Below are 205,150 nucleotides of genomic sequence, written 5' to 3'. Positions count from 1 at the left end.
AAGAGACTAAGCGTGGATGCTGAAAGGGTGTTTCTCCTTGTGGGAGGGACTAGAACAATGGACACCATTTAAGAAATAAGGGGTCTCCCATTTAGAAAAGAGATGAGGAGAAATATTTTTCTTCTCAGAAAGTCATGTGTCTGTGGAACTCTCTTCCCTGGACAGTGGTAGAGGCAGGGTCATCGAATATTTTTAAGGCTGAGGCAGAGAGATTCTTGACTAACAAGAGAGTCAAACGTTATTGGGAGTAGGCGGGAATGTGGAGTTGAGGCCACAATCAGATCAGCCATGATCTTATTGAATGGTGGAGCAGGCTCGAGGGGCTGAATGGCCTACTCCTGTTGCTAATTTATATGTTGTTCAAGTGACTGGAGAAGCTGAGATTGTTCATCTTACAGCAGAGAAGATTAAGGGGAGATTTAATAATTTTGATGGATTAATTGAGGAGAAATTGTTTCCAGAAGCAGGATGTTCAGTAACTAGAGGGACACAGGTTTAAGATAATTGGTGAAAGAACAATTGAGAGAATTTTGCTTTGCATAGCGAGTTGTTGTGACCTGGAATTGCCTGAAATGGTGGTGGAAGCAGTTGGAACTTTGAAAAGGGGGACCTTGGGCAGATACTTGAGAAAGAAATGGTTGCGAATTGGATAACTCTTTCAAAAAGCTGGTAGAGGCACGATGGGCCAAATGGTCTCCTTCTATGCTGTATTACTCTATGACCCTAAGTAAAAGGCTGTTCAAAAATGCAAGGGAGTTCCCCACATGTCTCACCACAATCTTCCCTCAACCAATATCATCGAAATCAGATAATTTGGTTATTCATCTCATTGCTGCCCACAAAATATCCATCTTATTTTCCTACCTAACAACAGTGACTACATTTAGTTGGCTGTGACCCTCCTTGGGATGTCCTGATTGGGTTTGTTCCCTCCCTGGCCCAGAGTTTCCCACAGTGTTCCCTAACTGAAGCCAGTTGCATAAGTCCCAGAACAGGAGAATTATAAACAAATGGAAGCAGATGGAAAATTATTTCCCACACCAGGCAGGGAAAACAGAAAGGTTAATGCTTTCTATTCATGCAGATTTTTTTTAAACCTCTTTCTCTCCCTCTCCCTCATTGAAGGTCTTTGCTCAGGTGTCACTCCCTGGTAGCAGTTACCCCTCACCCCAGCGGTCAAGTGTGAGCCCTCACAGTGAGTATCACTGAAAAGAACCTTTCTTTTAAAAATTCCTTCATGGGATTTAGGTGTGACTGACAAGGCCAGCATTTGCTGCCCACCCTAATTGCCCTTGGGGGTGGTTAAGAGTCAATCGCATTATTGTGGGTCTGGAGTCACATGTAGGCCAGACCAAGTAAGGATGGCAGATTTCCTTGCTTTAAAGGGGCATTAGTGAACCAGATGAGTTTTTACAACAATCAATAATAGTTTCATGGTCATCATTACTGAGACTAGCTTTCAATTCAGGATTTTTAAAAATTAGTTGAATTGAAATTCCATCAGCTGTTGTGTGAGATTTGAACCCACATCCCCAGAACATCAGCCTGGGTCTCTAGATTACTAGGCCAGTTATATCACCACTATGTCACTGACCACAGAGGGCAGCTCAGCCTATTCCTGTCCTGCATCCTCATTCATGAACTGTGGCAAGGGAGACACATAGAGAACAACAGCGACCATTAACACAGGGCACGGCGTAGTGAGTCTTTAGTGGCAATATTGACACCTTGAGACAGAAGATGGAGGGCTTGAATCCCACCCCAAACAGTCCCAGTGAGCTCTGGCTTGGAATTCCATGTTGATATCCAGTGAGATAATCCCATCTGGTCAGTGCCCCAGCTCCGTCATTGAATGGATTATGGGATTCCCAAAAAACTCACCCCTCCCCCCCTCCCCCCCACCCCCAGCCTGTGTAGAATGAACAACTCTACAGGCTTGTATAAAGATGGATACACCATGTACTGTAAAACCATTAATCAGTCTACAAATCCTTCCAGAGTTCTCTGAGGGAAGAGCAAAAAGGAGAATCTCACATTTATATAGCGCTTTTCACAGCCACAGAACATCTGAAGAATGAAGAACTCTTTGAAGTGTGGTCACTTGTAATGAAGGAAATGCAGCAGCCAATTTGCACACAGCAAGCTCCCACAAACAGCAATGTGATAATGGCCAGATAATCTGATTTTGATCGAAGGATAAATGTTGGGCAGGAGCTCCCCTGCTCTTTTTCAAAAATAATGACCATGGCACCTTTTATATCCACCTGAGCAGGCAAGCATTCCCAACAGTGTAGCACTCCCTCAGTACTGCACTGCAATGTTAGCCTAGATTTTTTTAACATTTAAGCCCTGAACCCAGAACCTTGTGATTCAGAGGCAAGTGTGCTACCAACTGAACCACAGCTAAGCATAGGAACAGTCTATGATGCCCTCTGCAGTCAGTGATGTAGTGGTAATGTAGCTGGACTGGTAATCCAGAGACACCAGGCTGATGCTCTGGGGATGTGGGTTCAAATCCCACCACAGCAGCTGGTGGGATCTTGATTCAATTAATTAAAAAATCCAGAATGGAAAACTATTCTCAGTAACAAAACCTGAAACAAACAGGAGGGGGTCGGGAGTGTGGTTACTGAGTCTCTCACTATGATTGAGATCAGCGAACACTGAGGACCAAGCAGAGGAAAGTCTGGCCATATGATTTGCTAATACATTGGGCAATAGCATCATCCAATAGCTATTAGGGTTGGCAATGTACTCACTGTTGTAATATAGAAAGCTCCCACAACCAGCAATGGTGGAATAATGTTATTTTTAAGTGATGTCGATTGAGGGATGAATCCTAAGGATCCTACAAAGAACTTCCCTGCTCATCTTCCAACTAGTGGCCAAGGGAGATGGTGGTGCAGTGGTAATGTTGCTGGATTAATAATCCAGAGGTTTTGAAAAATGCTCTGGGGGAAATGGGCTCAAATCCCACCACAGCAACTGGTGGAATTTCAATTCAATTAATAAATTGGAAAAGGAAAGCTCAGTAACAGTAACCATGTGATTAAAAACCCAGGCTGGTCCACTAAAGGAAATCTCTCCTCCTTTCTCAGTCTGGCCTACATGTGACTCCAGACCCACAGCAATGTGGTTGACTCTTAACTGCCCTCTGAAATGGCCAAGCAAGCCACTCAGTTCAAGGGCAATTAGGGATGGGCAGTAAATGCTATCCTTGCCAGCAACACTGACATCCCATCCAAAAAAAAATCTTAGAGTGTGGTCACCATGTTCGGGAGGAGGTACTGAATGAATAAAAGAGCAAGAATAAATCTGAAAGTTGTGTTTACTTTCAAGAGGAAAATAAGAGTGGAATTTAGAGAATGAAAACATGTCAAAATCAACAACTTTCACATATGTAGTACCTTTAATGTAGTAAACAGCAATGCCCACATGAATGAATAAAAGAAAAGGAGATATGGACAGGTAACCAGAAGCTTTTTTTCAAAGCACATCTTGAAAGAGGCAGAGAGGTTTAGGGAGAAAATTCCAGAGCTTGGGGCCCAGGCAACTGATTGGCACGGTCATCAATGTTGAAACAATTAAAACCAGCAGAGGCCAGATTTGGAGGAGCTCGGGGATTGTGGAGCAGGGGGAGATTACAGAGATAGGCGCTGGCGAGCCAAGGGGGGGGAATTTGAAAACAAGGACGAGAATTTTAAAATTGAGGCGTGACTTGGGAGTTTGGCTGTCATTGAAATGCAAATGAATGTTCCCGACAAGCAACCAACTTTGTGATCTCTCAGATTTCTTACTGCTTCCCCCTTTGCCGTCCCTTGCTATTTCCCACATCCCAACTTGTCCAAAAATTCCAGCTGCTGGATTCCGTTGCTATTTTTTCTCCTGACTGGGAATTCCCAGGATTTTCTTTCTCCCAGAGGGAGAGGGGGAAAATCCCCTGATCTGCCAAACGGCAAGCGAATCAGGGTCAGGCTTATCCTGTGGCCTGTTTGCACTGTGTCAGCTCGTATCAGTGAGTAGTGTTCTCATGTTCGAGCTAGAAGGGCTGTGGGTTCAAGTCCCACTCCCATGGCAAAATCCAAACTGACACGCCCAGGCCCGTCAGTGTCTATCTCTGTAATCACCTCCAGCCCTACAACGCCCCCCCCACCACCCAACCTGTCCCCACCCTCCAGATCTCTGTGCTCCTCACATTTCAGTGACAGGGAGAGCTGTGCTATCGGAGATTTAAACCCACCAAAAACAGGCAAAGTACAGGCGGGACAAAAAAATTTGAAAAGAAAGTTAATTGACTTTTGGCCGCTCTCCAGATTTTCCTGTCCCATCTACAGCGATGCTTGCTGCTGACAGGACTGGAAAATCCTGCCGGTATTTGTTTAGTTTTTTCATTCTGTCATGGGGCATGGGCATTGCTGGCTGGGCCAGCATTTATTGCCCATCCCTAATTGCCCCTTGAGAAGGTGGTGGTGAGCTGCCTCCTTGAACCGCTGCAGTCCATGTGTTGTAGGTACACCCACAGTGCTGTTAGGGAGGGAGTTCCAGGATTTTGACCCAGCGACAGTGAAGGAACGGCCGATATATTTCCAAGTCAGGATGGTGAGTGACTTGGAGGGGAACTTCCAGTTGGTGGTGTTCCCATCTATCTACTGCCCTTGTCCTTCTAGACGTTAGAGGGCACAGGTTTGGAAGGTGCTGTTGAAGGAGACTTGATGAGTTGCTGCAGTGTATCTTGTGGATGGTACACACACTGCTGCCACTGTGTGTTGGTAGTGGAGGGAGTGAATGTCGAAGGTGGTGGATGGGATGCCAATCAAGTGGGCTGTTTTGTCCTGGATGGTGTTGAGCTTCTTCCAGGCAAGTGAAGAATAATTCATCATGCTCCCAAATTGTGTCTTGTAGATAGTGGACAGGTTTTGGGGAGACAGGAGGTGAGTTACTTGCCACAGAATTCCCAGCCTCTGACCTTCCTGTCACAGAATTCATATGAACAGAGGCCACATCTCCAGTCTTGGATGAATGGCCACTATTTAGAAGAACAGCAGGGAAGTTCTCCCTGATCCCCTGACAAAATATTTATCCCTCAGCCAACATCACTAAAAAAAAGTTATCTCTTCAGTGCTACATTGCTGTTTGTGGGATCTTGCTGTGCACAAATTGGCTGCTGTGTTTACTACATTACAACAGTGACTACACTTCAAAAGTACTAAGTTGGCTACAAATGGTGCGTAAATAAGATTCAGGAAATAACAGGCACGCTGAAATCAATTTTCACGTTTTGACAAAGGAGAGCCAATGGATGTTATCTACCTGGACTCCCAGAAGGCCTTTGACAAGGTGCCGCACAGGTTGCTGCTTAGTAAGATAAGAGCCCATGGTGTTAGAGGCAAGGTACTAGCATGGATAGAAGATTGGCTGTCTGGCAGGAGGCAGAGAGTGGGGATAAGGGGGTCCTTCTCAGGATGGCGGCCAGTGACTAGTGGAGTTCCGCAGGGGTCAGTGTTGGGACCACAACTTTTCACTTTATACATTAATGATCTAGATGAAGGAACTGAGGGCATCCTGGCTAAATTTGCAGATGGGTGGAGGGACAGGTAGTATTGAGGCAGCAGGGAGGCTGCAGAAGGATTTGGACAGGTTAGGAGAATGAGCAAAGAAGTGGCAGATGGAATACAACGTGGGGAAGTGTGAGGTCATGCACTTTGGTAGGAAGAATAGAGGCATAGACTATTTTCCAAATGGGGAGAGAATTCAGAAATCTGAAGTGCAAAGGGACTTGGGAGTCCTAGTCCAGGATTCTCTTAAGGTTAACTTGCAGGTTGAGCTGGTAGTTAGGAAGGCAAATGCAATGTTGGCACTTATTTTGAGAGGACTAGGATATAAAAGCAGGGATGTGCTGCTGAGGCTTTATAAGGCTCTGGTCAGACCACATTTAGAATATTGTGAGCAATTTTGGGCCCCATATCTCAGGAAGGATGTGCTGGCCCTGGAGAGGGTCCAGAGGAGGTTCACGAGAACAATCTCAGGAATGAAAGGCTTAACATATGAGGAATGTTTGAGGACTCTGGGTCTATACTTGATGGAGTTTAGAAGGATGATGGGGGGATCTGATTGAAACCTACAGAATACTGAAAGGCCTGGATAGAGTGGACGTGGGGAAGATGTTTCCATTAGTAGGAGAGACTAGGACCAGAGGGCACAGCCTCAGAGTAAAGGGAAGACCTTTTAGAACAGAGATGAGGAGAAACTTCTTTAGCCAGAGAGTGGTGAATCTATGGAATTCATTGCCACAGAAGGCTGTGGAGGCCAGGTCATTGAGTGTATTTAAGACCGAGATAGATAGGTTCTTGATTGGTAAGGGGATCAAAGGTTACGGGGAGAAGGCGGGAGAATGGGGTTGAGAAACTTATCAGCCATGATTGAATGGCAGAGCAGACTCGATGGGCCGAATGGCCTAATTTCTGCTCCTATGTCTTATGGCCTTATGGTTCTGGTAGCGCCCTGACCTCTGACCACTTAATGTTGTGGGTTCAAGCCCCACTCTGCAGACTTGAGCCAGTAATCCGGGCGAATATTTTAGCGTGTGTAGATTCACCTCAGAGGTGAGAGCTGCTGATGACCCTCAACTGTCCTGTGCCCCAACCTCCCCCTACCCCAGCCCTAGAAAATCGCAGGAGAACAGAGGAGAAAATTGAAGCTAGGAAGCTTTAATTAAAGGGTTAACCGTCAAGAGGCACAATTTATTGCTGCTGGATAATTTGAAAAAGCGCAGAAGGAAAGAGGTTGAACTTGTTGGGGTTGGATCGTCACTTGATATGCCTGTACTACAAGTCTTTGTTTTCCTTGTAGGCAAGTCTGGGCGTTTGTAGAGAGGGGATTTCCAGCTGGGAGTTATGCAAAGCAGGCCGAACAGAACATTAGGCCACACTCGTGTTGGAAACAATAGGACTGTTGACAGACAAGGAGATCATTTTAAAAGAAAGCATAAACCACACCCTGATCTAAATGATTACTTTGCTATTCTTAATAAGTCAAATATCCTTGGGGCAAATGTACCTCGTGTTTTCCAGGGCTGGACTCAAGTCACATGGTTGAACAGTCATGTTTGTTTTCAAGGTGGAGCCCTGGTGGAGTCTGACAACACTCAAGAAGCTCCACGTCAGCCTGCTCGATCGGCACCTCCATCCACCACCTTAAACACTCACTCCCTCCACCACCCACGCACAGTAGCTGCAGGGTGTACCACCTACAAGATGCACTGCAGTGGCTCGCCAAGGCTCCTTCGACAGCACCTTCCAAACATGTGACCTCTGCCACCTAGATTGACAAGGGCAGCAGACACATGGGAACACCACCATCTGCAAGTTCCCCTCCAAGTCACTCACCATCCTGACTTGGAAATATATCGGCCGTTACTTCACTGTCGCTGAGTCAGAATCCTGGAACTCCCCCTCTAACAGCACTGTGGGTGTACCTACACCACAGGGACTGCAGCGGTTCAAGAAGGCAGCTCACCACCACCTTCTCAAGGGGCAATTAGGGACAGGCAATGATTGCTGGCCTAGCCAGTGATGCCCACATCCCATTAATTATTAAAACACATTTCCTTCCTCAGTAGACCTAGCAACATTATAAACCTGCTCTGAATGATGGAGTTTTTAACTATAGTTTGTAAAGACATTGAATATCCCCGCCCCGTAATTGATTCTTTTACACTGCTCCCTCACTCCCTTGTAAATTATATATTTATATAGCATCTGTCACTACCTCAGGATGTCCCAACACACCTTACAGTCAATGAAGTACTTTTTGAAGTGTAGTCACTGTTGAAATGTAGGAAATGCAGCAGCCAATTTGCATACAGCAAGCTCCCACAAGCAGCAATGAGATAATGACTGGATCATCTGTTTTTAGCTGAGGGATAAATATTGGCCAAGACACAGGGGGGGAAACTCTCCTGTTCTTCTTCGAAATAATGGCTGTGGGGTCTTTTACATCCACCCATGAAGGCAGATGTTTAACATCCCATCCAAAAGGCAGTACTTCCGACAGTGCAAAATTCCTTCTGTATGAGACCAAAGGGGTGGACTCTTGTGCCTACAAACCTCTGGCCCCACATTTCAGTAGCTATTTTGCACATGATCCCTCATTGAATTTTGGTGAGGAGCCTCAGGAGACAGAGAGAGAGTGGGGGACAGAGAGAGAAAGGGAGAGGGAAAGAGAAAAAATGAGTGAAAGAGAGAGAGAGAGACAGGGTTTTCCAGGTTGGTCTTACCAAAGGTCTGTACAATTGTAGCAAGACATCCTTGATTCTTGTACCCCAATCCATTTGCAATAAAGGTTGAAATGCCATTTACCTTCCTAGTTGCTTGCTGCACCTGCATGCTAACCTTCTGTCTTTCTACAGAACCATAGAGGCTCATAGCACAGAAAAAGGCCATTTGGCCCTTTGTCTGTGCTAGCTGTTTGCTGGAGCAATCCCACACTCTCCCATAGCCCAAAATCTTATCCCCTGTCTCTCTCTCTTTCTCTCTCTCTCTCTTTTTCTCTTTCCGTCTCCCTTTCTCTCTCTACCCCCACACCCCCCACCTCTGTCTCAGTCTCCATCATCCTTTTTGAGGGGGTAACACTCCCACCGTGACCCCAGGATTTTGGCTGTGGAAGTCTGCATGTGCCTGATCTTGGTGCGATCCATTTCACCTGCAAGGGATCCAGGTTGGCTCATTCCTTCTCACGCACTCTGTGATTCTGGCATTTGGCCCAAGGTATAGCATGGAGTTGTGGTTAATGAATGAATGTGTCTGGGAATAGATTTATATTCTGCATCACAAGACAGCACGAGACAAAACCACAAGAGATGCAGCTTTTGGGTGGCACTGGTTGTGTTTCCGTCACCTAGCAACAGCACTGATACTTGAAAACCGCAAGTACTAGCTCCCAACCACCCTTCAGTAAAACTCCCAACTTGCCAAATGCACCAGTCCTATATGGGCACAGGCTTGATGCCTAGTTTGTGCCCACTTCACTAATCTCAGACAAGGGGAACATAGCGCTTTAAGATGCTAATAGAGCTACTGCTCCTGGGCGTAGGAAAGAGGGTGGGCAGAGGGTAGAGGAGTGGTAGAGGGGGAGGGAGTGGCAGAGGGGGGAGGTGGTGGAAAATTATGCAGGGATCCCCCCCCCCACTCACCGTGGAAACTGCAGCTGCTCTAGATAAGGGCGAGATTGGTGAGGGGTGTGATGCAACCTGTGGTCAATCAACCCCAGTGTGGTTTTAAAATTCTGTCATGGGATGTGAGCATTTGTCATCCATCCCCTAATTGCCTTGAACTGAGCGTCTTGCACTAGGGCAGTACAGAGTCAACCACATTACTATCAGTCTGAAATCATGGGCAGGCCAGACCAACAGATTTCCTTCCCTAAAGGGCATTAGTGAACCAGATAGGTTTTCACAACAAAGTTTGGTAGTTGTTATGGTCACCATTACTGACAGCCTAGCTTTATATTCCGGATTTACTAATTGAATTTAAATTCCACCAGCTGCAGTGGGATTTGAACCCATATCCACCAAGCTACACTGCTAGATTATTAGTCCAGTGATAATATCACTATGCCACCATATCCCACACTTGAGCAGCTATTCGGCAGGAGTGGAATTGGTTCCAGTCCGCTCCCTTTAAGAGGAAGAGGGAGAAAAAAACAGGTAAATTAAGAAGAGGACTGAACAGGAATCATGGCAATCAATTCATAAGAATTTCATTCCTTTGCACCAAGCTGGTTAAAAGGGGATAAACCTTGTAGCGTCTTGTCATGTCACCAAGATAATGCCACAGGTACAATTTTTGGGGATTCCCAAGTTCTTGTAAGTGGGGAAAATCTACAATGGGAGGCGGGCCACAAGAGAATGGTTACCATGATGATGATGAATGATCCAATCAGCTCCTGTCCTGTTCATAAATATCTTGCTTAGAAGAGAGACATGTTGCTGAAGCTTTTGCTGAAGCCAAGGCCGAAGCCTTGAGATTATAAGGACAAATGCAAGAATGCCAAATTTCAAACAATCACAACAATTTACAACACAGGAGAAAAGGGTGCTGATTGGTTGGGAAGTCAACAATCCTGAATGCACTAATAACCACACTAACAACCAATTTAAGATAATCAATTGAGCTCGTAATGTGGCTCATTTACACTTGCTAGAAGCAACACGCATTCATACACAGGGACCCATTCTCTGCAAACAATAGGAATATGTTCAAGCCTTGCGCTTTTTTTGAATTATCCGGGAGCTTGGGGAGCCTCTAGTTCCCTGTTGCTTTCTACATGGCAACGCCTTGGCCAATCGGAGTGAACTTGCCAACCAATCCGCACCCTTTTCTCCCGCAGTATAAATTGATTTACTTGTTTGAAATTTGGTATTCTTGTGTTTGTCCTGATGGGTGCAAGATGAAAAGCTTCAGCAACATGTCCCTCTTTTCAGCAAAATTCAAGTTCTGTAGTACCAAGCGACTGTTACTAAATATCCCATTTGTTCATTCACACACACAGGTACAAACCTGGAATCTTACAGATGCAATCCACAGATAACAGCTTCCCAAACAAGCAGATTGCTGCAGCCTTACCTTTTGCTGGCTTGCTCCCTGTTAAATTAGGTTACTGCTTCCACCCTGAGCATTGTTCTGTATGTGGGGCAGCCCTGTCGCTGAACTAAATTTACAGCAGAAGGAATCGCAGACTGAGGAGGTAAAGAAGTGGCAAATCAGGCTGAATTAGACCCTCCTTTCAGAGTTTATACATGTGATATAAAAAACACAGGGAGCACAGGCGGGGATCAAAAGATGCTCAGTTAATAGTGGGTGATGGACAGATACACACCCTCTCCCTGTTACACGCTTTTACACAGTTTTTATCTCTAACCCCTTCACCTTGTCTCTCTCTATCATAGGGTTGGAGGAGTTATTCTGGGTGTCAGATGAGACATTAAACTGTTTGCTCTCTCTGGCGAATGGAAAAGATCCAAAGTCGCTATTTCGAAGAAGAGCAGAGAAGTCTGCTCCAGAACCCTGGCCAATATTTATCCCCCAACCAACATCTCTTAAAACTGGTGTTAATTTATCACATTGCTGTGTATGGGAGCTTACTGTGCACAAATCAGTTGCTGTGTTTCCCACATTTCCAAGTGTTGACGCTTCAACAATTGATTGTAAAGTGAAGGGTGACGTATAAATGCAAGCCTTGCTTTTATATAAAGCTTTCCCAAGCCTTGCCCGACCTCCGATAGCCCTACATCCCAGCTGTTGTTTATTTTATATCTCAGATCTATGCAGAGGTGTCACTAGTTTCTACATTTGCAGGAACTTTATTTACAGAGTTTTATGCAATGCTTTAAAATGTCTACCCCCTCATGTTTCTAGCAGCTTCCAGCTCCTTCTGCGGAGTTTGTTTATTTTGTTCTGAGTCCACACCCAGGCTTAATCAATCAAGCGCAGTGAGCATAGATCAGTTGCCAGACTCACATAATCAAACACAGAACAATTGAAACACTACACCAGCCAGTGCCTTTCACTCCCCTGGCCTCCTGTGCAAACTACACACCCCCATACCCCATTCACCCAGCCACCATCAGTGGTCCAGTCTTCAGCTGCCCAGACCTTCACACAAAGGGTAGTAAAGTTTGGAACTCTCTTCCACAAACAGCAGTCAATGCTCGATCAATTATTAGTTGTAAAATTTGAGGTCCATAGATTTTCTGTTAACGAAAAGTATTAAGATATGTGGGGAAAAGATGGATACATGGAGTTAGGTCCCACATCAGCCATGATGACAATAAATGGTGGAACAGGCTCGAGGGATAAAATGGCCTCCTTGGCCTCCTCCTGATTCAATGTTCTAATTTCCTGCAACTACAACCCACCTCCTTGTTTTGCTTCTAAAAGTCTCCTCAAAACTCATCTTTGTACCCTTTATACTGTTGGAGTTTCTCCTTCTATCACTTCTCACCCTCTGTTGTTCCATAAATATTGGCCAGGACACTGGGGTGATCTCCCCAGCTCTTCTTCATAATAGTACCATGAGATCTTTTACAGAGAGGGCAGGTATGTCCTTGGCTTCATTTCTCATCCAAGAATGGCACCTCTGACAGTGCAGCGTTCGCTTGGTACTGCATTGGGAGTATAGGCCTGGACTTTGTGCTCAGGTCTCCGGAGTCACCATGTTGTTCACGTCAGGATTGGAGTTAGCTTCATACTCAATACGTGTGCGATCCTGACCTGCCCACTGTACTCCAAAATAAGAAATAGGAGCAGGTGTAGGTCATTCAGCCCCTCAAGCCTGCTCCGACATTCAAGAAGATCATAGCTGATCCCCTACCTCAATTCCACCTTTCTGCACTATCCCCATATCCCTTAATTCCCTTAGGGCCCAAAAGTCTGTCATCTCAGTCTGGAATATATTCAGTGATTGATCATCCACAGATTTGGGTAAAGAATTACAAAGATTCACAACCCTTTGAGTGAAGAAATTTCCCCTCATTCCAGTCTCAAATGGTTGACCCCTTATCCTGAACTCAGCACCATACAGGAAAACAAGACAATCGGGTCAGAGTTGCGCTCCCCAACACTACTTGTGAGATCGGCCCTATGGAACTTCTTGCTAGGGGTCAGAGGGCAATGCCCTTTCCTGCTGAGCCATAGAACAAACTCTTCCCACCATATTTCATTCCTCACACTTTATCCCTTCACACATACTTACCCTTCTTTCTTCCTCCCTCAATAGGGTTGCCAACTGTGAGTGAAATGTATTTCTGGAGGTTTGATCACAAGACTTGTCTCCCACTCTCCAGCCATTATTGGCCAACACATCCATCCTTGTGGCCTTCCTACGCCAACTGAAGAGCAAAAAGACTCATTAACCAATTGGATGATGCTTGACTGTCAGCCAAAAAAACCTTTTTTTTCCCTATTTACAATATTTTTTTCTGATAAAGGCAGATGTTCAAAGGACAGTTTTTTTTTAACATCTTTTTCAATGTCCCAGGGTTGCACACACCTGGAGATTGATCTTCAATTCCTGGAGATTCCAGGCCAATACTGGAGGGTTGGCACCCCTACCCCTCAGCACTGGTTCACTGCCACACTCTGATACTCTGACACACATTCTCTCCTCCCTTTATCAGCCCCTCCCAGTCTCTTTATGTCTCGCTCCCTTGTTCTCACATGCTCCCTCATGTGACCGTGCTCTTCAAGGACTTTAACGCTGTCCCTTGAAATCTGGGTCAACGAAGAAGTGGAGCAGCTCTGGACCCCTCCCCACCTGCCCCGTTGCCATAGCTACACCTGGTGTGTGGTCAGCCCCCTGCAACATACTTGACAGGACGTGGAGGTGGAGTCGACCTTTTTGAAGACTCATTTGTCCGCGGCAGTTCGAAGTATTTCACACACACTGAGCCTTCGAGTTTCACAGACCCGGGGGAGGCCTGAGATGAAATCTACATCCTATTTTTCAACCAATCTCAGAAACGTTTGTAATGCAGAATAAAAGATTCTGCGTGCAAGGGGTGAGAGTGTCCGTGTGTGGCGGCGAGGGGTGACGGGAGGTTAAGATCTGTACCCCAGGTAGTCTCTGTGGGGCAGGAATGGCGATGGGGGTGGCTGGTGGGGGAGGGGGCGGGGGAGTGGGAAGGTGTAGTATGGGAGGTGTTGGGTTTGGGGGAGGGCTTAGGAAAAAAGTCATCCAATTAGTAAGAAAGTCGTTACAAGATTTTTAGGCTAAATCGGCAGGGAAAAATGTACAGTGGGAGGCAAACTGCAAGGAACTAGCACTATTTAAAAGCTTTTTACCTTTTCTGCAAGAGGCAGTGATGAAATATTGGAGGTTTCAATCAAACACCAGAGTGTGTGCAGGCTCGAAGTTTCTTGAACAACAGAATATCTGCACAAACGCCCGAGCACAGGAGTGACTGGGACTCGGTGTGAGTTAGGATGTGGGCAGCAGAGTTTTGCTTAAGATCAAGGTTAGGGAGGTGGGAGAGGGGAATCGGCAAGGGGAGCATTGAGGGATACTGGCACTCCCATGTTTTCCTTATTTGATTTGGCAACAACAGGAGAAGGCCATTAAACCCCTCGAGCCTCTTTTGCCATTCAATGATATCATGGCTGATCTGTGACTTAATCCATATACCTACCTTTGTCCCATAACCCTTAATACCTTTGGTTAACAAAATTCTCTCAATCTCAGATGTAAAATTATCAACTGATCCAGCGTCATTTGCTGCTTGTGGAAGAGACTTCCAAACTTCTCCCACCCTGTGTGTGTAGAAGTGTTTCCTGATTTCACTCCTGAAAAGTCCGACTCTATGTTTTGGACACTGCCCCCTAGTCCCAGGCTCTCTGACCAGAGGTAAGAATTTCCCTGTCTACCCCCCTATCAGTTGCCCTAGTATCATTCTGGTACATGTGCACTGCCTTCCCTCCAAGACCAACACTGTCAACTCCTGTCATTCGAGACCCCCTTTATTGCCAATGTGTTTTTATGCCAAATCGCAGTTTGCAGCCCCCCCAAAACTTTGCTCGTCCACGGTTTAGAATGTTAAACTCTCACTGTTCCCATGTAGAATGCACAAACTGCGCACGTGCAAGTTCACCGCTCTCGATTCCACCCTTCAGAAGATTTCACAGGAACAGAACCCCCCTGCGAGCGACAGGAGTTGACTGTATATCCAGAACTGCAACGTGTGTTTTATTCACTGTGGTAGGCATGTCAGCTGAAGCGCTCAACCTAACACAAATTTATTTTCCCTCAAAAATAGACTTCATTCATAAAAGTTATACAAGTACACTCCATGGCCATTTCAATTTGACATTACATAAAGTGCGTAACAAGTCCGTTTCTTTCAATGTTTTAAGTTAGCTGGTACATTTACAATTGCAGTTAATATTTACTATTTTTGTTTCATGTCAAACATACAGCCTGAGTGGTTTTACAGTTCTCAGGCCGTTGGTGCACTATGGTGGGAGGTCCTTAGACTGTGGCCTTTCCCCCTTGAGCCTTTGCAATGGCTGCCCCAAGTATTATTGCGCCCTTCAGCATGTAGCTCTGGACCTTGGAATGGGCCTGTCTGCAACTCTCAGTTGTCGATAGCTCTTGGCACTGGAAGACCAACAGGCTTTGGGCAGACCAAAGGGTGTCTTTCACCGACTTGATGCTCCTCCAGTAGCGGCTGATGTCTCTCTCTGTGTGCAGCCCATTGAGCACAGAGTCCTGCATCACGGAACTGCTCGGGATGAACTGTGACTAAAACCACTACATCTCTCTCCAGACCCTCTTTGCAAAGGTACATTCCAGAAGAAAGCAGTTGACAGCCTCTTCTCCGCTGCAGCTGCCTCAAGAGCAGTGTGCAGAGAGGGTGAAACTCTGGGGATGCGGGCAGCATTTGACAGGGAGTATCCTTCTCGCCAGCAGTCAGCTACGTCTTGGTGCTGGTTTGAAAGTTCTGACGATGAGGCATTCGGCCAAATGACCTTGACAGTCTGCTCAGGGAACCATTTGGCACCATCTCCTTTTCCCACAGGGCCTCATGGATGTCATGTGCAGAGCACTGGTTGGTGGACTTGTGCTCAAAGGTATTTACCATTACAGCTGCTATCGAGAATGGAATGTACAATCTCTTGAGTCTCCGCTATACCCGCTGAGGCACAGCAGCACGCTTTTGACAACGCACGAGCCATTTCCCACTCTGATTTTGGTCCCTCTAACTGCAACTAACAAGTTGTTTACCAGGTCATCAATCCTTCATTCCTGAGCAGGCTGCAATTCCAGTAAAGCTTTCTGTTCCCCTTCTCTGTAAAATAGGGAAAACTTTCGATGCTGAAGGCATGGCCGCCAATGCTGGGGTGATTGGTTCAGAGGTCATGGGCTCCATGACCCCATGTGGAGGGGAAGTGTTGCATGAAGCACTTGCATTCTATGCAGATATTTTGCATTAATAACAGATGGTTGAGGTACAGTGCAACTGCAGCACGTTTCATCTCCCACAATACGTTCATCATCATAGAGTTCCCTCTCTATCGGTGTCGTAGCGAATTACTTGCTCTCCATTGGTTATCCCAGGGATCTGTCCCACCAATGCTGGGATAATTGGTTCAGAGGTCATAGGCACTTCCCCCACCCCGTCCGCGCCCCCCACCCTCAACACTCATTTGCCCGATTTCCCATCTCTGATCTTCATACTGCTCAACACTTGCTTCCTTCTGGCCCACAAGAAAACTTAAAAAAAAACTTAAATAAAAACAGAAAAAGTTCTGGACGAACAATCTATAGTCGAATGACCTACTCCTGCTCCTATTTTATATGTTTCTATGTTTTTCAATGTGAGATCATTGTCAGGGGGAGACGGTGGTGTAGTGACAATATCGCTGGGCTAATAATCTAGAGACCCAGGCTAATACTCTGGGGACACGGGTTCAAATTAAATTCAATGAATAAGATCTGGAGTTAAAAGCTAGTCATGGTGACCGTGAAACTATCATCAATTGTCGTAAACACCCATCTGGTTCACTAATGTCCTTTAGGGAGGGAAATCTGCCGTCCTTACCTGGTCTGGCCTACATGTGACTCCAGACCCACAGCAACGTGGTTGACTCTTAACTGCCCTCTGAAATGGCCAAGCATGACACTCAAGAGCAATTGGGGATGGGTAACAAATGCTGGCCTTGCCTGTGACACCCACATCCCAAAGAATAAAATAAACCCCACCAGGGTAGCTGGTGAAATAAAATTCAGTTCATTAAATAAATTTGGAATAAAAAGCTGGTGTTCATAATGGTGACCACAAAACTACAGGCTTGCCATAAAACCTGCTTTACTAATATCCTTCAGACAAAGAAATCATCTGTTCCCACCCAGTCTGGCCTATATGTGACTCCAGACCCACAGCAATGTGGTTGACACCAGGACATGAGCTCAAAAACCTAAGCCGACATGCCAGTTCCAGCACTGAAGGGGTGCTGTCCTGTCAGAGGTGCTGTCTTTATCAGATAAAGAGTTGAACCAAGGCGGACCTAATGATCCCATGGCACTAGTTCAGAGCAGAGTAGGGGAGTTCTCCCTGGTGACCTGGTCAATACTTATCCCTCAGTCAACATCGCTAAAAAGATTATCTGCAAATCATCACATTGCTGTTTGTGGGAGCTTGCTGTGTGCAAATTGGCTGTCATGTTTCCTGCATTATTGACCATACTTTAATTTCTTTAAAATTAGAGAGTGGGATACTATAGATCAACAGGAATACAAAAGGCCTATATTTCAGGTGCAAATTTGCATAAATAAAACCAAAGTATTCATCAATAACCTTGACCATACTTTAAGGAGTACTTCATCGGCTGTAAAGCATTTTGGGATGTCAGGTGCTATATAAATGCAAATCTTTCTTTAACTGCCTCTGAAATGGGCACTAATGTATCAAACTGCTGCAAAGTACCCCAAGGTTTAAGGGGCTTTTCAACTTTAGACCCAGAGGTTAAAACTGATTTTGTATTTTGCAAAGAGCTAGGAGATTGAAGTCCTACCAAGCAGATTATTTCCTGGTTTGGTGGTTTGTGTGTGTGTGTGTGTCTTTTGTTTCTGAAATTGAAAGTAAAAGTAAGACACATCTTCATTTCTGTCCGGGTGTCGCTTTAAGGATGAGCCGAGGCTCCAGTGCTGGCTTTGACCGTCACATCACTATCTTTTCACCCGAGGGGAGACTCTACCAAGTCGGTCAGTAATTTGCAACTTCATCCCCCTCCACAACTTTGGGCTAAAGTTTGTATTGCAATTAATCCATCAATGTAATTGGCCCTGTGATTGACAGTCGGATTGCTCAATGACAGGAGAGAGAAGCCTGTCAATCACATTGCATCATCCAATCAGTGCAAGGAAGGGGCGGGATCTCAGTTGATTGACACTTGCTTTCGTTTCACTATTTTCTGTCCATTTATATATGCAGGTTTTTTCTTAAAGACGTATGAACTTTTTTTTAGCTACAGACGCTCATTAACAGGTTTAATTCATTCAATCAGGTATAAAAAAAAATTCAAACCATCTTTTAGCCAGGTTCTTATCTTCATTAACGTGTTGCTAAATCATAATTTTCGTTTAGCCAATGAGTAAAATTGGAAATCCTACATTCGATCAAGTTTAGGGAATTGTAGTTACTCAGTGATTAATCTCAGCCACTCCTCTTAAAATGGGGGCTTTCTTGAAGGAGACTACTGACTCAGCAGGTTGGGAGTTTAGAGCAATGAGAGGTGATCTTATTGAAACATAATCAGATCCTGAAGTGATTGACAGGGTGGATGCTGAGACGATGTTTCCCCTGGTTGTGGAATCTAGAACTAGGGGACACAGATTAAAAATAAGGGGTCTCCCATTTAAGACGGAGATGTGGAGAATTTTTTTTCTCTCTCAGAGGGTCCCCTAGTCTGTGGAATTCTCTTCCGCAGAGAGCAGTGGAGACTGGGCTGTTGTGCATTCAAGGCTGAGTTGGTTCGAATTTTGATTGATGAGGGGGGCAGACAGGAAAGTGGAGTTGAGGCCACAATCAGGTCAGCCATGATGGTATCAAATGGTGAAAGCTTGAGGGGCCGAATGGCCTACCCCCTACTCCTAATTCTTGTGTTCTTGTGACTTGGAACCAACTCATGATCACCCCCATTTTTAATGGCCGAACCTTTATCACCATTCCCATCAGGCCGATTTTGAAATTTTGCATAGAAAGTATAGTCAATGTCTTCCTTGAATCCTCACCTCAGGTTGAGGGTCGCCAACCCTCCAGGATTGTCCTGCAGTCTCCAGGGACTTTGAAGATGAACACCCTCTGCTGTGATCAAAAACCAAGGAGAAAATGATTGGGATATTCTAAAACCTACATATATTCATATTGTCAGCCTCAGAATATTCATATTCTCCATAGGTAGCATTCTTGCTCCTGAGCCAAAGGCTTGGCGTTCAAGTCTCACTTCAGGACTTGCTCAAAAGTATAGACCGACACTCTACTCCAGCACTGAGGGAGTGCAGCACTGTCAAAGTGCCGTCTTTCAGATGAGATGTCAAATGGAGATCCCTCAGTCAACATCCCAGATACAGATGATCTGATCACTGACATATTTCTGTTTGTGGGAGCTGGCTGTGCACAAATTGGCAGCTGCCTTTCGTATATTACAACATTAATGCTTCAAAAAGTACTTCATTGGTTCAAAAGTACTTGGGGATGTCCTGAGGTTGTGGAAGGTGCTATATTAATGCAAGTCTCTCTTTCAAGGGACTTCCAGCAGTGCGATTAGATACAATTTAACTCTGGACCACGTGAGGAAGAGATGATAAAAGTTATTTAAAGGGCATCTTAAGGGGAAAGATGGAGAGTGTTAGGGAGAGAATTCCAGTGTATAGAGCTAGGCAGCTGAAGGCATGGCCGACAATGTTGGAAAAAATTGGGGAAGCGCATTTTCCCAGCATTGGAGGATTGCAGAGATCTCAGAGGGTTGTAGGGGCTGGAGAAGGTTACAGGCATAGGGAGCGTCATAGAGCTGGAGGAGGTTACAGAGATGGGGAGGGTTGTAGGGGCTGGAAGAGATTACTGAGATAGGAAGGATTGTTTGGCTGGAGGAGGTTGCAGGCATAGGGAGGGTTGTAGGGCTGGAGGAGGTTACAGAGATAGGGAGGGTTGTAGGGCTGGAGGAGGTTACAAAGATAGAAAGGGTTGTAGGGGCTGGAGGAGGTTACAGAGATGGGGAGGGTTGTAGGGCTGGAGGAAGTTACAAAGATAGGAAGGGTTGTAGGGGCTGGAGGAGGTTACAGAGATATGGAGAGTTGTAGGGCTGGAGGAGGTTACAGAGATAGGAAGGGTTGCAGGGGCTGGAGGAGGATATAGAGATAGGAAGGGTTGTAGGGGCTGGAGGAGGTCACAGAGATATAGAGGGTTGTAGGGCTGGAGGAGGTGACAAAAATAGGAAGGGTTGTAGGGGCCGGAGGACGTTACAGAAATAGGGAGGGCTGGAGTAGGTAGGGGGGAGTGAGACCCTTGGCCACACTGAGGTCAAGGTCAACAAAAAGACAAATAGACCAAACAGACACAAACATGGCTGCCAGAACAATAACAGAAAGCCAACAGGCAAATAAATAACATCACTGGCAACATTGGGATCAAATAAATATGTGATTAAAAGCTGGATTAACCGAGATTAAAACTTTTAAACAATTGATTAATTGTGATTAATTTTTATAAGCAATTGACATCCCTAATCTTTGCACCGGACCTTGTGATAAACACTATTATTGCACCAGCTCCTTAGGCAATCTCCACAAGTATATGTGTACCTGCACCTTGGGAGGGGAATCTCTGATTCAAAATACCAAAGTTTTATGGACAGAGGGGCACTGTATTGGTGTGAAGATTGTTCTTGGGAGACGCTCCCACAAGTTAATTATTGGGATTAGCCTTGTGAGTCAATGCACAATGTTATACCGAAGAAGGTATTTAACTAATATTCTAGACATCCCGTTCTGAACAATCATGATGATTTTCAGACAGCATTGTTGCCATGATGGAACTTTACACTATCCAATTGCATTACAGAGGCTATCTCTGTAACCTCCTCCAGCCCCTACAACCCTTCCTATCTCTGTAACCTCCTCCAGCCCTACAACCCTCCCTTTCTCTGTAACCTCCACCAGCTCTACAACCCTCCCTTTCTCTGTAACCTCCTCCAGCCCCTACAACCCTTCCTATCTCTGTAACCTCCTCCAGCCCCTACAACCCTTCCTATCTCTGTAACCTCCTCCAGCCCCTACAACCTTTCCTATCTCTGTAACCTCCTCCAGCCCCTACAACCCTTCCTATCTTTGTAACCTCCTCCAGCCCTACAATTCTTGCTTTCTCTGTAACCTCCTCCAGCCCCTACAACCCTTCCTATCTTTGTAACCTCCTCCAGCCCCTACAAGCCTTCCTATCTCAGTAACCTCCTCCAGCCCCTACAATGCTCCCTATGTCTGCAACCTCCTCCAGCCCCTACAACCCTTCCTATCTCTGTAACCTCCTCCAGCCCCTACAACCCTTCCTATCTCTGTAACCTCCTCCAGCCCCTACAACCCTTCCTATCTTTGTAACCTCCTCCAGCCCCTACAAGCCTTCCTATCTCAGTAACCTCCTCCAGCCCCTACAATGCTCCCTATGTCTGCAACCTCCTCCAGCCCCTACAACCCTTCCTATCTCTGTAACCTCCTCCAGCCCCTACAACCCTTCCTATCTCTGTAACCTCCTCCAGCCCCTACAACCCTTACTATGCCTGCAACCTCCTCTACCCAAACAACCCTTCCTATCTCAGTAATCTCCTGATCAAACATATTATTTGTACTTGGTTACAGAGGTTACAGAGATAGCCTCTGTAATGCAATTGGATAGTGTAAAGTTCCATCATGGCAACAATGCTGTCTGAAAATCTTCAGGATTGTTCAGAACGGGATGTCTAGAATACTAGCTAAATACCTTCTTCGGTATAACATTGTGCATTGACTCACAAGGCTAATTTGTGTGGTCTCCTCTACATTGGAGAGACCAAACGTAAACTGGGTGACCGCATTGCAGAACACCTGCAGTCTGTCCGCAAGAATGACCCAAACCTCCCTGTCACTTGCCATTTTAACACTCCACCCTGCTCTCTTGCCCGCATGTCTGTCCTTGGCTTGCTGCATTGTTCCAGTGAAGCCCAGCGCAAACTGGAGGAACAGCACCTCATCTTCCGACTAGGCACTTTACAGCCTTCCGGACTGAATATTGAATTCAACAACTTTAGATCTTGAACTCCCTCCTCCAGCCCCACCCCCTTTCTGTTTCTTCCCCCTTCCTTTTGTTTTTTCCAATAATTTTTATAGATTTTTCTTTTCCCACCTACTTCCATTATTTTTAAATCTTTTATGCCCTGCTAGCCTTTCCACCCCACCCCCACTAGAGCTATACCTTGAGTGCCCTATCATCCATTCTTAATTAGCACATTCGTTTAGATAATATCACCAGCTTCAACACCTATGTGTTCTTTTGTTCTTTTGTCCGTGACATCTTTTGATTATCTGCTCCTATAACTGCTTGCGTGTCCCTACAACCACACCACCCCCCTCCACTTCTCTCCCCCCACCCAACCCACCCCACCTCCCCACCTTAAACCAGCTTATATTTCACCCCTTTCCTAAGATTCACTCAGTTCTGTTGAAGGGTCATGAGGACTCGAAAGGTCAACTCTTTTCTTCTCCGCCAATGCTGCCAGACCAGCTGAGTTTTTCCAGGTAATTCTGTTCTTGTTTTGGATTTCCAGCATCCGCAGTTTTTTGTTTTTATACTATTTGTACTGTTGATGTGTGCTTGTCTTTTGACCTTGAGATGAGTTTTCAATCACATATCCCATGCCATTACTAAGACTGCCGATTTTCGCCCCTGTAGCATTGTCTGACTCCGTCCCTGCCTCAGCTCATCTGCTGCTGAAACCCTAATTCTTACTTTTGCTACCGACATGACTATTCCAACACACTCCTGCAGGCTGGGCTCCCACATTCTACCCTACGTAAACTAGAGGTTATCCAAAACTCTGCTGCCCCTGGTCTACCTCGCACCAAGCCCCTTTTCACCAGCTCCTATGTTCACTGATCTACATTGGCTCGTGGTTAAGCAACACTGTGATTTTAAAATTTTAATCCTTGCTCACAAAACCCTCCATGGCCTTACCCCTCCCTATCTCTGGTAACCTCCTCCAGCCCTACAACCCTGCGAGATCTCTGCACTCCTCTAATTCTGGCCTCTTGAACATCCTCAATTTTAAACACTCCACCATTGGCGGCCGTGCCTTCAGCTGCCTGGGCCCCTAGCTCTGGAACTCCCTCCTTACTCCTCTCTGCCTCTCTACTTCACTTTCATCCTTTAAGACGCTAAAACCTACCTCTTTGACCAAGCTTTTGGGCGTCTGACCTAAAGCCTCTTTACAAGGCTTGGTGTCATGCTTTGTTTAATAATGCTGCTGTGAAGCACCTTGGGACGTTTCATTACGTGAAAGGCACTATATAAATATAAGTTGTTGTTTTCTGATGAGATCTCTGTCAACCTGATATATGAAGCTCTGAAATTGTCTATATATGGCTTACTCAGAAGGTTTCTTACTGAAAAAATCCAGGCTAACACACCCAGCACAGTTACTAAGGGAGTGCTGCACTGTCAGAGGTTCCGTCCTTTGGTGTGAAACATTAAAACAAAGGTCCCATCTGCCCTCTGAAGTGGATGGAAAAGGTCCCATGGTTTATTTGAAGAAGAGCAGGGGAGTTCTCTCTGGTGTCCTGGCCAACATTTATTCCTCAATCAACATCACAAAAACAGGTTATTTGGTCATTATCGCATTGCTGTTTGTGGGATCTTGCTGTGTGCAAACTGGCTGCTGTGTTTCCTATATGACAATAGTGACCACGCTTTAAATGTACATAATTGGCCATAAAGCACTTTGGGACATCCTGAGGTCATGAAAGATGTGATATGAACACAATCTTTCCTTCGTTAGTAACCAGCTTACTAGAAAGAGCTCAAGATAAATAAGGAGGAGTGTTAAAGTGTTTGGGCAAGAGAAGCAGGAGGAGGTGAGGAAGAACTTGTTCATGCAGCGAGTGGCAACGAGCTGGAACTTGCTGCCTAATGAGGGTGATAGAAGCGGAGATGATGAATGATTCCAAAAAGAAATGGGATGGACACTTGAAGGAAATAAACTTGCAGGGCTACGGGGATAGAACGGAGGAATAGGACTGACTGGATTGCTCTACAGAGAGCTGTCATGGACTTGGTGGGCTGAATGGCCTCCTTCTGTGTCGTAAACGACTCGAGGACTCTAAGTAAGGTCCCAGGACCCATTTTAGTTTGGCCACCAGTGTTTGCGGTGGGACATTACCCTTTGGTTAGCATGGACCAATCCTAAAGGCAGCAGGAACTCTACAGTCATACAACATCTTTCTCTGGCTCAGGTCACGGTTTAGCATGAAGGAAAAGGTGAGGATTAAAACCCCAAAAATTGGGTTGTCGAAGTGTCTACTGCTCCATGACACAGGATCTGAAATGGCCGCTGTGGATGCTGGTCCCTCTTTTCTTCCCTGGCCTTGTTCCTGACATCTTACTCGTGGATAGGTTTCGTACTGACGAACCGAGCTATTTTGCTCTTTGCAGAGTATGCCTTCAAAGCTATAAACCAGAGTGGCCTCACGACAGTGGCCTTGAGAGGGAAGGATTCGGTTGTTGTCGTGACACAGAAGAAAGTGGCGGTGAGTACAGACATATTTTATGCTCTCTCTCTCTCTCTCTCTCTCCCTCCGTGTCGCTGACTCTTGCTGGAGTCCACTTCCATGTGCACAACAACAACTTGCATTTATGTAGCGTTCCTTACGTGAACATCCCCTAAGTGCTTCACCAGAGCTGTAGCCGGACAAAACCCAACAGTGCGCCAGAGGATTATCAGGAGGGGAGACCAAAAGCTTGGTCAAAACATGGATTTCAAGGAGAGCCTTTAAAGGAGGAGAGATCGACATAAGGATTTAGTGAGGGGATACCAGGGTTTGTACCAAGGTGACTGAAAACATGGCTACCATTGGTTGGGGGAAGCAAGAGGACCGATGCTAGAGAAAGCTAGAGTTGGAAAAAACAGAATGATGTGGGCTGAGGAGGTTGCAGTGATAGGGAGAGGAAAGAGATTGAAACACAAAAATGAGGGGCACCCATATGATACCTCACCTTTATGGTCATTCGTCATGGTTAAGCCTAGATGATAATCAATTCTTTTAGCGTTTATAAAAACTTGCTGTGCGTAAGTTGGCTGCTGTGCTTTCTTAAATATCAATAGTAACTGCACTGCAAAACAATTCTTTGGCTAAGAGCTACTTTCAGCAGCCTTGAGGATGTGAAGGGTGCAATATAAATGCAAGTTTGTTCTTTCTACAAACTCTGTCCAAGGGCACAAACCTTAGTTTCTTTTGACTGCAATCTGCTTGAAAAATTAACCAGTTGTAGATTGCTACCGTCAACATTTCTCATTCAGTTTTGCTATGTCAACGTCACTGTGTGGCTGGCCACCAGCTGGCGCTCTGGAGCACTCACTCCCAACTCTGCCAACAGCTAGTACATAAAAAGATGTGGATTAATCAGCTGACTATGAACAATGTCACAGGCAGGGCTGTAACTTTCGTGGACAGGGAGTCACAGTCGGATTCCCACTCCTCTCCTAGTTACTTATGCTGAAATATAGCCGCACCTTTCTCACCTGAACTTCTGACCCAGCATAGGTGAGGTAGGTGCGCTGCAACAGGTTCCTCAGGTCTTCAGTCAAGGACAGACGAGTCGAAGGTAAGGAAGACACGCCCCCTTGTTTATGGCACTAGCTGCAGTAAAGCAGATAGGTTTAAAGAGCCAGCCACTTTGAGAAGCCAGAGAGAAGGTAAGTGAGTAAGGTAAGTGGGTAGGATTGGGGGGTGGGGGGATAGGGTCGGTTGGGGGAGGGGCAGGTGGTTAGTAGGGGGTGGTCATTTGGGGGGTCAGGTAGTCGGAGGGGTGGTCATGTCAGGGGTCAGGTGGTCAGTGGTGAGGTCAGGTGGTCAGTGGGGGGGTGTTAAGTTGTGGGGTGGTCGGTCAGAGGGTTCAGGTGGTCAAGGGGTGGGGGGTGTCCGGCAGGTGGTCAGGAGTGGGGGTGAGGGTCTAGTTGTGAGGTGGGGGGGCGTGTGGGGAGGGCAGTCTGGGGCCAAGAAGTGCTGTCAGGAGGTTGGGGAAGGCAGTCAGGGGGGGTTAGTCGGGGGTTGGGAGAACCGTGGGAGGGGATGGCAGTCAGCGGGGGGCTGGGGGATAGTCAGGAGCGGGTGGGGTTCCCGTGGATGGTTGGCATTGTTGGGGGGGGGGCAGTCGTGAGTGGGAGATAGTTGGGGGGCAAGAGGTAGTCGTTAGGGGTGGGGGGAGTCAGGGAGGAGGGTTGGCGGGTGGGGTGTGGGGAAAGTTGGGGGGCACTGTGGATAGTTGGCGGGGGTGGGGAGGGCGGTCGAGAGTGGTGGGGGATAGATGGAAGAGAGGGATAGTCGTAAGAGGTGGGGGAGGGTAGTGGGGTGGGGGGTAGTCGGGGAGGAGTGGAGGGTAGTTGGGGAGGAATGGAGGAGGGTTGTTGGGTGGGGTGTGGGGAAAGTTGGGGGGCCCTGTGGATGATTGATGGGGGGAGGGCAGTCGAGAGTGGTGGGGGATAGATGGGGGAGAGGGATAGTCGTAAGGGGTGGGGGAGGGTAGTGGGGAGGGGTGGGGGTAGTCGGGGAGGAGTGGAGGGTAGTTGGGGAGGAATGGAGGAGGGTTGTTGGGTGGGGTGTGGGGAAAGTTGGGGGGCCCTGTGGATGGTTGATGGGGGGAGGGCAGTCGAGAGTGGTGGGGGATAGATGGGGGAGAGGGATAGTCGTAAGGGGTGGGGGAGGGTAGTGGGGAGGGGTGGGGGTAGTCGGGGAGGAGTGGAGGGTAGTTGGGGAGGAGTGGAGGGTAGTTGGGGAGGAGTGGAGGAGGGTTGTTGGGTGGGGTGTGGGGAAAGTTGGGGGGCCCTGTGGAGTGTTGGGTTGGGTCAGTCGTATAGTTACCCAGGAGTTAGAAGCAGTTTTAATTCTTCTAACTTTTTCTGGTTAACTATTGCTGTGAGACTGTTGGAACCATCCAAAGTTTGCAATTTAAGTCAGAGGTTCAAATGGCTCCCAGTGCAGGGCAATTGCCCAACAGAAGCTTGAACTTCCCAGGCAATTGCTGTGCAAACCTTACTTCCGGGGCCGATCCCCCAGGGCATCATTGGGGTACCTCCGAGTATGAGCCCCACAACCCCCTGGCGGAGATCAGAAGTTATGGGTCGCTGACTGTGAACAATGTCACAGGCTGTCGACTGGCAAGTTTTAAATATAATCTTATTCTTAACGTCCGATATTAATTTACTATACAGTACAACAAACAGAACATGTACAAACAAAGAGTAATTAGAGGGAATATTAGGTCGGGGTATTACATCTGTCCCTTAAAATAATACTCGAAGAGATTCCCTCACTGGCTGATTCTGTGAATCCAGTATTGTCATGTAGAAATTGCTGCAAATACTAAGCAGGTCTGGCAGCATCTGTGGAGGAAGAAACAAGGGTTAATGTTTTGAGTCGATGATATTTTTCTCCAATTCTAATGAAAGATCATTGCTTTGAAACATTTACCCTGTTTGTCTCTCCAGAGACGCCACCAGACCTGCTGAGTGTTTCCAGTATTTCCTGTTTATATTTCAAATTTCCAGCTTCTGCAGTATTTCATGTAATTTAGGTCATTGCTGGTTTTTCAGGACAAGCTCATTGATGCTAGCACAGTCACAAACATTTATCGACTGACAGACAAGATCGGCTGTGTCATGACTGGTCTGCTAGGTGAGCCATTTTGTATTCCTTGTTTACACTTGACTCCCAAATAACACTTGCTTAACACAACTCTTAAAACCTCCTGACTCCCCAAAGCCTGTCTATCATCTACAGGACACAAGTCAGGAGTGTGATGGGATACTCCCCCACTTGCCTGGATGAGTGCAGCTCCCACAACATTCAAGAAGCTCAACACCATTCAGGGCAAAGCACCCGCTTGATTGGCACTCCATCCACCACCTTAAACATTCATTCCCTCCAATGCTGACGCACAGTAGCAGCAGTGTATGTACCAGCTACAAGACGCGCTGCAGGAATTCACCAAGGCTCCTTCGACAGCACCTTCCTAACCCGTGATCTCTACCATCTAGAAGGACAAGGGCAGCAGACGAGTGGGAACATCACCACCTGCAAGTTCCCCTCCAAACCACTCACCATCCTGACTTGGAAATATATCGCCGTTCCTTCACTGTCGCTGGGTCAAAATTCTGGAACCCCCCCTCCCTAACAGCACTGTGGGTGTACCTACACCACACGGACTGCAGCGGTTCAAGATGGGGGCTCACCACCACCTTCTCATGGGCAATTAGAGATGGGCAATAAATGCTGGCCTGGCCAGCAGCTTCCCACATCCTGTGAAAGAAATAAAAAAGCTTAAGGGCTTGACAGTGTAGATGCTGGGAGGATGTTTCCTGCAGACTGGGGAATCTAGAACATGGGGTCACAATCTCAGGATAAGGGGTTGGCCACTTTGGATTAGGATAAGGAGAAATTTCTTCACTCAGAGGGCTGTGAATCTTGGAAATTCCCCAGTCTGGAGAGCTGCGGATGCTCGTTTGTCGAGTATTTTCAAGAAAGCTGTTGATAGATTTTTGGATACTAAGGGAATGAAGGGATATGGGGGTAGTGTGGGAAGTTGAAGTTGAGGTAGAAGGTCAGCTGTGATTGTGTTGAATAGTGGAGCAGGCACGGAGAGAGGGCTGAATGGCCTCCTCCTGCACCTGTTTCTTATGTTCTTATGTTTCTTAATGTAACTCTTTCCCTCACTTTTCACAACCCCCCTCTCCCATTTCTGTTGCCCAATGTAACTAGCGGATTGCCACTCTCAGGTTCAGAGAGCTCGCTATGAAGCTAGCAAGTGGAAGTACAAGTATGGATATGACATCCCGATGGACATGTTATGCAAGCGGATGGCCAACATCTCCCAGGTTTACACTCAGAATGCAGAAATGAGGCCTTTGGGATGTTGTAAGTACAAATCATTTCTTGTATTCCTGAAAAGAGAGACATGCTGCTGAAGCTTTTTCCCTTGCACTCATCAGGACAAACGCAAGAATGCCAAATTTTAAACGATCACAACCGTTTATACTACAGGAGAGAAGGCGCTGATTATTTGGCAAGTTGACTCTGATTGGCCAAGATGTTGTCCTGGAGAATTCAACAGGGAACTATTGGTTCCCCAGGCTCCTGGTTAATTCAAAAAAGGTGCAAGGCTTGAACATATTCCTTTTGTTTGTAGAGAACAGGTCCTTGTGTATGAATGTGTTTCTTCTAGCAAGTGTAAATGAGCCACATTATGAGATCATTTGATTATAGTAAATTGGTTGTTAGTGTAGCTATTAGCACAGTTAGGTTTGTTCAGTAAGTGCTGTCCAATCGTAGAATCACATCTAACAGTAGACGTTTTGTTTTGGGTTTTGCAAGCACGGGCTAATTGAGTACAGTCTGTACTCTGAAAAATCATTTTTCACACCCCGACTTGTTAGGATCTGGAGTGAGCTGCCTGAAGGAGTGGCAAAAACACATTCAGTGATAACCTTCAAAAGGAAATTGGATAAACACCTGAAGGAGAAAAGAAATTGCAGATGTGAGGGGAAAGAGTGGATTGGGTGTGGATTGTAGGACTGACTGGATTGACCCCCAAAAGAGCCAGCATAGGATCGATGGGCTGAAAGGCCTCCTTGTGTTCTGTACTCCTTTATGATTCTGTGAAATCAGGTATTTGTAATGCTGTTATTTTTCCTACAGTGCAACATCGGAACAGGATAAGACCCATCAACCCCTCATGTCTGTTCCCTTCTTTCCATTCGATCATGGCTCCATAATCTGACTCCATATCCCTGCCTTGGTTCCCTAACTCCTAATACCCTTATAAGACAATACAGTCTTGGAACTGCAGCGAGTTTATTCCCAAGCATTTTTTACTCCCGACCTGGACCTGGTGAAGGTCCATGTGGGGATCTGCCAAGGCAGAGGAGGAGGGAAAATCAAGAAAGACTGATTTGCATTTATATAGCACCTTTCAAGACCACTGAATGCCCCCAAAGCAGTTTACATCTAATTGAAGTATGGTTGACTGCTGTAATGTAAATAACCTGACACAACCAAGATTAGAAAGTCAACCAGCCAAGGACAGCGATGGCAAAGTCACACCCCTGACACCCAGGGTTGATGACCCTCCAAGATTGTCCTGTTGTGAAATAGGCCATTCGGTCCATCTAGCCTGTGCTGTTTATATCCCACATGAGCCTCCTCCTGTTCCAACAACTTCATCTCAGCCTTTCAGCGTCTTTCTATCCCCTTTTCTCTCATGTATTTTTCTAGCTTCCTTTGAAGGCAATTAAGCCAATAGCCCTCAACCACTTCCTGTGGTAGCGAGTTCCACATTGCAAACTTTCGCGGAGTAAAAAGTATCTTTGAACACTCTCATTTGCACGTTATAGCAATGTTGGTGGTGAAGCTTGATCTACCTGGGTAACAGGTAGATTGCTTTCTAATTAGCCATGGGAAGGTAGCAAAGCCCACAGAATGGACTCAACGGTGGGAGTGCTCGAGGGGGCAGGTCATATAGTGAAACCTCCGGGAATAATGAGAGCTGGCAACCCTGCCGGCATAGAGAAGCCAAATCCGTGCGTCAGGAGTGTGTCAAACCTGCCTCATCCCCGTCTTTATTCTACAGGTATGATCATGTTAGCAATTGATGACGAACGCGGACCCCAGCTGTACAAGTCCGACCCTGCTGGTTACTACTGTGGGTTCAAGGCCACCAGCGCAGGGGTCAAACAAGTTGAAGCCAACAGTTACTTGGAGAAGAAGATTAAAAAGAAGCCAGACCTGACTTACAAGGCCACAATAGAGGTAAACAGAAATTTCCTTATCTGGTTTGTTGAACTTTGACCCTTTTAATGTATTTAGGGGGTCAGGTATGTAGCTTTTTTGGGGGACAACTGTGTGTGTTTTAGGGTTTTATCAACAAACATATATGTGCATATTAGGCCGATTTGCCCAGTGTCAAGGCACTAATCACTCAAAACCAGATCTGCTGGGTGGGAAATGCCACTCGTATGCCTGACACCAGACTCCCGAAGCTACTGCTCAACTCGGTCAGAGCAGGAGACTCCCAGGAGGGCACTGGAAACACCTTAGGGATGTCCTCAAAGCATCCCTGAAGAGGTCACACATCCCATCTGACTCATGGGAGTCCCTGTCTTGTGACCGACCAAAATGGAGGAAGCTGGTTCAGGAGAGGACACTGAGCACATTGAGAGTCTCCACCAGAGGCGTTGGAGGGGAGCGCACAAACTCCCAAACAAACCATCTGCCCAGCCCTTCAAGTGCCACCTGCCCCACAGGGGGCAGAGTCTGCAGTTCACACATTGGACTTATCAGCCAACTCAGGACCCATCGAACCAGAGTGGAAGCAAATCACCCTCCCTTCTCAGGGACTGCCTAAGAAGAAGAAGAAGCATATTAGGAATTTTTTTAAAGAGCTAGATATATGGTTCCAGATTTATTTTAGGGTTACAAATGAGTCTTTTAGAATTTCTTTTTAGGGGACAGAATTTTTAAAAAAAATTTTTTTATTTTCGTTCACACAATGTGAGTGTCAATGGTCAGGCCAACATTTATGGCCATCTCCAAATGCCCTTCAGAAGGGTGAGTCGCGTTCTTAAACCATTGCAATCCTCTGAGGTAGCAGTTTGGTACAACTGAGTGGCTTGCTAGGACATTTCGAAGGGCAGTGAAGAGCCAGCCCTGTTGCTGTGAGTCCGGAGTCACACATAGGGCCAGACTAGGTAAGGTTGGCGAATTTCCTGCACATTAGTGAACCAGATGGGTTTTTATGACAATCCGGTGGTTTCATGGTCACGATTACCGAGACTAGCTTTTTATTTCAGACTTATTTCATTAACTGGACTTAGATTCTGTAGTGGGATCTTGTCTCCAAATCATTAGCATAAACAGAAAAGTAGCTGGAGTAGAGCACTCAGCCCATTGAGCCTGCTCCGCCATTCAATACGATCATGGCTGATCTTCTGCCTCAACTCCACTCTCCCTTAAATCTGTTTTGATGAGCTCTGTTTCCATGGAGGTTGTTGTGGGTCATGTAACTGAATCACACTGTGTAGAAAGGCCCCAGGTATAGTTCTTCAAACTATCCTAAACTCCCTCTGACAACCTCCCAAGCTATCCGTACTCTTCTAATGCTGGCCTTTTGACCACCCCCAATTTTAATCGCTCCACCATTGGTCACCGTGCTTTCAATTGCCTGGGCCTCAAGCTCTGGAATTTCCTCCTTAAACCTCTCCAACTCTCTACCTCGCTTTCCTCCTTTAAGACACTCCTTAAAACCTACCTCTATGACCAAGCTTTTGGTCATCTGACCTGATATCTCCTGATGTGGCTCAGGGTCATTTTTTTTTTAATGTGCTCCAGTGAAGCGCCTTGAGACGTTTCAATATGTTAAAGGCGCTATAGAAATATAAGTTGTTGTTAGTGAACAACAATAACAACCTCAAATATAGTGGCAGTGAAAGAGATATATTCAATGATTCTGGGCTATGCAGAGGGTGGTAGAGTCGAGGGGACAAAAATCAGCCATGTTTCTCACTGACCGATTCTGGGCTTTGCTTCCATGGGCTGTGGTAAACCTTCTGGTAGCCTCAGCCATGCTTCATGCATGAGTCTAGGTGATCCACGTTGGCATGGCTTTGGAACATGTTGGCACTGGGGCCTGATGTTGCCCCCTGCATGTGTGTAAATCAGAGTGAGTGTGACATGGGCCAGGAAGCTTGGATGTTTGTAAGCCAATGGCTAGGGATCACCCAGGACTGATGGGGCAGCAGGGGGAGGCGGCAAGGGTGAGGGGAGGTGGATCGTTTCAGGCTGAGCTCTAAATGACACCGCATTCACCAACCCTTGCCACGCAACCTTTTCAATACTAATCATGCAAAGGAAAAATTCCCGCAAGTCATTTTTGTAGCGGTTATTTGAGTAGCTGAGCACTTTGGCAAAAGTTGTCAGGGTTCTTCATTACTCAAAGAGAGTTTCTGTTTTAATTGGAGAACATTCTCACTGCGTCCCCAAGGGAGGTAACCAGAATGAACTTCAGAGGTGGCCAGCGTGAGGAAGCTGAATGAACCACAAGCACAGTCAAAGTGACAAGGCCAATGGGAACTTCATGAGTACCTATCTCCCCTGATGTCAGTGAACGTGGCATCCACCCGCCCGGGCATACTTGGGTTCAGAAGAAAGAAGCACTATGCATTTTTATAGCGCTTTTCACAATCTCAGGTTGTCCCAAATATCTTTATAGCCAATGATGTAGTTTGTTTCAAGTGTCTTCATTGTCATAGTGCAGGAAATACAGCAGGCAGTTTGCACATATTAAGCTCCCAGAAGAAGCAATGTGATAATGCCCAGATCATCTTTTTTAATGATGTTGGTTCAGGGATAAATATTGGCCCAGGATACCTAGGGAGAACTCCCCCCTCCTCTTCTTTGAAATAGCATCCACAGGAGACATCCACCTGGGAGGATAGGCCAGGCCCCGGTTTAATACCTCATCTGAAAGACAGTACCTCTGACAGTCCAGCGCTCCCTCAGTACTGCATGGGAGTATCAGCCTGGATTGTGGGCTCAAGTTTCTGGTGTGGGACTTGATCCTACAACCTTCTGATGTAGAGGCAAGAATGCTACCCACTGAGCTACAGCTGACACATAGAGGTGCCTTAGCCTCCATGTGGCTTTCCTCTTACTGTGTTGTAAAGCAGTAAGCGATCACTCACTATTCACTCGCAGCACCTCTGGGACCGGTGGAACATTGTGCCACCTCTCTATTTCTCTCTCCTTTATGACGCTCCTTAAAACTTGCATCTTTGACTGGGCTTTTGTTCACCTGAGCTAAAATCTCCTAATGGGTCTCGGTGTCAAATTCTGTCAGATAACACACCTGGGAGGTGCCTTGAAGGGTTTTACTGCTTTAAAGTCACTAGACAAATGCAATATGTTTTTCTGAGAAGGTCCTTGCCAAACCCTGAATCCTTTGTAAAAATATGTTGTTGTCTTAAGTTTAGATGTTTCCTCTTTTTTCTCCCGCAGCTCGCTATTTCCTGTCTGTCCACTGTCTTGGCGCATGACATGAAAGCCAAGGAGATAGAGGTTGGGGTGGTCACTGTGGACAATCCCAAGTTCAGGTCTGTAGAACCTTTTGAATGAGTCGGAAATGGAGAGTTGTATGGGAACAGAGGAGGCCATTTGGTCCCTCAAGCCTGTTCCACCATTAAAATAGATGTTGGCTGGCCCTGTGTCTGCCTTGGTTCCATAACCTTTAGTCTAATCCCCTAACCTGACAAAATATATAAATCTCAGTTTTGAAATTTTCAATTGACACCTGGACTCATCAACTCTTTTGGGAGAGAGAGAGTTACAGATTTCCACTATCCTTTGTGTGACAAAATGCTTCCTGACATCACCCCTGAATGGTCTGGCTCTCATTTTAAGGTTCTGTCCTCTTGTTCTGGACCCTGCCCCACCAGAGGAAATAATTTCTTCATCTACCCAATTAAATCCTTTAATTGCCTTAAACATCTTAAATAGATCATCCCTTAATCTTCTATACATGTCAGAAAACACATGTAATCTAGGCAACCTTTCCTCGCAATTGAACCCTCTACAAGTTTTGGTCTCTTTACTTAAAGAAGGGACATTGCATTGGAGGCAGCTCGGAGGAAGTTCGCTGAGCTGATTCCTGGGATGAAGGGCGTTGTTCTCATTGGAATTTAGAAGAATGAGAGATGCTCTTAGTGAAGCAGATAAGATTTCTGAAGGAGTTGAACAAGGTAGATGCTGAGAGGATGTGGGGGGAATCTAGAACGAGGGGGCATAGTTTCAGCAATTTCAAAATAAGGGGTCTCCCTTTTAAGACAGAGCTGAGGAGGAATTTCTTCTCTCAGAGGGGCATTGGCCTTTGGAAGTCCCTTCCCCAGAGAATAGCAGAGGCTGGGTCATTGAGTATATTCAAGGCTGAATTAGACAGAACCAGTCTCTGGGCAAAGAAGCTTCTCCTGAATTCAGATTGGATTTATCAGTGACTAGCTTATTTTTATTGTCGTAGAACCATAGAACCATAGAATAGTTACAGCACAGAAGGAGGCCATTCGGCCCATCTTGTCCATGCCAGCCCGAGGACACCCAGGTGCCCTTTCTAATCCCACCTTCCTGCAGCCGGCCCATAGCCCTGCAGCTTACAGCACTTAAGGTGCAGATCCAGATACTTTTTAAAAGAGTTTAGAGTTGCTGCCTCTACCACCAACTTGGGCAGTGAATTCCAGACACCCACTATCCTCTGTGTAAAAAAGTTCTTCCTCATGTCCCCCCTACACCTTCTGCCACTTATCTTGAATCTATGTCCCCTGGTTCTAGAATTCTCCACCAAGGGAAACAATTTTATCCTGTCCACTCTATCTATTCCCCTCATAATTTTGTACACCTCAATCAAGTCACCTCTCAGCCTTCTTTGTTCTAAGGAAAATAACCCCAATCTATCCAATCTCTCCTCGTAACCCTGGCAACATTCTTGTAAACCTAAATGTAATGGTGTTGGTTACAGAACATATCTGTTAAGGAAGTCTTCATGGTCCTCTGAGTGTTAACAACAAATCTTTATTGAGGACTTGTAACTAAAAACATATATACAGTAAAGGGTACAGGCAAGGAGCTATCTCCATGTCTAGATCTTAACACGTCTTTGACCCAACACCACACTGACCCTAGGTCTGGGTCATGTGCCTTCGTACATCACTGTGTGGGCGATACTATACTCAGTCCCACATGAACCCTGTATATACCAGACCCTTATACTACATTTATAACCCCTGGTTTTGGATTCACCCACAAGTAGAGACATTCATTTGGAGTGGGGACGGGGAGTGAAGGTTTCATCGTCACTGCAGCTGTGATGGAGGTGGCATTTTTATCATAACCCCGAAATTCTCCCTTACTTTTCTTCACAGGAGCCTCTGTGAGACAGAGATTGAAAAGCATCTAGTGGACATTGCAGAGAGAGAATAACTCCTTCATCGATCACAAGAAAACTGCATTGAAACAAAACTCTATGAACTTAGGAAAGTAGGAAGACAAATCCGGGGAGATTTGCCCTTGAAGAAAGGAAATTAGGTCAGGATGTTAAAAAAAATCCTCCATTCCTCATTCTTTTAACCCACTTAAGACTCCGTTTGGGTATAAAAGTCCTAGCAATTCAAAAAATGTTTGCTGTAACTTTTGTAAGGGAAGAATTGATGTCCAATGGATACAATACTCAGCACAGCTCATAATAAAAATGGGAATTAATATGCAAATAAGCTGCTTTGGGCTCTCATTTTAATCATTTAAAAAGATTAATTGTTCAAGATTGTTCATGGTCCATTAATAAACCTAAGCATTTTAAACATACAATATGTTTAATATTTATAGTAATATACTTAACGTCTGGCTCAGTGGTGAGGATGCTTACCTCTGAGTCAGAAGGCTGTGGGTTCAAGTTTACTCCAGAGACTTGAGCACAGGAATTCAGGCTGACACCCCGAAGTAGTACTGAGGGAGGTGATGGCTTTTGGATGAGGTGTTAAAATGAGGCTGTTTTCTACCGTCCGAGTCGGATGTAAAACATCCCATGGCACTTTTTTGAAGAGGAGCAGGGGACTTATCCCCAGTGCCTTGGCCAACATTTACCCCTCAACCAACTTCACAAAGACCTTTAGCGGGACGTTATCACATTTCTATTTGTGGGGGCTTGCTGTGCGCAAATTGGCTGCCCACATTTCCTCCTTTACAACAGTGACAACACTTCAAAATTACTTCACCGGCAGTAAAGTGCTTTGAGATGTTTCTGAGGTTGTGAAAGGTGCTCTTATTCCTCACAAGATGCCAATTTGTATTCAAATTTGCCTTTCCCCAAACCAGGCAGGTGATGAGTAAATTGGAGCTGTATTGCCTCATTATCTTTCCTATAGAGTAGAGCCAAAAATGTGTAAGTAGTTGTCCATCTGTCCTCAACTTGCTTTTTATCAGTTCGAATCGTTGTCCTCTTGTCTCGCGGTTGGGTGTTAACCTGATGTGGTGTCCAGATTATTTTGAATTGCTAAGAGTAAAATACTGCGGATGATGCAAATCTAGAACAAAAACAAAGATACCTGGAAAAACTCAGCAGGTCTGACAGCATCTGCGGAGAGGAACACAGTTGACATTTCGAGTCCGTGTCATACGGCCTTGAAACATCAACTGTGTTCCTCTCTGCAGATGCTGTCAGACCTGCTGAGTTTTTCCAGGTATCTTTGTTTTTATTTTGAATTGCTGTTTTGTTTTGAAGGAAGATGTGGGGGATCTGTTTGCATAGGGTGCCCTAAATTTACACCTTTGCTCCAAGGATTAATCAGACACTGAGCTAAGGCTTCAAACACTTAGCTAAGGCTTCCTCACAAGACTAGAGAGAACGTAGAGTCATCTTAAGTCATCTACACACCATCGGCTGACCTTCCAGTAGGTGAAAGCTCTGGCGATATGGCCATCCACTTTTGAATGGTGTGGGAGGTTCCAGCTGGATGTGAAAGGGCACAAAGTACATTTTAGGAAAATCTCTCTGCTACACTGAAGCAATTTAACAGTTTGAAGCTTGAATCTTGCTGAAAAGAGAGACATGTTGCCAAAGCTTTTCGTCTTGCATTCATCAGGACAAACACAAGAATGCCAAATTCCAAATGCTCACGACAATTTATACTACAGGAGGAAAGGGTGCTGATTGGTTGGCAAGTCAAATCTAATTGTATGAGGCATTGCCATGGACACGGCAACTTCCTTTGAGGTCTCGGTGCATGAATTACCCAGTATAGCAATAGGTGTACAGAGCAGCAGTCCCAAGTTCAACACCCAGTCTGTGTTGAATTGGAGGCTCTCAGGCAGGGCAGAGGTGGGGCATTTTGCTGAGTGAGCCTTAAATTATCAACTCGGATTGTTAGTCCTGATTGCTGCTCAGTACCAGGTGGAAAGTGCATGTTTATTGAGGTTTAGTGAGGTTAGGAATGGGCTGCCTTAACTCTCTACAATCCTGCGATGCTTGGGGTCATTTTCAAGCACGTGCTGCCACCAGCAGATACTCAAAAATAAACTAACCCCTTTAAAGTTTTGGTTCACACATGAACACTGGCCAAGGCACTTTCTCTTATGTTCATTGTCAGGATGCAGCATCATTAGCAAACACTGCTTTGATTGCTCTCGGTTCCTCATTGAATTTGAGGAGATTGTGGAACTTCTTGAACTGCTGCAGTCTGTGTGGTGAAGGTGCTCCCAAAATGACATCAACATAGGGAGTTCCAGAATTTTGATCCAGCGATGATGGAGGAGGAGGAGGAGGAGGCATCTCGTGGGGCAGCAGTAGCGTCCCCACCTCTGGACCAGAAGCTCTGGGTTCAAGTCCCACCTCAGGAGTTGATGGCTAAGGATATTGTGATCATAACATGGCCAAACAGGTTGATTATCAGCCTGTAAATCCTTCCAAAATGCCTGATGGCAGGCAGTAAGAGCTTGAGAGTTTCCTGGTCAGCCATAATATAGACAACAATGACAAACCACTGCAGTACTTTGCCAAGCATAACCACAGACCAATCCAATGGAGGTCTATGGTTGCCAACACCCTGTAAGGGCATGGCTCATGGAGGAGGAGGAGGAATGGTGAAGGAATGCTGACATATGCCCAAGTTGTGATTGTGTGTGTGTTTATGACTTGGAGGGAACTTTAGAGGTAGTAGCATTTACATGCACCTGCTGCCCTTGTTCTTCTAAGTGTTAGAAGTCTTTGGTTTGGAAGATGCTGTTGAAGAAGCCTTAGCAATTGACTAGGATGGTATATACCAAAGCCATAATCCAGGGGTGGGGGGGATGTTTAAGTGGATGGATAAGCAGTCAATGCAAGACCCTTGGAATTGGGCATCTGGAAATCACTGCTTTCAAGAGAGGAGAGAACTGTGAGTGGGGGAGAACAGTTCAAGCTTTTATTCCCATATATTGGCTGGTAATTAGCCAGTCCACAAAGGGCCATCGCATCTCTCTCCATTAGAGAGAGACAAGTAGTTTATACAGCTTGAGGGGCACCAGTGTGGGGCTAGGCAAAGAGGCAGACCTCCATGAACTGCCAGAACCGGTACAGGGATTGATCTCATGCAGTTGGCATTATTCTGCATCACACTTTAACCATCTAAGCTGACCAACACCCACTTTACTGTTCACTGCATGCATTACCCAAAAAACGAGTAGCAACTAGACAGAGTATTACTAGGGGCTTGGAGGCTCAAAGGTGAATATAGCTTTCTGAAGCAAATCATCCACCTTCAGAAGTCATACACCTGTAACCATGGTCAGCAATGCCCATACCCCATGAAAGAATTTTGTGTTGGAAACAAAAACTGAAGTGACACAAAATACAACTGATAGAACTAAAATACTTTATGGAATGAATAGTCAAGGGAATTTCCCACAGGAACAGAGGACCACCACACCCTTCCAAACTGGACAAAGCAAAGGGAGCAGGCAATAATTAGCTGAAACGTAACTATTCTTGTTTAGTAAATTTACCCTTTCACAAGAATGTCCTGCATGCCTTTGGGAGCTGTCAGTCAGTGATTAAACGCAATTAATTTCAGCTATTTTTCTTTGGGTGATCTCATGGTTACCTCGATCGATTATATTTTAAAAGAGATGCGTGTGGTTTCACGTAATTAAACTTGCTGTCATCTGCACAAGTCACAAGTGTAGGAGTCAGTTTGGATTTGGGTGGTATAATTGACAACATAACTAATTTGAGTTGGAGAAAGAAAGTATTCACTTAAATGACTAGTCACCAGAATTATTAATTAAATGACTTGGAATTCTTGATTTCGCTGAAGATGTTGAGTAATGGGTTGAGCCAAGTTACTGTTATGAAATTACCAAGTGGAAGTTCCAGTTTTTATCAACTGCAGTGTAATCCAGCTGTGACTGAAATTTCTGAAATCTGAATCTTTAAATACTTAACAGGAAAATGAGGTGGAGCCCAGTAAGCTCATCCCCCTACGGCACTGACTCATCCCCAGCCCAGCATCCAGCTGCACTTTAAACACATTTCAAACATTAAAAGAAATAAGATTTGCATTTTTATAGCGTCCTTCACAACTTTGGGATGTCTCAAAGCGCTTTCCAGCCAATTTGGTGCTTTTTGAAGTACGGCCATTGTTGTAATGCAGAAAATGCCAATTTGCACACAGCAAGCTCCCACAAACAGCAGTGACCAGATAATCTGTTTGATGAGGGATTACTGTTAGTCAGCACACCAGGAGAAGGGCCTTGCTCTTTTTACAGTAGTGCTGTGGGTTATTTTATATCAAACTGAGAGAGCAGAGCCTTGGTTTAACGACTCACTTGAAAGACAGTGCAGCATTCCTTCAGTTCTGCTGCATAGTATTAAGCTGAGGTTATGTGCAAATGTCAGTTTTTATCATTGATAGTTATCAACAGTCAACTTTTTCCATTATAACTTTCTAATTCCGTATAGAATGGCAACTACCTATGTAGACTAGTCACGCTGTAATTACATCCTTCTGCCACTGGAGATGCTGAAAGGACAAACTAACTATTACTGGAGCTTCAAAAATCCATGTGATGAAATGCACGACTTTAAAATGTTATATAAAGCTTGATAAGCTTCTCCTTCTCTCTCTACTGTCACTTCTAAACTTGACTTTCCCAATTAAATCCAGGTCAGCCATCTTTCACCCTCTGTAAACTTAAGCTCAACCAAAACTCTGCTGCCCTTATCCAGCCATGTGCTTGCTGACCAACATTGGCTCCCAGTTAAGCAAGCCCTCAATTTTAAAATTCTTGCTTTCAAACACCTTGCCCCTCCCTATGTCTATGATCTTCTTCAGCCCACAACACTCCGAGGTCCTCTTGAGCATCTCCAATTTTACTCTCTCCACCAGTGTTAGCTGTGCCTTCAGCTGCCTGGGCCCTAAGCTCTGGGAATTCCTTCCCTTAACTTCTCCGCCTCTCTATCCTTCTTTAAGACACTTCTTAAAACCTATCTCTTTGACCAAGCTTTTGGTCATCTGCCCTAATAACTCCTAAGGTACCTTGCAGTCGAATTTGGTTTGGCAACAGTCCTGTGTGGCACCTTGGGATGTTTTAGTCCAGTAAATGCATGTTGCTGCTCCCCAAGAGCTCCAAGGTTTTGCAGAAGCAATGTTCCAAAGAGAAGAAAATATAATGGGCAGAGAAACAAAGATCTAACTTGCATGAGTGTTAGCTGAAGTGCCCCACTTCTGGAGCCTTTCGTCATCTCCTCACATCCTAGCATATACGCTTGATCCATAGTCATCAGGAGGAGCACATTCTATTAAACATCCCCCCAACAGTCTTAGTGAATCATGGCCAGGACTTTTAGGATGGCGAGGTTTCTCTTCCCGTCATCCAAAAAGTTGGAAGAGAACACATCCCTGCCATTACTGCCTGCCCCACAGCCAATTCACACGCCAACAAGCGTTAACTGGCTGGAGACCTGACTTGCGTCTCTCAATCGCCTCTAGTCCCTGCAGTACCAGATGCTGCAGTGGTCAGGTCTGGGACTGCATGCAGCCCCCAGAGCCCAAGTCCCAGGAGTCCAAGACCAGGTAGGTGTGGGGATCTCAGGGCAGGGCGCAGACATGAGGCCCAGGGTGAGAGGGCAGAAACGGATGGGGGTGTTGGTAGAGAGGCTGGGAGGGTGCCTCTGCAAGGTTGAGACCTTATGAGTGGGGGCGCCCACTGTTGAAAGGGGCCTGTTGTTGGAGACCTCCCCCCAACCCCCACTTCTAACCAGAGGCCTGAACATGATTCATTTTTGGGCACCCCCCCCACCTACTACCACCCGTCAGCCTGAAAACTGAGGCTAGGCAGGAAGCGGCCCATAAATGGTCAATAATTGGGCATTTAAGGACTTCAATTGATGCAAGGCCTCGCCCATCTAAGCATAAAATTGTGGAGGTCGGGGCAGGTGGGAACCCAATGGGAAGGCCGTCCGAGAAATTTTAGGACTACAAACCCGCCATTGGGGGAAGGTAAAATTCTACCCCCTCAGTAACTTTAAGGGAAGGCTTGGACTTATATAATGCTCTTCTTGACCTGAGGACATCTGAAAGTGCTTTTTACGGCCAATGAAGTAGCTTTTTGTGTAGTCAACCTTTAATACAGGATCTATAATTCTGCAGGTACAATACACTTCAGTTGTAACCTAAGACTTCACTGCTGACCATTACTAACTGAATGACAGCTCAACATAGTCATGGCTGGAACCAAACAGTGGCCCAGCATTTATGGTTTCCATCTCCCAAATCAGGGAACTAAAGCTGCTCTTCCATGTCCAAGGCCTGTTCTTCTCTGAGGACATTAACTCTTCCTTCTGTCTCCCCCAGCGCCATTGTTCACCTCCAGCGTACGTTGCTGCTATATCCAAAAAAGGTTTGTTGGGCAGTTGACCTTACTGTCAGCACGCACTCCACCCAATGATCACTTTTTTTGTATTCATTTATGGGATGTCAGCGTTGCTGACTTGGCCAGTGTTCATTGCCCATCCCTAATTGCCCTTGAGAAGGTGATGGTGAGCTGCCTTCTTGAACCGCTGCTGTCCCTGTGGTGTAGGTAAACCCACTCTGTGCTGTTAGGAAGGGAGTTCCAGGATTTTGAACCAGTGACAGGGAAGGAACTGCGATATATTTCCAAGTCAGAATGGTGAGTGGCTTGGAAGGGAGCTTCCAGCTGGTGGTGTTCCCATCTATCTGCTGCCCTTGTCCTTCTAGATGGTAGTGGTTGTGGGTTTGGGAGGTGCTGCCTGAGGAGCTTTGGTGAGTTTCTGCAGTGCATCTTGTAGATGGTGCACACTGCTGCCACTGTGCGTCAGTAGTGGAGGGAGTGAATGTTTGTGGAAGGGGTGCCAATCAAGCAGGCTGCTTTGTTCTGGATGGCATCAAGCTTCCTGAGTGTTGTTGGAACTGCACTCATCCAGACAAGTGAAGAGATTCCATCACACTCCTGGCTTGTGCCTTGTAGATGGAGGGCAGGCTTTGGGCACTCAGATGAGTTACTCACCACGGGATTCCTAGCCTCTGAACTGCTCATGTAGCCACAGTATTTATATGACGAGTCCAGTTCAGTTTCTGGTCAATGGTAACCCACCAGGATTTTGATAGTAGGGGATTCAGCGATGGTAATACCTTTGAATGTCAAGGGGAGATGGTTAGATTCTCTCTTGTTGGAAGTGGTCATTGTCTGGCACTTGTGTGGCACAAATGTTACTTGCCACTTGTCAGCCCAAGCCTGGATATTGTCCAGGCCTTGCTGCATTTGGACATGGACTGCTTCAATATTTGAGGAGTCGCGAATGATGCTGAACATTGTGCAATTATCAGCGAATATCCTCACTTCTCACCTTATGATAGAAGGTCATTGATGAAGCAGCTGAATATGGTTGGGCCTAGGATACTACCCTGAGGAACTCCTGCAGTGATGTCTTGTAACTGAGATGATTGACCTCCAATAGCCACAACTGTCTTCTGTCGTGCTAGGCATGACTCCAGCCAGCAGAGAGTTTTCCCCGATTCCCATTGACTCCAGTTTTGCCACAGCTCCTTGATGTCAAGGGCAATCACTCTCACCTCACCTCTGGAATTCAGCTCTTTTGTCCATGTTTGAACCAAGAATGTAATGAGGTCAGAAGCTATGACCCTGACGGAACCCAAACTGAGCATGAGTGCGCAGGTTGTTGCTAAGTAAGTGCCGCTTGATAGCACTGTTGATGACCCCTTCCATCACTTTACTGATGATTGAGGGTAGACTGATGGGGTGGTAATTGGCCAGGTTGAATTTGTCTTAATTTTTGTGTACAGGACATACCTTGGCAATATTCCACATTGCTGTAGCTATACTAGAACAGCTCATCTAGGGGCACGGCAAGTTCTGGAGCACAAGTCTTTAGTACGATTGCCAGAATATTGTCAGGGCCCATAGCCTTTGCAGTATTCAATGCCTTCAGCTGTTTCTTGAAATCACATGGAGTGAATTGAATTGGCTGAAGACTGACAACTCGGCCAGTGGAGGCTGAGATGGATCATCCACTCGGCACTTCTGGCTGAAGATTGTAGCAAATGCTTCCGCCTTATCTTTTGCACTGCTGTGCTGGGCTCCTCCATTGAGGATGGGGATATTTGTGAAGCCTCCTCCTCCACCATTCATGACTGGAGATGGCAGGACTGCAGAGCTAATCCGTGCTGATCTGTTGGCTGCGGAATTGCTTAGCTCTACCACTTGCTGCTTATGCTGTTTGGCACATAAGTAGTCCTCCTTTACCAGGTTGAACCGCATTTTTAGGTATGCCTGGTGCTGTTCCTGGCAGGCCCAGCTACTCTTCATTGATCCCCTGGCTTGGTGGTAGAGTGGGGAAGGTCCTGGCTCTGCCTCTACACCTGTCCATAGAATCACGACCAAAATTGGGAACTGAATTACATAGAACTTGTGACAAAGGGCTCAATCCAAAGGGTCTTTACTCCAGGTGCTGAGGCCTGCTGTGTATTCCCAACACTTTTGTTTTCTTTTCACATCTCCTGCATTCATTATTAAAAATGAGTGAACATGGTCTTCACTTAGGCAATTCAAAATGTGATTTTATTTATATGCGATTGACATCACCAGTCCACAGTGATAGCAATATCTACCATCTACAACATGCACTGCAGCAACTCACCAAACCTCCTTCACCAGCTCCATCCAAACCCACACCCTCTACCACCTAGAGAGACAAGGGCAGCAGGCTCATGGGACCACCACCACCTGCAAGTTTCTCTCCAAGTTACACACCATCCTAACTTGGAACTACAGTATATCACTGTTCCTTCATTGACACTGGGTCAAAATCCTGCAACTCTTCTCCCCCGCCCCCGCACCGAACAGCACCACACGGACTGCAGCAGTTCCAGGAGGCAGCTCACCACCACCTTCTCAAGGACAATTAGAGATGGGCAATAAATTCTGGCCTTGCCACCAGCGCCCACCACTCCATGAATGAATAAAAGCATGGACAAAGTTGCTGCTCTTCCAAAGCCACCTTCCCCTTTAATCTAAATGTTTGCGATTTTACCATTGTATTTTACCACGCCCGCATTGTCATGTGATATCTCACTGGTGTGAACTCAATAATAATAAATTAAAATAATATACTGGTAACAGAAGGACAAATTACAAAATGAAAACAAATGGAACCTTACCCCCCCACCATGCCAGAGAGTGTGTTGGGGTGTGACAGAAACTTATATTTGAGACACTAAATGATGGAACGAGCTCATAAAAGCCGATGAGGCAGTTTTAACACATAGTCGCTGTTATAATGTAGGAAATGATGCAGCCAATTTGTGTACAGCAAGCTCCCACTAAACAGCAACAAAATAACAGATTAAATAATGTAGTTTTAGCGAGGAGTAAATATTGGCCAGGACACTGATGAGAGTTCCCTTCCTCCTTTTCAAAACAGTGCTAGTGGATCTTGTGCGTTCACCTGAGAGGGCAGACAAGGTCTCAGTTCAGCCTGTCATCTAAAAGATGGCAGCCACTGACGTGCAGCATTCCCTCAGCACTACACCAGAATCAGCCTGGATTATGAACTAAAAGCTGTCTAAGTGGGACATGAACCCACAACCTTCCTGGCTCAGGCAAGAGTGCTACTGCCAAACCAAGACGGGGAAAGAAAGTAAACAGACTGTGCTCATTATTTTCACACATAACAGCATCAAAGAGAGTCTGCATTTTTACAGCGATACTTGCAAATATTTATTTGTCAGTTTTTTTAAAAAAAAAGAGAAAAAGTGCTGGTTACCCTAAGTGATTACACCTGTCCTTAAGGCAAGCAATGCATTGACTCGCAACCCTGGTGTGAAGCTACAATGAGGCAAATAAAGATACAAAGATACAAGAAAAATTCAACAAAGAAACAAAGCCAGAGTTGTACCCTTACAAGAAAAGCATTGCTTTACCCCAGCAGTGCCTACATGACACTATGCAAGACTCAAGCTCATCCATATCACTGGGACAAAAAAAAACCAGACATTCTGTACATAAGCAGAGAAACATTAAAAAAAAGTGGTAACAGAGAACAACTGTAATACAACGTAGAAAAAAATAATTAATACAAACCAAATTTTCATCAAAGCTTTCAATCAATACCAGTAAATTGGCCATGACATTGAAAACAAACGTATTTAAATATACAGCACGGTGAGAGTTTGGAGAGAGGTCTCTGAAATAAGCATCATCTGCAGGCCAGAGCCTGCCATTACAGCATTACAGGCAATTGTTTACATACACGATTCCCATTCTACATGCTTACAAAGGCAGTTTAAATCTTAAAATGTTGAAATAAAAAATTGTGACCAAATATCATTATGGTAGGTGGACAGAAGGTGCACATAAAACAAGATTTATTTTATTAATACTTAGATGCTATCGAAATGAATACGATGCCAGTTTTCCATTTTGCTTCAAAGGGATTTAATGAATGAAACTTCTACAAATGACTGAGCGGGTCTGATCTTATTTCACAACAACTGTTTGACAAGCTTAAGTTGAGCCGTCTTTAAAGTGGGCTTTTTTCAATCTGAAGTTTGAACTGGTTACGCATCACAAGTCACACTGGGGAGCCATCAAACTTTACCATCCCATCTGTCATAGGGAAAAAAATGCTAAGGAGAATCCAGAAGCTTTTCCGGATCACCAGAATCCCAACAAGTGTGGTACACTTCCTGACAGCCAATTTGACAGCGGAATGGCTGCGAATTAGGTGCCACATCTCCAGCTTATTTTCTCAATGAGAGAAGGATGGGTGGAGCAAGGAGGTTTGAAAAATCAAAGAAAATGCCTTTTTCAAAATCTACAGCCATTAACCAGATTGCAATGACCATTGCTGCCTCCATATTCCCTTACAAGGTGCTTGCATTTTTAAGGATGGGTTAATGGGGCTTTTAACACCAGTACTATCTTGAAGATTTGCCATAAAGTACTCCTGTCACAGACAACAAAGGACCAACTTAAGGAGGTAGATTCCAAATTTCTGACCGCTGTTATTCTCAAGTTCTCCAGGCGCAACATAAAACTCAGACTTTCAAGAATTGCCCAGCAGCACACCAAGTGCAAAAAGTTAAGGGTCTGCCACCCATAAGATTGTGGGTCCTCAACTGTCTGACAATGTAATTAGAATTCAGTGGGAATGAGGGAGAGGAAGCAGTGAACTGATGCCTCCCCCAGCAACATGGAGCCCCAGTTCCAGAAGTACAGCTCCCTCTCCTCTTGTAACAATTAAGTACTCAGAGGCTGTTTATCTGCTTTCAAAAGGAGATTCACCACCCACATCACCTCACTGAGAAAAACCAAACTATTGTGAGGCTACATACTTAAATGATGACAGGTCATGCAATGGAACATGTGGCCTGTGCATTTTTAGTATGAATCACTACTTAATTTTATGAAACCAGAGGAGTTATTTTGTTTTATATCTTAATTTATGTGCCTCTCCCCCTCACCATAACCTAGTGAACCTATGGTATTTATCCTTATGCATCATAGGCTTATATGAATAAAGGGAAAATGAAAAATAATTCGACCATTAATTCACTAAAACTTTCTCCAATTATTGCGAATGATGTGCTCCTTCACTGTACGAGACCCGTATGTAAGATTCGTCAAGTGGCCTTAAGTCTTGCTTGGCCACTGGTATGTCATTCCAACTACAACAAGCTACTTAACACATTTGTGTCCAATCCATTGTGTTGCAGCCTAATCCTAATAATTGTGACTCTATTTCCATTCCTATTGTGTTTTTGTTTACTGGGAAAACATTGCTAGGACGTTCGTTCAGAAAAAATAAACCCATTTAGCAGTCATGCAGCATAAAGTCCAGAAGTTTACTTGAGTCAACTTTGGGAATTCTCCAAACACACATGCACAGACACGCACAGAAAAGCTTCTATTCTTCAGCTGCAGCAAAGCAGCAAAGGTTTTTTTTGAAGAGCTCTCGTCAGAGTCGCTCTTATCTCTGGTAAGAACGTCACTCTGGAGGCCCAGCTGTGAGTTGACTATATCTCCTGGCAGAGGATTGCTGCAGTGTGGACGTGCCAATAGCGCAACAAACTTTAAAAATAACATCAATGGTCCCTTTTCTTCCCACCCCACACACCCCACCCCCCCAAAAAAAAAACCCAACATTATATTTAACAGTCCACACTAAAGCATTGTCACAGGTTTGCCTGGTGCATCCATGCCTCCCCAGATTACACTGTGCCCACCCCATGCTTCCCAACTCAAGGACCAATTGTCTGTCTCACCCAATTAGCATTTTTACATTGGGTTTCCTTTTGACATACATCTGATTGGCAACCACTACCATTCAAACCAAAAATCTGTATTTACAGACGCTAGGCTATACCTACTCCTAGATATTGGTTCAATACAAGGATACAACACAGTTAAAATGACTATGTAAGTGCACTCCTTTACAGCAGTGGAGCTGAACCACTTTAATGCTCCAACTTTAATGTTTAAATACATCATACAGTAGGACATCAGAATTTTCTGATCTTCCTAGTTATATCCTCGTACCACAAAGTCATCGTACACACCCTATAAAACAAAGAGAAGGGGGAGAGAATTAATAAAATCAGGACATATGTGGAAAGTTATTTCATAGAATTGCAGTTAATGCTCCAGAAAACAGGCCATTTTACCCATTAACTCTGCACTGGTGTTCTTCCACATCTGCACCACCTCGTCTAATGTCACTCTCCTTCTAACTTTTGATATCCTTAATTTACCACCAACTGTTTTAATTCCATTTGAAAATAATGAATGGAATCTCCACATACAGCAGTGCATGGGAGGAAATTCCACATCCTAACCAGCCTCTGTGCAAAAGAAGTATTTTCTGGCATTCCCAGAGTCTTTTCGCAATTACTTTCAATTTACCATTTCACCAAACCAGCACAAACAATCGCATTCTTTATAACCCATCCCAATCTCGGAATACAACACCAAGGGGTTGAGGATTTTCAAAAGTATAAATAAGAAGGAACATCTATCCCTTTTTCGGGACAACTGATTCACTTCAGTGATCTGTCTGCGGCCGGATCAGCGTTCGAAAGAAAGAGGAATGGAAACGTGTGACGGAGGATTAATATCCAACTATTGCACGAGATTCATAAAACAATTTAGGTTAGTTTCTTGGTTTGTATGTTTGTATTGAATGCATAAGTTGCACTAATCGGCGGGGGGGGAGGTTGTTAAAAAAATCCAATTGCCACATTTTCCCACGTGAAAGTCCCTCACTCACTAGGCTCGACCTTCACACAGTGTCTCAACTATAGGTGCAGTCCTCAAGCATGATCCTTAGCAGGGACTGCTGGCAGGCTATTGAATGGCATCACAGCCATGCCCATGCCCATCATCATCAGGAATCCTTACACCCCAGCTTTCCCCACCTGCAGATTACTGAGCAGCAATTTCCAACTCAGAGGTGCCGAGGCAGACTGTAGCCCCTCTGAGACCTGTCCCTCTATCTCCCCATCAACTGCTGTCCCAGTTTATTGGTAGATTTGGGCAAGTAAAGGAAAATGGCTAACTGTGAATCAAATTCACTACCCCCGAATCATACGGGCCAAGAATGTCTGCAGCTTGGATCACAGGTCTCTATCAAGTTAACTAAACTCAGGCAGAGTGACTATATGTAAGATGCACTGCAACAATTCACCAAGGCTCCTTCGACAGCACCTTCCAAACCAACGACCTCTACCACCCAGACAGACAAAGGCAGCAGATGCGTGGGAACACCAACACCTACAAGTTCACCTCCAAGTCACACACCACCCTGACTTGGAACTACATCGCCATTCCTTCACTGTTGTTGGATCAAAATCCTAAAACTCCCTTCATAACAGCACCGCATGGACTGCAGCAGTTCAAAAAGACAGCTCACCATCACCTTCTCAAAATCAGCTAGGGATGGGCAACAAATGCTGGCCTCATCAGTGATGCCCAGATTCCTAAGAATTCCTAAGAAAGAATCTTAGAAAAACAGGGGCACGAATTAACCTCCAACTACAAGAGCAGGTCAGAGACTAGGAATCCCACAGCAAGTAACTCACCTACTGACTCCCAAATCCTGTCTACCATCTACAAGGCACAAGTCAGGAGTGTGATGGAATATGCTCCACTTGCCTGGATGAGCGCAACTCCAACATTCAAGAAGCTCAACACCATCCAGGACAAAGCAGCCCTGCTTGATTGGCACCCTAGCCATAAACATTCGCTCCATCCACCACCAACAGTGGCAGCAGTGTGTACCATCTACAAGATGCGCTGCAGGAGCTCACCAAGCTTCCTTAGACTGCACCTTCCAAACTCACAACTGCTGACATCTAGAAGGACAAGACCAGCAAATACATGGAAACACCACCAATTGGAAGTTCCCCTCCAAGCCGCTCACCAACCTGACTTGGAAATATATTGCCATTCCTTCACTGTTGCTGGGTCAAAATCCTGGAACTCCCTCCTTAACAGCACTGTGGGTGTACCCACACCACATGGACTGCAGTGGTTCAAGAAGGCAGCTCACCACTATCTTCTCAAAGGCAATTAGGGATGGGCAATAAATGCTGGCCCAGCCAGCAATGCCCACATCCCATAAATGAATTTTTAAAAACTGGAAGAGCGAGTCAGGGGAGAAACATTGGTCAGATTCCAGTTTCTGATCACATCTCAGCAATCTTGGCTGGAAAGTACAGGTGTAAAACACATTGAATGCCCCTCCAAACAACTGAATAGCTCATATACAAGTACAGACTCACATATGAATTACAGCCATTGTGATGCTGTATCAAAGTTAGAGGAGAACAGATGCAAAAATTGAAGGGGTGTGCCCATTACAGTCTTCAATATTCTTGTTGAAGTGGTGAGAGGGCAAGTAAATCTGGTGTTAAATTATAGACAACGAAGCACTGACATCAAGGGGTACACCTTCTCACTATCTCCCTGCCAAGTATGGGGATTTTCATTCCTCATCCTCCAAGTTTTTCTCTACCAGCTCATTCTATGGTACGGCACATTGCAAACTGGTCATCATTCATTTAGGAGTTTGGACAGAGAGTTTGCCTATTCAACTATGTAAGGCATCACATATGACCACAATCCCACCCTCATCGATACACACGTGCTTTCCAGCAGCTGGATAACAACCAGGAGTTGAACCGGGAAGGGGGTGGCAAATTTCTCTCCATTCCTAGCATAAGGCACTGAGGACAATCATAGTGGCTTTATTGTCACTCTAGCAGGTGTGACTTGGTGCCTGCTGGCACTGAATCTGAGGTTTGCCAGCTCTGTATGACACAGCAATGCACTAACCCGCAATTTAATCACCAAAACATCTAGGGCAGCGGTTGCTGGGATAAGAACATAAGAAATAGGAACAGGAGTAGACCATTCAGCCCCTCGAGCCTGCTCCACCCTTCAATAAGATCATAGCTGATCTTCTTGTGTTTCGATTTCCACATTCCCATCTACCCTCAATAATCTTTGATTCCCTTGCCTAACAAGAATCTATCTACCTCTGCCTTAAAAATATTCAGTGACCCGACCTCCACCGCCTTCACAAGCAGACTACCAAAGTCGCACAACCCTCAGAAAAATATTCTTCTCATCTCTGACCTAGAAGGGTAACCTGTGTAATTTTAAAACAGTGCCCCCTAGTTCTGGAACTCACTCACAACAGGAAACATCCTTTCCACGTCCACATTGTCAAAGACGGTTCAGGATCTTGTACACTTCAATCAAATCACCCCTCAGTCTTCTAAACTCCAGTGGAAATAAGCCTAGTTTGTCCAAACTTTCCTCATAAGACAACCCACTCATCCCAGGCATCAATCTAACAAACCTCCTCTTAAATAAGGGGACCAAAACTGTACATAGTATTCGAGATACAATCTCACCAATGCCCTGTATAACTGAAACATAACATCCTTTTACGTAAATCCCTCTTGTAATAAAGGACAGCACTTCATTAGCCTTCTTAATTAGTTGCTGTACCTGCATACTAACTTTTTGTGACTCATGTACTAGAACACCAGGATCCCCTGCCGTAGATCCTCAAATCATACAATTTAGGTTCATCACTTAAACACTCTGTAGCTTCCTCAAATCGGGACTTTGCGTAACAGGCAGGGGTCAATTTTCTCCAATGCTGGGACTCAGCACTTATTCTTGCAACATCAAGGAATTGACTGGAGGTCTGCCAATAATCATACCTCCATTATTTTGAGTATAAAAACAACCCAACCTGCCAAGATTAACAGCAGCAAATTTACACAGCCCCCAGCCTTTTGGGAAAATCTCTCATGCACTGTTGACTCCTGGGCACAAATTAAAATGCTCATTTAACCAGCATGTGCTGAACTGAGGCTGCTGAATGCAATAAATCATAGCCTGTAGCAACTACAGGTAGGAGCTGTCTCCTCATCTCCCTGTCTGTTTCTCCCACTCATCTTACATTGAATTTATCCAAAACTCTGGAGCTGATTCAGACTCTACTTTCTATCTTTAGGATGCCTCTGACACAAAGACCCTTCTTGCATCATTCAGGACCTTTATATGTCAACTGACAACAATCAGTAGGTCCAAATCTTATTTTTCAATCTGCTGTTCCTTTCTTCCCCCTCTTCTTGGTTTTCAATCAGCCCTGTAAAGGGATTTGCTCATCTCCAGGTTTTAAAACATTAGCCTGTTTTTTTCCCTCTTTACAGATTTGACATATTTTGTTTCTGATGTCACATGGGAAATTTGGTGACTGGCAGAAACCACATTAATCGCTTCTTTGTGGTCTCACCAACCACCAAGGTTAAATTTGACAGCGCATCTTTACTTGGTACCAGTTGGCTGTGTCCTGCTGCTGTGAGCTATTAAAAATTGCTACAAAGGCATTCCGCAAAATGACTCAGTAATTACTTTGAATCGCTTCAGTTTGGTCAAACCTTTTTCTCCTTTACTATCTGACCCATTTAATGCAATCACTGACTACATACTGATAAAGCTTCACACTTTGGTTTCCTTGATGATCTAGTGGGCAAAGGCACCATCCTGTGTGGTTCTAAGATGGGACTGCTCTTGGAGCAGAAAGTATCAAGGGCAAGGTTAAATAGGTATTCAAATTATAGGGGGTTATGATGGAGTAAATAAGAACATGCATTTGTATAATACCTTTAACATAATAAAATGTCTCAAGGTGTTTCACAAGGTTATCAAACAAAATCTGATTCTGACCTACACAAGGAGAAATTGGGAGAGGTGACTAAAAGTTTGGTCAAAGAGGTAGGTTTTTAAGAAAAATAGAGAGAAGCAGAAAGACAGAGAGGTTTAGAGAGCTAATTCCAGAACTTAAGGCCTAGGAAGTTGAAGGTACAGAGTCAATGGTGGAGTGATTAAAATCAAGGTTGTGCAAGAGGACAGATTTAGAGGAGTGCAGAGATCTCCGTGGGTTGTGGGGTTGGAAGGGAGGGGAGAGGCCATGGAGGAATTTGAAAACAAGGATGTTGATTTTTTTAAAAAAAACAAGGCATTGCTGGGCCAGGAGCCTGTGTGAGCTAGCAAGTGTAGGGGCAATGGGTGAACAAGCATTTGATGCGAGTTCAGTTACGTGCAGCAGTTTTCAACGAGCTCAAGGTTACAGACAAACTTTTTCCACTTGCAGGATTGGTATCCAGAGGGCACGGAGTTAATATAATTTGCAAAAGAACTAGAGGGTTGAGGAGGACAAAATGCAATAAATTATAATTATCTGGAATGCATTGCCCGAAAGGTTGGTGAAAGCAGATACAATAGCAACTTTCAAAAGACAACGCAATATATACTTTTAAGAGGGTAAAAAACATTGCAGGGCTATGGGGGTAAGAACAGAAGAGGAGGAATTAATTGGACAGCTCGTTCAAACAGCAAGCATAGAAGTGACATGCCAAATCAACCCTTTCAGAGATGTATTATTCTATAATTGTACGAAGGCAAAGAGACCAGAGGATTCATGTTCAATCCCTGATCTGTGGAGTTAGCTGAAAACAAGCGAGGCTTTACAATTTACGTGATGGGGAAAATAAGCTAGGATTACTGTCCCTGATCACTACCTAGTGAACCTTGCTTGAAACTGTGTTTGCTGATGTTGCAGGCGTTCACTCAAGTAGAATGGGCATTTGTGACATGGGAACCACAGAACCTTGGCCAGGAATCAACGGACTATTGGCTGGTCCGTCAAATTTTCCATCACACCCACGATGATTCCCAGCATGGGTGAGACTGGAAAATCCCGGCCCTTATGTCATTTTGAGATTTGGAGAAAAAAAGAAATATCCCATTCCTGGTGTGCTCGATTCCACCTCGGTAAATTCATCTACGTTATTTGCCTCAGAGACATGGACAACAAATCAAGTGATTATTGATAAGATGAATGCATTTGAGATGTGGAGGTTTAGGATGTTCCACATGTCCTGTACAGAGAGAAAGACTAATGAGAAAGTGATGGAAATGGCTGCAGAAAAGAGAAAATTAGTACATAACATCAAAGAAGGAAAGATACAATACTTCAGTCACGTAATTAGAGCAGAAGATAGATGCAGAGACAATTATTGGGAGAAAAGATCAACAGAAAACATAGGAGGAGGGGAAGCAGAGGGGAAAACAGATGATGAAAATAATGGACTGGTTGCAGTTGACCTTGGAGGAATGTGTAAGGGCAGCACAGGACAGACAGAGGTGGGGATGCATGGCAGTCAAACTTCTGGGAAGATGGTGACAACAACAAACAAACAAAATTCAATTTATATTTGGAAAATTCCTCCTTGGTTGAAATTGCGTGCACGCAGATGATCCCCTGATTCCCCACAGCCGAGCTCACTCCTAATACCAACCACACACAGTTTTAGACAAGGCTTCTTTTTATAAGCTTTACATACCATGTTATCTTCATCAATGCCTTCATCCTCATCCAACTCCTCATCTGTAACCGGTTCTGAAGAGCCATAGTCTCTGAGCATTTGGATTATACAAAAATCAGGCTGGTACATAGCCCGAAAAATTGGCGTGAAGCCACCATACATCTGGGCATGAACATCTGCCCTCTTGTCCAGCAAGAGTTTGACAATCTGTTGATTCTGCTGCTCCACTGCCAGATGTAAAGCAGTTTGACCTGCATGCCTTTCCTAAAACGGAGAGATTGATACACAAGGCTTCATTTACTCAACAGAAACACAGGTAACCCTTCCTAGTTCAAAGAATTCCAAAGTTTCAAACACATTCTCATTAATTCCCACTGCATATAATTCCACATGTTAGAATATTTAGGAATTGTCATTCATGCATCATTCCTCAGAAGCATTCTGAAGTTCTTTACAACAATGGAAAAGAAGCGATGGGAGGTAGCAGTACATCATTCTGAATGTTGTCATGGACACAAAAGTGGCTGCAATTTTACGTACAAAAGATCTTACAAACAAGGACATAATTAATGGGTCTGGGACTCTTCTGAATGATATTTCAAGGTTGGAGGGGAAGTTTTAATGAGGACTCCTAAATTTTTTGTTTTTATTGGCATTCACAGGAGTAGGGGAGGGAGAAATGGCTGGTGTACAAGAGCAAAATCTACCAAGGATAAGGACAAGGATGTAGGGGCCAGGAGGTCTCTCCAACACATCAATAAAAGCAATGAATTATTTTGAAGTGCAATAATTGTTATTAAGTAGGCAAACATAGCAGTTATTTTGTACACATTGGATCCTACTAAAAAGAACATGATTGCCCGGATAATCTGTTTCTTGGATGGGTGCTGGCTGAAGGAGGAATATTAACTGGGCACTAAGGGAACTCCTTGCTCTTTATCGGATAGATACATGAGATATTTAACATCCAACTGAAGCACTGGAGCATGCAGATGGATGGGGCCTCAGTTTAACTTCTCACTAATAAACTAATAAGGTGACAAGTCTGCTCCACACTCACACTCTGCAGCAGCCATTTATAGAACAGCACAGAGTGAGGACATTGTATGGACTGCCCACACATCCTCTTGACTGAGGAACGCCTTGCCTGAGAGAGGGGAGAACTCTAAACAGGAGAGGTGAGAAAAGTCAGTTTTAAAATGGGAACAGACCCCTCCCACTCAAAACAAACTGAAAGAAAATTCAGATCTTTTGCATTCCTGCATTTGGCCTCAGCAGCCTGATGTCTCAAACACATTAGAGGACTTGCCTTTGCATTTATATCAACTTCAAACGACAAAAGATATTCAACGATATGAAAGTCATTGAGCAATACTGCCACGTGGAGAGGTGTGAGCCCTGTGAAAGGAGGCAAAACCATTAGTACAAGATTTAAGACTTTTTAAAAATTTGTTTGTTTTCGTACACATCAATTCTCTTTTTCTGGTTTTCCGAAGGTTCTAATGTAAGCTTTCCAGTCAGAGTCACTGGACAGTAGGAACCCTGGATACTATTCGCCCTGTAACCTGGAGCTGCTCAAGCCAATATCAGTGATCCGAGTGACACAGTTAACTCAGTATAGAATCAAAGCTTCGGTCTGGTTTAGTTACATACTTACTTTACCAAATAAGTTATAGTGGAGCCTGTTCCTACTTTGTCTTATTAATTCCCAACCACATTTCTAACCAGGCTAATGCATCCCAATCAGAATGTAATTTATCAAAAATGAACATTAACTTTTGAAAGACTTTACCTTCATAGTTGTAGTAATGCAGTTGCTGTCTGACCGGTGATGGAGCAAGGATTCTGGAATCACTTGGCTCACAGGGATGGTCTAACAGGAGGGCCTGAAGACAACTGGTTGACCTTTTATAGCATGCCAGGTGCAAGGCAGTATTCCCCTCCCTCTCTTGCAGCAAGAGGTCTGCCCCAGCAGCCACCAATTTCTCCACTAAATCCGCACGCTCAACAATCACGGCCAAATGCAGCGCAGTCTGTAAGAGATGGTGGATGGGTAGAAAAAAATCAGATTGTTTTTGGAGACTGGAGCATGGAAGGTGGAGGGGCAAGTTAATTGTAATATTGTAAAGAAATAATAAGAAATATACAGGAGGAAGTTACAAGGAAATAATCTAAACACATGTTTGAATGACAGCAAACAACAAAAGCGATTAATGCTTTATCTTTCTCTCCACTCTAATCACCTGGTTCCTGTCGTTCTGCAGGTTCAAGTAATCAGTGTCCTTAGTAAGACCGAGAAGAAAGTCTAAAAAGGCTACTTCCTCATGGATCACAGAAAGATGCAGCATCCTGTTAAGAAAAATAATTTACATATGTTAAGTCAATCTCCCATGGCATTGTTCACAATTGTTTTTTTAAAAATCTGTGCTAAACACAGCACAGTTCATTGAGGCAATGACACTGAAAAACTATATTTATGGACTCAGAGGTTTACAGCACAGAAGGAGCCCATTTGGCCCATCCTGTCCATGCTGGTCAAAGATCTGATTACATTAATCCCATTTTCCAGTGCTTGGCCCATTGCCCTAGAAACTATGGCAATGCAAGTGAATATCTAAATACTTCTTAAATGTTACCAGAGTTTCTGACTCAGCCACCCTTTCAGGCAGTGAGTTCCAGACTCCCACCACCCTCTGGGTGAAAAAAATTCTCCTCAACTCTCCTCTTAGCCTTCTACCTCTTACCTTAAATCTATGCCCCCTGGTTATTGATCCCTCTATTAATGGAAAAAGCATCTTCCTAGCCATCCTATCTATGTCCCTCATAATCTTATACACCTCTATCAGGTCCCCCCACAACCTTTGCTGCTCCAAAGAAAATAATCCCAGCCTATCCAAAACAAAAACAAAAATACCCGGAAAAACTCAGCAGGTCTGACAGCATCCGTGGAGAGGAATACAGTTAACATTTCAAGTCTGTATGACTCCTCATCAGAACTAAGGAAATAGAGAAATAGAGAAATGAGGTGGAATATAAACTGGTTGAAAGTGGGTGGGACAGGTAGAGCTGGGTAGAGGGTCAGTTATAGGTGGAGACAAAGAAGAGATAGCCAAAGATGTCATAGACAAAAGGACAAAGGGGTGTTGACGGTGGTGATATTAGCTGAGGAATGTGCTAATGATGACATTAAGGGTAGAAAGCAGGATGAACAAGATAGCCCTAGTGGGGGTGGGGTGGGGGGAAGGGATCAAAATAAACTAAAAAGGTAGAGATAAAACAATGGATGGAAATACATTTAAAAATAATGGAAATAGGTGGGAAAAGAAAAATATATATCAAAAAAATATACAAAAAAATTATAAATTATTGGAAAAGGGGGGATCCGAAAGGGGGTGGGGATGGAGGAGAGTGTTCATGATCTAAAGTTGTTGAACTCAATATTAAGTCCGGAAGGCTGTAAAGTACCTAGTTGGAGATGAGATGCTGTTCCTCCAGTTTGCATTGAGCCTCACTGGAACATTGCAACAGGCCAAGGACAGACATGTGGACACGAGAGCAGGATATTTTTGTTTTTGTTTCGGATTTCCAGCATCCGCAGTATTTTGCTTTTATCCCAGCCTATCCAATCTTTCCTTGTAGCTCAGACCCTCCAGCCCAGGCAGCAACCTGGTAAATCTCCTCTGCACCCTCTCCAGTGCACTCACATCCTTCCTATAATGTGGTGACCAGAACTGCACACAGTACTCAATTTGTGGCCTAACCAGCATTATATACAGTTCCAGCATATCCTTCCTGCTCTTGTAATCTATGCCTTGGCTAATAAAGGCAAATATTCCAAAAGCCTTCTTAATCACCTTATCTACCTGCACTGCCACCTTCAGGGATCTGTGGATATGTACACCAAGGTCCCTCTAATCTTCAGTACTTTCCAGGGTCCTACCACTCATAGTGTGATCCCTTGCCTTGTTAGCCCTGCCCAAGTGCATTACCTCACACTTTTCCAGATTGAATTCCATTTGCCACTGCTCTGCCCATCTGATCAGTCCATTGATATCCTTCTGCAGTTTACGGCTATCCCCCTATTTACCACCCTACCAATTTTCAGGTCATCCGCAAGCTTCTTAATCATGTCCCCTACATTTAAGTCCAAACCATTTATGTACACCACAAACAACAAGAGCCCCAGCACCAAGTCCTGCGGGACCCCACTGGAAACACACTTTCAATCACAGAAACATCCCTCGACCATCACCCTCTGCTTCCTGCCTCTCAGCCAATTTTGGATCCAACTTGCCACTTTGCCTTGGATCCCATGGGCTCTTCCTTTCTTGACCAGTCTGCCATGAGGGACCTTATCAAAAGCCTTGCCAAAGTCCATGTAGACCACATCAAATGCATTACCCTCATCAACATTCCTGGTTACCTCCTCAAAAAAATTTGATCAAATTTGTCAAACATGATCTTCCCTTATCAAATCCATGCTGACTATCCCTGATCCATGTCTCTCCAAGTGCAGATATATTCTATCTCTCAGAATTCTTTCTAGTAATTTCCCCACCATCGAGGTTAGACTGACTGGCCTGTAATTTCCTCATCGATCCCTTCTTCCCTTTTTTAACTATTGTGACTTTAACTTTTTTTATTCTTTCATGGGATTCTTTCAATGGCAAGGCAATCATCTGTCAGTCATCCCTAATTGCCCTAGAGAAGATGGTGGAGAGTCACAATTGGATTGGGGTATAACAATAAAGGATTACTGCAAATATATAGGGCCCTGGTGAGACCAGACTTAGAGAGTACTGTGTACAGCTTTGGTTCCCTTACCTAAGGAAGGGCAGACTTACCTTGGAGGGAAAGCAACGAAGGATCACTAGGCTGATTCCTGGATGTGGGAATTGTACTATGAGGAGAGACTAAGCTATATTCTCTAGAATTAAGAAGGATGGATGTAATCTCATTAAAATATGTGAAATTCTTAATGGGCTTGACAGGGTAGATGCTGAGAGGACGTTTCCCCCCAGCGTGGGGTGGGGGTGTAGAACCAGGGCTCACAGACTGAAAAAGGGTCAGCCATTTAGGACTGAGATGAGGAGAAATGCCTTCATTCAGGGGATTGCGAAGCTTTGGAATTGTCTACCCCAGAGAATTGTAGATGTTCAGTTCAGAGTATATTCAAGACAGAGGGCGATAGATTTTTGGATACTAAGGAAATTAAAGGATACAGGGATAATGCAGGAAGATGGAATTGAGGTGGAAGATCAGCTATGATCGTACTGAATGATGAAGATGGCTCAAAGTGCCAAATGGCCTTATGTCTTTGGTTACGTGCTAATTAAGCTTAACTATGTGTATTTAGGAAACTGCAAACGATCTGAACTACTAACTAAACTATTACAAATCTTCCACCAACCATGGAAGCCATCAGGCCTTTGTAACCTCCCCCTCACCGAAAGTTTCAGAAGAATTCTCCAGTTTGAACAAAACAAGTATAGAAATACTGCAACCACATCAATTTAAGTGTCTGTTAAATAACAGCTAATTATCAAAACTTCAATTTTATAGCGTATCAATGTAGAAAAATTCCCAAGGAATGAAGATATATTCAAATAAATCCCATAACTTGTTTGAATTCAGTTTCTTTGCCCCTTCCTCAGATATCTGGTGGGAAAAATGACGAACTTGGAAACTGTTATGTTATATTGAAGCAGGTTAGCTCTATTCTGAGAATGAAGTTGGTAATTAATTAAACACCACACAGATTGACACACCCCATCAAAAGACAAAAATGCTCCAACTTTGTCAAAGATGGAGGTTAGTCATTGTTTGGCTCAATCATTGGGAAGAGGCAGGTGTGCCTCAGTTTAAACTATCTTCTCAAGGGTAGTGTTACTGATAATGCAGCACTCCTTCAGGGCTGCACAGAAGTGTCAACTCTGGTCATATACTGAAAATCTTTGAAAGGGGTTTGACCGCAGAATCCTCAGGCTCAGGAATTAAGAACACTACCAAGAAGATACATTTGACCTCACTGAAAGAAACTCGCTTCGCCAGAGACACTTGCATTATTTCACAGCTTATGATGAACCACAGATAACCTTGTGCTAAACTCAGCTCTGTATCATCTTCCTCAAGTTCCTTTAAGACAGTTCTTTATGCAACTGATCTATACTCCAATAATGATATCAGCATTTTTAAAAAGAAAGCATCAAAGGAAAGCTACATTTAATCTACAATTAAGTCTGGAAATTAACAATAGTTATTAGACTGTGGCCAACATAAGTGTCTGCTTTTAGCCCTATCACCTGAAATCCTCCTGGTCCTACCACAAAGCTCCAATCAATGTCTTATCATTGAGTATAAGATATAGTAATTAGCACAACACTTCTGTTCATTGGCTTGCAAAAGGGGTAAGAAAAACACTGCAGTGATGCTTTTGCAGTAACCATTTAAAGAATATTGCAGTTGATGCTAAATATAAGCACTGGGACTATCCAACACGATGCTCACAAAACCAAAGTAGCAAGAGTTCAGATTTGTCCAGCATGTCAGAGCTGAGGCAGTTCACAAAGCAGGACTCCAAGAATGTATGCTTAAAAATATCTCGGGTGTGTCCAAGGTCAACTCCTTAAGAAAAGCACTAGAATTCAGTACCACTGAAGGCTGTGAAAGGTGGAAAATAAGGCATGGTTTCCACTTTCGATTGTTGGCCAGTGTTTTCCAACGATGGATAGACATGTATTGGCAATGAAGAGAAGGATCACAACCTCCAAGGTTAAAGTAGCTTGTCATTGCTTATTGTTCAAGCTGATGGATGAGGAATGGACATCTGAATGAGTAACCAGAGTTCTGGTGGAAAAGTACCTTGGCTATAGCAGATTTCTTCAGGAAAGGAGAAGAGAAAATTGGAGAGGGGAAGGTGGGGAATTCCTTGGCTACGCTGTGATATCAGCTGTGGACAGATGGTTAACTGCAATTAAGCATGTCCATAAAGAAGTTATAAACCAGCAGTTGACTGAGAATTTGTTTATCTCTCAAGCACTGGGAAAGTCCAAGGCTATTGCTGCATTCTGGAATTACTGCAACTGACACATCGAAGCAAGATAAATATTCTCATCCATCTGAAGAACAATACTGACACTATTTGTCTACTTATTCCTTTTTTAAGCACTGATCACAAACAGCAAGCAAACTGCGTCAGTGATTAAATACAGCTGCTTGACTAATCAGTGTGTCACACTAGTGACAATGGATTTGAACACCACAGGGGAGAGAAACATAAAGGGGGGGGATTTACTTGGGGCAAATACATGATTTGACACTCAAGACCCTGTGAATTTCTACATCTACGCCATGTGACACAATCTGTTACACACAACTTACAATTTAGTGTAAAAAGTGTCAAAGGCAGTTGGTACCCCAGTTTGAATGATAACTAATTACTTGCTCTAACCACGTATGGTGGGCTCGGAAATGCATGCCTGAAAGGATTCTGCCATGGGATACTGTGCACAGAAGAAATCTTCCACTCGGATATTCTGATTGTGGGATTCAAACATAGCTTTTGAACTGAAATTTCTAACCTTTATCCTAGAGCAAATTAGCAGGAACTGAAAATAATGCTGGAAGGAAAGGGAGCAGGGGAATATCTATCTGCCCATTGAAATTTAGTTGCACGCAGCCATTTTTAAAAAATGTGTGTGTAAACCCACCCCCCCAACCCACAAACTTAATCAGAGCGAGGACTGCGTGGTACCTCTTAAGGCTGCTGCGAGCCTGCTCACCCATGCAAGTTAGTGGGTGGAGATACAGAAGGCAGCACAGAGGAATTGACTCTAACTCCTCCATACCAGGCAGGTTCAGTTCAAATCAAGTCCATGGCTATTACTCCCTTCACACCTGCCAATCTTTGCCAAATTTCCAACTGGCAGATGCTTCTGCTGCAAGCAAGCTGGGACACTCCTAACATCAGGGACCAATAGCACAATTCAGGTCCTGACCTTCAGCTAACGTACAAATGGGTTAGTTGTTGCCCACTTAAATCAGGATAGGGGCAGAAGAGGCCCAGGTCAATATAATTTCTAATTTTTTCTTCATGTTTTGACCTGGTGTTTATCCCCCACATGAGGGAACACTGTTGACAACAGCCTTTTCCGAACTTGCAGGGTTACTAAGTCAAAGGAGGACAAATCAGTGAACGACAATAAAAATGAAAAAAAAAAACAGGGGGTCTTCAACCAGGATTTGTGGGCAGACTATGGCTCAGCTTCTGTTGTTTGGACACTCCTGCACTGAATGGTCATTGTACTAACTGTGACAAACTGAGGCAATAACTTGCACCACAGGTAATTATAAGAAGGGAATTTTTACTTATGAATAGAGGAAGCTCAATAAACATTATAGCTTATTTCCTCATTAGCTGCAGCTGGAAGAAAACACTTTAAGTACCCAACATGTGACAACGGCTATTATTAAGACAGACACTCCTGTCATCTTCATTTCACTTTCATCTGTAATTTTTCCCATACACAGCAGCAAGGAAAGCAGAAATCAGTTCTAAAGTGCACAAAAGCCAGCAATGTGAAACTAATTAATGAAGTCATGTGGTAAGATGAAATTCTGATCCCCTCCCTCATGTACGCCCTGGATTTTGTCTTCATGAGCTACACACATGGACCTGAAGCCTCTTAGGACAGACATTTTGCTTTGTTATTAGGGACACTGAATACAAAAACAACATGAACTATTAACCACTGGTTTGGCATCAGCTGGGGGATTGTGTCCAATTCTTGGCACCACAGTTTAGGAAGGATTTCAAAGCCCTGGAGAAAGGGGGTTTACCAGTGTGACAGCAGGGATGAACCAATTCACTTATATCGAAAGATGGAGAAGCTGGGAATGTTCTCCTTAGAGCAGAGAAGGTTAAGAGGAGATCTGGAAAGCTCTCCTTGAAAAGGGTGATGGAATCAGATTCCAACAGAACTTTTAAAAAGCAATTGGGCAAAAAACTAAGGTATGTGGCTCAATTGGACTGTTCTTTCAAAGAGATGATAAAGGCATGATGGATGATTGGTCTCTTTCTGGGCTGCAAGATTCTATATATTTTATCTAAGCTTTAAATCCATGCTCCCATTAATTCCTGTATGTGCAAGAATACTGATTTTCATTTAGGTTCTGATTTAGACTTTATTCATTGATACATCAGTGCTGACAGCCCTTTCCAAACCTGCAGGCAAACAGCGCATATCATTATAGGATGTGAGCACAAGCAGGACAGAGTTGCCCGAGCTTCAGTGGTCACAGACTGTCAGGGTTCTATGGGTCTATCTGGTCCATGGCAGCAACTCAGAGTCCGACATGGAGCACTTAGCCAGAGAGATGAAACCATCTCCAGTACACTGCTTTCACTCTAGCATTGGTGTAGTACATCTCAGTTCTGGTATAAAGCTACTTTTAAAAAGTGTCCAGGGAAGGTGAGGAAGGGGTGATTGCTTTGGAACAGTGAAAAGGCTGGAATCCGATCAAATTAATATTTACCCTTAACTATCATCATTAAAATGGATTATCCAGACTATTATCTCCTAGCTGGATGTGGGACCTTGGTGTATGCAATCTGACATTCCCTACATTACAATAGTGTTTCACGTTTCAAAATACTTCACTGGGTGCAAAGCACTTAGGAACATCCTCAATGTAGATGATAATGGCCCTCTAGAGACTAGGGGGACTAAAGGAAGGAAGGAGAGGCTTCAGACGCCACATAAAGAACATTAAATAAATCTTCACAGTCAACGATACTGTTCCTCTTGCTTGTTATTGCTGTCATCACATCGAGGTTGGACAGGTTGGGCCTGTATCCACTGGAGTTTAGAATGAGAGGGGATCTTATTGAAACACGTAAGATCCAGAAGGGATTTGACAGAGTGGATAGTGAAAGGATGTTTCCCCTTCTGGGAGGGACCAGAATGAGGGGACACAGTTTAAAAATAAGGGATCTCACATTTAAGACAGAGATGAGATTTTCTTTTCTCTGTGGGTTGTGGGCCACACAGTGTCACTGAATATTTTTTTAAGGCAGATGTAGATAGATTCTTGACTAACAAAGGAATCAAAGGGCATTGGGGATAGGCAAGATAGTGGCATTGAGGCCTACAGATCAGCCATGATCTTATTGAATGGAAGAGTAGGCTTAAAATCAAGGCTAGGTTGAGTTTCCCTCAGTGCATTTCTAGAAATCAGTTATGGGGAATTTGCAGCTCTAGAGCTTAGGAAGCTCTGTCGAGTGGCAGAAGCTGCAAGGTGATGCATTATTTTTAATAAGGGGGAAATCTTATCAATACATCAACAAGATGTATGGCAGAGAGCTGGTGACCAAAGGAGGAGTGTGTGCCAAACATCAGCAAAATTCTTAAGTTGATTGTTATCATCGTTCCTTGAAATATTGCAAAGCTTTTCACATCCCAATCCAGAGAAATTAAGTACAAAAATCTATGCTGACACTCCAGTGCAGTACTGAGAGAGTATTGGAGCATCAGAGGTTCTGTCTTTCAAATGAAACATAAAAATGAGGCCCTGACTGCCCCCCTGACAATGGACATGTACAAGATCCCAGGGCACTATTTGGAAGTGCAGGGAAGTTCTTCCCACTGTCCAGGCCAATATTTATCCTTCAACCAACATCACCACAGTAAATTACCTCATCATCATCGCATTGTTGTTAGTGCTTTGCACAAATTGGCATTATTATTATTCAATCATGGGATGTGGGCGTTGCTGGCTAGGCCAGCATTTATTGCCCAGCCCAACTACCCTTGAGGTGGTGGTGGTGGTGAGCTGCCCTCTTGAACCCCTACAGTCCATGTGGTGTAGGTACACCCACAGTGCTATTAGGGAGGGAGTTCCAGGACTTTGACCCAGCTGCCAGATACTACACACTACAAAGCACTTAGCTGATTGTAAAAGCTCTCTGGGATGTCCTGACGTCACGAAAGGCACTATATAAATGCAAGGCTTTCTTTCTTTCATATACAATCACAGAAATCAGAGCGCATAAGGAAGCCCTTTGGCCCATCATGTGTGCTGGTGCTAGCTCATCAATTGGAACTAACCAAACATTGCTCTTTGGAAGACCTTCCTGTGATTTTGCCTACATAACAATCCTTCAAATCTAATCCACTGGCTGTGAATTGTATAGGAATGCGTTGAGGATGTGAAAGTTGCTATATAAATACGAGTTCAGCCTTAATTCTGCAAGGACAGCACTAAATGAACTGAAAAGTTTCCATCCAACCATATTGTAGAGACAAATTCGTTATTAGGGTGTCAGCTAACTCATCACATTGCACAGCCTGGCCAGCAAGGGCTACTTTGATACTATCCTTTCAGGGGTGCTGGTGTGGCAGGCTGCAGACTCTCGGGTCACATGCAGTATTCATAGCCCTAACGATATTTAACAGTCTAAGAAAAAGATCCTCTTCCAATAACTAGCTACATTTATATAATGCCTTTAATGTAATAAAACATCCCAAGGTGCTTCAAAGGACCAGAATTAGGCAAACTCTGACACTCACACAAAAAGAGATAATGGGACAAAAGTTTGATCAAAGAGCTATGTTTTAAGGAGCAAATTCAAGGAGGAAAATGAGATAGACAGGTTTAGGGAGGGAATTGAAGAGCTAAGGGCCACGGCCACTAATGGTGGAGCAATTCAAAAATCAGGGAGGCTGTCATGTCAGCTTTTTACAAATAAATGATCTTGAACGTCGCCACAGTATTCTGCATTAAAACTAATTTAATGTAAACTTGGCATTCCTCAAGACAAGGAATATTAAAGTTTAGTGATTTTGGGCATCCAATGCCCGCATTAAATACTGGCCTAAATTGTCAGAATGCAGGATAAAGCTCCCTTGACTCAGCCCAACAATGCATCTCAGCTCCAACACCACTTCCAACTGCACCAGTGTGACATTTTTGTGACAACCACCCTGCTCTTAACTGAGATGGCCACTGAAGAAGAGCTTTTTTTGCTGTCGTCCCAGTTGGGAGTTAGTCTGAGACTGTCAAAGTCATTTCACATGGGATCATTTCAGCCACTGGGTTGGATCGGAACCCAGGTCACAGAGCTGAAAGAAAGGCCAGTAATCAACTCACTGGGCCAGGTAATAATAATGCCATTAAAAAAAATTATTCCCCTTATTTCCTTTACACCCTATAGTTAAGTAGTTATAAATATGTTGTAGATTTGAAGAAACAGTTGTGTTTGACTGGGTGGGGTGTGGAGATGAGAGAGCCTCCAGGAATACATTTAAGCATAGGGGTCTTTCACCACCTCAGTAAGCCCCACAGCATTTTACAGCTACTTTCAAAGCGCAGTCACTGTTGTAACATAGGAAATTGCAGCAGGCAATTTGTGCACACCAAGCTCCCACAAACAGCAATGGCCAGGTAATCTTTATCTTAGCGATGTTGGCCAAGGAAGATAATGTTGACAAGACACCACGTGGGGGGGCAGGGAGAGGGGGAAACCCCCCCTGTTCCTTCTCAAAATAATGCCAAGGAATCCGAGGGCCTCTGTTTAAAATCTCATCTAAAAGATGGTACCGTCTCGGTACTGCACTGGGGCTGTCAGCCTTGATCTTTGTGCTCAAGTTTCTGAAGTGGGTATTGAACACACAACCTTCTGACTGAGAGACTCCTCTGCTCCTCTTTGAAATATTGCCATGGGATCTTTTATATTCACCCAGGAGGGTTTAACACCTCACCTGAAGGCTGGCATGGCTTGTTGTTGGTGTTGGAGCAGCAGCAGCTAGGTTCAAGGTGTGCTGCTGCCTCCCTACTTGGGGATGGTGCAGCTAAGTCAACAGCTTCCCCCTTTGCCCACCCACAGCTGGCATGTTTTGCCTCCCCCTCAGGGAAGAGATACTCACGTGTCAAAGTCTTTGGTCTGGTAGCTGAGCACGTCTTTCAAGTTGACCAACTCTGGGGCACTGCCGAGCTCCACGTTCCCGATGCCTTGGGTGATCTGGCCAATGCCGCTCTCCACTCGCTGCTGGGTGGATGGGCAGATGTCAGGCTCGGTGCCCAGGGTCGTCCGCCCTGCACCATCCTTGCCCTCCTCACACTCAATGCCCTGGTCAACGCCACCCAACTCATCGAACTGGCTGACCTGCAACTCGCTAAGGGAGCCAATGCCACTGTCGTAATAGTCATCGCCCTCCACCTCAATGGGCACCCCTAGGCTCTCCAAGTTGGCCTTGCCCCCCCACTGGGCGGCCGCTTTACCCGCCCCCAGCTTGGACGGCTGCTTGGATCCGATGCTATTTAACTGCTGCTGGGCAACATCCATTTTTGTTCTTTTGGCCGAGCTACAACTTCAAAATAAATGGGCTCTTAAAAAAAAATTCTAACGACACATTTCGACTCTTCAGCGAAATGGATGAGGCAAATCAGCCAACATTTTCGTCACAGGCCAGCGGCTTTGACGGGAGGATGCAACGGAGATGCGAACTAATAGCGGACAATCCACTAAAAATGGCCGCTGCCTTGTTTACTCATTCGGCTGGAGGGAATTCCCCCGCTCGGGCAAGAACCAATCACAATGCGCTTTACTGTAGGTGGCAAGGGAGGAGCGTCCGCATCTGCTCATGCGCAGAAGATGTCTTCTGCCGCAATGTCCTGTGGTAGGTGTAGTCCTGCCCAACAACAACAACAACAAATTGAAGACTTGCCTTGATACAGCACCTCAGGACATCCCAAAGAACTTTTACAGGCAATGAAATACACTTTTTTTTTAAAAGTGTAGTGACTGTTGTAATGTATGAAACGGAACAGTTAATTCGTACATAGCAAGCTCCCACAAGCAACAATGGGTTAATAACCAGATAATCTTAATTGAGGGATATATGTGGACCAGGGCACCAGGGACAGGGATAAAAGCAAAATACTACAGCAGCTGGAAATCTGAAATAAAAACAGAAAATGTTGGAAAAACTCAGCAGGTCTGACAGCGTCTGTGGAGAGAGAAACACAGTTAAGCTTTTGAGTCAGTATGATTCTTAAGAGCTAAAGAGAAGTAGAAATGTAATGAAATTTATATTGTTTAAGTGGGGTGGAGCAGGTGAAGCTGGATAGATGGGGGCTAAGGAGAGATTGATAAAGCTGTCATGGACACAAGACAAAGGGAGTGTTAATGGTTGTGTAAGGGCTAAGAAGATGCTGATAGTGGCATAAAGGTAAGAAAGCAGAATGTGTGAATGGCAGAACAAGAGTCAGCATTCTGTGAAAGAACAACATGGTACAAGTAACAATGAGGCGATTTTGGGAATGGGGCTCAGATGTACTGGGGGGGCGGGAGAAGAAAGGAAGAGCAATAGTGATAGGGGATTCATTAGTTAGGGGAACGGACAGGCATTTCTGCAGCTGTAGGCATGACTCCAGGATGGTGTGTTGCCTCCCTGGTGCCAGTGTCAAGGATGTCACTGAGTGGCTGCAGGACATGCTTCTGGGGGAGGGTGAACAACCAGAGGTCGTGGTTCACATTGGTACCAATGACTTTGGTAGGAAAGGGGATGTGGTCCTGCAATCAGAATTTAGGAAGCTAGGTCAAAAATTAGCAAAAATTGCAGAATTTTAATGGCACAGAAGGAGGCCATTTGGCCCATTGTGCCTAACTGGCTCTCCAAATGAGCATTATGACCCAGTGCCACTGCCCTGCCTTTTCCCCATATCCCTGCACATTGTTTCTATTCAAATAATCATCTAATGTCCTCTTGAATGCCTCGATTGAACCTGCCTCCACCACACTTCCAGGTAGTGCATTCCAAACCCGAACCACTCATTTGTGAAAAAGTTTCTCACATCACATTTGCTTCTTTTGCAAATGACTTTGAATCTGTGCCCTCTCGTTCTTGACCATTCTACGAGCGGGAACAACTTCTCCTTATCTGCTCTGTTCAGCCCCCTCATGATAAATGTCTCTATCAAATTTCCTCTTAGCCTTCCTCTCTCCAAGGAGAACAGTCCCAACCTCTCCAATCTATCTTTGTAACTGAATTTTCTCATCCCTAGAACCATTTTTGTAATATTCCTGGGTACAAGATGTTCAGAAAAGATAAGAAAGGAAGGAAAGAAGGAGGGGTGGCAATATTGGTTAAGGAGAGCATTGCAGTGCTGGAGAAAGATGATGTCCTAGAGGACAGAATCAATCCGGCTAGAGCTAAGGAACAAAAAGGGTGCAATTACATTGCTCGGGATTGTCAATAGACTGCTAACTAATGGGAAGGATGTAGAGAACAAATCTGCAGGGAAATTACAGAGAGTTGCAAACATATTGAGTAGTTATAATGGGGGACTTTAATTACCTGAATGTAGACTGAATGTAATCTAAAGTGTTCCTAGATTGTGTTCAGGAGAATTTTCTACAGCAGTATGTGTCCGGCCCAACAAGAAAGGATGCACTGTTGGACCTGGTTCTTGGAGATGAGGTCGGCCAAGTAGATCAAGTGTCAATGGGGGAACATTTAGGAGACATTGATCATTGTATCGTAAGGTTTAGCATAACAGTAGAAAAGGACAATGGGCAATCCAGGGTAAGAATAATTAATTGGGGGAGAGCTGACTTCGATGGGGAAGAACAGAGCTGGGCCGGATAGATTGGAAAGAAAGGTTGGTGGGAAAAACTAGCTGAATAATGGGTTACCTTCAAAGAAGAGATGGTTTGGTACAATCAAGGTATGTTCCCTCAAAAGGGAAAGGTAGGGCAAACAAATTCAGAGCTGTCTGGATGATAAAGGAGATAGAAATTAAGATAAAGAAGAGAAAGTGCGCTTAGGACAGGTGCCAGGGAGAAAACACAATTGAGAACCAAAAGAAATACAGAAGGTTCAGAGGAGAGGTGAAGAAGCAAATAAGAGAATCAAAGAGTGATTATGAGAAAAAATGGGCAGCCAACATAAAGGGGAATCCCAAAATCTTCTATAGGCATATAAATAGTATAAGGATGGTAAAAGGAGGAGAAGAGCTGATTAGGGACAAAAAAGGGGATTTACTCATGGAGGCAGGGGGCATGGCTGAGATGTTAAATGAATACTTTGCATCTGTCTTTACCTACGAGGCAGATGCTGCCCAGGCCATGGTGACAGAGAAGGAAACTGTGTCACTAGAAGGGTTTAAAACTGATAAGGAGGAAATGTTGGATAAACTGTTGGTACTTAAAGTTGACAAGACACCGGGACCAGATGAGATGCATCCACGGATATTGGATGCACTGGCTATAGTCTTTCAGTCTTCCCTAGATTCAGGGGAGGTGTCAGAGGACTGGAGAATTGCAAACATTACGCCCTTGTTCAAAAAATATTGTAAGGATAAGCCCAGCAATTACAGACCAGTCAGTTTAACTTCAGTGGTTGGGAAGGCTCTAGGAACAGTTATTCTGGATAGAATTAGTAGTCACATGGACAAATGTGGGTTGTTTAGGAAGACCCAACATGGATTTCTAAAGAGGAAATTGTGTTTAACTACCTTGCTGGAGTTTTTTGAAGAGGTAACGGAGATGGTTGATGAGGGTAATGTTGTTGATGTGGTGTACATGGACTTTCAAAAGGCATTCGATACAGTGCCGCACAACAGACTTGTGAGAAAAGTTAAAGCTCATGGAATAAAAGGGATTGTAGCAATATGGATACAAAATTGGCTGAGCGATAGGAAACAGAGAGTAATGGTTAATGGATATTTTTCAGTTGGAGGAAGGTTTGTGTTGGAGTTCCCCAGGGATCAGCCTTGGGGTCTTGTTTTTTCAGATATATATTAAAGATCTGGATCTTGGTGTCCAGGAGACAGTTTCAAAGTTTGTGGATGATACGAAATGTGGAAGCATTGTAAACTGTGAGTAGGACAGTGTAGAACTTCAAAAGGACATAGACAAGATGGTGGAGTGGGCAGATAGGTGGCAGATGAAGTTCAATGCAGAGAAGTGTGAGGTGATGCATTTTGGTAAGAAAAACATGGAGAAACAATATAAAATAAAATAAAGGGTACAATTCTTAAGGGAGCAGAGGGATTTGGGTGTATATGTGCATAGGTCTTTGAAGGTAGCAGGACAGATGGAGAGAACAGTTAATAAAGCATACACTATCCTGGGCTTTATTAATAGGGGCATAGAGTACAAGAGCAAGGAGGTTATGCTGAGCTTATATAAGACACTAGTTAGACCTCAGCTGGAGTATATATAGTTCTGGGTGGCACATTATAAGAAGATGTGAACACATTGGAGAGAGTGCAGAAGAGGTTTACAAGAATGGTTCCAGGGATGAGAAACTTCAGTTATGAAGATATATTGGAAAGGTTGGGACTGTGCCCCTTGTAGAGGAGAAGGCTCAGAGGTGATTTGACAGAGGTGTTCAAAATTGTGACGGAGCTGGATAGAGTAGGTAAGGAGAAACTGTTCCTGCTCGCAAAAGGATCGAGAACGAGACAGCACAGATTTAAAGTGATTTGCAAAAGAAGAAAATGTGATGTGAGAGAAAACTTTTTCACACAACGAGGGGTTTGGGTCTGGAACGCTCCACCTGGAAGTGTGGTGGAGACGGGTTCAATCGAGGCATTCAAGAGGGCATCGGATGGTTATTTAAATAGAAACAATGTGCAAAAGACTATGGGGAAAAGGCAGGAGAGTGGCACTAAGTGATAATGCTCATTTAGAGAGCTGGTACAGACATTATGGGCCGAATGGCCTCCTTTTGCCATAACAATTCCGTGATTCTATGCGGTATGAAAGAACCCACATACTAGATCGAGCCAAGGAACTTCGCAGCTCTTTCTTGCCTCTTAAAACTTCCATCTCAGAGTTAGCTGTGACTTTTTCAGAACTCGGCTTGACTCAGCCCACTGTGTACACCATTCCGAAGAATTGGCGTTCTGATACCTTCACACTGCCTTTGTCTGCATTTAGCTTTCTCGGTCCTCTCCATGGCTTCACGTAGATAGCAGTCTTTTTCATCGTCTCCATATCCCTGGATATCATCAGCTATGCCAGCTGCTCCTTTGCATCCATCCTCTGTGTCTCTTGTCTACTTTCTGCTGGAATACATCCTGGTTCACTTCAAGGTCAAAAGGTAGATGCAGCAATGTGTACCGGCCAAAGGGTGCGTTGAATGTTGTCAATAGCAAAGGTTCCTTATCAAGCTCCACGTTCTGGTAGCCATTTCTGACATTAAACTTGCTGAAACGTTTGCCCCTTACCCAGGTGCTGGTGTGATCTCTTCCAGCGTTGGAATAGTGCAGTGCTTCCTCTTCATTGTTTAATTAAGAGCTTTGGGGGCTTCCGTTAAAGCATGAAACTTCATCCACAGGCGGCACTAGGTTTCATGAGGGTTTTTAAATTTTTAATTAAGGTTTGAGTTTAAGTGATGGCCACGTCCCAACTCGTGACAGGGTCACATGAGGGGACATGTCAGGGAAATTTTTTAAATATTCACCGTAAAAGTTTTAATTCGAGCCGATCTCCCTGAGACGGCACTTAGCCTCAGGGAGATCAATGCGCTCTTACAGTGCACCGGCCGGAGGTGTGCCTGCTCTTGCACTTCCCCCCCGATGGGCGGGATAATTCTTCCCTGGGATTTAGACAATTTCTTAGCCATCCATTAGGCTTCTCTCTCACCACGATGGAATTGACCCCCATCTGAAGGCTGTGGTAATCACCCTTTTTGTTCATTGCTTGGCGCTCTTCTTTCAGTTCTGTTGGTACTTTACACAGAGATGAATCATCGGCTTCATTACTGGGTCAATGGTGATGTGATACTCAAAATCTCCAAAGCATCCAACCATTTCATAACTCTGGGTGTATTTGTAACAGGTCTTCCTGATCATAGGCACTTTTCGTCTCATCAACCCTCAGTGTCATTGCCTTCATCTCACAGTTTAGTGAGGTAGGCTGTAGCTCTTCACAGCTGCTCAACCCCAGGATAGCAGGACCATCTGTTTCAGTGATGTGGACCATACAGTAAACACCTTTTCCTTTGTGTATCCCTCTGATGTGGGTTCTTCCTAGCTGTCAAATCTCAGGTCTGCCACCCCCACCCCCCCCGGCATACCGTTAGCATGATGTTGCTCGGTTTCAGAGGACCTTCCCTTGGCAACCATTTCTTTCAAATTTTCAGGAAAGATCATCTAGTGTAGTCTGAGCACCTCCAGCACTGCAGCACCCCTTCAATCCCACATTGGTATGTTAGCCTAGATTATGAGCCCAAGTCTTTGGCTTGGGTCTTGAACCCCCAACCCTCTAACTCACAGATGGGTGTCCTAACCACTGAGCCATATCTGGCAAGATAGCTTAATAATAGACTCTCAGTTTGATTCAGCAGCCATTTTCTGTGTTTGCTGACAGCTTGCTTAACTCTGGGTGTCACTGTAGTTGGATAATATGCTCAAGCTCACTATTGGCCTCCACATTCAAGTATTCAAAAGCAGAGTTTTATTGATCCAGTCTGGGATTATTTTCCCAGTTCCTAGCCTGGAATAGTAACAGTGGTGCAATCTTAGGGTCACAGTTGGGTTCTGGCTGGGAGAGTTACATCACTGGGACAAACTTCAGCGAGTCTACTGGCCTTTCTCATAGTTGACTGTTTAGTTTCATTCATGGTCAGATACTGATTTGCATCTTACAACAGCTGGACTCTTTTAACATCTTTACAAGGTTAGCAGTGTCATAAAAATGCTAACAAAGCACCAGGGTTAATTTCTGGAGGAATAGAATTGCAGAACTGTGGAGTTATATTTAACTTTACGGTATCTTGATTTGGCCACACTGGAGTACTGTGCAAAGTCTGGTTACCATATTATAAAAAGGGTATAGATTCACTGGAGAAAGTGCAAAAAGCAAAGGTTTACAAGGATGATAACAGAGGTGAGAGGTTATAACTATTGCAGAAGACTGAACAGGCTGGGGCTCTTTTCTCTAGAAAAGAGAAGGTTCAGGTGTGACCTGACAGAGACCCTTGAAATTATGAAGGGTTTTCAATAGGGTAGACGTAGAGGCCATTATGACAACAAATCACCTGCTTCTTTACAGCTTTTAACTTGGAACACACATCCCAAGGCCATTAACAGACAAAAGTTAACACTGAGCAACAAGGAGATATTAGATCTGATGACCAAAAGCTTGTTCAAGGAGGTAGGTTTTAAGGAGCATCTTAAAGGAGGAGAGAGAGGTGGAGAGGTTTAGGGAGGGAATTCCCAAGCTTGGGGCCCAGGCAGCTGAAGACATGACCAACAGTGGTGGAACAATTAAAACTGAAGGTGCTCAAGAGGCCAGAACTGGAGGAGCGCAGAGAATACACAAGTAAGTCACTTATAAATCCAATAGGAATTTCAGAAGAAGAATGTGGAACTCGCTTCCACAGGGAGTGGTTGCAAAGAAGGGGAAGCTGTGTAAACATATGAAGGAGAAAGAATAGAAGGATATGTTGATAAGGTGATTTATTTTTTCTTTATCCTTTCATGGGATGTGGGTCTCACTGCCAAGGCCGGCATTTATTGCCCATCCCTAATTGCCCTTGAACTGAACGGCTTGCTAGGCCATTTAAGAGTCAACCATATTATTGCGGATCTGGATTAAGCCAGACTGGGTAAGGATGGCAGATTTCCTTCCCTAAAGGATATGAGTGAACCAGATGGGTTTTACAGCAATTGATGATAATTTCAAGGTCACCCTCACTGAGACTAGCTTCATATTCCAGAGTTATTAACTGAATTTAAATTCCATCAGCTGCTGTGGTGGGATTTGAACCCATCCCTCCTAAGAGCATTAGTCTGGACTCTGGATTACTTGTCTAGTGGCATTACCACCGCACCACCGTCTACCCCAGCAAGATGAAGAGGTTGGGGGCGGGGGGGGGGCGGAGGGAGAAGGCCCGTGTGGCACGTAAACAATAAGCCGTTTGGGCCATTTCTTAATTACTTCAAATTCTATGTTGTTCTCCTTTAAACACATTAAACCTGGGTCCTTTCTGATGTAAGGGGCCTCACCAGGGCCTGGCCTCCACTCAGCGACTGGGATGTGGTGAGTGGGCACAGTACGGCAGGGAGCTGCTATTTAAAAGCACTTGCCAGAGCCCTTCATCCCACCCCCAGTTTACACCACCTGTGTCAAAACGGCAGGTTATGGACAAGAAGGGGCTCGTGGGTTGGATTATTGGCGGGCTTGTGGTTTTTTTTTTGCAAACTCTGCAGTTATCCCAGCAGTTTGTGTGGGCGTCACAGCAGATTCACTCGACATTGCACCCACGTAGGTTCAGAAATAAAAAGATCGCACTGAGGTGTTTTTCTTGAGGCAGTGTGCTCACTATCTCTCAGTGGTTTTATGCAAAGCGGCGCTGACTGAAACCAAAACATACACAGAAAACGGGGGTGGGAGAGTCTTGAGACTTTTTTTTTTGTTGTAAAGGCGAGCGGCAAGTTGTTTTGACCTGGAACGCTCTGCCTGAAAGGGCGGTGGAAGCAGATTTGATCACCGCTTTCTAAAGAAAATTGGATAAGTACTTGGAAAGGGGGCGGTGGGGGTTGGGGGAATAAACTGCAGGTCTCTGGGGAAAGAGCAAGGAAGGGATTGGGGACTAATTGGATAGTTCTTTTACAGAGCCGGCACAGGCATGGTGGGATGAAGGGTTGCCCTATGGGGGAAGGCAGAATTTGCTGTGTGGTTGTATGCATGGCAGCCATCTTTATGAGGGATGGGGGAACATTGTGCAGCAGGGTGCATGCACAGTGATTACCGGCCCTGGAACTGCAAATATTACAGCGCCAGCAGCAGAATCTCTCAGAGCTCCCATGGTTTTCCCTATCTCCCTTTTGATTCCCTTGATGTTTTTTTTTTTGTTTTTTTTTGCCCCATTCTTTTTGGAAGGCATCTTTTCTCCAACAAAGCAGCATGCCTCAGCGGCGGCGGAAGGGATGGGCGCGCAATTTAAGCGTGCGTCCCACCATCTGCCGGTGCTTACGGTGCGCCGTGCCAGGAGAAACGAGTGCCTGAGCTGCAAACGGAATTGCGGGTGGGCCCGGGGCCTCCCCTCTCCCCTCTCCCCTCTCCCCTCTCCCTCCCCATCCCAATCCTTGGAAACCATGAGGAGGTCGCGCCGGGACTGCCCAGGGCTCAGAAACCGGTTGAAGATCTCCCAACCGGCACTGTGTCTCCCGCAAATGATGACACAGGATCCTGCGCATTCGTGGCCAAGTGCGCACGCGCAGATTCGCTCAGCTATCGGCGGCCATCTTGTGTTGGACGGAGATGCAGTTGCATGAGGAAAGGTTGAGCAGGCTGGGACTATAAACTCATTGGAGTTTAGAAGAATGAGAGACAGTCTTATTGAAGCATATAAGATTCCGAGGGGGCTTGTCAGGGTAGATGCTGAAAGGATGTTTCGTCTCCTGGGGAAACTTAGAAATAGAGGGCATAATTTCAAAATAAGGGGTCTCACATGTAAGACCGAGATGAGGAGGTATTCCTTCTCACAGAGGGTGGCTAATCTTTGGAACTCTCTCCGCTCAGCGAGCGGGTGGAAGCTGGGTCATTGAATATATCCAAGGCTGAGTTAGACAGATTTTTGATCTACAAGGGATTCAAAGATTAAAACGGAGGAGGGTGGGGAGGGGTGCGGGGGTGGGGGGGGGGGGAGCAGGTGCAGGAAGGAAAGTGGGGTTGAGGCCACAATCCAGTCAGCCTTGATCTAGTTGAATGGCGGAGCAGGCTCGAGGGGGCCGAATGGCCTACTCCTGGTCCTGTTTCGTACGTGTCCTGGGGTCTTCCACAGCGCTGTATCATTCTGCGGAACTGCATTGTGATTGGATTGAGTCAAGATCACTAAAACATTGAAAAAATTGAGTTGACAGCAGACAGTAATACAGTAATAGAAACTGATGACCTAGAGTTAAGTGACTCCAGCCATGATTCATCATCCTGTGACGTTTGAATGGATTCTACTGAATAATGTCAAAATGGACTGTGACTCAAAGTCAGCTGCTACATATCCAATCATAGCTAACTCCTGAGCTGTGACGAATATGTGAAAACTTATTTCCTGTTGTAAGTAGAAGCTGCAAGCAGCACATTCCTATTCCCCATCTCCATTTGACATTGAACGGTGAAATATAGTGACAGGCTTCATCTCTAGCGCATTGCAGGGATTGTATTTTTATTGTCATCACCCTCCCCCAAGCTCCTTGAAGTCACTCATGCCTGACAAGTCTCAAGGGGCAGGTAGAAAGATTGTATTCTCGCCTCTGAGTCAGGAGGTGGTGGGTTGAGCCCCACTCCAGGCACTTGAGCTATTCTCAGGCCAACACTCCCAGTGCAGTACTAACGTGAGACGTTAAACCGGCAGCATGCCTGCCCCCCGCAGGTGAGTGTAAAAGATCCCACGGCCATTGTTTCAAACGCAGGACTTAGGAGCAGGAGTAGACCATTCAGCCTTTTGAGCCTGCTCCTCCGTTTTTGAGTTCAAATCCCACCACGGCAGCTGGTGAAACTTGAATTCAATTAATAAATCTGGAATGATAAAGCTAGTCTCAGCAATGATGACGACCATGACAACTATCATCGATTGTTGTCTCAGGGAAAGAAATATGGCGGCCTACATGTGACTCCGGGTCTATGGCAAGCCAGTTGACTCTTAATTGCCCTCTGAAGTGACCTAGCAAGTCTCTTGGTTCAAAGGGTAATTAGGGATGGGCAACAAACACTGGCCTCACCTGTGATACCCACATCCCAACTAAGAATTAAAAAAAAACAAGATCCCAAGGTACTTCACAGGAGCATTATACAGTAAAGTTTGACACCAAGCCACACAAGGAGAGGTCAGGGTAGGTGATCAAGAGCTTGGTCGAAGAGGTAATTTTTAGGGAGTGTCTTAAAAGGGGAATGGGAGGCAGAGAGGTTTAGGAAGGGAATTCCAGAGTTTAGGGCCCAGGCTGCTGAAGGGGGATGCCGTAAGTGGGTTAAAAACAAGGATCACTTAAAAGCAGTTAGATACTGCATTAGGAAGGGTTGAAGGAGAACTACAGGGTTCCTTTCTTCCCAATGAGGAAACAAGGGCCAAGTGAACTTTCTCACAGAAGAAGGCCATTCATCCCATTGTGTCTGCGCTGGCTCCTTTGAAAGAGCCATCCAGTTAATCCCACTCCCCTTTCCCCATCACCCTGACTTGTTTTTTTTTCCTTTCTGAGCAACTATCTAATTCCCTTTTGAAAGGATCTATTGAATCTGCTTCCACATCCCTTTCAGGCAGCACATTTCAGATCACAACAGCTCACTGGGTTCAAGAAATTCTCCTCATCTTCTGCCTTGCCCCTCAAACCAGAGTTCTTTTTCGTCCACACCTATCTTGTGATGGTGTGACAAATGCCATGCCTTTAAAAAGATTACTTTGAACGTTTGAGTCACTCAAAAGAAAGTTTACGCATGAATTGCCAGCCCATGATTAGTCTGATGATGCTAATTCTGTTCTTATCATGTTGTTTTCTTGTGCCACCCAAAGGAATAAAAAAGTAGAACCAAAATTTTAATTGCTCTACCATTGGTGGCCGTGTCTTCAGTTGCTTAGGTTCCAAGCTCTGGAATTCTCTCCCTAAACCTCTCTTCCTCTCTCTCCTCCTTTAAAATGCTCCTTAAAACCTCTGACCAAGCTTTTGGTTACCTGCCCTAGAATCTCCTTAAGGTGTCATATTTTGTTTTATAATGCTCCTGTGAGGTGTATTGGGATGTTTCATTACGTTAAAGGCGCTATATAAATTAAGTTGTTGTTGTTGTTATTATTATTGTTATTCCTAAATCTAGGACCAGAAGGCATAATCTCAGAGTAAGGGATCACCCATTTAAGACAGAGATGAGGAGGAATTTCTTCTCTCAGAGGGTGGTGAATCTGCGGAATTATTTATTGCTGAGGCCTATAGAGGCTGGGTCGTTAAGTAGATTCAAGGCTGAGATGGACAGATTTTTAATCAGTAAGGGAATCAGGATTATGAGGAAAAGGCAAGAAAGTAGAGTTGAAGATTATCAGATCAGCCATGATCTCACTGAATGGCGGAGAAGACTTGATGGGCCGAATGGCCTACTTCTGCTCCTATATCTTATGGTCTTATTGTTGACTTGCTTGCAGCCCTCTCCCACAGACAGTGGGCAAAAGAGACCTTGCCTAAGAGTTGCTCCTTTACCCTTCCCCACGCCAGTGTTTCAAGGGGTGAGTTGGTTCCCATCACTGCCACGCAGTAGTAAATCTGAGAACGGTAACATGACACGAGAGGCAGGGGGTCAGGGGCAGAGGAGCATGGGGTGAGAAATCCCATCCCTTGGCCATCAACGTCATTCCCAACCAGTCGGACAGAAAACATTTCAAATATAAACGGAAGATGCTGGAAAAACTCAGCAGGTCTGGCAGCATCTGTGGGGCAAGAAACAGAGTTAACATTTCAGGTCCATATGTGTCTTCTTCAGACTTCTTCTGAAGATCAGTCGTACGGACTCAAAACGTTAACTCTGTTTCTCCCTCCACAGACGCTGTCAGACCTGCTGAGTTTTTCCAGCACTTTCTGTTTTTATTTCAGATTTCCAGCATCCGCGGTATTTTGCTTTTATCTTAGAAAACATTTCAATCCCTGCCCTTTCAGACACCAGAACGTGACACAGAATATTTTTAGATTATTTTCTATATTATTTAATGTAAAAAAATAAAATTTGTAAGAAATTATGTACAAAAGTGTGTGACCTGTACAACTCTATTTCCAACGCAATCAAAAACATCCCAAAGAGCAGCAACAGAATAAAGTATTTCAGCTAATTCCATGGACTGAGTAGTCCAATGCCATTCCTTCTTGGACTGACATATGAAATATGATTTTGGGGCAATTATAAAGATGGTGCCAGATTATTTTCCCCATGTTGCTTGGTACACCAACAATCTTTCTCCCATCCCCATCTTGTCTCTTCAGAGCTCTCAATGGCTGTAACTGAGACCCGTAAAACATCATCCCCTATTGTTTAGGAGGGAGGTGACCCCTTAACTCTGTGATGCTTCAGGCAGTGAATAGGGACCTGGACCCTTTCCTGCCTGGGAGAGTAGATCTCATTACATAAAAGGCAAGTCTATTTATAGATAACATTGAGCCCATGTGATATCCTGGGCTGGTTTCCGAGGGCGGTAATGAAGAATTCCCCAGTCTATTTTTAACCCTTTGTTGCCCCTGGGTTTTTCTCTGACATTATGCCACGCTCAGGAGATTACATGGCTGTATGGGATAGGTGGGAAGTGTCCTAGTCAAGATGAGGCATAGGGCAGGCTAGATGGACTAACGACACTTTTCCTGTCAGTTCCAACCCATTAGGGCTGGACTTTCCACTGGCAGATACTCTCGCTTGGATACAATTCATCTTTGGATACTGTCTTTGTCCGATTCACTACTGCCTGTTTTGTCTGACTACCTGAAGATAAATTTATACTCCCCGCACCCCCTCCACTCCCCCCATCCACCCATGACAATACACGCAAGTCGGAATTCACATCATAAAGCTTAACAGAGCATATCAAAACAATTTGTCATCCTTTTCTCCATCAGTCTTTACACAAACCAAAATATTTAACTTCCACTTCAAACTTTCTGATAGTCGTGTACAAGTCGACAGTGAGTTCTCAATTCATCCCAGTCTTCAATGTGTAGATATGAATGAAAGCATTAGTGTCCATTTTTGCCTGTGATGAGTTGGCAACTTTCCACGTGTGATGTAGTTGGGTATTCAGGGTTGGCAATGACCAAGAGGGGAGAGCAGGCATGAGGATCCTGGCATATCACCAGCTCAACGACGTGTTGGGAAAGGGCCAATGAGAGGCATCAGACCACACAAAACACGTGTCCAAGGGCCTGTTGGTGTGGTTGATGTGATGTTTGGGAGAGTCAGGCTCATTCGTGTTATTGAAACCCTGAGAAATTCCACCGTGCCCCCACCCTCAACCGTCATGAAGTTAAAACTGCTAAACCCTCAGGGAGAAGTTGCTAAGACAATGCCTTGTCACGTGATTCACGTCTTGGCCCATTTACTCTGCGGCTCACCCCAATCCTGAGAAGAGCCTTCAACTCTGACGCCTGCCTTAGGTGAGGGTAGCGGTTCAGCATCATGCAGCAAAGCTCAGTAGAAACTGGCTTGAGGCACCACCTCTCTTTCCAGTCAAAGAAGGGACCTTCATCCCAAGGCAAGATTTGAACCCAAGTTGCTGAGGTTACAGGATAGCCTCTGGGCCATCGCACCACCCAACACCGTTGGCTTTGCGTTTATGCCATGAGCAATCTCGCAACCAATCTTGGTGCCCGATTGGTGAGACTGGATGGGAGGAGGGGTCTTAAAGCCGCCTTTTCTTCAGTCTCACCTCTTGTCAGTTTATGAAATCCTGAACTCTCAGTTCAGTGGCCCACAAAAAGAGTGACCCAGTCCTTCCTCATGGGGACATTTTTTTCTATTCATGAGCTTGTCTCGAGTTAGCCCTTGTAGCCAGCAGTCACCTCGCAGGTGGTTAACCACTGCAACAATGGCGGGGCTAAACGGAAATGAGGGGAGGATGTCACCTCCCCCACAATCAAGTAAAACAAGTTAACATACTTGCTCCTAGTCATGGCTATGGGAAACAAAAAGCCAGGGGAAAAGTCTTTAGTCAAGATACTCCGTTCATTCCTGCCCTATGTTTGTGCGTCATCCAGCCTCTCTTCTGTGTGAGCTGGTGCTTCTCTCCCTCCACCCGCCCCCACAAACACCTTTAGCAGCCTCTCTTAAGGCACTGGCTTCAAAGTTGCAGTGAGCTACATGGAGCTACAGTTCGGTACACTCAGCAACTTGAAGTGTGGCGGAGAACTTCTTGAAGTGTGGCGGAGAACATCTTGAAGTGTGGTGGTTGGTTCTCAAGATGCCCACACCTCTTTGGGGATTGAAGGAAGAATGGGGGCGAGGAGCGATGGGGGTGGATAGGGAGACGATGACACTGAACCCACAGTCCGCTGGTAGTTCCCCTTTGATGATACAATCATTGTCTTAGTTGCAATGTAAGCCAGTGCACAGCACCGAGTGTGCTGTGCATTCAGTGGAGAGAATGGCCTCTAATTTGAAGATCATCATAATCTAGGGGCATCTGTAAGGCAGGAATCAGAAGCAGATTAGTATTTTTTTGTTATAACCCCGCCTCATCTTTTCCCCTCCCCTGAGAGTGCCATCACCCACCATTCCAGGTTTTTTTTGTTGAGTAAGGGCAGTAAAGGTTATGGAGTCATGGCAGGTAAATGGAATTAAAAAGCAGATCAGTTGTGATCTCACTGAATGGCGAACAGGCTCAAGGAGCTGAATGGCCTCCTAATCTTCTTACGTTTCATCAATACTCCCTTTGGTACCTCAACCAAATAGCTAGTCTTTGTGTTTGAGCCTAAATGGGGCATTGTCCAAATCTTTGGCCCTTGTTGACCATGTAACAATGTTCCATGGCATGAGAAAGTATAAATCCCTCCGAGCACTGTTCCCATCCATGCCCGGCGGCTAATTGCCAACAAGGACTGGTTACGCAGAGTGACCTATTTCCATGTTGTAACTTCTACGCTTATTAAATTGTTGGAACATAGATCTTGTACTAATTTAGGATTTATCCAACAATGGGGCAACAATGCACAGAACACATTTACCCAAACCTACAGGCCCATGTAATTCAGACTAGAATAAACCTGTAAGTCAGAAATCTAATGGGAAAATAGGGTTGAGCCAGATTGCTAGACTTCAGTCTTCTGTTAAGGCCCTGGCTTAGGAAGAGCCTGGCTATTCCACTGTGAGTGCATCACAGCTTTGTCCAACCCTATCTTCACCCAACGCCCACACTCCCAAGAGACTGGAGCATAAAATCTAGACCTGACACCCTAGTGCAGTACTGAGGGAGTGCTGCATCAACGGAGGCGTCAGCCTTCGGATGAAGCGTTAAAATGAGGCCCCACAGGTGGCCGCAAAATATCCCATGGTCACAATCTCAAAGATGTCTCCCCGGTGTCTTGGCCAATATTTATCCCAACAATCACCACTAAAACATATGAGCTGGTCATTATTGCATTTCTGTTTGTGGATCTTGCTATGTACAAATTGTCTGTCTATTTCATACATTACAATAGTGACGCCAAAAGTATTTCAATGGCTGTAAAGGGCTTTGAAAGAAAGAAAGGTTTGCATTTATACAGCACCTTTCATGACCAAAGGATATCTCAAAGCACCTTACAGTCAATTAAGTACTTTGGGATGTCCTGAGGTTATAAAAGTTGCTACAGAAATGCATTTCTTTCCTTCATTCTCATGCTTGCGTAGATCATACTCTAGAGTGGGATTGTCCCTTCCCTGACTTTCTTTCTTCTTTGTAGTTCAAGGTGGATAGAGGTATCTCACTATATGCACACACCACTAAATAATTGGGTAGTGCTGAAGAAAAGAGACATTCTGTCAAAGCTTTTCATCTTGCACTCATCAGGACAGATTTGTAAGAATACCAAATCTCAAAGGAAGCAACAATTTATACTGCATGAGATGAGTGCGTTGATTGGTTGGGAAGTGGACTCTGATTGGTAGAGGCATTGCCATGGAGGAGGTACCAGGGAACAGTTAACTGCCAAGCTTTTGTTTAAATTCAAACCAGGCAGGTTGACTCTGATAAACAATCGATGGCCATGTTTATTAGCAATCTTATGGGGAGAGACTCACCTCACAGTCTGATCGGGCATCCCACTCTGCCTCAGAGTCCGAATCGGAAGACTCATACAGTGGGATCAGCGAGGAGTTGGTCAGCTGGGAAAGCTGCTCCCGGATCACCAGGTCCGGCCGTCCGGCCGTCAGGTGGAAGGCTGTGCAGCTGTTGTACATCAGCCGGTTCACATCCACCCCGCGTTCAATGAGGAGCTGCACCACTTCTCGATGCTGGAACTCAACTGCCAGATGCAGGGGCGTCCTCCCGCTGCTCGGTTCCTGTTGGAGGAGCCACAGGGAAAAAGGTTACGATTCATTCCAACTGCAAAATTACCGCTGGGATTTCAGCAAGATGAGAGAAAGGCAGTCCGTCTTACGCACCCACCACTCCACGCGGCCGCCCCCACCCATCAACTCTTTGTTTCACCCCTGCCCCCATCCTGAAGACACCAACTCAAATGTGTAGAGGGTTTTATGGGATCTTGCTGTGCGCAAAAATTCCCCACACACCAAAAGCTGGCCTGTGGGATCTTGCTGTGTTCCAAACTCCCCACGCACCAGCAGCTGGCTTGTGGGATCTTGCTGTGCACAAAATTGCCTGCACCGCGTTTCCCACATTACAGCAGGTGAGATGTTCAAATGAGGCCCTATTCTGCCCTGGAAGGTGAAAGATTCCATGGCCACTGCCCCAAGGAAGGGCTGGGGAGTCTCCACAGTGTCCTTGGGCTAATATCTATCCCTCCACCGACATAAGAACATAAAAAATAGGAGCAGGAGTCGACCAAACAGCCCAGCGATCCTGTCCTGCCATTCAATGTGACCATGGCTGACCTGGGGCTTCACCTCCACTTTCCCGCCCACTCTCTTTGATTACTTGAGAGACCAAGAATCTGTCTAAAAACAGATGATCTGGTCATTTGTCATATTGCTGTTTGTGGGAGCTTGCTGTGCACAAATTGGCTGCCTACAACAGTGGCTGAACTTCAAAAAGTACTTCATTGGCTGTAGAGTACTTTCTGAGGCTGTGAAAGGCGCTAATGCTCTGGAGATACATGTTCAAATCCCACCCTCAGTGGCTGGGAAAATTTAAATTCAATTAATAATAAATCGGGAATAAAATGCTGGTCCCATTAACACCAGTCATATTGTTTTAAAAACCCATATGGTTCACTAATGTCCTTTAGGGAAGGAAATCTGCTGTCCTTACTTGGTCTGGCCTACCTGTGACTCCAGACCCACAGCAATGTGGTTGACTCTTAACACCCCTTGCAAGCCACTTAGATCAAGGCCAATTAGGGATGGTACTAGATGCTGACCAGTGATGCTCATAACCCAGGAACAAATTTTTAAAAAGCCTTTCCTTTGTCAAAAAGATTACTGTAGCCCATACTGTTGTGTAGGTACACCATACACTGAGGAAGAGGTCTTGTGGCGCATTGGGTAATGTCCCTGCATCTGAGCCAGAAACTCCAGGTTCAAGTCCCTCTCCAGGACTGGATGGCCAAGGAAGGTGTGTTCATAATGTGGCCGAAACAGGCTGAGTATCAACCTGCAAATCCTTCCAACTGATGGTAAGAGTGGGAGAGATTCCTGGTCAGCCATGTGATGGGAAGAACATTGGAGACCCTACCATCACTATCCATAGCTCCAGACTACAAGGTGCATGTAAATGTTTGTGTTGCCACTGCAACAGGGACTGCCTGAGTGAACTGTAACACCACAACAGCATGTGCAGCTTGGAAGGTGAGTGGGAGACTTACCTGAGCGTTAATGTTGGCTCCTGAAGACAGCAGTTGCTCCACTGTTTCACAGTCACCTTTCATTGCTGCAATGTGAAGACATGTGTGACCTGTAATGGAAGGAGACCAGCCTTTAACACTCAGCTCCCAGTGAGGCACATACATATGAACCCATACTCTACTAGGTTCCCTTGCCACCAGGTGAGTAGAAAACTCCATTCTCTGGACTATCCTGAGTGAGCTGAACTCGGTTTGGGCACTTAATTGGTCTCAGCAGCCCAAGGTTAGTGGTTGGGGTGGGATATCAGTAGTCACCAAAGGGAAGTGCGTTTGCCTGTGCACACAAATCAGGTAAGGACAGGATCAGACTTGTGATGCTCCTGCTGTTGAATAGTCTTAATAACTGTACAGGGTTGCACACAAGGAACAACAGGCTGGGTCAATTAGCAAGAGTCCCCCACCCCCCAGTGCTGGTATAATTGTACGCCAGCAAGGAGTCAGGGACTTACACAGAATGTACAACACAGTAACAGGATGTTTGGCCTAACTCTGTGCTGATGTTTATACTTCATATGAATCTCTTCCCATTCCACCCACCTCACCTCAGCCTCTCTTTCTATCCCTTTTTCCCTCATGAACTAATCTAGTTTCATTTTTGAAAGCATCTAAGCTATTTGGCTCGCCCAGTTCCTGTGGTGGTGAGTTCCACATTCTAACCACAGGCTGAATAAAGAAATTTCCCCTTAGTTTCCTCTCCGATTTATCAATGACTTCTTTAAACCTACGGCCCCTAGTTTTGGATTCTCCCACAAAAGGAACCTTTCTCCCACCATCGACTATTTTCAGAACCTCCATCAGGTATGAGCACTTGGCATGTCATAACATTCAAGGCTATGGGCCAAGTGCTGGTAAATGGGATTAGGTAGGTAGCTCAGGTGTTTCTCACATGTCGGTGCAGACTCGATGGGCTGAAGGGCCTCTTCTGTGCTGTGTGATTCTGTGATCCTCTACAGCTTCTTCACTCCAAAGAAAAAACACCTAACCTGTTTAATCCTTCCTGATAGCCACAATGTCTCAGTTCTGGTACTATCCCTGTAAATCATTATTGCACTTTCTCCAACACTTCTTTTAAAATCAAGTTGTTGCGCACAGCCTGTATTTTGCGTACGGCTCCTTTAAATGCATGGCTCTACCCACGCATTGTTTGGCACAGAACAGGATCTGCACGGCACCTTTCACTGCGCACCCACGGCAGCTTTGTGGGAGCAGTACTTCCATGACCTTTTGAAGGTGTAGAGACCAGGAGCGTGCAGTCGGGAGAGAGTTGGTGAGAAAGGAGGACCGTCGCTCAGCCTCATGGCATCGCCAGTCGTGCGTCGCTGTTATCTATTCTGCAACACGCGGGTGTGTGGGCCCAATAAGCAAGCAAATAAGTTACCGCAGTAATTGCGCTGTTCCAGATCTTGCGCCAGGCGCTGTTGCATGAAGTCGCTGGTGCCCGTCAGGTTCAGGAGCGAGTTAACGCAGTCCAGGTCTCCCTGTTCGCAGGCCAGATGCAATGCGGTATTCCCGAAGGTGTCCAAACTCTCCAGGTTCGCCCCAGCCTGCGCCAGCTCCCTGGCCACGCCTGGCATCCTCATGATCACCGACAAATGCAAAGGGCTCTGGAAAAACGGGAGGAAGTAAAGGATGAGTGAGATTGCCAGAGAAATAGAAGGCAGGTTACCCATGCCATGGGCGCAAAGATAAAGCGAATAAATCTCCGAGAAAACGGCAGTTTACAGGCGTCGGGAGGGGTGTGATTTTTTTTTTTCAAATATATTCTTTCATGAGATGTGGGCATTGCTGTCAAGGCTAGTATTCATCACCCATCCCTAATCACCTGTGAACTGAGTGGCTTGCTTGGCCAGTTCAAAGGTCAACCACATTGCTTGGGTCACCTGTTGGCCAGGCCAGGTCTGAATGACAGATTTCCTTCCCTGAAGGGCTTTGTGGGGCAGATGGGTTTTTAAACAACAATCAGTGATAATTATCATGGTCACTATTGATCAATTCCAGATTTATTAATGGGATTTAAGTTCCACCCACTTCCGTGGTGGAATTTGACCGCCTGCCCCCAGGGCATTAACCTGGGCCTCTGGAATACTAGTCTAGGGATATTCCCACTACACAATCACCTGGAACGCTAACTCACCCCATTCTGCTTTGGATGCTGTCGGCCCTGTGTAATCATGCATGGAAGGCCATTCGGCCCATGGTCTCTGTGCCAGCTCTTTGAGAGATCAAGGATGGCACACACCTACGCCTGCTTTGTTATTCCAGTATTTGCTACTTTCGTTCATGCAAAATAGATGCTGTCCCCCTTTTAAGGCTGAAGGAATTAATTGCTTCACCATCTGCCCACCTCGCAAAACACCCTCAACCAGTACCAATTAACTACCTCCGCTATTGTAGGAGGGGTGATTAAAAGGTTGGTCAAGGATGGTCTTATACGGGTAAAGGAAGTTAGGTGGGCAGTTTTAGGGAGGGAATCCCAGATCTTGGAGACTGGATATCCAAAGGCATGGCCCCCAATGGCGGGTCATTGAGAGTGGGGATGTGCAAGAGAATCCTATAGGAGTGCAGATATATCCTGGAGGGTTGTAGAGTTGGGGGGAAGTTACAGAGATAGGGAGGGGTGAGTCCGCGGACAGAATTTCAAAATTTTGAAAGGGGGGGGGGAGGGGGGGGGGTGGTGGTGGTAGTGGTGGTGGTGGTGGTGAGCTTTTTAAACTTGAGGTGTTGCTGGACAGGGAGACAGTGTAGTCAGCGAGCACGGGGGGTGTGGAGGGTGAATGGGACTCTGCAAGCAATATAGAGCAACAGAGTTTTGACTGAGCTCAAGTTTACAGAGGATGAAGGATGGGAAGTCGAGCAGGAGGGTATTGGATTTGGTCGCATCGAGAGGAAAATAAGGCTTGGAAAATTTAATCCCATCTTCAACTTTACTGCTCAAATCCACAATTGCTACAGCGAAAGAGCTGGTCCTTTGCAAAATTTAATTTAGTGCAAGCATTTTAATTTTGAGACGTTGGCGGACAGGGAGCATGGTGGGGGAGGGGGGGGTAGGGGGGAGGGTGGGTGTTGACTGGGATCAGGTAGTTAGGGATACTGCAGCAGAGCTCCTTCTTTCTAAGTCTCTTCTCAAAAACACCTGCGGGGCAAAGAGGGAGACTTACCTGTCGGGACTTGTTGCAAACGTCTATAACAGATGGTTCAGACCACAGAAGGAAACTGGCAATGTCCGGGCGCTGGTGCAGGATTGCCAAATGGAGAAACCTGAGAGAAAGGAGAAAGAGAGAGCGAGAGAAGAGAAGAGAAATTACTAACAGAGGATCAGGATGAAAACGCACAGGGTACAAATTTCCCAAGAAATCGCAGTCCTGCCCCGCCTTGAGTGCTTCCCGCTTTGGATGTGAATAATTATTTCCACATCAGCTGGCAGCAGCACAGTGAAAACCAAGCACGGGCGAAGTATTGACGCATCATTTAAACCTAAGGGGAATTCCAGAATCAACTTTAACTGGAAATGAGACCATTGGTTTCATAAGTGGAGAAGGGAAGTTAAAAGCACTTTATGTTACACCTGGAACTTTGTTTCCTTTTTATCCAATTTTGTCCCTCATGCCTCGCTCATCCGAACGCCAACAACAACTTGCATTGCCTTTAAATGGGGTCAGATGTCCCAAGGAGCGATCTCAGTCAATAGTTGGCACTAACAACCTGCATTTAAATAGTGCCTTAACCGTCCTGAGGTGCTTGACAAGTGCTATCATGCAAAATCTGACACTGAGCCAAATCTAAGGAGATATTAGGACAGAGGACCAAGAGTTGGGTGAAAGAACATCTTAGAGGAGGAAAGAGAGGCGGTGAGGGGCAGGGATTTAGGGAGGGAATTCCACCTCATAGGGCATTATTAGGACATTAGCAAGAAGATATTAAATCTCTTGAGCACCTCTTATTTCCTTCACCCCACAATTGGTGGCCGTACCTTCAGCTGCCTAGGCCCCGAGCTCTGAAAATCTCTCCCTAAACCTCTCCACCTCTCCTCCTTCAAGAACCCTCCTTAATACCTACCCCTTTGACTTAAGCTTTCTGATTGCCTGCCCAAGGTGTGGCTTGGGACATTTTTCACTTGATGTTGAAGGTACTGTACAAATGCAAGCTGACACTGCAGAGGGCTGCACACCCTCCTTTTGCCCGTGTTAATGGGCGAGAAGTGGTCACCCAGATTTGGGGAAGTCACTGAACTAGCACGTGTCCACGGGGGTCAAAGGTCGCCGAAACATGAACAAATGTGCAGGTGAGTCATTTCGTTCGAGGTCATGAGTGTTTCACTTCTACGACAGTCATTCTGTGACCTCTCAGGGGGGGTGATGGTATTTTATTTTCCTGTGAGCATTCCTATCAAGGAATTTCCACCTGGGTTTCCCCAGCGGACAGTGTGTGAAAAAAAATTGGCTGCCTACCTTGAAACCCAGCCAGATCATAACACAAATAGCCCACATTCACTCGCTAGTCTATTCTGAGTTAGCTAATCTGATTCAGGGTAACTACTATCAGGGATAGAAGGCGGGAGTCCCTGACTTAATAACATATCATACAGTGTAAGAATAGCACAGCTACTCTTATGTACCTGCCTGGAACCTGTTATAGCAAAGTGAGTACGCTCCCAAATATTTATTTGTGAATGTGGGTTAGCAACACTAGGGTGAGAAATGATGACTCATGTATTGTTGTAGCACAGACGTGCTAAACTTGCTTTGTACAAGAACAGACCATCTCTATCTCCACAGCTCTGAAACCTGCTCTCAACCCACAGGCAGGCCATTTAGGAATACCCAAGGAAACGTAGGGAACTTTCCCAACATTTCCATGTAGGGAATTTCCTTGGACTTCATCAAAAAAGGCAGGGACTTTTACCTACAGTGCATGGGATGCTTTAAGAAAACAGGAACAAGATGACTGTGGAAATTACTTAGAATGTACAGTGGAGAAACAGACCATTCGGCCCACGTGGTCCGTGACAGTGTTTAAGCTTCACACGAGTCTCCTCCCATCCCTACTTCACCCTCGCCCTATCAGCATATCCTTCTTTCTCTTTCTCCCTCACTCACATGCTCATCTGGCTTCTCCTTAAATGCACCTCTGCTATTTGCCTCCTTGTGGTAGCGAGTTCCACATTCTCACCACTCTCTGGGCAAAGAGGTTCCCCCCCTCCCCGAGTACCCCATCGGGCTTATTAGCGATTACCTTATATTTATGGTGCCTAGTTCTGGTCTTTCACACCAGGGGAAACATCTCCTCTACTTCCACCCCGTCAAACCCTTCCATAATTTTTAATGACCTCTATCAGGTCGCTCCCATAACCTTCTCTTTGTGAAGAAAAAAGAACCTTAGCCTCTTTAGTCATTCTGCATTCTTATAACCTCAGTTAGAATGCGTTTGCTTCCATATTTCATTGCATTTGTTAGAGGGGGAAAAATAGTACGGACAGTGCCAAATATTGCCCGAGATCACTCCGTGGGATATTTGACCACATTTAAAGGCGATATATCAATGCAAGTTGTTGTTGTTGTGGTTTGGATGAGAGAGGCATGAGGGACGAAATTGGATAAAAAAGAAACAAAATTCCAGATGTAACAGAATGTTCTTTTAACTTCCCTTCTCCTCTTATGAAACTAATTGGCTCATTTCCAGTAAAAGTTGATTGACGATTGAAAGCAATCATGTTTTAATAGTGTGGTGGATGTTGAGATAACTAAATGATGTCCTCGGCCCCTGAGTTAATGAGGTGTGGGAGGAAATCAGTTAGTGTTTCCCAGTCCTGATCATTAACCAGTGAAACCTTCCAGAGCCACGACCTCTACCATCTAGAAGGACAAGGGCAGCAGACACATGGGGAACACCACCACCTGGAAGTTCCCCTCCAAGCCACTCACCATCCTGACTTGGAAATATATCGGCTGTTCCTTCACTGTCGCTGAGTCAAAATCTTGGAACTCCCTCCCTAACAGCACTGTGGGTGTACCTACACCACATGGACTGCAGCGGTTCAAGAAGACAGCTCACCCCCACCTTCTCAAGGGCAATTAAATGGCAATTAATGCTGGTCTTGCCAAGAGCACTCACATCCCATGAACCAATAAAAAAAATGGCAGCTGGAATTTTGGGATTTGGTTGCAAATGGTCTCCACACTCAAACTGCCCATCGACAGTCTATTTGGACACCCCTGAGATCAACCATGAATGGCAGAACAGGCTCAAAGGGCTGAATGTATTCATCATGTATTTCCCCAGGGCCTGGAGTGAAGGTATCAGGTTGATCTGTTTAATCAGGCTCACTGTTAAGATAAATTCATTCTGATTAGGGAGGTTGCATCACTCCCTTGTCTCGCGCTCTCCCACACACATTCTTCAACACTCTTTGCCCTTTGTGTCTCCATCTTAGAAGAAGTTAAACCTCCCCCTTTCATTCTTATCCGATTGCACATTACCTCCCTATAGTCAAGGCAAGAACACATGTATCAAAGGGGACTGATCTGCATCAAACAAAACTGGATTAACCAGACCAGAAGCTAGACTTAGGAAGTCAGCCAGGAGCCCTCTGAGTAAGAAGGTCATGAGTTCAGGTCCCACTCCAGAGTCTTAAGCTCAAAGTTCCAGGCCGACATTCCCAGTTGCAGTACCAAGGGAGTGCTGCACCATCAGAGCTGCTGACTTTCAAACGAGACGTTAAACCCGAGGCCCCGTCTGCTAATATAAAATAAAAACAGAAAATGCTGGGGGGAGAAACTCAGTAGGTCTGACAGCGTCAGTGGAAAGAGAAACAGAGTTAACGTTTCGAGTCTGTGAGACTCTTCTTCAGAGACCTGACTCGAAACGTTAACTCTGTTTCTCTCACCACAGAGGCTGCCAGACCCACTGAGCTTTTCCAGCATTTTCTGATTTTATTTCAGATTTCCAGCACCCGCAGTATTTTGCTTTTATTTCAGCCCCTGCTGCTAACTCAGGTGGATGTAAAACATATGTTTTCAAAAGAGTTCTCCTTTCCATCTTGGCCAACATTTATCCCTCAGCCAAAATCACTAAAACAGATTATCTGATCATTATCACATTTCCGCTGTGGGATCTTGCTGTGCACAAATTGGCTTCCACGTTTCCTACATTACAACAGTGACTACATTTTTTTTAAAAAAAACATACTTCAAATGGGGCAGCCTAAGGTCGGGAAGGGGCACAATATTAAATTATTTCTTAAATAATCCCTAACTTAAAAGTTAGTTTCAAACCTCAAATAGTTTCTCAAATAATCCCTAGTTCAAAAATTAAGTTTCAAACCTCAAATAAGTTGCTTCTCAAAGAACCCCCCAGCTTTAAAAAGTTAAGTTTCAAACCTCAGAAATTCCTTGTTTCCCCCATTCAGGCAAATTGGAAAGGGGGCTGTGTTTTATCGGCAGGCCAGTACAATCGGAAACTTACGTGTCCCCATCTTCACTCCTGAACATGGTCCAGCTCTGGGTCGGTTTCTGCTCTTCCACACTGGCACAGCTGACATTCAGATTCCTCATCTGGTCTGTGACACTGCCCAGGGTCTCGTCCGCTTCTTGCATGGAGTCGATCCCACTGTCCAGCCTCTCCCCCTCGAGCCCCAGCTTTGTATCCAAAGGTTTGACATTTCTGCGCCGGATCCTGTCAGTTTCCTGACCTCTGAAATTGACGGAGGGGTCAGCCATCTCCTTTTCATTCATAAAAGCAACGAAAAGGTTGCTGTAGCTATTTTTTTTTTAGGCTACTTTTGTAGACAGACCACACACACACATACACCCCTCTTGAATATTACTCTCAAACTGAGAATCAGCAAAGGTAGGCGGAGACACTTATATACAAATATAAAAACCCCGCCTCCCTTTTCTGATTAGAATAGGGGAATACCACATGCGTGAATCCGGGTGCTTTTTTAGATGTGACTAATTTTATTACTGTACTTTACTGTCCTTTTTAAACCCCCCCTGTCACCTTTTTACCAGTTTCCTCATCTTGGAGTCTTTAATAAAAAAACTCCCAAACCTTTTTACTCTTATAAACTGGCTGTCGAGGTGTGACATTACAGACAAAATGTCACAGGCAAGGAAATGAGTTTTAATCATTTCCTGCATTTTTCAAAAAAAGAAGAAAAATGGGCCCTTTTAACTTGAAACAGAAGCCCTCTCGCCTCCCATGCATATTTATAACTGCAGAACTTGGTTTTGTTCTTTTTAAAAAATTCAGAACATTGGAGGATTTTACATGTAGTTTGATTGCAAAGAGGAGGTGGTGTAGGAAGAAAAAGATAGAGGCATTTAAAAAAAAAATCCTTGTTTCCTTTTGGGGTCAGGTAGAAGGGAGGCAGCTCTTTCCCAGTAGAACAGAATGGAGATCTGAAACAAGAACATAAGAATGCTGGAAGAGCTCAGATAAGAATGCTCAACAGCTCTGGTGGCATCTGTGGTGAGATAAACAGTGAATGGTGGGGGTGGGGGGGGTTGGTGGAAGAAAAGTGAAGGAGGAGACGGTGACATACGCTTGTAATCCTGAGTTGCAAGGCTAATGCGCTGGTAACTTGGGTTCAAATCCCACCATGTCCGCTGGTGGAATTTAAATTCAATTAACAATACAATCCCGAATTGAAAGCATGCCTCAGTAACGGTGAGTGTGAAGCTATCATCGATTGTCGTAAAAGATCTGGTTCACAAATGCCCATCCTGTTGTCCTTACCTACATATGACTCCAGACCCGCAGCAATGGGATTGACTCTGAACTGCCCCTGCAAAAGCCACTTCAAGTGCAATTAGGAATGGACAGCAAAATGTTGGGCCAACAACACCCACATCCCATCAAAGAATATTAAAAACAAAATTCAGGTCTGTCACCTTTCATTCAGGTTGTCCACCTGCAATGTTAACTTTCTCTCCATGCATGCTGCCTGGCCAGGATGTGTTTGGTGGTGTGACACAGTTCACTCAGGGGAGTCCAGGTTGCTATGACAAAATAGGCCATTTGCAGGCTGGAGCTATGGGTTGTGCTGATACTTTCTTTCCATCACATGGTCAACCAGGGATCTCTCCCACTCTTGCTGCCTGCCATTGGCATGTGTTGGAAGGATTTGCAGGTTGATATTCAACTTGTTTGGCCATGTTATGATTAGACCTTTCTTGGTTACATTAAGTCCTGGAGTGGGACTTAACCCCAGAGTTTCTGGCTTGGAGGCAGGGACACTAACCCACTGTGCTACAAGCTCCCCCTCAAAGTGTAAGTATCCAATTCTAATCAAGTGACATACCACACAGGGTGAGTCCATTCAGCCTATCAAGCCCATGCTGCCTCCTCGAAAGTGCTACCTTGTATGGCCCATTCTCCCAACTCCTTTCCCCACATCCCCTCAATGTTTTTCAAGTAGTTATCCAATATCCTTTTGAAAGTTACAGTTGAATCTGCTTCCACCGATCTTTGAGTTAACGCATTCTAGATCATAATACACTGCATTAAAAAATATTCTCCTCATCTCCCTGCCCGGTTCTTTCACAATTAACTTAAATCTGTGTCCTCTGGTTCCGGACCCTCCTGCCACTGGGAACAATTTCTCCTTATTTTGAAAAACTTCTATTATGTTGAACACTCCTATTAGATCTCCCCTTCACCTTCTCTGTTCTAAGGAGAACAATCCCAGCTCCTCCGGTCTCTCCGCATATCAGAAGTCTCTCATCCCTGGTACCATTCCGGGAACTTTTCCTTTGCATCCACAGATGCATTCAGTATCACCTCAACCACTGAAGACTACGGAGGAAGGGTTATTGGAGTGACTAGCCGGAGAGTCCAACCCTGTATGCCAGGTTACTCAGAAACTTGGTCATGTGCGTATCAAGGGGAATCTTTACCAATTTAGCGTCCTGTCATGGAACAGATGAAGTTTGGGTTATTGTTTACACTTTAAAAAAAATCTGTCATTTTTTCTTCTGATATATATAAAGTGCTTTCTCCTTTCAATAAATTTATATTTCTTTCTTTTTACTTGTTTCTCTTTCTATATTATCAATTATAATTGTTATATCGTTATTATTATAATGATATTTATTATATATTTATATTACTTATTATTATCATTATTCAATATTTGCATTACTTGGTATTGCCGCTCATTCCTGTTGCATCCAGAGTACGGCTTCAAACCCACATGAGACTCCACTAGGGGTTCTCACACCCCTTTTACAGGCATAAGTGCTGGTTTTTCCTACATTCCCCAGCTCGGTGAGGAAATATGTAAAGTGAAATTGGTTTCATCTTTCGCGAACAATGACTCAAGCACAGGCTGCGAAGCTGATCTGTGGTCTTCCCTGAGCATGATTAATTTGCTGGCTGTGTCACTCAGGGTTCCACCAAAGTTGCCAGCTGGAGTGTAATTGAGGTGCTTGAGTAGTTTATATTTGGAATAAGTGAATACATGCTGTACACCAGGTGTGGCTCGGTCGTTGGCAGTCCCGTCTCTGAATCACAAGGTTTCAGGTTCAGGTTCAAGCTCCCCTCCAGGGCTTGATGACAAAAATCAAGGCTGACACTCCAGTGCAGTACTGAGGGACTCAGATGAGACATTAAACTGGGGTCCTATCTGCTCTTTCGGGCAGCCATGAAAGATCCCAGGGTTGGCTATTTCATAGAAGAGCAGGGCAGCTCTCCCCAGTGTCTTGGACAATATTTATTCCTTAATCCGTCACTACAGGGAGACAATCTGATCATTGTGACGTTGCTGCTTGCTGAAGCTTGCCATGTGCAAATTGGCCCCTGCATTCCCTACATCACAACAATGGCTACACTTCAAAAGTATTCACTCGGAAGTACGGAACTTGAGTACTGCTGGAAAGACAGACATGGTGTCAAAGTTTTCCGTCTTGCACTCATCAGGACAAATGCAAGAATGCCAAATTTCAAACCATCACCACAGTTTAGATTACAGGAGAAAAGAGTGCTGACTGGTTGGCGAGTCAACGCTGATTGACCGAGGCATTGTCATGGAGAAAGCAACAGGGAATTACAGGTCCCCGAGCTCCAGGGTAACTCAAAAGAGGCACAAGGCTTGAACATATTCCTTTTGTTTGCAGTCCCTGCGTGTGAATGTATGTTGCCTCTAACAAGCGTAAATGAGCCATGTTACAAGCTTGACTGATTATCTTAAATTGGTTGTTAGTGTAGCTATTAGCGCACTCAGGATTGTTCAGCAAGTGCTGCCCAATCGTGGGAATCACATCTAATAGTAGACATTTTGCTTTTGGCTTTTCAACCGCGAGCTTCATTGTTTGTAAGTGCTTTGAGATCCCTGATGGTCATGAAAAGTCTTATATAAAGGTAAGGCTCTCTGGGACTGTGAGGGAAGCTCAAATCTGATCAAGCATCATTGACATACAGGGAAAGATCAGCTGCCCTACCAAGTCTGCCCCTCACCCCATGCTGGCTGCAGCATTGTGAATAAATACTTCCTAACCCTGTCCCCTACCACAGGCATGTAATCACCTTGGACAGAAAAACCCAGGGCCAATAAGTGGGAAAACATTACTCTGGAAAATTTCTCTCAGCTCGCTGTCTCCACCAGCCCCCCGAGGGGGTCAAAAGCTGTCTAGGCGATTACAGGGACCGAGGGTTACCTGTTAATCCACTGACCTTCTACTTGATGGCCCAGAACTGGTTACATTCTCTCTCTTGAAGGCAGGAAATTAGCACCCACTAGACTGGCAGAGGCCTTTGTCTCTGAGGGGGAAGGATGGGGGTTAAGCCCCACTCCAGGATTTGAGTACATAATCTAGGCTGACAATTCGGTGCAGTGCAGAGGGAGTGCTGCACTGTCAGGCATGCTGCTTTTAAATGGGATGTGAAACTGACTTCTTGCTTGTCTAGATAGATGGGAAAGGACCTATTCACAGTTGAGGGGTTTGTCCCAGCTTACAATTTCTCTATCAACCAGCACCACAAAAGAAAATTAATTGATATTTCATAAAATTTCTCTCATTAACTGTTTCTGTTCAATTCTGCTTGAACACAAATCTAAACTGACGCTCCACTGAAGGAGTTCTGCATTGTCAGAGATGCCATTTTTTGGATGAGATGTGAAACCAAGACCCCTCTCTGGTGGATGTAAATGATTCCACAGCCACGATTGAAGAAGAGCAGGGAGTTCACCCCAATATTCTGGTCAATATTAACCCTTAACTAACATCATGGAAAAAGATTATCACATTGCTGCTTGTGGGAGCTTAATATGCGCAAATTGGCTGCCATCTTTCCTACATTACAGCAGTGACTACACTTCAAAAAGTATTTAATTGGCTACATAGCACGTTAGCACACTGTGAGGTCCTGAAAAGCACTATATCAATGCAAGTCTTGTTTTAAGTGAGTGTTCAGAAAAGCAGAAGTTGGAAATATTCTGGACTGGCTTGGCTGCTTAAAGTGAGCCATGTATTCCCCCTGCTGGTATAAAATTGCAACTGCACACAGGCTGAGCTGGTCTCATCGTCCGAAGGTTACAGTGTAACTGACACGATCCCAACCTCCCAGCAGAGAATCCTGGTTGAAGGGGGAGTAACTTCCTGACGCCCCAAAGCCTGTCCACCATCTACAAGGCACAAGTCAAGAGTGTGATGGAATACTCTCCAATTGCCTGGATGAGTGCAGCTCCCATATCACTCAAGAAGCTCAACACCATCCAGGACAAAGCAGCCCCGCTTGATTGGCACCACATCCATAAACATTCACTCCCTCCACCACCGACACACAATAGCAGCAGTGTGTGTACCATCTACAAGGTGCACTCCAGAAACTCACCAAGACTCCTTAGGCAGCACCTTCCAAACATACAACCTCTACCATCTAGAAGAACAAGGGCAGCAGACACATGGGAACACCACCACCTGCAAGTTCCCCTCCAAGCCACTCACCATCCTGACTTGGAAATATATCGGCCGTTCCTTCACTGTCGCTGGGCCAAAATCCTGGGACTCCCTCCCTAACAGCACTGTGGGTGTACCTACACCACATGGACTGCAGCGGTTCAAGAAGGCAGCTCACCACCACCTTCTCAAGGGGCAATTAGGGATGGGCAATAAATGCTGGTCCAGCCAGCAAAGCCCACATCACATAAAGGATTTTAAAAACCTCTAATATTGGTGGATTAACCTGTTAGCTCCATATCCCGCTTAACCAGCTGGTCCAGGCTGAATCCACTATTCTAATATAGGTGCTAACTTCAGGATTCGGTGATCTTTATGTAAGGACATTCTCTTCAGATATCTGGCATGTGAACTCAGAGCATTCGCAAGAGCACCTGCTTCTAAATTGAGGTACAGCATTGGTATGTCCTACTCTGTCCCCTCCTCCAACCTCACTTTCATGAGCTCAGGATGCTCTTTGGTGTCTCATTTTGAATGGCCGCATGTCAGGCCTGAGCCCAAACAGTGAGTGTTAGCTGGCTATTTGACTGTGGGGTGCATCACAACGAACTCCAGTTCTGCTTGCACTCAACGCCCATTCATGTTGGGAGTTACGATTTTTTTTGTCTCCTTGTGCAGAGGAGGAAGAGCATTCGCCCTCCAGTTTCCTTCTTACACGGCTCTGAAGCCAATAAATGGGCTTTCAGAGTCAGATCTTCAGGGAGCCTCAGCAGCTCTCAGCCTCTGCCCCTTTAAGACAGAGGTGGGGAACCTTCTTATCACGGGCCATTCACGTCTAGACAAAATCAGTCACGGGCCACACACACTCACACACACACGTAAAAATCAGCTTAATTTTTAGAGAGAATACAGAAATATTCAACTCACCTGCCGTTTTAATGCAATGGCTGGCTGCATAGGTTCCCCATCCCTGCTTTAAGAGACAATTGGAAGGAGAGAGAGGGGGATCCCAACAAGGTAGCGCCAACGTAGGGCATTTAAAGGTATTATAGCAACTCGCTCCTACCTGAAGCTTTGTTCAGGTTCCGTTGTAGGTAACTGTGGTGGCACAAACACAACTGTACATCTGTCCCAAAAAGTCAGAAAACTGTGGATTCAAACTCCACTCCAGGTCACAGACCACCCCCCCCCCCACCAAGTGGACACTTCAGTGAAGTACTGAGGGAGTGCTGCACTGTTGGAGGTGCCGTCTTTCGGATGCCATGCCTCTGTTTCAAAGAAGAGCCGGGGGTGGGGGTGGGGGGGTGGGGGGGGGGGGGGGGGGTCACCCCGGTGGTCCTGGCTGACATTTAGCCCCCCCGCAACCACCCCACCCCCCCACCTCCGCCTCCACCGAAGCAGCACCTGAAAACAGGCCATCATCAGGTGGCAGTTTGTGGGATCTTGCTGTGCTTGGATCTGGCTGCAATTCCTGCTTTCATTTCGGGCAGCGTTTGGCGGTATTTTGCTCTTGAGTCGGTAGCGCACGGGTGGCTTGCGGGGAGAAGCGAGGCCGCAGTTTAGCAGCAGGCGGCCAACTCTGCCTGAATGGAATACGGTTCCAATTGTTCCAAGCCTCCCCCCCTCCCTTTCCTTACGAATTTGACTCGATGCAAGGAGGCAGCTCCCCTCATTCCTGGATCCAGGTTAATCACGAACGAGATGTTGTTGTAATTGTGCCCTGATGCCCTTAGTCAGGGTGGGAAGGAGTTTTAGCTGCCAGCTGCAGTGGTGGTCGTGGGCACTGCCAGGCTCGGTTCACTTACGGCATTGTCTTGCCACTGAGCGTTCCAGATTCAATGTGACGCAACATTGTGTAGTTGCTTCTCCAACCGGCGGGAGAATTCCCCATCCAACACCAACCACCCCCCCCCCCTCCACCCCCCCCGCCCCCGCCCCCGTCCCCGCCCCCCACCCCAGCTTTGCCGAGGGCAGCATCCAACTCTTCAATGCTCAGGGCAAGGCCTTCAGCAGGCAGAAGGGCAATCAAACCCTTCTTTAAAAACGTACCCGCAGCGTTGCGGGGCTCGGCTTGAGCGGCCCTTGTCAGTCGCCGCGTGGATGGTTTTGCCCTCGGGCTCCACCTTCTTCCAACTCCTCCAGCTTCACACCAGCGGATAGCGCTCTCACCTCTGAGTTGGCGTTATGGCACAGCAGATGGTAAATGCTGAGCTGCTCAAGTCCCAGAGGGAAACTTGAAACAACTGCCATGACTGTTTTTGCAATTTGTATTTTTATTTTGAGATGCATGCCTTGAATTCAGTAGTAATAAGACCACTAAGACTTAGAGGGTTTTTTTTTACCAAACTAAATTAAACATTTATTAATAGAAGAAAAGATTTCAAGCACATACATAGGTCTACAAATAACTACTATAATAACTCCTAACTTCCCTAATTAATCTGACTCCCAGTTATACCTCCATTAAGGCAACAGTAAAAACAAACTTCAACAGACCCAGGCAAATCACCCAATACCCTGGATTGTGATATTCATAGTGAGTTTTCTTAGCTTCAGTTCCTGTAGACAGCAACTTGATGCATAGAGGCTGGAGACTTTTCACACTTGTTAGATCTTAGAATGCCTTCCCCTTACACATTATCTCATCTTTATACAGGTATCTCCCTTTTAATGTAAATTCCATTACCCCAATATGTCTTTGCAACTTTACCTTTTCCATAATATAAATCTTCCATAATACTCATATTATCAGTAATGTTTGGGAAAAATAAACACACGGTTTGGCTTAGCCTCTGGTGGCTAGGTGTAACATCATACCATCTCTTTGAAATTCACAACTCTGGTTTATCTAAAAATGCAAATGATCTTCATACCTCACATTCTAAAACTTCAGCCGTGTTTACGTATTTAGCATTTCATACCTAGCACCTCTTTTGATAACTCAAAAGCTCCAGACCAGCTGTCTCTAATTCAATTAAACCACAAACCCCCCCACACACACACACAACCTCACACAGAGGAACTAATGCAAACCCCACTATTAACCTATCTTTACAATAAATCACAATAATATTGTGAAAATTATTATATTTTCATGACAGTCAGAAGGTGGTGAGTTCAAGTGCCACTCCAGAGACTTGAGCACAAAAGCTAAGCTGCCAATCCAACAAGCGAGGATCTAAACATCGTCCCTTGAAGCTCAATGGCATTAACATCACTGAATCCCCCACTATCAACATCCTGGGGGTTGTCATTGACCAGAAACTGAACTGGACTAGCCGTATAAATACTGTGGCTACAAGAGCAGGTCAGAGGCTGGGAATCATGTGATGAATAACTCACCTCCTGACTCCCCAAAGCCTGTCCACCATCTACAAGGTGCAAGTCAGGAGTGTGATGGGATACTCTCCACTTGCCTGGATGAGTGCAGGTCCCATAACATTCAAGAAGCTCGATACCATCCAGGACAAAGCAGCCCTGCTTGATTGGCACCACACTGGCATCCACAAACATTCACTCCCACCATCACTAATGCACAGTAGCAGCAGTGTGTGTACCATCTACAAGATGCACTGCAGGAATTTACCAAGGTTCCTTCAACAGCACCTTCCAAACCCACGACCACTACCATCTAGAAGGACAAGGGCAGCAGACACATGGGAACACCACCACCTGGAAGTTCCCCTCCAAGTCACTCACCATCCTGACTTGAAAATATATCGCCGATCCTTCACTGTCACTGGGTCAAAATCCTGGGACTCCCTCCCTAACAGCACTGTGGGTGTACCTACACCACATGGACTGCAGCGGTTCAAGAAGGCAGCTCACCACCACCTTCTCAAGGGCAACTAGGGATGCTCAATAAATGCTGGCCCAGCCAGTGACACCCACATCCCATTAATGAATTTAAAAAAAACCTCCCAGTCACAGCACTGAGGGAGTGCTGCACTGTCGGAGGTGCCGTCCTTTAGATGAGACTCCAAACTGAGCTGTTTGCCCTCTCAGGTGGACATAAAAGATTCTGTTCTGAAGAACAGTGGGGGAGCTCTCTCTATTGTCCTGGCACCTGGGTATATATTAATGATTTGGACTGAAATGTAGGAGGCATGGTGAAGAAGTTTGGAGATTGGTTCTGTGGTTGACTGTTGTAGTCCTCAGGAAGATATCAATGGATTGGTCAGGTGGGCAGAAAAGTGGCAAATGGAATTCAACCTGGTTAGGTGTGAGGTGATGCATTTGGGGAGGTCAAACAAGACAAAGGATTGCACAATAAATGGGAGGAGACTGAGAGCTGTAGAGGAAGTGAGGGTCTTTGGAGTGAATGTCCGCAGATCCCTGAAGGTAGCAGGACAGGCCAATAAGGCATCTAAGAAAGAATATGGAATCCTTTCCTTTATTAGCTGAGGCATAGAATATAAGAGCAGGGAGGTGGAGCTATACAAAACACTAGTTAGGCCACAACTTGAGTACTCGTGTGTATTTCTGGTCTCCTCATTACAGGAAGGCGGTAGTTGCATTACTGAGGGCGCTGAGGAGATTTATGAGGATGTTACCAGGACTGGAAAATTGCAGCTGTGAAGAGAGATTGGATAGGCTGGGGTTGTTCTCCCTGGAACAGAGGAGGCTGAGGGGAGATTTGATGGAGATGCGCAAGATTGTGAGGGGCCTGCATAGAGTGGATGGGAAGGGCCTATTTCCCTTAGCAGAGAGGTCAGTGACTGGAGGGCATGAATTACAGTGATTGTTCAAAGGATTAGAGAGGAGATGAGGAAAAAATATTTTCACCCAGAGGGTGGTGGGGGGTCTGGAACTCAGTACCTGAAGAGGTGGTAGAGACAGAAACCCTCATAACATTTAAGAAGGTGTCTGGATATGCACCTGAAGTCCCGTAACCTCCTGGGCCAAGGACCAAGAGCTGCAAAATTGGGATTGAGCTGGGGTGGGGTGGCTTGTTTTTGGGCTGGCACAGACAGGATGGGCGGAGTGGCCTCCTTGTGCGATGCGGCTTTTTAAAAAAAAAATACATCCCGTGCAAATGTCTGAAAAGGCAGGGCTGTGTGGAAGAGAGCAGCACGCGAATTGCTCCTTAGGGGAAGCCGGGGCCAGCCTGGACACGGGTGGGCCGAATGGCCTCCTCCGACGGCCTGCGCCTGGGATCTTGCTGTGCTCCGACTGGCCGCCTCCTTCCCAGCGGCCCAGCACCCTTCACGGGACGTCAAAACACCCCCCCCCCACCCAACCGAAGCCGTGAAAGGCGCTAGACAAATGCAAGCCCGGTTTCTGTATACAGATGACAACGGTGGCTTCAAAAAGTCAGGGGGAGAGAAGCCATCACAGTTAATTAAGGTTAGAAAATCAAACCTTTGGGGGCTTTGCAAGGAGGGTGAGGACGCCAGCCTTTTATTCAGTGTAGTTTTATTCAGCAAGACAGTCTAGCGAAACCCCCCTCTCGTGAAAACTCCCAGCGCAAAAAACCAGGACATTTAAATGGTTGGTTGTGATCAAGCTTCTCTGAGTCATCGGATGCTGGCGATTGGAATCCATTTAGGCAAAGGTTACTGTTATTATTATTATCATTATTAATAATAATTTTTTTTAAAAATCAGGGAATTAAAATTCCCTTTTGCGAGGGAATGATTCTGAATCGGATTGAAGTTACTCTGTTCAGGACGTGGAACCCAATGGCTTTGGTGGGCGAGTGGACAGAACACAGCTCAACAGGAGAGATGGTCGCTTCCTGATAACCCTCTCACTGAACCCCCCACCCACCCATCCTTCAGGGTCTTGGAAACAAGAGATCAGGAAAGGGTGGGGTGGGGTGGAGTTGGTGGTCTGACAACTCCTTAATCATCCCTTCTTCTTGACCTGTGCCTTTAGGTGTTCACCCAGCCATGGGGGAGTGGACAATCTTGGAGAGGCTCCTGGAGACTGCAGTCCAGCAACACTCCACTATGATTGGAAGGTGAGATTTTTGGGGGTGGTGGGGGGGTGGGGAGGGTGGATGTACCTGTTCACCTGTTGGGTAAACGCGGCAGCCAATCTGCTGGGAAGACCCTAGCTGCAGTCTTCCGGTATCTGTTAAGATTTATTCATGCATTTAAATTTTTTAAAAGCCTTAAATTCTCTCCTGGGTTCCCTTGCATCTATTGAAATGTGAGGTTTTTTTTGATTATACGGAGAATTTAGCAACTTTTGCAAAAATTGTCTGTGTGCTTTTCCTTTTTTATTTGTTCAATGAAATGCGGGTGTCGCTGGCAAGGCCAGCATTTGTTGCCCATCCCTAATTGCCCTTGGACTGAGTGTCTTGCTAGGTTATTACAGAGGACAATTAAGAGTCAACCCCATTGCTGTGGGCCTGGAGTCACATGTAGGTCAGACCGGGTAAGGATGGCAGATTTCCTTCCCCAAAGAGGATTAGTGAACCAGATGGGTTTTTACCACAATTGATGATAGTTTCATAACAAAAACAGAATTACCTGGAAAAACTCAGCAGGTCTGGCAGCATCGGCGGAGAAGAACAAAGTTGACGTTTCGAGTCCTCATATGATAGTTTCATGGTCACCATCACCTGAGACTAACTTTATATTCCAGATTTATTAATTGAATTTAAATTCTACCAGCTGCTGTGGTGGGATTTGAACCCATGTCCCCAGTGAATTAGCCTGGGCCTCTGGAGTTCTAGTCCTGGGACATTACCGCTACATGAGAGAGTGAAAGTGATGTGAGTGAGTCTGGGTGTGTGAGTGAGAGAGGGGGTGTGTGTGTGTGACAGTGAGTGTGAGTGAGTCTGGGTGTGTGAGTGAGAGAGGGTGTGTGTGTGTGACAGTGAGTGTGAGTGAGTCTGGGTGTGTGAGTGAGAGAGGGGGTGTGAGTGACAGTGAGTGTGAGTGATTCTGTGTGTGTGAGTGAGAGAGGGTGTGTGTGTGTGACAGTGAGTGTGAGTGAGTCTGGATGTGAGTGAGAGAGGGTGTGTGTGTGACAGTGAGTGTGAGTGAGTATGGGTGTGTGAGTGAGAGGGGGGTGTGTGTGTGTGACAGTGAGTGTGAGTGAGTCTGGGTGCGAGTGAGAGAGGGTGTGTGTGTGTGACAGTGAGTGTGAGTGAGTCTGTGTGTGTGTGAGTGAGAGGGAGTGTGTGTGTGACAATGAGTGTGAGTGAGAGAAGGGGTGTGTGTGACAATGACTGTGATTTAGTCTGGATGTGTGAGTGAGAGAGGGGGTATGTGTGTGACAGTGAGTGTGAGTGAGTCTGGGTGTGTGAGTGAGAGGGAGTGTGTGTGTGACAATGAGTGTGAGTGAGTCTGGGTGTGTGAGTGAGAGAAGGGGTGTGTGTGACAATGAGTGTGATTTGGTCTGGATGTGTGAGTGAGAGAGGGGGTATGTGTGTGACAGTGAGTGTGAGTGAGTCTGGGTGTGTGAGTGAGAGAGGGGGTATGTGTGACAGTGAGTGTGAGTGAGTCTGGGTGTGTGAGTGAGAGAGGGGGTGTGTGTGACAGTGAGTGTGAGTGAGTCTGGGTGTGTGAGTGAGAGAGGGGGTGTGTGTGTGACAGTGAGTGTGAGTGAGTCTGTGTGTGTGAGTGAGAGGGAGTGTGTGAGAGTCTGGGTGTGTGAGTGAGAGAGGGGGTGTGTGTGACAGTGAGTGTGAGTGGGTCTAGGTGTGTGAGTGAGAGAGGGGGTGTGTGTGTGACAGTGAGTGTGAGTGAGTCTGGGTGTGTGAGTGAGAGAGGTGGTGTGTGTGACAGTGAGTGTGAGTGAGTCTGGATGTGAGTGAGAGAGGGTGTGTGTGTGTGACAGTGAGTGTGAGTGAGTCTGGGTGTGTGAGTGAGAGAGGGGGTGTGTGTGACAGTGAGTGTGAGTGAGTCTGGGTGTGTGAGTGAGAGAGGGGGTGTGTGTGTGACAGTGAGTGTGAGTGAGTCTGTGTGTGTGAGTGAGAGGGAGTGTGTGAGAGTCTGGGTGTGTGAGTGAGAGAGGGGGTGTGTGTGACAGTGAGTGTGATTTGGTCTGGGTGTGTGAGTGAGAGAGGGGGTGTGTGTGTGACAGTGAGTGTGAGTGAGTCTGTGTGTGTGAGTGAGAGAGGGGGTGTGTGTGTGACAGTGAGTGTGAGTGAGTCTGTGTGTGTGAGTGAGAGGGAGTGTGTGAGAGTCTGGGTGTGTGAGTGAGAGAGGGGGTGTGTGTGACAGTGAGTGTGAGTGGGTCTAGGTGTGTGAGTGAGAGAGGGGGTGTGTGTGTGACAGTGAGTGTGAGTGAGTCTGAGTGTGTGAGTGAGAGAGGTGGTGTGCGTGACAGTGAGTGTGAGTGAGTCTGGATGTGAGTGAGAGAGGGTGTGTGTGTGTGACAGTGAGTGTGAGTGAGTATGGGTGTGTGAGTGAGAGGGGGTGTGTGTGTGTGACAGTGAGTGTGAGTGAGTCTGGGTGTGTGAGTGAGAGAGGGGGTGTGTGTGACAGTGAGTGTGAGTGAGTCTGGGTGTGTGAGTGAGAGAAGGGGTGTGTGTGTGACAGTGAGTGTGAGTGAGTCTGTGTGTGTGAGTGAGAAGGAGTGTGTGAGAGTCTGGGTGTGTGAGTGAGAGAGGGTGTGTGTGTGACAGTGAGTGTGAGTGGGTCTGGGTGTGTGAGTGAGAGAGGGGGTGTGTGTGTTACAGTGAGTGTGAGTGAGTATGGGTGTGTGAGTGAGAGGGGTGTGTGTGTGTGTGACAGTGAGTGTGAGTGAGTCTGGGTGTGTGAGTGAGAGAGGGGGTGTGTGTGACAGTGAGTGTGAGTGGGTCTGGGTGTGTGAGTGAGAGAGGGGGTGTGTGTGTGACAGTGAGTGTGAGTGAGTCTGGGTGTGTGAGTGAGAGAGGGGGTGTGTGTGTGACAGTGAGTGTGAGTGAGTCTGGATGTGTGAGTGAGAGAGGGGTGTGTGTATGACAGTGTGTGAGTGAGTCTGTGTGTATGAGTGAGAGAGGGGGTGTGTGTGTGACAGTGAGTGTGAGTGAGTCTGTGTGTGTGAGTGAGAGAGGGAGTGTGTGTGTGACAGTGAGTGTGAGTGAGTCTGTGTGTGTGAGTGAGAGAGGGGGTGTGTGTGACAGTGAGTGTGAGTGAGTCTGGGTGTGTGAGTGAGAGAGGTGGTGTGTGTGACAGTGAGTGTGAGTGAGTCTGGATGTGAGTGAGAGAGGGTGTGTGTGTGTGACAGTGAGTGTGAGTGAGTCTGGGTGTGTGAGTGAGAGAGGGTGTGTGTGTGTGACAGTGAGTGTGATTGAGTCTGGGTGTGTGAGTGAGAGAGGGTGTGTGTGTGTGACAGTGAGTGTGAGTGAGTCTGGGTGTGTGAGTGAGAGAGGGTGTGTGTGTGACAGTGAGTGTGAGTGAGTCTGGGTGTGTGAGTGAGAGAGGGGGTGTGTGTGTGACAGTGTGTGAGTGAGTCTGTGTGTATGAGTGAGAGAGGGGGTGTGTGTGTGACAGTGAGTGTGAGTGAGTCTGGGTGTGTGAGTGAGAGGGGGGTGTGTGTGTGACAGTGAGGGTATGTGAGTCTCAGTGTGTGAGTGAGAGAGGGAGGCTGTGTGTGACAGTGAGTGTGAGTGAGTCTGTGTGTGTGAGTGAGAGAGGGGGTGTGTGTGTGACAGTGAGTGTGAGTGAGTCTGTGTGTGTGAGTGAGAGAGGGTGTGTGTGTGTGACAGTGAGTGTGAGTGAGTCTGTGTGTGTGAGTGAGAGGGAGTGTGTGTGTGACAATGAGTGTGAGTGAGTCTGGGTGTGTGAGTGAGAGAAGGGGTGTGTGTGACAATGACTGTGATTTAGTCTGGATGTGTGAGTGAGAGAGGGGGTATGTGTGTGACAGTGAGTGTGAGTGAGTCTGGGTGTGTGAGTGAGAGGGAGTGTGTGTGTGACAATGAGTGTGAGTGAGTCTGGGTGTGTGAGTGAGAGAAGGGGTGTGTGTGACAATGAGTGTGATTTGGTCTGGATGTGTGAGTGAGAGAGGGGGTATGTGTGTGACAGTGAGTGTGAGTGAGTCTGGGTGTGTGAGTGAGAGAGGGGGTATGTGTGACAGTGAGTGTGAGTGAGTCTGGGTGTGTGAGTGAGAGAGGGGGTGTGTGTGACAGTGAGTGTGAGTGAGTCTGGGTGTGTGAGTGAGAGAGGGGGTGTGTGTGTGACAGTGAGTGTGAGTGAGTCTGTGTGTGTGAGTGAGAGGGAGTGTGTGAGAGTCTGGGTGTGTGAGTGAGAGAGGGGGTGTGTGTGACAGTGAGTGTGAGTGGGTCTAGGTGTGTGAGTGAGAGAGGGGGTGTGTGTGTGACAGTGAGTGTGAGTGAGTCTGGGTGTGTGAGTGAGAGAGGTGGTGTGTGTGACAGTGAGTGTGAGTGAGTCTGGATGTGAGTGAGAGAGGGTGTGTGTGTGTGACAGTGAGTGTGAGTGAGTCTGGGTGTGTGAGTGAGAGAGGGGGTGTGTGTGACAGTGAGTGTGAGTGAGTCTGGGTGTGTGAGTGAGAGAGGGGGTGTGTGTGTGACAGTGAGTGTGAGTGAGTCTGTGTGTGTGAGTGAGAGGGAGTGTGTGAGAGTCTGGGTGTGTGAGTGAGAGAGGGGGTGTGTGTGACAGTGAGTGTGAGTGGGTCTAGGTGTGTGAGTGAGAGAGGGGGTGTGTGTGTGACAGTGAGTGTGAGTGAGTCTGAGTGTGTGAGTGAGAGAGGTGGTGTGTGTGACAGTGAGTGTGAGTGAGTCTGGATGTGAGTGAGAGAGGGTGTGTGTGTGTGACAGTGAGTGTGAGTGAGTATGGGTGTGTGAGTGAGAGGGGGTGTGTGTGTGTGACAGTGAGTGTGAGTGAGTCTGTGTGTGTGAGTGAGAGAGGGGGTGTGTGTGACAGTGAGTGTGAGTGAGTCTGGGTGTGTGAGTGAGAGAAGGGGTGTGTGTGTGACAGTGAGTGTGAGTGAGTCTGTGTGTGTGAGTGAGAAGGAGTGTGTGAGAGTCTGGGTGTGTGAGTGAGAGAGGGTGTGTGTGTGACAGTGAGTGTGAGTGGGTCTGGGTGTGTGAGTGAGAGAGGGGGTGTGTGTGTGACAGTGAGTGTGAGTGAGTATGGGTGTGTGAGTGAGAGGGGTGTGTGTGTGTGTGACAGTGAGTGTGAGTGAGTCTGGGTGTGTGAGTGAGAGAGGGGGTGTGTGTGACAGTGAGTGTGAGTGGGTCTGGGTGTGTGAGTGAGAGAGGGGGTGTGTGTGTGACAGTGAGTGTGAGTGAGTCTGGGTGTGTGAGTGAGAGAGGGGGTGTGTGTGTGACAGTGAGTGTGAGTGAGTCTGGATGTGTGAGTGAGAGAGGGGTGTGTGTGTGACAGTGTGTGAGTGAGTCTGTGTGTATGAGTGAGAGAGGGTGTGTGTGTGTGACAGTGAGTGTGAGTGAGTCTGTGTGTGTGAGTGAGAGAGGGAGTGTGTGTGTGACAGTGAGTGTGAGTGAGTCTGTGTGTGTGAGTGAGAGAGGGGGTGTGTGTGACAGTGAGTGTGAGTGAGTCTGGGTGTGTGAGTGAGAGAGGGTGTGTGTGTGTGACAGTGAGTGTGAGTGAGTCTGGATGTGTGAGTGAGAGAGGGTGTGTGTGTGTGACAGTGAGTGTGAGTGAGTCTGGGTGTGTGAGTGAGAGAGGGTGTGTGTGTGTGACAGTGAGTGTGAATGAGTCTGGGTGTGTGAGTGAGAGAGGGTGTGTGTGTGTGACAGTGAGTGTGAGTGAGTCTGGGTGTGTGAGTGAGAGAGGGTGTGTGTGTGACAGTGAGTGTGAGTGAGTCTGGGTGTGTGAGTGAGAGAGGGGGTGTGTGTGTGACAGTGTGTGAGTGAGTCTGTGTGTATGAGTGAGAGAGGGGGTGTGTGTGTGACAGTGAGTGTGAGTGAGTCTGGGTGTGTGAGTGAGAGGGGGGTGTGTGTGTGACAGTGAGGGTATGTGAGTCTCAGTGTGTGAGTGAGAGAGGGAGGCTGTGTGTGACAGTGAGTGTGAGTGAGTCTGTGTGTGTGAGTGAGAGAGGGGGTGTGTGTGTGACAGTGAGTGTGAGTGAGTCTGTGTGTGTGAGTGAGAGAGGGTGTGTGTGTGTGACAGTGAGTGTGAGTGAGTCTGGGTGTGTGAGTGAGAGAGGGTGTGTGTGTGTGACAGTGAGTGTGAGTGAGTCTGGGTGTGTGAGTGAGAGAGGGTGTGTGTGTGTGACAGTGAGTGTGAGTGAGTCTGTGGGTGAGTGAGAGAGGGTGTGTGTGTGTGACAGTGAGTGTGAGTGAGTCTGGGTGTGTGAGTGAGAGAGGGTGTGTGTGTGTGACAGTGAGTGTGAGTGAGTCTGTGTGTGAGTGAGAGAGGGTGTGTGTGTGTGACAGTGAGTGTATGTGAGCTTGTCCTTTGATCCACACCCATCTGATGAATTTACAGGTGGTAATTTAGGGGGCTTAATAATCTTCACCTAAATATTAAATCAAATTGGGTTCCAATTATTTCATTAAATCGATGTTTACACACCAAAATGGTGAATACAATTCAGGAATTAGAATCGAGGGGAGATGGTGGCATATTAGTAATGTGACTGGAGTAGTAACCCAGAGGCCCAAGCTAATGCTCTGAGGGTATACTGGAGAAATTTAAATTCAATGAATAAGTCTGGAATTGAAAGCTAGTCTCAGTAATGGTGACCATGAAACTACCATTGATTCTTGTAAAAAACCATCCGGTTCACTAAGGAAGGAAGTCTGCCATTTTTACCTGGTCTGGCCTACATGTAACCCCAGTCCCACAGCAATGTGGTTGACTCTTAACTGCCCTCTGAAATAGCCTAGCAAGACACTCAGCACAAGGGCAATTAGGGATGGGCAACAAATGCCAGTGATGCCCACATCCCATGAAAATATAAATAACAGAAGATTACTGATTACTGTCTGCTATTGTTTATACCTTGTTGATGCTTCCTTTAAAATAATGAGGAGGAATGGTGGAGGACGATGAGACAGAAGGGAGAGTGGCTGTGACTCATTTCTGTCAATTCTGTGCGCCAGCCATGGCTCAGTTGGTAGGACCCTAGCAACCGGGTTCAAGTCCTGCTCTAGAGGTTTGAGCACAAGCTGAAGGCTGACATTCTTAGGGAGTACCACACTGTCAGAGTTCCTCTTGTTCAGGTGAGATGTCATACTGAGGCTCTGCCTGCCCTCTCAGGTAGATGTAAAAGATCCCATGGCAGCCAATTTGCGCACAGCCAGCCCCCTCAAACAGCAATGTGAAATTGATCAGAGTATCTGCTTTTAGTGATGTTGGTTGAGGGATAAATATTGGCCAGGACACCAGGGAGAACCCCCCTGGTCTTCTTCAAAATAATGCCATGGGAACTTTTATGTCCACTGGAGAAGGAAGACAGAACCTCGGTTTAATGTCTCATCTGACAGCTGGCACTTTGGAAAGTGCAGCAATCCCTCAATACTGTACTGGGAAGTGTCAGTCTCAACTGTGATGCTCAATGTTAATGTTACTTTAATTATATTGTTAGGATACATGGGTGAAGGACTTTGTTTAATTAAGTACTTTGAGCATGTATAAATAGGGGAAAGCTGGGACACTGGGTATGAGGAGAGCTATGAGGCTGAACAAAGTCAATAAACTCTCTCGGTAAAGACAAGCTCTGTGTCTTGCTTTTGACTTCACCAACCGGTTCAAATTTTATTAACACTCAAGTCTCTGGAGTGGGTCTTGGGCCCTCAGCCTTCCGACTCAGGCGATACCCACTGAGCAAGGGCTAATACCCATGTAATTATTATAATGGAACATGTGAGGACACATGCTGGTCATAGTCAAAGGTTAGGGCAACTTCTGTTGACAGAAGTAAGCCAAAGAGCATTATTGGGACTGTGTGAAATCAAACAGTCAGAGCTGTACATTCTGTGAGGTGAATGAAATGGACTGAAGAAAGACTTGTGGGTCAGTGATTTAAAATTAAAGCACAGGAGCCAGTTTTCTGGTTGATTGATTTCCAAGATGTTACTTAACTGTGTTCATTTTCCCTACCACCCTCCCTTCTGTTCCTAACCAGAAGGTGCTGATGCCTGGGGCATCAGACATTCTCTACACTGTCCTCATTCTTCATATATAATTGTCAGCATGTTATTTAATCATGATGCAGATTACCGCAGCTGAGTTTGACCCTGTCCTTACTCTCGTTTTTTTTTGTTGTTATTTATTAGTACGGTGTGAGCGTCACTGGCTAGACCAGCATATGCTGCCCATCCCTAATTGCCCCTTGAGAAGGTGGTGGGTGAGCCGCCTTCTTGAACCGCTGCAGTCCATGTGGTGTATGTACACCCACACAGTGCTGTTAGGGAGGGCATTCCAGGATTTTGACACAGCGACAGTGAAGGAACGGCCGATATAGTTCCACGTCAGGATGGTGTGTGGCTTGGAGGGGAACTTGCAGGTGGTGGTGTCCCCATGTACCTGCTGCCCTTGTCCTTCTAGGTGGTGGAAGTCGCGGGTTTGGAAGGTGCTGTCGAAGGAGTCACATAAGTGTATTTTCACCATAGTCTTTTAACGTGCCCAATAATTAAGCACATGCTTCATTTGCAAACATTAATCAGATGGAACCACATGCACAGTCCTGTATCTGGAAAAACCCTGCGCAAAGAACTCCCAAGAAATCGTCAGCCATTGCTCTCCTTAAAGGTAGCTCAAGTTCCTAACTGATTTGGTTTTAATGAACAATTGCTTCCACTGGCAATAGGGAATCTGCAATGAGAGGACACGGATTTAAGATAATCGGCAAAAATGCCGGAGGAGGAGAGAAGAAACATTTTTACCCAACGAGTTGTTGTGATCTGGAATGTAGTGCCTAAAAAGTCACTTTCAAATGGATAAATACTTGAAAAGGAAAAGCATTCAGGACAATGGGGTCAGAGCAGGAGATTATTTTCAAAGAGCTAGCACAGGAACAGTTGTCCAAATAATCTCGTTCTGCACTGTCTGATCCTATGTAATGTCACTTGATATAGGGCATTGGTGGCATAGTGGCAATGTCACTAGAATAATCATCCAGAGATCCAGGCTAATCACGTGGGGCATGGGTTCAAATCCCACCATAGTAAAATTCAATTAATAAAATCTGGAATTGAAAACTAGTCCATAAGACATAGGAGCAGAAATTAGGCCATTCAGCCCATTGAGTCCCAGTAATGGTGACCATGAAACTATTGACAATTGTCATAAAAACTCACCTGGTTTACTAATGTCCCTTTAGGGGAAGGAAAGCTGCCCTCCTTACCCAGTCTGGCCTACATGTGACTCCAGACCCACAGCCACGTGGTTGAATCTTAACTGCCCTCAGCAAGCATTTGGGATTGAGCAGCAAATGTTGGCTTTGTTGATTCTACCCACATTCCACGAAATAATTTTTTAAAAAATGATGATATGTTTATATGCTTGGAAAATAACATGGCTATTGAACTACTTTCATAATAAAATGTGCGATTTGGCTGGGTGTGGTTTTATAAAGGCTTGCATTTATATAGCACCTTTCATGACCTCAAAGTGTCGCAAAGTGCAATATGACCGATAAAATACTTTAGAAGTGTTGTGACGTGTGACCCTGTGGCATGCAGGGTTAATGTGCTTATGCACTCTTGTAAGCTTTACAAGATTGAACAGCACTTGCTGAACAATCCCAAATGTGCTCAGAATTACGCTAATGACCATTTTAAGATTATCATTCAGGCTCACAGTGTGGCTCACTTACACATGCTAGAAGCTACATATATTCATACACAGGGACCTGTCCTCTGCAGGCAAAAGGAACATGCCCAGGCATTGCACCTGAATTAAACAAAAGCAAGGGGAGACAATAGTTCCCTGGCGCATTTTCTATGGCAACCCCTCCACCAATCAGAGTCAACTTGCCAACCAATCACAGCACCCTTTTCTTGTGAAGTATAAATTGTTGCTGCCTTTAAAATTTGGCATTCTTACATCTGTCCTGATGAGTGCAAGATGACAAGCTTTGACAGCATGTCTCTTTTCTCAGCAATATTTGTAAGATCTGCCGAAGTAACTTCTTGCCTTATTTTCAGAATCCTCCTCACGGTGGTGGTGATCTTCCGAATTTTAATCGTTGCCATCGTCGGGGAGACAGTCTACGAAGACGAGCAGGCCATGTTCATGTGCAACACTCTTCAGCCAGGCTGTAACCAGGCCTGTTACGATCGGGCTTTCCCCATCTCTCACATCAGATACTGGGTCTTCCAGATCATCCTGGTGTGCACTCCAAGCCTCTGCTTCATCACGTACTCTGTGCACCAGTTGTCCAAACAGAAGGAAAAGCGTTTCTCCATGCTCTACCCACTTCTGGATCGGGATTTCACCAGGATGTCCCTGGAACAGAAGGAGGACAAGAAGCCGAGATGCAGTTTCGTCAATGGGATTCTGGGCCAAGTCCCAGAGGGAACTGTAAAGGCACCGGAACCAGACCACGTGGAGAGCAAGAAGATGTCTAACCTTTCCGCGTGGATCAGTAGCAAAAACATGAAGATGAAACATCAGGAGGGCATATCGAGATTTTACATTATCCAAGTGGTCTTCAGGAATGTCTTGGAGATTGGCTTCTTGATGGGACAATACTTTCTCTATGGGTTCAATGTTCCTGCGATTTTTGAGTGTGACAGGTATCCTTGCGTCAAGGAGGTGGAGTGCTACGTGTCCAGACCAACGGAAAAGACAATCTTCCTGGTTTTCATGTTCGCCGTCAGTGGAGTCTGCGTGGTTCTCAACCTAGCTGAGCTCAACCACCTGGGCTGGAGGAAGATCAAGGCAGCGGTCAGGGGAGTACAAGCCAAGAGGAAGTCCACGTTCGAGATCAGGAAGAAGGTCCCGCCATATTTCAGTGCCCAGGGGAGGACCCAATCTAGCGAGTCTGCATACGTCTGAGTGGCAGGACTCCATTTGAGGTCCCTTTAAACCTAAAGCCGACCAAATGCATCAGAGGGAATACCATATCGAATGGTAAAAATCTGCGCTTGGTCTACGACTGCAGCATGTAAGAGAGAGAGAAAGGGGCAGAGAGAGACTGAGAGATAGAAAATGACAGAGAAAAACGAGTGAGAGAGAAAGAGAGAGAATCACAGAATTGTTAAAGCACAGAAGGAGGCCATTCAGCCCATCATGTCTGCACTGGCTCTCTGAATGAGCAACTCATCTAGTGCCATTCTCCTGCCTTCTCCCCATAACCCTGCACCTTCTTCCTTTTCAGAAAACTGTCTGACTCCCTTTTGAAAGCTTCAGTTGAACCTGCCTCCACCACAGTCTCAGGCAATGCAATCCAAGCCCTAAGCACTCACTGCATAAAAATGTTTCTCCTCATATCATTATTGCTTCTTTTACTAATTACTTTAAATCTGTGCCCTGTCATTCTTGATCCTTTCAGGAGTGGGAACAGTTTCTCCCTATCTACTCTGCCCAGACCTCTGATGATTTTGAAAACCTCTATCAAATGTCCTCTCAGCCCCTTTTTCTCTAAGGAAAACAGTCCCAAATTCTCCAATGTATCTCCAAATTGAATGTCCTATCCCTGAAACCATTCTGGTGAATCTTTTCTGCACCCTCCCTAATGCCTTCACATCTTTCCTAATGTGTGGTGCCCAGAACTGGATTCAATGCACTGACTGAGGACGAACTAGGGACTTATGCTAATTCAACATAACCTCCTTGCTCTTGTACTCTATGTCCCTATTAATAAAGCCCAGCATACTGTATGCTCTATTAACTGATCTCTCAACCTGTCCTGCCACCTTCAATGATGTATGGACGTATGCACCTAGGTCTCTCTGCTCCTGCGCCCCCTTTAGAGTTATTTAATATTGTCTCTCCAGAATTACTGTTATCTGAAAAGGAAGAATATGCAGGGTTAAGGGGAGAAGGCGAAAGAATGGCATAAGGTGAATTGCTCATTTATAGGGCCGGTACAGACATGATGGGCCAAGTGGCCTCCTTCTACGCTGTAATAATTCTGTGATTCTGCGACAATTCTCTCTCTTTCTCTGCCTACCAAAATGAACTGCTTCACATTTCTCTGCATTGAACTTCATCTGCCACCTGTCCACCCATTCCACCACATTGTCTGTCCCTTTTAAATTCTACACTATCATCCTCATAGTTCACAATGCTTCCAAGTTGTGTATCATCCGCAAACTTTGAATTATGCCCTGCAGAACGAGGTTTAGGACACTAATATATATCAGAAAAAGCAAGTGTCCCAACACTGACCCTGGGGAACTCCACTGTAAACCTTCCTCCAGCACGAAAAGCACCCATTAACCGCTGCACGCTGTTTCCTGTCACTCAGTCAACTCCATATCCATATTGCTATTGTCCCTTTTAATCCATGAGCTATAACTTTTCTCACAAGTCTCTTGTGCGGCACTGGTTCAAACGCCTTTTGAAAGTCCATGTACACCACATCAACAGCATTGCCCTCATCAACCCTCTCTGTTACCTCTTCAAAAAACTCCAGCAAGTTAGTTAAACAATGATTTTCCCTTAATAAATCCATGCTGGCTTTCCTTAATTAACCCGCATTTATCCATGTGACCATTAATTTTGTCCTGAATTATTGTTTCGTGACGTTCCCCCACCGAAGTTAAACTGACTGGCCTGTGGCTGCTGGGTCTTACACCTTTATTTGAACAAGGATGTAACATTTGCAATTCTCCAGTCCTCCGGGACCACCTCTGAGTCGAAGAAAGAGTACATGAGAGGGGCAGAGAGAGACTTGAGTGATGGAAGATGAGAGGGGCAGAGAAAGAGAGAGGAAAAGAGGAAAAAGGGCAAAGGATGTGGCAAGAGATGGACAGAGAGCAAGAGACCTAGCGAAAGGGGCAGAGAGGGACAGAGAGAGAGACAGTTTAAGACCAGCAGAGAAAGGTACACTGTTGCTGTCAAGCACTTTTCTCCATGCAAATGTAAGATTTCCAATTGCATTTCAAATCCTGTGAGCCCTTTGGTGGTTTGTAGATTAATGGTTGACGAGATTTAAGTCGAGAGTTTGGACAGGTGCCTGGAGGAAGGTTTGCTGAAAGGAACAGTTCAATGCCAGCTCCTGTCACATGGTGCCCTCGATTTGGAGATGTCTTAACATCCATTTAAATGTTCAGATCTTTCTGAAATTGTGATAAGGCCACAGTTTTATTGTGTTCTGTGTATCAAATAAAGCAGTGTCACAAGGTGTTGATTTCATATCATAATATATCTATAAAATATTAAAAATCTTATGATTCTCTGCACACTGTCAATTTTTTTCCATTATAGATTCCTAAGTCAGCTATAATAATGAAACAACCTATGTAAACCTCTCACACTGCAATTACATCCTCTTACACAAAAGGTGCCTCTCTAGTAACTTAGGTTTTGCTTTCCCTGACTCCTTGCCCATATGCCAGCAAAATCCGTCTGCTGTAACTAGCTCTGCTCAACTGTAAAGCCCTCCATGGCTGCCAGCAGCACTCTCTCTGCCCAGGATTTCTGGATGAGCTGCCGGAGAACTGACAGTACCCCAAACCAGGGTTAGCTCCCTCTGGTCTTCTCCAAAAGGACCCCAAAGTCACAATGAGTGGCTAATGTGTGGTATTAACCGTAATCACTTAATAATTTGCAATACTATATCTTCAACTTCATGGAAAATTATGAAAAAACTGAAAGGAAAGGAGAGCCCAGGAGAGGCTATTAAAGTCTCCAGAACACAAAATAGGACAGAGTGTTTGGAAAGGGCTAGGAATCTAACTTCAAGCATATCAGATAAAGGGACGACAATGAGAAAGGGGACAGGAAATACAGGACCGAAGGTGTTGTATCTGAATGCACACAGTATACAAAATAAGGTAAATGAGCTTGTGGCACAGATTGAAATTGGCAGGTATGATGTGGTGGGCATCACGGAGACATGGCTGCAAGGGGATCACGACTGGGAGCTAAATACCCAAGGATATATATCCTATTGAAAAGATAGGCAGGTTGGAAGAGGGGGTGGGGTTGCTTTGTTAGTAAGAAATGAAATTAAATCGATAGTAAGAAATGACATAGGGTGAGATGATGTAGAATCTGTGTGGGTAGAGTTGAGGAACCGCAAAGGTAAAAAAACCATAATGGGAGTTATGTACAGGCCTCCGAACAGTAGTCAGGATGTGGGGCACAAGATACACCAGGAGATAGAAAAGGTGTGTAAGAAAGGCAAGGTTACAGTGATCATGGGGGATTTCAATATGCAGGTAGACTGGGAAAATCAGTTTGGTTGTGGATCCCAAGAAAGGGAATTTGTGGAATGTCTACAAGATGGCTTTTTGGAGCAGCTTGTGGTGGAGCCCACTAGGGAACAGGCAATTCTAGATTTAGTGATGTGTAATGAGGCAGATTTGATAAGGGAGCTTAAGGTGAAGGAACCCTTAGGAGGAAGTGACCATAATATGATAGAATTTACTCTGCAATTTGAGAGGAAAAAGCTGGAATCAGATGTAACGGTATTACAGTTGAATAAAGGCAACTACAGAGGCATGAGGGAGGAGCTGGCCAGAATTGACTGGGAGATGAGCCTAGCAGGAAAGACAGTGGAACAGCAATGGCAGGAGTTTCTGGGAGTAATTTGGGAGACACAGCAAAAATTCATCCCTAGGAAGAAGAAGCATACTAAAGGGAGGACGAGGCAACCATGGCTGACAAGGGAAGTCAGGGACAGCATAAAAGCTAAAGAGAAAGCATACAATGCGGCGAAGAGCAGTGGGAAACCAAGGGATTGGGAAGCCTACAAAGACCAACAGAGGACAACTAAAAAAGAAATAAGGAGGGAGAAGATTAATTATGAGGGTAAACTAGCCAGTAATATAAAAGAAGATTGCAAGAGTTTTTGTAGATAGATAAAGGGTAAGAGAGAGGCCAAAGTGGACATTGGGCCACTGGAAAATGATGCTGGGGAAGTAGTAGTGGGGAACAAAGAAATGTCGGAGGAACTGAATAGATACTTTGTGTCAGTCTTCATAGTGGAACACATGAGTGACATCCCCAAAGTTCTAGAGAGTCGGGGGCGGGGGGGTGGGGGGGCAGAGGTAAGTATGGTGGCCATTACCAAGGAGAAGGTGCTAGGAAAACTGAAAGGTCTGAAAGTGGATAAATCACCTGGACCAGATAGATTACACCCCAGAGTTCTGAAGGAGATAGCTGAAGAGATAGTGGAGGTATTAGTGGTGATCTTTAAGGAATCACTGGAGTCAGGGAGGGTCCCAGAGGACTGGAAAATTGCTAATGTAACACCCCTGTTTAAGAAGGGAGTGAGGCAAAAGACGGGAAATTACAGGCTGATTAGCCTGACCTCGGTCGTTGGTAAGATTTTAGAGTTCATTAGTAAGAATGAGATTTCAGAATACTTGGAAGTGCATGGTAAAATAGAGCAAAGTCAGCATGGTTTCATCAAGGGGAGGTCATGCCTGACAAATCTGCTGGAATTCTTTGAGGAGGTAATGAGTAGGTTAGACAAAGGAGAGCCAATGGATGTTATCTACTTGGACTTTCAGAAGGTCTTTGACAAGGTGCCGCACAGGAGGCTGCTCAGTAAGATAAGAGCCCATGGTGTTAGAGGCAAGGTACTAGCATGGATAGAAGATTGGCTGTCTGGCAGGAGGCAGAGAGTGAGGATAAGGGGGTCCTTCTCAGGATGGCGGCTGGTGACTAGTGGAGTTCTGCAGGGGTCAGTGTTGGGACCACAACTTTTCACTTTATACATTAATGATCTAGATGAAGGAACTGAAGGCATCCTGGCTAAGTTTGCAGATGTTACAAAGATAGGTGGAGGGACAGGTAGTATTGAGGAGGCGGGGAGGCTGCAGAAGGATTTGGACAGGTTAGGATAATGGGCAACGAAGTGGCAGATGGAATACAATGTGGGGAAGTGTGAGGTCATGCACTTTGGCAGGAAGAATAGAGGCATAGACTATTTTCTAAATGGGGAGACAATTCAGAAGTCTGGCGTGTAAAGTGACTTGGGAGTCCTAGTCCAGGATTCTCTTAAGGTTAACTTGCAGTTTGAGTCGGTAGTTAGGAAGGCAAATGCAATGTTGGCATTTATTTCATGCGGACTAGAATATAAAAGCAGGGATGTACTGCTGAGGCTTTAAAGGCTCTGGTCAGACCACATTTGGAATATTGTGAGCAATTTTGGGCCCCATATCTCAGGAAGGATGTGCTGGCCTTGGAGAGGGTGCAGAGGAGGTTCACGAGAATGATCCCAGGAATGAAAGGCTTAACATATGAGGAACGTTTGAGGACTCTGTGTCTGTACTCGAAGGAGTTTAGAAGGATGAGGGGAGATCTGATTGAAACTTACAGAATACTGAAAGGCCTGGATAGAGTGGACATGGGGAAGATGTTTCCATTAGTAAGAGAGACAAAGACCTGAGGGCACAGCCTCAGAGTAAAGGGAAGACCTTTTAGAACAGAGATGAGGAGAAACTTCTTTAGCCAGAGAGTGGTGAATCTATGGAATTCATTGCCGCAGAAGGCTGTGGAGGCCAGGTCATTGAGTGTATTTAAGACCAAGATAGATAGGTTCTTGATTGGTAAGGGGATCAAAGATTACGGGGAGAAGGCGGGAGAATGGAGTTGAGAAACTTATCAGCCATGATTGAATGGCGGAGCAGACTCAATGGGCCGAATGGCCTAATTTCTGCTCCTATGTCTTATGGTCTTATCTCTGTAAGTAGTAGAGTTGCATTTTGGAATCATACCATTCTTCTCTTGTTTTGTTGATTAATAGTTGATAAGTGTTAAGCAAAGTGTTTGGATTTGTACCCAGCTGAGGGATATCTCTTGGATTGTGAGCTTGGCATCATCTCCACCTATGTCACACGATGCCTTTAATGGCCCTGATTTATCATTTAATTTTTTTATTCTTTCATAGAATGTGGGCATCACTGACAAGGCCAGCATTTAATTGCCCATCCCTAATTGACCTTGAGAGCAGTTAAGAGTCAACCACATTGCTGTGGATCTGTAGTCACATGTAGGCCAGACTAGGTAAGGTTTCATTCCCTGATGGGTCTTTATGACAATCAGTGACAGTTTCACAGTCACCATTGCTGAGACCAGCTTTCAATTCCAGAATTATTCGTTAATTGAATTCAAATTCCACCAGCTGCCATGGTGGGATTTTTAAAAATTCATTCATGGCATGTGGGCTCCGCTGGCTCGTCCAGCATTTATTGCCCATCCCTAATTGCCCCTTGAGAAGGTGGTGGTGAGTCGCCTTCATGAACCGCTGCAGTCCATGTGGTGTAGGTACACCCACAGTGCTGTTAGGGAGGGAGTTCCAGGATTTTGACCCAGCGACAGTGAAGAAATGGTGATATATTTCCAAGTCAGGATGGTGAGTGGCTTGTAGGGGAACTTCCAGGTGGTGATGGTCCTTCTAGGTGGTAGAGGTCGTGGGTTTGGAAGGTGCTGTCAAAGGAGCCTTGGTGAGTTCCTGCAGTGCATCTTGTATGGGAGTGAATGTTTGTAGATGTGGTGCCAATCAAGTGGGGCTGCTTTGTCCTGGATGGTGTTGGAGCCGCATTCACCCGTGCAAATTCATTAAAGTTTACGTCAATAGTCAGCATCTGCTTGTTGCTATGGCCAATCATTGCCCCAGCTCTTTGAATGACAGCTGGTGCAGGGTCGCAGGAGAATTACGTCATCACAGCAGCGCCCACTGCGTTACTAAACCATTTTGAACACATGATAGGGGTGGACCATTCAATGAATAGTAATATTTTATAAATAGATACAAAAAGAGAGTGGATAACCTGATCAACAGTCATTATTTATTTGAATATAGAACTTTTACTGATTTTTCTATTTCTTTCATGCAACTTGAAGAGACTTTTATTATAATTTTCCTTCTCTTCCCCCCTCTCTTTTTATTCGTTCAATGATGCGTCCGGTTGCTAACTACGCGACAACCAAACGTCCTTCCTGATTGACGTCGAACGTCAGCCAATGGTAGAAGCGGATGGCCGGCGAGGGGCGAATCAAGGCTAGCAGGAGGCGGGGCGAGGGCGGGTGGGTGCCGACGGGTTAGGTTGCGCTCAGCGGAGCCCGGGCTTCTCGCCGCCTGGAGACGGAGGCGCGGGCCGGGGAGGAGGACGGCGGCGGGGAGGAGGAGGACGGCGGCGGCGGCTGGGCGCTCGGGTAATGGGGCCTCGGGAGACGAGGACGGTCCCGGAGATATGGGGCGGAGATGTTGTCGGGCTTAATGATGTGGGTCCGGTTTGCGTCCCTGTATTGAGAGAGAAAAAAAAAAATCGGCTGGGCAATTCGACAGCGGAAGGCATCACCGCTTAATACAATTCCTTCTACATTGACGATGTTTGGCGGGTTTTACTCATTTAAAAAGGCATAAAGGTTCTCCCTTCCCCCCTTTCTTAATGGGCCACGGTCAATAAACTGTAAATTAACCAATTTAATTTACAGGAAATTTAACAAACTCCAGTGATGCCACCCCCCCCCCCCCCCATCACCTGTAGAATGATTACAGCACAGAAGGAGGCCATTCTGCCTGTCGTGTCCATGCCAGCTCTCTACAGGAGCAGTTCACCTCCAGTCCCCTACCGTAGTCCCGCAAATGTTTTCTCTCCAGATAATTATCCAATTCTCTCTTGAAGGCTTCGAATGACGGCGCCAAGCATGGTTCCTCAGCCGTGATCAGGAGCTGCAATCCTGGCCAATTTACCCCCTAACCAGGTTATGCAGTGCCCCAAGTTGTGGTAGCCCTTGGCTGCTCCCCATCTCCCCCAACCAGCAGTTAGGACTTGGAGACCAAGCCTGGGATCCTCCTTAATAAAATGCTGGAAATACTCAGCAGGTCTGGTTGGAGGAGGAAACATTTTGTGTCGTGACCTGCCCTGGGATCTTCCTTGTCTGCTTCAGTAGCACTCGGGCTGTACACATAACAAAAGAGTATATAAACTGGATTTGAAACTGCTTAGGTCTGCATAATGACGTAAAGGCTGTTTCAGTGCAAGCATCCTCTCCCCTGCTTCCACCCTGATATGTTGGAATCTGTACTACATTGGGTAGTGAATTTACTTAGATGCTGTGAGGGAGAGCTGGGACTATATAGGAGGCTGTTCCATCTGGATATCCTTCCCAGTATATGCTACAAATAAAAAAACAATCTAGGACAGCCTGTTGGTGACATTTAACATCGTTCTATCTCATTTCTAATCATTTAATTTACTATCTGCAGCTTAAAAGATCTAACTGCTCGTTGCCTCTTTCGAGGCTCCCTGGGTCTTATCACCTTGTCCCTCTTGTCTGCCTGCACCATGGAAGGAGGTTCTTCTGTGCAAGCAAATTATGTTTTCCGGGGGATCGAGTACGTTGTCACCATGATGGTGACTGGAGATGTGTTGGAGGTGGAAGTCGAGGACCGGCTGACTTCTGAGCAGTGGCGAGGAGAATTTGAGGCTGTTTGTAAGTTCAAAGCTGCTCTTTCTTGTGCGATCAGTATGATCTTCAGCCTGCCTCTCCTACTTCCTAGGTGGGGGCGTTTTTAATACTAGGACAACTGGGCAACTGTGGATGGGCAATAAATGCTGGCCCAGCCAGCAATGCCAAAATCTGGTGAAAGAATTTTTTTTTAAAATGCACCGCTGATGTACTTGTGTGGATGTTGTGGGTGTGGGTCTCAACTCTGCTGTCCTTCATGGTCATACTGCCTTCAAACACAGTCTGGATTCAAAATGGAATCAAGGAATGGTTAAAGCACAGGAGGTTACCATTTGGCTTGTTGAGTTTGTGCTAGGTCTCTGCAAGAGCAATTTAGCTAGTCCCCTGCCCTTTCCCTGTAGCCCTGCAATTATTTCCCCCCTTCAGGTACTTATTTAATTCTCTGTTGAAAGCCATGATTGAATCTTCCTCCACCACCACCCTCTCAGGAAGTACATTGCAGATCCTAACCACTCACTGCATTTTAAAAAAAAGTATTTCCTCATATTGCCTCTGGTCCTTTTGCCAATCATCTTAAATCTGTGTCCTCTGGTTCTCAACCCTTCTGTCAATGTGAACAGTTTCTCCTGGACCCCTCAAGATTTTGAACTTGCAAAAAAATTTCAAAAAGAAATATTTTTAGACACAGTGTCCAAGAGTTTTGAGTATCCAGTGGATCTGTACTTTATGGCTCCACATCATTCATGGCATTCTGTTGTGAAGCACTGGTATGTAAGGTAGCGGGAGAATAAACCTCATGGGGGATGTTAGCAGATATCTAACTGACTCTGTCTGTCTGATTTCTCTGCTTTGCAGATATTGAGGATGTCACTCACAAAACTGGAAACTTCAAACAGTTCTCAATCTTCTGCAATATGTTGGAATCAGCCATCACAAAGGTACAGTTTGGTTTGATGGAGCAGACGTCTGCAGCTGCTGTCTGTTCTGCACCATTTTAAGCCCAGACATGACTTGAGTATGTATGTCACACCCAAGAATACCTCTAATACCTCTTTCGTATTACTGATCAGAAAATAAGATGAGAAATTCTGTTATCTCTAGCCTCCAGTTCTCATTTTTTCTTTCTCTCTCCACAATGAAGAACACTTGAAATGTGGTCCCTGCTGCAATGGAGGGAATGTGTCAGCAAATTTATGCACAGCAAGCTCCCACAAACAGCAAATGATAAAAGCCAGATAATCTTGCTTTGGTGATGTTGATTGAGGGATAAATATTGGCCAAGAGATCGAGGGGAACTCCCCAGCTTTTCTTCTAAAATAGTGCCACATGATCTTTTACATCCACCTCCGAGGGCAGTTGGGGCCCTGGCTTAACGACACATCCATAAGATCAGCGTCAGCCTCGATTTTTGGTGCTCAGGTCCCTGGTGTGGGACTCGAACCCACAAACCCTTTGACTTGGAGGTAAAAGTGCTAGTACCCAGTAAGCCAGGCTGATACTTCACCCCACTCCGTTTCTGCAATTGGTGGGCTCTGCAGGGAGTAGTGTCCCCACTGGACACATGTAATAACATTATGACAGTTTTATAAGCTTGCTTTTGGATCTTTTGAAAGCAGAGATGGTTTCTACTCCTCTATCAGCTTTGCCAACTTAAAACATAGGGGCTCGAGCAGATTTGTTCCTCTGAGGATGACACTGGAGCAATTTTTACAGATCATTTTTAAAAAAAATAAAGATATATACTGCGTAGATTTTGGCAATATTCTGATTTGGTTTTATTTCAAACTTATTTCAGTTTAATTGGACCACGTGTTAGTTTATTGTATTAATGGTACTCTTCACAAGGGGCACTTCCAGTGCTGATTTCTACCAAACAATACTGGGGCAACTCTTAGCCACCCCTATTTGTCCCATGTACAAAGGATCGGCTGCGCTCAGGGTAAACATACACAGGTCCTTGTTTGCTCATCCAGAAGTCAAGGGTATGTGATTCAGGATACCAGTGACCCAATACTGATTAAAATTCAGTCTCCAGGTTACTTTCTAATTTGGGATAGTGTGTCAGCCGTGGCTCAGTGGGTAGCACTCTTGCCTCTGAATCACAAGGTTCCAGGTTTCGGTCCCACTCCAGGGCTTGAGTGCAAGAAGAAAATCGAGTCTTGCGCCATGGGAGGTGTCATCTTTCGGTTGAACTTAGGTCCCATCTGCCTGCTTGGGTGGATGTAAAAGATCCAATGACACTATTTCGAAGAAGAGCAGGCAAGTTCTCCTCGGTGCTCTAGCCAATATTTATCCCTCAATCAACATCACAAAAAACAGATTATCTGGTCATAATCACATTGCTGTTTGTGGGAGCTTGCTGTGCACAAATTAATTACAGCATTTCCTACATCACAGCAGTGACTGCACTTCAAAGGGTACTTAACTGGGTTAAAGCACTTTGTGACATCCGATGGTTGTGGAAAGTGCTATGTAAGCACAAGTCTCTTCCCTTTAACTGAGGGTGAAATGTAACACTATTCCTAATATTGGCCCACTGTCCAGTTTAGTCTGATTTATGATTCCGCGAAGGGGGTCTGGGACCATCTTTTACGGTTGGTGTGTATATGAATGCAAGTCCTTATTATGGTGCGCTTTAGGTTAAGTTTTTAACTTTGATTTTTAATTTTTAAACATTTCGTGTGCAGTATCCCTACGATTTACTCTGTGCTTAAAAAAAATAAATTATCCAATTATTTGAACGAAGCAATGTAACTAATACAACAAAATGGGAACTTTGTATCTGATAAAGGTTGAATCATTGGATAACTTGTACTGAATGTGAATAATGAGTTAAATTGTAACAGCAGATCATTTGGAGTGTTGAACGGTGGAGTTGGTTTCAATTGTGAAATGGATTCGGGGGTTTTATTAAGCTTCCTTATGTTGCTTTCTGGTTGTTAACCTCTGTTTGTTTCCAAATTGGGAATAAAACACAGAATTGCATTTCCAGTGAAATAGTTTTTATGTTCAGAGGTTAGGAATGCTGTCATTTCATAAATGTTACGCACAGTGTTCATTCCAAGCTCTCCTTGTCAAAACTGTGTCTCAGAATAAACGTACAGGGACAGGGAGTGGAGACATAGGACTTAGATCTCGGAGTTTACGCCTGGGAAGGTTGGTAGTTCTCGATACTGCGCGGGTCAGGGCAGGAATGCTGACTGCGATGGGTTTATTTATTTTCTTTCAGAGCAGCGAATCGGTGACCCTCGACCTGCTGACCTATTCTGACCTGGAGTTGTTGAGGAACCGGAAAACTGGAGTGGCGATGAGGCACGCGCCACCGCCGAAATCTGGAGCACTCAATGCCAAACGCTACCTCATCCTCATTTACTCGGTGGAGTTTGACAGGTATGCAGGAAGTATTGAATCCCAACTCTCGCCAGAACTTATCGGCCAAGTCCAAGATTCTGCATGAGGTCATGTGTAGCTTAACATCCACATAAAGCAACCAACCAGAAGAAAACCCCAGCTAGTGGCTAGCATGAGAATAGTTCAGACTGAACCCACTTGGAAGATATCAAGGCCATAATACAAAATTGCTTTATTTAACTCTGTCCATATCTTGTGATTGCTGCCATTATAACGTTCAGTACCAACAATTAACGGTCATACTTAATATAGTTCAGAGACTCTGAATCATACAAGTATCACAGCATTAATTGGGTTTGATCCAGCATGAAAATTAAGGGTTAGTTTTCAAGGTTACAGCATATGTTTAGCAGAGCAGCCCTGTTTCAGTTAATTTTCTAACGTTGGTTTTTAATGAAAAATGTTAAGGCCTTATCCGGGCAGTAACCGATTTATGATGGTGGCGTAGTGGTAATGCCACTGAACCAGTAATCCAGAGGCCCAGGCTAATTCTCTGGGGACATGAGTTCAAATCCCACCACGCCAGCTGGTGGAATTTGAATTCAATTCATAAAATCTGGAATTGAAAGCTAATCTCAGTAATGGTGACCATGAAACTATCATCGATCGTTGTTAAAAACCCATCTGGTCACTAATGTCCTTTAGGGAAGGAAATCTGCCGTCCTTACCTGGTCTGGCCTACATGTGACTCCAGACTCTCAGCAATGTGGCTGATGCTTAACTGCCTCCTGAAATTACCTAGCAACTACTCAGTTCAAGGGCAATTATGGATGGGCAGCAAATGCTGGCCTTGCCAGCGATACCAACATTCCATGAAAGAATAAATTAACATGAACAGTTGAGTTGCATTCAATGATTTAGTTATTAGAACATAAGAACTAGGAGCAGGAGTAGGCAATTCAGCCCCCCGAGCCTGCCCCGCCATTCAATACGATCGTGGCTGATCTCATTTTGGCCTCAACTCCAATTTCCTGCCCTCTCCCCATAACCTTTCAACCTATTACTAATTAAAAATCTGTCTATCTCCTCAAATTTATTCAGCGTCCCAGCATCCACTGCACTCTGAGGTAGTGAATTCCACAGATTCACGACCCTTTGAGAAAAGTAATTCCTCCTCGTCTCTGATCTAAATCTACCACCCCTTAGCCTAAAACTATGGCTTCTTGTTCTAGAATGCCCCACAAAGTGAAACATCTGCTCCACTTTTACTTTGTCTATCCACTTTAGCATCTTATATACCTCAGTTAGATCCCCTCACATCCTTCTAAACTCTAGCGAGTATAGGCCTAAACTGCTCAATCTCTCCTCATAAGACAAGCCCCGCATCTCTGGAATCAATCTAGTGAACTTCCTCTGAACCGTCTCCAATGCAACTACATCCTTCCTCAAGTAAGGGGACTGTGCACAGTACTCCATGTGTGGTCTCACGAATGCCCTGTACAGTTCCCTATTTTTATACTCTATTCCTTTAGCAATAAATGCCAAAATTCCATTTGCCTTCCTTATTACTTGCTGTACCTTCATGCTAGCTTTCGTTGATTCATGCACGAGGACACCCAGATCCCTCTGCACTGAAGCATTTTGAAGTTTCTCTCCATTTAAATAAGTCGCCTTTTTATTCTTCCGACCAAAATGGATAACTTCACACTTATCCACGTTAAACTCCATCTGCCAAATTTTGGCCCATTCACCTAACCTGTCCATATCCATTTGTAAATTTCTTATTTCTTCATTGCAACTTACTTTCCCACCAATTTTGGTGTCATCTGCAAATTTAGCTATAGTACCTTTCTATCCCTAAATCCAAGTCATTAATACAGATTGTAAATAGTTGGGGCCTAAGGATCGAATCCTGTGGCACCCCACTAGTTACAGCTTGCCATTCAGAAAAAGAACCATTTATCCCGACTCTATGCTTTCTGTTGGTTAGCTAATCCTCTAACCAAGCTAATATATTACCCCTAACTCTGTGTGATCTTATCTTGTTTATAAATCTTTTGTGCGGCAAATTACTTCCCATCTTTGTACTCCCAAAATGTTTGCACACATCTCTCCCAAAAGGCTTCCAGAGAAGCCTTAAACTATTACAAATTAACACCACTACAGCCTGTGGGATCATTTGTGTCAAGTAAATGTATTGCCACTGATGGTCTTAAAAACTGTCAAAAGAGTGAAGTTACAGTCATCAAGTTAATGTAACAGCATAATCTGACCGATTATCTTATTACATTTCAAGCTCTTAGAGCACAATCAGCAATAAGACCACGGAGATTAAACCCTTTTGTTCGTCTTCCATTGAGGTAGGAAAATGCGCTGAAAAATTGTACAGTAAAATCTCAATGAATTAAATCCCAGGAGTCCAGCTTCCAAATTCATGTTAAGTGGAGTTTTGTAATAGCCAAGGAGGCGCCATTCCCACATGCATGTGTCTCTGTGTAACCTGATATGCCTACAAACATTCTCCCGCACCTTTGCGATTTCTGCTTTGGGCCACAGTTTTCCACTTGCTGTATCGACTTCACCTTCTCTCCGTTCGACAGCACTTTTAACTTTCTCACAGGCTCAGCCATGCCCACAGGATTTGCATGCCCTTTTGTAGAGCGATCTCAATGTCAGATGATGGCTTGCCCAGCGCTCTGTGATTTCGCGCTCTTGTGTGTCTAACTCCGCTCTGGCTGGTTGGTGCGGTCATATGACAAGCTTAGACAGGTTCGGCTAATACAGAGTTACCAGTGCGGAATCTCGGCTTATCACGGGCTTCGTTCTATGGGTTTTGCTATCCTGCCGGCAGGAATAGTTGCCAACTTTGACATCATTGAAATTTCGTGTCGTCCAAGTTTGATTCATCGCATTTTTCACTGTATCTATCAGCTTAACTTTTCTCACTGCAATCTTGGCTGCTGATCAGGAAGCCGTGGAGAATAAGTGTTTTTGTTAAGCTATGCAGTGCATCTTGGAAAAATTGGCTGTCACTTTAGCCACTCATACAATTTTAAGTTTCAATCAGGAGAGGATTTGTAGGGGTGGATCCTGCATTGGTAACCCGAATTTAAACTTCCATGGTGGAGGAATCTGGAAATAAAAAGCGATATCAGTTTAAAAATGGCCATGAAGCTGACAGATGGAAAGGAAACTTGCCATCCTTACCCTGTCTGACCAAAAGGTAAACCTAACATCATAAGAAATAGAAGCAGGAATAGGCCATTTGGCTTCTCGAGCCTGTTCCGCCACTTAATAATAGCACGGTTGATCTGATTGTGGCCCTAACTCCACTCTCCTGTCTGTCCCCATAGCCAGTGACTTCCTTGTAGATCAAAAATCTGTCTAACTCAGCCTTGAATATATTAAATGACCCAGCCTCCACTGCTCTCTGGGGTAGAGAATTGCAAAGATTGAAATGATTGAAGCAGCCCCTGAGCTTTCTTTTTGATGTCTGCAGAATACACTATCCACTGCCACTACCCTACGCAGGAAAGCCAGATCCAGTCGCTCTCCAGAAAGTAATCCGAGGACTGAAAGAGGAACTCGCCACTGTGAGATCGAAGCAGGGCAAGGATTACCGCGACACGGAGCTCAGGCGGCTGAGAACAGAGTGAGTCTGTTTCTTTTCCTCCCTCATTCCTGTTTTCCTCCTTTCTCTTCCACCCCAAATTTCATTCCTTCACATCACTGCCCACCTCTCAGCAGCGACTCTATACTCTTTACTACAAGATGTGCAGAGTCTGTACTTGAGGTAGTGTTATGACAGCCCGCAGCTAGGATTTGGCTGGGGCTCACAATCCTTAATAGGAGGCCCGCATCCCTTTACATAGAAATGACAACGTAGGAACATAGCACAACTAGTCTGTGTTGGCATTTACCAGCTGAACCCATGCCCCTTTAACACTTTGAATATCACTAAAAGGAGAGCCATGTTGCCGAAGCTTTTTGTCTTGCATTCAGCAGGAGAAATACAAGAATGCCAAATTTCAAAACGATCGCAACAACGTAAAGTACAGGAGAAAAGGAGGCTGATTGGTTGTCAGGTCAATTCTGATTGGCCGAGGTGTTCTCACCATAGCCGGTGCAATGCCAGATACATCCCTGTGACTGGCTGATCAAATCTAACACCATGTTCCTTTGGTTGTTCGCAATAGGCAGAGTACAGACTGCACTCAACCAGTCCCTGCTTGCAAAACCCAAATCAAAACATCTGCTGTTATATGTGATTCCCATGACTGGGCAGCACTTGCTGAACGATCCTGAGTACACAAATAACCAATTTAAGATAGTCAGTCAAGCTTGCAATGTGGCTCATTTGGACTTGCTAGAAGTGACACACATTCATATGCAAGGATCTGTTCTCTGCAAACAAAAGGAATATGTTCAAGCCTTGCACCTTTTTTGAATTACCCTGGAGCTTGGAGAGCCTATAGTTCCCCGTTGCTTTCTCCATGGCAACACCTCGGCCAATCAGATTCGATTTGCCAATCAATCAGCACTCTTTTCTCCTGCAGTATAAATTGTTGTTTGTTTGAAATTTGGCATTCTTGTCTTTGTCCTGATGAGTGCAAGACGAAAAGCTCCGGCAACATGTCTCTCTTTTCAGCAATACGCAATCGTTCCTCTATGTGCCCCTCAGGTTTGAGAAGTTGCTGCAGGAGAAACAGGAGCTGGAAGTCATGATCCTGCAGCTCCAGGAGCAGATGAAGCTCTCCAGCACGGCGTCCGTATCCAAAGAGGTGAAAATCTTGAAAAAGATCATTCAAAGTTTGGAGGAGGAGATGATGAAGGAGAAAACGAAAAATCAGAGAGCAGCAAATAAACGGAACCAAGAATACCGACAGGTCTTGGATGAGGTGAGACTTCAGATGATTGAGTAAGGACAGCAGCATTTGTGTTGATTATAGATATTGCCTGTTGATAAGTTTTAAAAGGAAATCTAGAAATTGAGATTTTCTACTAGTTAAATTTTGTTCATTGAAAGTGAGGAGCCTTCGCCTAGAACCGAAACACTCCCACCTTTCCCGTCCCCCTTAAATGTCACCCAAAGTCACCTTATAAAACACTGGTTCAGTCTCAACTGGAGTATTGTGTCCAGTTCTGGGCACTACATGTTAGGAAGGATGTGAAAGCATTGGCGAGAGTGCAGAAAAGATTCACAAAAATGGTTCCAGGGATGAGGAACTTCAATTACTTAGATAGATTAGAGAAGTTGGGACTGTTTTTCATGGAGGAGAGAAGGTTTAGAGATTTGATAGGGGTATTCAAAATCATGAGGGGGTCTGGACAGACTAGATAAGGAGAAAGATTGGGCACCCAATTTAAGATGATTTATTTTTTATTCATTCATGGGATGTGGGCATCGCTGGCTAGGCCAGCATTTTATTGTCCATCTCTAATTGCCCCTGAGAATGTGGTGGTGAGCTGCTGCAGTCTAATTTGTGTGGTGTGGCTATACCCACAGTGCTGTTAGGGAGGGTGTTCCAGGATTTTGACCGGGCCATGGTGAAGGAACAGTGATATAGTTCCAGGTCAGGATGGTATGTGCCTTGGAGGGGAATTTGCAGGTGGTGGTGTCCCCAAACACACAAGAAGCAACGGTGACATGAAGAGTTTTCTTCACGCAGTGAATAGTTAGAATCTGGAATGCACCCTCTGAGAACGTGGGGGCTGATTCAATTGTGGCTTTCAAAAAGGAATTCGATCATTAGCTGAAGAAGAAAACATTTCAGAGCTGTGGGGTAAAGGCAGGGGAGTGGCACTAGGTGAATTGCTGGTTCTCAATCCTTCAGCCAATGGGAACAGTTTCTCCCTATCTACTCTGTCCAGACCCCTCATGATTTTGAACACCTCAATCAAATCTCCAAACCTTCTCTCCTCTATGAAAAACAGTCCCAACTCCTCTAATCTATCTACGTAACTGAAGTTCCTCATCCCTGGAACCATTTTTGTGAATCTTTTCAGCACTCTCTCCAATGCTTTCATATCCTTCCTAACATGTGGTGCCCAGAACTGGACACACTACTCCAGTTGAGACTGAGCCAGTTTTATATACAGGTGACTTTGGGTGACATTTAAGGGGGAGGGGTAAGGGGAGCCGGAACAGACACAATGGGCTGAAGGGCCTCCTGTGCTTATAACCATTCTATGATTCCATAAGACAGTATTAATCACTTTACCTCCTGGTCATCTACAGTTTGGCTTAGAGGTAGAGTAAAGCCGCCTTTACTCTACCTTCACCTGTCAAGCACATATAGGGAAGGCTGAAATATACAGGTTGAATTGCCTTCTTGATATTTACCACAGAGAATATGCAGCACAAGTTTGACCCAACTGCTCCACACGGGCTTCCTCCCACTCTACTTCACTTATTTTTTTTATATATATAGCTGCGATTGCTCTCAGTACCAACTGATGGTGCTATATTTCTTTCATATTCATTCATGGGATGTGGGCATCACTGGCAAGGCCAGCATTTACTGCCCATCCCTAATTGCTCTTGAGCAGCTCTTGGCAAGCGCTGCCTTAAACCGCTGCAGTCCATGTGGTTTTGGACACCCACTGTGCCTGTTCGGCTTTAGTCACTGTCATCAGTCTGACCTATTTACAATGCTTTTTTTAAAAAAAAAATTAACCTTTGTGAATACTCATGACCTCTGCCTCCCTCTCAATTCTCTCTAGTTTTGTCTCTTGTGGATGTTTAACTGTGTTTCAGGGAGTGAGTTGACTTGTAACTGTGTGTTTTGTTAATGAATGCTTTATTAACAGAGCAGCACATTGGGATGAAAGCAGAGGTGCCAATTAAAAATAAGACAGCACTAGCGTTGGATAAGCCGGACTTGTATTGTTCTGAAATCCCAAGTGTCACTATCGATGGGGCTTTGTGTCCATTTCTGTTGCCATTCAACACTGGATCTTGTCTTACGATTGTGTTGGATTTTGCGGTGTTAACTTAGATGGAGGCCATTCAGCCCATTGTCCTCTGCCAGCTCTTCAGTTAAACTATCCAATTAGCCCCACACCCGTGCTCTTTCCCAGTAACCCTGTAAATTTTTTTCCCTTCTAGTATTTATCCAGTTCGCTTTCGAAAGTCCCTATTGAATCTGCTTCCACTGCCCTTTCAGGCAGCGTGTTCCAGATCACCACAACTCGCTGCGCAATTTTCTTTTCTCCCTCGTCTCCCCTCTGGGTCTTTGGCTGATCATCTTTAAATCTGTGACCCTCTGGCTATTGACCCTGTTGCCACTGGAAAGTTTCTCCTTATTTCCTCCATCAAAACCCTTCTTGATTTTGAGCATCTTTACCGAATCTCCTCCTAACCTTCTGCGCTCTAAGGAGAGCAACTTCTCCAGTTTTTCCACGGAACTGATTTTTTTTTTCTTTCCCTGTTTTTTTTCTCAGCTGGAAGAGGTAAAGGCTTCAGAGCGGAAACTCAAGGTGCGAATGAAGAGCCTGAGCACTGAGCTGAGCTTGTATAAAACGGGGTGAGTTGGTGACAGAATATCCATATATACCCAGATTTTCCCTGCCTGCTGATTCCCAAGTTTCCACTGAGATAGCTGATCCCTGCTGCAGCAATGATCCTCCAAACCCCTTGACTAGGGAGGGGAAAACCACCCTGTTGGCCATTGCTAGGGTTAGACTGTGCTTGATTGTAATGCTGAGATGAACACATAGCTCGCTCACAATCACTACCCAAGCCTGTTTTTTCCTAAATTATATCAGGTCATAGGATGTGAACATCACTGGCTGGGCCAGCATTTATTGTCCATCCCTAATTGCCCTTGAGAAGGTGGTGGTGTGCTGCTGCCTTCTTGAACCGCTGCAGTCCATGTGGTGTAGGTACACCCACAGTGCTGTTAGGGAGGGAGTTCCAGGATTTTGACCCAGCGACAGTGAAGGAATGGCCGATATATTTCCAAGTCAGGATGGTGAGTGACTTGGAAGGGAACTTGCAGGCGGTGGTGTTCCCATGTGTCTGCTGCCCTTGTTCTTCTAGATGGTAGAGGTCGCGGGTTTGGAAGGTGCTGTCGAAGGAGCCTTGATGAGTGCTATGAACTTTGGTGCATATGCAACACAGAAATCAGCCATGCAGACCATCGAGTCAATGCGGCAAGAAAAAGACTAACTTGGCTAAACCCTGCTTTCCAGGATTTTGGTCCTTAGGTTACAGTGCTTTAGTGCATATTCAAAGCTTTTTAAATGCGATGAGGGTTTCTGCCTCTACCACCCTTTCAGGCAATGAATTCCAGGTGTCCACTACCCTCTGGGTGAGAAAACCTCTCCTCGGTACCCTTCTAATCTGTCTGTCAACTACTTTAATTATATCCCCCCCCCCCCCCCCCCCCCCCCCCCCGGCCTTCTTGGCTTCTCAACTAAGGGAAATAGGTCCTTCCTATCCACTGTATCTGGGGCCCCTCATAATTTTATAAACCTTGATTAAATCTCCCCTCAGTCTCCACGGTTCCAAAGGAAACAATCCTAGTCTATCCAATCTTTCCTACTAACCAAATTTCTCCATTCCTGGCAATATCCTCGTAAACCTCCGTTGTGCCCCCTCTAGTGTGATTGCATCCTTCCTGCTGTGCACAGTGCACGCTTGAAGTTCAGACAGGTGGCTGGCACCTGTGGGATTTTACCCCGACGAGTTGCTATGTAGATTTACATAGAGTATATGGCAGAGGAACAGGCCATTTGGCCTGGCTGGTTCATACTGGTGTTCATACTGCCTACGAGTCCCCTCCCATTCCACCTGCCCCAGCTCAGCCTTTCAGCATGTCTTTCAAAATGGACAGGAGACAAAACATCTGAGCTATTTGCCTCAACCACTTCCTGTGGTACTGAGTCCCACATTCTAACCACACTCGAGTTTTTTTTCTTTATTCTTTCATGGGATGTTGGCGTCATTGGCAACACTGGCATTTGTTGCCCATCCCTAATTACCCTTTGAGGGCAGTTAAGAGTCTGCCACATTGTGCGGGTCTAGAGTCACATGTAGGCCAGACCGGGTAAGGATGGCAGATTCCCTTCCCTAAAGGGTATTAGTGACCCAGGTGAGTTTTCACAAAAATCGATGATAGTTTTCTCATCACCAGTACTGAGTCTAGTTTACAATTCCAGATTTTTCTTGTGTTAAACTAATTGAATTTAAATTCTGCCGGCTGCCATAGAACCATAGAAAAGTTACAGCACAGAAGGAGGGCCATTCGGCCCATCTTGTCCATGCCAGCCCAAGGACACCCAGGTACCCTTCCTAATCCCACCTTCCTGTATCCGGCCCATAGCCCTGCAACTTACAGCACTTTGGGTGCAGATCCAGGTACTTTTTAAAAAAAGTTTAAAGTTTCTGCCTCTACCACTAACTTGGGCACCGAATTCCAGGCACCCACTACCCTCTGCGTAAAAAAGTTCTTCCTCATGTCCCCTCTACACCTTCTGCCACTTATCTTGAACCTATGTCCCCTGGTTCTAGAATTCCCCACCAAGGGAAACAATTTTATCCTGTCCACTCTATCTATTCACCTCATAACTTTTGAACCCATGTCCCCAAAGAGTTAGCCTGGACCTCTGGAATACGAGTCCATATGACACCAGTCCCCCACCATCTCCCCAGGAATGACATTTTCCCTTATTTCCCTGATTTATTAGCAACTCTCTTGCATTTATGGTTCCTAGTTTTGGATTCTCCCACAAGTTGAAATATTCTCTCCTAATTTATAACCCTAAAGACTTTTTATCAGGACTGCTCCCAACCTTTTTTTTAATCTAAAGAAAAAAGCCCCAGTTTGTTTAATCTTTCCCAGTCACTCAGTTCTGGTACCATCCTTGTAAACTTTTTCACTGGAAAGGTGCCAGGAACAGTTACACATGCACATCTGGCTTGTACTGCGCCATCGGTCAGTGCACAGATTCTCCCACCAAGATGGTGGGGTGGGGCGTGGTGTTGTGTGTGCTGTTTTTACTCCCAGGCCAGTTTAACACTGCAAAAAGGCCAGTTAGTTTAACTGCAACTTTAACCACTAAATGATATTTTTATAAGTAAATAAATAAATATGATATATCTGAACAAGTGATCAAATTGGAAAGTCTGTTGTGCAAGGAGTTCCTCCATAGCTTGGTTAGCTTAGTTTGTTAGATAATGGGACTTTTAATCCCAAATGGTTTTGAGCCTCACATTGGGTGATAATTTTTTTTCCCTAAATATTTGATTTTTTTTTTTTTGCCAGTGCTGAAACTCCACAGTTCTGAGCACTAATTGGTTGCTCGGGGAAAGAATCTACCTGTCACTACTAGATATGTTGTATTCACTACATGGAAAGCTATTTAAACAGACATTAAAATGGTTGCTCTCTGAGTAGTTACAATTATTTTCTATTCACTGATTTTGTTGTAGAGGAGACAGCTGTAAGACACCATCTTTCAAAAAAATGCATGATTCAGTGGCAGAAAACAGAGCTGTACTTGAAAACATCTCTCCCTTTAAACAATCAGGGGCTCTGACATTGACACTGCATCTGTGCATGTGCAGGGAGCACTTTCCCCTAGTGTGGCACAAATGAACACAGCCCAAATCTCTTTTTTGTGTTTTCTCGGTACCTCTATGTCCTCTTTACAGTATGGAGACTAGAGCTGTGCAGAGCGTTCTAACTGTTGCCTGATCAAGTTCCATTGCAAATTTAAAATAACCACTATTTCTGAATTCAGTAGCTCTGGAAATAAATCTCAGTGCTTTGCTCGGCATTTTTAATTGCTTTGCTGACCTGACATTTTTGCTTTTAATGATGTCTTCACCTGTATCCCTATACCCATTTGCTCTTCTATCCCATTCAGTTTATTTTTAAGGTGTAGGTGATGCTTACCTACCGAAGTGTTACGTCTCACATTTAGCTATGTCAAAATTTAGTTGCCACTCAAGATGCCCAGTTGGCAAGTTTTCTAGCTGTGTAGACACAGAGAAAATGTGTTTCCACTTGTGGTGAAGACCAACACTCATCAATACAAGATACTCACCGAGAAATTAAACAGGGAATTCAGAATAAATATCTTTATCCAGAAAGCATTTAGAATGCGGAGGGAGCAGTTAAGGAGAACCTTTATGGGGAAGCTGTGTAAGTAGATGGAAAAGGGAATGTAAGGTTGTGCTGATAGAGCTAGATGAGGAATGGATAGAAGGCAGCTCAAGTGGTGCACAGACACTGGTTTGGATGGGTTGGACTGAACAGCCTGCTTCTGTGATGTAAATTCTGTGTAGAAAAAATCTTTTTGTCTTGATCTTCAACATCATATTTTAATAATATCCTTTAACTACTATTCTCTATGTATAAACCATCCAAACTGTTATCTGTTCTTTCTCCACCCACCCCCCCGCCTCTTCTCAATAATGTGACCCTTTTGTCTTGTAAGCCGCGATTCCACTCAGCCTCATATCTGTGACCTCCACTGTGCAGTTCTGCATGTGGATGCTCCTGTAAAGCGCATTAGGACGTTTTGTCATTAGATCACAATGTTCGCAGCTGCACATTTAAAAGATATTCTCCCTCCTTTCCCCCCACTCCCCACACCCTGTCTATCTGACGTTCTGTTTTATCACTTTCAGTCGCCTCACTCCAGCGGGACCCTCTCCACAAAACCGATCGAATTTAAATCTCAGCTCCGGCCGGCGTTCTCAGCCCAGGACAGACTCGGCCAGCAGAGTTCGAGAGGACGGTCACTCGGCCTCACGGGAAAGGAGCAAGCAGTGGTCAGGATCCCGAGAGAGGGAGCGATCCACGTCCAGAGAGAGAAGTAGCAGGTGGTCAACGTTCCGTGAGAGGGAAAGGTCTTCCTCCAGGGAGAGCCAGCACGGGAATCGCTGCCGTGTCCCCGGACTGTCTCCGTCTCCAACAGGTACAGCTTATCCCAAAAGAGAAAAACGCTTGTGTGTCAAGTGAGAATCTTGGGATAATGCAGCACAGAAGGAGGCCATTCAACCCATTGAGCCTGTGCTGGCTCTTGTGAAGAGCAAATCTGTTCATCGCACTCTCCTGCTCTTTCCCCATGCTGCTGTCATTCTTTCTTCTTCTTTATCCAGTTCCCTTTTGAAGTCTTAATATTGAATCTGTTTCCACTACCCTATCAGGCTTGTGCATTCCAAACCCTAACCACTTTTTAAAAAAGACTTTTTCTCATGTCACCTCTTGTCATTTTGCCCTACCAGTTGCCTTAAATCTGTGTCCTCTAGTTATCGACGTTTCAGCCATTGGAAACGGCTTCACTTTATTTACTAGATCATAAAAATGCCTCAAAAATGAATCATGCCTCTATCAAATCTTCTCTTAACCTTCTCTGCTCTAAGGAGAAAACCCCAACTTCTCCAGTCTATCTACCTAATGGTAATGCCTGAAACCCTTTGCTGTCCTTTTTAGTTAAGCATTGTGTTAACACCCCCCATATTCCCTCTCACCGAGGTGAAATTTGAGCTTATGAAGGTGACGTTTAGCATTTAAGATAGGAACGCTACCATTTTGGGCATCCTGTGTCTGTGTCATGAAATTCCCAAGGCCAGAAGTATTAACAGGATAGATGCAGTGGAAAACTCCCTCTTCTCTGGCCCTATCAATGTGTTTCAGCGCTAGTTTCAGAAGTGTGCCTCACACTATATCAGTGTATTTTTTCTATTCATCGCACCAGACATTTTATGATGACTCTGGGCAAGATTACCAGTTGTGTGTGCGCACACATGTCTGTGTGTGCGTGCATGCATACATGTGCACACGTGTGTGTGTGTGCAAGCACACATGTCTGTGTGCATGCATGCATACATGTGCATACGTGCTTGTGTGTGTGTGCAAGCACACGTGTGTTTGTGACTAATGCGATAAACTGTAATGAAGATACTGTCCCCCATAAGCCAATCCAACCTGAATGGAAGCCTTCCTTATTATGATGCCATAAACTTTGGGCTTGGCACATGCAGACTGTTGGGATGGCTGTGTTCCCATGTCTCCCGTGCCACAACTTTCTGTGATTCTACTAATAAACCCAATAGGGAACACGGTAGAAAATTCTTTATCCAAAGAGTGGTGAGTATATGGAACTTGCCACTATAAGTAGTGGTTGAGAATAGCATTTGAAGGGAAGTGAGGTAAGTACGAGGGAAAAAGGAATAGAAGGATATGTTGATAGGGTGAGGTGAAAGGAGGCACATATAGCACACAGCATTTGTGCTGAATGGCCTGTTTCTGTGCTGTTAACTCTATGTAATTATATTTTTCCTGTGCCCAGATTGAATTATGTACAATTCCAGTCAGTACTTGAAACCTGACAAAACAGTGGCGGCTTTCGAGTCTCACACTTGATAGTTTGCAGTTGCTAGGAATAAGGAAATCTCTTGGTATCAACAGGTCCACTAGCAGAATGTTTGGTGTTTGGGTATTGCAAATGCTGGCTGCAGTTACCTATCAGGCCTGTCACTAGGTATCCATGACCTCTCCTAGCGGTCCCACCTCAAGAAAGAGGGAAATCTGAAGTCTCCCTTAGTGACAAAGTGCATTAGGACAGTGGCTCTTAAACTGGGCTTTACAGATCTCTGAGGGTCTTTGAGACTTTCCAGCGAAGCAGTTGAGCAACAGCCAGAGGCAGGCTTGGTGCGTGTTGGGGGGCTGGAGGCAGATAGCTGTCTTACCAAGGGTTGGGAGTCTTCACTGACAACAGGAAAATTGCCAGGCGGACTTACAGTTACCAAAGCTGGCGGGTGGAGGTGAGCTGAGTCCAGCCGTGTTCGTGTTATGAATATTTTTCTGATTTATTCTTTCACGGGATGTGAGCATTGCTGGCAAGGCCAACATTTGTTGCCCATCCCTAAGTGCCCTTGAATTGATGGCTTGCTAGGCCATTTCAGAGGGCAGTTAAGAGTTGACCATATTACTGTGGATTATATGTAAGTCAGACCAGGTAAGGACAGCAGATTTCCTTCCCCAAAGGACATTTGTGAACCAGATGCATTTTTACAACAATTGACGATAGTTCCATGGTCACCCTTACTGAGACTAGCTTTATATTCCAGACTTATTCATTTTCCCACCAGCTGCTATAATGGGATTTGAACCTGTGTTCCCAGGGCATTATCTAGACCTCTGGATTACTAGTCCAGTGACATTACCACTATGCCACTGCCTCCACCTGAAGTATTTACTATGTAGTATTATAATTTCAATGGGTGGCGGGAGCGTTTCTTGATTACTAATCAACCAAAGAATCATAGGATCATAGAGTTTGAGAACCACTGCGTTAGGACGCTCAATGTTATTACAGAACAGAGCTTCTGTGGCAGGATATAGCCAAACTGTTCTCACTCCTTTATTCTCCTCAGGAACCCGAAAACCCCGCTTTAATCCCACTGCATACGTGCATGACAAGGAGCGGAAGCAGAAGGAGACAGAGCAGAGAAAGTAAGTTATTGAAAGGGGAAATTGCTAAGTAAAAACATTGTGGTTCATTTAGTGACCTAGTCTTTACATTGCAGCTTGCAGACAGAGACAGAGCTGGTGAGCGAGGTTGCCCATCGCCGCTGTGGTGATGTAGAAATCTGTCGGTTCTGTATTTCTGCATCACTCTGTTTTGTGAAATGGAAGTCCAAAAGCATTTGTGTGAAGTGGAAAAAAGGTCCAGTATAGTCACTAGTGTGAAGTGTTGCATTCTATAAATGCGAGAGTTGGACTGTGAAGAGAGGGGTTGGGGGGGGAGGAGAAAAGCTTTTGAAACGTGGGCATGGCAGAGGATGCTCAGAATCAGCTGGACGGACAGAAAGACAAATGAGTGGGTCAGCTCAAGAGTAGAAGTTCAGGAATCAAAAGGATTGCTGAGTACAGTCAGAGAGAGAAAGACAGCCAAGGATGGACATTGGAAACGAAAACCCAGAAGCCTTGCCCCAGCAACAATTGAAGGAGAAATTGAGGGTAAAAACAGAAGAGGAAGAAGAAAAATCATACAGGTGGATAACATTGAGACGTGGACTGAGGGAGGATTGAAGAAAACCAGAGGAGAAGCAAAATGATGCCTCCGGCTCCACTCAGGCTATGGTGAAAATGAACAAATGTGCCTTGTGAACCTTCAGCTGGACCGTTTCTAGTCTCCTGCACATTACCTGTGGGGAGCACCGTGACTAAACTTTAGCATAGATTCTCGCAATGTTTCTTATCCTGCGAGTTTCCCCGTCATTGATCGAACCTACCTTCTATCCCCCTCCCGTCTGCAATCCTGAGGGGCTGCCAGTAATCAGAGGGAAGCGTGGAAAATCGACTACATACTTTCTGTCGCAAAATACTCCAGATGCCAGAAATCTGAATTGAGAAACAAAATTGCTGGGTGCACTCAGCAGATCATGCAGCGTGTGTGGGGAGAGAAACAGTTAACATTTCAGATCAATATCTTTGGTCAGAATTAAGAGGTCGGTTGAGGGATAAATATTGGCCAGGGACTTGGAGGGGACTCCCGTCCCCTCCTTCAAAACAGTTGCTGTGGGATATTTTATGTTCATCCCAGAGATCTTGGTTTAATGCTTCATCAGAAAAACGGCACTTCTGACAGTGCAGCACTCCCTCAGTACTGCGCTGGGATTGTCAGCATAGATTTTGTGCTCCAGTCTTTGAAGTGGGACATGAACCCACGGACTGAGAAGCAAGAGCACTGAGCCATGGTTGAGGCCTGTGCAGTATTTTTAAGATAATGTTCATGTTTGCCATCTGTCTGTCTGTCTGTCTGTCTGTCTCTCTCTCTCTCATGCAGCCTGAGGAAGGTATACAGGAGCATGAACTCCCTGACCAACGAGGAACGAGGAAGGTCAAAATCCAGAAACTGCTCCCGCGAAGGCAGCGCTGGGAAGATACAAGCAGGCAGCCGAAGTCGTGGTCGGAGCTCGTCAGGTAGGGGTTGGGGAAGAATCCAGAAAGGCAGATGAGGGACGGGTCACACTTGAGGATGAGCCTGTGATCCGTGCAATGGGAAGAATGTCGGAAGATTTTCCTTTTTAACCAGATTCTGGGGGACTGAATTTATTAGAAATTCTGTTGGCTTTAGCAGCTTTCATGAAAAAGTGGGGAATGTTAAGGGTATGTTAATTGTATTGTTAAGATATATGGGCGAATGGCACTTTTTAAGTTCTTAGAGCACTTATGAGGAGAGACTGCTGGGACACTGGTAGGTAGGAAGCAGACATATGTAATTTTGCAATCTGTGAATAAATCTATTATCAAGAAAAGTATTAGCAACTAGTTTCATACTTCACCGACTGAAGTAATTCTTCAGGGTAACAGAGAAGACTGAGAAAGCTCTCCCTACTCCCAACTCTCATCTGACAGAGTTCTTGTGTCTCTTTTTTTTTAAAACGTAATAAACAGGCTACCTCAAATTAATCAATAATGCAATGAGAATACAACAACAAAAAAACACATTATATGGTCAACAATGGAAAAGGGTGAGAATTCTGGTCGGGATCATAGGGATTTGCTGAATCATTGGAGATGCAAAAAGATGTTAAACATTACACAAGCCTCCTTGTAGTGGAGCCTGTCAGAGGGCTACGTTTGCAGTCCCCCTATCATCCCTAATATGCGTAAATTATTTGGATAACAAACTGATTATCGCTTCGCCGAAGTTGCTGATGACCCTAAAACATGCAGATTCAGGAGAGACAGAGGATGCAGAAAACATCTATGAGGAAAAGTTAGAGAATTAAGTTCCCCAACCTTTGGAGAAAACTGTTAAAGAAAGGCAACTGATGGATGCAGGTAAAATATTAAATGGGTATCGAGAAAATCAACCCAGGATATTACTTCAAAACAGAAGATCCTGTGGTTTGGGTGGGCAGAGGGGTGCTTATCCAACCACCTGGCGACCTGTGGAAAGCTAGAGAGTGATTGTCATCTTGGAGTCTGAGAGAAGATAATCCTTGGGAAACAGCTGTGAATGGGGTTGGCCCTTCAGCATCTGTCAGGTTAAAGGGTGGGTTTGCCAATGTACATTGGGATGTTACTCACCTCGTTACGTCCCCATCTTCTGCAGCGGAATTTCACCGGAGCAGATTCTCCTCAGCGAGCTCGGCCAGTGATTTTGAAGACAGCAGAGGACATGCCAAGTCCAGGTAGATATTTGACGCAAAGTGGGCAGTGTTGCCACTGCCTATGTTTAGTGAGTTGGTTTTAATATTGTCTGATGTGCTGCTTGTGAGATTTCTAAATTCATCCAGAATTGTTTCCACCAGCAATAACCACCATAAGATCATAGGAAATAGGAGCAGGAGTAGGGCTATCAGGCCCCTCGAGCCTGCTCAGCCATTCAATGAGATCATGGCTGATCTGATGTGGCCTTAACTCCACTTTGTGTCTGTCCTCCAAGGCCTTGAATCCCTTGTCAATCAAAAAGCTGTCTAAGTCAGCCTTGAATATTCAATGACCCAGCCTCCACTGTTCTTTGGGGAAGAGAATTCCAAACACTATCCATGCTCTGAGAGAGAAAAGCCTCATCTGCCTCTTAAGCAGGAGACCCCTTTAAATTATACCCCCTAGTTCTAGATACCCCCAAGAGAGGAAACATCCTCGCAGCATCAACCCTCTCTTAAATGTTTCTAAAAGATCACCTCTCATTCTTATTCTCCAAACACAGCATGGGTTTTAGAATTGTACTGCACAGTTTTTTTTCCCCCTGATTTAACTGGGTAAGGTTCACAAGTCTCATCCTAGTGACAATGGTACAAGATCTGGATAGTTTGTGTTGTGGAGAACTCCCTGCTCTTCGGATAGTAGCTGAGGGATCTTGCACGTCTACCTGAGAGGACAAATGGTGCCTCAATTTAACGTCCCTTCTGATAGGCAGCACCTCCAACTGTGTATCGCTCCCTCCGTACTGAACTCAGCCGAGATTTTGTGAAGCTTGAACCTGCGATCATGTGGCACTCTGGTTCCTGAGTCATAATTACAAGGTTCCTCATACTGATGTTTCACGTTGAGCAGTTCTCTATTGTTGTAGATATTTTAACCATATCCACGACCACAATCAGAAGTCTGTAGTGAGATGCCAGTACCCCAATGGCTGGCAGGGCCACATTGAATAAATGTTACACACAACCTGCCCCGTGATATGCCTTTCACCTCTGGAAAGCGTATCTGTGAGCCTAAATTTTTGTTTTAAATATAGATATAGACGATGGATAGCTTGCAAATGGAAATTGGATATATATTTGAAAGACAAAATTGCAGGACTTTGATGAAAGAGGTGGGGAATGAGACTAATTGGATAGCTTATTCAAGACCGGTGGGCTGAATGACCTCCTGTGTTGTATGATCCTAGGTGCCTTGTCTTGAGTCCCAGTTTTGTATAGTTAGCTGGTTGGTCCAGATTCATTTGACCCCCTCAGCATACTTCAAGGTGCATACTGTACAGATTTAATCATCAAGTCTTGCTGAGGCTTTGCTGATAAATCAAGTGTAATCTTGTAATTAGTTTAAAAGAAAAATATTCTTTTTTCGCTCCCCCCGCCTCCACCTTCCCACAAACAGATTGCAGAGGGACAGAAAACCTAAGCGGCCATTGGGATTGGCTTCCTGGAGCAGTCCGAACTTGGTGAGTAAATCCCTGATCCATGGAAAACCGGATCCCCACCAGTCACTTTCCCCACACTGCTTAGTCTGATTTTAGTTTAATTCACACCACATCCTGTCTCCATCTCTACCAAGTACCATCCCTGAAAGCTCTTCCAGCAACAACTTTCAACGTCTTGGGTTAGCCCCTTTTCTGAAGATCTGAGTTTCACAGTGTACAACAAGAAAGATTTGCATTTATTTAGCACCTTTCACGATCTCGGGACGTCTCAAAGCACTTCACAACTGATCAAGTACTTTTCAAGTGCAGTCAGTTTTAATGTAAGAAACAAGGGCAACCAGTTTGCTATTTGTGGGATCTTGCTGTGTGCAATGTGGTAATGACTAGGTAATTTGTTTTATACTGATATTGACTGAGGCATTGCACTGGTGCTGTTTTACTGTGAGAGGTACAGTTGCAGGTTCTATCTCCATCTCTCTGCCATTCCTTCCCCATCTCTAAATTTAAAGATTGGGGAACGAATGGAAATGCCCTGCCTTGAAGGCAGAGGGTGGAAACAGATTCAGTAGCTAAGGGGAAACTGCCTAAACACTTGAAAGGGCTGAATTTGCTGACCACTTTGAAAGGGCAGAGAAATGGGACTGGTTGGATAGTTCTTTCAAACAACTGGAAAGATGGGCCGAAGGGCCTCCTGTGTTGTGTGATGCTATGAAATCTCAGCCTCCTTGTTCCGTCTCCCCTAGCCTCAGAGAAAGCCAAAACAGAAGAAATGTTTAGCCAGCACCCCGACTAAACAAAGCAAAGCATCTGACAAAGGTAAGCATGTGGTCCTGTCCAATTAAATAGTTTCTTGCACTGAACAACAGCAACAATATACTTATAAAGTGCATTTAACATAATAAAGCAATCCCAAGGCACTTCACAGGAGCAGGATAAACAAAATATGACATTGAATCACAAATGATGACCAACGGCTTGGTAAAAGAGGAAGGCTTTAAGGACTATCTTAAAGGAGAAAAGAGAGGGGGAGAGGTTTAAGAGTGGGAATTCCAGAGCTTGGGGCCCAGGCAGCTGAAGGCCCGGCCACCAGTGGTGGGGCGATTAAAATCGGGAACGTTTAAAGAGGCCAGAATTAGATGAGCACAGAGATCTCGGAGGGTTGTGGGGCTGAAGGAGATTACAGAGATAGGGAAGGGTAAGGCCATGGAGGAATTTGAAAACAAGGATAAGAATTTGAAAATCGAGGCGTGGCTTGACCAGGGGCCAGTGTAGGTCAGTGAGCATAGGGGAATGGGACTTAGTGCGGGTAAAGTCACTGGCAGCAGGGTTTTGGATGACCTCAGGTTTGTGGAGAGTAGGACGTGGGAGAGCAGCAGGAGTGCATAGAAATGGTCGAGTCTAGAGGTAACAAAGGCATGAAGGAAAGTTTCAGTAGCAGATGAGCTGAGACAGGAGGAGAGCCGGCTGATGTTACAGAGGTGAAAAAAGGTCTTGGTGATTGTGCAATTATGTGATTGGAAGCTCATATCTGGATCAAGTACATAATCAAAAGCTCATGGTCTGGGTCAAACATGACATCAAGGTTGCAAACAGTCCGGTTTAGTTTCAGACAGTTGCCAGGAAGAGGGATGGAGTCGGTTGCTAGGGAATGGAGTTTGGAGCAGCAGCCGAAAATGTCTTCCCAATATTTAGAGTATTGTTGAAAAGAAGAGACTTTTTTTTGTCAAAGCTTTTCGTATTACATTCATCAGGACAATTTACAAGACATTACCAATGTCAGGGGGAACAACATATTTATACTGTATGAAAGGAAAGTGCTGATTGGTTGCCAAGTGGACTCTGAGTGGTAGATTGGTATTTGGTAATTTCTTGCAAGTTATCCTGATGAGTGTGAGATGAAAAGATTTGACAAAGGAGTCCTTTTTTTTCAATAATACTCAAATTCTGTACTACCAAATGACTATTTAATTAGAGGAAATATCTGATTATCCAGTACAAGATGTTGGATAAGCAGTCTGATAATTTAGCAAGTGGAGGAGTCGAGAGAGAGAGGCGATGGTGACGTAGAGCTGGGTGTCATCGGTACATACGTCAAAACTAAAGTTGTGCTTTTGGATGATGCTGCCAAGAGGCACTGAGTAGATGAGAGGAGTGGTGGGTGAGGGGGGCTGGGATATGATCCTTGGGATACACCAGAACAGAAGGAGAAAAGCATTTGGGGAGCCCCCAAATCATAACTGAGGATTTGTCAGCCTGCTTGGGTGGTGGTATCTAGCTCGTTCAGGTTGTGCCATGTAGCTGAGAGATGCTGGCTTTGTGTATCCTGAACCCCTCATGTCAGCCCTACTGCTGGGTGCGAGATACCTGTCGGAGGGAGCGAAGGTTGGAGAGGAGTTGTCGTCAGCTGTGCAGATCTGGTGCAGAAGCTGCATAGCTTAGCAAGGAGGGGAGCAAAATTGTATTTATGTATTTAGTGCAGCTCTGATAGCAAGTTGGATTTCCAAAGATGGAATCTTCTAAATGCATAAAAAGTTTTTTTTTCCCCCTCCCTTCCAGAAAATTATTTGGACTCATGCGACCTTTCCGAAATCGATGCCAGGCTCAACGCGTTGCAGCAGTACATGGAGAAGCTTGGCGCAAGGACCGAATGAGCTAAGCAGCAGATCCTTCAGTCGGGCACCGCACAACAAGTCAAGGGGAGGGGAGGGAGCTAGGACCGTGTGGGTGCAGACACACGACCTGCCCACACTGATCACCAGGTCAAAATCAGCAAAGCCAACGCGGACTAAACGAGGCTTCCTTTTCTCAAACTAGATGGAAGAACTGTGCCTCTTTATTTGTTTACTGTAAATAGGATTTTTTTAAAAATGGGATAAGTTTCTGGACATTGGTGAACATTTTGAGTCCTGTGTCACCTTCATGTGGCCGCTACACTATTTGACAACATAAGGTTGTATGCAGTTACTGGCCGTGATTCTGCCTGAACAACAGCAAAGTGGTCAACACAAGCTATCGTATGCCAGGCGCAGGAGTGGGTAAAGTGTGACCGATATCTAGATATTTGACTATCCTGGTAGCTTCTTACTTGGGAGAACGGAACCAGTAGCTGGTGAAAACAGCCTCCTAGTGCTTTTCACGTGAATACAGGCCGTGTTTCTTCCCCCATGTGCTATGTTCTATACAACATTCCGAGAGCTGAGTGTGAAATTATTCCCTGGTTCTGAGTCCCACGCCACATGAGCACAGTCATCCGAGCCTTTCAGGGAAGGGGGCACATGTGACGGTGCGTTCAATGGTTGCAGAGGAAAAGGAAGTCGGTCATTCAGCCCCTTGCTCCTGTCCCACCATTCATTGAGATCTTGGCTGATCTCTAACCAAACTCCATATTCCTGCCTTTGCCCCATATTCATTAATACCTTTGGTTAACAAAACTAATTAAGTCTCTGATTTAAGATTAACAATTGACCTAGCTAGCTTCAGTTGCTTTTTGTGGAACAGAATTCTAAGCTTCTGCCAACCATTACCACTCCCTTTGCCTTTTGTTCCATGACATCTTTGTTATTTAATCTCACCTGTCCTCTACCCTATCCCAGACCTTCCCTTTTATTCCACCTCCTCAATTCTCCCTTTCCATAGCATAAAACCCATCACATTTCTGCCTCCCTTTAGCTCCGAAGATGTTGTTTGACTCAAATCGATAACTATTTTTCACTCTCCACAAATGCTGCTTGACCTGCTAAATTATTCCAGCACTTCCTGTTTTTATTCCTGCCACCTTTGCCTGCGGTAATATTTTCTAACCCCACTCCTGTGAGGTCTGGAGCCCGTACCATATTGTAAAATAGAAGGCACGATGGTAGTAGAATTTTTAATACGCTTTGCGTTCTCAATGAATTTGCTTCGCAAGGCTATTATGGATGAACGCCATTGGGCCAGAATGATTCCAGTGACCTTATTTTAGCATCCAATTATTTTTGCAATGTTTCCAGAGTTTTCCGCCTTTTTTCACACGATACCTGGAAGTTCATTCCGTGTGTGTCATTCTGAAGAATTCCCTAATATCACTCCAAAATTTACCTTTTACCAATTTCCACCAGTGACTCTTGTTATACAGCTGTAGTAATTTGAGTACTATTTGGCATTGACCTTTTACTATTCCCTTTATCTTTCTTTTGTGTCCCTGTAAGATTACTACTCAAAACCTTCCAGTCAACCCCGACCTTTGACTCTAAGGATCAACTGGCTACACGTCTGTTCTGTGCTGCCTACAGCGCTTAAATACGAGAACGCAGTTGGAGTAGACCATATGGCGCATTCGAGCCTGCTGTGCTGTTCAGTACGATCCTGGCTGATTTTGAAGCTTCGACTCCATTTCCCTGCTCCCCATATTCCTTAATTCCCTGCGAGGCCAAACATCTGTCTATCCCAGCCTTAAATGTATTCAACGACAGAGCATCCACCACCCTCCGGGATAGAGAATTCCAAAGGCACAGCCTTTTGAGTCTGCCTTATGTACTGGTGACCAGAGCTGGTGTATTCCAGGCACAGTCTGACCGGTTACTGCACATTTTGACCTCACTGATTCATGTCACATTTTGAACATGTGGCTTTTATTTGTATTTTTAAAAATTATCTTTGAGGTAAATGTAATGAGCTGTTTGATATAGGCTGGATGTAATTCAGGAGCCAGACGTACTAGTGGGCAGATTGTGTTGTCCTGTGAAAATCTCATTCTAAAAGTTTTTTGGGGGGGGAAGGGTTGGCAAGAGGCATGTCAAGGCCAAGCCTGGGTGAGTAAAATCTGTAAGTGTCACAGCTTCTGGTGTGAGTAGTTGTATGACTTTGTGTCCGTGCTTGCAAACAACATTAGCGATTCTTTATTCCGAGTGCCAAAACCTCACCCACAACTAGATCCAGTGCTTCAAACGTTGTACCTGGCTAATTTAAGGAACTCAGCCACTGAATTTCCATTTTACGATTGCTTTTTAACTTTTATTTTTACTTTTTGTGTGGGTCACAGGTGAGCTCAGTCCAAGTCAGTTGTCATTCATAAGAGTCACTGTCAGCTAATGCAGAGCTACCAAGAGCAGCACTGGCCTGTTAAAGCTGCATCATTGGGTTTGGCCTGTTCTTCATTGATCTGATTTGGACAATGAGGTGCAGTTTATCTCGTGTCCGAACGTGCGGACAACTCGGTAACCTCCCAGCTGTAGCCCTCCTAATCTTGCGATGAGATACCAAACTCTAATCTTGAATTAGAAACTGAAAATGCTCAACAACTGTGTCAGCATCTAAGGTTAACACTACACTTAGGACATTTTTGACATAATTCACTTTTAGATGAGACTTCAACCATTCGTGTTCTTTTTGTTAAAAACCTGTCTGGTTTTCACCAGGGTAGCTTCAACCCCTAACAATGAATCCTTTGGAGTTAACTAGAGTGAATGGTGCAAAGCTACCATAAGGCTAGCAAACTAGTTCATAAAAGTGAGAGGTGGACTGTGTTTATTTTATCTGTAGGTCTGTGACGGTAAACATTCTAGGTTGGCAAACTGCTTCCACTTTCAGAATCAACCTTAGATTCTGCTCTTACCCTCCTCCTGGTTTCAGGAGCAGGAACTGTGCTATAAGGGTTTGGCAGACAGCTGCAATTTGCAGTTGTCTTAGAGTCTGTTGGTGTCCCTACTGTAACAGCTGTGGTGAAAACTTATTATATGTCATCAATAGATTTTATTTGTATCAATTTTACAATCATTTTGTAAATAAATCTTTTAGTACAATAAAATAAGCGTGTCTGTCATTAAAGCAAAAATCACATCCCTGTGCTGAGACCACACACGTTTCAAGTCCACCATACTCTGCTCACACTGTCTTCAACCACTGGCATTCTGGACATATCCTTTGCAATCTTGGAGTGAGCAGAGATCGTTAGGAGGGAATGGACGGAGAAGCTGAAGAGGCTACAATACTCTGTTGATGGCACAGAATACAGTTATTTGATCTGTAACAGAAGTAGATTCAACCAAATAATTTGAAGGATAGTCAAAGCTGGATATGTATTATGATCCTTCAGGGATGCAATGATGGAACTGTGAAAAACACTGGTTAGGCCACAGCTGGAATTTTGTATACAGTTCTGGTTGCCGCATTACAGGAAGGACATAATTGCTCTGGAGACAGTACAGAGGAAATTCACAAGAACGTTGCCAGGGCTTGAAAATTGCGGCTATGAGGAAAGATTAGGTAGGCTGGGGTTTTCCTTAGAACTGAGGAGGCTGAAGGGTGACTTGATTGAGGTGTACGAGATTTTGGGGGGGGGGGGGGGGGGGGGGGGGCTAGATAGAGTAAACAGAGATGCCCCATTTCCCCTAGCGGAGAGGTCAGTTACCAGGGGGCACAGATTTAATGTAATTGGTAGAAGGATTAGAGGGGACATGAGGAAAAACTTCAAACACCCACCATCCTCTGGGTGAAGGTACTCTCTGCCTGGTTTGATGGTGGAGGCAGAAACCCTCAGCTCATTTAAAAAGGTACCTGAATCTGCACCTAACGTACTATAACCTGCAAGGCTGCGGACTGCGTGCTGGAAGGTGGGATTAGAATGGGCAGCTTGTTTTTTTTTTTGGCTAGAGCAGACACGATGGGCTGAATGGCCTCTTCGTGCTGTAACTTTTCTATGGTTGTAAATCTTGCATTTGGTAGATTTAAAGCAATCTGAAGCCTTGATGCAACCTTGGCACGATCACTAAATTTGAATAGGTAAGAGACCAAAACTCGGAGCCATAAATAAGACAGTCACTAATAAATCCAACAAGGAATTTAGGAAGAACTATTTTACCCAGAGACTGGTGAGAATATGGAACTCACTGCTACATGAAGTAGTGAGGCGAATAGTGTAGATGCTAAGTGAACACAGGAAGGAGAAGTGAAACCTTGCATTTATACAGCATTTTTCACAACCACAACACACACTTTACAGCAAAAAAAAATACTTTTGAAGTCTAGGCACTGTTGTAATGTAGAAGACAGCAAAATCCCACAAGGAATAGGTTACTGATGAGGTAAGATAGAGGGCTGGGAGGAACCTTGTGCGGCACACCAGCCTAGACCAGTTGAACTGAATGGTCTGTTGGTGTGCGGCAAATACCATGTAATTTTCCAAAGGAACCTGCGATGGAGTTTTACTTGATCCATTCTTACTCCTATTACTGGCACTATTTTGGCTGCATCAAGACCACTCCCTGCCCTAAATACGATGCAATTTCTGTACAGGGTCTCCAAACACCAAACCCTGACAGGAAAAGCACTCCAGCCGCACAGTCACTGGTTCAGAAAGGCAACAAGATAGACAGATGCTACCCAAACCATAGACCAGGCCTGCAATGAGAAAAGAACAAACTTGTGCACCACTTCCCTCAATCATCCCAAGGCATTTTATCTCGAATGGATAATTTATGTTAATTTATGGCAGATAGTTTGGGCACAGCAGGGTGCCATATGAGTAAATGTAAAATTAAAAAACGATTTTACATTTAGGCAGATTATTAAATTCAATGCCGGAGAGGAAGGGCCTTCATAATCAGTCTTGGTATCCAGTGAGATTCACAGGATTTGGCATTAAATACAAGGATCTTTTACAAAATAATTCTCCTCAAATACGGTTTTTCGCACTTCCAAAATGATGTTCAGAGGATGCGTACGTCTGCAAACCAACAAATGGACAAACATCCAGCCCACTCACACCCCCGCTTGGTTTTCCATGCTAACACTTTCCAATTAATTACCTCCTACTTCCCGACAAGATTAGATACAAAGCCAAGGGTTGGTTAAACAGTTCGGTGGAAGGGAAGGCAAACTCGGCATCTTAAGAGAGACGGGTGAAACGTTTCAGCTAGAAATCCTATTTCTTTTCCAAGATTCGTTGCTGGAGCAGGGAATTGCCTCCACTCTGTATTTGGGGGACCAGCAGGGGAGTACGAATTTGGCCTTACTCTGCATCTAACCATATCAAATTGACGTAGGAATGGAATGGTTGAAGGGTCAGTGCAGAGTGATTGCTCCCACAGTATCTTAACTTAGCCTAGATTTTTTGAGGCTTGAACCCATAACCTTGTGACTCAGAAACAAGTGCAATACAACTATAAGGTGACACCATACCGACGTTCCACACTGAGCAGTTCTCTATTGTTGTGGATATTTTAACCATATCTGCGACCACAATCAGAAGTTTGTAGGTGTTACACACAACCTGCCCCATGATATGTCTTTCATCTCTAGAAAACAAACCTGTAAACCTAAATTTAAAAAAAAATGTTAAAGATACATATTGCAGATAGCTTGCAAATGGAAATTCGACAAAAATTTAATAAACAAGCTGCAGGAATATGGTGAAAGGGGTGGGGGGAAGAATAGGTCTAATTGCATAGCTTGTTCAAAAATCATGGGCTGAATGGCCTCCTGTGTTGCTCAATTCTAGGCGCCTTGTGTTAAGTTCCTGGTTTGTATAGTTAGCTTGTTGGTCCAGATTCATTTGACCCCTCAGCATACTTGACCCCTCAGGTGCACACTGTATGGGTCAGGTGGTGACAGATTTAATCATTGAGGCTTCTACCTACACCACATGGACTGCAGCGGTTCAAGAAGGCAGCCTGCCTTCACCTTCTCAAGGGGCAATTAGGGATGGGCAATAAATGCTGGCCTAGCCAGTTAAGCCCACGTCCCTTGAATGAATAAAAAAAGCTGATAAATGAATTATAGATTGCACTGGAGTTAAAAGAAAATGTATTTATTTTTCCCTTCATTCCTCCACCTTCCCACAAACAGGTTGTAGAGGGGCAAAAAACCTGATGGGCCATTGTGATTGGCTCCCTGGAGCAGCCTGAACTTGGTGGGTGGATCCCTGACCTGTGCAAAACCAGATCCCCGCCAGACCCTGCTATGCCTGAGCAGACAGCACTTGGTGCAGGCACTTGCCTAAAACTGAAAATGTTTCATTCTCTGGGGCTAATGTTCCCTCGAGAACAGAATATGCCACAGAATAAGGTGCACGTTTTCCAGGCTCTTGTGCAGCAGTAAGGAAGGCTATCTTTAGGGGTGTTCCATTGGACAGTTGGTGCAAACTGCAGTCATCAAGTCCCCTATGCCATGATGCCATATTGACAACAGCTTCTCTTAATAGCAAGGTGGCTGTGAAAATGTTTTGAGGCCTATGGGTAATAAGTAAGAGATAAACCCCCCCCAAAAATTCAGCCAAAAGAAAAAGACTTGCATTTATGTAGTACTTTTCATAACCACAGCATGTCCCAAAGCACTTTTAGAAGTCAATTTGCAGACAAGTTTCCACAAACAGCAATGTGAACATGACCAGATAATCTGTTCTTTGTGATGTTGGTTGAGGGATAAATATTGACCCAAAACAACGGGGAGAATTTCCTCACCTTTCTTTGAGCCATGGGCTCTATTACATCCACTTGAGGGGGCAGACAGGGCCAAGGTTTAATGTCTCCTCCGAAAGACAGCATCTCCAACAGTGCGGCGCTCCCTCAGTACTGGACTGGGGAGCGTCAGCCTAACATTTTGTGCTCAAATGGCTGGAGTGGGACTTAAATCCATGGTTTTCTGACTTGGGAGGCGAGAGTGCTACCCACTGAGCCACAGTTGACCTGCAGATAAAATCTGGGGGTAATACAGTACTCTGACCATTTTACAGTGCAAATGCTATGCAGTCACTGGGCTCATTCATACTAATTCATCATTACGAGTGACAATTTGGCCTTCTTGAATTTAAAATTTATTCAGGGTGGGAAAACATCTCAGTTAAGCCAATGCGATTCTTGCTTCATTCTCAAAAGTGCATTTACAATACAAACAGTGGCACTGATGTGAAAGTACGGTTATGGAGTAAATGTAGTCTAAATTCAGCACCTGACATGACTGCAAAATGGAGATAATCTCTCTCCATTGCGTTGCCAATCTTCAATTAGTACTAAGCTAAAATTGTGGTTTAAATGTACCCTTAATTCATCACCCTAGACAGCTCCTGCCAGTTATTCTAGCATCACCCAACTCAAAATGCTCTTTGGGATAAGACCACCGATTCGGAAAGGCTGCAGAATGACTCTCACAGCTCAAGTTAATGGAGTGGTACAGTCCATATTTGCACTTGCTAAAATCTTACCACTGTAAAAGAGGGCAAGGGAAAGGGAGGGGTGGAGAGGGAGTTTATAATTCCAGTAGAAATGAAGAAACATGATTCATGTTTTTTTTTGAAATAATGACTGACTCGGTATAAAGAGTATTCAATCCAGGCATGTAAAACTATATGTGAGGTCGGAGTTTTTTTCTGAACTTGAATATAAGACCGGGAGGTGGGCAACTGTAACTCTGAAGTCCTTCCCCTATGAAGTTTTGGATAGCAGATTGTCAGCGTATGCTGACATTTTCTTTGAATATAAAATGGAGTTTGATATCCTTCACAATATTGCCTGCTGTCTTGTTGTCACTGGACATGTTTAGTGTTCTGGTATGAAAGGCTGCAAGGAAGAAAAATCATGCCTCTCAATGGTGTGCGATGCGTGTCTTTTGTGGTCTGTTCACTCTCAATTCAAGTTGCTCCTGCGTTCTAAGCGAACACAGAAGAAAATGTCGGAGGGAGGAAGGGAACAGAAAGCAGCCATGGTGGAAACTCTGCACACAAACACCCTGTCCGACCCGAATTCCCAAAGACAGCATGGTTTACCTGGCAGCAGAGACTGTTGTGGGCTAGTGCAAGATTCGCTTTGATCGAATTAAGCCATTTGGGGGCGACACAGGTCAACAATGCAGTTTCCTAAACATAGTTGGTGCGAGACCACGCTTTTCACTCCCTGCATCCATAACTCCTTCCAACAGCTGCTTCCCCAACATGAACCTACCACATTAACACAAGCCTTTTAACAGAGAGTCTTAACTTGGGGGGTGCGGGGGAAGGGGGGGGGGGGCTAAGTTTCAACGTAGCAGAATTTAAACTTGCATGATTGACAAATCCATTAATGGGACCCAAGGCGCACAAACATGCTGCTCTTTCACACACGTAACGATGGCGCAAGGGTCACACAGCCATGAATGTAGACATGTGCGTACACAAATGCCAAAGGGTTTTACAGCATTGACACGTATGAACAAATGTCAAAAATCTGATGTATTTACAGCGGGCAGTTAGTTACTCATCAGTGCCCCAACCTCTCTGCTCCCTGTAACCCCACACCCCAGTTCAACAGGACTCCCTTGGGAAGTGTGATTCTTTAACTTAAGCAGCAGTCTGAATTGGGACAAATTACAACCCTATTCACAGAGTTTACCCTGTTCTCTTGCAAAGCTCAGCTCCGAGCGCTATTTCGAGGCTGGGGGGAGCGAGTGAGCAAGGCGATTGTTCTCACGCACACGGGCATCAAGTTCTTCAACAGTCAAGGAGAGATGGGCGACCTGCTCCTGCAAGCTCTGCAGCGTGCTGTTCAGCTCCTCCTCCTTCCTCGCGCTGTTGGACGACTGCCTTACGTATTCGGCCAAGACACAAGCCCCTCCGATGAAAAAAACAATCGCCTCTCCCAGGAGTTCTGCGCCCAGGTCCGCCGCCACCTCCTCACTTAAGGGTTGGACCTGACCACTTTTGAGTCCCATAATCCTCATCTTTGTCTTCATTTCAATCCAGTGATAGACTGCAAAAGGAAGAACACTAGTTGAGGTCAAATCAAGATACAACAGGGTCACAATCTCTGTCTCGCTGTTTTATTACAGGAATTCTGTCAAACTCAAAGATCAACCTTCAGCATCCAGAAGGCCACAGATTCTATCCCCCGTCTGTGCCGAATTGGTTTCTCTCAGCCAGACTACAGATTGTGTGGACAACGTCCAACATTTAAATAAAAATCAACCAGGGTTTCTGCAAACCCCTCCACCCCCCCCCTTCACTATCCAACCACCAACACCCCCTCCCTGAAAGGGTGCAGAGGAAATGGTGGCATAGTGGTAATGTCACTAGACTAGCAATCCAGCATCCCAGTCTATTGCTCTGGAGACATGGGTTCAAATCCCACCACAGCAGCTGGTGGAATTTAAATTCAATTAATAAAATCTGGAATAATAAAGCTAGTCTCAGTAATGGTGATCATGAAACTCTCATCAATTGTTGTAAAAACACATCTAATGTTCTTATAAGGAAGGGAAATCTGCTGTCCTTACCTGGTCTGACCTACATGCGACTCCAGAACCACAGCAACGTGGTTGATTCTTAACTGCCCTCTGAAAATGACCCAGCAAGCCACTCAGTTCAAGGGCAATTAGGGATGGGCAACAAAAGTTGGCCTTGCCGGCGATGCCCACAGGATAATTTTTTTTAAAAAGACATGATCGCCAGCCAGCACTCAAGAGCCTAGCCTTACACGGACAGCTTGTGGGGGTGATCAGAGTTTGCGGCTGAAACAGAGAGCCAGTGTTTCAGGCGGAAAGGAAGGTTTCTGCTCATTTGGGCGTTCGAGTCAGGGTGGACGGTGTGTGTGAGAGAGATTCCCTCAGTGTCCTTTCAGTATTTGCAGATCATTCATTAGGTGAACGTGTATAAACATCTCATGTCAATAATACCAATATTAAACAATTACTGCTCACTCACCACTTTGCCCATCGATCAAATGACCTGAACCCATTGGCACCACTTTTCATTTCCCCCAGCCCCCATTATCCCTCTATTGCCCCCATTGCCCTCCATTCCCTCAGCCCCCCCATTGCCCTCCATTCCCTCAGCCCCCCCATTGCCCTCCATTCCCTCAGCCCCTCCATTCCCTCAGCTCCCCCATTGCCCTCCATTCTCCCCACTGTCCCTCCATTGCCCCCATTATCCCTCCATTGCCCCCATTATCCCTCCATTGCCCCATTGCTCTGATATTAATATTTGCCCCTATTCTTTGCTCCCTCTCTATTCTCCATCCTCAATGTGACTTTTCCTCATCTCTCAAACCTTTACCCCGCAGGCCCCGCCCCCACCCCTGCCCATCAGCCTGAGCCAACTGCTGATTGGCCAACCACACAGGCCCGCTCAGCCCCCATTGGCTAGGGCGCGAGAGCCCCGCCCACTCGCGGCCTGGTCGGTTCAGGCGCCTCGACCTCTACCGTCACTCACACTGCGCGGGCGGCAGGCAGACGTAGCGCTTGAAGAACTGGCTTCTCCGGGCGTTCGCCTTGATGGAGTTGGCGAGCGGCCGGCTGACCTGCCGGACTCCGAGCATCAGCAGCTTGGCGATGGGGAAGGCGCCGACCACCATGGCGACCGCCCTACGTCACTTCCGTCCGCCACTTACCCAGTGACGTCACAGGATAAACCACACTCCCCAACCCCTTAAAGGGCTAACCCCACCCTCTCAAAGGATCATGCTCCATCCTCTTAAAGGGCCACCCCCAACCTCTTAAAGGACCATTTTCCACTCTCTCAAAAGACCATTCTCCATCCTCTTAAAGGGCCACCCCCACCCTCCCTCCATGTCCACCAATTAGTCTGATTAATTTCCTCCTTTAAAAGCGGCGCCAAGAATGAAGTCCAAATGCTCATCAAACCTCTCCAATTTAGTTATAATTTTTATAATTTAAGGTATAATTTCCAGGGCCATTCCAGTCTGTGGAATTCTGTTCCCCAGCGAACAGTGGAGGCTGGGTCATTGAATATGTTCTAAGGCTGAATTCAACGGATTTTTGATTGACAAGGGAGTCAAGGGTTATGTAGGGGGCAGACAGGAAAGTGGAGTCGAGACCACAATCAGATCAGGTGTAATCCTATTGAATGGAGGACTAAGCTTGAAGAGCTGAATGGCCTACTCCTGCTCTTAAGTCCAATGCTCAGGTGATTAATGTGATCTTGAAAAGCATAACAGAAAAATAATAACACATTTGAAGCAGAAATTGGTGGAACACAGTCTGGATTTAGACTGGAATAGGAACAAAATAGAGAATATTTAATCTAAGAACGATCTTCAATAAGTATGATGGGAGGTGATGTTGAAGTTGTATAGAGCCTTGGTGAGGCCACAGCTGGAGTACTGTGTGCAGCTCTGGTCGCCACATTATAGGAAGGATGTGATTGCACTGGAGGGGGTGCAGAGGAGATTCATCAGGATGTTGCCTGGGATGAAACATTTAAGTTATGAAGAGAGGTTGGATAGACTTGGGTTGTTTTCGTTGGAGCAGAGAAGACTGAGGGGCGACCTGATTGAGGTGTACAAGATTATGAGGGGCATGGACAGGGTGGATAGGGAGCAGCTGTTCCCCTCAGTTGAAGGGTCAGTCACATGGGGGCATAAATTCAAGGTGAGGGGCAGGAGGTTTAGGGGGGATGTGAGGAAAAACTTTTTTACCCAGAGGATGGTGACGGTCTGGAATGCGCTGCCTGGGAGGGTGGTGGAGGCGGGTTGCCTCACATCATTTAAAAAGTACCTGGATGAGCACTTGGCACATCTTAACATTCAAGGCTATGGGCCAAGTGCTGGTAAATGGGATTAGGTAGGTAGGTCAAGTGTTTCTCGTGTATCGGTGCAGACTCGATGGGCCGAAGGGCCTCTTCGGCATTCTGTGATTCTGTGAAATATGGAGATGTGTACAAGAGATTTTACATATACTCCACGGACTATTAAAAAGTGTTCGATCGTGTTTATCACCAAAAGCTGATAGATGTGCTGCTGAAATGTGACATTGACAGGGAAGGTGAGATGTTTATCTGGAGTAAAGGAAGACTTGCATTGATATAGCGCCTTTCATAATCACAGGACATCACAAAGAACTTTATAGCCAATGAGGGTGCCTTTTGAAGTTCAGTCACTGTTGTGATGTAGGCAACTCAGCAGCCAATTTGTGCACAGCAAGCTCCCACACACAGCAATGCGATAACGGCCAGATAACCTGTTTTTTGCAATGTTGATGGAGGGGTAAATATTGACCAAGGCACCAGGGAGAACTCCCCTGCTCTTCTTCAAAATAGTGCCAGGGAACCTTTTACATCCACTTGAGACGGCAGTTGGGGCCTTGGTCTAACGTCTCATCAAAAAGACTCCCTCAGTACTGCACTGGACGTGTCAGCTTGGATTCACTGTTCAAGAGTGGGACTCGAGCTCACAAACTTCTAACTCAGAGACAAGGCTATGGACTGAGCCATGGTCAGCAGCAAATAGAGGGGGTAAGGAGGGTGTCCCATCGATCGACTATTGAAAGCATTTCGATTATTAAGCTGTTCTAAGTGGATCCAGTGCATTCTGGCTGGCTATCATTCTGCCAGCATATTTAAATTGCTTCTCCTGGGGCCAGAGCACATTAACAATGCTATCTTGGAGAGATCAAACACAGGATAACTTAGGTCAGGAGTGACCTATATTTGGCTAAATCAATCTCATATTTCTGCTGATGTTGTAAACAGGGTGACACCATCCAGGACAAAGCAGCCCCGCTTGACCGGCACTCCACCCACAAACATTCACTCCCTCCACCACCAACGCACAGTAGCAGCAGTGTGTGTACCATCTACAAAAAGCACTGCAGCAACTCACCAAGGCTCCTTAGGCAGCACCTTCCAAACCCACCACCACTACCATCTAGCATCTAACAGGACAAGGGCAGCAGATAGATGGGAACACCACCAGCTGGAAGTTCCCCTCCAAGCCACTCACCATTCTGACTTGGAAATATATCGGCCGTTCCTTCACTGTCGCTGGGTCAGAATCCTGGGACTCCCTCCCTAACAGCACCGTGGGTGTACCTACACCAAATGGACTGCAGCAGTTCAAGAAGGCAGCTCAACATCACCTTCTCAAGGGGCAACTAGGGATGGGCAATAAATGTCCACATCCCATAAAAACTGAATTAAAAAAAGACTGATGTGAGGCTCAGTGACAGTTCACTTTTATCAAGGCATCTTTACAAAGCTCAAGGTTTGAGCTGGACCCTGTCAGCTCTCAGTGGGGATGAATATTTGTCTTGGCAGCCGTGGGCTAGAGATAACCAGAGTTCCTGCTCCTGGTTATGATCAAGTGACAGCAACAGCAGTCTACATTTATGTAAAGCCTTTAATGGAATAAAACAACCCGAGGTGCTTCACAGGAATTTCCATAAACAACACTTGACAGATGTTAACGTTATGTTGATTGTATTGCTGAGGTTAAGGAGAAACAGGCGGAGGGCGTTGATTGATTAAGCATCTTGAGCGCATATAAAGAAGGACTTCCTGCTCCTGGGCCTGGCCAAGGTGGCCAGCAACAGGTCCAGGCGGTCTGACCCGACTGCCTGCCCCTCTACCGCGGCTATGTTCACGGCCGGAGGGCACTGGAGAGGGACCACGTGGTGTCCACTGGCATACTAGAGGCCTTCTGCAATCGGTGGGCACTGTGGGGCTGGGGGTTCATTATCACCCCCGGGAATGATATTTTGATTTGATGCTGTAAGTTTCCTTTGACGTTTTGTTTTAGTTAAAGAGCCCCCAGAAGGAGCTGTTTACCCCACCCCCCACCCCCTCCCCCCCACCCCCTGCACCCCCTCACTTTTAATTAGTTTATTTTATTGATTGTTTTTAGGTTTCATTTAAAAGAGGATTATAAAGAAGGACAAATGCAAAAAACTGCGGATGCTGGAAATCCAAAATAAAAACAAAAATACCTGGAAAAACTCAGCAGGTTTGACAGCATCTGCGGAGAGGAACACAGTTAATGTCTCGAGTTTGTATGACTCTTCATCAGAACTAAAGAAATATAGAAATGTGGTGGAATATAAGCTGGTTTAAGGGGTGTGGTGGTAGAACAAGTAGAGCTGGATAGAGGGCCAGTGATAGGTGGAGATAACCAAAAGGTGTCATAGACAAAAGGACAAAGAGGTGTTGAAGGTGGTGATATTATCTAAGGAATGTGCTAATTAAGGGTAGAAAGCAGGACAAGCAAGGTACAGATAGCCCTAGTGGGGGTGGGGGTGGGGTGAAGGAATCGAAATAGGCTAAAAGATGGAGATAAAACAATGGATGGAAATACATTTAAAAATAATGGAAATAGGTGGGAAAAGAAAAATCTACATAAATTGTTGGAAAAGGGGGGATCGGAAAGGGGGTGGGGATGGGGGAGAGAGTTCACGATCTAAAGTTGTTAAACTCAATATTCAGTCCGGAAGGCTGTAAAGTGCCTGGTCGGAAGATGAGGTGCTGTTCCTCCAGTTTGCGTTGGGCTTCACTGGAACAATGCAGCAAGCCAAGGATGGACATGTGGGCATGAGAACAGGGTGGGGGTGTTGAAATGGCAAGCGACAGGGAGGTCTGGGTCATGCTTGCGGACAGACCGAAGGACTGCTGGGACACTGGGCATGTTAACAGCTAGGAGGCAGACACACATGACGCTGCACTCTGTAGATAGACAGACTATCGAAACAAGCATTTGCGTCTCACTGCACACTTTGCAATCTGGCTTGGAAATTTTTTGTCGGATAAGGCGATATTAGGTCAGGTGACAAAAATCTTGGTCAAAGAGTTGGGTCTTAAAGGAGGAGAGCGAGGGCGGAGAGGTTTAGGGAGGGAATTCCAGAGCTTAGGGCCCAGGCAGCTGAAGGCACGGACGCCGATGGTGGAGCGATGCTCAAGAGGTCAGCATCGTGTTTGGGTGACATCTCACGTGGAGACCATTCGGTCCATCAAGTGCATGCCAGCTCCCTGCAACGGGAATCGTGGGGGTGGGGCTGGGGTTGTGGAGCTGGAGGCGATGGCAGGGATGGGGAGGAGGTGAGGCCGTGGAGGGATTTGAGGTGTGTGTCAGACTGGCGGTCAGTGAGCACCGAGGCCGATGGGTGAACGAGGCTTTGGGCACAAGGCAGCAGAGGTTGGAATCAGCAAAGGTTCACAGGAAGGTGGAGGCTGGGCAGAGGACAGAGGCCGGGAGCAGTTGGGGCTGGAGGCACGGATGACGGATTCGGTGGTAGACAGGAACAAGACGTGCTGCAGGCCAGGAAACTCTACAATGTGACAAAAAAAAGCCAGCGGAGATTTTAAAGCACTGGGAGCAGTGGAATTCCTTAAATACCATCAGGTTGGTCAGAAATCCCTGTTCAGATGCTCACAACGGAACTGACTTTTGTTCACCTCCGCAGTTGTCTTTTACAAAGAGCCAGTGAAATCCCGGCATGAAGCAACTCGCAGTCAATCAGCTTACCCGCCAGCCTCCCCCCCTACAACAACCACTCGCATTTCTGTAGCACCTTTAATGGAGTAACGTGTCCCAAGGCACGTCAGAGGAGGGATTATCAAGTAAAATTCACCTCTGAGCCAGAGGTGGGGAGATGGTGGTGTAGTGGTTATGTCACTGGACTGGTAATCCAGAGGCCCAGGTTAATCCCCTGGAGACAGTGGATCAAATCCCACCACAACTACAGCTGGTAGAATTTAAATTCCATTAATAAATCTGGAATATAAAAGCTAGTCTCAGTGATGATGAGCATGAAACTATCATTGATTGCTGTAAAATCCCATCTGGTTCACTAATTCCCTTTAGGGAAGGAAATCTGCTGTCCTTACCTGGTCTGGCCTACATGTGACTCCAGCCCCCACAGCAATGTGGTTGAGTCTTAACTGCCCCTCTGAAATGGCTGAGCAAGATACTCAGTTCAAGGGCAATTAGGGATGGGCAACAAATGCTGGCCTTACCAGTGATGTCCACATCCCATGAAAGAATATAAGGAGAAACTGGCAGAGACCATCAAAAAGGGGTTGTTAATGAAAAAACTTAAAGGTGGAGAGGAAGATAATGAGTTTTAGAGAGGGAATTTCAGAGTGACATCCCAGTGACTGTCTTTGGGGTGTGCAGGTTCCGTAGGCACTGGTTTCCTGTACCTCACCCGGATGTGTGTGTGTGTGTGTGAAAGCGAGACTGTCTGTTTGCTATTTGGCAGTGGGAGGCATCACAGCTGAATCTGATCCTGCCTCAGCCATTGGGTGCGGTTCGTCAAGGCAGGGTTACTCCAGACGTACTGTCTTTTGGATGAGACATTAAACAGAGGCCCCCCCAGGTTGCGGGGGGTGGGAGGGGTCCTGGCCAATATTGACCTCTTCAGCCAAACTCAGTGAAAATAGGGTTACCTAGTCATCCCATTGCTGTTTGTGGGATCTTGCTGTGTGCAGATTGGCTGCCACATTTCCTGCATTACAACACCTCAAAACTTAGCTGTGAGATTTTTGGGGGGAATGTCCTGTGGTTGTGGAAGGCACTATATAAATGCACACCTTTGGGTCTCAGCGGTAGGGGGATTACAGCCTTCCCTCCACAGAGAGGCTGAGGAGTGAGTATTTGGGGCCGTGGATGTAATTGTGTGAGGAAACAGCCCAGGGCAATCTTAGCTCACTGCTGTTAGCTCTGCTTTCTGAGGCAAATGGCTGTCCTGAACTGTGCTGGCAGACAATTGGGTTTGTGGTGAGTGAGTCTCTCTCCCTCTTCTCCTCCTCTGTCGGTGGGATCACACACACACACACACACACACACACACACACACGGTTAACTGGCTCCTTATGGTTTTTGCCCCATCAAATCCCATCGAGGCTGTCAACTGTCAGCTCAAGCGGACGAATAGTGTTGTACTGATCACGTGGTCGTAGCTAAACATGAGGGGATTGAAGGAGAGACAGAGTGTGTGTGTGTGGATGAGAGAGAAAAAGAGGCATTCAAGAGGGCAGTAGATGATTATTTGAATAGAAACAATGTGCAAGGTTACGGGGAAAAGACAGGGCAATGGCACGAGGTCATAATGCTCATTCGGAGAGCCGGTGCAGACATGATGGGCCGAATGGCCTCCTTCTGTGCTGTAACAATCTGTGATTCTATGAAGAAAAGATAGAGGAAAAAGTGAGAGAGAGAGAAAGAGAGAGAGAGCAAGAGAGAAATACAGGGAGAGTAACAAAGTGATATAAGGAGAGAAAGGGGGGAGAGAGAAAGAGAGACAGAGATGAAGAGAGAGAGAGAGAAAAACAGAGAAGACAGAGAGAGAGAATCAAGGAGAGATGGAAAAAGGGAGAGAGAGAAAGAAGGAGACAGAGAAAGATGGAGAGAGAAAGGGAGACAGAGAGGGAGAGACAGAGAGAGAGAGGGAGAAAAAAAGGGGGACAGAGGGAGCAAAGCAAGGAAATTGAAAGCTTGGAATTGAGACAGAGAGAGACAAGAGCAGTAAACTTGCCCACACAGCAAGTTTTATCTGCTAAGTGATAAGATTGTTTCTAAGTTTGACAAATCCCTTGTTAAAGAAAACGTCTTTGTTTGGAAAGAGAAGGTTTTTTTTTAACTTCTGGTTTTTTAAACGAAAGGTCACATTGAAACAAAAATCAGGGACTTTGTCAAATCTTTCCGATTGGCCCAGCGTTTGATGACCATGGTCTTTGGCTGGTTCCTATTGGTTTGGGAGGGAGAGGGCCAATAGTTTAGCTTTGATTGAGTCGAGCGCTGATCAGAGGGGCTGAGCTCGCTCTGTAATGGCCGGGTGTAGGGTTGGCAGCGCTCGCTGGGTTTGGATAGTCCTCGTGTCTCTTTTTGGGCTGTTGGAGCTGATCTTCAGCCAGCTCAGTGACTCCCTCACCCTGCTCCTCGACTCCTTCCACAGTCTCTCGGTGCTGCTGGCCCTGGCGATGCCTGTCCTGGCAGAATGGCTGAGCCGCCGGCCCATCCCCAGCTCGCACACCTTCGGCTGGGAGAGGCTGGCGCCGGTGGGCACCCTGTTGGCCGACGTGCTGTCGCTCTCGCTCTGCTGCTCGGTGAGTGTAGCTGCCATGGCCCGTTTCCTGAGCCCTCACCCTTTACACAGGTCCTCCCTGCCCATCGCTGTGGGGGCTGGTGGGATCTTCCTCAATCTGGGAGTCCGCCTGTGGCTCCGATCGACCGGAAGCGGCCCAAGTCCGGATTCCACACAGGGTCAGCTGGACACCACTGGAGGATGCCAACATCCCAAAGTCAAGGGTAAGTGCTTTTCTCGTCTCCTAATTCATGAGCAAATAATTCTGTAGTTGGTTAAAGGGTAGGGCACTGAGGAGTGTGGAGGAACAAGGGGATCTGGGAGTTCAGATACATAATTCCCTGAAAGTGGCGTCACAGGTAGACAGGGTTGTAAAGAAAGCTTTTGGCAGACTGGCCTTCATAAATCAAAGTATTGAGTATAGGAGTTGGAATGTTATGGTGAGGTTGTATAAGACATTGGTGAGGCCAACTTTGGAGTATTGTGTGCAGTTCTGCTCGCCTAACTACAGGAAGGATATCAGTAAGATTGAGAGAGTGCAGAGAAGATTTACTAGGATGTTGCCGGGTCTTAAGGAGTTGAGTTACAGGGAAAGATTAATCAGGTTAGGACTTTATTCCTTGGAGCGTAGAAGAATGAGGGGAGATTTGATAGAAGTTTACAAAATTATGAGGGGTATAGACAGAGTAAATGTGAGTGGCTCTTTCCACTTAGATCAGGAGAGATAAACACGAGAGGACATGGCTTTAGGGTGAAAGGGGAAAGGTTTAGGGGGAACTTCTTCACTCAGAGAGTGGTGAGAGTGCGGAACGAGCTACCATCTGATGTGGTAAATGCGGGCTCACTCTTAAGTTTTAAGAATAAATTGGATAGATACATGGATGGGAGAGATCTGGAGGGTTATGGACTGGGTGCAGGTCAATGGGACTAGCGGAATAGTATTTCGGCACAGACTAGAAGTGCCTAATGACCTGGTTTTCTGTGCTGTAGTGTTCTATGGTTTTATAGTTCTAACTCCAGCCTGAAACTGTCAGCAAGACATCCTGGGAGAAGGCAGAAGCTGATTTATTTGTTTCTCAATCATGATTGGCAGAGGAGCTGGAGGTAACGTAGGGGAAAGTCCAGCAGAGGGACCCCTGGGTATATGTGTACAAATCCCTGAAGGTGGCAGGAGAGCTGGAGAGAGTGGTTAATGAATTTTACAGTGTCCTGGGCTTTATTAATAGGGGCGAAGAGTACAAGAGCAAGGAAGTTATGTTAAACTCGTATACGTCACTAGTTAGACTTCAGCTGGAGTATTGTGTCCGGTTCTGGGAGCCGCACTTTGGGAAGGACGTGAGGGAGAGAGAGAGAGAGAGAGAGAGAGAGCGCGCAGAGAAGATTCACTAGACTAGTTCCAGGGTTGAGGAACTTCAGTTACGTGGACAGATTGGAGAGGTTGGGACTGTTTTCCTTGGAGAAGAGAAGGTTAAGAGGAGATTTGATTGAGGTGTTCAAAATCATGAGGGGACTGGTCAGAGAAAAGAGGGAGAGACATTGTTCCCGTTGGTGGAATGGTCCAGAACAAGAGGGCGCAGATTAAGGTAATTGGTGAAAGAAGTAATGGAGATGTGAGGAGAAACTTTTTCAGGCAGCGAGTGGTTAGGATCTGGAATGCGCTGCCCGAGAGTGTGGTGGAGGCAGGTTCGAGTGAGGCTTTCAGGAGGGAATCAGGTTATTATCTGAAAAGGAAGAATGTGCAGGGTTACGGGTAGAAGGTGGGGGTGTGGCACTTAGTGAACTGCTCATTCGGAGAGCCGGTGCAGACATGATGGGCTGAATGGCCTCCTTCTGTACTGTAACAATCCTGTGACTCTGGTTGTGGTCTGGAACTGCCTGAAAGAGCTGTGGAATCCCCTCCAATAATAACTTTCAAAATTGAATCGGATAAATACTCGAAGGGGTAGAAGTCGTGGGATGTGGGGGAACAGCAGGGACAGTGGGACCAACTGGATTTCTCATCAAAAGAACAAGCATAAATGGGCCGCATTTCTATAGCGCCTTTCACAACCTCAGCCCATTCCAAAGTGCTTTTCAGCCAAGGATGTGCTTTTGAAGTGTAGTCACTGGTGTAATGTAGGAAACACAGCAGCCAATTTACACACAGCAAGATCCCACAAACAGCCATGTGACAATGATCGGAGAATCTGTTTTTAGTGATGTTGATTGGGGGATAAATATTGACCAGGGCACCTGGAGAACTCCATCTACACCCCCCCCCCAACCTCCCCTCCTCTTCGAGATAACAGCCACAGGATCTATCACATCCACCCGAGCAGGCAGCCTTGGTTTAATGTCTCGCCCGAAAGGCAGCACCTCTGACAGTGCAGCACTCCCTCAGCACTGCACTGGAGCGTCGGTGTGGATTTTGTGTTCAAATCCTGGGTCCAAATCCAGGGGCCCCAGGCTAATGCTCTGGGGACACGAGTTCAAATCCCACCATGGAAGCTGGTGGAATTTAAATTCAATTAATAAATCTGGGATTATAAAGCTAGCCTCAGTGATGGTGACCATGACAACTATCATCGATTGTTGTAACAACTCATTTGGTTCACTAATGTCCTTTACCATCCTTACCCGGTCTGGCCTACATGTGACTCCAGACCCACAGCAACGTGGTTGACTCTGAAGAATGGCTTCAGTTCAGGGGCAATTAGGGATGGGCAACAAACGCTGGCCTTGCCAACGATGCCCACATCCCATGAAAGATAAAAATAAATGATTTTATGAATCTATAAATGCAAATCGGTGTTAAAATACTTTCAATAGTGAAGAATGTGAAGATACTTTAAAAGAAGGGGAGGAGAGGGCAGATTGGGGGGGGGGAGGATAAATGGTCGATTGATGCCCCAAGCATGTACAGACTGCAGAGGTCACTTGCCACCCACAGTTGCCTCTGGACAGATGCTCAATTCATAATTCAATAATGTCTTCTGAAGAGGAATTTATAAAGTACCTCACAGGGGAAATTTTACAGGACTACGAGAAAAGAGCAGGGATAGTGGAGCACATGGGATAGTATTTTCGGCGAGCTGACAAAGGCATGATGGGCCAAATGGCCTCCGTCTGCGCTGTGCCATTTTATGAGTGACCTGCGGTGCATTTACAGAGAAGCTTCCAGGTTTTATTTTAAGGTGCACCACTGCCTGACAACACTAGATGGCAGACCTGCCTGCAAATTACACATGGTCTTCTGAGGGTACAGGGGAGATTCACTTGAATAGCATCAGGGAGTAGGGGCTTCAGCTAATGTGGAGAGTCTGGAGAGGCTGCAGTGTTCTCCTTAGAGCAGAGAAGGCTAAGGGGAGACTTAATAAGGGCATTCAAGATCGTGAAGGGTTCTTATAGAGTAAGTAAGGAGAAACTGTTTCCAGTGGGAGAAAGGTTGGTAACCAGAGGGACACTAATTTTTTTTTTAATTGCAAAAGCACCAGAGGGGGAGATGAGAAGAATTTTTTTTATGCAGTGAGTTGTTGTGATCTGGAAGGCGCTGCCTGAAAGGGCGGTGGAAGCAGATTCAATAGGAACTTTCAAAAAAGGGAATTGGATAAATACTTGAAAAATAAATTTTGCAGGGCTATGGAGAAAGGGCAGGGAGAATGGGACTAATTGGATAGCTCTTTCAAAGAGCTGGTACAGGCACAATGGGCCGAATGGTCTCTTACTGTGCTTGATTATTCTGTGATTGACTTGCTGCAGATTTACAAGCGAAGCTGTTGGTTTCATTTTTTAAGCCGCGCTACTGCCTGGCAGTCACTAGATGGCAGACTTGCCTGCAAATTCCATCCCGACTGCGTCACTTCACCCAAGTTTTCTCTCTGCCCCCTTCCAGGTGCTGATTTCACCGGATGGGGGAGCGATTTGGCAGCGGCCAGAAGCCCAGGAGGCCGGGGTGCCCACGGCAAGAGGGTTTCGGCAACCGGCTGCTGGGAGATCCTCACCTGCTTCGTTAGCATCGCTCAGTCGGTGTTGAGCTCGGCGGTGGCTCTTGTTGTTGGGTTCCTTCACCGCTTCCCGGCAGTGCCGCCTGGTCGCTGGCACAGGGGCTGCTTACCCTACCTGGATCCCGGGCTCTCGCTGCTCACGGCGCTGGCGCTGGTGTCGGCCGCGGCCCCTCGGCTGAAGGGGTCTGTCCTGCTCCTGCTCGAGTGCGTCCCGGGCGAGGTGGACTTGCGGAGGTTGACCCACCGGCTGGCGGACGTGAAGGGGGTTTTCGCGGTCCACGAGCTCCACGTTTGGCGCCTCTCGGCGCGCCGGGTGCTGGCCAGCGCCCACGTGCAGTGCCGCAGCCTCAGCAGCCTCACCCGGGTGGATGAGGATCTGAGGCGGGTGTTCGGCAGTGAGGGGATTCACTCAGTCACCGTGCAGCTGGAGCTGATCAGCCCAACCGACAGGGGCGTCTGCCAACTGGTCTGCGGCCCACCCTGCGCTAAGAAGCTGTGCTGCGATTGGCCAGGGGGAGCGGAGGACGTGGCAAACTTTGCTGGAGACCAGTGGCTGGGAGATTGACTGCAATCCACTGTCAAACTATCTCATCATAGAATAGAACACATCGCCACAATAACACGGCATCATCTGTAGGAGACTGTTTGTGTGTGAGAGAGAGTGTGTGTGTGTGTGAGCGTGTGTGTGTGTGTGTGTGTGTGTGTTTTGTGTCTGTATGTGTGTCTGTATGTTTTTGTATATGTTCATGTTAGGAGTGTGTGTCTGTGCACGCAGGAGTGTGCTTCTGTGTATTTGTGCATGTTTATATTTGTGGGAGTGTACATGATTATGTGTATATGCTCATGTATGTATTTGTGGGAGTGTACATGATTATGTGTATATGCTCATGTATGTATTTGTGGGAGTGTACATGATTATGTGTATATGCTCATGTATGTGTTTGTGGGAGTGTACATGATTGTGTGTATTTGCGCATGTTTGTATTTGTGGGAGTGTAGATGATTATGTGTATTTGCTCATGTATGTATTTGTGGGAGTATACATGATTATATGTATTTGCGCATGTTTGTATTTGTGGGAATGTAGATGATTATGTGTATTTGCGCATGTTTGTATTTGTGGGAGTGTACATGATTATGCGTGTTTGCTCATGTTTGTATTTGTGGGAGTGTACATGATTATGTGTATTTGCGCATGTTTGTATTTGTGGGAGTGTACATGGTTATGTGTACTTGCACATGTTTGTATTTGTGGGATGTGTACATGGTTACGCGTGTTTGCTCATGTTTGTATTTGTGGGAGTGTACATGGTTACGCGTGTTTGCTCATGTTTGTATTTGTGGGAATGTGCATGAGGAACAGTGACATCCCCTTTAAAACTCGTCCTGTGACCTAGCATCCTGTTGTACCTCCTTGAACACCTAATTTTAACCGTGTGTAAGAGAATGGGTTTCGAGTGAGTTAAAGTCAGGCTCAAGTATCTCCTTCTCAGCCTTTTTATTATCTTTTAGTATTTATCTTGCTCTTTCTGTCCATGTCAGGCTTTGTGATATTTCCACTGCATTAAAAATGCCAGAGAGAGGATGATAGACTCGAATTTAAACAGACCTGAGATGAAAACCCTTCACAACCAACGAGGTGTCGTCACTGTTATAATGTTGGACATGCGGCAGACAATTTGTGCACAGTAACCTCCCACAAGCAGCAAAATGAGCAGATTGTCTGTTTTTGTGATATTGGATGAGGGGTAAATATTGGCCAGGACACTGGGGAGGGCTCCCTTGCGCTTTTTCGAGATGCATCGAAGAGGGTGGGCAGGACCCTTTGCGTTTCATGTCTCACCAAAAAGGGCAGCACCTCCAACAGTGCAGCCTTCCCTGGCCCATCAGCTGGGATTTTGTGCTGAGGTTTCTGAGGCAGGACTTCAACAAACCACAGCCCTCTGACTCAGAGATGAGAGTGTCTGAACCACAGCCAAGACCTTCAAAGTCAAGAAGTTCCCTCCAGTTTCACAGCTTTATTCCTGGCTTCCTCATTTTTAACCCGAACATTTGCATCTTTTACCAGAGTGACTACCCACCTGCCCACCTCACCCCCACACCCAGCCCTCCCTCTCCGGGCGCTGATTCTCTGCCCCCCCGCTGATGTGCACACAATTCAGAGTCCGCAGTCTCCCCGACCATATAAGCGGAACGTTCCAGAACTCACTGTGACAGGAGTAAACACCAGGGAATCAATGCCACCCTGAATCAGCTTAGTCGTGGATCACTTGGTTACTCTCTTGCTTCTGAATCATCCAGGTTCTGGGTTCAAGTCCCACTCCAAGACATCGAGATCATCTGAATAAGGAGCAGGAGTAGACTCACCTCAGGACATTGAAGGTTTCAATAAAGTCGCCTCTTACTCTTCTAAACTCCAGTGGATACAAACCTAACCTGTCCAACCTTTCCTCATTAGACAACCCGCCCATTCCAGGTATGAGTCTGGTAAACCTTCTCTGAACTGCTTCTAACACATTTACATCCTTCCTTAAATAAGGAGACCGATACTGTACACAGTACTCCAGACGTGATCTCACCAGTGTCTTGTACAAATGAAGCATAACCTCCCTAATTTTATATTCAATTCCCCTTGCAATAAATGGTAACATTCTATTAGCTTTCCTCATTACTTGCTGTACCTGCACACTAACCAAAAAAAGCAAGGCTGACACTCCAGGGCAGTGCTGTACTGTTGAAGGTGCTGTCTTTTGCATGGGATATTAAACTGAGCCCCCAGCTGCCTGCTCGGGTGGGTGTAAAAGATCCCGTGGCACTACCTTGAAGAAGAGCAGGGGAGTTCTCCGCTGTGTCCTAACCAATACTTATCCCTCAATCAACGTCACAAAAGTGGGTTATTTATGCAGCCATTATCACATTACTGTTTGTGGGAGCTTGCTGTGCGCAAATTGGCGGCTGTGACTCCTACATTACAACACTGATTACACTTCAAAAAGGTACTTCATTGGCTGTGAAGCGCTCTGAGTCATCCTGAGGCTGCGAAAGGTGCTATATAAATGCAAGTCCTGCCATCTTCTGCTGGTTTCACGCGTTGGGCTAGACTGTTTGCTGAGGTTCAGACACTGTTGTTCACCTCACTTTGGCTGTGATCACCTTTATTAAAAAGCTCAGATTATGGATAAATTTTCTTTGCAATAAAATTGTCCCCCCGATGTAATAGAAATGGCGGACATGCCTGTCTCGTTTCTTCTGTCAGTTTTCTTCAGATTACACTGGTCCGTAGGGGCTCCCAGTTTACACCCCACAGCGACTCTGGGTTCCAGAACCTTGGCATCCCTCTCCCTTAACACAGGGAACAGATTATCATCGAATCATGAAATGGTTACAGCCCAGCCAGGGGGCCATTTGGCCCTTTAAGTCCCTGCTGTCTCCCTACAAGAGCAAATCAGCTAGTCCCACTCCCCTGCCTTTTCCCCATAGCCTCGATCCTTTATTATCTCTTCAGACAATTATCCAAATCTCTTTTGAAAGCCTCAATTGAATCAGCCTCCACTACACTCCTAGGCAGTGCATTCCAGAATCGAACCCTAAAAAATGTTGTTCCTCATGTTGCCTTTGTTTTTTTTTGCCAATCACCTTAAACCGGTATCCTCTAGTTCTCGGCCCTTCTGCCAAAGGGAACAGTTTCTCCCCATCTACTCTGTCCTGACCCGTCATTGATTATTATATCATTATATCCTGTCACCTTGCCCCAAAAGCATGTTATTGTTCTCCCTTACCTCTCCAAGTAACATTAACAATAAATGCTTTAGTAAGTGCCAAGTGTAGGATGAAATAAGTATGAAGCAGCTCTTTAATAGTTTATTTATGTTCCAGCAACTGGCGGTTCATATCAAGCAACACATCCCTTTGGCTGCTCACACCAGGTAGTGTACTAAGTGTACTCAACTATCCCATGCTTGTAAAATTCAGGATTTACATTCTAATGTTAATGCGATTCCTAAATTGGACAGCACTTACTGAAAACTCCCTAGTGTGCTAAGAATTACACCAACAGCCAATTTAAGATTATCAGTTGGGCTCGCAATGTAGCTCACTTATGCTTGCTACAAGCTACATGTGCAGGGACTTGTCCTCTGTAAGTAGAAAGAGCAGGTCCAGTTTTGCGCCTTTTTTGAATTAAACAAAAACTTGGGGGCAATAGTTCCCTGATGTATTCTTCCCGGCAACCCCTCAACCAACCAGAATCAATTTGCCAACCGAATATGCAATATGAATTAAAAACAGAAAAATCTCAAGCTGGAAATCTAGTGCTGGAAAGATCTCTAGCGCCCACAGTATTTTGCTCCCATGATTATGCAGTGTAAATTGTGGCTTCCTTTGAAATTTGGTATTCTTGCATCTGTCCTGATGAGCACAAGACAAAAAGCTACGACAGCATACCTCTCTTTTTTCAAAAGTACTCAAATTCTGTACTATCAAACACTTTATTAATTACCAATTGTAGGATAAAATAAATATTAAGCAACTCATTAACCCATGATTGCAGGAGTTTTAATCTTTTTTTGCGTTTTTGGCAGCTGATGCAATTTGGTGACGTTCCCTTGCTTTTAACCCGGCGGCCAATTCTGAGACGGTCCCTAGATGTGAGGGGGCGGGTCTCCGTGGTGAGCGACGCACTCCGCATCCAATCAGAGTGCACATCTTGGAGGGGGAATTGACCAATGAGAAGCCAAGGGGAGGAGGGATTTCCGGTCGCTGGCCGGCGCGGCCTGGTGGGCAGAGTGAAGCCTGAGGCTCGAGTAAGTGAGGGGAGCCCAGGTTGGAGTTGGGGATGAGGAGGGTCTGAGGGAGGCTCCTCTGCGCCCTCCCCATTCGGTGAGGCCTCTGGGCCTGGCACCCGGCTGCATCCCCGGCCTTTCCTGAGCTGGCTGCCCTCAGGCAGGGGGCTGTGGTCCTCAGTACCCTGGGGGGTGGGGGTAATAAACCAGCCCAGGAGAGGGGGGGTGGAGAGAGTGGGGACAGTGACCCTCCATCTACCCTCCCCTTCTTTGCTGGAAGTGCCATCCAAGGGCATGGGGCGGGGGGTATCAAAACATAGTCTGTGATGCCTACTGTGGCTGAATAGGCCACCATTGCCTACCCATGTGGAAGTGCCCGTGGGACCGAACCCAAAAGGTCGAGGCAAGAGGAGCTATTGGGGGCGGCATCGTGGGCTTTTATAATGGGCGAGGGAGCTCCAGGCCTGTCTCTGTTGTCTCTACTTTGGTCGCAGGAAGAGGCCATTCAGCCCCTCGACCCGAGCTCAGTTGTTTCATTAGATCAAGGCTGGATTGCGAGGAGGGGAGGGAATTGGTTGGGGTGGGGGTTTATGAAAGGCTCCATGGAATCACAGCACAGAAGGAGGCCATTTGGCCCTTCATGCCTGTGCTGGCTCTTTGAAAGAGCAACCCAGCTAGTCGCACCCTCCCCCTACCCCTTGCTTTATCCTCATCTAGCTGGCAGTGATATTTACTTCTTCAGATGGCACCAGGTATTGAAAGAAAGAACTTGCATTTATGTAGCGCCTTTCACAACCTTAGGATGCCCTAAAGCGCTTCATAGCCAATGAAGTACGTTTTCTAAGTGTAATCACTGTTGTAATGTAGGAAATGTGGCAGCCAGTTTGCACACAGCAATATCCCATAGACAGCAATCAAATAAATAGTTAGATAATTTGGTTCAGATATTGGTTATGGGACAAGTATTGGCCAGGACACTGGGGAGAACTCCCCTGCTCTTCTTAGAAATAGTGGCTGTGGGATCTTTTACATTCAATCGTGAGGGCAGACCAGGTCTCGATTTAACAACTCATCTGGGAAGAAGGTACCTACGGTATCTCTGACAGTGCCGCACTCCCTCGGTACTGCACCGGGAGCACCAGCTGGAGTAAAAGGTCGAGTAGGACTTGAACCCAGTCCCTTCTGGCTCTGAGGCGGCAACGTTAGCACCTGAATGGACAGGAGTCAAGTCTCGCTTGTGTATTGTAACCTTCCTCTGAACCACCCTCTTTCTGACTCCACCCTAGGTCACGCTGAGTGATGCCCCTCCACAAGTACCCGCCCCAGATCTGGAAGGCACTGCGGCTGAAGCAGGGAATCTACGCCCGGTTACCGGCTCATTACCTCCGCTCCCTCGAGGAGACCCAGGAGCCCACACCCGTCCACTTTAAACCCCACGGGGTCAAATACGTACGGAACCCACGCACCGGGCAACCAGAACGCGTGCAAGACGTACCGATTCCCATCTACCACCCGCCAGAGTCACAGCAGGGGCTGTGGGGGGGAGAGGGCTACATCCGAGGATTCAGATATGCTAACAACGACAAGGTATGGAGTCACAATGTGACCCACAGTGTTGACTAATTTTTGCATTAACTTCCCTGAATAGGGAAATGGTGGTGATGGTAATATCATTGGGCGAGTTACCCAGAGGCTTAGGCTAAATCGCTTGGGTTGAAGGGTTCAAACCCAACGGTTGGTGGAACTTAAGTTAAATCAACCATTCAGGAAATTGGACCATGAAACTATCACTCATTGTGATTAAAAACCCCTCTGGCTCACTAATGTCCTTTTTAAGTAAGGAAATCTGCCCTCCTTACCTGGTCTGGCCTACATGTGACTCCAGACCCCCAATAACGGCCAGTCAAGACACTCAAGAGCAATTGGAATTAGGAACAGGCAACCAAAGGCTGCCTTTGCTAGGATCACCTACATCCCGTGACAGAATAAAGAGAAAAGAAAATTGGCGTCACTTCAGCCTGAGAGAACTGAGTGTCTTACTCGGCCGCGTCAGAGGAGCAGTTAAGAGTCAACCACTTTGCTGTGGGTCTGGCGTCACATGTAGGCCCGACTGGGTAAGAATGGCAGATTTCCTTCCCTAAAGGACATTAGTGAACCAAATCAGGTTTTTTAACAAGTCGATGATCGTTTCTCAGTTACCACCACTGAGACAATTCCAGATTTATTAATTGAATTTAAATTCCACCAGCTGCTGTGGTGGGATTTGAACCCATGTCCCCCAGAGCATTCGCCTGGGCCTCTATTCTTGTGTTCCAATCCCTCCACCCTATCTCTGTAACCTCTTTCTGTCCTGCAACCCTCAGTGATCTCTGCGCTCCTCTGGTTCTGACCCCCCCCCCCCCCGCGCCTTCTGGATTTTAATCGCTGCACCATTGGCAGCCATGCCTTCGGCTGCCTGGGCCTCGAGCTCCGGAATTTCCGCCTCTCCCTCCTCCGTCAAGAAGTTCCTTAAACAGTCGGCTGATGCCTCCTTGTGTGACTTGGCGTCAAAATTTAGCCAAATAATTCTCCGGTGAAACACCTTGAAGTGGAGGAGATGAGGGGGAGAGCTCCACTTGTTTGGGGACCCAGGCAGCTGAGGTGCAGCGAGTGATGGAACTTGGGGGCGCGCAAGAGGCCAGAATTGGAGGGTTATGGATTGTTTTGGCTGCATTTCCGTTTGGAGCCCAGACTGGTGCAGTTCGGCCTGTCACAGCCTGTTTCTATTTGTCTCCTCCACAGCTCTCCACACGGCTGAGAAAAACTTGGAAGCCGCAATTGTTTGTGCGCGAGCTTTACAGTGAAATCCTGGACAAAACCTTCACCATCCAGGTGACCATGCGGACCCTAGACTTAGTGGACGCTTGCTATGGTTTCGATTTCTATATCTTGAAGGTAAGAGGCTCCTTGGATTGATTTGAGCTGGAGAATGTTTTGCTCGATCAAACTCTCCTTCACCTTCCAGAGGTGTGAAACTGGGAAAGCCGAGGTGAGGGGGTGGGGGGTGGTGGGGGTGGGGGGTGGGGGGGAGCGGAAGACAGAATCATAGAATTTTTCAGCATTTCGGGCACCTGTCTGAAAGAGCCCACTCACTTCCTCTCGTTCTAACTGTCCTGATAACCTTCTGTGTAAAAAGAGAAAGCAAATCCCTAGCAGTAATTTGCACCAGTAAAATGCCCCAAAGCTCTTCACAGCAATGCCCCCTCTAACCTTTTTCCGCTTTGTGTATGGCCCTGTTTGCTGCACTGTGTGGCCCCTTTAAGATGGCTGCAAGCCCATCATCTTAAAAGGAATGATCATGGTACGTGGCCTGTTGAACTGCGTGGGCCATCGCTATGTAGCCACACAATCACTCAGCTTAGAGGGAGTGTTGGTTCACTGGAGCGTTATCAAACAAATCTGACATTGAGCTCCGTAAGGATAGAGATGGATAGACAGAGAGAGAGAGAGAGCTAGAGAGATGGTTTTGGAAAATCATCCTGGTGACGGGTAGCAAATTGTAATGAATACAAATGAAACAAATAATCATAATTCATAGGCAATCATTGAAATAAAAATAAAGCACATATTTTTCCTTATTCTTTCATGGGGTGTGGGTGTCGCTGGCAAGGCCAACATTTGTTGCCCATCCCTAATTGCCCTTGAACTGAGTGGCTTGCTGGGCCATTTCAGAGGGCAGCCAAGTCAACCACATTGCTGTGGGTCTGGAGTCACATGTAGGTCAGACCAGGTAAGGACGGCAGATTTCCCTCCCTAAAGGACATTAGTGAACCATATGGGTCGATGATAAGTTTCAGGTCACCATGAGGTTATCTGTTGCTAGTTTTAATATTCCAGATTTTACGAATTGAATTTAAATTCCACCAGCTGCCAGGTGGGATTTGAACCCGTGTCCCCAGGGTATTAGCCAGGCCATCTGGATTACTAGTCCAGCAACATTACCACTACACCACCATCTCCCCTGAAATGATAAAAGGATTGTACAATTATGAACATACATTAATTATAATACATTGCAAGATGCAGGTTCCCTTAATTTACAGAATAAAAATGAAAGGTCTGCTGCTTTCTGCATTTTGTATTAAAGTCCATAGATCACATGTGGCCAGGCTTAGTTCATTAAATTCTCAATCATTTACATTATATTTACGAGTTTGATAAAGTAGGGGATTGGGCTGCCTCATAGTCTGTTCGTTCTGTATCTTACTTGTGGAATAGTGCCATTCCATTGCAAATTTACTTTTGTGTGGTTGTGGCGAGAGAGATAGCGGCGATAGGAGGTGGGATTCAAGAGTTCAAGAGATATCAGGACTACTAGGCTGAAGGCTTGGTTAACGAGGTAAGTTTTAAGGAGCACCTTAAAGGAGTAGACAGAGATTTAGGGAGGGAATTAACCCCTTCCTTTTGAATGAGTGGATGACCAGATGAGTCCATTTTAATGATAAACGTTGAGGGATAAATATTGGCCTCAGGGCACAGAGAAGACCTCCCCTGCTCTTATTTCAGATAGTGGTCATGGGATTTGTTTACATCCGCTTGAGAGGGTGGATGGTTTAAACTGTCAATCGAAAGATGGCACTTCCCACAGTGCAGCGCTCCCTCAGTACTGCACTGAGAGTGTCGGCCTGGATTATGTGCTGAATTCCAGGAAATTGGGATGCCCTGGGATTATTGTGGGAACTTCACTTCCCAGGGGAGCTGGAGTTTATTATTTTGTTTTGGTGCCAATTGTTCCCTAGACCCCCAAGGTCGACCTGAATTCGAAGCTGGGGATGGACCTGAAACGTGCAATGCTGCTGAGACTTGCTCGCAAGGACACCGAGCTTTACCCCGACGATGCAGAGAAGCGGGAACTCATCTACAACAAATATAAGGTACGATTCTAGACTCGGGATATGTGCCACAATTAGCTTTAAAATGCAGGGGATGTTTTAAGTTTCCCTTGCAGGATCAGTTACACGCAGAGACTGGAAAAGCTGAGATTATTCTGCTTAGAGCATAGATGTGTGGGGGGTTATGGAGATCAAGGCTGAGGGACATTTGAATTAAGGAACAGGAGGAGGCCCCTCAAGGCTGTCCCTGTTCAGTAAGATCAAGACCGATCTGTGACCTAACTCCATGAGACACTGGAGAAGCTGGGGTTGTTCTCCTTAGAGTATGGAAGAACTCACCAAGGCTCTGTTAACAGCAACTTCCAAACCCGTGACCTCTACCACCTAGAAGGACAAAGGTAGCAGATGCTTGGGAACACCACCAGCTGCAAGCTCCCCTCCAAGTCACTCACCACCCTGACTTGGAAATATATCGGCTATTCCTTCATTGTCAAATGCTGGGCCAAAATCCTGGAACTCCCTCCCTAACAGCGCTGTGGGTGTACCTACACCACATGGACTGCAGCGGTTCAAGAAGGCAATTAGGGATGGGCAATAAATGCTGGCCCAGCCAGCGAAGCCCCACATCCCATGAAAGAAAAAAAAAGATTTAATAGAGGTGTTGGAAATCATGAGGGGTTTTGATAGAGCCGGTAAGGAGAAACTATTTCCACTGGCAGGGAGGGACAAGGATTTAAGATAATTGTCAAAAGAGATGAGAATTTTTTTACGCAGTGAGTTAAGATGTTCTGGAATGTGCTGCCTGAAAGGCTGGTGGAAGCAGATCCAATAGGAGCTTTCAAAAGGGAATTGGGTAAGTCCTTGGAAAAGGAAAGATATGCTGGGGAGCAGGGAAAGAGCAAGGGAGAGTGAGACTAATTGGATAGGTCTTTCAAAGAACCAGCACAGACGTGGTGGGCCGAGTGACCTCCTCTGTGCTGTATGATTCTCTGAAGTTAAACTGGTGTCGAATTCTTTTGACTTGCAGGAGTTTGTAATTCCTGAAGAGGAGGCAGAATGGGTTGGTCTGAGCCTCGAGGAAGCTGTGGAGAAACAGAGGCTGTTGGAGAAGACGGTAAGAGATAAAATCCCAGTTAAATCTTTAACCCTGTGTCGACTACCGCCTTCCCCTTTAAAAATTCTAGGTTACATTTATATCTAAAATGGGCCATGGGGGAAAGACCTGGTGAGCAGGAATTAATTGGAGAGCTCTTCCAAAGAGCTGGCAGGGGCACAATGGGCAGAATGGCCTCCTTCTGTTTTGTATCATTCTACGAAAAGGGAATTTGATCATTTACATAAGGAATTATGAAAAGCAAGTTCAGCTCATTGTGACTGGATTTTGCAGTGTTAAGGTTGCTGGGAAAGACTGTTTATTTAAATACAATATATTACAAGGCTCCACGCATCCCAACTTGTTAAAGATGTCAGGCAGACTCTGAATGCTGTGCCTGCTTCTCAGCTACAACATGAAAACCCCCTTTGCATGTCCAGCTTCCTACAACTTGCTGACAAACTGAACAGTTGACCTCTTAAGTGACCGGAATCTCGGGTAGTGACTTTCAATTGACTGCCATGCCAGGCAATCCTAACACCTTTCTGAAAATTGTATTTCAGGATCCTTTGCCACTGTTTAAGGTTTACGCTGAGGAACTAGTCCACAAATTGAGCATGCTGAAACTGTCGGAGCCAGTGATTGTAGGAAAGAAGTCGTAACTCAGCTTGGGCCCGTTAAGATCTTCAGAGCCACAGGTTATACAACCAAAGAAAGATTTGTTTTGACAACACTTGCTCCCTGATGTTAGCCTACCTGTTTGAGAGCGCCGACAAAACTGCCTCAAAGGCCAAGGGGCAAAGATTAAAGTGACGACGAACTCTTGACCTGAACTCTCAAATTAAAACTCTGAGGTTTTTTTTTAAAAGTGTCCAAGGTGTCCGTGCATCCACCCTGTAAAATGTGATTGCTAATTAACATTATTTCCTACGAATAATAAGATGAAGAATATTTTAATGTGCTGGTGTTTCTCATTCTATCAGGGAAACACGAATGGGATCCCTTTTAAACATCCAATGGGTACAAAACACTTAAGTTAACTTTCGTTTGGTAGGACAGAACCTGCATATTGCTGTAAAGAAAGCCATGTTGCTGAAGCTTTTCGTCTTGCACTCATCAGGACAAATGCAAGAATGCCAAGTTTCAAATTAACGCAACAATTTATACGACAGGAGAAAAGGGTGCTGATTGGTTGGCAGCTTTTCTCCTATAGTATAAATTGTTGTGATTGTTTGAAATTTGGTATTCTTGCGTTTGTCCTGATGAGTGCAAGGGGGAAAACTTCAGCAACATGTCTCTCTTTTCCGGCATTGTGGTTTGTTGGAGCTTACTGTGCATAAAATAGCTGCCGAACTTACTTATACAGGTATAATGGGCACTGCACTTCATATTAATCTGTTGCAGTTGAAGCACTATGGGATGTTTCCTAAGTAGCGACCAATTTAGAATAATCAGTCAAGCTTATAATGTGGCTCATTTACGTATGCTAGAAGCGACATACATTCATATGGAGGGACCCATTCTCTGCAAACAAAAGGAATATGTTTAAGCCTTGCACCTTTTTCGATTTACTTGGGAGCTTGGGAAGCCTATAGTTCCCCGTGGCTTTCTCCATGGCAACAGCTCGTCCAATCAGAGCCAACCAATCAGCACCCTTTTCTCCTGTAATATAAATCGTTGTGATTGTTTGAAATTTGGTATTCTTGTGTTTGTCCTGATGAGTGCAAGACAAAAAACTTTGGCAACACGTCTCTCCTTTCAGCAGGATTCCCAGGTAAAATGCTATTTAAGCATAAATGTTTCATTTCCTAGCCAAAGGAGCATTGGCAGCAAGTGAACATTCTGTGTGATAGTGCAGCTGACCTCACCTATAAAGTTTGAAGCCAATCAGAGTTAATTGCTGTTGGTGAGAAAAGTCTGCATGTTGTAAATTTCTGGCTCCATATCAGTAGAAATGTGTATGAAAAGATCATCTTATTTGACACTGAAGGGCGGTGTTTGAAACGCAATGAGCTGGAGTCACTTGAGATGGAATAGATCAGGTCACTGCTGCCTCAATAGGTCAGATGCAGGGTCTCCCACAGTAAGCTATTCAGACCTTAGCATGTCCAGGTTCCAGCCCTAGCTAGTGCTGCCTTACCTGGTCTTAACCAAGGTGCTATAGTTTGCCACTTTCTGGGCATGGAGGCCATTGGCCAATGTTCTTGTTCCTGACCATTATCCCTTACTTGAGCGATTGCGTATGGCTGGCAACTCTCAATTGTCTTCGCCTTGGCAGCAGAGCTTTGGAGAACCAATGGCAACTGAGGGAGTCAACCCACACAGTCAGCTGTAACTCAGTTGGTAGCACTGTCACCTCTGACTCTGAAGACTTTGGGTTTGAGTCCCACCCCAGAAATTAGGGCAAGAAAACCTAAGCCAACACACCCAATGCAGTACTGAGGGAGTGCTGCACTGTCGGAGGTGCCTTCTTTGGGATAAGGCATTAATCCGAGGCGCTGCCTGCCCTCCCAGATGGAAGTAAAAGATCCTGTAGCTGTATTTGAAAGACAAGCTGGTGAGTTCTCCCCGACGCCCTGGCCAACATCCCTCGATCACCATCGCTTAAAAAAAATCATATTATCGCATTGCTGTCTGTGGGAGCTTGCTGTGCAGAAGTTGACTGCTATGTTTCCCACATTACAACAGTGACTCCATCTCACTAAAGTACTTCATTGGTTGTAAAGGGCTTTGGGACGTCCTGAGGTTGTGTCAGTGGCTATAGAAATGAAGAAGAGTCATACGGACTCGAAACGTTAACTCTGCTTCTCTCTCCCCAGATGCAGTTTTTCCAGCATTTTCTGTCTTTATTTCCAATGTCCGGCATCTGTGATATTTTTGCTTTTGTTTTGCTATAGAACTGAAGCTTCTTTTAATCGCGAAAGGAGAAGAGGAGTAATTAGCATTAAAGCAGAGTACTAGATTGAAAAGGAAATTGTGCTGAATTTTTTGCTGTTCAAGGTGGATGTGCTGAGGGAGAGAGGCCTTAATGTTCATAAAAGTCACAGCGTTTCACCAATTCTCAAACTGTCCTTTATAAATCAACAAATGAGGAGGAAAGCAGTGCAACTGAGACAAGTGACTGCAGTAAAAGGAGACCGTGCGCAGTTTTGGTCCCCATATTTAAGGAAGGATATACGTGCATTGGAGGCGGTACAACGAACGTTCACTCACCAGATTGGTCCCTGAGATGAGAGGAGTTGTCCTATGATGAGAGGCTGAGTCAATCGGGTCTATATTCTCCAGAGTTTACAAAAATGGGAGGTGATCTCATTGAAACACTCAAGATTCTGAAGGGGCTTGATAGGATAGATATTGAGGGGTTGTTTCCCCTGCCTTAGGAACCTAGAACAAGGGGACACAGCCTCAGGATAAGGGGCCGATCATTTAGGACTGAGATGAGGAGAAATTACTTCACTCAAAAGGTTGTGAATCTTTGGAATTCTCTACCCCAGAGGGTTATGGATGCTCCATCAGTGAATATATTAAGGCTGAGGTAGAAAGATTTTTGATCTCAGGGAATCGAGGGATGTGGGGAGCAGGCGGGAGAGAGAAGTTCAGGCAGAAGATCAGCCGTGTTTTTATTGAATGGCAGAGCAGGTTCGAGGGCCCAAATGGCCTACTCCTGCTCCCATTTCTTAAGTTGTTCATTTTTTCTTAACTCACTGAGTTGTTGTGATCCGGAGCACACTGCCTGAACAGGCAGTGGAAGAAGATGCAATAGTAACTTGTTAAAAAGGGAATTGGGTAAATACTTGAAGGGGGAAGATTTGCAGAGCTGTAGGGAAAGAGCAGAGGGAGTGGGACTAATTGGATAGCTCTTTCAAAGATCCAGCACAGGCACAATGAGCGAATGACCTCCTCCTGTGGTGTTTCATTCCAAGATTTGACAAATATCCAAAGTGAGTGGGATGTAGCTGAAATATGTATTTCCAAACTTTATAATAACTTGTATGTGTATGCCACAAAAATTCCAAAACCACAGACATCATGTAGTCTCTACTGCAAATTTGTTTTGGTATCAAGAAACCTAACGGGGTTATTTGCAATGTTTAATCTCCAGCAACAGAAACTATTAGAACCATGGTATCTGTACCCTCTTTCCCTACCTCGAGCTCACCCATTGTTTACTTAATGTGAATTAGACTTTCAAGTTTGAGATGGGCACATACGCACATTTTTACAAGTGTTTGATCTGATATTCGAACGTAGGAAATAGGAGCAAAAGTAGGCCATTCAGCCCCTCGAGCCTGCTCTGCTATTCAATCAGGTCATGGCTGATCTGTTTGTGTTTCAAATTCCACATTCCCATCTACCCCCGATAACCTTTGATTCCCTTGCCTAACAAGAACCTATTCACATAAAAATAAAATACTGCAGATGCTGGAAATTGGAAACAAAAACAGAAAATGCTGGAAAAACTCACCAGGTCTGCCAGCATCTGTGGGGAGAGAAACAGAGTTAACCTTTCCAGTCGGTATGACTCTTCATCAGAGAACCTATCTATCTCCGCCTTAAAAATATTCAGTGACCCCACCTCCACCGCCTTCTAAGGCAGAGAGTTCCAAAGTTGCACAACCCTCTGAGGGGGAAAAAATTCTCCTCATCTCTGTCCTAAAAGGGCGACCCCTAATTTTAAAACAGTGCCCCTTAGTTCTGGACTCACCCACAAGAGGAAACGTCTTTTCAATGTCCATCTTGTCGAGACCTTTTAGGATCTTGTATAAAACAGCGAATCCTGTGAATCCCCACTCACAATGCCATAGCACATTTTCAAATATCTTAAACAGAAAGACTCTTGTCAAGTGCCCAACTATTACACTCCAGCTGCCATTTTGTTGCAAATGTGAACAAACACAGCTAGCTGACCTGCGGGCTTGAAATTTCCAAACAGTTAAAATTGCTCCCTGTGGAGAGGGAAACAATTGATGTTTCAGATCGATGACCTTAGAATCACAGATTGGCTACAGCACAGGAGGGGGCCATTCAGCCCGTCATGTCTGTGCTGGCTCTCTGAAAGAGCAATTCACCTTAGTGCCACTCCCACCTCCTCCCCATAACCCTACACATCCTTCCTTTTCAGATAACAGACTAATCCCCTCCTAAATGCCTCGATTAAACCTGCCTGCACCACACTGTCAGGCAGTGCATTCCAGACCTTAACCATTCACTGCGTAAAAAAAGTTTCTCCTCGTGTCACCATTGCTTCTCTTGCCAATTATCTTAAATCTGTGCCCTCTGGTTCTCAATCCTTCCGCCAATGGGAACACTTTGTCCCTCTCTATTCTGTCCTGACCCTTCATGAATTTGAACACCTCTATCAAATCTCCTTTCAACCTTCACTTCTCCAAGGAAAATAGTCCCAACTTCTCTAATTTATCTACATAACTGGAGTTCTTCATCCCCGGAACCGTTCTTTCATCAGAACTGATCCGAGATCATCAATCTAAGATGTTAACTCTGTTTCTCTCTCTGCAGATACTGCCTGACCTCCTGAGTGTTTCCTGCATTTTCTGTTTTGATTCCAGATTTCCAGCATTCACAGTATTTTCCTTCTATAAAGGAAAACCTTCTCATGTTGACTTCTACTGTTTGCAAGTTGAAACAATTAGCAGGATTTGTCTATTTAGAGCAGTGATTAAGGAAATATCCAGGTTGGAAGTTAAACAACAATACTTTGGTCTATACATTAGCTGTTAAAATCCATTGGTCATATCGTGGAGGGATCTTTTAGTGGAGGCTGCATTAATCTTGCAGTTAAAATCTAAAAGCGAACAGCCAGAATGAGTTCTGAGTGTGTTGATTGCATGGTCCAAGTGAACTCTTTATTTGGTACAATTTGTTGCCTGTGATGTATTCTGACGCATGTAATTAAATTTGCTTTTTGGTTGGAAAGAATGACTGATCCCACAGCTGTATGATAGGACAGTCACTGCCCCAATGTGTTACGGTGGTAACTATCCCCAGTGTTCCAGGACACTATAAGCAACATGCTCAGTCACTACTTCCCCCTGGCCCCACCTCACCACACCTCTCCGAACAGGACACTCTGCTGATGCCCATGTTTGAGATGCAGCGTCTTCCCCTAGGAGAGTCGGAGCACAGCTACTTACCAGGTTTAATGGCAGAACGTACCAGGCAAATACCAACCCATATCCTTGTACCCCCGTCAAACACTTGCACACTCCCAGGGATTCCCCTCAAATACTGGCACATCCCCCAGGAACCCTCTCAAATACTGGCACATAGTTGGAGACCCCTTAAATACCGGTATGCTCTCAGGGACCCTCTGAAATACTGGCACATCCCTCGGAGATCCTCTCAAATGCTAGCACAGTCCTCAGGGATCCTCTCAAATGTTGGCACGCTCTCTGGGGGACTCTCAAATACTGGGACATTCCTGGGGACCCTCTCGATTGCTGGCTTGTCTTTGGGTACCTCTTAAACGTTGGCATATTCCAGGGGACTGATAGAATTTACCCTGCAATTTGAGAGGAAAAAGCTGGAATCAGATGTAACGGTATTACAGTTGAATAAAGGCCACTACAGAGGCATGAGGGAGGAGCTGGCCAGAATTGACTGGGAGATGAGCCTAGCAGGAAAGACAGTGGAACAGCAATGGCAGGAGTTTCTGGGAGTAATTTGGGAGACACAGCAAAAATTCATCCCTAGGAAGAAGAAGCATACTAAAAGGAGGACGAGGCAACCCTGGCTGACAAGGGGAGTCAGGGACAGCATAGAAGCTAATGAGAAAGCAAACAATGTGGCAAAGAGCAGTGGGAAACCAGGGGATTGGGAAGCCTACAAAGACCAACAGAGGACAACTAAAAAAGAAATAAGGAGGGAGAAGATTAAATATGAAGGTAAACTAGCCAGTAATATAAAAGAAGATGGCAAGAGCTTTTTTAGATATATAAAGGGTAAGAGAGAGGCAAAAGTGGACATTGGACCGCTGGAAAATGCTGCTGGAGAAGTAGTAGTGGGGAACAAAGAAATGGTGGAGGAACTGAATAGTTACTTTGTGTCAGTCTTCACGGAGGAAGACACGAGTAACATCCCCAAAGTTCAAGAGAGTCAGGGGGCAGAGGTGAATATGGTGGTCATTATCAAGGAGAAGGTGCTAGGAAAACTGAAAGGTCTGAAGGTGAATAAATCACCTGGACCAGATGGATTACATCCCAGAGTTCTGAAGGAGATAGCTGAAGAGATAGTGGAGGCGTTAGTGGTGATCTTTCAGGAATCACTGGAGTCAGGGAGGGTCCCAGAGGACTGGAAAATCACTAATGTAACCCCCCTGTTTAAGAAGGGAGTGAGGCAAAAGATGGGAAATTACAGGCTGATTAGCCTAACCTCGGTCATTGGTAAGATTTTAGAGACCGTTATTAAGGATGAGATTTCAGAATACTTGGAAGTGCATGGTAAAATAGGGCAAAGTCAGCACGGTTTCATCAAGGGGAGGCCATGCCTGACAAATCTGTTAGAATTCTTTGAGGAGGTAACGAGTAGGTTAGACAAAGGAGAGCCAATGGATGTTATCTACTTGGACTTCCAGAAGGCCTTTGACAAAGTGCCGCACAGGAGGCTGCTCAGTAAGATAAGAGCCCATGGTGTTAGAGGCAAGGTACTAGCATGGATAGAAGATTGGCTGTCTGGCAGGAGGCAGAGAGTGGGGATAAGGGAGTCCTTCTTAGGATGGCAGCCAGTGACTAATGGAGTTCTGCAGGGGTCAGTGTTGGGACCACAACTTTTCACTTTATGCATTAATGATCTAGATGAAGGAACTGAGGACATCCTGGTTAAGGTTGCAGATGATACAAAGATAGGTGGAGGGACCGGTAGTATTGAGGAGGCGGGGAGGCTGCAGAAGGATTTGGACATGTTAGGAAAATGGGCAAAGAAGTGGCAGATGGAATACAACGGGGGCAATTGTGAGGTCATGCACTTTGGTAGGAAGAATAGAGGCATAGACTATTTTCTAAATGGGGAAAGAATTCAGAAATCTGGAGTGCAAAGGGACTTAGGAATCCTAGTCCAGGATTCTCTTAAGGTTAACTTGCAGGTTGAGTCGGTAGTTAGGAAGGCAAATGCAGTGTTGACATTTATTTCCAAAGGACTAGAATATAAAAGCAGGGATGTGCTGCTGAGGCTTTATAAGGCTCTGGTCAGACCACATTTAGAATATTGTGAGCAATTTTGGGCCCTGTATCTCAGGAAGGATGTGCTGGCCCTGGAGAGGGTCCAGAGGAGGTTCACGAGAACGGTCCCAGGAATGAAAGGCTTAACATATGAGGAACGTTTGAGGACTCTGGGTCTATACTCGATGGAGTTTAGAAGGATGAGGGGGGATGTGATTGAAACTTACAGAATACGGAAAGGCCTGGATAGAGTGGACGTGGGGAAGATGTTTCCATTAGTAGGAGAGACTAGGACCCGAGGGCACAGCCTCAGAGTAAAGGGAAGACCTTTTAGAACAGAGATGAGGAGAAACTTCTTTAGCCAGAGAGTGGTGAACCAATGGAATTCATTGCCACAGAAGGCTGTGGAGGCCAGGTCATTGAGTGTATTTAAGACCGAGATAGATAGGTTCTTGATTGGTAAGGGGATCAAAGGTTATGGGGAGAAGGCGGGAGAACGGGGTTGAGAAACTTATCAGCCATGATTGAATGGCGGAGCAGACTCGATGGGCCGAACGGCCTAATTTCTGCTCCTATGTCTTATGGTTTTTTATGGGACCCCCTGAAGCGTTGACACACTCCCAGAAACCCCGTATCTTGTAAAAAGATGGTGTTGACAACTCCGAAGGAAACATCATCGCAGAAAATATGTTCTTATGATTGTTTATAGCTGCTGATGTTAAATACAGGTAAATCAGCCGATGTATGTGGTCTGTGCCCAGCTGTCACTGGTGTGTGGGAGAGGCAGAAAGTAAATGGGGTTCAAATTTAGTCTTCGTGACAGTTTGTCGCAGTCATCTGAGTTGCACATGATGTAGATTTCCATTCAGTGTCAGGAAAGCAACTTACTCAGGTGGCCTTTCAGCTTGACAAGCCGATATTTGTGTTACAAGTTCCGCCCCCTCCCCCCACACTGTCACCCATTAAGGCATCAGCTGCTCTGCTCGTGACCTGCCAACAAGGGAGGAGGACAGGAAAGTGGCTCGCCACTTCGATTCCCCCTCCCCACCCCGTCTTGTGCTCCGAGCTGAAAGTGCTGCAGGAGTCAGACCCGAGACCTCTCGAGCTCCTCTAGAGGGAGATCTGCTCACATCGTTGGGCCAGCAATAGAAGGGATTGCTGTCACCTCTTCTTCCACAGTTTCTCCCCCTTCCTTCCTTCCCCAGAGGCACTGGTTCTTGGCAAGTTCCAGCCCCTCAGGTGTGTGCAGCCCAAACAGTCACTCTTTCTTAATGTTGTAACAGTGATTACACTCTTTATTATTCTTTCAGGGGACGTGGGTGTCGCTGGCTAGGCCCAGCATTTATTGTCCATCCCTCATTGTCCTCGAGAAGGTGATGGTGAGCTGCCTTCTTGAACCACTGCAGTCCATGTGGTATAAATACAGGCGCGATGCTGTCAGGAAGGGAATCCCAGGATTTTGACCCAGCGACAGTGAAGGAATGTCGATATATTTCCAAGTCAGGATGGTGTATGGCTTGGAGGGGAACTTCCAGGTGGTGGTGTTCCCATGTATCTGCTGCCCTTGCCCTGCTAGATGGTAGACGTTGTGGGTTTGGAAGTTGACGATGAAGGAGCCTTGGTGAGTTGCTGCAGTGAATCTTGTAGATGGTACACACACTGCTGCTACTGTGCATCGGTAGTGGAGGGGGTGAATGTTTAAGGTGGTGGACAGGATGCCAATCAAGCGGGGCTGCTTTGTCCTGGATGGCGTCGAGCTTCTCGAGTGTTGTGGGAGCTGCACTCATCCAGGCAAATGGAGAGTATTCCATCACACTCCAGACTTGTGCCTTGTAGATGGCGGACAGGCTTTGGGGAGTCAGGAGGTGAATTACTCTCCGCAGGATTCCCAGTCCCTGACCTGCTCTTAATGTGACCATATTTATACGGCTGGCCCAGTTCAGTTTCTGGTCAGTGGTAACCTCCAGGATGTTGAAAGGTTTTCATTGGCTGTAAAGCGCTTTGGAACATCCTGAGGATTTTAAAAGTGCTGTAGAAATGCAAGCCTACCTTTCATTCCTACCTACCCCCATCCACCCCCCCACCATATAGTGCCCTGTGGCTCATTGCGTGGCATTCTCACCTCTGAGTATCAAGGTTGTGGGTTCGAGCCTCGCTCCAGGAGCACATCATCCAGCACATTAACAGGATACAGTTAGAGAGGAGTGCTGAACTCTCGGGGAGATGTCGTCCTTCAGATGCAATGTTAAATCGAGGCCCCATCCACCTTCTCAGGCAGACATAAAAGAAGCCACAGCCACTTTTTGAAGAAGGGTGGAGGCGTTCTCCCTGGGTGTGCTTGACAATATCCATCCCTCACTCAGCATCACAATAACAGGGTTATAGAGCCATTATCACATTTGCTGTTTGTGGGAGCTTGCTGTGTTCAAATAGGCTGCTGCATTTCCCACATTAGAACAGTGACTACACCTCAAGAGTGCTTCATTGGCTGTAAAACACTTTGGGACATACTGCAAAATGTGCTATATAAATACAAGTTCTTCGTTTACTCTCAGTTTCTTTCCTGCTGAAACCATTTGTATCTTAGAGTGTTTGGGAGTGCAGTCCTCCTTGGCTGCGGTACATGTGGAATTTTCACCACCCCCTCCAATCTGGGACACGTCAAATAAAAATCGAATCCTGGTTAACCTGTGACTCGGTAATGTGTATGCTGGAGTTTCCCCATGACTGAAGCTCACTCACTGAACTAGCGTTACATCATTCCATCATGCTGCTAGCTCGTAAATCCTGGACACCATTCAGACATGGTGGGGGTTGATATATACCTGCTAAAGGCAACCAAGTTTTTCCAGGAAACTGGAACATGTCCCACATACCTTTCACTATAACACTGATATAACCCACAGACTTAACTGTAACGCTGATATACCCTACACCCTTCACTGTAACATTGGTATGTCCCACACCCCTCAACTGTGACACTCTGATATATCCCACACCCCATTCTCTAATTCCCTGATATATCGCACACCCCTCACTGTAACACTCTTTGATGTACCCCACACCCCCTCAATATAACACTCTATTATATTCCACACCCTGCACTGTAACACTGATATACCCCATACCCCTCACTGTAACACTCTGATATATCCCACACCCCTCACTGTCACACTCTGATATACCCCACACCCCAAAGTGTAACACTCTGATATACCCCACACCTCTCACTGTAACACTGATATACCCCACACCCCCCACACCCCTCACTGTAACACTCTGATATACACCACACCTCTCACTGTAATACTCTGATATACCCCACATCCCTCTATATAACACTCTGATATACCCCACACCCCTCACTGTAACACTCTGATGTACCCCACACCCATCACTGTAACACTCTGATATACCCACACCCCTCACTGTAATACTCTGATATACCGCACACCCCTCATTGTAACACTCTGATATACCCACACCCCTCACTGTAACACTCTGATATACCCACACCCCTCACTGTAACACTCTGATATACCCACACCCCTCACTGTAACACCCTGATATACCCCACACCCCTCACTGTAACACTCTGATATACCCACACCCCTCACTGTAACACTCTGATATATCCCACATCCCTCACTGTAACACTCTGATATACCCACACCCCTCACTGTAACACTCTGATATACCCACACCCCTCACTGTAACACTCTGATATACCCATTCAGATCCCTCATTAACAAGCTTTAATCCAGCCTATATCACCCTTTAATATTGAGCAACGTTTCAGATCAGTGCCTCTGTGACATTTCCTCCAGCCAGTGCTTGCTCAATGTTGATGGATGGAATGTTCCATGTTTCTCTCCCAGAAAAGCCACGTGTAATTTTAATCTTAAAAAAAAATGCAAATCTGGATTCCAGCCTTTCTCTGCATTGACTCGTCTTATTGTTCCTGACCCCTGAAGCTGAACTGCCTTTTGTTTTGAAATGCAACATGAAAACTATAATCTCTTTGACCTTGGCAGTTGAAACTTGGCAAAGGACCAGCTCTGTCACCATAGCCTCCACAGGTTTGTGCAGTAAAACTGGAAGATGGCACCCAATCATCCATGTTTTGTTACCCCTGATCTCTTCCGTACAGCGACCTGTCGTTCATCTCCGTAAACGTTTCAGATCAGTCCTCTGTCACGTTTCCATCCAAGCTCACTGTCCGCACTTTAACTTGCAACGTCCTCCCTTCACCCTGCGCTCATTGACCTACATTGGCTCCCAGTTCAACTGGGCCTCAATTTAAAACATTCTCAAACTTGTATTCAGATCTCTCTGTAGCCACCTCCAGCCCTACAACCCTCCAAGATCCCTGCGTGCCTCCAATTCCGGCCTCTTGCGCATCCCTGATTTACTTTGATTCACCATTGGTGGCCATGACTGCAGCTGCCTGGGCCCTCGAAGCACTGGGATCCTCTCCCTAAACCTCTCTTCTTCTGTCTCCTTCTTTAGGAGAGTCCTTTAATCTAACTGATTGATCAAGCTTTCATTCGCCGCTCCGAATATCATTTGCATCTCGCTGCCAGGTTTTGTTTGATAATGCTCATGTGGAGTGCTTTGAGGTTGTTTTTGAATCATATTAAAGGTGTTGTATAAATGCAAGCTGTGGTTCTGGGTTCTGCTTGTTAGAAACCTGCCACAGAGCGAGTTTGTATGCAGGTTCCTCATACCACGGACTATCGCAACCAACAGTTCTGCTTCAGAAGCTCAGTGGTGTTCAGATGTTATATTACTGGGAGGATCTATTATTTAGAAGCCTGCGTTCAGATAGTAGCTTAGTGCTGGAGTTTCAAGCGCGGCCAAGATGCTATATAAGGGCAAGGGCGGAATTTTGCCCCTGTCGGGTGGACGGGCCTGGGCACGGTTGCCATCAGGCCCCGACATGGATTTGACATCGGCTGGCCAATTAACGGGCAGTCAGCGTGAAACGCGCGCTGAGCGCTGCCAGGGTGTGGGGGAGGGGGCAGGAGGAACGTGAGTGTGGGAGTGTGCGCATGCGCAGGGGGTACATGCAGTAAAAGCCCAGAGTGCCTCAGGGAGCTGAAGATTTTTAACGATAAAAACAAACATATTAAAAATAATGAAAACAGGTCCCCTCATGCGACCTGGTCACGTGAGCAGGGACATGTTAAATATGAGCGTTAAAAGTTTAAAAAGTTTTTTAAGCACTCGGTCGAAACCTCATCCCGCCCGTGGGTGAGGTTTCGCCAAAAATACAAAGGCCGCTTGGCCTTTTCGCCCGCCTGCCAACTGAACGGTTAGACGGGCAGCGAAGAATGCGAGTCAATTGGGTTCTTAAGGGCCTTAATAGGCCGCTTCATTGATGGTGGGCACAGCTCCGACTCCCGCGCATGCCCGCTGACCAAAATGTCGCCTGAGTGCGCAATGACGTCGGGACGCACACCCGACCTCATTGCGCGCCATTTTACGCACGTTCGGGTGCGCGTCCACCTGATGAGCGAAACATTCTGGCCCAAGTCTTTGCCCTTGGCATTTCCCCCATCAAACAATGCCACCAACAAGCCGATTTATCTGGACGTTTATGCCATTTTTTTTTCTTTATTCTTTCATGGGATGTGGGTGTCGCTGGCAAGGCCAGCATTTGTTGCCCCATCCTTAATTGCCCTGAACTGAGTGGCTTGCTAGGCTATTTCAGAGGGCCGTTAAGAGTCAGCCACTTTGCTGTGGGCCTGGAATCACAAGTAGGCCAGACCGGGTAAGGGTGGCAGATTTCCTTCCCTAAAGGACATTAGTGAAGTGGATGAGTTTTTACAACAATCAACGATAGTTGTCATGGTCACCATTACCAGCTCTATGCTCCTGTGGTAGGTTTTGAACCCATGTCCCCAGAACTTTAGCCTGTGCCTGTTGCTTACTAGCCCAGTAACATTACCGACAGGCCGCCATCTTCCCATTTGCTCTTTGTGGGATCTTGCTTTACACTTGGGACCACATGGCTTCCATAGCAACAGTGATTGCACTTCAGAAGCAACCTATTGGTGGTGAAACACTTGTGGACCTGATGAGGTGTGAAATAAATGCAAGGCGGGCGGGTAGATAAACTGGTCAAGAAGGCATATGGGATGCTTTTTATTGGCCGAGGCATTAAATGTAAGAACAGGAAGGTTATGCTGGAAGTCTGTAAAACACTCAATAGGCCGCAGCTCAAGTGCTGCTCGTAATTCTGGTCACTGCACGATAGAAAGAAGTGGTACAGATGAGACTTACAAGGATGTTGCCGTCACTAGAGTTTTTTGTTATGAGGAAAAATTGTGTAGGATGAGGTTGTTTTCTTTGGAGCAAAAGCTAAGGGGAGATTTAATTGAGGTGTATAAAATTATAAGGGGTCTGGAAAGAGTGAATATGAAGGATCTATTTCCCTTGTTTGATAAGTTGATAACCAAGGGGCAAAGATTTACATTAAGAGGTAGGAGGTTTAGAGGGGATTTGGGGGAAATATTTTTCAACCAGAGGGTGGTGGGGTGTCTGGAATTCACTGCCTGAAAAGGTGGTAACATTTTAAAAAGCACTTGGATATGCACGAGGAAAGGCTTCTTTGCACAGCGAGTCATTAGGGTCTGGAATGCACTGCCTGAGAGTGTGGTGGAGGCAGATTCAGTCGTAGCTTTTAAGAGAGACTCAGATCATTATCTGAAGAGGAAAAGAGTGCTGACCTACAGGGAAAAAGGCAAGGAAGAGAGTGACAGTTGGTACATTGTGCTCGCAGAGAGTCAGCACAGACACGATGGGCCGATTGGCCCACTTCTGTGCTGTCACCACTCTCCAGTTCTCTGATTGTACAAGGCTACAGACCAAGAGCTGGAAAGTGGGTCTAAGCTGAATGGCTAGTTCCCAGCTGGCACAGACACAATGGGCTGAATGGCCTTCTTCCCTGCTGCAAATTTCTACGATTCTTTGAAGTTCTTTTCTGATTACACCGTTTGTCAGATTGCTTTGCAAGGTCTTGAAATGCTTATATTAGAATCAATGTCTTCCTATTCTTCGGTTGACTGGAAACTGTGTCACAGCCTTGAAGGAAGCTGGAATGTAAATGACAGAAAGCCAATTGTGCGGAGTTTCCCTGGCTGTAGGCCAAGATAACTAAATGGGAGCGGATGAGATCATGAGCTATATACGGTTCCAAGATATACTGGCAACTGGCTCAGGGATGTGAAGAGGCTGAGATGGCTTGACCCCAAATGAATTTTTCTAAATCTCTCACGGTTCCATTTAGCTACTGGGCTAGGTACTAATATTCAGGCCTTCCTTGGCCTATGCATGGGCTGGAGTTGCACAAGAAATAGGAGCAGGAGCAGGCCACACACAGTCCCTCGAGTCTGCTCCTCCATTCGATTAGACCGTGGCTGATCAGATCTTGGCCTCAATTCCACTTCCCTGCCTGTTCCCCATTACCCTTGACTGCCCTGCAGCTCAACAGCCTGTCTGCCTCATCCTTGAATATAATCAATGACCTGGCCTCCGCTACTGTCTGGGGTAAAGAATTCCAAAGAAATTCCTTCTCATCTCTGTCTTAAATGGGAGACCCCTTATTCAAAACTGTGTCCCTCGTTCTAGATTTCCCCACCAGGGGGAACATCGTCCCAAAAGCAACCCTGTCAAGCCCCCTCCGAATCTTACATGTTTCAACAAGAACACCTCTCATTCTTCCAAACAGCCATGCACTGGACCGAGGCTTACATTGAGGGAGCAGGAGAATCAGCAAACCTGCCTTCTCTCTTTTTAATGACTGATCTCTGTAATAGACATTGCTGTTTGGTCAATTGTCACTACTCAAATGCGGATCTGAAGGGAAATTCCAGTTGGATTTGTGTATGAGTAACGTAAGGAAAATTTTTGACATTTTATTGCACTGTTACTCTCTAGTCTGCACTCTCTCTATTCCTTCTCCCTCGATGCTGCTGCTGCTGCTTGTAGCTACTCCTACCAGGAGATCTGCTGTCATGGTTCACCACACTCGTCTGTCTCGCACCTTCCTCACGCATCCACTATAACTTGCCTGAAACCGCTCTGTGCTGTCCATCATCCGACTACACCTAGGTCAACCCCTCTTTCTGCTGCCCTCCACTCTCCCTCCAGGACTTTTCAGCTCTGATTAAATGGCCAAAATACTGACATTTGTCTTGGGGTCTGTATATAGAATTTTTAACGTATGTCTTAGCATCCACATTTCAAAGGCCTCTACTTTCTTCCACAGATCTTTATTTATTGTCCAGGTTTCTGAGGCAGACAGGAAAGTGGATAGAATGTAGCATCTTAGGAGTTTTTCCCCTTGTTACAAGCTTGAGTTTTCTTGCTGCTAGCACATCCTTCACCTTCACCGATTTATTTCAATCCTTCTTCTAACTTCTGCATCACATTTGCTGTATTCTGTTATCCTTTGTTTTAAATAGATGAACTTATCTGCTTGTTCCAGTATGACACCATCCACTTCAATCTTCATTGTAGTTTCTTCTAATGTATTCCTCCTAACTATCACTCCTTTTCTCATTTTGGTGTTAATACTCAATCCATATTCTAAATTTCCAGATCTATAACATTTTGTAGGGCCTCTTCTGACTCTGTAAGTAGAGCTATGCTGTCAACGTACCACAAGTTTATGTCCCTGTCTCCAATTTTTACCCCTGAAAGTACATCTAATTCTCTGAAAATTGTTCTGTTTATGGATTTGAATTATTTTGGCAACAGTACACAGTCTTGTCATACTCCTCTCTCTACATGAAACATATCTGATTGCCTCTCTTCTAGCCTGATGCTTGCTGTTTGGTCCTAATATAGGCTCTGGATAAATCTCACATCTTTACTGTCAATGTCACATTTCAGCAACATGTCTATTAACTTTTGGTGATTAAAAACAATTGATTGCTTTTTCATAGCCCATGAAGCATATGTAAATATTCTTGTTCACTTCTCGATATTTAGTGAAGATTATTCTTCAGTCAAATATTCTCCCTCTTGTTCCTGCTCCAGTCTAAATCCAGACTGTGCTTCAGCAATTTCTGCTTCAAGTGTTTCCTATTATGATTTTCAGGATTTTTAATGAGATGACTCATTGAGCTTAAAATTCTTAAATGATTACACTCCATCGCTTTATCTTTCTTGGGTAACTTAATAAACAATAGACATCTCAAGTCACTTGAAATTTTTTTTAAATTCGTTTGTGGGATGTGGGTGTCGCTGGCTGGGCCAGGGTATTTATTGCCCATCCCTAATTGCCCTTGAGGACTGAGTGGTTTGCTAGGCCATTTCAGAGGGCATTTAAGAGTCAACCACATTGCTGTGGGTCTGGAGTCACGTGTAGGCCAGACCAGGTAAGGACAGCAGATTTCCTTCCCTAAAGGACATTAGTGAACCAGATGGGTTTTTATGACAATCAACAATGGTTTCATGGTCATCTTCAGACTTTAAATTCTAGATTTTTTTGTTGAATCCAAATTTTAAAATCTACCATGGTGGGATCTGTATCTGGGTTTGAGAACATTACCCTGGGCCTCTGGAGTACTAGGCCAGTGACAATAGTACTACGCTATCATGCGGTGGTTATCAAACATTTTCATCTGTGGATTACTTAGACAGGACAAAAGAGACCTAACGATCCTACCCCACATGCACTTGCTTGCCACCCCAGAAGCACTCATCAGAATTCAAGGGAACTTTTGGGAACTATAAATATTTTGTTGCCTTTTCACTACTAAATAAATTAAATTTATGTGCACTTTTGTTTTACCAAATATCATTAGTAGACTATTAATTCATGCCAGACACAAAAGCCATAGACGTTTTCATTTCAAAAATATTGATACTACAAGAAAACTTGTTTAATTGAAACATTCTAATATGTTACAAAATTATCATCATATTCTTCGCCTGAGAACCTAATGTGTACCTTATGTCACTATCAATGGAACAAAAATCAACAGTACTGTAAATCTCTTTGATAAACCGACATTGCTGTCTCTCACATGTATGACGACTTGTGCCATTCTCACAAGAGCTGGGTCTGATGGTGCAATGTCCTGTGAGTGCTGGGGTCGTGGGTTCTGGTCTGTTCACATGTATGGCCTCGGCCCTGGCATTACAGCTTGCATTTTGGACCAGCCCACTGACCACCTGGAGGACCCTCACCGACCAGCAGTGGCCCACGGCCCACACTTTGGGAACCACGTGCTCTTGTGTTGCCAGAGGTGCAAATTCAAACTGAACTTTATATGAATGAGTTTTTTACAAAAACTAACAGGATGGACCCATTTTTATTTTATTTTGTTCTTGCTACACTTCCCCCACAATTGGTTGCGATGAGGAAGATGTGAGCTCGTTTGATTCCATTTCTTCCCCCATTGCAATACCCTACAGCTTCTCCACTGGATCTGATGTTCTTGGCTCTGCCTCTCTCTGTGGCAACACAGTGATGTTGTTTGAGGGATAAGTTGGATATCAGGAAGAACACCTCTGCTCTTCTTTGAATGGGCTAGTATATGTCTGCTTGACAGGATTACTGAGATTGTGGAAAATTGGGAGGAACCCTCTTCCAGTGGCTTTTGGATGGCTTTGAGTTTGTTTCCCTTCTGCAGCAGCTTGCCTGTTGGTTCTGCTCTACCGCACTGATACAGGTTTATGAATTTCCACAAGCATGTCAGTCGAGGCCTGCTTTGTCACTCGATGCCTGGGTTATTATTTCAGGGGAGCACAGCCGCCCCTAGGAAAAGGCTTTGGGGCCCCTGGGCTTTGTCATCACAGTGTCAGACGTAATGCTATTTGGAACTAGTTAGCATCTTTAAAGCGGGTATACAGCGCATCGCGTCCGATCTGCGGGGTAAGTCACTCACTTGCTGTGTTAATTTTTGGTCCCAGGCAATTGAAACCCTCTGCTTCTTATTTTACTTTTCTTCCAGTACACATTCGCAACCAACATTTGCTTAACGTTGGAAGATGAGACAATCATTTTTTTTTAAAGTCGTAATTATTTATTGCATTGCACCTGCAATCGTTTTTTAACAAGTTGAACGCAGTGAATGTCCTCACTCTGACATTTAGGCCAGAATTTTCCAGACCGCCATCCACACCCACCTCCCCTGCGCCGGAAATCTCCGTCCACATCGGCAGGACCTGATGATCCCGCCGGTGTAAGGGGCTGGAAAATTCCGGCCGCAGAGTTTTGTCCAGCTGGGGTGTGGGGTGTGTTTGTATGAAAGGTTATAATGGAATCCCGTAGAGACCATGGATTTCTCCTTAACAGAAGGAGAGCCAACAATTATGTTCCATCCTGGAAGCAAGGTGTAGTTTTACCTGCGACACGCTTATCACAGTCAGTGGGGCAGTACGTGCTTGTCACCGAGCGCTCGGTAGCTGGGACGCTTCTGGTCCTCCTTTTCACACACACACTCAGGGGGGGCCCAGCCGTCAGAGGAAACTTATATAAAAATGTTACGTGGGGCCCACACAGTGTGATGTGCCCCGGGACCCGCACCCACCCCCCCACCCCTAGGGATGGCCCTGAGGGGAAGGCATGGTATGTGAGGCTGCAACTCAAGGACAGCAGCCAGATATCGAGGCAGTTTCCCCTGCCTGCAGACTGGGTTGGCTCACAGTGTTGTTTTACCTCTCTGACGGTGTTCACAGAACCTCACAGTGCAGAAGAGGCCCTTCGGCCCATCGAGTCTGCACCGACACGTGAGAAACACCTGACCTATCTACCTCATTACCAGCACTTGGCCCACAGCCTTGAATGTTATGACGGTGCCAAGTGCTCATCCAGGTACTTTTTAAAGGATGTGAGGCAACCCGCCTCCACCACCCTCCCAGGCAGCGCATTCCAGACCGACACCACCCTCTGGGTAAAAAGGTTTATCCTCACATTCCCCCCTAAACCTCCTGCCCCTCACCTTGAACTTATGGCTCCTTGTGACTGACCCTTCAACTAAATGTAACAACTGCTCCCTATCCACCCTGTCCATGCCTCTCATAATCTTGTACACCTTGATCAGGTCGCCCCTCAGTCTTCTCTGCTCCAACAAAAACAACCCAAGTCTATCCAACCTCTCTTCATAACTTAAATGTTTCATCCCAGGCAACATCCTGGTGAACCTCCTCTACACCCCCTCCAGTGCAATCACATCCTTCCTATAATGTGGTGACCAGAACTGCACACAGTACTCCAGCTGTGGCCTCACCAAGGTTCTATACAACTCCAACATGACCTCCCTACTTTTGTAATCTATGCCTCGATTGATAAAGGCAAGTGTCCGATATGTCCTTTTCACCACCCCACTAACATGCCCCTCTGCCTCCAGAGACCTATGGGCACACACCAAGATCCCTTTGTTCCTCAGGTATTGCATTCATCACAATTTCATCCAAGTTGACTCGAGATGTTGGCTGGGTAATCCCCTATCTTTCGTCATCTCACGCTTTCTTGACTATGCTAACGAGAGAACTCACTGTGAAAAGAGAGGCCTGCATTTGTATAGCGCCTTTCACAACATTTCAAAGTGCTTTACAGCCAAGGAGATTCATGAGAACGGTTCCAGGGATGAGGGACTTCAGTTACGGAGGTACATTGGAGAAATTGGGACTGTTTTCTTTGGGGAAGAGAAGGTTGAGAGGTGATTTGATTGAGGTGTTCAAAATTATGAGGCATCTGGACAGAGTAGATAGGAAGAGACTGTTCCCACTGTTGGGAGGATCGAGGACAAGAGAGCAACGATTTAAGGTAATTGACAAAAGAGGCAATGGTAACATGAAAAACGTTTTCATGCAGCAAGTGGCCAAGATCTGGAACACACTGCCTGAGAGGGTAATGAAGCCAGGTTCAATTGAGGCATTCCAGAGGGAATTGGATTGCTATCTGAAAAGGAAGAATGTGCAGGGCTACAGGGAGAAGGCCTAAGTGCATTGCTCATTCGAGCAGCGCACATTCAAGTAGCTGATGCAGACATGACAGGCTGAATGGCCTCCTGTGCTGTAACCATTCTGTAATGAGGTAGTTTTGAAGTGCAGTCAGGGTTGTAATGCAGGAAATGCAGCAATCAATTTGCACACAGCAAGCTCCCAAAAACAGCAATGTGATAACGGCCAGATTATCTTTTTTTAAGACCGTAGTTTGAAGGATGAATATTGGCCAGGACACTGGGAGAACTCCCCAATGTTTCTCCTTCTTCTGTCAGATATTTTACTTCCACCTGAGAGGGCAAACGGGGCCTCGGTATTGTCTCATCTGAAAGTGGCACCTCTGACAGTGCAGCTGTCCTTCTGTACTCACTGGGCACATCAGCCTAGATTTTTGTGCTCAAGTCTCCAAAGTGGGTCTTGAACCCAGAACCTTCTAATTCAGAAGGTCTGGGTGCTTCTCACTGAGCCATGGCTGGCACTGCCTGGAGACCCAGAAACCTGGTTGTAGGCCCAATGCATGTTTAGATCAACCTATTGCTAAAGAAAGGACTTGCATTTATATAGTGTCTTTCACAACCTCTGATCGTCCCAAAGCACTTTAAAGTTCTTTTGGAGTGTAGTGGCTGTTGGAATGGTTTGCACACAGCAAACATCCCTTTGAGATGTTGGACAAAGGATGAGATGTTGGTCAAATGTTGTATCTTCTTCAGAATAGTGCCATGGAATCTTTTACATTCACCTGAGTGGGCAGAGAGCCCCTCATCCAGACTCCAGACCTCTATGAGGCAGGAACATGATGGGGAGAAAGCAATAAGATGTATTTCTCCCTCTAAGACAGAAGGCTGTGGATTCAAATTCCCACCCCAGAGACTTGAGCACAAAATCCAGGCTGGCGCTCCCACAGAGGGAGTGCTGCATTGTTGGAGGCGCTGACTTTCAGATAAGCCATTCAACTGAGGCCCTGTCTGCTCTTTCGGGCGGATGAGTAAGATCCCATGGCACTATTTCTAGGAAGAGTGGGGGAGTTGTCCCAAATGTCCTGGCCAATATTTACCCCTGAAGCAACATCACCAAAAACAGTGAGATAAAAGCAAAAAACTGTGGATGCTGGAAATCCAAAACAAAAACAAAAATACCTGGAAAAACTCTCTCCGCAGATGCTGTCAGACCTGCTGCAGACCTTTCCAGGTATTTTTGTTTTTGTTTCATAAAAAACAGATGCTGTGGTCAGTATCACATAGCTCTTTGTGGGAGCTTGCTGTGCGGAAATTGGCTGCCACCACTCTTACATTACAGCAGTGACTGCACTTCAAAAAGTACTTCGCTGGCGGTAAAGTGCTTTGGGACATCCTGGGGTTGTAAGAAATCCAAATCCTTTCTTTTACTATAGAGGGGTTGGCAAAGGGTTAACTGCAGGGGGGAGAAGGGCACTAAAGGTGACGATCTTGTTCCAAACAGCCCTGCCCATGTCAAGGTCGACCACAAGCAACGGAAAAACTGAGAAAGGAAATCTTCCCCGCTGTAATTTTAACATCAGAGTTTCAAAACAAAACCCACAAAATGTGTCTGCAGCAGCATCGGGTGCTTGTCGATCCCCACGCGGGTGAGGTCAGACTCTCCCTGTCTGTACTTTGTTGAGTAGTTCAGAGTTGTGACACCTGTCAGGTATGACAATGCGGTTCCTCACTGTAACCCCAGGAACACTGAGGCTGCACAGAACATGGAGCGAGAGCTTGGGTGCAACTCTGCATTATTCTGTTTGAAATTCCCTCCCTCAGCCTCTCTGCACCTCTCTCTCTCTCTCTCTCTCCTTTAAGAACTATATCACCGATCCTTCACTGCCACAGGGGTCACATAGCTGGATTTCCCTCGCTAACAGCACCGCCGGTGCACCTACACCACACAAAACCGCAGCAGTTTAAAAAAGGCGTCTCAGCAC

The 205,150-nt window shown here is 45.6% G+C and overlaps 8 protein-coding genes across 9 annotated transcripts; 5 read left to right on the top strand and 3 right to left on the bottom strand.

The window, feature by feature from the left end:
* Window positions 1-17,614: 17,614 nt before the first annotated feature.
* LOC121272485 (proteasome subunit alpha type-6-like) lies at window positions 17,615-36,088 on the top strand. Its single transcript, XM_041179085.1, has 7 exons — window positions 17,615-17,754; window positions 24,224-24,318; window positions 27,381-27,462; window positions 28,546-28,701; window positions 30,413-30,591; window positions 33,835-33,929; window positions 35,748-36,088. The coding sequence occupies exons 1-7, from the start codon at window positions 17,679-17,681 to the stop codon at window positions 35,803-35,805; spliced, it is 741 nt and encodes a 246-aa protein (XP_041035019.1). The 5' UTR covers window positions 17,615-17,678; the 3' UTR covers window positions 35,806-36,088.
* A 9,499-nt stretch (window positions 36,089-45,587) lies between these two features.
* LOC121272666 (NF-kappa-B inhibitor beta-like) lies at window positions 45,588-68,340 on the bottom strand. The gene is made up of 6 exons (XM_041179372.1): window positions 67,721-68,340; window positions 57,041-57,146; window positions 56,590-56,830; window positions 56,107-56,195; window positions 54,816-55,061; window positions 45,588-48,453 (listed from the first exon to the last, which is right to left on the bottom strand). The coding sequence occupies exons 1-6, from the start codon at window positions 68,137-68,139 to the stop codon at window positions 48,415-48,417; spliced, it is 1,140 nt and encodes a 379-aa protein (XP_041035306.1). The 5' UTR covers window positions 68,140-68,340; the 3' UTR covers window positions 45,588-48,414.
* A 12,136-nt stretch (window positions 68,341-80,476) lies between these two features.
* Window positions 80,477-94,145, bottom strand: LOC121272487 (NF-kappa-B inhibitor alpha-like). Its single transcript, XM_041179087.1, has 6 exons — window positions 93,789-94,145; window positions 89,486-89,585; window positions 87,706-87,931; window positions 86,289-86,377; window positions 84,547-84,807; window positions 80,477-82,951 (listed from the first exon to the last, which is right to left on the bottom strand). Exons 1-6 carry the CDS (start codon window positions 94,055-94,057, stop codon window positions 82,901-82,903), a joined length of 996 nt encoding a protein of 331 aa, XP_041035021.1. The 5' UTR covers window positions 94,058-94,145; the 3' UTR covers window positions 80,477-82,900.
* Window positions 94,146-105,114: 10,969 nt separating this feature from the next.
* LOC121272667 (gap junction delta-2 protein-like) lies at window positions 105,115-116,088 on the top strand. The gene is made up of 2 exons (XM_041179373.1): window positions 105,115-105,185; window positions 115,236-116,088. The coding sequence occupies exons 1-2, from the start codon at window positions 105,115-105,117 to the stop codon at window positions 116,086-116,088; spliced, it is 924 nt and encodes a 307-aa protein (XP_041035307.1).
* A 7,185-nt stretch (window positions 116,089-123,273) lies between these two features.
* Window positions 123,274-152,380, top strand: ccdc61 (coiled-coil domain containing 61). Its single transcript, XM_041179157.1, has 14 exons — window positions 123,274-123,366; window positions 124,424-124,650; window positions 125,482-125,564; window positions 127,856-128,016; window positions 131,477-131,629; window positions 132,659-132,875; window positions 135,421-135,503; window positions 139,616-139,905; window positions 142,370-142,448; window positions 143,785-143,921; window positions 145,060-145,138; window positions 146,553-146,616; window positions 147,339-147,411; window positions 149,152-152,380. The coding sequence occupies exons 2-14, from the start codon at window positions 124,503-124,505 to the stop codon at window positions 149,244-149,246; spliced, it is 1,662 nt and encodes a 553-aa protein (XP_041035091.1). The 5' UTR covers window positions 123,274-123,366; window positions 124,424-124,502; the 3' UTR covers window positions 149,247-152,380.
* opa3 (outer mitochondrial membrane lipid metabolism regulator OPA3) lies at window positions 131,058-159,909 on the bottom strand. 2 transcript variants are annotated; one of them, XM_041179159.1, is made up of 3 exons: window positions 159,749-159,909; window positions 157,935-158,291; window positions 131,058-131,109 (listed from the first exon to the last, which is right to left on the bottom strand). In XM_041179159.1, exons 1-2 carry the CDS (start codon window positions 159,888-159,890, stop codon window positions 157,966-157,968), a joined length of 468 nt encoding a protein of 155 aa, XP_041035093.1. In that variant the 5' UTR covers window positions 159,891-159,909; the 3' UTR covers window positions 131,058-131,109; window positions 157,935-157,965. The 2 variants fall into 2 exon arrangements, with proteins under 2 accessions (XP_041035093.1, XP_041035092.1); XM_041179158.1 differs by lacking the exon at window positions 131,058-131,109 and having other exon boundaries at window positions 157,573-158,291.
* Window positions 159,910-167,089: 7,180 nt separating this feature from the next.
* On the top strand, window positions 167,090-173,781 carry LOC121272573 (zinc transporter 1-like). Its single transcript, XM_041179223.1, has 2 exons — window positions 167,090-167,570; window positions 171,218-173,781. The coding sequence occupies exons 1-2, from the start codon at window positions 167,090-167,092 to the stop codon at window positions 171,892-171,894; spliced, it is 1,158 nt and encodes a 385-aa protein (XP_041035157.1). The 3' UTR covers window positions 171,895-173,781.
* A 2,273-nt stretch (window positions 173,782-176,054) lies between these two features.
* On the top strand, window positions 176,055-182,942 carry mrpl28 (mitochondrial ribosomal protein L28). Its single transcript, XM_041179094.1, has 6 exons — window positions 176,055-176,131; window positions 177,397-177,697; window positions 178,892-179,044; window positions 180,889-181,023; window positions 182,009-182,095; window positions 182,638-182,942. The coding sequence occupies exons 2-6, from the start codon at window positions 177,410-177,412 to the stop codon at window positions 182,734-182,736; spliced, it is 762 nt and encodes a 253-aa protein (XP_041035028.1). The 5' UTR covers window positions 176,055-176,131; window positions 177,397-177,409; the 3' UTR covers window positions 182,737-182,942.
* Window positions 182,943-205,150: the final 22,208 nt, after the last annotated feature.

This window comes from Carcharodon carcharias, chromosome 34 (assembly GCF_017639515.1).
Source record: "Carcharodon carcharias isolate sCarCar2 chromosome 34, sCarCar2.pri, whole genome shotgun sequence".
Taxonomy (NCBI): Eukaryota; Metazoa; Chordata; class Chondrichthyes; order Lamniformes; family Lamnidae; genus Carcharodon; species Carcharodon carcharias.
The sequence above is the reverse complement of the archived record's forward strand: the minus strand, read 5'-3'. Positions and strand labels throughout refer to the sequence as shown.

What these genes read in the sequence shown, in the direction of transcription:
- LOC121272485 (XM_041179085.1), top strand. Translation starts at nt 17,679, where the DNA reads ATGAGCCGAGGCTCCAGTGCTGGCTTTGACCGTCACATCACTATCTTT. An exon ending in GGGGAGACTCTACCAAGTCG is followed by an intron (nt 17,755 to 24,223) that starts GTCAGTAATTTG and finishes TGCTCTTTGCAG; the next exon opens with AGTATGCCTTCAAAGCTATA. An exon ending in AATGAGGCCTTTGGGATGTT is followed by an intron (nt 28,702 to 30,412) that starts GTAAGTACAAAT and finishes TTTATTCTACAG; the next exon opens with GTATGATCATGTTAGCAATT.
- LOC121272666 (XM_041179372.1), bottom strand. Translation starts at nt 68,139, where the DNA reads ATGGATGTTGCCCAGCAGCAGTTAAATAGCATCGGATCCAAGCAGCCG. An exon ending in GCATTACTACAACTATGAAG is followed by an intron (nt 56,196 to 56,589) that starts GTAAAGTCTTTC and finishes CTCCTTTCACAG; the next exon opens with GGCTCACACCTCTCCACGTG. An exon ending in AAGTTGATATAAATGCAAAG is followed by an intron (nt 55,062 to 56,106) that starts GCAAGTCCTCTA and finishes TCTCCGTTTTAG; the next exon opens with GAAAGGCATGCAGGTCAAAC.
- LOC121272487 (XM_041179087.1), bottom strand. Translation starts at nt 94,057, where the DNA reads ATGAATGAAAAGGAGATGGCTGACCCCTCCGTCAATTTCAGAGGTCAG. An exon ending in AGGAGTGAAGATGGGGACAC is followed by an intron (nt 89,586 to 93,788) that starts GTAAGTTTCCGA and finishes CCTTTCTCTCAG; the next exon opens with GTTTCTCCATTTGGCAATCC. An exon ending in GAGCCAACATTAACGCTCAG is followed by an intron (nt 84,808 to 86,288) that starts GTAAGTCTCCCA and finishes CTCCTCCAACAG; the next exon opens with GAACCGAGCAGCGGGAGGAC.
- LOC121272667 (XM_041179373.1), top strand. Translation starts at nt 105,115, where the DNA reads ATGGGGGAGTGGACAATCTTGGAGAGGCTCCTGGAGACTGCAGTCCAG. An exon ending in CACTCCACTATGATTGGAAG is followed by an intron (nt 105,186 to 115,235) that starts GTGAGATTTTTG and finishes CCTTATTTTCAG; the next exon opens with AATCCTCCTCACGGTGGTGG.
- ccdc61 (XM_041179157.1), top strand. Translation starts at nt 124,503, where the DNA reads ATGGAAGGAGGTTCTTCTGTGCAAGCAAATTATGTTTTCCGGGGGATC. An exon ending in CTGAGCTTGTATAAAACGGG is followed by an intron (nt 135,504 to 139,615) that starts GTGAGTTGGTGA and finishes TATCACTTTCAG; the next exon opens with TCGCCTCACTCCAGCGGGAC. An exon ending in TCGTGGTCGGAGCTCGTCAG is followed by an intron (nt 143,922 to 145,059) that starts GTAGGGGTTGGG and finishes CATCTTCTGCAG; the next exon opens with CGGAATTTCACCGGAGCAGA.
- opa3 (XM_041179159.1), bottom strand. Translation starts at nt 159,890, where the DNA reads ATGGTGGTCGGCGCCTTCCCCATCGCCAAGCTGCTGATGCTCGGAGTC. An exon ending in CTGCCTGCCGCCCGCGCAGT is followed by an intron (nt 158,292 to 159,748) that starts GTGAGTGACGGT and finishes TTCCTTTTGCAG; the next exon opens with TCTATCACTGGATTGAAATG.
- LOC121272573 (XM_041179223.1), top strand. Translation starts at nt 167,090, where the DNA reads ATGGCCGGGTGTAGGGTTGGCAGCGCTCGCTGGGTTTGGATAGTCCTC. An exon ending in CCAACATCCCAAAGTCAAGG is followed by an intron (nt 167,571 to 171,217) that starts GTAAGTGCTTTT and finishes GCCCCCTTCCAG; the next exon opens with GTGCTGATTTCACCGGATGG.
- mrpl28 (XM_041179094.1), top strand. Translation starts at nt 177,410, where the DNA reads ATGCCCCTCCACAAGTACCCGCCCCAGATCTGGAAGGCACTGCGGCTG. An exon ending in GATATGCTAACAACGACAAG is followed by an intron (nt 177,698 to 178,891) that starts GTATGGAGTCAC and finishes TCTCCTCCACAG; the next exon opens with CTCTCCACACGGCTGAGAAA. An exon ending in AGAGGCTGTTGGAGAAGACG is followed by an intron (nt 182,096 to 182,637) that starts GTAAGAGATAAA and finishes ATTGTATTTCAG; the next exon opens with GATCCTTTGCCACTGTTTAA.